The 273,735-nt window shown below is 48.9% G+C and overlaps 14 protein-coding genes, 2 non-coding genes and 1 pseudogene across 41 annotated transcripts; 7 read left to right on the top strand and 10 right to left on the bottom strand.

Moving 5' to 3' along the window:
• Window positions 1–1,109: 1,109 nt before the first annotated feature.
• LIN28A (lin-28 homolog A) lies at window positions 1,110–12,737 on the bottom strand. The gene is made up of 4 exons (XM_043910584.1): window positions 12,643–12,737; window positions 11,990–12,174; window positions 2,174–2,358; window positions 1,110–1,455 (listed from the first exon to the last, which is right to left on the bottom strand). The coding sequence occupies exons 1-4, from the start codon at window positions 12,671–12,673 to the stop codon at window positions 1,239–1,241; spliced, it is 618 nt and encodes a 205-aa protein (XP_043766519.1). The 5' UTR covers window positions 12,674–12,737; the 3' UTR covers window positions 1,110–1,238.
• Window positions 12,738–21,412: 8,675 nt separating this feature from the next.
• On the top strand, window positions 21,413–21,485 carry TRNAG-CCC. Its single transcript has one exon. It is a non-coding gene; the product is annotated as a tRNA-Gly (tRNA).
• A 15,989-nt stretch (window positions 21,486–37,474) lies between these two features.
• Window positions 37,475–38,093, top strand: LOC122698907 (annotated as a pseudogene).
• An 18,139-nt stretch (window positions 38,094–56,232) lies between these two features.
• On the top strand, window positions 56,233–63,935 carry ZNF683 (zinc finger protein 683). Of its 5 annotated transcripts, none has more exons than XM_043909347.1 (6): window positions 56,233–56,327; window positions 57,229–57,353; window positions 58,001–58,205; window positions 59,516–60,204; window positions 61,295–61,423; window positions 62,594–63,935. In XM_043909347.1, exons 2-6 carry the CDS (start codon window positions 57,240–57,242, stop codon window positions 62,900–62,902), a joined length of 1,446 nt encoding a protein of 481 aa, XP_043765282.1. In that variant the 5' UTR covers window positions 56,233–56,327; window positions 57,229–57,239; the 3' UTR covers window positions 62,903–63,935. The 5 variants fall into 5 exon arrangements, with proteins under 5 accessions (XP_043765282.1, XP_043765285.1, XP_043765283.1 ...); XM_043909350.1 differs by having other exon boundaries at window positions 56,246–56,327; window positions 57,226–57,353; XM_043909348.1 differs by lacking the exon at window positions 56,233–56,327 and adding an exon at window positions 56,436–56,725.
• Window positions 63,936–64,569: 634 nt separating this feature from the next.
• On the top strand, window positions 64,570–94,975 carry CRYBG2 (crystallin beta-gamma domain containing 2). 5 transcript variants are annotated; one of them, XM_043909343.1, is made up of 22 exons: window positions 64,570–65,806; window positions 67,747–67,816; window positions 69,443–70,182; window positions 76,083–78,408; window positions 79,071–79,118; window positions 79,215–79,327; window positions 79,509–79,638; window positions 83,304–83,443; window positions 84,228–84,354; window positions 84,591–84,626; window positions 84,978–85,114; window positions 85,272–85,398; window positions 85,631–85,770; window positions 85,872–85,998; window positions 86,258–86,290; window positions 86,417–86,529; window positions 89,786–89,915; window positions 91,192–91,331; window positions 91,716–91,839; window positions 93,299–93,457; window positions 94,537–94,696; window positions 94,793–94,975. In XM_043909343.1, the coding sequence occupies exons 1-22, from the start codon at window positions 65,691–65,693 to the stop codon at window positions 94,879–94,881; spliced, it is 5,325 nt and encodes a 1,774-aa protein (XP_043765278.1). In that variant the 5' UTR covers window positions 64,570–65,690; the 3' UTR covers window positions 94,882–94,975. The 5 variants fall into 5 exon arrangements, 4 of the variants coding, with proteins under 4 accessions (XP_043765278.1, XP_043765277.1, XP_043765279.1 ...); XM_043909342.1 differs by having other exon boundaries at window positions 76,083–78,717; XM_043909344.1 differs by lacking the exon at window positions 67,747–67,816 and having other exon boundaries at window positions 76,083–78,717.
• An 11,353-nt stretch (window positions 94,976–106,328) lies between these two features.
• LOC122698388 (tropomyosin alpha-3 chain-like) lies at window positions 106,329–108,013 on the bottom strand. The gene has a single exon (XM_043909340.1). The coding sequence runs from the start codon at window positions 107,953–107,955 to the stop codon at window positions 107,479–107,481; it is 477 nt and encodes a 158-aa protein (XP_043765275.1). The 5' UTR covers window positions 107,956–108,013; the 3' UTR covers window positions 106,329–107,478.
• A 672-nt stretch (window positions 108,014–108,685) lies between these two features.
• Window positions 108,686–132,780, top strand: UBXN11 (UBX domain protein 11). Of its 3 annotated transcripts, none has more exons than XM_043909338.1 (15): window positions 108,686–108,772; window positions 114,394–114,499; window positions 115,281–115,309; window positions 115,882–115,980; window positions 117,360–117,427; window positions 117,905–117,959; window positions 118,478–118,554; window positions 120,835–120,943; window positions 128,174–128,388; window positions 128,667–128,744; window positions 129,705–129,822; window positions 129,947–130,050; window positions 131,580–131,653; window positions 131,729–131,869; window positions 131,950–132,780. In XM_043909338.1, exons 2-15 carry the CDS (start codon window positions 114,429–114,431, stop codon window positions 132,104–132,106), a joined length of 1,395 nt encoding a protein of 464 aa, XP_043765273.1. In that variant the 5' UTR covers window positions 108,686–108,772; window positions 114,394–114,428; the 3' UTR covers window positions 132,107–132,780. The 3 variants fall into 3 exon arrangements, with proteins under 3 accessions (XP_043765273.1, XP_043765272.1, XP_043765274.1); XM_043909337.1 differs by having other exon boundaries at window positions 108,687–108,772; window positions 117,360–117,460; XM_043909339.1 differs by lacking the exon at window positions 108,686–108,772 and having other exon boundaries at window positions 114,393–114,499; window positions 115,835–115,980; window positions 117,360–117,460.
• A 68-nt stretch (window positions 132,781–132,848) lies between these two features.
• Window positions 132,849–134,484, bottom strand: SH3BGRL3 (SH3 domain binding glutamate rich protein like 3). Its single transcript, XM_043909341.1, has 3 exons — window positions 134,144–134,484; window positions 133,410–133,577; window positions 132,849–133,296 (listed from the first exon to the last, which is right to left on the bottom strand). Exons 1-3 carry the CDS (start codon window positions 134,189–134,191, stop codon window positions 133,231–133,233), a joined length of 282 nt encoding a protein of 93 aa, XP_043765276.1. The 5' UTR covers window positions 134,192–134,484; the 3' UTR covers window positions 132,849–133,230.
• A 1,016-nt stretch (window positions 134,485–135,500) lies between these two features.
• On the bottom strand, window positions 135,501–173,583 carry CEP85 (centrosomal protein 85). Of its 4 annotated transcripts, none has more exons than XM_043909333.1 (14): window positions 173,445–173,583; window positions 167,942–168,017; window positions 164,349–164,501; window positions 156,181–156,869; window positions 155,227–155,360; window positions 154,710–154,827; window positions 153,226–153,411; window positions 145,864–146,016; window positions 145,495–145,649; window positions 144,304–144,418; window positions 143,341–143,391; window positions 138,940–139,047; window positions 137,518–137,743; window positions 135,501–137,200 (listed from the first exon to the last, which is right to left on the bottom strand). In XM_043909333.1, exons 2-14 carry the CDS (start codon window positions 167,994–167,996, stop codon window positions 137,040–137,042), a joined length of 2,304 nt encoding a protein of 767 aa, XP_043765268.1. In that variant the 5' UTR covers window positions 167,997–168,017; window positions 173,445–173,583; the 3' UTR covers window positions 135,501–137,039. The 4 variants fall into 4 exon arrangements, with proteins under 4 accessions (XP_043765268.1, XP_043765270.1, XP_043765269.1 ...); XM_043909335.1 differs by having other exon boundaries at window positions 156,289–156,869; XM_043909334.1 differs by lacking the exon at window positions 173,445–173,583 and adding an exon at window positions 173,174–173,360.
• LOC122699041 lies at window positions 167,316–167,422 on the bottom strand. Its single transcript, XR_006342528.1, has one exon. It is a non-coding gene; the product is annotated as a U6 spliceosomal RNA (small nuclear RNA).
• Window positions 173,584–193,754: 20,171 nt separating the features above from the next.
• On the bottom strand, window positions 193,755–208,912 carry CATSPER4 (cation channel sperm associated 4). The gene is made up of 13 exons (XM_043909332.1): window positions 208,825–208,912; window positions 208,674–208,724; window positions 208,121–208,469; window positions 207,920–207,994; window positions 207,287–207,430; window positions 204,308–204,409; window positions 198,430–198,527; window positions 198,141–198,261; window positions 197,789–197,922; window positions 196,337–196,508; window positions 195,353–195,564; window positions 194,867–195,032; window positions 193,755–194,138 (listed from the first exon to the last, which is right to left on the bottom strand). The coding sequence occupies exons 3-13, from the start codon at window positions 208,190–208,192 to the stop codon at window positions 194,091–194,093; spliced, it is 1,344 nt and encodes a 447-aa protein (XP_043765267.1). The 5' UTR covers window positions 208,193–208,469; window positions 208,674–208,724; window positions 208,825–208,912; the 3' UTR covers window positions 193,755–194,090.
• Window positions 208,913–208,927: 15 nt separating this feature from the next.
• Window positions 208,928–221,427, bottom strand: CNKSR1 (connector enhancer of kinase suppressor of Ras 1). 8 transcript variants are annotated; one of them, XM_043909326.1, is made up of 21 exons: window positions 221,307–221,397; window positions 218,442–218,599; window positions 218,159–218,340; window positions 215,609–215,693; window positions 215,144–215,185; window positions 214,958–215,062; window positions 214,303–214,362; window positions 214,130–214,198; window positions 213,751–213,852; window positions 213,594–213,664; window positions 213,443–213,519; window positions 213,186–213,292; window positions 213,077–213,107; window positions 212,503–212,666; window positions 211,610–211,683; window positions 211,374–211,445; window positions 210,539–210,612; window positions 210,321–210,382; window positions 210,128–210,227; window positions 209,820–210,001; window positions 208,928–209,565 (listed from the first exon to the last, which is right to left on the bottom strand). In XM_043909326.1, exons 1-21 carry the CDS (start codon window positions 221,356–221,358, stop codon window positions 209,296–209,298), a joined length of 2,139 nt encoding a protein of 712 aa, XP_043765261.1. In that variant the 5' UTR covers window positions 221,359–221,397; the 3' UTR covers window positions 208,928–209,295. The 8 variants fall into 8 exon arrangements, with proteins under 8 accessions (XP_043765261.1, XP_043765260.1, XP_043765258.1 ...); XM_043909325.1 differs by adding an exon at window positions 220,825–220,982 and having other exon boundaries at window positions 214,958–215,185; window positions 221,307–221,393; XM_043909323.1 differs by having other exon boundaries at window positions 214,958–215,185; window positions 221,307–221,427.
• A 4,882-nt stretch (window positions 221,428–226,309) lies between these two features.
• Window positions 226,310–226,779, top strand: LOC122698382 (putative transmembrane protein ZNF593OS). The gene is made up of 2 exons (XM_043909322.1): window positions 226,310–226,354; window positions 226,633–226,779. Exons 1-2 carry the CDS (start codon window positions 226,310–226,312, stop codon window positions 226,777–226,779), a joined length of 192 nt encoding a protein of 63 aa, XP_043765257.1.
• Window positions 226,780–227,111: 332 nt separating this feature from the next.
• ZNF593 (zinc finger protein 593) lies at window positions 227,112–228,495 on the bottom strand. Its single transcript, XM_043909321.1, has 3 exons — window positions 227,799–228,495; window positions 227,498–227,560; window positions 227,112–227,403 (listed from the first exon to the last, which is right to left on the bottom strand). Exons 1-3 carry the CDS (start codon window positions 227,996–227,998, stop codon window positions 227,262–227,264), a joined length of 405 nt encoding a protein of 134 aa, XP_043765256.1. The 5' UTR covers window positions 227,999–228,495; the 3' UTR covers window positions 227,112–227,261.
• A 947-nt stretch (window positions 228,496–229,442) lies between these two features.
• On the top strand, window positions 229,443–233,220 carry C8H1orf232 (chromosome 8 C1orf232 homolog). The gene is made up of 4 exons (XM_043910562.1): window positions 229,443–229,526; window positions 231,044–231,127; window positions 231,237–231,334; window positions 232,953–233,220. The coding sequence occupies exons 1-4, from the start codon at window positions 229,443–229,445 to the stop codon at window positions 233,218–233,220; spliced, it is 534 nt and encodes a 177-aa protein (XP_043766497.1).
• Window positions 233,221–234,302: 1,082 nt separating this feature from the next.
• Window positions 234,303–237,478, bottom strand: FAM110D (family with sequence similarity 110 member D). 5 transcript variants are annotated; one of them, XM_043909320.1, is made up of 2 exons: window positions 237,326–237,478; window positions 234,303–235,533 (listed from the first exon to the last, which is right to left on the bottom strand). In XM_043909320.1, exons 1-2 carry the CDS (start codon window positions 237,331–237,333, stop codon window positions 234,627–234,629), a joined length of 915 nt encoding a protein of 304 aa, XP_043765255.1. In that variant the 5' UTR covers window positions 237,334–237,478; the 3' UTR covers window positions 234,303–234,626. The 5 variants fall into 5 exon arrangements, with proteins under 5 accessions (XP_043765255.1, XP_043765254.1, XP_043765253.1 ...); XM_043909319.1 differs by having other exon boundaries at window positions 234,303–235,536; window positions 237,326–237,474; XM_043909318.1 differs by lacking the exon at window positions 237,326–237,478 and adding an exon at window positions 236,155–236,177.
• A 24,254-nt stretch (window positions 237,479–261,732) lies between these two features.
• On the bottom strand, window positions 261,733–273,379 carry PDIK1L (PDLIM1 interacting kinase 1 like). 2 transcript variants are annotated; one of them, XM_043909313.1, is made up of 3 exons: window positions 272,628–273,379; window positions 269,573–269,874; window positions 261,733–265,598 (listed from the first exon to the last, which is right to left on the bottom strand). In XM_043909313.1, the coding sequence occupies exons 1-3, from the start codon at window positions 272,872–272,874 to the stop codon at window positions 264,858–264,860; spliced, it is 1,290 nt and encodes a 429-aa protein (XP_043765248.1). In that variant the 5' UTR covers window positions 272,875–273,379; the 3' UTR covers window positions 261,733–264,857. The 2 variants fall into 2 exon arrangements, with proteins under 2 accessions (XP_043765248.1, XP_043765249.1); XM_043909314.1 differs by lacking the exon at window positions 272,628–273,379 and adding an exon at window positions 272,134–272,479.
• Between the last annotated feature and the right edge of the window lie 356 nt (window positions 273,380–273,735).

Raw genomic sequence — 273,735 nt, 5'->3', positions numbered from 1 at the left:
TGCATGGTCAGCCTAGCCCAGTCAGGTGAAGGATGGATCTGGTATATAAAGCGAGTCCTGGGATTATAGATCTGGAACAGGAATCCTTTATCACACATACAGATGACCTTTGCCTAATCTTGGCTTCCCCTCTCTGCACTTCTTACCTGGCCCAGCCTCTCCTAACCTCTCTGCACCACGTTTTCCTGTTCAGACCAATTTCCAATCTTTCAGTAGGAAGGAGACCAAGTCATGGGGCAACCCAGTTAAAACCTAGTCTCTCATGAAACGCTGAAGATGGAGGGGTTTTAAGAGGACACTATGGCAGAAGAGCCAGCTCTAATTGGCAAAAATGAGGTAGTTCAATAGGCTATACACTCCAAATAGTTGTTCTCTCTGATGATACAGCAACAAAAAGCATTCCTGCCGTGCAGACCCGGAGCTGCTGCTGACTTATCCCTGAGATTGCTCACGTACCTGAGAACACAGTGCAGGAATGAGGGCCTTAGATTAAAATACACAAAAATACAAAACCAGAATATTTATATTACGAAAAAAAAAAAAAAGTTAAAATGCACAAGATACGTCATTCGCACACAGCTAGTGCAGTTGGCATCCTGGAGAAAGTGGGACCCAAGGTACAGTCACCCAAGGCAGCAAATAAATAAAATTCAGTTGGCCCAGAATGGGGAGAGTGAGCTCAGAAGCACCAAGTGTGCAGCTGTTTCCTCGATCACCCCTTTATCTGTCATCATAATCCATTACTTGGGACAGTTCTTAGCATTCTGTCCCAAGAGGAGGTTATGAGGAGAGAAGAGGAAAACCTTGCTGCCCCCCTGAGATGTTTCCTCCCATGGAATGTGGTGGCTTGTTGGCTGGGTCCATCAATCTGTTCTTCTTAATCTTTACACTCTGATATGGGAAATACTATTCCATATTATTCTTTAAAACAACTTCCGTACCCAGGCCACTTTCAAAAGCTGGAGATTCTGGGGGTGGAGACTCATATAAAGCATGCAGGGAGGGTTAACCCCCAAAGCCCTCATATGCATTTGGAAAGAGCTAATTGGAGTTTCTTTGCCTCACCCCTTCTTCCCACCAAGAGGGAAGAGGGGATGATGCTGTGGACTCCAGCCTCAGATATATGGCAGTGCCAGCTGCCCCCTACCCACCCTGTCCCCACTTTCTCCACTCTGCCGATTGATGCCTGCTCCTCAAAGCTTTCTGATCACAAAAGGATAGCCCCCACCCACTGTGGCTCAATTCTGAGCCTCTGGGAGCATGGCAGAGCTATGGATCTCTTCTTCCTCCTCCCGAAAGTAGGCTGGCTTTCCCTGGGAGCTGGGAGCTTGCTGGGCTTTCAGTGGGCACGAGGCTACCATATGGTTGATGCTCTGGCAGAAATGGCACTTCTTTGGCTGGGGTGGCAGTTTGCATTCCTTGGCATGATGGTCTAGACCTCCACAGTTGTAGCACCTAGCATCAAGCAAGATAGTAAAGTTGAGAGGAAGGCTTGAGAAGAGACCACAATGTTTCCTCTGAGTGAGGACCCCTGGGCTCTGGTTTTAGTTGTTACTTTGGACCCACTTCCCTTCCTGGAGACCGATTTCAGCACTTAGAAAAGGGGTATATGACTTGATATCTCTGAGTCGCTTCCAGGCCTGTAATATCTAGATGGCAGCTTGAGATTCATGACAAATTGAAAATACCAAGAATGGAAATCCTGGACCCCAACTGAGAACTACCATACCCTTAAAAACAGTACCTCTCATTCATTAAAATAGAGAAGAAATTAAATGGTCAGAATCTGTTTGCACACGGAACAGGAAAGAAACCAGTCATTTGGAGGTGAAGAAGCAACAACTACAGATGTATTGTCTTGGCCTCACCACATACACTTTCATATCCATGGTCTCCTTTAGTTCTAAAATAGCATGTGAGGTTAGTATCACAATCCCCATTTAGCAATCAAAGCTAGAGCTCCCAGAACCTAATTATTTATCAAGTAGAAATGTAGGTCATGAAGTACCTTCCATACATACCACCCTCTCTTTGCCTCCCACATCCAGATGTTGCCAGGGGCCACAGGCTTCACTTTATCTTTGGCATCTGGTCCAACCAAGAAAGGGAAAGCAAGAATGGAAGAGTGCTCATCATCCCTACTAACCCACAGAAGCTGCCTTCCAGTCTATACCTGTCTCCCTTTGATCTGCGTTTCTGCATATTCTTCCCTTTGGGTCGCCTTTCACTCCCAATACAGAACACCCCACCAGGGCCGGTGACTCGGATAGATTCCAGGCCCTTGGCAGACTTCTTAAAGGTGAACTCCACGGCCTCACCCTCCTTCAGGCTCCGGAAGCCCTCCATGTGCAGCTTACTCTGGGGGAGAGAAGCATGGTAGATTTTAATGTTAGTCTTCATCATTACACCCAACACCTGCATACACATGTTCCTCTAAGGATTGAAGAGTAAGGGTGTAACATTTCCATTTTATTGGTAAAGACACTGTGATTGGAAGAGTCACCATTAAGAACAAAAATTCTACGTTACATCAGGAACAATCACTATGTAAACAGATGCCATAGCATTTTTGGCAGCTCTTCTCATTGAAAGTTCTCAGTAAAATAGAACAGCAGAAAAAAATGGTTAATCATAGCATTTATAAGGAATCAACCAATGTAAAATTGTAAAATATAACGTTAACAGGCCTATACACTTAAAAGATGTCAGTCATGAAAGATAAACCCCTACAAAGTAAAGAAACTGACCGCCACACATACTTCTGACTGGCTCTTAGAACAGGAGAAAATATTAGGAGAACTGACAGAATCTGTGCATGGAATGTAGGCAAACGTGTTAAGTTCCCTAATTTTGATCGTTGTACCCAAGTTACCTAAGACAATAGCCATATTCTAGAAAAAAATGCTGAAATATTGTAAAGATAAAAAGATGCTTGAAATCTGTATAAGGGATAAAAAAAACAAACAATAAAGCAAATAGTACAAAATGTTAACAATTGATGTATCTGGGTAGAGGTTATATGGGAGTTCTTCATACTATTCTTGCAACCTTTTCCCAAATTTGAAATTATATCAAAACAATGTTACTGAAAGTTGAAGGGAAAAGACAGTGTGATCCAAGCAGACAGATCAGTGGATTAGAAGAGAAAATCTACTGGAAGATCCAAAAATAAGTGCAGAAATCAGCAGGTAAGGAAAATATTTCCATAAATAGTACTATTGAGAAACCAGTTATCCACTAGGAAATGAAGCCAGAAATTTATACTTTACATCATATGTATGCAAAATATTTTGGAAGAATTAACAATCTAAATGTTAAGAGGAAAAAACTGGAACAGTTTTTTTTTAAATTATGACAGATAACTAAACTGATAAAACTACAAAAATTACTGTAAATCAATATGAAAAAAGACTCACAGAACAGAATAATTTGCAGGAGGACCTAGCATGACGCATATATTCAATATCTCACTGGTTCAAAAAAAATAAACAAAAAAATACCATAAAGCCATTCAAAAGAATGTAAAATCCTTGCTTTGTTCACTGCTGCATTTTGACACCTAAATAATGCCTAGCACATTTTGGATGAATTAATGAACAAGGAAGTAGGCTTTAATTGTATAACTTGGGAAGATAATCCCAAATTATTTAAAGAAAGAAATATTTAAAGGAAGAAAAAGACTTCAAATACTGTGTGGAATGATCTCACTAAAACACTGCTTGTTTGAACCAAAATTTAAAAGAAAAAAAGGAGTTATTCAAACAGTTAGTTGAGTGGCAACACCAGGGTCAGAAGAACCCAGAGTTCTGGATTGGATAGCCCATTTCACCTTGCCATTTTCTGCATCAATAACACATTAGTGGAATGACAGCCTCTCCTAGACCCTGCACAGAACAGACTTCATTATACCTTCCAAAATATCCAAAGAACATGTCAAATATGTCAACAAGGTGTAGTCCTTGTTGAAAATGCGGTTCAGAAGCAAAAGGGATCACCATGTACCTAGTCCTGGCTTGAGGCCTCTTATGCTGTTGCTGGTGGGGGTGGGGCAAGGTGGCTATTTCAAATTGGGACTTAGATGAAACATGCTCTTTTGCCAGATGGGATCCCCAATTCCTTAGTCACTTACATTTTTCTTTTAATTTAGATGATATTGCTTAAGACAGAACTTCCACTGAGGTAATTAAAAGCATAGGCTCAGGTGTCAGATACGTTCTGGTTCGTGAAATGCTGATTCCACCAATTTCTGGCATTGTGTTTGATCTTGGTGAGTTACCCACCTCTGGGCCTCAGATCTTTCAGACAATGAGATAACAGTAGCTATTTACCTAAAGTTTTAATGAAGATTAGGCAGGCAGGACATATGCTCAATAAATATCAATGAATGAAATATTCCAAAGGTTTGGGATCCTCCCCCTTCTTATTCACATAGAACAGACAGGGTTGTGATGACTCACTCCCTTCCCCCAATCTGAATGTGGAGCATTAAAGCAGAACATTAAAACATTTCAGAAAGGTGAAAATTCTTTCCTCCTCCCAGTTGCATAACCACCGCCCTGAATTTGATGTTAAATCTGACGTGTCTCTTATTGAGCTGGGACAAGCCAGTGAGTCAGGAGATGCTGGAGGATCCAGACCAAGAGCATTCTTGACCCAGGTAAACTCAGCTTCTCCCATTTGCCTAGTGGGCTCTTAGGGTGGAACACTCCCAGTTCTCTGTGATTCAGCAGATAGATAAGTGATTAAGAGCAAAGGTTTAGAGTCCTACAGCCTATCCCCGCTTTCTGTGTTAGCCTACAAAATGGACTTAGTACTAATTTTATGGTGGTGCTGTGAGGTTTTAAACATGAAAAGTAGTTAACACATTGACTGCCACATATAAATCCCAACTGGCAATTATCACCAACCTTTTCAGACTGGATGAGGGTGGGGTTAACACTGAGAAAGAAGTGTCAAAAGACCCAGCATTTTAACCCTAGTTTTTATCGCTAACTAGCAGTGGAAACTCAGAAAAATATCCCCTTTCTGAGCTCCAGTTTATTGAGCACCACAGTCTTCTGCATCTACACCTTCTAGGCTTAATGTGAGAACCAGAGGATAATATAAATGGGGACATTTGAAATTGACTAGTCTTCTTAGTTCACCCACTCTATCACTGGAGGATTTGAGGTTAGCTTAAGACCATCTTTTTCTTTGAAAAGATAAAGGGGAAAAAAAAAATCCCTGTGGGCACCTCACCATAATCAGCCAAGATTTAGACTGGTGGTCTCCAGGGGTAGCTCCTTGGCCCCCTCCACCCCACCCCTTTCTAAAACACATAGTTTGAATTCCTCTCTTATCAGATAGGTAATCAGCGTGCAGCCCCACTGAGCCTGCCTCACAGGGTCTGCATCAGAAAGGAGCCTGAAATTCTTGCTACCACCCCCACCCCACCAACCGCACACAAAGCAGGGCCTGGGCCCCGCCCCTCTCTCCATCCCCTCCAAAAAAGAAAAGACCTGGGGGGGAGGGGCGAGGCTTGAGCTCCCCCAATAGAGCCCTGCTCCGGGAAACAAAGAGTTGACACTGGTTGGTTCTGGTGGTCAGATTCCTGGAGTTCCAGAGGATGCAGATTCCCCCTTGACTCCCCCCCATCACACATTTACCACATTCACCAGTTCCTTCCTTCCTCTCCATGTAGGGGGTTATGGTCATGGAGAGAGGATTGGACACAGAGACACCTTTCTTCCCTAGTCAAGCTTGCTGACCAGCCAAAGCCACCACCAGCAGCCATCTTTCCTTCTGACCTACCCTCCCACCCTTCCAGGGCCTCCAGTCAAACCCTGTTTTTTTAAACTGAGGGGCCCAATTAGGGGTCATTATTCAGATAAATTATATTATAGGTGGGAGGGCTGCCACCATCCCATCCATCTTCCTTTCCCTTGCCTGTTCAAGGTAGGAGTGTGGGTAGCCTGCAGTGGGGGAGAAGGGAAGATGGTATTTAATCAGACAGAAAACTGTTAAGGATGCTTTTTTTTTTGGATGGCAGGGAAGGATGGGCCAGCTACAGTACTCTGCACCAATACCTTACCACTGCCTACTCTAACCTTCCCCCATGTCAAGTATTACAGCTTTGTAAGTCATAGAGAGAAGGGACCTTAGGGGCCACTCAGGGAATGTGGAGTAAAAAACGCATAGCAAACTGAGTTTCCCTCAGCTTGCTCTGAAATTTGGATAAATAAGCTCTGGTTCTATAATTATCTGTAATTGATCAAAGCTTGGGTTTATGGTTTTTCTACAATATCCAGGGCCATTCTGGCTCAAGACTACCTACTGTATGGCTATACCCTCAGTTCTAGGTGCTTAGCAGTGCACAAACATTTGCAGAAAAAAAAAAAAAACTAAGTTCTCTACTATCCAAAATGCCTAATATGTACTGATGCTTACTATAGGCTAAGCAGTTTTAAGCATGTCACATGATATAACACATGTGACCTTCACACCAAGCTTTTTATCATGCCCCCTGCTGAATTCATGCAGGCAGAGGGGTTAAGCACCCTGCCCAAATTTATAGTGTGAGAGCCCTGAAATGACTTTGTATCCTGTGCTCTGCAACATAATGCAAGGTGCATTGACATTTTAAAACTTTCTGAGGGTGGGATGTTTCCAGAGAACAGCATGTATATTATCTATAGTGAAACAGATCACCAGCCCAGGCGGGATGCATGAGACAAGTGCTCGGGCCTGGTGCACTGGGAAGACCCAGAGGAATCGGGTGGAGAGGGAGGTGGGAGGGGGGATCGGGATGGGGAATACATGTAACTCCATGGCTGATTCATGTCAATGTATGACAAAACCCACTGCAATGTTGTGAAGTAATTAGCCTCCAGCTAATAAAAATAAATGAAAAAAAAAAAAAAAACTTTCTAAGAGTCACACTGAAAAAGTAAAAAGCAATTTAATGAGTTAGTCCTAAGGTGTCCTCACAGTTCAACCCAAGCCTCACTCCTAAAGGTAGGGTTTGGTAGGAGGTAAGAAATCAGTGGGTTCTATCAGAAGCAGTTTGTCAGGGAGAATGGGGAAAGAGATCCACCCAGAACCAAGGGCTGCCAGCATCACCCCTTACACATCCCTCTGGCTCTGACACAGCCAGGACCACCAGTTCCTGCCTGGAGTTCTCCACCAGATGGTGCTGCTCACCAGCCTGTCTGCGCCCAGGTAGCCGGAGGGAGTCTGGAGCAGAAGAGAGGAAGGAGCCACGCAGTGTTCTCAACTCTGCACCTAAGAGTTCACCTAGATTGATCTTCCCAGCTCCTTAGGACAGGCATCTTCTCTGTGGTCCTCAGGAAGATGGAGTCACAAGGGGACTGAACTCTGATGAGGATCCAACCCAGGATAGGTCCGATAAAGATGGGGCTGTTCCCTCCCCACCACCCCCACTCAAGAAGTGAAGAAAAGATCCTGGAGTTTTTAACCAGAAGCCCAGTTGTTGTTCTGCTCTGTTGACAAAAGCCATCCACTCTCTTTACCAGTCTGAATTAAAGAACTCCAAGCTGAGTCCGTACTAATTGCTTACTATTCTGGAAAGTTTTCCCCTCCTTTTCCTTCACCTCCTTCGACCTTCCAGATTTAACACTGATAGTAGCTGCTATTCTTGCCTGCAGGAAGAAGGGAGAGGTGATGCGCTTCAGGCTGTTGCTTAAAAAAAAAGAAGCCCACCAAGGAATCCCCACAGGCTGAGTTTGATACTTCTGATAGTTGGATTAGGAATGTCCCAGCAACAACCTTGCCCTGGAGAAAAATCACTGAAAACCACTTACCAGGCAAGTAGTGCCACTACCCACAAGCTTTGCTCTGGATGGTGGCACAGCCTTTACTTGGAACACTGCCTAGAAAGTATGTCTCTTCACAAACAGGACTCAAGATCTCATAATGCTCAAATTAACTCACATGCTTTTCTGCTAACTTCCTGAAAAAAATCCACTCATTTAAAAAATTCTTTCTGGAGGAGTGGGAGGAAAACAAAACACTTTCCTTTCCCGATGGTCCAGTGCTTAAGACTCCTCACTTGTACTGTAAGGAATTCGGATTCGATCCCTGGGCAGGGAACTAAGATCCCTCATGCTTCCTGGCCTAATTAATTAATTAAAAATAAAATAATAACCTTTTAAAAATTCCCTATTAAGATGGAAAAGAAATAACTAATGAATGACCCTTCAACCCATGGCTTCCATATCCTCTCTGGAGCTATGGTCAGCTGGAGTGGATCAGCTGTGATCCACTATCACTCCACAAATTTTCATGGTGTTTCTACTGAGTGCCAAGCCCTCTTCAGGCCCTGGTCCGGATAGACAGCAACTATCAGTTCACATTCCCTCCCTATCTCCAAGCTTGTGGTCTGGAGGAAGACCTGCTGACAAGGACCCCCAACTGTGAGCGTACTCTTGATTTCTCAGGGGCCCCTTCGTTCCTCATGCTCATATCTTCAGCCCACCAAGTGCATACTAGAAAATTAACCAGACTACTAGTCCTTCTCTTCAAAGAGTTCAGGTTAGAGGAAGAGTTAAGTACATCAGTACCTGAACATAAGGAGGGTAATCAGAGGCACTAGTCAGGTTATAAACCGGGTAGGAAAGATCCCTTTACATTCTCCCTGCCCCCAAACCTGAGTCTTAATCTAGACCTGACTGAAGTTGCTCTCACCACCCCCACTCATCCTTTTCAGAGAAAGCAGGCCACGTGGCATCAGCAGTTTCTTGGTACTGGAAATTTCTTCTCTTAACCCAAGCTTGGTGCCTCAGTCAAATTTGGGCTCTTTTGCCTCCAAGCATTCTAATACAGCATTTTAGCCAGAAAGCTGTTTTAAACAGATTTGAGTTCCAAAGAGCTGTGGGAGAAAACAGGGGACCTTTTCCTGATTTTCAAATTTTGCACATCTTGGGGGGTTGGGAGTTGAGCCACAGGAAACAGGAGGTTTCTGTTAAAATGGCCAAAACCTTTTAAATGGCCATGGAGAGTTGAGAATTCTTAGTCCTCAGGCAACCCCTAGTTAGCTCTCTCTTGCTCCACCTTTTGATGTATTAACTGTTTCTCAACTGGGGGTGAGTTTGCCTCCCAGCGGGGGCATTTGGCAATGTCTGGAGACTGTTTTGGTTGTCACAACTGAGGGATGCCCAGAATGAGAAGTTATCTTGCTTGAAATATGTCAGTAGTGCAGAGATTGAGAAACTGGGATTTAAGGGCTAGCTAGCTGCCATTATGATGATTATTAAATTCCCCCAAATTCAGGGACAGCAAGTGAGTTCTAGCCTAAAACCTGTGGCTGAGTACCAGGGTTGGTACAGAGGTCTTTTCGCTTTATGGGTTTTATTTACTCATCTTATTTTAAGGCTAATGGTAGGTTTTCTTTCCCACATATCCACCCCTATTGGGCACTGAGGGTTGGACAGGGAGCATAGGAACAGTGACCAGTGTGTTGGGAACCAAAAAGGCCCAACCTTGGAAATGTCTAATTGTGTCCATCCCCCACCCCACCCCCGCCCCCCGCCACCGTTTCCTTAGGAAAGGGGCTCCCAGATCCCCTCCCCTAGCAGATGTTATCTTAGGACAGTTACCCTGCCCACCACCCACACCTACAGTTCCAAGGTACCCACCACAAGCAGCTAAAAGGGAAGTTTCACTGTTAAAGGGAAATGTCTTACTTTTTCTCCATTTTGGGAACACTCTCCTGCCCTGGGAAAATTTCTAAGGATTGATCTGCATCCACCTAATTCCTCTACACTAGATCCCCAGGGAGATATTTCTCAAGTGCAGGACTGGAATCACTAGTTTGAGTGTTACAGTAGGGTTTGAGGATCAACCTAAGCCCCAGCAGTGTGAAGACTGAGCTTCCAGGTATAAAGCTCAGGGAATTTCCACCATTGTCCTCTGTGACTGTTAGTAGCGGGTATAAGGGAGACAAAGTCTTCATTCCTTATCCCAGCTCAACTCCTCCTGATAACTTATTTGACTGTGGAATGTCCCTGGACATTCCAAGACCCCAAGTCCAGGTTATCTCCCAGCAAACCCATCTGAAACAGCATGGTGTAGGCTCCACTCCCCAAATCTGAAGGCTAGTCTCCATTTTCTTTTATTCCATCCCGTATTTCCCAACTGCTTTTGATCCTAAGGGTTAAGTGGGCTGAGGCACAGATCCATTTGCTCAGGAAAACCTTCTTTGGGAGTTGGATATCACCAAAGAACCTCAGAGGGACTACCTTCCCCTCAGTCTTTCCCTATGTGGCAACCTTTGGAAGGGAGGCAAGAAAATGTTGGGTCTGACTCTTTCATTCCAAGCTTTCCAAAGTTGGGGAAGGTGTCCAGTGGTCTCCAGACTGGGAGAGATTTTAATCTCTTTGTGATCAGATAAATGGGGAGCTGGCCACCCCGCTGAGGAGGGCCATTCAAAGCTGGTTCCTGTAATAAAGTGATTTAATAGATCTAAAGAGGCCAATTCCCTTCTTTCTCCCACAATTACTTCCTGTGGGTTATCATTCACATATGTAAATGAGACAGGGAGGGGGGCTAGCCACCAGCCAGAATTAGTAGTTTGAAGGGAAGGGGGTAAAGCTGGGGGTGGAGGAAGCAGGGGAAGCCAGGGGGCAGCCAAGCAGTCCGCAGCCGACCCTTCTGGCAGATATTCTAGGAGCCCAGTGACCCCAGCGTTAACTAGTGGATCCCCATCTCCCTGCATCCTCTCCCTCCCTTGCTTCCCCCATTCCGCGTCCTCCCTGAGGGCCATGTGGGGACTTCCCTGCTGTTTCCCTCCAACCAGTCTACCCAGCATCTCCCCTCTCCACCCCTCCCCCTCCAGAATACCATCCCTCAGGCTCCAACCCTTAATCCCCACATCCTCCTTTCCCCTCCCCCACTGCTCCTAAAGCCAACCTCCCCCGAAGTAACCCCTCCATGCCCGGCCTGGGTGTCAACCTCCAGGGTCTGGGATTAGCAATTTCTTCTCAGGTCCAGCCCCAAACCTCCAAAGGTGGAGGGGAACACAAGCAACAATTTCCTTTACATGGTGGTTACGTGAGGCTTCAGAGATACTCAGGAAGGGGCGGCCAGGGTAGACGAAGTCTTTGGTTCCTTGTTTGAGGCCGGGAATGTTAGGACGGCAATCAATGGCTGTCTGGGGCCATAAATGCCAAGCTGAGGAGAATAGGTCCTGAGGCTAGCCTCTCTCCACCCCCTGCCCTGCGACACTGAATTTCACCCCCCACCCCCGCCCTTGTGCTGCCTTGCTTTAACTGAGAACTTGGGATTGCGACCTAACTCCCTCCCAGGCTAGCCCAGGGGTCGAAGGCCTGGCTCTTCACATTTTCTTTCCTAATAGGAAATAGATAGTAAGAGCCCCCCTAGTGATCCATGTGCCTCAGACTGCTCTCGAGGAACTTCCATGCCCCCCAAATAGATCCTTCAAGGATCTGCCAAACCCATCCAGAACCCCAGGGCTTGAGTTTTGGGTGACCACCTGGGTGAGGGGACCCAGCAGACTTCTCAGCTTTCCGCTGTTGGGTCTTGAAGCCGTTTCCCTCCCTTCCTCCAGGCCGGGAGCTCCATTCACAAGATACTGAAACGCGCGGGCGCTCAGGGTTCTGCTCTAACCGGGCATGTGCTTCCCTGGCCGGCCTGCTCGCCCTCCCCCCACTGGCAAGCACAATACAACCTTAGTTCTGCCACATGGGATCACCTCCCTGCCCCCTGCCCCCTGCCCAGGGTAAAGAGGTAACAGACACGTGGTAAACCAGAGGGGTTCCCGGAAGAGGGTGGGGGTGTTAATCATCAGCTCTTCCCCCACTCTCGTCCCGTTGGAGTTAACAGGGATTCAGACTGGGTTGCCACGGCAAAGACGGGAACGCACAATAAGGGCCCTGGATCTCCCCTCAATCCAACAGCCGAGTCGGTCCGCCCACCCTCGGATACGCGCGCCAACATCCCGTTCCTGCGGCAAAGTTACCAGAATGGCTCTCACCTGGTGCACAAAGACATCCACCGGGGGGTCGAGCGCGACCCCTGCGCGGGCGGTCATGGACAGGAAGCCGAACCCCATGCGCACGTTGAACCACTTACAGATGCCGGCACCGTGCAGCAGCTGCGGCTCCTCCGCCGCGCGGGCCGCGTCCTCCGGCGCCTCCTCCGGCGCTTTGGCGCAGCCACCTGGAGATTGGGAAGGCGCTTAGCTGGGGGGGCCACGGAATTGGAGGACCCCCATCAGAAAGCCGGCAAGGAGACCCGAGGGTCCCAGCCCGCGGGTGGACACCCAGGAGGCTGTAGCTACCGAGCAGCCGGCGAGAAAATACCTGTCCCGGCCGCCTCCCACGCTCCCCCAGCTTACACTGAGGCCAGCGGTGCCCCGAAAGTTTTGCTTTTCTTCCCGCAACTCGTTGCCCGGGGACATGCGGCCAGACAGGCCCCTCCTCTTCTCTCCCCCCGCCCCCGGACCTTCAGCTTGCTCGCCACTGGGACACCAGGGTTCCTGGCTCCAGAGATGGCCCCCAGAAGCAGGAGGCCGCACAGACTTGGGGTCCTTGGGCTAGCCTGGGGGACACTTCCCCACCTATCTTTCATGTGGCTTCGGGGCGCCCCTGCCGCCTAAGGTGTCCCTAGTAAGTCCCGAGGTCGAACCTGCGAATTGCTGGTTTGACACAGAGCCCATGGTAGTCGGCTGAGCCCGCGGCCCCGGGCCCCTGCTTGGGCGGCTGCTGGCCCCAGAGAAGTCCGGAGGCAAAGGGGTGGTTCGGGGAAGAGGCAGCTACATCTTCCCCAGCACAATAGCGGTGGGAGGGCCCACGGCTTTTCAAAGGCTCCCAAATTCTAAAAGACAATGACCCAACCCCCCGCGGGCAGCCCCCCTCCCCTCCCTTCCCCTCCCCTCCCTGGCCTCTCCCCTCCCTTTCCCTCCAGCTCCAGCTCTGGCCCTCCCCCACCACGGCGGTCTCTGACACCTCTGGGGTGTCCCTTCTCAGAACCTAGAGGTTTGACGCCCCCTCCCCACATGCACATCTGGAGACTGGGGCCGTCAACCCTACAAGTCTTGAGTACCCAGGAATTCGGGATCCCGCACTTTAAGGACTCGGCGGGGGTCCCCAAAGCAACATACAGGTGGGGGGCATGTGGCGGGGGGGGGGCAGTTTTAAAGCCACGTGACTGCTCACACACACACACACACACACACACACACACACACACACACACACACACACACACACACACTTATACACCACCCCCACCCCCCTTTGCAGATAATTATACATTCCAGAGAGTTGGGGGGGGGGAGGTGTGAGCCTGGCAGCGCTGGCCAATCAGAGACACAAACCACCTGTCAAGAGAGAAATGGATGAGCCCTCCCCCTCCCCCCGCCCTGGAGCGCCCCTCCCCCTCCCTTCCCCTTCAGGCCTCCGAGCTGACCCGGCAGCTCGGCGCTGACCCGCTCTCGCCCCCCACCCCCGTGTGCTTAGATAGACCTGGAGTTCAGGACACTGGGAAGCCTGGGATGGGGAAGCAGGGGGGAGGTGGGAGACCCAGCGGGGCCGATCTCCACTCCTGACCTAGGCGCGGCCTCTCAAAGTCTGTCTCTGACTAACTGAATGTCTCTGAGTTTCCCACCGAGTTTCTCTCGATCTCTCAAAGCGCTCCCAATTAATTCCGTGTAAAGAATTTTTCCTCGTTTCCTTCCAAATTTGTCTAACATTGACCCACGTGGAGTTTCCTGAAAGAACAGAAGGAACCCAAAGAGGCTTGAAGTGTGTTCCTCTCTCCACCAGCTGACCTCATCCTGCCCCCATGGCCATCCCATCCTCATCCCTGGTTGGGACCCCGACACTTTCAGGTTCCCTGGCGCTCCACGCTTCAGAGTCCTGTCCTAAAGTGCGCTCCCTTCCCCACAGTGAGGTTGGTGGGGGAATTGGAGTAGGGGCTCTCCTCATTTGGGGAGTTAGCCTCCCCTGGTAGGAGATAAAGAGGCTTGGCAGGGGGGTGGCTAGTGCCCTGGTCGGAGATGGACAATGGCCCGGGGCTCAGTGCACGGCCCTGGCCCTGCCCCTTCACTTCCGGTGCTCAGTTCAAACTGGACAATGCCAGCTCCGGCCAGTTCCCCTCCCCCACTGCTACAACCCATTTAAAGGGACAGAGCCTGCTTTCGGGGGCATCCGCTCACTGGCAATTCAGTCGTCTCCACTAAGTGTGCAGAAACCTCTCAAGCTCCTGCGCCGGCCCGTGCGTGTGTGTGTGTGTGTGTGCGCGCGCGCTCGTGAAATTGAGAAATAGAGAACAGGGATGAGTGGGGGTAGGAACGGGGAAGATGAGGAGGAGAGCAAGGGGCTGTTGAGAGATTATTTCTCTCTCCCATCAAGAGTGATCTCCGAGGCACTAAAACTTCAGTGTAAGAAATGGGGGATAGGAAGTTGGGATAAAATGAACAACTGTGGCCCTCAGCCTAAAAAATACAAATTATTAACAAATATCACCAACAATGCTACAGTCCCAACTGAGGACTCTAATTTAGATCTTCTCAGAGTCGTGCGAGTACATCAGCCAAAACTGTGTTTTATTTATATAATCCTCCCCACCTAAGCCTTATCTCCTCCCCTTACTAGAGCCCTTAAAATGTACCCACTCTCTGTATCTCTCTTCCTAAGATTCAGGAGCAGGTGACTAAGGTCTGGCCGAAGAAAAGAGGGGATAAGATAATTTAGCGCTCTGTTTTCCGTTGGTCTGCTATCAAGTCAGACGTTCCAGGAAGGCGCTACTAGCTTCACTGTCCAGGGTCCTGAGGGCGGCGGAAGCTCTGTCCACGGTGCTGAATAAAGACCCGCTCTCCTGGTTCCCAGCTCCCAGTTTTGAGAATGCCTTCTTGAATTCTCACCTCCGCGCTCTTCCCAGAAAACCTGGTTCTTCTCAAACCGCCCCCACCCGCTCAGAGAGCCTGACACATTGCAGACGAATGAACAGACTTTCTTGCACTCTAAAGGGAGGGCATTTCCAGCCATACATGATTCTGTGAGAGTAGTGTAAGTATCTCAAGCTCCTCTTCAGAAAAATGGTGCATGTAGCCACAGAGAGTGAAGAAAGAGGAGATAATATTTTTTAATTCACATAAAATAAGACTAGAGAGACTAATCTTTCTTTTTCATTATTATTTCCCTAATTAGTAGCACTTTTCATAGGAACACAGGCGTTGGAATCAGATAATCTATGTTCGAACATCTATTTATAGCTCTGAAAGCTATATGCTTTCTATGCCTCAGTTTCCTCCTCTGTCTAATGCAGATAATGAAGATTTAACTCTCAGAGTTATCATGAGGATAAAGGTAGATTATGTAAGTAAAGCTTTTAAAAGTGTCTGACATATAGTTAGCCCTTAACAATGTAAATTATTACTATTATTATCATAACTATTTTGCACATTTGTCTCTTTGTCTTAGAACCTGCTGGGTCATTTGATCCCTGAGAATTTGGGCCATTTATGTGTTATTTCTTTCTCCTCCTTCTCTCACATGCTTACCAGTACTTAGTACAGTGGCTGACCCACAGAAGACATCCAGTTTCCTGAGGGACTTCCCTGGTGGTCCAGTGGTTAAGACTCAGTCTTCTAATGCAGGGGTTGTGGGTTTGATCCCTGGTCAGGGAACTGAGATCTCAATGCTGCATGGTGTGGCCAAAAATTAAAAATAAATAAATCTTTAAAAAGAAGAGTTTCCTAAATAAGTTTTTAAATTTATTTTTATTGAAATATAGTTGAATTACAACATGTGTTAATTATTGTTGTATAGCAAAGTGACTCATACATATATGTTACACATATATGTGCATTCTTTTTCATATTCTTTTCTTTATGGTTTGTCACAGGATATTGAATATAGTTCCCTGTTCTAAACAGTAGGACTTTGTTGTTTATCCATTCTATATATACCAATCTGAATATTTTTTAATTAATTTATTTTTAAATTGAAGGATAACTGGTTTACAGAAATTTTTTGTTTTCTGCCAAATATCAACATGAATCAGCCACAGTCCCCTCCCTCTTGATGAATAGGCCTTGACTGAAATGATGAATGTTATTACAATAGTCATAATACTTATTCTTCTAGGCTGACTCTCTCAAGTCTAAGAATTCAAACCCAGGAAGAGTTGGGATCTCATGAAGTTGCATATGTGGAGGCAGAGGATGCTTTAGGAAGGGACACATGGCTCCCAACATAACTGACTCCTCATCCCCCTTGGGTTGTTTCCATGTGGGAGAGGAAGGCTCCTGACTAAACATTCTTCCTTTCTTGGGTCCTCATCTCAGTGAAAACTTATTAGGTAGCTACTATGATCCAGTCATTGTGCTAGCACATACATTTGGCAGAGGAATTAGATACATAATATGCACTAAGTAGTGTAATGACCAAAAATGTACCCCACAAAGTAAAGAACAAACATTTCCTACTATCCAAGAAGTTATAGTGTAGTTAGGGAGGCAAGACATGATATAGCTAAGTACTGCAAATTTCTTGTGTATTGGTTTCTGAGGATAATATTATCTGATAAGAGGGAAAACGTGGAGCTCTTTAGACAAGGCAGAAGTGTGTAGTATCAACACAAAGAGCGTGCGTGCATGCTTAGTCATTTCAGTCATGTCCGACTCTCTGCGACCCTATGGACCATGACCTGCCAGGATCCTCTGTCCGTGGGATTCTCTGGGCAAGAATACTGGAGTGGGTTGTCATTTCTTTCTCTAAACTCCTTTTGTAACCCTACCTGAAAGCTCTGGTAGGAACACAGCTGAATCAGGGCTGTAGATAAAAAGGTATTACAAGAAAACCCAGAGTCCAAAGAGATTCTCAGCAGTCAGTCTATGCTGTGCTGGAGAAAACAGAAACAGAAGATCCCACCTGCTTAACAGTTTACTGTCAGTCAAGGGGGGTGCGGGTTCACCCACCTTCATCAACCACTCAGCATCAGCTCCCAAACACAAAGAGCATGTCCCCTTTAAAGTACCTTGCTAAGTTCCTCTTGGGTAGGCTCATATCTCCATAAAAGGAAGAGCTGAAAGAGGTCTTAGTAATAATAGTAACTTATCACCATTAACTGTATATATCTATACCTATGGCAGGTGTTGTGTGCTGGGTAAATTACACAAACAAAAATCCCACCTTTGCTGAGCTTATATTCTGATAGGTAACAATAATAACAGCTATTATTTATCGAGGTACTTTTCTTATCTCATTCAAGCCTGTCAATAACTCTAAGTAATAAGTATTAATATTGCCACCTTATAGGAGAGGAAACAAGCCTAATGAATCAATTTAGCTTGGGTAATGTAACTCAGCTAATACTCGGCAGATGCAGATTTGAACCCATACATTTCATTCCAAAGCTCACATTCATTCCACAGTCCCAGTATGTTGTTATCATGACTGGTACTGTCCCCATTTTACCAATGAGAAACAAGCTATTTGCAAACAAAAAGGCTGTAAGGAGAGACTGTATAATTGATATAATTGGTAAATAGAACCCAAGCTTGTGATTCCTCTTCCCGGGACCAGAGCTATAGTCTGTCGTTTATTGATTACCCTCCCCCAATCGTTTATTGATTACCCTCCCCCAAACTCATTGACCATCTAAATTAAAGAGCTGACCAGAGTCAAAACAGGTCCTCTTTTGGGCAATAGTCCACATCCAGTTTGCATTTCTAAAATGTTTTGAGAACCCTGTGGTGGGGTCCAGGGTGGTTGTTTGGAGTTAAAACCTTGATGCTAATATGAGTGATGGTGTGCATTTGAGAGAAGTATTTTCCACAATGTGTCTCTCAGGATACTAGTTCCATGGGATGATTAATACACCTAACCATTTTTTAAAGGTCTTTATAGTGAAATCATTTGGAAAATGATATGTTAACTAGGCTTCCTATATAGGACTTTGTATAGCTTTTAGTATGGTAATATGCTCTGTGATTCATGAGGAAGGGAATATGATGTGTGCAATGTTTCCACTCATTCAGTAAGTCATTTAACATATATTTATTGAACATCTATAATGTGTCAGGTAGCATTGTTGGAAGCACTGGGAATACATCAGTGAACAAATCAGATGAAGCTCTTACCCTCCTAGAGCTTACATTCTAGAGGAGAGGGACAGACAAAAAACAAATAATTAAGGAAAATTTATGGAAATGGCAACCTACTCCATTATTCTTGCCTGGGAAATCCTATGGACAGGGGGGCCTGGTGGGCTAGAGTCCATGGGGTCGCAACAAGTCGGACACAACTGAGCGACTTTCACTTCACTTCACAAAGTATATATAGTTCCAGCCTGTTAATTTGTTCTGTGACCTCAAGGAAGGCCCCCAGCTTTACCCTTTAAGGATAAAATGAGGGAGTTGGATTAGCTGTTAGACAAGCGTTTCTCCCATTTCTGACTGTCTAAAGCAATATGACGTGTATATGTGTTTGTGCGTGTGTGAGAGAGAGAGACCCCATCCTAATTGCTCTGGGAAACAATCTGTTCTCACCCCATGCTGTCATCTTCATCCCTCTCCAAGGACCAGGGCTTCCTACATCAAGCAGGACTGTGCACCTCTCACCTCGTAGGCCTGTTGAATTGGCGGAGGGAGGGTGAACCAAGGGAGTCCCCTTCCTTCTTTCAGTCCTGCTCCCCATGTGGGCCTTGCTTCACAGAGCAAGACGCCAGGCACTTGCTTTCACCAATAATGGCTTCATTACATTGAAAGGAGACTAGAGTGACCTCAGTGAAATAGACTTCCTGACCCCAGCTGACCTCTGACCCTCACCCTGACAGCCTCTAAATCTTTTCCTTCTGACACATCCCCCACAAGGTACAAGCCAGAGGAGGAAATGATGAGCTTGCTAGAGCCCACTGTCCAGCGAGGGTAACTCCCCAGTTCTCTTGCGGTGGAACTTGCCAAGCCCAACTGTAATTTCCCTCTTGACTGCTGATCTTTTCAATGTTCCTGCTGTGACTCTAGCCTGTCAGTCACAATTCACCCAGCTATGGTTCCCCTGGTGTCCAATTGTATGTGTCCAGTGTGAGTCATGTACCAGGGGGGCAAAAGGCAGGGTATCTAACCAAATGCTGTCATTACCCCAAAACTACTTTAGTCTAGTCCTTGACTTACCCTTCTCTGATGCTGCAGTTACTGTTTGAGAGCTGATTGTCTACCAAGCCTGCACTGACTGCTTTCTGTGTACTGTCTCTTTCTGTCCTCAACCATCCTAATATCATCCCCATTTTACTGGAGAGGGAACTGAGACTCAGTTCAGCTAAGTGACTTGCAAATCACAAAGAGTGCATCCCAGATCTAGCTTACTCTGATATTCTTCTTCTTCTGTATTTTTTTTTTTTAGCAGTTAAAGTAATTAATGCATGTGGCTAAAAAAATCAATTAGTATTGAAAGAATTATAATGAAAAACAACAGCACCCTGAATACCCCACCCCCTCCACTCCCACGAGTCATTTCTTCTGGAGGATATTTCCACGTCTCTAAATAATATGCATGTACCTCCATTCCTTGATTTATCAATTTTAGATATTATCTATTGATTTCATGTTATGGTGGATGAGGACTTAACCTTGCATACAAGGCCTACTTCTCCTTTCCTTTTCCTCCCAGTGCAGTTAAATCACCATTGTCAACTAAATTGATAACCAATGTTTACATTGTCATAATTATGGAAATATTCACTGCATTGCCAAATGGTATACTAGGACAACAATTCTTTTCTTAAACTGTGCTGTTTTTTGTTAATTTACCCTGGACTCTAACCTCCTCTCTCATCACAAGATTAGTCATTGAAATATCTTCAACTATTTTCAAGGGCTCCATCGTATTATCTTTTCCACTAAGCCTTTTCTTGAGGACCTCCCTCCTGGTTGCCCTCTGGACTTGTTCCACAGCAGTCAGCCCATCACCTTCACAACCTCTCAGTACAGTGGACAGAGACACTCTTTCCTGGATCCTATGCCAGCCTTTTTCTTGGTTCACACTTGAATAGCATCCTCGAGTAACTGCCCAAGAAAGGTTGCTCAGGAGGGGAATAAGCTAGGCCTTCCAAGCCTGAGCCTACTGCTTTTTAACCTTACTTTTTTGATGGTTTCAAAGCCATACTCTTTACCACTCTGATCTGTTGACCTCTAGCAAAATGAAGAAAGACACTTCACTTGCTCTGAGGATGTTGAGGTTAGAGATGTCTTTTCTAGATTCTGAGGTTGGAAACCTAGATTTATCAATGGTAAAAAAAAAAAAATTGATAATTAACACCATTTGAAGGTTCTCCATGTGCCAGGCACTGTGCTAAGTGCTTTACATAAATTAAAATCTCATTTAATTCTCACACCAAATGTATGAGATAGGCAGGGTTATTATTCCCATCTTATAGATGAAGCTGAGCATAGAGGAGTTAAGTAACGCGGTGAAGGTCACAGAGTAAGTGATAAGAGTCAGAATTCAAACCCTGGTTGGTTGACTCTGAAATTAGCATTCGGATTCAATAATCTATACTTTTGACTTCCCTGGTGGTCCAGTGGTTGAGAATTTGCCTGCCAACACAGGGGACACGTGTTTGATCCCTGGTCCGGGAGGATCCCGCGTGCTGAGAGCAGCCAAGACCGTTGGCCACAATTACCAAGCTCGAGAGCACGCACGCCGCAGCTACTGAAGCCTGTGCACCCTAGAGTCCATGCACTGCAGCTAGAGAAAGCCTGTTCACAGCAATGAAGACCCAGTGCAGCCAAAAATAAACAAATAAGCGTTAAACATATCTACACTTCACTTCTTCTGCTATAACAGAAGAGGTTTATAAATTAGTATCTTCTGGCTTTGTCTTCTCCCCAACCTATTTGGTAAATGTGGACACAAGACCTAAAATCCAAGTGACTTGTTCAAGTCCTTAGCTAGTTAATCATAAGAACTAAGAAACTCAGGTTTCCTAGTATTTCCCTTTTCAATCAGGCAGTGGGGCTTCAAATTCAGGATTGGTTTCTGTACCTTGGTCTCCCTGTTTAGGGGATAAAATTAGTGGAAAGGACATGTAAAAGATATATATCCCATCAGCTTGTGACTGGGACATATAACAGAGGCAGATATGATGCACTGTGGAAACAATGAAAGCTGACTCATTTTATGTGGTATGGAAGGCTTCCCAGGGGAGGTGGCATCGCATTGAATCATGCATAGGAGTTTGAAAGCCAGGGGAGGGCAGGACATCACAGAGGGAAGGAGCAGCAGAAATGAAAGCAAGGAGGCTTGAAAGTGAACAGCCACAAAGTTTGGTTCCCACGTCAGCAAGTACTCCCTGTCCGTGTGAAGACATCCAGAGAGACCTGTACTCCCTTCAGTCAATCTTCAATCACACATTCATTCAACATGTTATCAATAATAGAGATAGAGGGACTTCTCTGGTGGTCCAGTGGTTAAGACTCTGCACTCCCAATGCAGAGGGCACAGGTTCAATCCCTGGTCAGGGAACTAAGATCCCACATGCCACAAGGTGTGGCTAAGAAAAGAAAAAATAGAGATAGGATGGTATGGTAAAAAAGTTCCGGTTCTAGTTCTAGCTCTATCACTAACTCACTGTGTGACCTGGAACAAATCTCTTCTTTTCTGGGCCTTGGTTTCATCATCTATCAATTGGGAGAGCAAATTGATGATTTCCAAGGCCTCTTTCTACTTTCATTTGTGATGATTACAGAGCAAGAATAGGATAAAGGTGTCGCGATGTCCTTGACTTACCTCCATGAGAGGAAGGGGAGAAATAACATCTGTTGACTTCTGCTTCATGCTGGGCATCAGCCCGTCCTACCATCCTGGAGGGAGATGCTATCTTCTCATTCAACAGAAGAGAAAAATGAAGTTCAGACTGTTTGAATCACTTCCTCAAATTCTCCCAGCAAGTAACAACAAAATAAGAGCTAAAATGTTTGAAAGTTCACCACATCCCAGACACTGTGTCAAGACCCTACATTAGCTCATGTAATCCCCCAAAAACCTCCATTAAAAAAAATTTTTTTATTGAAGTATAGTTGATTTACCATGTTGTGTTAATTTCTGCCATACAGTGAAGTGATTCAGTTATACATATATATGTATATTCTTTTTCATATTCTCTTCCACTATAGTTTATCACAGGATATAGAATATAGTTCCCTGTGCTATATAGTAGGATGTTTATCCCTCCTATAGATAATAGCTTGCATCTTCTAATCCCAAACTCCCAATCCTCCGCCTCTCCACACCCCACTCCCTCTTGGCAACCACAAGTCTGTCTTCTATGTCTGTGAGTCCTTTTCTGTTTCATAGATATATTCATTTGTGTTGTATTTTAGATTCCACATATAAGTGATATCATGCAGTATTTGTCTTTCTCTTTCTATCTTCATTTTCGAATGGGGTAACAGGAAGTGTCTAATGCCATAGTCTGTGCTCCTAATTACTAGACCACACTTCATCTCAGAAATGACATCTGAGACAGCATCAAACTCCATATAATCCACTTGGATGAGAGGGGACCACCTCTCTGTCTCCTCACCACCGGGTTCCTGTGATTTGGCCATGATGGGAGAGGGGCAGAGAGGGACAGATGCATGCAAACTGTCCCTGCTCTCCCCTGGCCTCTCCTGAATGCAAACTGCACTTTGAATTTCTGCCAAAAGATGCCCCTGCGGCTGTCCTACTGAAGAATGAGGTATGGGGCCATGGGAAGGAAGATCTAGGATCCTTGGGCCCCCGACTCTCAGAGCCAAAATTGACCTTGCAGATCAGCTGATTCCCTGCCAGACCCCAAGCTTGATATCAACCATTTTCTTGACTCAGCTTACAAACCTCCAGTCACAGAGAGCTTATTATTTTTGGAAACCTTCCCCATCCCCTGATAGGACTTTTAGAAGGTTCTTTCTTTCATTGTATTGAAGCTGATGTCGATACCCTTTACTCACTGAGGACTTTAGATCAAGCCCCTCCCTCCTGGGCAAAGACTCTGGGGTCAAGTTTTCTGTTCAAACCCCAATCCCACCCTTCCCCAGCTGCATTGTTGTTTAGTTGCTAATTTGTATCTGACTTTTTGCAACCCCATGGACTGTAGTCCACCAGGCTCTTCTGTCTATGGAATTTGCCAGGCAAGAATACCGGAGCAGGTTGCCATTTCCTTCTCCAGGGGATCTTCCCAACCCAGGGACTGAACCGGCATCTCCTGCATTGCAGGCAGATTCTTTACCCGCTGAGCCATCAGGGAAGTCCACCCAGTTGAGTAACCTTGGACAAATTGAGGCTCAATGCCTCAATTTTGGTTAATTTCCCACAGTTCCTGTGGAAGTTAGCCTGAAGCCAGATTTTCCTAGCTTGATCCTCAATGATCCACAGCCTCTTTCCATTGCATCACTTTGTACAGTGCTTTTCTGGCCACAAAGTGTTTCCCCGTACATCGCATCATCTCATCAGACCCTGGGAAACAGGGCCGCTGGGAAGGAGGGAGGCATGAGCGGCGTGTGGTTATCTCAGTTTAGCAGGTGAGGCAGATCTCTGACCCCAATACCAGACTTACTCCAAACCCGTGCTCCTCACACCTCTCACAGTTAGCATTCCAGGGCGTCTGTACGCCTTGCTCTCTCCTTCGCCCTGGTTTTCCCGTGCTCACCTTCTGCCTGCAGCGTCATCTTTCCTACCTCTCTTTGCTGATCACTATTCACTCTTTAGGCTCCAAAGATGTCACACGTTCTCCGGGAATCTCCTTGCTTCTGTCCACTCACTCAGCCAACACCTCTCTCACTTGTGCTTACTGTAGCAAACTGTTTGCCCCCACTTTATTCTATTGCTTTTTTATCTCCCTCTCACACCAGCTGCGGTGTGCAGTCTTCTGTCGTGTCCGACTCTTTGTGACCCTATGGACCATAGCCTGCTCGGCTCCTCTGTCCATGGGATTCTCCAGGCAAGAATACTGGAGTGGGTTGCCATTTCCTCCTCCAGAGGATCTTCCCGAAACTGTGTCTCTTGTCTCCTGCATTGGCAGGCAGGTTCTTTACCACTAGCGCCATCTGGGAAGCCCTGGCTACTAGAATGTAAACCCCATGAGGCTGGAACTATGTCTGTCTTGTTCATTGTGTGCCCAGCCTATAGCACAGAGCTTGGAATAAAGTGATTACTTATTAAATGTTTGTTGAACAAATAAATGAATGACCTGTCCAGTATTTCAATATTCCTACAGTATGGCAGGCCCCCCTGTCCCTCACTATCTCTCGGAGTTTGCCCAACTTCACATCCATTGAATCAGTGATGCTATCCAACCGTATCATCCTCTGCTGCCCTCATCTCCTTCTGCCTTCAGTCTTTCCCAGCATCAGGGTCTTTCCCAGTGAGTCGGCTGTTCACAGCTGGTGGCTAAAGTATTGGACTGTCAGCTTCAGCATCAGTCTTTCCAATGAGTATTCAGGGTTGATTTCCTTTAGGACTGACTGGTGTGATCTCCTTGCTATCCAGGGGACTTTCAAGAGTCTTTTCCAGCAGCACAACTCAAGAGCATCAATTCTTCAGCACTCAGCCTTCTTTATGGCCCAACTCTCACATCCACACATGATTACTGGAAAAACCATAGCTTTGACTGTATGGACCTTTGTCCATGGCTAATAATGGCCTACATTATAATCCAGGCTTTATTTATAATTCCAAAAATTCTTTTTATCACCTTCTGAAACTAACCTAATTCCTACCCTAGCCCTTACTCTCCCTGTTATTACTTAATTCCTTAGATTTTTACCTTGTTTATTGAAGGAATACTGGAGCTCGTCTGATTCAAGCCCTTTATTTTCTACATCAGAAAATGAAGATCCATAGAAGTTAAGTGGTTTCCCCAAGGTCACACTGCACGCTGTGGCAATCCTTCTTGACTACCAGATTGGTGCTTTCCCACTGAGTTCACCGAAGAGTTCGTGGACTTCTAGGGCTCTATCTTTGGGGTGGGAGTAGTAGTAAATAACTCCACCTGGAACTTTCTTGGAGGTCCAGTGGCCAATACGCCACGCTCCTGATGCGGGAGGCCTGAGCTGGATCCCTGGTCAGGGAACTAGGTCCCACATGCTGCAACTAAGGGTTGGTATGCTGCAACGAAAAATCCCAGATGCTGCAACAAAACGTCAAAGATCCCGTGGGCCGCAACTAAGACTCAGCACAGCCAAATAATAAATATTTTAAGTAGTAATAAAATAATAATAAATCCAGCCAAGTCCCTGCTTTATGCTCTCTAGCTGCTCCAAAATCCAGACACAAGAAGTCTGACATCTCACAGGCAAAAGTGTCAGGCAGGACTGGCTGGAGGAGCATGAGTTGTGGGGGGAGGACGAGGAGGCTGGGAGGGCGGATCACGGACAGCCAAGGATGCAGACAGAGAGACCAGGCAGTATGGCACAGCCTCACTGTTGTGGGGTCCCTGGGGGCTCCCACTGTGGCCACACCAATCCCTCTGCCCCTGAAGCTGACCTCTGGGGCCAGAGATCAATGACCCGGACTTTGGCTTCAGCCCCTCTTGGCCCTCCAGTGACCACAGAGGGCACAGAAGAGCAAGTGGACTCAGGGTCATTAAGTAACTGTCACTCTTCCCCAGCCCCACTTGGGGCTCTGCTGGGGGAAGGGCCCGGGACAGAACCGTTACCGAGAGACACAGGTGTGGTTGGTTCTTCCCTCCCCACCAGAGGAAGAATGAGACCTCTATCTCTGCTTGACCCCCACCGTCTTCCCCTTCCTGCCCTCACCCAAGAGTTCCTCCGGTGCTCTGTAGGTGCTCTGTATCCGCCCACCTCTTTAGCACGGAGCCCTGACTCCGCTCCCTGAACCCCTAATCTCCTACCTGAGCCTTCATCTTGTTTGCTGAGCCCCATTCCCCCCTTAGTGAAACCCTAGACTTCTGTTAGCTCAAGCTCCTTTCGTGGTTTCCCTCCCCTGTCGTCCTATTGCACTGTGTAATCTGGAACATTTCCTTTTTGGCCGCCCCACAAGGGATCTTAGTTCCCCAACCAGGGATTGAACTCTCGGCCCATGCCTTGTAAGCACAGAGTCCTAACCACTTGCCCACCAGGGAAGTCCCAATCTGGAGTCATTTTATGCTTTTTCAGTCAAGGCAGTAGATGGAAATTCCTCGTTCCCCATTTTCTGAATATTGCATCCCAAGTACCTTCTCATCCCTCACATCCCTCAAGAACAAACCTGTTGTTTTGGCCATCATATTAGCAGACCCCTGTCTCAGAAGCACATTAACCCACCCACATGCCCCATCCCACCTGCTTTCCATCCTTCCTGCCCACCATTCCTTTCCCACATCCATCCCCACCCCCCTGCAACGCCCTAGCCAATCACTTCTAATTGATTGGTTAGGGAGGAGGAGGAAAGGGATCGATGGAAGAATCTGGGCCTATTCTAATCAACTTAAAGGTCCAGGACGGAGTGATATTAATTGTGGCGAAGCTCAGCTGATGGTCATGGAGTTGAAAGTGAGGTGCTTTGAAGTGTGGAGGAGAATGGGTGCAGAGCTCAGACTGTGCTCTGAAGGGCAGGAGGAGAGTTGTGGTGGAGCTAATAGAAGTGAGAAGGCATAAATCAGTAGGAGTATTGGCATTAGGTTGGGGTTGCCCTGACTACCCCCAGCTTAGAAATTTACCACCCCATTCCTCTAGAGTGGGGTCTTGAGTCCCTGGTACTCCAAGTGTCCAGCAGGGGGCGCTCTGTCCCTACATTTCTCCCTTTCCTCACCCCTCAGAATTTTCTTCTTTCCTTCAAAACTATTGTTTGAGCACAACTGTGTGCCAGGCGTTGTGCACCAGACACCATGCCATGGACTGCAACCATTCAGGCACCAACCAGACGCACAAACAAGGTCGTAGACTCCGTGGTGCTGGCAGCGTGGGAATACAGTGAATAAATAATTATTGTGACTTAATTCAAAGAGTATCAGACAAAGCTTTCCTGAGGAGCTACCTTTTAAACTGAGACTTAACAGATGCCTAAATCTTGACCAGGTAACAATGTGGCAAAGAGGTGAAGGAGTGTGTAGGGGTTGCCTTTCAGACAAAGGGAACAATGGGCTTCAGAACCTGAATCAGGGAAAGATCAGGGCCCCTTCAGAAGGAAGAAAAGAAGCCTGCCTCTGTGGCTACATCCAGCTTTGGTCAGAGGTTTAACCCTTTCTGGACTTCCCTTGTGGCTCAGCTGGTAAAGAATCTGCCTGCAATGCAGGAGACTTGGGTTCCATCCCTGGGTTGGGAAGATCCCCTGGAGAAGGGAAAGGCTACCCACTGCAGTATTCTGGCCTGGAGAAATCCATGGACTGTATAGTCCATGGGGTCGCAAAGAGCTGGACACCACTGAGCGACTTTCACTTCACTTTAATCCTTTCTATTGTGAAACTCACACACTTGGAGCCTCCAAGTTTCGAAGACTCAGTTTTCTTGAGAATTGCCTTTTGGGGGAAAAAACATGAAGAGAGAGAAAGCCAGCAGGTCTCTGGGTCCTTTCTAGAGTAACCGAGCTCGGGAGGGAGAATTCCTGTTCATCCCCTTCCTAAGCACAAACTTTTTAACTGGGAGTAAAACAGAAGTCGATTTAGTTTAAACTTCGGGGGCCCTCCCAAGGCCATGGAGCTAGTCAAGGTGTATGCTAGCATATTTTTATAAAATATGCACATATTTTAGTCACAGCTGGACATCTGAAATGTGAAATACCAACAGTTAGTCCAAGAGGTGTGCCAGGTAATTAATTAATACAAATACATTTTCTGATGTTTGTGGTTATTTTTCAGTTTTTGAAATTTGTGATTTATTATGACCTCTCTTCTTAGTCTAAATAAACGTTCACTTTGGGTATTCATTTTATACCTATAATCCTATACTTTTTAAAAAAAATTTTATTTATATATTTGGCTGCACCACATGGCGTGTGGGATCTTAGTTCCCCTACCAGGGATCGAACCTCCACCTCCTGCAGTGGAAGCACAGATTTCTTTCTTTCTTTCTTTTTTAAAACTATGTATTTATTTATTTTGTTGCACTGGGTCTTGGTTGCTGCATGCAGGCTTTCTTTAGTTGTGGTGAGGAGGGGTTGCTCTCTAGCTGTGGTGTGCAGTCTCCTCACTGTGGCGTCTCTTGTTGCGGAGCACAGGCTCTAGGGCACACAGGCTTCAGTAGTTGTGGCACACAAGCCTAGTTGCTCTGAGTCACGTGAGATTTTAATTCCCGAACCAGGGATCAAACCTGTGTCCCCTGCATTGGCAGGTGGATTCCTATCCACTGTGCCACTAGGAGAGTCCAGAAGCACAGATTTCTAACCCCTTGACCACCAGGGAATTCCCCTATATTTCTTTTCTTAAAGAGGGCTCCCAAAATTGTAAAAGCTCGACGTCCAATAAGACCTACGTATGCCCGAGTGGGATTCCAGAGGCTGACTACTGGCTCCAGACCTGAACTGGCTCCTGGATCTTTCCTCGCCCTTCAATCAGTCTCCCCTACTGTGTGGTCCACATCCACCTGGGTGGATGACTCAGGGTTAATAGGAATGCTAAGGGTATAGGGCTACATGAAAAGTCAGAGAAAATTAGTAGGAAAAAATTTTTTTTAACTTTCTATTTTGAGATTGCTTCAGATTCATAGAGAAGTTGCAAAAAGAATCAAAGAATTCCTATACACACTTCACCCAGATTCCCCAGCTGTTAAAAATTTACCTCATTTGTTATCATTCTCTTTCCCTTCCCAATATTTCTACATATACTCAGCTATTTCTGAGTAAATTGCAGATATAATGCTCCTTTTCCACTAAATATATCAAAGTGTGCTTCCTAAACATAGAAGGACATCCTCAAACATAACCATAATACTTATCGAAGTCAAGATGATGCACTGAAACCCACAGACTTTATTCCAATTTTATCAGTTGTCCTGCTAAGGGTCTAATAACGTCATTTCTTGTCTAGAATCAATCCAGGATCACTCGATCACTCATTCCATTCAATTCTCACACCTCTATCTTTTTTTCATATCTCTATCTTTTAAATCTGGAATAGTTCCTTTGTTTTTATCTTTTGCGACATGACATTTTAAAGAATCATAGGCCTGTTATTTTGTAGAATATCCCTCAACTAGAGTTTGTCTGATGTTTCCTCATGATTGGACTGAAATTTTGCATTTTTGACAGGATTATCACAGATGTTGATATATCTTTCTCAATACCTCATAGCAGGAGATAAATAAAATTAATATGAGCCATTATATGTTGAACTTGACTCACTTGGTTGAGGTGTCAGTTTTCTCCACTGTCAAGTTGCTATTTTTTCTCTTTGTAGTCAGTAAGTATCACCATCCATTGTGATGACATAGATTGTGTTTCTCACGAACTTTCGTTGTAGTTCTAGTTTCGTAGTTTCAGTATCCACTGCTAATCCTTGCCTACATCAATTATTATTTGGCTGGTTACCAAGTGTGATTTTCTAATTACGCTATCTTTCTACATTTATTAGAAGAGCTTTCTCTTCTCCATTTGTTCATTCTCTTATTTTATCTTTTTACTATTTATTTTTATTTATTTGGCTGCCCTGGCTCTAAGTTGTGGCATGCACGATCTTTAGTTGGGGCATGCCTACTCTTAGCTGTGGCATGGGGGATCTAGTTCCATGACCAGGAATCAAACCTAGGCCCCCTGTACTGGGAGTGCAGGGTCTTAGCCACTGGACCACCAGGGAAGTCCCTGTTCATTCATGTATATCAGAATGAATTCATGGATTTCTTTTATACTCCATTACCATCAGTTGTTCTGATTCTTAAATTGCCCCCTGTTTGGCCAGTGGGACCCACTTCAAACTGGTGTCTTCATCACGCTTTAAGTACTTCTTGCTTTCTGGTAAAGCAAGCTGTTCCAGGCTCACCTGTCCTTCCCCAGCCCAGCCTGAGATTAGCCATTTCTTCAAGGAGCCAAGTATTTTAGAAACGGAAAGTATTATGCAGAGTCCAGCTCCTATTAGTCTAGTGCTTTCAGCTTATAAAGTCTAACGTCTCCTATTTGTTAAAAAGCCTCAGGCTTAGAAAGAGGTGAGTTTGAGATTGGAAACTGCTTACTGGCTTTGCCACCTTAGATGATACACAAATGGCAGCACTGATGCCTACCCTCAGAGTTGTGAGGATGTAAACTCCAGAAGGGCAAGCATCAGTGTTTGCTTTTGACCACAGTGTCTCCAACAAGGGCCTGAGGACAGTGGGAGCTCCGTAATACTCTTATTTTCTTTTTATGCTATTTACTTATTTATCTTTGGCTGCCCTGGGTCTTTGTTGTGGCACACAAACTCTTTGTTGTACGCGGGCTTTCTCTAGTTGCTGTGAGCCGGGGCTGTTCTCTCGTTGCGGTGCCTCTCGTTGCGGCGGCTTCTATTGTGGAGCCCGGCCTCCGGAGCTTGGGATCAGTAGCTGTGGTGCACAGGCTCGGCTGGCTTGAGGCCTGTGGGATCTTAGTTTCTCCCCACCAAGAAGCCAACCCGTGTCCCCTGCATTGGCAGGTGGATTCTTAACCACTTGACCACCAGGGAATTTTCTGTAATAGTCCTGAAGGATGGAATGACCTGAGAGGTGAAGTGTGAAGAGTTAGCCTTGTGTCTGGCACATACACGCAGCTTGCAGTCAGGGGTGGCCGCTGTTATCTGTTTTGTGGATACTTGTAGATGCTCAGAGTTAGAGCTAATTGTCAGGGGGGCACTGGTGATGGGCCAGCTAGAGGCCTCTGCCCCCCTCAGAGGAAGGAAGGATTTGGATTGAACAGATAAAGACAAACACACACTGGCCTAAGTGTGCTGGGAAGGAGGCCACAGGCAGGCAGTCGAGTCCAGAGGAAGTGGCAGCTGGAAATCAGTTAGAGGTTCTGGAAGGCGTGTGTCCGGGCTGGACCCCCGAGCGGTGGAGGGTGAGATGTGGGCGTGGGCAGATAAGAGGTAGGGGGAACTGATCGAGGCAGACTTCTGGGAGACAGGAAGGAGTTTAGTGCTAGACTTGGGCAGACAAGTGGATGAGGCTGTACTTCAGAGGCCCTGCCTGAGACGCCCGATCTCGAGCAAGACGCAGAGCCCGCGTTGCGGGGGCCTCCTTGTCTCAGGGGGAGCCCAGGACACAGCCATCAAGGAAGCCCTAGGCCACTGCGGGAGATCCAGACCCTGTGGCTGGGGATTTCATACCTTGACCTTCTCACCACCATCCTTTCCCCCTCCTCCTGGTTCTGCTCCCTGCTCCCCCTCCAAATGCGGTTGGACTTTTAGCCCCTTGGCATGTCTCCCATCTGTCCAGGAAGCCTAAGGATCTTGCAGCAGGCTTCATTTCTTAAAAGCCCCTCCTTTATTCAAGCCTCTGAGGGTTTCCTGGAAACAGCGTGGTGGTGAGAGTCAGCTTCAAATTGGCCACCAGTCTCTCCACCAGGGTTATTTTGGAAGGTGACACCTTCCCCCGGCTTACCACAGTCCCCTCCCAGAGCACCCCCCGGTTGCTATGACAGCTGACAAAGGAAAACCACAAGACCGGAAGTTGAGCCAGTCTGCTTAGGAGGAAGCAGGGACAGAGCATGGTGGAGAACAAGGTCCCTGCTTGGCACACCCAGGCAGGCACAAGGTCAGGTTGCAGGGCCAGCAGGCTTTGATGCCACCAAAGCAGCCACTTTGCCATAGAAGCTTCTGTCCAGGAGTCTATCTTTAAGGGGCTCTGAGTAGCAGGTTCTATGACTAGATCTCTTTTTCATTGCACCCATTTTGAGGTGTGGAAACTAAGGAAGTGACTTAAAGAAGCTCCAACTGCAAGTGAGTGACGGAATGGGGCTCAAACCCAGATCTCTCAGTTCTGTCCTGCGTCCTCTTTACACAATCCCAATTACCTACCCTTGGCCAGGAATCCACAGAATCCAGAACATTCCAAACTGTTTCCTGAGACTTCATGGAATATCCTGACAAAATTGAGGCTAGTGATATTTATTTCTTTTAAAATGCATTGGACAAGTACGTGCATACTAGAAAGTAAACACATTTCTATGATGGGTCTTGCTGTGACATACCTATTGCCTTTAACAAAAGGTATGCCATCCCCAAGGGTGATTGTGCCCCAACCGTCATGGCTGAAATCCTTCACCACATTCTCTCTGAGGGCACACTTCCCATGGGTGGCCCTCAGGCAGAGACTGAGTCGACAATGACAGGAAGGCAAGGCCATCCTGGGAGACAAAGGACCTTGTGACGGGCAGTTTGGGTTTTTTGTTTTAGTTTTTGGCCATGCATCTTGTGGGGTCATAGTGCCCCAACCTGGGATCGAACCCACGTCCCTTGCAGTGAAAGCGCAGAGTCTTAACCACCAGACCACCAGGGAAGTCCCTGTAATGGGCAGTTTTGGATTGAGGACTCCCCAGTGGTTCTGCGGAAACTTTCCTAGAATTGCACCTCAGTCTAAAATGTTTCCTGCCCACCCCTCCTTCCTTCCTTCCTCTGTCTTCCTTGGGGGTTTCACCTGCACTGTGGTCTGCCCGCTCGCCCACCTTCCTCGGGCTTCTTGCCCATTTTCCCTCACAGGTATTTTCCCCAATAAATCAGTCCCACGTCTAATCCCCTCTTGACACTGGCTTCTCAGAGGACCTGAACTAACACATCAAGAATTCCTCCAAGTTTCACGAACTAGTCTCCAATGTGCATATGCATTGTTTCAACAAATATTTCTCCACTTTCATAGGAATGTATTCACCAACCACATGTTGAATTGAAGTCAAGCTATTTGATCATTTTACTATGTTTTGCAATTTGTAATTTCAGCATGTGACTGTGATACTCAATGCTTGTTGTCTATTCAAAACAGGAGTCAATTTGTGGATCATTTCTTATAGCAGTTAATTTGTGACACCTTTGTTGGTTTGTGAGCGACTGGGCTGTCTCCTTTAACCTGGAGGTGATCGCCTTCTGGCAGTGTTCTGCTAACATACCCTTACTTTGTAAGTGTTCCCTAGTGAACTTTGGGAAGAGCTGCCAGAACCCATCTTCAATGGGCATACCTTCCCAATGCTGATGCTGCTCAGAGCAATGGGCTTTAGACAGCTCCTTCTGGAGGAGGACCGAGCAGAGTCTGGTATTGCCATAATCCACAAAGAACAGTCCCAGAATCTGTGCCTGCCCACTCTGTCCAGAAAGGAGGACCCTCAGTTCTGTAAGACACCTCATGTTGACCCCTTTGGTCTCCTTTGATGAGTTTGTGTGTGTGTGCTCAGTCGCTCAGTTGTGTCTGACTCTGCGACCCCTTTACCCACCAGGCTCCTCTGTCCATGGAATATTCCAGGCAAGAACACTGAAGTGGGTTCCCGTTTCCTACTCCAGAGGATCTTTCCAATGCAGGGATCGAATCCATGTCTCTTGTGTCTCCAGCATTGGTAGGCAGGTTCTTTACCACTGTACCACTTGGGAAGCCTCTGATGTGTTGTTAAGAGTGGCCAAATCTAGAGGTGATACTATCCTTGGATTCCTTGAGGGTTTTGATCAAGATGAGGGAAATATTTTTAGTTAAAAGATATTTACTATGAATGGTGTCTTTAATTTCCCTTGTATGCTTTCCAAAGTGTTTTTACAAATGGCTCATTTAATTTTTTTTTTTTACTTTTACTTCTTTTTTTTTTTTTTGCCATGCAGCATGTGGGATCTTAGTTCCCCACCCAGGGATCAAACCCACATCCCCTGCAGTGGAACCACAGAGTCTTAACCACTGGACCGCCAGAGAAGTCCCCTACAATTTGCTCATTTGGCATTTTTTTCAATATACATATATAGATGTATTCACTTACTTATTTTTTGGTCTTCTGTGCTGCATGGGCTTTTCTCTAGCTGCCATCAGTGGGGGCAACTCTTTGCTGCAGAGCTCGGGTCTCTCATTGAAGTGGCTTCTCATTGCGGAGCATGGGCTCTGGGGCGCGTGGGCTTTGATCTTTGCAGCTCTAGGGCTCCGTGGTCCTTGAGCTCCAGGGCACAGACTCAAAAGTTGCAGCACCGGAGAAGGCAATGGCACCCCACTCCAGTACTCTTGCCTGGAAAATCCCATGGACGGAGGAGCCTGGTAGGCTGCAGTCCATGGGGTCGCTGAGTCAGACACGACTGAGCGACTTCACTTTCACTTTTCACCTTCATGCCTTGGAGAAGGAAATGGCAACCCACTCCAGTGTTCTTGCCTAGAGAATCCCAGAGACGGGGGAGGCTGGTAGGCTGCCGTCTGTGGGGTCGCACAGAATTGGACATGACTGAAGCGACTTAGCAGCAGCAGCAGCCTTCACTGGGGGCTTCCCAGGTGGTGCCTAGTGGTAAAGAACCCACCTGCCAATGCAGGAGATATAAGAGACGTGGGTTTGATCCCTGAATCGGGAAGATCCCCTGGAGGAGGGCATGGCAACCCATTCCAGTATTCTTGGCTGGAGTGAATTCCTTGGACAGAGGAGCCCGGTGGGCTACAATCCACAGGGTTGCAAAGACTTGGACATGACTGAAGCGACTCAGCATGCACAGAGGCAGCCTTAACTGGTTATTTATACATACTGCTGTTGGCGTTATGTTTTGCCCAGGGATTCTGTGCTGGGCAGATTGGGGAGCAAAGGCTTCCATTATGTGCGGCCCTGCGATAATCACAGGAAGAGGAGAGAAGAGGCCATGATGCGGTGCCCACTCTGGCCAGGCACTGCTCTCATCTAACAATCCTCTGCTTACACACCCTCCTGATCTCCACTTCCCAGGAGAGGGGCGGGGCTCTGAGACACCCAGTGAAGGAATAGAGTTGGAAGCCACAGATACGAGGTTTGGATCCAGGGTGTGGAGCTCCAGGGTCCCCAAGGCTTGTAACCTCCATGCAGCACTGCCTTCTCAGTCTGTGGAGGCTGGGCGTGGCGCTTGGAGACGGTCCTGCTCCCCTTGACTCCCAGGGATTATTTCTTGCAAAAAAAAAAAAAAGTTGCAGCACATAGGCTTATTTGTTCCACGGCATGTGGGTTCTTCCCAGATCAGGGATCGAACCTGTGTCTCCTGTATTTGCAGGAGGATTCTTTACCACTGAGCCACCAGGGAAGACCTGCTCATTTAGTTTTTAAAGTGATTCTGTGATTCTTTGAGCACAGGCTCTGGGGTGGGGTCTGCGTTCAAATTCTAGCTTGTTTTGTGACCTTGAGAAAATCATTTAAAATCTCTGAGCCTTATTTCCTTTTCTGTGTAATAAAACTGCCACCTCCTCCGGCAGGATGAAGTGAGGTCATGGAGATGTTGTGGTTGCCTGGGCAGGGGTTGCATCAGAGAAGGTCTGATAGGCTAAACTGGGGGTCTGAGGAGGCACAGAGCAGGTTGAGTCATTAGTGATGTGGTGAGATTGCCTTTCCTGGTCCAGGCAGAAGAAAAACTCCCCGCTCTGTGTTCCTGCAACACTTTCTCTGTCCCTTAAAGGTCTTCAGCCTTATCCCTTATTGGAGTCTTTTCTACCCAGCCTGGGAGATTTGGGGTGGCCAGAAGTAGGTGTTAAGTCTGCTGAGGTTCAGACATTAGGGGTTAGCATGGACCCCTCAGGCCCATGTGTGTGGGGACGGAGGAGTCCTCAGGAGGATGAAGTGCCCATGATGTTGAATAAGAGTCACGGGGTCAGGCCGCTCAGCGAGCCCACTTGTCGGAGTTGAAGGAGCTGCCGCCATGGAGGGCTCTGATGAATGGGAGGGCACGAGCCGCCTTTTCAGCTCCTTCACCCTCTGCTGATAGAGCGGGACCGGGGGCGTGAGTGGGACACCCTTCTCATCGCTGAGAACAGAACGTGTGGTAGGTGTGACTTGCTGGCCCAGCACTGGGGGAGCCCCACAAGACACAACACCCTTGGCTTGCCAAGCCTTGTCTTCCCATGGAGGCAGATGGTGACATGCTTGGGCGCCCATAGAGCCATCCCCGGAACCTCTCAGAAAAACCCTCCTGACAGCTGCGTTCATCCAACTCTTTCTCTGGGCGAGGTGCTGGGTTAAGCCCTTCCCAGGCACGGTCCGCTACGGTCTCCATAACAACTCCACGTCTGTTCCAAGTCCTATTTTGTAAAGGAGGTAAGGAAACAAACTGAGACATGCCGCGGAATTTGCTCAAGATGCAAGCTAGAGAGGCAGAGGGATTTGAACATAGTCTGGTTGACTTTAGGGCCATGGGCTACGAACCAAAATACTCAACTGATACAGGAGAACTAATTGAGGATGATTTCAAAGGCTGGGTTGCAGTGAAGTAGTTACTATTAATGTGCCCCCATTTATTCCCAATAAATGGGGCAGGCTGGGTGTTTGGGTTCCATGTACAACCCAGCTATGCTAGGCACCTACCTGGCATTATGTAAGTGTCTGTTGTATGACAGCTATGGCAGCAAGAGAAGCTCTGAGCCAGAACCGTGGGCCTCAATCCCTAGACTCTGGGGTCCAAGCTTCTTGGCCTTGACAGTGCCTCCCGGCCAGGGCTCTGAGGTCCTCCTGGCTCCCAGCATGCACACAGAATCACAGCATCACACATGTCCTACATCCTTTGCCCTTTGCAGATGACCAAAGATGGTAAAAAAAAAAGCTCAACAGACTTGGCTTATGATTCAGCTCTACCACTAACTGGCAGCATGGCCTCAAACAATTCAAAGGTGAATTAACCTTTCTGAGCTCAGTTTTTTAATCTGTTAAATAGGGGGAAGAATATCCACCTCATAGGGCTGTGGTGAGGAATCCATGAGGAAACAGATGTCAAGCACCCTGATGCTGGAAAAGATTGAAGGCAGAAGGAGCAGGGGGTGGCAGAGGATGAGATGGTCAGATAGCCTCACTGACTCAATGGACATGAATTTGAGCAAACTCTGGGAGACAGTGGAGGACAGAGGAGCCTGGCGTGCTGAAATCCATGGGGGTCACAAAGAGTCGGACATGACTTAGCAACTGAACAGCAACTGAACTTCCTGAAAATGGCAATCCACTTAGTATTTTTGCCTGTAGAATTCCATGGACAGAGGAGCCTAGAGGGCTACAGTCCATGGGGCTGCAAAGAGTTGGACATGACTAAAGCAACTGAGCACAATAGAAAAGTTCTAATTTTCCTCCTCCTCTTCCTCACCATTACTATTACTATACCATCTCCATTCTCAGGACCAGGATCTTTCTCTTCACCTTGATTCTGGGTCCCCTCTCCGAATGTGAAGGTTGAGACACCCAGATCCGCTGAGCACCGCAGCCCTGTCGGTCCTTGGAGGGCAGAGCTGCCCACAGGGGAGCAGGTTAGAGCCAGGTATCAGAGCCAGGAGACCTGAGTTCTCCTCTCAGCAAGGTCATCAATTTGCCATGGGACCACAGGTCAAACACTTTTTCTCTCTAAAGATAAGTTTCCCCACTTTTCTAGTTCTCAAGGATGAAGCCCAGCAGGGTCTTCGGCTCCATCACTGGTGTGGGAGGCCAAAGCTGTCATGATGATGTTTGAGCAGGTGAGAGCGAACGCGGGCAAGTCACTCAAGGGGATGGACAGGTACAATGCTGAGAACCTGGCCACCCTGGACCACTATGAGGAGACGCAGGCCAAGGAGAATATTTATGATCTGGAAGCCAATCCAGCTGTGCTGAAGCTGTACCCAGTCTTCTTCCAGACCACGCTCACTGCCCAGATCCTGCTACAGACCCACACCAACCTGCCCCACACTGACTTCACGCCGTGCAAGTGCAGCAGGAAGAACGGCCCACCCGGCGGATTTTGTCCCTCAGAGACCTGCTGGTGACCTGCCGCTTCGAGGCCTTCTGGTAAGCCCTGGATAAAAACATGGATCTCTTGGAAGGTACAACCGGCTTCGAAGACTCGAAATCTGCCATGTCGAAGGCATCACTCCTCAGCACCTCAATCTCTGGCTGCTGGCCGAGATGCTGGGGGATCTGACAGGCAGCAAGCTAAAGGTGTGAATGAGCAGTATGGCTGGAGTCCTCACGAGTTAGACAAGATCTCCATCTGTAGCCAGGAAGAGCACATTAAGCCCAAGAACGTCATGGAGAAGATAGACTGACAGGGTGTCCAGCACCATGCCTTCCTCCCAGTAACTTTGCAGGTGTTTAAAAAAGATTTGTTGGCTTCTTAAAAAAAAAACAAAAACAAGAATAGTTTCCCCATGGGTGAATAGGGAGAGGTGTACCTGCCCAGCTCACCTCACTGGGCTGTTGTGAAACTAACATGCGGTATGAGAGCCTCTGTGAGGTGTAGGGTCCTGTGTAGAGTGATTGGGTTTATTGAAAGAAAAACAAGGGATGCAGGAACCCAGAGGAGCCAAGTGATCTCCTGCCTCCAAGCCTCTGACCACAATTTTTCCTCTTCTTTGCCTGTTTCATTGATTCATTCAACATAAATTTATCAAACATCTACCACGTACCAGGTAGTCTTTTAAGTCCTGGGGACACAGCAGTGAACAAAACCAAAATCTCTGCTTCATGGTACGTCCATTCCAATGGTTGGAGAGACACAGACACTAAATGAAGTTGGATGAGGCCCCACCTCCTCTAGGAAACTTCCCCTGACAACTTTGTCCCCACCTCCCCGCGTTAGACATTCCCCCCTAGACACCCCTAGTCCAGTGATCACACTGGACAATGATATCCGACATGTCTGTTTTATCACAACCCGTGGTCCTCTTGAGGACAGGGACCTTGACTCGTGTTTTCTATCCTTGGCAGCAAGCACAGGGCTTGACATCTGGTTAAGACTCAAGACACTTCTGTTTAACAAACAGAAGAATGAAACAAATGGAGTGATTTTCACCATAGGCTTCTAGCTGTTGACTCATTCAACAGGTTTTGTCAGGCAGCCTCCATGGGCAGGTGTGGATGGGTGTGGTTGTGAATAAAGAGATAAAAAGTTTCTGTCTCTTGCCCTGAAGGATGGTATAATATGAAAGGCAGGAGAGAGGCCAGGAGGAGGGAATGACCATCTACTGAATAGGAGCCCCAGTACATGCTTACCTCTCCAGCAAAGTAGATATTAGTAACTTTTCACAGGTTAAGAAAAAGGTTCATAGAAACTCAATAACATGCAAGAACAGTGGGGCTGATGTAGGTTTGAGGTCAGCCCAGGCCTCCTACTTTCCCACTGTAATCAGGACACAAGGCAGGATTTGCTCTGTCCTTGAGGGGCAGTCTGCATGAAATAAGGGCTGCAGACCCTCAGAGATGGGAGAGGTTGCTGAACTGAGTTCTGTCCTAGAGGAGGAAGCTGCCCAGTGTACCTTTAAAGGTGGGCAATTGGTGGGAAGGGGACTGGCAGTGGGCGGGGGGTGGGGGCGGGTACTCTCTGGAGGTGTGAAAGTCCTAGGGCCCTGGGAAGATGTCCTTGGAGAGCTCTGAGGCCTGCTGATGGGCAGGCAAGGGAGGGTGGAGTAACCCTCACTGCCTGGGCTCCCTGCTGGAGCCTACGTTGCTGCAAACCCCATGGCACCGTGTGTAGAGCTTGTTCTAGGTCGATGTCAACCGAGGGAATAGATATTTTCCTCCTGACTCCTTGGGCAAGAAATCAGAGCTGTCATCTCAGCCAGATCCTAGCAATGGACCTGCCACCTTCTGAATGCTCTTTGTGGTACCCAAGTAGCCCCAGTTTTCTGGAGAGATGTTCTTGACCACTGAGCCATCCAAGGGCCTGCCTGTTGAGATAACATGTCTTTGAAACGAAGTTTGCCAGCTGCTTTCCTCAGACTGAAAGGGGAGTGGATCACATACCAAAAGTAACAGGTGTATGTTCAGTGTGCTGATGAAAGGCTTCACACTCTGGAGTCAGACAAAATGTCTTTAGATCCCTTCTCTGCTTTCATGGCTTATTGATCTTAAGCAAGTCCTTTATCTTCCCTAAACCTCAGTCTTCTCGTCTGTAAAAGAGGGCTACTGGTACCTAGATCATCCAAGCCCCAGTTGGGTGGTCTCTCCCCTGCCCTGCAAAACTGGGCCTACCCCTTCTTGGCTCTGAGTTTTAACCATGCAGAGATAGAAAAGGTCAGGGTAAATTTCTGGGAGAAAGGAGGATGCAGACTGAGACTGTTACTTCACAGGAGTACAAGCTGCAATGATTCGTGAGCTGAACCAAAGAGCTCCAGTTCATGAAACTATTGTCAAGTAGCATGATAGCTTCTTAAAATACTTCCTATTTAATCCTCAGTGAGGTATTCTTCAGTTTCAGTTCAGTCTCTCAGTCGTGTCCGACTCTTTGCGACCCCATGAATCGCAGCACACCAGGTCTCCCTGTCCATCACAAACTCCTGGAGTTTACTCAAACTCATGCCCATCGAGTCGGTGATGCCATCCAGCCATCTCACCCTCTGTCGTCCCCTTCTCCTCCTGCCCCCAATCCCTCCCAGCATCAGGGTCTTTTCCAATGAGTCAACTCTTTCCATGAGGTGGCCAAAGTATTGGAGTTTCAGCTTCAGCATCTGTCCTTCCAATGAACACCCAGCACTGATCTCCTTCAGGATGGACTGGTTGGATCTCCTTGCAGTCCAAGGGACTCTCAAGAGTCTTATCCATCACCACAGTTCAAAAGCATCAATTTTTCGGCGCTCAGCTTTCTTCACAGTCCAACTCTCACATCCATACGTGACCACTGGAAAAACCATAGCCTTGATCAGACGGACCTTTGTTGGCAAAGTAATGTCTCTGCTTTTTAATATGCTGTCTAGGTTGGTCATAAGTTTCCTTCCAAGGAGTAAGCGTCTTTTAATTTCATGGCTGTAGTCACCATCTGCAGTGATTTTGGAGCCCCAAAAAATAAAGTCTGGCACTGTTTCCACTGTCTCCCCATCTATTTCCTATGAGGTGATGGGACCAGATGCCATGATCTTAGTTTTCTGAATGTTGAGCTTTAAGCCAACTTTTTCACTCTCCTCTTTCACTTTCATCAAGAGGCTTTTTAGTTCCTCTTCACTTTCTGCCATAAGGGTATTCTTACTTCCATTCTAAAGATGAGGATACAGAGGTTCAGGATGACTGATTGCTTGTCTTCATGCATGACAACTCAGGCAAAGCAGGTGTATTCTTTAAGACTCAGTTGCAAATAAATAAACCGCTATGGAGCATTGCAGGCTACAGACACTGGGGTCGCACAGAGTTGGACACAATTGAAGCAACTTAGCACGCATGCAGGCCAAGTGGAAAGGAATGTCGGACAGGGCTTTAAATGCTTCCAAAATAACAAGAAGGGACAGGGAACTGGTTCTAGAAAAGGCCTCTGAGAGTAATTCAGGGACAAATCCACAGAACTTACCCGCCTGGGGAGTTGCTCCCTTTGCTTCACTTGGAAAGGTGGAGAATCTGTAAGTGCTGGCTCCAGACCTATGCCAGATCTGCAAGGGAAAAAAAAAAAGATGCTCCAAACTTTGACTATGGTTCCACTGCTGATACTGTTGCAAAAAAAGCTGACTTGGAGCCTTTGGCCTTCTTATTTTCACCTCCCAAATCTCACCCAACTGTATATGGATTAGGAGAACCATATTCACAGAGTTCTAGCTGCAAGGGAGTCTGGGAAATGTAGTTGTTTTTTTTTTTCACAGTGCCAGAAGGCATGCTAGGAGGAAGCAAGGGATGTTGAGTACCAAGCCACCATTTCCACAATCCTTCCTGCCAGTGCAGAACTTGTGCATGGAATTACTCTGCTCAGGGCCTGCTCCTGTTCACATACCATTAACTTGAAGGGTGTGTGTGTGTGTGCCTGACATAGGTTTTAATGGATACTTCACTAGAGCTCTCATTTCATGGAGCTCCTATTCCAGAAGAAGGCATTCATGGGAAACTCCAGGAAGGCGTTCCAGTGCCAGGAGGCAAGAATATTCTCATCTCTCTCTCTTAAAAATCCTTGGGAGGTGGGAGGGGGGATCGGGATGGGGAATACGTGTAAATCTATTGCTGGTTCGTGTCAATGTATGACAAAACCCACTGAAAAAATAAATAAATTAATTAATTAAAAGAAAAAAAAAAGCTCCAGGGGCCAAAAAAAAAAAAATCTTTTATATCTGTTTATTTATTTTTGGCTGTGCTGTGCCTTGGTTGTTTTGCACAGGCTTTCTCTAGTTGTGGTAAGCGGGGTCTACTATTCATTGTGGTGCATGGACTCCTCATTGTGGTGGCTTCTCTTTTTCCAGTTTGCAGGCTCTAGAGCAAGGATTCAGTAGTTGTGGCACATGGGCTTAGGTGCTCCATAGCATGTGGAATCTTCCCAGACCAGGGATGGAACCCTTGTCCCCTACATTAGCAGGCGAAATCATATCCACTGTGCCACCAGGGAACTCCTCAGTTCTCTCTCTTTTAAAGAGCTTTAAGTTATAATACATATACTGCATAATTCACCCATTTAAACTGGGCACTTCAATGGTTTTTAGTATATTCATAGTTGTGTAACCACTATGATTTTTTAAAAACCATTATCTATTCTAAAACATCTTCGTTACACTAAAAGCAGACACTCCACTCCCCATTTCCCACTCCCAATCTCCAACTCTAAGCAACCACTAATCAACTTTCTGTCTCCACATATTTGCCTATTCTGGATATTTCATATAAATAGGATCATACAATATGCTATCTTTGTGACTGGTTTCTTTCATTTAACATAATGTTTTTATTGTTCACCTTGTCATGCATTAATACTTCATTCATTTTTATAGATGAAGAATATCCCATTGTATGAATAAACCACATTTTGTTTATTTGTTCAATTGATGGACATTTGGTTTCCTTTTTTTTAAAATTGAAGTACAGTTGATTTATGGATTGTTTCCACTTTTTAGTTATTGTAACTAAAGCTGTTGTGAACATTCACATACAAGTTTCTGTATGAACATGTTTTCAAATCTTTTTAGTATATATATCCATGTTAGAATTGTTGAGTCATGCTGTAACTGTTTAAATTTTTGAAGAACCACCAAACTATTTTCCACAGTGGTTGTACCATTTTGCATTCTCACCAGCAATGTGTAAGTGCTCTGATTTCTCTATGTTATCATCAACACGTCTTTTTATCATATATTTTTAGAAAATTATAACTATTATAGTGGGTGTGAAGTAGTATCGTGGTTTTGATTTGCATTTCTCTAATGACTTGTAATGTTGAGTTTTCTGTTGTTGAGCATTTTTTATATGGTTATTGTCCATTTATACACATTCTTTGATGAAGTGTCTGTTCCTATCATTTGCCCATTTTTGGTTGGATTACTTACCTTTTATTAGTTTTTCTCCTTTGTCTATTTTTCCCCCAAACATTAAACTTTTTATTTTGTATTGGGGTAGAGCTAATTAGCAATGTTGTGGTAGTTTCAGGTGAGCAGCAAGGGGATTCAGCCATACAAATACATGTATCCATTTTCCCCCAGGCCCCTCTCCCATCCAGGCTGCCAGGTGACACTGAGCAGAGCTCCATGTGGTAGACAACAGGTCTTTGTTGGTTATCCGTTTTAAATATAGCAGTGTGTACATGACCTTCCCAAAGTCCCTGACTATCCTTTCCCCCTAGCAATCATAAGTTCGTTTTCTAAGTCTGTGAGTCTCTTTCTGTTTTGTAAGTAAGCTCATTTGTATAATTTCTTTTTAGATTCCACATATAAGGGATGTCATGACATTTCTCCTTCTCTGTCTGACTTACTTCACTCAGGATGATACTCTTTAGTTCCGCCCATGTTGCTGCAAATTTTTTGCTCTTTATTATTGAGTTGTAAGAGTTGTTTATATTTCTGGATTCAAGCTCCTTACCATATAAATCATTTGAAATTTTTTTTTTTTTTTACCTTTCTGTGAGTTGTCTTTTCACGTTTTTGTTTTTTAAACATCCTATATAAACTGGATAACAGTATCAGGACTACTCATTTTTAAAAAATTATTTATTTATTTTTGGTTGCTCTGGGTCTTCATTGCTGCAGGCCAGCTTTCTCTATTTGGGGTGAGTGGGGACTACTCTTCACTGCAGTGCATGGGTTTCTCATTTCAGTGGCTTCTCTTGTGCAGCACAGGCTTTAGGGCTTTAGTAGTGATCATGGGCTTCGTTTCTCCACAGCATGTGGAATATCCCCCGATCAGCGATATCCATCCCCTGCATTGGCTGGCGGATTCTTATCCACTGTACCACAGGGAAGTCTTCACTTCTTTTTTTTTTTTTTTTAAGAAAACTTAGTTTACTGAAATATGACTGCGATACAGAAAAGATGACTAATGAACTAGATTGCAAGGTATTAATACTCTACACATTTCATGTTCTTATTTTAAAAAATAATTCATTGGGGTGAAATTCCCATAACACATAATCAACCATTTTAAAATGAACACTTCACTGCTAGAGCCTGGTGGGCTACAGTCCATGGGGTCGCAAAGAGTCGGACACAACTGGACGATGAAGCACAGCCCAGGACATTCAGAACATTGTACCACCGCCACCTATATTTAATTCCAAAACACTTCCATAACTCCCAAGTAAAATCCCTTACCCATTAAGCAATTTCTCTTCATTCTCTCTTCCCCTAAACCCCTGACAATGTCCAGTCTGCCATGCCTATGAATTTATCTATTCTAAACATCATATAAATGGAATAATATGTGACTTTTTTTTTTTTTTTTTACTGCTCTGGGTCTTCATCGTGGCGTGCAGTCTGTCTGTAGCTGCAGCGTGAGGGTTTAGTTGCCCCACAGTATGTGGGATCTTAGTTACCCGATGAGGGATAGAACCCACGTTTACTGCACTGGAAGGTGGATTGACTTTCTGCATTTGATTTCTTTCACTTAGCATAGTGTTTTGGAGGTTCCTGCACATTGTATTCTATTCCATTGCATGAAATTGAAAGCGTTAGTTGCTCAGTCATGTCCAACTCTTTGCGACCCCATGGACTGTAGCCCACCAGGTTCCTCTGTCCATGGATTTCTGCAGGCAAGAATACTGGAGTGGGTTGCCATTTCCTTCTCCAGGGATCTTCCCGACCCAGGGATGGAAACCAGGTCTCCTGCATTGCAGGGAGATTCCTTACCATCTGAGCCACCAGGGAATTTGTTTATCCATTCATCTGTTGATGGACATTTAGACTCTACCTTTTGGCTATCGTGAACAGTGCTACTAAGAACATGCATGTATTGTAGACGTACTTGTTTGAATACCTGAATATGTGTCATATCCACAGATGTACTTGTTTGAACAACTGAATACTTGTTTGTATTCAGTTCTTTTGGTAAATGTCTAGGAGTGGGATTTCTGGGTCATATGGTAATTCTTTCACTTTTTGAGGAATCACCAAACCATTTTCCACAACAGTTGAACCATTTTGTAGCCCTACCAACAATGGATGAGTGTTCTGATTTTTCTACATCTTTGTCAGCACTTATTTTCCTTTTTTTTAAATTATAGCCATCATAGCCTTTTCATTTCTTGATGGAATCCTTGGAAGCACAAAAGTTTGCAATCTTATAAAGTTTAACTTACCTGTTGTATCATTCCTGATCTGAGAGGAAAAGCAAGAAGGTTTTCATTATTATATGTGATGTTGGCCACTTGCCTTTTTTTTAATTAAAATTCTTTTTATTTACTTATTTGGCTGTGTCAGGTCTTAGTTGTGACATGCAGGATCTTTGTTGCAGCCTGTGGGACCTACTCAGTTCCCTGACCAGGAATAGAACCTGGTCCCTCTGTGTTGGAAGCAAAGAGTCTTAGCCACTGGACCACAAGGGAAGTCCTGGCCACTTGCTTTATGTAGACATTCTTTGTTGGGATGAGGAAGTTCCCTATTCCTAGTTGAGCGAGTGTTTTTATCATGAAAGAGTGTTGGATTTTGTCAAGTGTGTTTTCTGCATCTATTGAGATGATCGTGTGGTTTTTGTCTTTTATTCTACTGACATAGTGTATTCCATTGATTAACTTTTGTATGTCAAACCACTTCTGGCATAAATCTTACTTGGTCCTGGTGTATAGTCTTTCTTTGGTGGTGTTGGATTCTATTTGCTCATATTATGTTGTGGGTTTTTGCATATATATCCATAAGAGATATTTGTCTATAGTTATCTTGTAAGGTCTTTGGTTTTGGTATCAGAGTAATACTGGCCTCATAGAATGAGTTGGGAGTTGTTCTTTCCTCTTATATTTTTTAGTGGATTTTGTCAAGAACTGGTGTTCTTTGACCGCTTGAAGTAACGTGGGTCATATCCACAGGAAAGAGCTAGGGCTCTGGGACCCTGGGCAGAGGCAGCTGAGTCTGGCACACAGATCTGTCCTGATTGGCGAACACATTATTTTAAGACAATTGAACCAACTTAAAAAAAAAAAAATCTAGAGATTTCACAGAAGAATCCTGATTTTTTAATTCTCTAGAGGAGTTAGAACCTTTGGCAGCAGTGGCCTGTAATTATGCTGAGTCATGATGAATGGCCCAGGCTCTCTGGTTTGCCTCAGTCCCCACCTTTCCTTGTTAATCCTGACACCAAGGCTGAGTGTCAGGTACCATTTGTATCATATTAATCTTGGACCACTTTTTGTTAACCGTATGGCCACTGTAGGCATGTGAGTGGATGCTACCTGGTTTACCCTTGCTGGATCTTTGTTTGCTTATTTATAAAGTGGGGACATTAATAATTCTTGGCCTGGGACATTTTGAGGAAGATTAAATGAGATGATTAAAAAAAATTTTTTTTTTTTTCGCTGATCTGGGTCTTCATTGCTACTCAAGGGCTTTCTTTCTCTTTTTTTTTTTTTTTTAACTCAAGGGCTTTCTCTAGCTGTTGTGCATGGGTTTCTCATTGTGGTGGCTTCTCTTGTTGCAGAGAATGGGTCCTAGGGCACCCCGGCTCAGTAGTTGTGGGGCACAGGCTTAGTTGCTCTCCCTTGGCATGTGGGATCTTCCCGGATCAGGGATGAAATGCATATACCCTGCATTGGCAGGTGGATTCCCAACCACTGGACCACCAGTGAAAGTGAAAGTCGTTTAGTCATGTCTGATTCTTTGTGGACTCTATAGTCCATGGAATTCTCCAGGCCAGAATACTGGAGTGGGTAGCCTTTCCCTTCTCCAGGGTATCTTCCTAACCCAGGTCTCCCACATTGCAGGCAATTCTTTGCCAGCTGAGCCACAGGGGAAGTCCAAGAATACTGGAGTGGGTAGCCTATCCCTTCTCCAGCGGATCCTCTGTCCCAGGAATTGAATCGGAGTCTCCTGCATTCCAGTGGATTCTTTACCAACTGAGATATCAGACCACCAGGGAAGTCTTTAAATGAGATGATTACAAAGAGGTTTAGCATACAGAGGGTACTCAATAGATTGAACCTTTGCTTTTTGCTGGCTGCACAGTATTCTGTTGCATGTATGTACAATTCTTCTAATTCTTCTTCTATGTGCCAAGGTGGGCACATAGGGGAACATCAGTTTTTCTCTGTTTGACACAGGCTGGATAGGACATCTGTGTATATGGTAAGCATAAGATGGTTAAGAGTATATTATCACTACTGGATTTGAATCCCAACTGTGTGACCTCTTGGAATGGTGAGATGAGGGGATAAGTAGGATGAACCTACTTATAAGTAGGTTCTTATAAGTTCTTATAAGTTTTTACTTATAAGAACTTATAAGTAAGATGTCATTTGAAGATATATCTACAGAGCCTCTTAATAGAGTGAAAGAGGAGAGTGAAAAAACTGGCTTAAAACATTAAAAAAAACTATGATCACGGCATCCAGTCCCATCACTTCATGGCAAATAGAGGGGTAAATAATGGAAACAGTGACAGGCTTTATTTTCTTGAACTCCAAAGTCACTGCAGACAATAACTGCAGCCATGAAATTAAGACACTGCTCCTTAGAGGAAAAGCTATGACAAACCTAGACACCATATGAAAAAGCATAGACATTACTCTGCTGATAAAGATGCATATGCTCAAAGCAATGGTTTTTCCAGTGGTCATGTATGGTTGTGAGAACTGGAACATAAAAAAGGCTGAGCACCGAAGAAGTGATGCTTCCGAATTGAAGACAACTCTTGAGAGTCCCTTGGACTGCAAGGAGATTAAACCAGTCAATATTAAAGGAAATCCACCTTTAATATTCATTGGAAGGACTGATGCTGAAGCTCCAATACTTTGGCCACCTGATGGAAAGAGCTGATTCATTGGAAAAGACCCTGATGCTGGGAAAGATTGAAGGCATGAGGAGAAGGGGGCAGTGGAGGAAAAGATGGTTGGATAGTATCACCAACTCAGTGGACATGAGTTTGAGCAAACTCCAGGAGATAGTGGAAGACAGAGGAGCATGGCATGCTGCAGTCCATGGGGTCGCAAATAATCAGACAGGACTTAGTGACTGAACAACAACAGCTACCATTTTGTCCACAGAAGGGCTGGAAGGTCACAGGTGGGTGCAGGGGAAGATGCAAGTGTCTCGAGGCCCCTTCTGCAAATGTGAGAGCTGATGCGCCCTATCTCAGAATCTCCCCGCCCTAGGGTGTGAAGCCAAAGGCCAACTTGTTGCATCTGACTGACAGCTGGGCTGTCCAGGGAGATGAGATAAGTGGGTGTCAGGCAGAAGGAGGCAGGTGTCAACCGCAGAGCAGGGGGAGGTGAGTACACTGTGGACTGGGTTGAGCTCCCCACCCTTAACCCTGTTGAAGTTACAGAGTTGCTTAACCTTCTGAAGCAGTGATGGCTCCAGACTCCCCCATATCCTGACCTGGACTCCTGACCTGGTGCCCCTAAAAATTATCCATACAACAGAGCTCCAGAACCCAGGCACTGAGCCGGCCAGGAGCTCAGCTGACTGTCCTCAAGGTTGGAGGTGGCAGTGGTTATGGATTGGAGAAGTTTTTGAGGTTTTCAAAGAGGAAGTGAGGCTTCTGCTTGTGGTTCTGCTATGTTTCTCTTTTTACTGCATGTCAACACTCCTGGCTCTACTCTGCTTCCCAAACCTCTTAATGATTGTTGTTCAGTTGCTCAGTCATGTCTGACATTTTGCAACCCCATGGACTGCAGCACACCAGGCTTCCCTGTCCTTTACTGTCTCCCGGAGCTTGCTCAAACTCATATCCATTGAGTCGGTGATGCCATCCAACCATCTCATCCTCTGTCATCCCCTTCTCTTCCTGCCTTCAATCTTTCCCTGCATCAGGGTCTTTTCCAATGAGTCAGCTCTTCACATTAGGTGACCAAAGTATTGGAGCTTCAGCTTCAGCATTAGTCCTTCCAGTGAATATTCAGGATTGATTTCATTGAGAGTTGACTGGTTTGATCTCCTTGCATTCCAAAGGACTCTGAAGAGTTTTCTCCAACACCACAGTTTAAAAGCATCATTTCTTCAGTGCTCAGCATTCTTTATGGTCCAACTCTGACATCTGTACATGACTACTGGAAAAACCATAACTTCGACTAGGTAGACCTTTGTCAGCAAAGTAATGTCTCTGTTTTTCATATGCTGTCCAAGTTTGTCATAGCTTTTATTCCAAGGAGCAAGTATCTTTTAATTTCATGGCTGCAGTCACCATCTGCAGTGATTTGGAGCCCAAGAAAATAAAATCTATCACTGTTTACATTGTTTTGCCATGAAGTGATGGAACCGGATGCCATGATCTTCGTTTTTTGAAGGTTGAGTTTTAAGTCAGCTTTTTCACTCTCCTCTTTCACCCTCATCAATAGACTCTTTAGTTCCTCTTTGCTTTCTGCCATAAGGGTGGTGTCATCTGCATATCTGAGGTTATTGGTATTTCTCCTGACAGTCTTGATTCCAGCTTGTGCTTCATCCAGCCCAGCATTTTGCAAGAGGTACTCTGCATATAAGTTAAATAAGCAGGGGAACAATATACAGCCTTGACATACTCCTTTCCCAATTTGGAACCAGTCCATTGTTCCATGTCCAGTTCTAACTGTTGCTTCTTGACCTGTGTACAGATTTCTCAGGAGGCAGGTAAGGTGGTCTGGTATTCCCATCTCTTGAAGAATTTTCCACAGTTTGTCATGAACCACACAGTCAAAGGCTTTCAGTTCAGTTCAGTTCAGTTGCTCAGTAGTGTCTGACTCTTTGCGACCCCATGGACTGCAGCACACCAGGCTTCCCTGTCTACCACCAACTCCCAGAGCCTGCTCAAACTCATGTCCAATGAGTCAAAGGCTTTAGCATAGTCAATAAAGCATAAGTAGATGTTTTTCTGGAATTCTCTTGCTTTTTCTATGATCCAACAGATGTTGGCAATTTGATCTCTTGTTCCTCTGCCTTTTCTAAATCCAACTTGTACATCTGGAAGTTCTCGGTTCATGTACTATTGAAGCCTAGCTTGGAAAATTTTGAGCATAACTTTGCTAGCATGTGAAATGAGTGCAATTGTGTGGTAGTTTGAAAATTCTTTGGCATTGCTTTTCTTTGAGATTGGAATGAAAACTGACCTGTTCCAGTCCTGTGGCCACTTCTAAGTTTTCCAAATTTGCTGGCATAATGAGTGCAGCACTTTAACAGCATCATCTTTTAGGATCTGAAATAGCTTAGCTGGAATTCCATCACCTCCGCTAGCTTTGTTCATAGTGATGCTTCCTAAGGCCCACTTGACTTCCCACTCCAGGCTGTCTGGCTATAGGTGAGTGATCACACCATCATGGTTATCTGGGTCTTATTTTTGCTGACTGTATAGAGTTTCTCCATCTTTGGCTGCAAAGAATATAATCAATCTGATTTCAGTATTGACCATCTGATGATGTCCATGTGTAGAGTTGTCTCTTGTATTGTTGGAAAAGGGTATTTGCTATGACCAGTCCCAAACCTCTTAATGATAATAAACTTTTTTAAAAAAATTGTTTATTTGGCTGTGTAAGGGTTTTGGTTGCAGCATGTGAGATCTTCCTTTGCAGCATGAGGGCTTCTCTCCAGTTGCAGCCTTCAAGCTCCAGGACAAGCAGGCTCAGGGTGGGGCCCTGAGGCATGTGGGATCTTGGTTTCTGGATGAGGGATTGAACCTGAGTCTCCTGCATTGGAAGGCAGATTCTTAACCACTGGACCACCAGAGAAGTCCTGATAATAAGTCTTGACAGTTGCACACAACTCATTATTTCAGCAACATCCTGCAAACCTCCTGGTAAGTGGACTGTAAATTCTAAGGTCTGGGTCATGTTCCTACGGGATATATTCCCAGCAACTGGTTCAATGCCTGACACACAGTTGACAATCAATAAATATGTGAATGAATAGGTGAGTGAATGAATGGCAGATTCTCAGGCCACTTGCAGGGTGCCAGCTGCTAATTCTACAGCTCATTTCCCTAGTACTTGACTTGGGCCTCCATCCATCCTAATTTTTCTGAGGGTCCTTTGGCCGCTGAAGGGAATCCAGACCTTACTGTGCTACATCTGTAGCCTTTTTATCTCTTCACAGGTGCCTCTCCAGCAATTCTTCCCTCAGCTCTCCTTCCCCTCTGGGACATTGCAGCTCCATGTTGGGTTATGCAGTCTTGGGCCAGTCACTTTCCTTCTGAGTCTCAATTTTCTTATCCATAAAACAGAATATAATAGCATCCAGGGTCATTGTGTTGATGGAGTTAGACCAAGCATGTCGAAGTGCTTTGCAGGGTTCCTGGCACATGGTGAGGGCTTGAATGCCAGGAGCTATTAATGCTGTGTTGTGCGGACTGGTGTGGGGACAAGACTGCTTTGGAGGAGAGCAGTGGTCTCCAACCGGGGGTTAATGAACAAAGCAATAAAACTGAATGTAATTCATCTCTCCAAGTGTGCTGCCTAAATTCTGGTCTTCCAAAGGGAGCCAGGAACATTCATCATCAGCTTTTAGGAAACTGACTTGCAGATACTTGCCTAACGAGGCAAAGATCGATGTACATTATTAACAGTAATCCACATTTGTCAAGTGCTTGCATGGGGCCAGGCACTGTCCTCAGGGCTTTACATGAATTATCTTGAGGAATCACTGAAAGAACCCTGGGAGGCAAGCGCTCTTATTATCCCACTTGACAGATGGAGAAAGAGGCAGAGAGGTTAAGTGACTTGCCATAAGGTCACAGAGCTGGAATGAAATCCAGCAGAGGTAACATTCTTTAAAACATATCCACCTGGTGCTTCCCTGGCGGCTCAGTGGTGAAGAATCTGCCTACCAACACAGACGACGCCGGTTAGACCCCTGATCTGGGAAGAGCCCGCTTGCCTCGGAGCAACTAAGCCGATGCACCACAACTATCAAGCCTGTGCTCCAGAGCCTGGCAGCTGCAACTACTGAGCCCATGTGCTGCAACTGAGGAAGCCCTGCGCACCCTGGAGCCCATGCTCTGCAAAAAGAGAGGCCACTGCAGTGAGAAACTCTCACACTGCAACTACAAAGTAGTCCCCGCTCGCCTCAACTAGAGAAAAGCTCCGGCAGCAGTGAAGACCCAACACAGCCAAAAATAAATAAAATTATAGATACATACATGTATGTTTGTCCAATTCTTTTCCATTATAGGTTAGTACAAGATATTGAATACAGTTCCCTCTACTATATAGTAAATTCTTTTCCTATATATTTTACATATATATAAATAGGGACGTGTTTATCTATTTTATACATAGGGATGTGTATCTTTTAATCTTACACTCCTAATGTAGCCCTCCCCTTCCTCTTTCCCCTTTTCTAACCATAAGTTTGTCTTCTATGTCTGTGAGTCTGTTTTTCTTTTGTAAATAAATTCATTTGAATTATTTTTCAATTGCACATTTAAGTGATATCATATAATAACTATCTTTCTGTGCCTGGCAGTGAATATTCTAAAATATTCTGCGTATTACCTCTGTATGGAACTCCTTCCCAGTCTTGTGTGGCACAGGGAAAAATTGGAGCCCACCAACAGAGGGATGCTACATATTATGTCCACCAGAGGGCACGCATGCACTCCTCTGCAGTGGAATACTATACAGTCAGAAGACAGGAGGCAGATGGTGTGTATGTTCTGGCATGAAATGATGGCCACAGTAGACTGTCAATAGAAAAAGTTACAGAATAGTATTATCATATCATCTATTAATGTTCATGTATAAAAACAAAATTTAGAAGTCCATTTATTGTTTGTAGGTTCATGGATAGATGTCTGGAAAGGTTAACATCAAACAAGTCACACTGACCTCCAGGAAACTGGGAAGGAGGGGAGCTTCCATTTTTGTCTTTATATTCCCTGCTGTTTTAATCACTGACCATTCATCTGTATTATCTTGTAATTCACAGAAAGATGAAGAAAGTAAGTGCACAGTGGACCAGGGGTTTGAGGATCCACGTCCACCCCTCCAGCTCTTCTGCTCCAGATGCTGATTTTCTGAGGCCTCCTTGGTGTCTTCCGCTCATCCCTGAAGACCCCTTAATCCTACCTTCCCTCCACAATCACTTCCCAAGGCCTCTCTGGTCTTAAAGGACTTGCTTGGCCTGGGTCTCTCATCTGAGTCTAGGCACTGGTGGGTTTTTTTTTCCCCAGTTAGGAGGCCAAGGTCCTACCCCTGTGCTACTCCTCAGGGGGGTGTGGGACATGGTGACCTCACAGTTAAGCAAGTGACATCACAGTGGGCCTGGAGGCTGACAAGGCTAAGGACCCGGCAGGGCCCAAGAGATAGGAACAAGGAAGAGATTGGCAGGTAGAGGCTATTTCTGATGGAAACTTGGACTGTGTCCTCTTCCCAGGACACTCCTAGCCAGTCCTTTCAGGGGTGGGAGACCTGACAGTCTCCACAGCCATTTTGGTTCCTAACCAAGAGGTTGTACAGACCTTTCTGTGAGTTGGGAGCAGAGTGTGATGCCAGGAGGAGGGAGTGGAGTTGACAGATGGAAGACAAACGTGTATGTGAATCCTCCTGGGAGATGGGGGGGGCATTCCCATGGGTGCTCAGTGAACTTCTTGCTCCCCTTGATTGCAGCACAGCTGGAGGGGAGGCAGGCTGTGACCTGGGAGGCCGGGAGGGCTGCTGCTTTTGGCTGTGGTTCTGGTCAACCAAGAGGGCAAAGAGCACCATGGGAAGGGCTCCTTTCAGCTAATCTGAAGGATGCGAGAGGGCAACTGGGGTGGGGTGGGGGGAGGTGAGGATGGGGGGGATGATCTGGGCCCTGGGAACGGCACATTTGAAAAGAGCATGAGGGACAGAAATGAAGCAGTGGGGGTGGGCTGACACTGCCGAGAGACAGTGGAATCTGAGGGTTGGCACTAGACAGCACTTAGCTGTTTGCTGTGCGTCTCTGAGTGAGTCGCTTACTCTCTCTGAGCTTCTGTTCCTTCATCATGGGGATAATAAAAGACGAAAAGAGAACATTTATGAAGCCCCTAGCTTCGTAATAAGTGCCAATACTTTGGCCACCTGATGCAAAGAGCCAACTCACTGGAAAAAACCCTGATGCTGGGAAAGATTGAGCGCCAGAAGAGAAGGGGGAGCAGAGGATGAGATGGTTAGATAACATCACTGACTCACTGAACATGAGTTTGAGCAAACTCTGGGAGACAGTGAAGGACAGGGAAGACCGGCGTGCTGCAGTCCATGGGGTCACAAAGAGTCAGACATGACTTAGCAACTGAACAACGACAAGCACAGTGGAAGGCTTATAGTAAGCTGTTTGTAAAGGTAGCTCTCTACTCTAATCCTCGAAATAGTCCAACCTGAGCCTGATGCTTCATCTATTCTGGGCACGTAGGGTGCAGAATTCATGGTTGTATGCTATAGAAACCATTTCTGGAGGATTTAAGGAGAGGAGGAAATTCCTTGGTGGTCCAGTGGTTAGGACTCTGTGCTTTCACTGCCGAGGGCCCAGGTTTCCACAGTTCAGCAAAGAAACAACAACAGAGAGAGAAGAAACTCACTTCAAAGATGTTGGAGGAGTGCAGAGAAGTTCTGGGAAGGCTGCAGAGCCAGGCTTGGAGAACAGGATGGATCAAGAGAGGCTGGACAGCCCAGAGAGGACTGTGAGACCTGCCTGAACCCCCTTCTTTGAAACTCTGCTCTCCTGGAAGCTGAGGTAGCACCATCCACAGAGTGGGCTCCGTCAACCTGCCACCTCGGGACCACCGGCTTCTGATCACAGTCTGGATGGGTACATGTGGTCAGTCTGGTCCATGGCACGTGCCTGCACTATGTGTTGGGGTGGGGAGGTCGAAATTCAGCCTGTTGCCTTTCCAGCTTTTATAGTGGAATGTGCCTTCTGCCTCCTTCCAGCCTCTAGTGAGAGAAAATTCCAGGTGCTGGGCATCCAAAACACCTGGGAAATGTCTACATGGGAAATGAGAATAAGTAGAGAGTGGTCCCTGTCCTTCAGGTACAGACATGTAGGGGTCAGTTATACGGGTAAACGATGGTGACAGGAAGTGGTGGGGGCCATAGTGCAAGTAAGTATTGGCCAGGGGCCAAGCCGGCAGAATAACAGGTCCTTTGCTCACATGGAGAGTTTGAGACGTCCCTGTGCGTTCCATGACACCTGGTGGCGTGGCCGGATGGAGCCTGAGGCTTGGGCTGCCGCGTTGGGCCAGATGCTGTGGACACACCAACTGGGGGCAGAATTTGTGTGTGGGCGGGGGGATGAACCTTCCTCAGCTCTCGGCAGTGATGAAGTTGCTCAGCTGGAAAAGCTGTTTCTGGCCTAAGGGGCCTCCCTTTTCAATATCTGGTCATGCTTCATGGGCATTTTGCCATGTCTCTGACTTATCTCTCACCCAGTGGGGGCCTCAGCATTCTATCTAAATTGGAGAAAATGTTCTGAGGACAGAGAAATCAGAGACGGGATGAGGAGGAGGAAGACGTACTTGCTACCTCCGGGGCCTTTGCTGTGCGAGATCAGATTCCTGCTCATCCCGCTGCCTCTCTCTGTTTCCTCCTACGCTGCCTGCTTTTGTCTCTGCCTGTTCCTGTCCGTGCCACTGCCGTCGCTGTCTTCCCTGCCAACCACCCGTCCCTGTCTCAGCTGGGCCCCCTTCCCCAAAGGACCCCAGCTCCAGTCTCTGAGCCCTGCTCCGTCCCCCTCCTGCTCAGCCATCGGGGGTCCCTGAGAGCCACAGCTAAGGCTCCTCCCCACTCCATCATCCCCCACACTGAAATTCCGGTAGCCCCAGTTTCCTGTGGCCCCCAATTCTTGCAGCGTGGCCTCAGGTAGGCAAAGGCTGGTGGGCGGCTCGCCAGCGTCTCAGGTCCCACAGGGCCCCCTGCCTGCCTGCCAGCCCCCCTCTTCCTATTTGTGGCAACTTCAAATGTAGCGCTTTCCTGTCACCTCTCACACCCACCGGGGCCTCAGACACAGGCAGAGAGGCTGGCTGCCCGGCTGCCCAGCGGCTTCCTTCCCCAGCCAGAGAGGACGACGTTTGCAGAACCAGGTGAAGAGCCTCGCACGGGGCCGCGCCTCCTCCTGGGGTGTTTGGAGGCCTGCGGCAGGTGGGGAGGAGTCAGGGCAGAGGGAGAAGAGACGGGAGGACTGAGACACCCACATAAGGCTGCCAGGCTCTGAGGGGCGCTGGGGTTACAGAGGGAAGAGGGCGAAGGGAGGAGATGGAGGGGAGCCTTGGGGCTGTGCGACCCTCAGTGAAGTGACCAGCGGAGAAGCGAGCTGCTGATTGAGCAGACGGCTGTCACCACGCAGCTTCCTGTCAAGCCAGTCAGGACCGGGGGAACCCCGAGCGCACTTGCCCAGTCAGACCAGCCCGGCTGAGGAAGCTGAGCCTGGGAAGTCTGGGTGGCAGGACACTGGGGCTCCCTCAGCTGCCCCCCAAAGCTGGTAGGTGAGCTAGGATGTAGGTGGGGAGCCTGTGGTTGATAGAGTTGTGGAGACATCAGCCCCTCGCAGCAAAGAAGACACTAGACTCTCAGTTTCTTGCGGCCCCCCGAGGAGGTCTGGAATGTTTCCCTCAGATCTCTGAGCTCACTTGGAAGCATCTCCATGAGGACCTCTCTCCCTCCTGTCTTCCCCAGGGATGGGGATCAGGCCAGTTCTATGCTTCGCCTCTGACTGGCCAGCCTCCATCCAGCTGTTGCTCAGAAGTTGCTTCTTCCTGTCCCTACTTGAGAGCGTCATTGGCTTCTAACTGTCGGTGCCGAGAGAGTCCTTTCACGTCAGCCACTCCAACCCTCCCATTTTGCAGATAAAGAAACTGAGGCCAGGAGAGGCAGTGACTGGCTCAAGGTCACACAGTGATTTCCTGGGAGAGCCGACCCTGGAAGTCAGGCTCCTATTTGGAGGACCTTCACTGCTCACCTGTGACTGACCTGTCTTCCCAGCAGGTGGCGGGGGCATGAAGGGGGAGCCCGCTCCAGAGCTGGGTTGTTGCCACAAGACCAAGCCCCTGGGAAGCACAGGGGATTCTCTGTCCCCCCACCTGGACTCCCAGCTCTGCCAAGATGGCCAGGTAAGGTGAGGTTCCGGTCCTATCTCTGAGCCCAGGATGCTTCTGGAAGGAGGAGAGGTTAGGAAGTGGGGTGGGGGGTGGATCTGAAGGGACCTGGATTCTCCCGGTCCTGAGCACCTCTACCCCAGCACCTCACAAGAACGCGCCCTCAGAGGTGCCAGAGACCCGCTCCCATGCCCCAGGGCCAGACTGTCTGTGGGACATGAGAAGGGACAGTGCCACTGGGGCCTGGGCCTTGGAGCAGACTCAGGGCCCTCCTGTGGGGTACACAGTCTTTCATGAGGGGTTTATCTCTTAAGTTCACCTTGGATCCATTGAGAACATGGTAGATAGTCTGAGACAGAGTGGGATGAGGGTGGTGAGGAAGGATGGGTGGGAGGGAAGAACAGGGCTGGGTGGGGGGGTCTGGGGCAGGGGTAGGGCAACCCTGGGGGTGGACATGTAAGTCCCTTGGAAAGGAAATGTGGATGAGGGAAGGGGAAGCCCTCTGAGGGATGGACATGGCAGAGGTGAGTGTATGTGTGGGGGTGGGGGGCGGGGGGGTGGGTCTTAGCTTCTCCTTCCCCTTTGGAAATCAAACTAGGGGTGGGACCATCTCAGGGGACTTCTGGTACCCACCCCCCAAGCCCCTTCCCTCTGCCTACCAGGTCTTCCCAGCCTTCAAGCCACATCCAGACACAGTGGATCCTCATGGCCAGTCCTGGGCCAGCTGGCTGTGCCCATGGCAGCTGGCACCAGCCAAATCTGCCCTGCTGGCCTGCCCCCAGGGCCTGGACCTATACCTGTGTGCCCTGCAGTCGACAACCCCAGCAACAGCCGCGCGGGGTCTCAGAGAGGATGCTTTGAGCACACGTAAGCCCAGGGCGCAGGGCCGCACCTGGGGGAGGTGAGAGGTGGGGGGAGTATCGTTAGGTTTGAGGAGGAGAGACGGAGCAGACCCAGGGTCCCTGGTGAGGACAGAGCCTCAAGTATATGCTACTTCCACATTTTGATCTGGAGCTCTGGCCTGGGCTTGTGTAGAACTCTCAGGTGGTGACATCTGAGCAGAGGAGGTGGGCAGTGGTTTTTCTCAGGCATGGGTGTGGGATCTGGTGGAGGTGTAGCCACAGTCCCAGGAGTTGAGGGTGGGTGCTCTGTCTGCCTAGAACACTTGAGCTAGAGGGGCCTGTGTTACCAGGCAGGAAGCTTGCTTGGGAGGCAGGGAGTCGGGGGGTGGTTCTGCCCCTTCTAGCTCTATGACCTCGAGCACATCACAGAAGCCAGTTTCTGCTTTCACAATACCTCCACGATCACTGCCTACAGTACACCATTTCCTTATGCATCTCAACCTGGAGGGCAGGGTCCATGCTGCTGTGTCCAGCACAGAGTAACGCAGCCCAGTAAAGTTGGTTGACTGAATCAGTGAGGATCCAAGCAGACAATCTACTTTTGAATATTGATGCACATTTAGTATTTTACTTGATCTCACTCCTAGTTTAAGTTGCACCTCACTCTCCCTTGTTAGCGCTCCTTGACTTACCCTCCTGAGTCTTCCCATGCTCAAGAATCCCGTCCAGGGCTGCCTCCTTGTCCCTCCCCTCATCCCTTCTCCTTCTCCTCCTCTCCTCTCTCCTATTCTTCCCCTCTTCTCTCCTGTTCTCTTTAGCAGTTTGTTGAAACTTCCTGCAATACTAGAAAGGTTCTACACTTGTGCTATCTGACACCTGAGCCTTTTAAATGAGGCTAGTACAAATGAGAAGCTGTTTTTTTTTTTTGTTTGTTTGTTTTTGTACTTAAAGGTGTACGGTGGTTGCCGTTTTCGACACAGCAGATCTAGGACCATCCTTTATGTGATCTCATTTGGGCCCGTGGCATCCAAAATTTTGTCTCCAGCTCAGGCTGCTCCTTTAATGTCTAAACCAATTCATCCAACTGGCCTTCTGACTTCTCTACCTGCATGTCTAATAGGCTTCTTGAGTCATTTTCGCTCCCTGAAATGATTACACTCTGCACAAATGCCAGCCTCTTTATCAGCAAGGGCGATGGCAGACCAGGAAAGCCCAGAGAAAGGAGATGCCATGCAGGCTACAGTCCTCTCTCAGGTTGGAGCCAGGCAGCTTAGGTGCAGAGCTGACCTTGACCCCAGGCTGGGTGGCCCTCACCATCTTCCTTTTTCTGCTCAGGGCACCTGCCACCAAGGCCGCCTGCCAGCTCCTCCAATGGCGAGAAACTCCCAGCCAAGTGTCCTCCGAGCAGGGACAAGATGGGAAGCCAGACAGAAAGAGCTGGCAAGGGGTCCCCCTGCCCATCCTTCTCTCCTCCCAACAGTTCTTCCCTAAATTCTTGGCAAAATAAGAAGAGCCCCTTGGCTTTCTGCTCCTGCCCCACACCCCCACCCAACTCCAAAGAACTCTCCTCCCACTTCCGCCCATTCTACCCTGCCTACCCATTTTTCCTGCCCCCTCCTTACCTGGTCACGTGTGGGGGCCTACCTTCAGTGCAGTGTCCCCCCCTCTTCAAGCTGCCCCAAGACACCCCTTATGCCACCATGGCTGTGCCCAGCTTGCTGATTAACGTCAATGAGCCTGAGCACCCCAGCACCTGGGGGGAGACCCTGCGCCCCTACCCAGGGGCCTGTCAAGACTCCGGCCAAACCCAACCCTCCCAGAGTCGGAATCCGGGCCCTGCCGCTGCCAGGACCTACTCCATGGGACCGGAGCGGGCTGGCAGGGTGGCTGCAGGAAAGCGGGCCCCGCTGGGCCCCCAGGCTGGCTCCGCAGCACTGCCTTACCCGCTGAAGAAAGAGAACGGCAGAATCCTGTACGAGTGCAACGTGTGCAGTAAGAGCTTCGGGCAGCTCTCCAACCTCAAGGTATCTGCCTCCAGGCCCCCAGGGCTCCCACCGGGCATCCTTCGATGACCCCTTCCCGTCCTGCTTCTAGAATCAAGGACCTGGGGCAGGGGGAACTCCAGGGCAACCTCTAGGGCCTGTGACCTTGGCTGGTTCATTCGGCCTCGCAGTTTCACATCTGTAGAGAGGAGTCCTCTCCACACCAAAGACTGTCCATGAGATCGTCTCATTTCAACTAAAAATAGAGAATCCGAGGAAAGATGTTTCCAAGGTTACCTTGATTTAAGGGTGCAGCCAGGTCTCCATCTGAGTCTCTCAACATCTAGGGCAAAGTTCTTGCTTGAAGAGTCATCCTCTCTGATTCCCTGGTAATCCTCCTCTTGTTTATTTATTTAAAGGTCAGGTCGGGGAACAGGTGAATTTTAGTGAATCTAGACCTGACAACTAGCCTTTTTCAATTGGGATCCAACACAACAGCAGTGTGCAGTAGGCGTCATTATAGGCATCTTCCAGAAGGGGGAGACCATGGACGTATCTCTCTATCGGCCAAGATCTGACGTTAGGGGCAAGTTGGCACCTGCTGAAATAGAGGAAAATTTACTGATTGTTGGAGAACAGATCTTCTGCATCCCCTAGGGCATGAGTTCTTAAACGTTAATGAGCCTCAAACCACCTGGAGAGCTGGCCCCAGCCCTCGGCCTGCCCTAAGCCCCAGCCCCAGAGATTTCTGTTCAGCTGGTCTGCGGGTGGGGCCTGAGAGTCTGCCTTTCTAACACTCTCCCAGGTGATGCTGATGCTGCTGGTCTGTGGACCACACTTTGAGAAGCACTGCACAAGATATATATCTAAGGGGGTACACATGGGGTACCCCTTACCTGGCCTGTTGACCTTGGCCATCTCCATCTTCCCTCCAGCAGGGCAGCAGAGAGCGCGAGGGGAGCCTGGAGAATGGTAGATTGGCCTTCAGGGAGGTGATACAGAGGCAGGGGGATTGAAAGGCCTTGATGCCAAAAAGGGGTCCTGCGGGGATGAGGGTAGAGATTTAAAGAGGATCCCTGGCCCTGATGGGGGGTCTGGGCGGTTGACAGCATTTCTCCCACACCTGGCTCAGGTCCATCTGCGTGTGCACAGCGGGGAACGCCCATTCCAGTGCGCCCTGTGCCAGAAGAGCTTCACCCAGCTTGCCCACCTGCAGAAGCACCACCTGGTGCATACTGGGGAGCGGCCCCACGAGTGCCCGGTGAGACCCTCCACCCCCTGTCCTCCTGCAGGCTGGGGAGGAGTTCTAGGCCCCTGGGGGATGGCACCTGTGGCCTCCATTCCTCCACCATCCTGAGCAAATGGAGCTGGGCAGGAGGCAAGGGCTGGGGGGGAGGGAGGGGAACGGAATGGCCAGGGTGCACTATTGGAGGACACTCCCTGGGCCTGGAGGGGAGAATAGAGATATATGTCTGGGAGTGGAAAAGAATGAAGTTGGAGGTCCTGGGGAGCGGACACCCCTTGGCCACTTCCCAGCATAGTCGGAGGAGTTAATGCTAGTGTGTGTGCAAAGTCTATGAACACTAGTGATAACATCAGCTCAGTGTTAGCTCCCTCCCTCTTTGAGCTTCACCATGTCTCCAGGGAGTTCGGAAGGGCCAGAAGTATTTCCCTGTTTTACAGAGGCAGAAACAAAAGCAGCATAATGATGACAGTCTAGGCTACCTGGGTTCAAATCTTAGCCCTGCCTCCAATTTGCTGTGTGAGCTTTGGCTACTGGCCTCACTCCTCTAAGTCTCTGTGTGTTCCCTGTTAATATAGAAGTAGTGCTTAGTCCCGATTCTCCAGTCCTGGAGAAGACTACATAAGACCAACTCCTGGCATGCAGCTGCTGCTGCTGCTGCTGCTAAATCACTTCAGTCGTGTCCGACTCTGTGCGATCCCACAGACGGCAGCCCACCAGACTCCGCCGTCCATGGGATTTTCCAGGCAAGAGTACTGGAGTGGGGTGCCATTGCCTTCTCCGTGGCACGCGGCAGCTCCCAGTAAATGTTAATTACATGCACCGAAGCCTCAGCCCCACGCTTAAGGGTTCTGTGTGATTATCTCATTCAGTCCTCCATGCCTACGAGCTTAGGTATTAATAGTCTCATGTCAGCCATCAAGAGAGCAAGGCTCAGAGTACAAGGTCATGTCTCCTGCACAAGGTCATGCAGGGAGTAGAAGAACCAGGGTACTAACCCAGTCTGCCTGGCTCCAATGTGCCAGATACCGTGGTCCCAGGGAGGAATCAGGGGGGAAAGCTTCCAGGCCTGCATCACAGGGAGGTGGTGGTAGGGGGGGTGGGGGTGGTTTCAAGATGGGGAGGGGGGAGCAGAGATCCTGGGTGAACCAGGCAGGCAGAGCTGATACCAGTGCCCATTCCCATCAGATGTGTCACAAGCGCTTCAGCAGCTCCAGCAACCTCAAGACCCACCTGCGCCTGCACTCGGGGGCGCGGCCTTTCCAGTGCAGTGTCTGCCCAAGTCGCTTCACCCAGCTCGTTCATCTGAAACTGCACCTTCGTCTGCATGCCCCACGGCCCTGCGGTCTGGCTCACACCCACCTGCCCCTGGCATCTCTCACCTACCTTGCCCGCTGGCACCAGGGGGCCCTAGATCTTCTGGCAGTGCCATCAGAGAGGCAGATGGACTGGGACGTGGACAAGGTCAAGGTGTCCTCAGCATCCCGGGGCAAGTAAGGGCCTAAGCCAGGGTGCCAGGTCTGCCCTGGGGAGGGGGCAGGGGCAGAGCAATGAAAGGATTTTCTCTACGATGAATTGAGGCCTCCTGAGCTTCAATAGTGCAGGGGGAGGTCAGAGTGTATTTGTCAGACTTCACGTCCCACTCCACCTGGCAGGTCATGGGATACAGCCAGGAAGAGACTGTGCTGCCCACCGTGTGTGTGTGTGTGTGTGTGTGTGTGTGTGTGTGTGTTGGGGGGTGCCTGCAGCCATCTACCTCTGGCTGGGTTTGAGTTCCACTCTCTGGGACCTATCTGGGGCCAGGCCCTCCATCTCAGCTCGCCGATGGACAGTTCAGCCTTCCAGGTCTCTGCAGGGTGCAGACTGTGGTGCTGTGGTGCTGAGCACAGGGCACTCTTTTCTGAACCAGAACCTGCCCAGATGTCTGCTGCTTCCCACAACCTCCTTGTCTCTCAGTTCCTAGAGGCCACTGTGCCCCCTCAGCTGGTACTCCCTGCCATGGTCAGATGGGACACATTCATCTCCCTCTGTACATGCCAGGATCTGAGCCTCCTGTGGGAGAGGCAGGAATACAGGGATGTCAGGGTCCACTCATGACCCAGAAGCAAGATGTCCCCCTGTGTGTCAAGGACTAGTCATCCCAGAGGACAAAGAGCTAAGGGGGTACCAAGCTTGGAGAAGGGGTAGAGGCCCTACAAGGACCACAGGTAGGGAAGAACTGGCAGAGAGAACCTGGGAACTAGGGCCCTCCTGATGGTCTTTCTCCTTGGAGTCCCAGAGGACCCCCTCAAGTGTGTGAAGTGTGCCCTCCCCCCGAAAGAGTGGTAGCATTAGATGGGAAAGGGTACTGCCCTTTGGGGGTATAGGAAGCCCAGGTTATAATCACAACAGTAGCTATTATTAAGTAATAATTTGTTGTTGTTCAATCACTAAGTCAAGTCTGACTTTTTGCAACCCCGTGGACTGCAGTACACCAAGCTTCCCTGTCCTTCACTATCTCCTGGAGTTTGCTCAAATTCATGTCCATTAAGTCAGTGATGCTATCTAACCATCTCATCCTCTGTCGTCCCCTTCTTTTCTTGCCCTCAGTCTTTCCCAGCATTAGGGTTTTTTTTTTTTTCCCAATGAGTCGGCTCTTTATATCAGGTGATCAAAGTATTGGAGCTTCAGCTTCAGCATCAGTCCTTCCAGTGAATATTCAAGGTTGATTTCCTATAGGATTGACTGGTTTGATTTCCCAGTCCAAGGGACTCTCAAGAGTCTTCTCCAGCACCACAATTCAAAAGCATCAATTCTTTGGTGCTCAGCCTGCTTTATGGTCTAACTCTCATATCCTACATGACTACTGGAAAAACCATAGCTTTGATTATATAGAACTTTATCAGCAAAGTGATGTCTTTGCTTTTTAACACGCTTTCTAGGTTTGTCATAGGTTTCCTTCCAAGGAGCTAGCATCTTTTAATTTCATGACCGCAGTCACCATCAGCAGCGATTTTGCGTGCATGTTAAGTCTCTTCAGTCTTGTCCAACTCTTTGCGACTTATGGACTGTAGTCTGCCAGGTTCCTCTGTCCATGGGATTCTCCAGGCAAGAATACTGGAGTGGGTTGCCATTTCTTCCTCCAGGGGATCTCTCCAACCCAAGGATCTTATTTCTCCTGCATTGACAGGCGGGTTCTTTACCCCTAGCGCCACCTAGGAAGCCCAACAGTGATTTTGGAACCCAAGAAAAGAAAATCTGTCACTGCTTCCACTTTTTCCCCTTCTGTTTGCCATGAAATCATGCCATGAAGATCATGGATGCCATATTAGTTTTTTGAATGTTATGTTCTAAGCCAGTTTTTTAATTATTAAATAATTATTATTGGGCTTCCTTGGTGCCTCAGATGGTAAAGAATCTGCCTGCAATGTGGGAGACCCAGGTTCGATCCCTGGGTTGGGAAGATTCCCTGGAGAAGGGAATGGCAAATCACTCCAGTATTCTTGCCTGGAAAACTCCATGGACAGAGGAGCCTGGCAGTCTACGGTCATAAATATTAATAGCTGGCCAACTTCCAGCAGGGGGCATACCTGTGGGTTTCAGATTGGCTTCCCCACCAGGGTACTGGACGAGATTTTCGCTGTGCCCTAGGGTCTGCAGGACCAAGAGAGAGAACTCACTCTCATTGGGCAGTCTCACCAGCAGGGCGAGGGCACGGTTGGCTTCGGTCCCCACCAATAATCACGGACTAGGTTCTAAACCCACTCGATCAACCGTTTGGCCCCGCCCAACAAGCCAACCACTCTGGCTAGGCAACCCCAAGACCACGCCCATTCCCGCCCCTGGCTCCGCCCTTGCATTCTAGCCCCTCCTCTGGGGCGGGGGCGCTGGAAAGACCCTGGGCTCGGTCTACCCTCCTGGCCCTGTTTTCCCGCCCACCTTGTGCAGGCCCAACTTGAGGTCTTCCAGCACCCTGACCAGTGGGTCCCGTGGCGCTTCCGGAGGCCTAAAGACGTAGCGCGGCCAGGGCCAGGAGCTGGGTCCCCGGGAGCGGGGCAGGGGTGCGGGAGAGGATCGGGGGGAGAGGGGGTGGGCGGGGTGGAGACGACCCCTGCAGAGCGCAGCCCCTAGCCCTGGAGCTTGGGCAGTATGTGGATCGGTCCCACTCCCCCGCCCACACGGACTTCGGGCTGGGCGCTGTTTGCTCAGGGGGGGCGGGCCGGAGGAGGCGTATCTCTGCAAATGAGCGGGATCCGGTGGCCCCCGCGGCCCCGGAGCAGTCAGTGCCGGGGACCTTGCCCTCGCCATGGCCGAGCGGCGCGGGGGCCTAGGGGCCCGCCTGGCTCGCCGCCTGGCCGGGCTAAGGGTCCGGAGGGAGCGCAAGGGGAAGCGGACCCCGGAGGAGGCCAGATCCCGGGATAGGTGAGGGGTTTGGAGGAGGGGCGCCCCGGGCGCTCCTGGGCCCGAGGGTGTGGATGTGTGTCTTGGAGTGTGCAGTGGATGTTCGAGTAAGCTTGTCTGAGTGACTGGGAGCATTAATATATACCGACCCGTGTACTACGATTTGGGGTATGTGGACTTTATAAAATCCCTGTACTTTTTAAAATCTTTACAACAATTTTGCAGTTTCCTAAGTCTGGCGGGTGGCCAGGGAACTCCTGATTTCCTCTCTGAAGATAATTGAAAGGCAAATACAGTGGCACCTCCTGCCCCTGTGGACTTTGATTCTCTCATCACAGGCCAGTTTAACTCTGGTCTTCATGTCACTTTGTCATGAGTATGACAGACTCCTGAGTTGGCTTAGACTGCACTGTATTTGCCCTTTCATGACATGAAGAGGCTTTCCCCCATCTTCCTAGATTGTATTAACAATAAACTTATTTGCCACTTGCTTGATGCTTTTCCTGGATTATCTCATTTAATCCTCCCAGCAGCTGTACCAGGCAGGTATTTTGTGTGAGTCAGATACGGAAATGGAGGTTCAGAGACATGATGTCACCTCTCCAGTCACACAGCTCGGAACTGGTGGGGCTGGGACACAAACTTCTGCAGTCTGACTCCAGGGCCCACAGCCTGAAGCCCTGGGCTGCTTTGTTGCCTTGAGAGATTTCAGAACTCAAGCAAGGGGGCCAGAGTTCTGTCCTAACCCTAGAGGCCACTGGCCACATGAGCTTGAACAAATTGCTACACATCTCTTAGCCAGTTCACCAGTAGCTGATGTGTGAGAGGCAGAGAAAAGGCTGTATGGATTGCCAGACTGAATGGCTGAGAGGGGGATAGAGAAGAGGACCCCAGGAGCTCACAGGCCCAATGTCTGCAAAGAACGTCAGGAGTGATCACAGGCACCGAGTGTCTGCGCAGTTCTGACCTTATCATGACGTAGCTGTCTCCGGCCTGCCCTGTGAGGAGTGGAGGCCCGGTTGAGCCCAGGGTGAGGGAAGGGGTTTGTGCTGCTCTCACACCAAAGAGAGCAGGGACAATAGGGTCTAGCCACCCTGAACCTGGAAGCTTGGGTGCCCGGGGGTGCCCACACCCTGCCAGCGCCCAGCCTGGAAGACACACCCCCTCCTTTTACCCCATCTGGCAGGAACTTGCCCTGTAGGCCCAGATGGCACTGTTCCTCCCTTTCTTTCTCCGCTTGAGAGGAGGCAGGGTTGTAGGTGAGTCAGGGAGAGGGAGGGCCGGGTAGGGACTACGCATGCTCCTGGGGCCAGCCTGATGATACATCCCATGTGTGCACTTGGACTTGGTTCTCACTGGCCGTGGGAATGGGACTCTGGCACAGAGGGACAGGCCCCTGATCCCTGCTGATTGCCTGGAGTAGGGGGCAGAGTGCACGGAACGGGCAGCCAAGGCCCTTCCTCTTCTTGCCCCTGTTAGAGGGGTGATGCCCAGCCAGGCTTTGGAGTGAGACCATCCATCCTAGTGTCTTAACTCCACTAGCTGTGTGACTTTCCACTCTGGACCTCAGTTTCCTTATCTGAAAAATGAGGACACTGCTATCTACCCTTTAGGATTATTGTGAGGCTAAGGGGATTAACCCTAAACCTGCATAGGGTGGGCCTCAGCAAATGGCAAGCTTTTGAATTACTAGGGTACTGTCCTTTTTCTGTATTCTGGTCCTGATATAGGCCTAGTCCCCATATTGTTCCAGGCCCATCCCTTTCTCTCTGTCCCTGGGGCTGGAGTGGACAGGTGGGGGAGGGGGCAGAGAGAAGGCTGTGCATTGACCTCCCCTGCCTCCCAAGACTTCAGGTGCTCATCCTGCCTGCAGGGGCCCTTAGAGACAAGGGCCATCAGGTCCAGTCTGGGGCAGGAGACAAGGAGCCTACTTCACTCCTTCCCCTGTGCTTCCTTCCCAGGCCCTGGGGTGGCCAGAGCTGCCCTGACCTGGCCCAGGGCCAGGGCAGCACCAGCAAAGTCAGCCTCAAGGTAGGAGAGAATCCTAGGGTTGGGGAGGGGAGGGGAGGGGAGCAGAAGCTCTTGGGCTGGGCTGGGCTGGCCCTGAGAACCCTGACTTACAAGTTAGGCAACTGCAGTTCTCTCCTACCTCCTCTGCCAGGGATTCACTCTGTGACCCTGGGCAGATCACTCCTCACTTCTGAACCTCAGCTTCCCCATCTGGAAAATGGGGACAATCATACTTCTCAGGGCTGTTGTGAGAATTAAGGTATCAGATGTAGGACATCCAGCATGGGGCCCAGATGCTCAGGAAACAGCTTCCTAATGTCAGGGCCCCTGGAGGAGGCATGGAGGGGCAGTACGTGTTCTCAGGACCCCATTTTCCACACTCCCTCCTTTTAACTTGACCTTCCCCATCTTTGACTCCCTTTTCCCACATCCTGGCATGGCCCCCAGGGGTGACGCTGGGCCAGTGGCTTAACCTTCTGGCCACAGTTTCCCCATCCTCAGCGGGGACCTGAGCCATGGATTGGACAGAGGCAAGGTCCCCCACCCTCCATCCCCTGGAGGAGCAGAGGGCTTCCTCTAGAGATGGCTCAAGCAGCCATGTGTCTCTCTGTGATCCTGAACATCATCAGTGATTGCTAGCGTTTAACTGAGTACTGCTGGGTACCCTGCATGGATTATCTCATACAATATTCTCAGCACTCCCAGGAAGCAGATACTATTATTATCATGCTCATTTTACACATGGGGAAACTAACATGCAAGAGGTATTGCAGCTAGAAAGTAACTGTGCTGAGAATCAAGCCCAGGTTGCCTTGCTCCAGACTCCCAGGTTAATCATCCAACCTTCCTGTTTCTTGAGATTTTCAGCTCCTGGGGAGTGAGAGACTGCATCTATTTCATAGATGTGTAAAATAAGGCATTTGGGGTTAAGGCACCCTGCTAAGAAGGAATTTCACCCTAGATTTGGCTCCTCTGTTGCCAAGGACAAATCCATCCCTGAAGACTGGCATTTGGGGGACAGTGTCTATTTGGGTCTGTGGTCCTGAACCCTCTCCCCTCACGCCCCACAGCTAGGCTGGGCCCCAGGGGAAGACAGCAGACAGAAGTCAGGGTTGTCCCACTTTTAGGGGAACCCTCTCCCCTGGCTTCCTCTTGTCCCAAGAACATCTCTATACCCGATACCTCCTTTAGGTGTGTTTGGAACACTCAGGCTGGGAGGGTATTGGAGAGGCGGTTGCAGGCTCTGGGAGCCTGGAGTGGGCAGAAGCCAGGGGCATTGTGGCAGGCATGCCCACACAGGTCCTAATCCCCAGGGCAGCTGGTATCAAAGGGCCAGAAGTTAGTGGACTCCTGGGAAACCAGCAGTTGGCCTGGGAGTCAGGAACCCTCACTGTGCGACCTTGGTCATGTCGGCGTCTCGTATGTAGAATGGGAAGGGGTGAGATAAATGCCGAAGGAACTTTCCAGAGTTCTGCCTCTTTATTCAGCTCTTGTGGTGCTGGCAGCCTCTCCGTAGGGCAGCTCCGCTTGGTGTCAGACCTCTGTTCAGCTTCTCCTGTGCCAAGGAGGGCAGCCAGAGGTGTCAGGGGGTACCCAGGGGGCAGGCAGAGAGGCCGTCATCAGGTCTCTGCTTCTGCTTTCCCTCAGGCCCAAGCCCAGAGCCGCTCAGAGTTGGACCTTCGGGCAGGGAGCCTTGGCTCCTGGCTTTGGAAGCGACGACACAGCGCAGGGGGGCCGGCGGAGCCTCTGGGGCGCCTCCAGAGACCTGCTGTAGGCAGCGCCTCTGACCTGGCCAACTATGCCTCCATGGGGCAAGACAGCCTGGCACCAGCGGTGACCTCAGGAGAGCCTGCTGGAGCCAGGGGTCCCTCAGGCCCACCGCCGGCGCCTGGACATTTGGAACAAGGATCTCCGGGCCACACCTGCTGGCAACCCCCACACTCAGCCCGGGGGTTTCCTCTGTGGCCCAAGGCACCCAGCAACCTGGAAGACGTGCTGCCCCACCCAGCGTCCTGCCCCAGGGCAGAGGGGGCAAAGGGCGAGCCTACCAGCCCAGGGCCAGCCCTGCCAGAGCCAGCCCAGACCCTACATGAGCGTCCCTCTGCCAGGAGGACCCGCTACTACCGCATCACTGTCAGCCTGCAGGGGCGTGAGCAAGCACCTGGGGAGGAGACTGAAGAGCCCAAACCGGCCCAACCAGCTCCCCACCCCTGCGGCCCTGAGGAATCCAGAGGCTGGCAGGAGCCTCCCCAGGGGCCCCGCCCCATCACAGGGTGCCTAGCTGACCCGCCTCAGGAACCCCAGCTCCGAGCCCCACCACATCAGGGGAGCACGGCCCAGCGGCAGGAGCTCCTGGCCGGCCGGACGCCTGGGTCCCCGCACAGACGGTGAGTAGATTTCACCCCCACGTGGGGCGGCGGGGGAGGGGGAAACTGACCTGGCCACCCCCTCCCGGGTCTCTATCTCGTCTCCAGGCTTCTCTAAACCATTCATTCAGTTCTCCCGGGCATAAGCTGACTCTGCCATCCCCTCCCCTTCCCATCTCTGCCCTCTGTTGCCTGCCCCCCAACCCCATGTGTGCCCACAGGCTACCTCTGGGGACCCAGTTTTGCTCTCCTCCTCTGTTCACCTGGGGAGGGGGATATCCTGTCACAGAGAGTATGGGGAGGGTCACCTTATCCCCAGCAACACCTTCCCCAGCTCCTCTGTTCTGGAGACCACTTTCTCAGCCTGAGACGAGAACTCTCAGGCGGTACTGGATGTCCTGGGGCGAGTTGCTTAACATCTCTGGGCCTTGAGTCGTCAAGTTGATTTGGTCACTGGAGATGGAGGAGGAGGAGGTTACAGGGAGACACTTTGAACTCTAGAGAGTAGGGCAACCAAGACAGCTGGGATGCTTATTAATAACGCTTCAGTCGCAGCAATAATTACCCCACCTGGCCCTGTGTTGGTGAACAGGCGCTGAGGTTCCCAAGCCTCGGGTTTTTTTTTTTTTTTTTTTTTTAACCTTTTAATTTTGTATTGGAGTATAGCCGATTAACAATGTTGTAATAGTTTCAGGTGGACAGCAAAGGGACTCAGCCATACATAAACATGGATCCATTCTCCCCAGACTCCCCTCCCATCCAGGCTGCCACATAACATTGCTAAGCCTCGATTTTTCTTTTTAAACCTTGGTTTTTAATTTGTGTTGAAATGATTCTCCTGAATCTGCCTGGTGGTCTCAGAGAAAGGAGGATGGGTCCTGTAAAACTCACTGACAACAGGGTGAACTTGAGACCCCTCTAGAACCACTTGGAAGGACATCCTGGGCCTCAGACAGCATTCTGAAAAGTTCCTACTGATGATGGTGGTGGTTGTCACCTATAGTTCCTTTTCTGAGCATAATTCTATTTAATCCTCACAGCAGCCCCATAAAGTAGGACTAATCCTGTTCTCCACCCTCTCACCCCAATGACAGACGGGAAACTAAGGTTCAGACAGGTTTCATCACCTGCTCTAAGTCAACCAGAAAGTGAAGGGGCAAGAATTTGAACCCAGGTACCTGTGTTCTAGGGTTTCCCTGGTGGCTCAGCGGTTAAAAAACTCTGCCTGCAATGCAGGAGACACGGGTTCGATCCTGCGTTGGGAAGATTCCCCTGGAGAAGGGAATGGCAACCACTCCAGTGTTCTTGCCTGGGAAACCCCATGGACAGCGGAGGCTGGTGGGCTACAGTCCGTGGGTCATAAAGAGACAGACGCGACTGGAGCAAGTGAGCATGCACACCTGCACCCATGCTCTAAACACCCCTCTCTCCCGCCTCTCATGGAGGCATCAGGGGCCCCGTGCCGGGAGTGGGGGTGAGGGTGGTTGTTGTACAGAGCTTCCTGTGACCTGGGATTTCTTCCTGCGACCACGTGGGGGGAAATCTACTCACTGTCTGCGCGGGGACCCACACTTGGAAGCACTGTGGCAGCAGAGGCAATGCCAGGGATGCCCAAGCCTCTGCGCTGGAGTCAGGATAATTAATGATCCTGTGATGAGGAAGAGGGATGTGTGCGACCCAGGCTGGCTCAGGGATCTGCTCGGTGGGGAAGGTTGAATAAGAATCCCTGATTATGCACAGAGGATAATAAATGCTCCCCCTATTTTTTTTTCCCTTTTCCCTTCACCGAATAACTAATTCTTTCTTTTTAACCAACATCAATTTTCCATCATGGTAGGCAGAACTCTACCTTGAGAAAGCTTACAATGATCCTAGAAGAGTCAGTTCAAAACAGATGAGCTAATGCAGGGTCTAAAGCAGACCCTGAAGTGTGTGGGGGGGCAGCGGGGGGAGAAGGGCTACAGAGAGAGGGAGGGTGGGTGGAGGAGGCAGGCCTTGGCGAGGGGAAAGGAAGGGGCAGTAGGTTTGGCTGGGGGACTCCATCTGCCACTCCCTGACTATTTTGGGCACGGGTGGATAATGACAGGTTTGCAGGAGGTGAGGGCTCAGAGGGAATGGAAGTGGACCTCCAGGGGTGTGATTTCTTCTCTGTGCTCCCTTCCTAGGGCAGGGTTCCCTGGGCCAGGACTGGCAAATATGGGGAGGGTGTGGGGAGGCACGACGTGATCGGGGCCGAATATGTAAGATGTGCATGCATCCGGGTGTGTGTGTCTGTTCCAGTGAGGGTTAATTTCAAGGGGAGAAGGGCTGGAGACTGTGAACTGACTGTGTGTGTGTGTGTGCATGTGTGTGCATGTGTCATTATGCTTGTGGGTTTCCGCGTCTGTGTGAATCATGTGTCTGCTGTGTCCCTGGGTGTACGTCCCTGAGTACCTATGTCTGACTCTGTGGTTCTGCCTGTGTGTGCAGGGGTAAGTGTCTGTGTGTTTGTGCCTGTGCGTTGGTGTGTGCCTGTGTGTGACACAGCATGTGCTTGTGGGCCTGTGGGCTGGTTTGGCCTAGTTTGGGGGTGACTCACAGGTAAGCAGGGAGAATCCAGGCCTTGTTGAGTTAGACAAGGTTCTTTCCCACACTCCCCCGGCCCCCCTCCATAGCTGCTCCCTTCCCCAGCCCCACACACCTGATCTGGAAGTCACAGGTGACCCGGCTGGTCCAGGGCCTGGAAGAAGAGAGGGCTCTGAAATTGGGCATTTCGGCTGGCCTAGGACAGGCCTCCTGGGGTTTTGAGGTGTGTCTTCAGAGGAAGGGCAAAACGGGGTCAGGGGATCTATAGGCAGGCAGATTCCTGCATAGTGTGAAGAACATTCTAGCTATCATGACTATTCAGGGATGGGACAGGTCAGCTGTTAAATTGCGACCTCCCTGTCCCTAGAGGTATGCAGGCAGAAACAAATGACTACATGCTTGTGGAATGACTATCAGGGGTGTTGTCTGGGGGCTGGGTTCAGAGAGGCATAGAATTCTGATTATTGGGAGGTAACAGACATATCTGATACGATTACCAATGGCTTCCTCTTCCACTCTCCTGTGGCTTTGCCAAAGCCTATGGAGGCCTTGCAAATGTGGTTCCTGTTTTTATGTCTAATTCTTTGACCCCTGAACTCCGGGAATACCACTTTCAAGAGAAATTGGCTTTGGATGAACCTAACCAGGACCGGGGGCTACCTCCCCAGGGGCTCAACAGTAAAGAATCAACCTGCAATTCAGGAGATGCAGGAGGCACGGGTTTCATCCCTGGGTCAGAAAGATCCCCTGGAGGAGGAAACAGCAACTCACTCCAGTACTCTTGCCTGGAGAATTCCATAGACAGAGGAGCCTGGTGGGCTGCAGTCCACAGGGTCACACAAAGAGTGGGACACGACTGAAATGACTGAGCACGCACGCATGCAACCAGAACCCAGCACATCACCTAACACCATGAACACTGAATGAATGAGTGAAGGAATGAATACAGGGCTTAGAACCCAGGCTTTGCCCCCTACTGTCACTGCCATCATGGATGGTGAATCTCAGCGAATGATCGTTGTTATCATTAGTACCAGCCAGGAGGACAGAGGTTCTGTTGGAAGAAAAAGAGCTCCTCAGTAAGGACAGGGGAGAGGGCTGGGCCTTAGGGAAGGGCTACAAATTCCAGACCCTCAGGTGTCTGAGTGTATAGCTGTCAGGAATTCTGGCCTGGGGAAAGAATTGGGCATCCCTCCCAGCCCCTCCCCTCCCTCCTACACAAGACTTTCCTGGGGCCACTCAGAGCCCATCCTGGACCAGGCCACATGCTGTCACAGCCACCAGTGGTCCCCGAGTCAGGTCAGGCTTCCCTGGGCCTCAGCCCCGTTCAGCTCTGTCCCTCATAAAGCCTGAGTCACTTCTGGGGCCACAAGACAGGGTCAAAGTACTGGGTTCCATCAGCCTCTCAGGAGGGAGGGAAATGGAGAAAGGGGGAGGGCAGTTGGGGGCACGGGTCCATTTCCGGCCTTAAGGGCCCCTATGATGGTCTGGGGGCTGCCTCACAGAGAGAAGGAGCTGAAGACAGGCCAGTACTGAGGCTGGCGCAAAACAGGCTGATCTCTTGGGTTCTTGAGGCCTGAGAATAGGATTGTCCTACTCAGCGCAGCCTAGAAGTCAGAGTGGAGACTGCCTGGCCCCCTCCAGGACTGCTGTGCCTCCAAATAAACCCCCCAAACCACAGAGTCTTAGTTTACCAGATACATTAAGGAGTTTGATTTGGTGGTTCACCACTTAGGGTTGGATTCAATCCTTGCCTCTGCTACTGTGTGACTCGGCAAATTTCCTAACCTCTCTGAGTCTTTCCCCCTACCCACATCTGCAGAAGTGGAATGTGTGTTCATAACTTATAAATAATCTATTCTGTCTTTAAAAATTGGAGTATACTTGATTTACAATATTGTGTTGGTGTCAAGTACTAATATATAGCAAAGTGATTCCATTTTATATATATATACATTATTTTCCACTACAGGTTATTACAAGATATTGAATATAGTTCCCTGTGCAATATAGTAAATCCTTGCTGCTTATCTGTTTTATAAGCAGTAGTTTGTATCTGTTAATCTCATACTCCTAATTTATGCCTCCCCCTCCCCTTTGGTTACCATAAGCTTGTTTTCAGTGTCTGTGAGTCTCTTTCTGTTTTGCACATAGATTTTTTTTTTTTTTTGGCTGTGTTGTGCGGCTTGCGGGATCTTAGTTCTGACCAGAGATTGGACCTGCGCCCTCCGCAGTGCAAGCACAAGTCCTAACCACTGGACCACTAGGGAATTCCCATGCATAAATTCATTTGTTATCATTTTTTAGTTTCTACATGTAAGTGATATCATATTATGTTTGTCTTTCTCTGTCTGATTTACTTCACTAAGTATAGCACTCCTTAGGTCCATCCCTATTTTTGCAGATCGCAATATCTCATTCTTTTTTATGGCTGAATCATAGTCCACTGTATTTATACACCACGTCTTCTTAAACCAGTCATCTATTGACGGGCACGTTAGTTGCTTCCATGTCTCGACTATTGTAAAGAGTGCTGCTATGAACGTTGAAGTGTACGTATCTTTTTGAATTAGAGTTTTCATCTTTTCTGGATATTTACCCAAGAGTGGGATTGCTGGATGATACGGTACCTCACTTTTTAGTTTTTTAAGAAAACTCCATACTGATTGCCATAGTGAATAGTTTATTCTTTATGGGGAAACTTACAAGCCAGCATTTTAGCTTATAAAGTGAGTTTTTATTCTTTCTCTCATACTGGATTCTGACAATAACCCTGTGAAGCACATACTCTTGTTATTCCAGTTTCCTGGCTGGGGGCCCTGAAACTTGCCGGCGAAAAGTGGCTGCCCAAAGTCATCTTGCTAATGAGTGACAGGGATAGGGGGAACCCAGCTTTACTTGAGGCCAAAGCTGTCTTTCCTCATCTTCCTTCACCACGATCAGAAACAGGGTCAGAACATTGCTTGTCTAGTTTTCAGCTTTCCGGTATTCTAGTTTTTAGCTCCTGGAGGACTAGCCCCAGGGCTCCTTGGGCAGAGTCACAGCCCTGTCCATACACCAGTGAGTCGGATCCACATGCCTGTCTCTTTTCTTCCTCTCTCTCCTTCTAGGCTTAGGCCTCAGCTTCACCCCTTGAAGGACCCTGGCATAGGAGAATGCCTGAAAGTAGGGAGGGGGTGGGAGCTCTGAGGGTATTGTGCCCATTTTACTGATGAAGAAACAAAGGCCCCGAAACTCAAATGACTGGTCTGAGGTTACTCAGTCTGACCTCTGCAGAGGTGGTCATTCTATACTGCAGGGAACCACCCTGACCACTCCCCCGACCCCATCTTTTTTCTTCCCGGCACCCTCTGCAGCGAGCTGGACCACAGTGAGCCAAGGACACCTCAGGACGCCTTGCCGGGGCCCAACATGGAGGAGGCCAGCGGGCCCCCGGCTGAGGCCAAGGCCCGAGTGGTGAGCGCCACGCTGACATGGCGGCAATGGCCCCCTGCCCAGGACGAGGTCAAACGTTTCCACAAGGTGTCCCTGGTATCAGGGGCCCGGCGGGAAGCCCCCTCCGAGGAGATGTTTGAGTCCAGCCATCGTCGAGAGGAAGTCAATGGCTTTGCTGTCCGGGAGGAAGAACCCGTGAACCACCAGGGGCCCCAGGACGGGGCTGGCTCCAAGAGCTTCCAGAGCCACGGGCCCGTCTTTTCCAAGAAGTACACACTCCCCCTCAAGGAGAAAAGGCCAGTGGGAAGACTGAAGGAGGCTGCGGACCGGGGTGAGGGCAGCCCCCAGCCCCCCAGGACCGAGCCGCCGAGCGCGGGAGCCACGGCCAGGACTGAGTTTTCCGTGCCGGTGCACGGGCCCCGGGAGCCAAGCCCCCACCCGGGTGTGAGTCTCACCAGCGGGAGCTCCAGGAGCCTGGAGGAACGGCGGGTGACGCGCACCGTGCGGACCACCGTGATGGTGGGCGGGCACGTGGATCGACGGGTGAACAGCACCGTGATCAACTCCGTGGGGCCAACGCTCCTGGGCGAGGCTCTGCCAAGGGGCCGCAATGTTGCCCGCGCGGTGCGGGCAGTGGTGGTGAGCCCCCGGGCTGAGGGCTCCCCCAGCCGCAGTCAGGCCCTGGAGCTGCTAAGTAGCCTTGTGCCCACTGAGCGGGCCGCCCCCACCAGCCAACTTTCCAGGCCCCTGGCTGTTGTGCCAAAGACTCCAGGTCTGGGCAGCACAGAAGGGTCAGCCCTGAGGCAGCTGCCTGAGATGAGGACGGCAGAGCTGAAGGACAGATCTGCCCCGGGCCCTGTGGGCTTCCCGGAGGAGGCCCACCCCACTGCGAGCCAGGACGTCCCTGCAGCCCACCCAGACCAGGAACAGGACAGAGCCCTGGGTGCTGGGGTCCATGAGGTCCCAAGGGTGCAGAGAACTGCCAGCCCCACCCAGTCCCCTCTCCAGACCTCTCAGGGCCACACCGCAGTACCTTTGTCTCCCAGACTCCAGACCCGAACCCTCTCCCTGGGCCTAGTTCACCCCCCAGAGCAACCTGAAGCACCTACTCAGGCTCGGGCCCAGCTCACTCTCAAGCCCCGGGGACCCCAGGCCCTGCCCTCCATCAAAAGAGAAGGGCTTTCAGATCCCCCTGCAGCCACCGTCCTGCCCATGGTGAAGACTGAGGTTGTTATAGTCCCTGGACAATCTCTTGCTCCATCCTCTATGAGATGGAAGGCCATCACCAGCCCAGGAGGTCTTTCTGCTCCATCCTCCCCAAAGAATAAGGTTGTTCAGGACTCTGAAAAAGTCCCTGTTGTCTCCCTTACCCAGCAAGAGATAGTCCAGGGCCCTGGGGTTCCTGCTGACTCATCTCCCAACCAGAAAGAGGTAGTGCAGGGTCCGAGTGCTCCTGCTGCCTCAGCCCCCAAACCAACCAAGGTTGCCCAAGACCCAGAAGTCAGCCCAGTCAGCCAGAAAGAGGTCGTCTGGAGCACAGCAGGCAGCCCTGTCCCTCCCCGGCCCAAGGAAGAGGTTGCTCAAGGCCTGACAATTCCTGCCGTCCCATCCCCCAAACAGGAAAAGGTTGTCCAGGGGTCTGAAGAAAGCACCGTCTCATCTCCCAGCCAAAAAGAAGTCCAGGACCCTGGTGCTTCTAATGTCCCATCTTCCACCCAGAAAGTAGCTGTCCAGGCCCCGGCCTCTCTTGTCGCCCCCTCCTCCTCAGGGGGCAGGGTATCCTCCAGTCCAGGAGGTCCCCCAGCCCCGGTGAGGATGGGAGCAGAGAGCAGCCGGGAGTCCCAGCTTGTCCTTGAAGCCACCAAGGGCAAGACGTTCCTGGAACCATCGAGGGAGGAGGAGGAGGTGGCCCTGACCGCTGACCTGGAGATTTTCCTGGATACCCTGCGCAGCATGGAGCCGCCCGAGATCCTGCGCACTCACCGGCTACCTCGAGCCCCCCGCTCCTCCTACCTGGCCATGTACGCCACCCTACCTGCCATCGAGGAGGACCAGCCTGGGCCATGTGTGCTGGGACCCAGCCCCCAGGAGGTGCCCGCCCTGGAAGTAAAGAAGGAGGAGAAGGCACGGGAGGAGGACGAAGAGCCAGAGAACCCCTACCTGAGTGACGATGAAAAGCTCCAGCGCAGGCAGGAGAGAGCCAGGCCCGGCCCCCCCAGGGACCCCTCTCCTGCCCGGCCCGCCCAGGTCTCTTGCTCTCCTCTGGAAATGATGAAGAAGCATGTAGCAGGTGCCAAGGGTCCCCACCCAGAACCGGGGTCAGAGTGGCAGGCAGGCAGCCGGCCCATGTCCCGTCTTGGAGGCAGCCTCCTCTTTGGGGGTCTGGTGCCTGCCCTGAAGGAGGCCCCCACCTCGGAAACACTGGGCACAAAACTATCCGCTCTGCCACCCCACGGGGCACCAGGGCTCAAGAAGGGTCCAGGACAGCTGCCCCTGCTCTCCAGGGAAAGGCCGCCTCCAGAGAAGCTGGCACGTGCCCGGCCCCCGGAGGGGTGGGTGAGTGAGGCCTTGGGCGGGCAATGGAGGGGGGCCTGGCCTCATCTGGGCCAGGGTTTGGATCCTGTGAGGACTGGGATCCTCGGAGGCAGAGTTTCCCGACCCGAGCAGCAGGCTGTTTGCACTGCAGATTCCGAAGGGCTTGATAAAATCTCAGAAGCTGGGGAAGGGGACAGTTCCTGGGACAGAGTGATGAAGCCCCTGGGGGCTGGGAGCAAGTGTAGCATCCTCTATGGGCCAGGTCTTTGAGGGGTGGAGGCCTGCAGGGAGGATATGGGATTCCTGGAGCGGCAGGTTGAGAGAGGCAATAAGGAGGCAACCCCATAAAGACGTATCACGGCTCTCTATTCCAGAGCCCAGCACTGAAGACCCAGGGCAAACTGAACACCAGGCCTGGAAAGGTAGGGGGCACTGGGGTCGGGGGGCAAATGGGTGGGAGAGCAGGAGGCGGGGGTTCCGGGGACGGGCCCTGAGGACCCCTCTGGGCCTTCTTGCAGATTATCCTCTTCTCAGAGCCTGGCTGCCAAGGCAGCCGCAGGGAGGTCTGGGAAGACGCTGATGATGCTTCCGGCTGGGCCCGTGTGGCCTCCGTACGGGTGGTCCGAGGCTGGTGAGTGCGGAGCTCCCGACGGGCTCCAGCATGTGAACCTCGGGGATGTGAGGACAGTGAGAAGTGCCCACTGAGGGCAAAAGCCCCCCATAGCTACCCAGAGACCCTGCCTTGCGGGGACATCCTCCCCACAACCCCCCACCCCGCTCCATTCAGTGACCCTAGGTCTCTGTGCCCACAGCTGGATGCTGCATGAACAGCCAGCATTCCAGGGCCGGAAGCTGGTCCTGCCTCAAGGGGATACGGAACTTGGAGCCCCAGGGACCAGCTGGAGTACCCAAGGCATTGGCTCCTTGAGGAGAGTCGTCCGGGTGAGTGGCTGGGCGTGGGGGACCAGATGTCGCCTCATCTACCCTAAGTCCCAGGCCTTGAGGAGGAAGACAGCCCCAGGGACACCTAGAGCTGGGATCTCTGGGAGAGATCACAAGGGATTGGAGCCTGAAGAGGGTTTATTATTTAGAGAGTCCTGACTGTGGAGCCAACTGGAGAAGAAAGGGATTCTGGGGGATGCTCAGCCTGGCTTGGGGAGGCCAAGGCCAAGCCGCACTAGCTCCAGCTGGAGCCTGGGGAAGGATGGAGTTAGAGCAACAGAAATGGGTGGGGGTGGCTGTGGGCACGCACTGCCCCCCCAGGGCCTAGGTGTTCAGGCCCACAGCCAGAGCTGAGGCGCCACGTAGAGATGCACAGGCTCACAGATGCTTCCCTGGTAGCTCAGTGCTAAAGAGTCTACCTGCCAATGCAGGAGACAGGGGTTTGGTCCCTGGGTCAGGAAGATCCCTTGGGGAAGGAAGTGGCAACCCACTCCAGTGTTCTTGCCTGGGAAATCCCATGGACAGAGGAAACCGGCCAGCTACAGTCCACGGGGTCGCAAAGAGTTGGACACAACTGAAGGGACTAAACAACAGCAACAATGTGGTTTGAAAGGGCATAGTCAATGTTACAGTTTCATATCTCTAAGGTGGGGGAAAAACCATTGTCATAACACGAATTTACAAATTACTAAAATTAAGCTTGACAAAACCGTCTTGGACACTAGAGAGACCCAGAAGAGAAAGTGGAAATCTAAAATCAGGGCCTGACAGACATTTTGGGTTTTCTTTTTTTTTTCTTCTTCTTCTTTTTTAATGGAAGGACAAGTAACTCTTGAGTCTAGAGCTGTTGCAACCCTCCTGGTAAGAGAGGAAGAGAATCTTAACTAGGGCAGTGGCCCAGCCATGCAAAGGAGGGGTCAAGAGTTTTCAAAGCCTCTCCAGAAACATGCAAATGTTTGCAGACAATTTATTGTGAGCTTCTCACAATAAATTCATCTTCATGTGGGAGGTAATGAGGTACAAAAGAGAACCAAGGGCTTTGAAGTCTGGTGGACCTGGGTTCCTTTGATTCAGTCAGCATTGATTAGATGCCTAATGTGTTCCTGACACGTGGGACGTGCTGGGTTGCAACAGTGAAAAAAACTGCACTGCTCTGCTCTTGGCCCTGCCACTTACAGGCTTTGTGCCCTCAGGCAGCCCTCTTAACCTCACTGAGCCTGACTTTCCTAGTCTGTGAATGCCATAATACTTGGGAAGACCAAATGAGAAGGGGTAGGACAGGACCTTAGCATATGTCTTGCACTCAGTAGATGTTCCATAAACATTAAAAAAAAAAAATTATTTACTCACTCGGCTATGTTGGTGCAGCATCTGGGATCTAGTTCTCTGACCAAGGATCAAACCCAGGCCCTCTGTATTGGGAGCTCAGCATCTTAGCCACTGGACGACCAGAGAAGTCCCTGTTTCATAAAACATTCGATGAAGGAGTGAGTGAATGAAAAATGATCCTGATGAGGAAGACACACCCAGAAATGCAGAAAGGGCCTGTAGCTTCCTGAGATGCAGTGCAGCTGGGGGCCAGTTTAGTAAGGGGTAGAGATTGATATAGAGTTGGAATTGTATACAAAGAAGGGTCAAATTCAGATCTCCGGAAGCGGTTGTCCATCCTGCCTGTCCCTCCACCAGGCTGAAAACGAGGCTCCCAGAGGCAGGGCAAAGGGCATGGTACTTGGCAGGCTCCTGCTGAGAACTTTGGTCTTAGGTCCCAAAGGGCCAGTGAGGGACCAGCGAGGGCTTTGGTCTCAGGCTTGTCTGGTTGACATTGCAGAGAACATCCCAGTTGTTTCTGGCTTCTGGGGAGAAGCTCCTGGCAGTCCCAGCTGAACAGACTTGGGGAAGCATGTGTGGGTGGGGGTAGTCTTTGAAGGGCAATGGGTGGTTTTGTTTTTTCTTTTGACTATGCCACACGGCATATGGGATCTTAGTTTCCTGACCAGGGGTTATACCCATGCTCCCCTGCATTGGCGGTGGAGTCTTAACCACTGGTTGTCGTTGTTTAGTCGCTAAGTCATGTCTGACTCTTTGTAACCCCATGGACTGCAGCATGCCAGGCTTCCCTGTCTTTCACTGTCTCTCATAGTTTGCTCAAACTCATGTCCATTGAGTAGATGATGCCATCCAACCATCTCATCCTCTGTCGTCCCCTTCTCCTCCCACCCTCAACTTTTCCCAGCATCAGGGTCTTTTCCAGTGAGTTGGCTCTTCACATCAGGTGGCCAAAGTGCTGGAGCTTCAGCTTTAGCATCAGTCCTTCAAATGAATATTCAGGGTTGATTTCATTTAGGATTGACTGGTTTGATCTCCTTGCTGTCCAAGGGACTCTCAAGAGTCTTCTCCAGCACCACAATTCAAAAGCATTAATTCTTTGGCACTCAGTCTTCTTTATTATCCAATTCTCACATCCATACATGACTCCGGAAAAAGCCATAGCTTTGACCCTATGGACTTTTGTCAGGAAAGGGATGTCTCTGCTTTTTAATATGCTGTCTAGGTTTGTCATAGCTTTCCTTCCAAGGAGCAAATGTTTTTTAATTTCATAGCTATAGTCACCATTCGTAGTGATTTGGGAGCCCAAGAAAATAAAGTCTGTCACTACTTCCACTTTTTCCCCGTCTGTTTGCCATGAAGTAATGAGACTGGATGCTATGCTCTTAGTTTTTTGAATGTTGAGTTTTAAGCCAGCTTTTTCACTCTCTTTCACCCTCATCAAGAGGCTCTTTAGTTCCTCTTCACTTTCTGCCATTAGAGTGGTATCATCTGAATATCTGAGGTTATTGATATTTCTCCCGGCAATCTTGATTCCAGTCTGTGATTCATCCAGCCCGGCATTTTGCATGATGTACTCTGCATTTAAGTTAAATAAGCAGGGTGACAGTATACAGCCTTGTCACACTCCTTTCCCAATTTTGAACCAGTCAGTTGTTCCCTGTCTGTTGCTTCTTGACCTGCATACAGATTTCTCAGGAGGCAGGTCAGGTGGTCTGGTTCCACCTCTTTAAGAATTTTCCAGAGTTTGTTGTGATCCACACAGTCAAAGGCTTTAGCATAGTCAATGAAGCAGAAGTAGATGCTTTCCTGGAATTTCCTTGCTTTCTCTATGACCAACGAATGTTGGCAATTTGATCTATTGTTCCTCTGCCTTTTCTAAATACAACTTGTACATCTGGAATTTCTTGGTTCACATATTGCTGAAGCCTAGTTTGAAGGATTTTGAGCATAATCTTGCTAGCATGTGAAAGTGAGTGCAATTGTACAGTAATTTGAACATTCTTTGGCACTGTCCTTCTTTGAGATTGGAATGAAAACTAACCTTTTTCAGTTCTGCGGCCACTTCTGAGTTTTCCAAATTTGCTGGCATATTGAGTGCAGCACTTTAACAGCATCATCTTTTAGGATTTGAAATAGCTCAGCTGGCATTCCATCACCTCCACTAGCTTTGTTTGTGATAATACTTCCTAAGGTCCACTTGACCTCACACTCCAGGAAGTCTAGCTCTAGCTGAGTGACCACACCATCGTGGTCATTGGGGCCATTACGACTCCCTCTTCCAGGGAGGTCCAAGGTGCTGTTTTACACTTAATTTTCCCACCCCTCTCCTTCTGCAGGACTACGTTACCCCAGAGATCAGTCTGTACTCTGAGGAGGGCCTCAAAGGGGAGCGAGTGACGCTGACTGAGGCCTTGGAGGACCCCCAGGGCCTGGAGAGGCCCCTGCAAGTGGCATCTGCCACTGTCTCTGCAGGACTGTGAGTCTGGGCTGTTCTGGAAGCCCGTCATTTAACACTCACTCTGCTGGGTGCTGGGGACACAGAGGTGACAGGACATGGTTCCTGCCTGCGAGAAGTGCTCAGCCTACTGGTGGGGCCAGGCAAGCAAGCAGACAGTAGCAATCTGGAGTTCCAGGATGGAGGAACACAGGGCTGCAGAAGCAAAGAGCAGCACCAAACCAGCCCAGGTCAGAGAAGCCTTTCTGGAGGAGGAGACTCCTCGGCTGGGACGAATTCGCTCCATGAGTGCAGGGACTTCATAGGTTTTGTTCACTGCTGTGTCCCTGATGCCTGAAGCAGGACCTGGCATGGGGTAGATGGCCCTAAATATCTGTTAATTGAATGAATGGGGGGAAAAAAAGAGTATACTAGCACCTGCAAAGGCCCAGAGGTGAGAGATCCAAGCTTTGAAAGTTCAGTCTGGTCAGAGAAAGCAGCACAACTGGGGAGATGGGAGGTCCAGGAGGAAGGCCTCTTTGTGAAGCTGGGCTGTATTTTGAAGCTAATGGGGAATTTTAAGCAGATATGGGTGCTAGAAAGAACTCTCAGCCTCTGTGTGCAATTAGAGAGGGTCAGGTCAGAAGAGAGGACATCAGTGGACTGGCTGCTGCAGGAGATGATGGGGGCCTGAAATGTTCTCCAGAGTTCCCTTGATCAGGGCCTCTCCCCCAAAACTCAATTCTTCCCTCTGCACCTTCCACCTCATCCACTAATCTGTGTTTCTGGGAGTCTAGGGTGCAGCTACTTCTCTGCCTTCCCCCAGGTGGCTTCTATACCCCAAACCCTTCTTTGAAGACACTCCCTGCATTTTGGAGCCTGGAGAGTACCCCACCACAGAGGCCTGGGGAGCATCAGACTCCAGCGTGGGCTCCCTGAAGCCCATGAGACTGGTAAGGAGTGGGTGGGCCCAGTAGCCTTGCCCTGCAGTCTGGTGGAAGAGGCAGGGCCTGGGAACTCCTACTGGGAATAGGATTCGAGGAGAGGGAGGATTTGATTCTAAGGGAAGGAGGGAGGACATGCGATTGGCCATTTTTAAGGGTCTCAGGAACAAGTAAAGCCAAGGTCACCAGGCCCAGTCTGTCTCTCCCCACCTCTGGGCTGGGGTCTCACTCTGTCTTCTCTGCAGGGCTGCCCAGGTGTGGAGAGACCAGGGGAGCCCAAGGTAAGCGCCTGGGCTTCAGGGTCATAGAGGGCCTTTGGGTGGGGGCTGTGTATGTGTGTGTATGTATCATGGCCTGGACTAGAACATGGAGAGGAGGGTGCTGGGGCCAGAGGCTGGGTCTGGGGGTGGGTGGCTGTGGTGGTGGTGATGGTGGAACCCAACTAACTCATTGGGAACTGGCTTTTGGTGTGGAAGGACCAGGTCATGGGTCAGAGAAGAGAAAGGAGTCAGGTGAGGGCATGGGGCTCAAGTGAGGGGCTGGGAGGGCATAGCTCTGGGCTGATGCTGGCGAGTCATCCTGGGATGGCTGGGTGGGTCTGGTCCAACCCCACACCGCCCCTTCCCCCACAGGCTGTGGTGTATGAGGCCCCAGGGTTTCAGGGCCGGAGCTGGGAAGTGAACCGAGACATCTACAACCTGCAGCAGCCAGAGGATAGCCAGAGCCCCAGCTTGGCCTCTGTGGGGTCCCTGCGAGTTCTTGGGGGCTGGTGAGGACTCAGGACCCTTCCTTCTACCTCATCCTCCCCACTGGCCTCTACCCTCCAGGGTGGGGAGTGACCTGGGCTGCCTGGGGGGTGGGGGCAGCTATTTCACAATCCCGAGGGCTTCCTGTGACTCCCTGTTTGTCTGTCTCCCCCTGCTCAGCTGGGTGGGCTACGAGAAGGAGGGTTTCCGGGGTCACCAGTATCTGCTGGAAGAGGGAGAATATGCTGATTGGTCACGTTGGGGAGGCTATAACGAGGTGTTGACCTCCCTGCGGGTCATCCGAACGGTAAGCAAGAGCAATTGGGACATTCAGCTGGTACCCTCTGTTGAGAGAATTTGTGCCTCCTCTCCTTGTTCTCCAGAGTAGTGGAAGTCTCCTGCTGCCCTTCCCCAACCCACCCTGGTCACCTCACATCAAAGTCCTTTAGTGGGATGCGTCCTAGGGGTCTGGGCACTCCCAGGGGTTTCCGTCCGTCCGTCCGTGAGCCGGGAGCAATCTGACTGTCCCCCGGGCCCAGGACTTCGGGGACCCGGCCGTGGTGCTGTTTGAGGCCATGGACTTCGAGGGGCCCGGCGTGGAGGTGAGCGAGGCGCTGCCGGACGTGGAGCTGGCGGGACATGGCCCCAGAACGCAGGCCATCCACGTGCTCAGCGGCGTGTGAGTGACTGGGGGGGTTCCGGGGAGCTGGGCGGGCCGGGGGCGGCTCCAGCAGAGGCATCGGCTCCGCCCCGCTGACCCGCACCCTGCTCTTCCTGCAGATGGGTGGCGTATCAGGAGGTGGGCTTCTCCGGGGAGCAGTACGTGCTGGAGAAGGGCGTGTACCGCAACTGCGACGACTGGGGCTCGGGCAGCAGCGCCCTCGGCTCGCTGCAGCCGGTCCTGCAGGTGCGTGGCGGCCGCAGGAGCCGGGCCTCTTGATGGGGCGGGGTCTGGAGTCTGGGCGGTGCCCACTTCAGTGGAGGCGGGACTAGAAGGAGCAAGCCTGGAGTTCCTGGGGGCGGGGTCTCCTGGAAGGGGGCGGAATCAACACAGACCCCAGACTAAGCGCGAACTGCGAAAAGGATCAGGAATATTGACACCAGAGGCGTGGAGGCGAGGGGCTAGTACTCGCCTTGAATCTCAAAACTTTGGTCCCTTCCTTCAGGTCGGGGAGCACAATCTGCATTTTATCTCAAAGGTAAGGAGGTGGTGGGGGGTCTCTGTCTCCTCTCCCTCATTTTAAATCTCTCCCTCTCTTCCCTATTCTCTTTCCCCCGTTCCATCACCCTCCTTCTCTCTGATCTCTTCCCGTCTCTGCTGCCAGATTCAGCTTTTCTCTGGCCCCGACTTCCTGGGCGACCACGTCTCTTTTGAAGATGACCAAAGCTCTCTGCCCACCTCCTTCCAGCCCCAGTCTTGCCGAGTCCATGGCGGCAGGTGAGGACGTGGGAATGGGGAGACGTGGGCCTGTGGGCGCCTGCCCTGAAGCGCTTAGTTCAGCTTGGAAATCGAGGCTGTAGTTAGGTCTTTGTTTCAAATGACTTCCTTCCTTTGGCTTCCTTGGGATTAGCTCTTCTGCCCCAATCATTCAGTCTTAAAAGAAACAAAGCAAAATAAAGTTTTAATAGCAAATGTAAACATTGTAGACAGCAGAGTATAAAGAACTTCAGTTTTGTTTCATTCACCCCTCTGCCTTTTTTTTTTTTTTAGTGGAATATTTTAAATCCCCAACCCAACGTAAAATTTCACAGGTAAATCATTCAATGTATATCTCTAACAAGAAAGGACCCTTCCACACACAGCCTCAAGTTATTATCACATATAATAAAATGAACAGTAATTTATTATTACCTAATACCCAGTCCATGTTCAAATTCCTCCCATTATCTCAAAAAATGCCTTTATGAAATCCGTTTGTTTTTCTTAGATCCAGACAGGGTCCACACATCACATTTAGTCCATTTGATCTCTAATGTATAGCAGTCCCCTCCCCTTCTTTTTGTCTGATACCATTTATTTAAGAAATTATTTAAGAAACCCAATAATTTGCCCTTTAAGTTTCTATCTTCTGTATTTTAGATGATTGCTTCCTGGTGGTGTTTTAAACTTGTTCCTCTGTGCCCCATATTTCCTGTAAACAGGTAGTTTACATCCAGAGACTTGATGAGATTCAGGGTGTTTTGTTCCTTTGGCAAGAATATTGTATATGTAGTACGTGTACTCCCCATTGCATCACATCAGAATGCACGTGTCTAGTTGTCCCTTTTTAAATGATATTAAGATCCCTACATTATAAGATTCCTCACTGACCTTTATCTCATGATATCTAGTATCCATTGATGATAATGGCCTAGACTCATTATTTCTTTAGAGGTTACAAAATGATGATTTTCTAAGTTTTGTTATTCCTTCTACATATACTAGCTGGAATACTTCTATAAAGAAGAACTTTCCCTTTTCCAGTATTTATTTACCTGAAATAGTTTCTACAAAAAAGGCAGTTTGCTCCTTTCCCAAGAGTCCGTGTTTGCCCCTTTCTCTTTATCAATTTTCAGAATAATTTTTGAATCAGTGCCCTAGCAACCTCCAAAGCTGACCGATGAAGATTTTTTTTTTAAGTATTGTTAGGGACTCGTGGGTTTTTATGTATATGAAAGGCTTCAGTCCTCTGGAGTCACTGTTCCTTTGTGTATTCAAATTACTTCACCTTTGGCAAATGGAAGCCCCTCCAGATTGCTTCCTGGGCACTTTTAAAAAACTTATATGTTTATTTTTTACTGCGTCTTTGTTGGGCCACCAGGGCTTCTCTCTAATTGTGGCAGGTGGGCTGCCCCAAAGCATGAGGGATTTTAGTTCCTGCACCAGGGCTTAAACCCGAATCTCCTGCATTGGAACGTAGATTCTTAATCACTGAACCATCAGGGAAGTCCCTTTCCTGGGTACTTTTGATATGACCCCAATAGTTGTTTTTTTTGTTTGTTTTTTTTAATAACTTCCTGTTTTTCTGGTACAATAAGATGTTCCTGGATCATTTTGTATATATTTTTTGCCTCTAACCTGGAGTCACTTCCCAAAGAATCCTGGTTGCTTTTAATGGGTAATGCTCTTTGAAGACCAAAATTTGCATGCTACGTGTTTCAAAATTGTAATACTGATACTACTACTACTGATAATACTACTACTAACAGTAAAAACCAGTGAGCTGTTTGAGGCGTCTCTGTTCTTTTTGTCCTCAGTACATTCACCTACATCCCATTAGGTATGTTCAGTTCAAAATATTGTTTTTTACTTTTTTCTGTGCGGTTATGCCCCCAACCTGATATATAATTAGGTTCATTTACATTGTTTATTTTAATTTTTAGGTATACTTCTCATTTTTATTTAATCCTAGTATTTAGTTACTGAAAATATTTATTGTGTTCCTGTCTTAGCTTGAGCTAGTAACAAAATGCCATACACTGGGTGGTTTAACAACAGGAATTTGTTATCTCATAGATCTGGAGGCTGGGAAGTCCAAGATCAAGATGTTGGTTGATTTGGTTCCCTGGTGAGGGCTCTCTTCTTGGCTGGCAGATGGCTGCCTTCTTGCTGTATCCCCAGGGATCTCGTCCTCTGGTGGGATCTTAGTTTCCCAGTCAAGGATTGAACCCAGGCCCTTGGCAGTGAAAGCATGGAGTCCTAACCATTGGACTGCCAGGGAATTCCCCTCTTTCTCTTCTTATAAAGACACTAATCCCATGATAAGGGCTCCACCTTTATGACCTCATCTAAACCTAATTATCTCCCAAAGGCCATCACATTGGAGGTGAGGGCTTCAACCTATGAATTCCGGGGAGATACAAACATTCAGTTCATAAGAGTTCCAAAGTCAAGACTTAAAAAACAATAAGTTACAGCTTTGTTTATGCTACTTTTTCCTCTCCCACCCTCATTTTAAAAAATGTTTATTCATTCATTTGTTGTTTCTTTTTGAAGGTATAAGCAAATATACACCATATATAAATTTGCATAGACCTGTAGAAACCAAATATATTTTGTTTTCCCCCTTCTCCATTTTCTTTCACAATAGGAAGCATACTGCAACCTGATAAATATACTAAAGACTACTGAATTGTATACTTTAAAAAAGTGAATTTTATAGTATGTGAATTTTATCTCAATTTTTTAAACAGAAAGCATACTATCAACACTGTTACACACCTTGTTTTTTTAGACTGTTTGGAGGTTACTTTATATCCCTTTGATAGCTCTTCCTCATTCTTGTTGACTGCTGTGTTATAGTCCAGATTCGTGCTTTATGCAACCAATCCTCAACTGATGGACATTTGGCTGCTCCCACTCTGCCACTGCAAACAATGTGTAACCACTAGCCTTATGTATGTGTCATTTCATGAAGGGGGTCCTTGGAATAGATTCTGAGAAATAGGCTTGCTGAGTAATTGTGCATGGAGTTTGGCTGGGCTGCCAGATTTCTCCTGAAGGGCAGTGTGATTCCATTCAGTTCTTTCTTAAGTCTGACTTCCGTTTGTGCTGCCGCAGTGCCTGGTCATCCTTGGCCTCCCCTGGACCGGGGGAGCCCCATCAAGGTTGCATTCAGTCTGCTGTATCTCAGAGGGGCCGTGCAGGCCAAGGACAGGGTGGGCTCAAATACCTACTCACATCCCCCTATTCTTCCCCTTCCTTCCTTCCCCAGCTGGATCCTGTTTGATGAGAAGAACTTTGAGGGTGAGCAGTACATTCTGTCCGAGGGCGAGTTCCCCACTCTCACAGCCATGGGCTGCCTGGCCTCCACAGTCCTGGGCTCTCTCCGGAAGGTGCCCCTGGTGAGTGCCCCAGTTCCAGGCATCCCTGAGGCAGAGGTGAGCCTGCCTCTTCCCACTGCTGACTGAGCTGTCGGGCTTAAGTCCAGCCTTCCTCAGAACTACCCCAGGTCCTCTTGACCCCAGAGCTTCAAAGCCAGGTCAGCATACCAGGGATTTACTGAGTCCCTGCTGACATAGATCCTGGGGACCCCAAAATAAATCAGACACAGCCCTGCCTTCAAGGAACCCAGAAGGATTACAGCACAGAGTGGTGTGTCCTGAAACTGGGGTGAGACCAGGAGGGCCAGGAGGGGCTAGCGCTCGGGGTGGGCTGGGGGCAGGGGCGACCACTGAGGTGGTGGTTCTGGGCAGGGAGGTGTGAAACAGGAAGATGGCTCTGCTGCGTGGGCGGAAGTGGGTGGGCGGGGGAAGGCAGTGGGGCTGCTGCGACAGAGAACCAGGACAGATAATGATGTCCTAGACCAGGGACAAGCAGAGAGAAGTAACATGGGCCCTATTAAGGACCCGGAGTCTGCAGGACTTGGTGACGGACCGGGGACCAGTGGGAGCAGCACAAGCAGAACGGCTGGCCTTGACGTTACCGCGCTCCAGGCGGGGTTTAAAAGGCTTCTCATGCTCTAAGATGTTCCATCCTCACCACAACCCTATGAGCCACAGAAGTGTCATCTTCTCCCTTTTTCCCGTGTGAAAACTGGGGCACAGAGAGGTCATGCAGCTTGCTTCAGGTCACACAGCTGGTGATCGGCAGAGCCAGGTTCTCCCCAAGGCGGCCTGGCTCTGGAGTCCTTGCTCTTTACAACTCCACGCTGGGCTCTGAAGACACCTGGAGCTTGGCCGTAGGGCCTTGAGCAAGTGGTTTCCTCCTTCCAGCCTCAGTTTCCCTCTAAGTAGGGATAATCATGGCACCTACATCCAGGGCTGTTAAGTTCTGATGAGATCAAGAGAAGCTCTTAGCACAGAATCTGGCAAGTCGGTCAGCCTGAATACTCACGAACTGATGTTGTAATGACCAGGATTATTATTCTTACTCTTCTTAGAAGTGCCATTTACCGGGGAGATGGTATTAAGGCAGGGGGCGCCCGTCCAGCCCAGGTTGCATCTGATGATCTGGGGCACCCCCAGCTGGCAGTGTCCAGGAGTCAGGGGCCCTGTGGGGTGTAGCTCAGGAGGAAGAGAGCCTGAAATACTGACCTGGGAGTCACACGTCTGGAACTAGGAGGTGCTGAGGGCAGGGCTCTCGTGGGCTCACCCCTTCTCTGTGCCCCCCGGCCCACAGTACTTTTCCGAGCCGTCCATTTTCCTGTATGGACTGGAGTGCTTCGAGGGCAAGGAGATTGAGCTCAGCGGGGAGGTGCGGAGCCTGCAGGCCGAGGGCTTCAACAACCACGTGCTGTCTGTGCGGATCAAGGGGGGCGTGTGAGTGTGTCAAGGGGAAGTGGGGGGCTACTAGTGAGGGAGGGGGGGACCGGGGGTCTCTGGGTCTTCCTCCCACTTCTCTTCCACTCCCCTCCAAGCCAGGAGGGAGCGGGGAGGGAGCGCAGACTGAGAAGGCTCACTGGCCCTCAGGGCTTGGACCCCAGCCTGGGGGGGCCTCTCCAGGACCCTACTCTGCCCTGCAAACCTCAGGGCTCCTTTCCCGCCTCCCTCTCCACCCACTCCTGGGACCCGAACCCCAGGCAGAGGAGTCCCAGCTTGAGAGAAGGGGAGGTGGAGACCATTCTGACGGCCATGCCTCCTCTCCTTCTTGTCTGTCTGTCTGTCTGTCTTCCTCGCTGTGTCTCTGGCACTCACCGGGTCCAGCTGGGTGCTATGTGAGCACAGTGACTTCCGGGGCCGCCAGTGGCTGGTGGGCAGCTGTGAGATCACCAACTGGCTGACGTACAGCGGGACCCAGCGGGTGGGCTCCCTCTACCCCATCAAGCAGGTGGGTAGCATGTCAGCTTGAGTGCATCTGGGTCAGCTCCTCTGGTTGTGTGTCTGTCTGTCTGTTTGTGCACTTCCCATGTTTCCCAAACTCAGCATTTATGTACTTTGGTCATAATTTTTGTCCTACTGTCATTCCTCTTGAACCATTAACCCTTTAATATATACCTCTAAATCAACTCACTTTTTTCTTTTTTAACTTTATCCTTATCCTAAGGAATAATGTCCATTAGATCATGGGTTTGATGTGTGTGTGTGTGATTTTCCCTTAATGGACACTGTGATAAACACATTGCCATTACTTTTTTAATAATAAGGCTTATCCACATAAGCCTGAAAATTAGCTCATGTACCACCCATTAGCGAGCACGCCTCACTTTGCAACGCTGTGTCTGTACCTGTGTTTCTCTGTGTCTATGAGTGCATGTCTGGACCTGTGTCTCATTTATGTGCAATGAGGGCATGTATGTGGAGGCCTGGCCACAGGGTGTGTGCGTGCGTGTGTGTGTGTGCCCATCTGAGGGCATTTCTGTGCTCATGATGGCCTCTGTATGCACGTGCCCTCTGGCGGCCATCTGTGGCTACCCTGTACATCTGTGAGAGTGTTTGTGACTGCGTGTGGCTGGCCTTGTGACACTGTTGAAAACATGTGTCTTCGTGTGAGGATACCGGTACAGTCCCTCTTAGAACATCATTGCTAGGAGAAATCTTGGAGATTATCTCCAATCCTCACATTGTACAGATGGAGAAATAAAGGCCCAGAGAAGTAGACAAGGATTTGCTCTGCCATCTTCGCAAGTTGTTTACCTCCATGGCCCTCAATTTCCTCACTTATAAAATGGGGGTGGTATGTATGATAGAGCTGTTTTGAGAATTGAAGGTAATAATGATATGAAGCCCTCAGAACAGTGTTGAATGTCAACAGACATTGCCTGTGATGATTATTATTACTGTCACCACCACCTAAGACCCCTGGGTGATTTGTGGCCAAGCCAGCATCCGCCCTGCCGTGGTTCCTCTTTAGCATGTAATGTGAGCATGTCTCCTAATAAGTGCGTGTGCACATCTGTATTCCTCTATATGCCTCCAACTTTTAGCAAACCTGAGTGTCTGATGTGAAGTCAGCGGGGGGAGCAAGTAGTGAGTGCGCCTGCTGGTATGTACCCATGTGTCTGTGTCTGCCGTCCTGTGCAACCATGTGGATCTTGGGTGTATCTGCAAGTGTGTCTGTGTGCATCTCTACAGACATACAACTGTGTGGGCATGTGCTGTGAGTGTGCCCTCAGCATATGTGTGAGAAAGAAGGGGTGACTTAGAAACAGGGTCCAGGTCGGTTTGGGGCAGGAGGGAGAGCCTGGGAGCTCGGGTTACTGGAGCGTCCAGAGTTGAGGGCATTAGGGGCCCAAGTGGGAGCATCCCTGCCCAGAGAGCCCTGACTCTCGACTCCCCCCACTCACCAGCGCCGGGCTTATTTCCGCCTCTGGAATGCGGCACTGGGGGGATTCCTGACCGTGCCGGACCATGTGGAAGACATGAAGGCAGGCCGTGTCGTGGTCTCTGAGCCCCGAGCCGGAGGCAGCAACATCTGGTTCTATGAGGACGGGCTACTGAAGAACCAGGTACCGGTTTAGGGGCTGGGACAGGGACACCAGGGCCCCCAGGCCCTCACAAACCCACCTTCAGGAGTCCCGGCCTGTGCCCAGTCGGGAGCAGGAGCCAGTCTTGGGCCAGAGAGGCAGAGAGATACAGACAGCGGGACCCTGGAGAGGTGGAGAAGGCAGGCTGTGTACCCTTGGGCCGTTCAGGCTCTTCCCTGGGTCTCTGTCTCTAATCTGCAAAACAAAAGGGGCTGGACCAGAGGCTTCTAAGGGACCTCCCAGCTCTGATAACCTGTGGCAGATCTGGGTCCTATTATAAATGATAGATTCGGGAATTCTCTGGTGGTCCAGTGGTTAGGACTTGGGGCTTTTACTGCCAGGCACCCGGGCTTCAACCTGGTTGGGAAATCAAAATTCCAAAAGTCATGAGGCATGGCCAAAACAAAATGATAGATTCACTCCACAAATCTTTCCTGAGCACCTGCCATGTGCTCGGCCCTCCTGAGGCTTGCTTCCTAGGGGGGAGAGAAAGAAACGGCTTCAATAAGTCTTAGGTGTTGAAAAGTGCAATAGAGGAAAAATAAATTAAGAAAGGAAAATAAGGAATACCAGTATCTCTGACAAGGGGAACCTTTCCTGAGAAAGTGGCAGTGGAGGGGATACTGTGTAGATGTCTTCACATGAACATCATGATGGATTCATGTGAACATTGCATGCAATCCCTAGAGGGCGCTAGGGGGCAGGTCCATTTTATAGGTGAGGAAACCAGAGCACAGAGAAGTTTAGTAACTGGCTGAAAGTCACATAGCCAATAAGTATGTGGAAGTTTGCTGCTAAAGCCTGTGCTTCAAGAGGCAGTCATGAAAGCCTTCCTGGAGGAGTTAATATTTTCCCAGCTCTTTTATGGTTTCTCACATTGAACTAGAACCCTTTCAATAACCATCCCCCCAGGAAAACAGGGCTCAGAAAGATCAAGAAGTTTGCCCAGAGTCACAGTCCACGAGAGCCAGAAATTCAAAGCTGGGTGTATCAAAGGTGTCTTAGGTTTGGCAGAGTCCCTGGGGGATGGCCGGTGCCTGACGACTTCCTGGGGGCCTCAGGTGGCCCCCACCATGAGCCTGCAGGTGATTGGCCCCCCCAGCACAGGCTCCAAGGTGGTGCTGTGGGCTGAGAGCCGCCTGCCCCGCCAGACATGGAGCATCAGTGAGTCGGGCCACATCTGCAGCCAGATGTTTGAAGGTCGGATCCTAGACGTGAAGGGTAAGTTGGGCACGTGTGTGGGAGAAAGCCCCTGAGGGCAGTGGAGCGCCCAGCTCTTTCTGACCATCTCCCCATCTCTTACCCCATTCCCCGCAGGTGGCCGGGGCTACGACCGGGACCACGCAGTGCTGTGGGAGCTGGCCAAGGACAGGGCATCCCAAATCTGGACTGTCCATGTGCTTTGAAACCTCCCTGCCACCCCCCAGCCCTGGAGGCTCTCCCTGGGAGGACATGTTTTTATAGGGTTTTTTGTTGTAACATAAACTGTTTTATACTATGCTCCCAGGTATCCCTGACGCTGCACCTTGATATTTGGGGGTGGGAGTGAGGTTCACCTGCCTTCTCCCGTTCTGGCGTTCAGCTGCAAGGCCTCCCTCTGCCGCCAGAGGGAGCCCTGGGACCAGACTGACTGCCGAGCGGGTCTTGTCCCCACCCCCGCCCCGCCAAATGATAGATTCTCGGAGCATGGGCTTCGGGGGCACAAACATGATCCAAGCCTTGGGCCCTGCCCTCAGGCAACTCACAGTCCAGTGGAGGATTCCAACGGGTAGGGTGATACACTCGGGGACAGGCTAAGAACGGAAGTGGAGGCATGCACAGGGGAGGACGTGAAACCTTTGAGGCAGGCCTGGAACACTGCCGGGAGGAGGGAACCCTCACCTGCGATGTGGAGGATGAGAAGGAGTCAGCCGGGCTAGAGGACGGCAGAGGGATGCAGACAAATTCAGGGGTGGAAACCTGGAAGTCCAGTGTGATGGGGGCAGGGTGGGCCGGATGAGAGAGGCAAGTGGGAGCCACACCTCAAAGGGCCTTGCTCACCAGGGCTCCTATCAATTTCTCCCAACCCTGGTCTCAAGCCCTAAAGGTTTTATCTCAGTCAAATAAGCCGGGACAGGGGGTCTTGGTCCCTAACCCAGCTCAGAGAGGGCAGGACACAGTCATTTGATCTAGCAAACACTTGGCCTCTTGGCCGAGGTCCTCCCAGAAGAGACAGAGGTGGGGGCTTCTCCAGGGTCCCTTTCCCTCTCTGTTGATCCCAATTCCAAGAGGGGTACGGTGGTTAGAGCAGCTGCATGTCCTTCCTGCCTTCCTAACCATGGGTAGGAGGGAAAGAAACGAACAGCGGCCTCTTCACCTTTCTCAGCACCCCTGTGGTTGGCGACGTGACGACAGGAGGCTGGCTGTGAGGGAACCGCTAGAGGTTGGGCGGGCTGTTCTCTCTGGATCTGTTGTTCTGAATAAACTCAAGTAGTGGAGTGGGGGCCTCTCTGAGCCTCTGCAACTGTGGATGCCCAAGGCCTGGGTAGGGGCGGATGGGTCCTCTGGGACCTCCTTCCCTGAACTCCCAGGGACCAGGGACCAAATGCAACGAAAGAGAGGCTGACTACAGCAGGTTCTGGGCTGGGTCCTTTCAAGGGGATCCAAACGGGTAGGGCCCCAGTTTCCAGACTTTGGGGCAGGGAAGGTGGGGTGTGAGCTCCCTGGTGCCACCTCTCCTGCTGATGGGGACACAGGCAGCCCCTGGGGGCTGGCTCTTCAGATCCAGTGATGTCCAGTGACCACACGTAGCACCCCACTCCAAGTACACAACAGCTTTATTGAGCCTCAGCTGGATGGTGCTTCCTTCTCCATGTCAGAACCTCCCTGTGTCGGCCATGGGCCCCACCCCAAGCTCTGCCCATCAATTCCTACAACCTGCTCATCTCTAGCATCAGCGCCTGCCAAGGATTGGGGGTGCTTCTCCTGCTAGTGATGATGGCCGCTCTCTCGGGGGGCATGGGATGAGGGCTGGGGTGTGTCACCTCAGGTGAGGTGGAAGAGCTGGATGAGGGTATTTGTCAAGAAGAAAAGGATGCTGCCACCGGCCAGGCTGCCGAAGGCTGGGGAGCCACTTTGGGGTTTCTTGGAGGAGGTGGTGATGGTGGTGGTACGGTTTCCGAGGACTCCAGTTTGTATCTGCAAAAGAAGTGGGGCAAGCCCGGGGCCGGGTGAATCTCAGGTGTGCTGTTTAGAGACACAGTTCTCCCACCCCCAGACTGTAGCCCCTGGTTCCCTCTCCCAAGGGTCGTGACTTCTGCCCCAAGGTCCTGTGGGGAGGGCTGGCTGCTTTGGGCCACAATGCAGGCAGGGTCAGAGGCAGTCCCCTGTCTGTTCCCTGGGACCTTCCTTTCACGTCCACCAGGTCACCCGCACCTCCAGCATGCAGGAGATAGGGAAATCTGTGGCCCCAGACTTTGACCTTAATAGCCCAGACAGGGCCTTAGCCTCTCTGAACCTCAGTTTCCTCATCTAGTGAATGGGAAGAAGAGCCCATCATAGTCATGGGGGAGGTCACATGAGACCAGGCTGGAGAGAAGGCACCTGGCGAAGTATGGGTGGGTGGGGGTAGGGAGGGTGTGACTTTTTCCCCCAAAGAGATGGCCAGATGGTGATCAAGCTGTTCTCAAAGCCTGATTACGCTGCAACTAAAGCTGCCCTTGATGGAGATTAAGCTGTTTCTGATGGCAACCAAGTTGTCCTTAATGCTTGATCAGGCTGTTCTCGATGGAGAACTCAATGGCTCCCTTCTCTACTGACTAGCATGTGAGATGCTGCCAAAGCTGCCTCTTGGAGTAGCAGTTGATCTTGAGACTCTAGCTGTTTCTGGAATGGGAGAATTCTATCTTCTTAGCATTGCCAAACACTCAGGCTCCTCACCCAGGGCGGGGGTTCCCTGCCACCTCCATCAGGCTCCATTTGAACCTCTCCTGGTCCCCCTCCCAACAGGACCATTTCCCCAGGTTCCCTGTGGGTTGATGCCATCGTCACTCAGGGCTGTCTTCCTAAGCCTCTTCATCCCCTGTTATTCCACAACACCCCTTGGGGGCCTCAGTATGCTGGCACCCTGTCAGTGTGCCCCAGCCTCAAGTACCGGAGGCAGCAATGCTCAGGGGAAACCCTCCAACAGTCTGACCCCAACGAGAAGAACTGGAAGGCTGGGAGCCAAGCGTCCGGAGTCCTTGGTTCCCATGGGAGGAAGGCTGGGTGCCAAGAGCCTGCAGGCCGTCTCCCCACTGCCAGGCAGGTCTGAGGAGCCTGGGGCGGTGGTTCCAGGGACTCCAGGGGGCTGCTCTTACCTGAATCATAATCAGGAGGCTGATGGTGAAGAGGAGGAAGAGGAAGCCTTTCATCTTGGAAGGCTCTCCGCGGCTCTCTTGGTAGCAGCTTTTGGAGGTGAACTCAGGGCTGTCTGCAGGCCTCTTTGGGCTTGGCTGCTTTTGAAGGAGGGTAAAGCAGGGAGGCGGGGTGGAGGGAAAGGAAGGAGGGCCTCTGGGGTGGGGTGAGTACTGCTGCTGTCCTACAGACCTTGGGATTGAGGATGCCAGGCCCCAGCTCCACAACTCTGGCAGGTGATGGGTTCTGGAGTGGAACTGGGGCACATCCCAGGGGATGGGAGGTGGGCAAACCCAGAGGCAGCTGGGGGGCAGTAAAGAGGGCCCTGGGCTTGGAGCCCTGCAGAGTGGGGATTGAATCTTGGCTTAATCACCTATCAATTCTGGGACCCCGGGGCCAGAAACTGTACCTCTCTGAAAGAATTGCCAGAGAATTACAAAAATATAGTATCATTAAAAGGAGATTGGGGGGGGAAAATAAATAAATAAAAGGAGATTGGGGCAGGGGGTAGGTGCTGAAGGAGGAAAGGCTGGGATAAATTTAGGTTTCAAAGTAATGTTGTAGACCGTTCTAAGATTCAGAAGAAAGGATTGCGGAGCACGAAAAGTGGGATGTGTGGATTTCTGTGAAAATGAAGGTGAAATGTGACAGGAACCCAGAAACCTAGCTTCTAGGTAAGCCCATTTCCTCCGGGCCTCAGGTGAGAAGACTGAGTGGATTATTTCTGAAGTTTACTAAGACCTAGCATCTTGTGACTTGGATAAAGAAAACAGCAGATGGGTGTCTGTATTAGTCTCAGAGCGATGGGAAGAAGGCTAGTGGAGGCCAGAAGTTAACTAAACTTCAGGGGAAGGGATTTGGGGTGGGGGTGTCTGTGAAGTCCCAGCCAGGGGTGGGGGATAGGGTGAATCACAAAGATGCGTGAACCGTGCTCTATTCTTTAAACATCCTCTCACTTTATTATCTCAGTGGGACTCTGCAGCAGGTTCCCTAATTACCCCCATTTTCCAGATGAAGAAACTGAGGCTTGGATATTAAGTGACTTGCCCAAGGTAATAAAAGGAGGAGCCAGTTTCAGGTGGAATTGCATCAAGGTCTGTGTGAAGCCGCAGCCATGTATGTAACTTCTGGGCTGTCTTGGAAGTCACCGATTAAGTCTTGGTTCCCTGCCTGGCTCCCTCCTGGAGGAACCAAGGGTTGTTTCTGCAGCCCAGCTTCAGCCTCACTCACTCTCCCTTCCTTAGTCTATTCTGTGTCTTGTTTGCATGCCAGGTAGTAAAAGAAATCCCCCTCTCCCGCTTCCCTGCTCCAGTTTTGGGCCTCGTGTAGCTAACTTCAGAAAAACTTGAGTAAGCCTCAGAAACACTTGAGTGAGCTCTGAGGGCCTCCAGCCCTGGCTAAAAAGAAACAAAGGAAAAAAAAAACACACACACAACAAAAACCTGAAAGTCAGGCTGGTGAAAGCCAAGAAGTGAAAAGGAAGGGGCAGGAATCTTGAGGCTCCTGGGGAGGTGGGTAGGGAAGGAAGTGGGTGGAGCCCTCCACTGCCTGCCACAAAAAGTGAAAGTCGCTCAGCCGTGTCCGACTCCTTGTGACACAGTCCATGGAATTCTCCCGGCCAGAATACTGGAGTGGGTAGCCTTTCCCTTCTCCAGGGGATCTTCCTAACCCAGGGATCGAACCCAGGTCTCCCACATTGTAGGCAGATTCTTTACCAGCTGAGCCACAACTGAGGCCCCAAACTGGAGAATGCGGGCATCGATCCCGCTACCTCTCCCATGCTCAGCAAGAGCGATACAATTTGAGCTAATTCCCCACCTCAGTAGGTAAGCCTGCCTCACCTGCCACGGCCCACCCCCATCAGCTCCTTCACCTGAGGCAGCTCCTGACCCTTAACCTCACCATGTTGGCTGACTTTGGTGCACGTGGGTGGGTGAGAGTCCATGAGGCAGCAGATGCCAGAAGGGCCCAGGCCCCAGGAGACAAGAGGCCCATGTTGAAGCTCAAGATTGCCCTGCTGAAACTGGCTCCATCCCACTGGGCAGTCTTCTCCCCTCTTAAACCCTGGGTCTTTTCTCCATGCTGCGGATTCGTGTAACGATACTTAAATGCCAAGCTCATATCTGCAAAAACATTCTTACAAACCCCAGAAATTTCATTTCTAACATCCTGAGTCTCTGCTGTTGTTTGAGCTTGAGCTGCTAGTGGTTGGGAGATCTGGTGGGTGCTGGAAGGGTTTTTAGAGTTTGGAACTTGTGACTTGGAGGGATGTCTGGAGTCTGTTAGTACCTGAGAGAAGTGGGGCTTCAAACTTCCTCTCCTGCCCTCTGAGCAGCTTCATTCTGTCTTAACACCATCTGGATAAAGAGAACCCTGGTTGCAAAACTTAAAGAGCTTAGTTCAGTTCAGTTCAATTCAGTCGCTCAGTCTTGTCTGACTCTTTGCGACCCCATGAATCGCAGCAGGCCAGGTCTCCCTGTCCATCACCAACTCCCAGAAAAATATGGAACGCTTCACGAATTTATGTGTCATCCTTGCGCAGGGCTTAGAGAGACCCCCATTTTACAGATGGGAAAATTGAGGACCCAAGAAGGGTGGATTAATGCAGAGCTAAATAGAGAACCTAGTCTGTCTCTAGATTTTCCTGCCCGACCATACACCTTCTCCAAACCTGACTTGGGAAATCTCAATACATAGCCCCTACCTCCCCCAAGAATCAGGCCTAAACTCCTTAGTGTGACATTCAAAGCCCTTCCTTCCTCCCCAGCCTTCTGTTTTGGGTTCCATACTTTTCACACCCTAGCCCACAGCCACACCCACCTTGCACCTCTAGTTGCCCCAGGCTCTTTTACAACCCAAGTGTTTTCTCTTTAAGGGAAGCTGTTCTTCAGTTGTTTTATCTGATAATATTTGTTCTTCAAGACTTAGATCAAGGGACTTCCCTCATGGTCCAATGGCTAAGAATCCGCATTCCCAGCGCAAGGGGCTTGGGTTCAGTCCCTGGTCAGGGAACTAGATCCCACATGCCACAATTGAGAGTTTGCATGCTGCAACTAAAAACCCTGCAGTTCAGTTCAGTTCAGTCACTCAGTTGTGTCTGACTCTCTGCGGCCCCATGGACTGCAGCACGCCAGGCTTCCCTGTCCATCACCAGCTCCTGGAGTTTACTCAAACTCATATCCATCGAGTCGGTGATGCCATTCAACCATCTCATCCTCTGTCGTCCCCTTCTCCTCTCGCCTTCAGTCTTTCCCAGCATCAGGGTCTTTTCCAATGAGTCAGTTCTTTGCATCAGGTGGCCAAAGTATTGGAGCTTCAGCTTCAGCATCAGTCCTTCCAATGAATATTCAGGACTGATTTTCTTTAGGACCCTGCATACCTTAACAAAAATCCAGTATCACACGTGCCATGACTAAGACTTGGCAAGCCAATAAATATATAAGTAAATAAAAATAAATATTAAAAAAAGAAGACTTAGCTCAGAAGCCCCTTCCTCTGAGAAAATTTCCATTCCCCTGCTCCAAGAAACTCCTTCAAAGGGAGGGAGTTCCTCAGTATTCCAAGAGCTTCTGTTGGCCACTGCTCTAAAGATTGTGTCTGCTAAGAATATGGTTTAGTAGCTTGACCCAAGACCAGGTCCCTCTATGTCTTGTCACCTCTCTAACTCAGCACAAAACAGAATATGGCAGTTAGGTGTCAGGGACAGCTGAATAATAAGTGAGTAAAAGGTGATCACACCTTACCTCCAAGCCTTGTATGCCTGTATTCATACGGTCAATAAATGCTTATTATGGGGCAATAGCAGACTAAATATTTGGGGAGTTACCTATGAAGAAAAGAATTGAGGGGAATAAAGATGTGAGCCCTTCACTTGGGGCTGCTTTTCCTCTAAAAGTACTTGCTACTTCCAGAAGAAACAGCTGAGAAATTGAGCAGAGCTTTATACAGATTTATGGAGCTGGGGGAGAAAACTGTAGTTCAAGGCCTGCTAAGAAAGGAGGGCCCTGGTAAACTCCCCCACCCTCCACCAGGCTTTGGGTTGGGAGCATGAAAGGTTATACATGAGGAGTACAAGTGAATGAGAAACAACAGCCCAACCCCTCACAGAAATTGAAGACAACATGATCAAAAAAACAAAGAAAAAATAAGAGGAGCAATAAATCATAGAAATAATTACACAGAAAATCCAGATAATGGAATTATCAACCAAACTTTTAACTAATAATGCTTAGTATATTCAGATACATAGAAGACAAGACTAAGAACTATAGGTTATAGAAGAGAACCAAATGGAAATTCTAGAACTTAAAAATACAATGATAGAAATTAAGAACTCAGTGGATAGGTTTAACATCAGATTAGACACAAATGAGGAGAGGATTAGTGAAGTAGAAAACGATGATAAAATATTATAGCAAAATATAGTTGTTAAGTATCCGCTGTGTGCCAGGTACTGCACACACTGGGGCTACAGAAGTGGGGAAAAAAGGGGGTCCCTGATGTTACGGAACTGACATTTGAATGGGTGTGTGTGTGTGTGTGTGCTCAGTCCTGTCCAACTCCTTGTGACTCCATGAACTGTGCCCACCAGGCTCCTCTGTCCATGAAATTTCCCAGGCAAGACACTGGAGTGGGTTGCCATTTCCTTCTCCAGGGGATCTTCCCAACCCAGGAGTGAACCTGCGTCTTCTGCATTGGCAGGCAGACTCTACCACCCAGCCACCTGGGAAGCCCATTTGAATGGGAGAAAACATTAACCATGAAGGTAATTTAAGACTTCAGTGAATGCTATGAAAGAGTCAAAAGGGTAGTGAAAAAAAAGAGAAATGGGGGGAGGACATGTTGTAGGTTAGTGTTCAGGGAAGACCACTCACAGGGAATGTTTGTGCAGAACAAGAGGGACCTGGGGGGCTTCCCTGCTGGTCCAGTGTTAAGAATCTGCCTGCCAGTGCAGGGGACAAAGGTTCCATCCCTGGTCTGGGAAGATCCCACATGCCGTGGAGCAACTAAAGCCTCGCACCACAGCTCCTGAGTCTGCGTGCCTTAGAGCCCGTGCTCCACAAGAGAAGGCACTGCAGTGGGAAGCCCGCGCACTGCAGTGAAGAGTAGCCCCCACTCACCTCAACTAGAGAAAGCCCATGTGCAGGAAGGAAGACCCAGCGCAACCAAAAAAAGGAACCTGAGCGTGCAAAGCGCCTCAGATGACCCCCCACTGCAGTTTCTTAGTGCCCTTTAATGACTGCCCAGCCCAGGGCAGTCCCACAGTGGGCGACTGCACAATATATGTTTGAGCTCGGTGACAGAATGGAACATAGCACGGATGGGGGGGTGGGGAGGGGTTGCATCTCACATTACAGTTTGATCTGCCCTCCTGCTTTCACCCCCACAGAGAGAAGGCTGTGCATCCCAAGGGAAATCTTCATCCATTTGTCCATCCTTCCATTTCAGGCCATTTGTTGACACCTACTGTGAGTCAAATAAGATAGACGGGTAAGGATCCCTTCCCTTGAGAAGTTCATAGTCTGCAAGGGAGACACATACTGGGAGAAAAAAAAAATCACAAAATGGAATAAGGAATGTTATAATGGCCCCAGGGCTCTCAGAATGTAGAGTGTAACAATTCTACTTGTGGGGAGTGAGCGTATTCATGAATGAGGGGATGAATGAGGGGATATTTGAACTAGTTCTTCATTGAAGGATGGAGGGGAATTTCCCAGGGGGAAAAGGCAAAAGAGGATGTTCTCATTGGCAGGAGAGGCCTGAATGTAGAGAGCATGATAGTTTCTGAAACATTGAGAAGGGTGAAGGGCAGGACACATAATATGACATGAAAGCCCTAAATGTCAACAGGAGATAGGATGGGCTTGACCCAGGATGCCTGTGATATGGGTGGAGAAGAGGGGAAGGTGGGAGAGACAACCAGGTTTTCATTGTGAAGGAATGCTTGGCCTTACAGGACCTCTTTCTCCCTTAGTCTTTACCTCTCCCTCCTGAGCTGCTAGGAATTGATAAACTCTTCAGTGCCAAAGGGGCCATAACTGATAAGGGTTCTTCAGGAAATGACTTAGTTGCAAAGTGAACTCAGTCTTTCGTCAAGAATAGAGGCCTCCAGAACCCTCTGACCCCAGGGCTGGGGTCTACTTCCTCATCCCACAGGTGGGGAGCAGGCCCAGAAAGAACCTCTCTCCTCCCGTTCCAGGGCCTTTCCACAACTGTCAGAGGAATGAGCATCCACCCCAGGATGGAACTAAGAGGAGGCCAAGTGGCCCCCACCCCAGAAAATCCAGAGGAAATCCTGGCTGAGTTTGAAAGTTGGACAAATTTTCCTCCAATGTCCTTCCAACACTCAAATCTTTTGTGAACCTGGAGACCTTGGAAAGACTTCTAGAACCATCTAAGATGGGAGATAGAAAAATATAAGTCAGAAAATTAACTATTAGGTGAGCTTAGATTCTTGTTTCACTCTCATAACTTTGTTTTTGGAAAACAGCTTTCTAAAAACAGTAACACAGCAATGCTATGAGAAAGTGTACACATTTAATTTGCATAATAACCCTACAAAGTAGGTTTTATTAGAATCTCAATTCCAGATATGGAAACTGAGGCTCAGTGGAGTAACTGGAGCAGAGACAGCCAGCTAAGTAACAGAGCTGGGCTTCCCGGGTGACTCAGACAGGAAAGAATTTGCCTGCGATGCAGGAGACTCGGATTTGAGCCCTGGGTCGGAAAGATCCCCTGGAGAAGGAAATGGCTACCTACTCCAGTATTCTTGCCTGGAAAATCCCATGGACAAAGGATCCTGATGGGGTACTGTTCATGGGGTTGCAAAGTGTCAGACATGACTGAAGCAATTTTCACTTCACTTCACCTCAAGTGACATAGCCCAGCCCCATACTTATTAAATTATGCTGCCCATGTTTCCTCAATAAATGATGACTATGATTATTTTCCAAGTTTCTACGAAGAAAATGTATACTTCTACAATAAGGCTCTGATTTCTCTCTTTAATAAACTGCCTGCCAGGTTAGAGGGCTCCCACCTCCCTCACAGAAACTAGATATTTGCTGAGTGTCTGCCTACTGCAGAATCTCAGGCCAGGCTTCCAGCCCTGGGAAGGAGGGAGGTATGTTGTAAACCCTGATACTTGGATAAACGCCAGCTCACTCCCTAGTCTTGCGGAAGTGAGAGGCAGAGCACAACAGGGCCCAGGAGGCCAGCACCCCCTGCCTCCCATAGTGATGGTCCTCGCTTACCTTTGAGAGCAGAAGGAACACGAGCAAGATGACAGTATAAGGTTGCTAATCCTCTGACTACCAATCCCCCAAAACACTGGGCCCCAAACTTTCTCATTTCATACACCTTAAGCCTCAGAGAACCTCCTGAGAGCAGCTTCGTGGCAAGAGAGTTCTCCTACCTCCAACTTCCAATCACACTTTCCACCTGAATTCTTCCCTTAGCCATGAACTGGTACCATCTGTACCCTGACTTATCTTTGTCTGCCTGTTTTACTAAAGTGGGAGCTTCAAGAAACAGCACAGACTCTGGAGGCAGACAGTTCGGGTTTGAATCCACTTTTCTGCTTTCTACCTGCACAGTCTTGAGCAAGTCGCTTTGCTTCCCTGAGCTTCAGTTTTCTCATCTCTAAAGCTCATAATTTTGGCATCTCACACTTGGAAGATGCTCATTAATTGGTAGCTCCCTTCAGTATCCAATTGGTGTGTAAAGAATGCCTCAAGGAGCCTGCCCTCCCCCAAAAGCAGTAGGTTAGAGAGTCAAATGGAAAATATTAATAAGTGCAGTTGGAGACATGCAGATAAAGGGCTTTGGTAGTTGAGTCAAGTTATTAGGAAGTGGGTGCCGGAAATCATAAGACACCCAGATCATCAGAGCTGGATGACTGTGAGATAATGATAACAAAAGTCAAAAGCAGGAAATGTTTTGAAAACTTACTCTGTATGGGTATTGTGATAGGTATTCAGTATGTATTGTCTCATTTAATTCTCATGGCAACGCTATGAGGTGGGTTTGTGGTTGTTCAGTCACTAAGTCATATCTGATTCTTTGGGACCCCATGGACTGCAGCACACCAGGCTTTCCTGTCCTTCACTATCTCCTGGAGTTTGCTCAAACTCGTCCATTGAGTCGGCGATGCCATCCAACCATCTCATCCTCTGTTGCCCCCTTCTCCTCCTGCCCTCAATCTTTCCCAGCATCAGGGTCTTCTCCCACAAGTCTGCTCTTTGTATCAGGTGGCCAAACTACTGGAAATTCAGTGTGAGCTTTTCCAATGAATATTCAGAGTTGATTTCCTCTAGGAATGACTGGTTTGATATGATCCCCATTTTTTTTTTTTTTTTTGGAGGGACTGGTTCTTTATTTCAAAAAGACATTTATCAATTTTCAGTATCAAAACAGTTACACTATTGGTTTTTTTTTCTCCCAGTTGGTCTGCAAAGAGACCACACCAAAGGAGAGAACATTTTAAGCCAATTAAGCTGCAGGATGCACACCTAACAGACCTCACTGAAACCTCATCAAAAAAGGGGGATTGGGTAGGGAAAGAAACTTCAAAAGATCAGCACACTGCTAGCCCACAGACTGTAGAGAGCTCTCACAGGCAGAGGGGTGACCAGTGTGCCTCAACCCCAAAGAAGCAAAGTTCCAAAATAATATAAAATTTAAAAAGTTTTGTACATAAGCTTTTCAAGATTTCTCCAGCACTAACCGATACAAAGCACAATGAGATGGCACTTTTGGAGACAGCAGCTTCAGACCCAGAAAAGGGTGATGAGATGAATTTCATATGGCTAAATCAGTGGCAAAACATCATTTTCTTTCCTTTCAAGGAGGCAGGAGAGCAATTAAGTGGTCACTTCAACATAAAGGGCACGTGATCCATTCTGTGAGCAGTTGGGAACAGGGTAGAGCTGGGACAAGGATTTGGTCTCAGAGGTTTCACCATCTTAATTGTTTGGTCACTTGTGATGAAAAAAGAAAAACAAAAGTTGTCCAAAGATACCGTAAAGCTGAAAACCTGAACAGCACTTTTTTTTTTTTTTTTTGGCTAACTCCTCCTGGAATCATCTTTCTGGTTTGGCGGGTACTTTTTACAGAGCAATGAGGTTTCCCCAAATGGAGCCTTTCTCTGGGCTGCTAGGCTCTCAGTAAGGCAGGCCCAAACCTTTTCCCTTTCTCTCTGGAGAAGGCAATATGCATTAAGCTGAAACGTTACCTTCCAAAAGTGAGAAAGGGATTAGACTGCTGCTTCAGAACTATGGAATTATTTGGAATGTTTTTTACAAATGGTTGTTACATCAACAACAAAAAAGGTAATTACAAAATGTGTACATCACAACATGCTTTTAAAGACACTTTGCATTGTGCTCACATTCCCTTAAACGTTGTTCCCAAAGGTGCTCAGCCTCTAGCCCAACTGGAATCTCTGGGGAGAGGCAGAGACAGTTTGGCGAAAAGGACACAGGAGTAAGGGGGTGGGAGAGGTGGCGAAAGGAGAAAGCAGCCTTCCAGTTAAAGATCAGCCCTCAGTTTAAAGGTCAGCTTCGGGCAGGCTGGCCTCAGCGGAGTCGGGGTGAGAGGGAGGAGCAGCGGCAGGGCGGGACTGGGGTGTTCTACATCTCATTCAGGTCAAGCAGAGTCTGGTCCAGCATCCTTTGTGTACAGAGGTGCTCCTCTTTGGTGCATTTCAGTTTATCTTCCAAATCATCAATTGTCTTTTCCAGCTTGGCTACCGATCTCTCAGCAAACTCAGCACGTGTCTCTGCCTCCTTGAGTTTATCGGTAAGAATCTTTATCTCTTCCTCATATTTGTCTTCTTTTTGAGAGTACTTTTCTTCAGCAGCACTCAGACACTTCAGGTTCTGGTCCATCAGTCTGATTTGCTCATCCATCTCTCGGCAACGGGACTCTGCCAGCTCGGCCCGCTCCTCTGTGCGTTCCAAGTCTCCCTCAATAATCACCAACTTACGAGCCACCTCTTCATACTTCCTGTCTGCCTCTTCTGCAATGTGCTTAGCTTCTTTGAGTTGGATTTCCTGGAGTTCCATTTTTTCTTCATCTTTTAAGGCTCGGTTTTCAATAACCTTCATACCTCTCTCGCTCTCATCAGCAGCTTTCTCAGCTTCCTCCAGCTTTTGCAGGGCAGTGGTGATCCCCATTTTACAAAAGAAATTAAGGTAACTTGCTCAAGGACACACACACAGCCCGGGACTCCTGGGGCCAAAGACCATGCTCTTAACAAAACTATCTCTAGTTGTTCTAATCCAACACGTTTTTCATGTGAGGCTCGGGAGGGGGAAGAGTCTCACCCAAAGTCCCTCTCAGTATCTTACCCAAAGGCAGGAGTCTTACTCGAATTTTTACATAAAGGAAATAGAATTTCAGGCGCCAAGAAATTAGCAGAGAAATGCAGATTTAAGAAACATTTATTAAGTACTTGCATCATTTCAATTCATGCTCAAAAGAACTTCCCTTTAGTACTGTACTGATCAGATGGAAAAACAGAAGCTCAGCAAGATAAATGTAATTTCTCCCAAAATCAATTTAGTAAAACAGTGGCATGGTCAGGACTGCACATTCAGGTCCAGAGGTTTCCAGCAGCTTCGTGAGTCTAATCCCAGTTCTCCGCTTTCTGTGCCTTAGGGTGGTAGGAAAGGTAGGCAAGTTTCCCTAAACCCCGAGTCCGCTCAGAGCGGTGGATTCTGGGATTTGCAGTATTCCCCGATGAGTTTGGACTTCGTGGGCCAATAGAATTCGAGCAGAGACGGCTGTACCCGCCTCCGCTGCCTCCTGGTTGCTCAGGGACTCCTCAAGGATTAGCCAATGAGAAGCGCACGGGTCCTGGTCGCCTGGGAAACCGTGTGACAACAAGATGGCGGCGCCGCGGGTGGTTCTGTGGCCTGCGTGGTGAGTTACAGAAAGGCCCCAGACCTTTCTGCTCGTGGAGTCCCTCTCACACAGGCTGGGGCCCTCACCGCGAGAGCCTCGAGGACATGCGAGCTCCACATCCCGGCCCCTCCAGTAGACTCCCCGCGCCTGGGAGCAGATTCAGGCCGCCGCCTACCACGGCTACGGGCGGAGGCAGGGGTTTGGCGACGGAGCTTCCAGGGCGGGTCTGGTGCTAGAAGTCGCGTGGTGAGCGCTTCCAGCTGAGATTTAGGGAAAGAAGGTGTGCAGCCTGCTGGCCCATGTCCGCGCTGGAGAGCACTGGGACCTGTTGGAAGACCAATTTGACTCTCAAAGCTTCAGTCTGAAGAGGCAGGCAGTCTAACCTTTAGCCGCCTCCGGCTTGAGGAGGAAGACAGTCTCCCGCCCCCAGAAAAAACCCAAAGTGAGGGGAATAGACGTGGCTTAGACCCCAGGGTTCCCAGTCTGAGGGAGGAGACACAACAGCCCTTCTTCGCTTAAGAAGTCCCCAGGCTGAAGGGAAGGAACAGCCGTTGTCCTCCGGGGTCTCCTATGATCACATGGGAAAATTGATCTGTAGACTGTGTGTTGGATTGGCCTGGAGTGAGATCGGAAGCAGGGAAGTCAGTTTGGGGCCATTGTGACAGCCCCAAAGAAGGGCAGAGAGAGTCCCACTAGGATGGCCAACAGGGGGCCACGGGAGGAGAAGCTTTGTGTGAGAAACGTGCAGGGTTTACCCTGCAGGATTCCGGAACTGATGGGATTAGAGGGGAAAAAGAAGGGAAATTTTTTGTTTGGATAATAGGGTACTATTCAGAAAGGGGAAGCGGGAGGAGCTTATTTCGAGGGAAGATGTTGGGTTTGGTTTGGAGACCAGGTCCTTTTTTTCCCCTATGATAGCTTTATTGAGATACAATACACATACTAGATACTTCGCCTCTTTAAAATGTAAACTTCAGTTGTTTTTAGTATTCACAGAGTACTAACTGCAATCAAATTTTAGAACATTTTCATCAGCCCCAAAGGAAACCCTGTACCTTTAGCATCTCCCTCTCCCCAGTTCTCCCTAACACCTCCAGCCTTAGGCAACCACAAATCTTTCTTGTCTCTATAGATTTGCCCATTCTGGACTTTTCATATAAGTGGAATCCTAACAGTTGGTGGTCTTTTGTGACTGACTTCTTTCCCTTAACATGTTTTCAAGGTCCATTGACACTGTAGTGTGTATTTCATTTCTTTTTTCTTTTTAACCAAATAATATTGTAAGGATATACCATATTTGTTTATCCACTTATTGGTTGATGAACATTTGGGTTGTTTCCAGTTTTTGGCTATTACGAATAATGCTGCTTATGAACAGATACACAGATTTCTGTGGATGTGAGTTTTCATTTTTCTTGGGTATACACCTAGGCATGGAATTGCTGGGCCATAAGATAACTGTTTAACCTTTAGAGGGACTGCCAAATTGTTTTCCTCAGCAACTGCACCATTTGCATTCCAACAAAACTTCTGATTTCCCCTCATCCTCGCCAATGCTTGTAATTTCTGTCTTTTTGACCAGTTTCTTTTGAGGAGTCATTATGGTGATGAGAATTTGGAGAAGGGAGGGATAATCAGGTTTGGTGGGAGTTCATGCAGAGCAGTTTTGCCGCTGAAAGCACAGTGCCTGGGGCTTTCTAGTATGATGAATATGTTCCAAAATTGATTGTGATGGTGGTTACACAACTCTGAATATATGAATATTCTAAGAGCCAAGGGATTGTATACTTTAAAAGAGTTAAGTATGTGAATTATACTTCAATAAAGCTATTTTTTTTTTTTTTAAAAAAAGGTTATTTGATTCCACTTTTTTTTTTAAAGTGCATTCTGGTTTTTCCATAGCATCTTTTTTTTAAATATTTTTTTTAATTCATATTTATTTTTGGCCATGCTGGGTCTTCGTTACTGCTCATGGCTACTTTCTAGTTGCAGTTCTCAGGCTCCTCATTGCAGTGGCTTCTCTTGTTGCAGAGCACAGGCTCTAAGGTGCAGGCTCAGTAGTTGTGGCTTGTGGGCTTAGTTACTCTACGGCAGGGATTAGATACCTCCCTGGACCAGGGATGCAACCCTGACCCCTGCGTTGGCAGGCAGATTCTTAACCATTGGACCACCAAGTTCGGTTCAGTTCAGTCGCTCAGTCGTGTCTGACTCTTTGTGGCCCCATGTACTGCATCATGCCAGGCTTCCCTGTCCATTACCAACTCCCAGAGCTTACTGAAACTCATGTCCATCGAGTCAGTGATGCCATCCAACCATTTCATCCTCTTTTGTCCCCTTCTCCTCCTGCCTTCAATCTTTCCCAGCATCAAGGTTTTTTCCAGTGAGTCAGTTCTTCACATCAGGTGGCCAAAGTATTGGAGCTTCAGCTTCAGCATCAGTCCTTCCAATGAATATTCAGGACTGATTTCCTTTAGGGTGACTGGTTAGATCTCCTTGGAGTCCAAGGGACTCTCAAGAGTCTTTTCCAATACCGCAGTTCAAAAGCATCAATTCTTTGGCACTCAGCTTTCTGTATAGTCCAACTCTCACATCCATACATGACTACTGAAAAAACCACGACTTTGACTAGATGGACCTTTGTTGGCAAAGTAATACCTCTGCTTTTTAATATGCTGTCTAAGTTGGTCATAGCTTTTCTGCCAAGAAGCAAGTGTCTTTTAATTTCATGGCTACAGCCACCATCTGCAGTGATTTTGGAGCCCAAAAAAATAGTCTCTCACAGTTTCCATTGTTTTCCCATCTATTTGTCGTGAAGTGATGGGACCAGAGGCCATGATCTTAGTTTTCTGAATGTTGAGTTTTAAGCCAACTTTTTCACTCTCCTCTTTCACTTTCATCAAGAGGCTCTTTAGTTCTTCTTCACTTTCTGCCGTAAGGGTGGTGTCATCTGCATATCTGAGGTTATTGATATTTCTCCTGGCAATCTTGATTCCAGCTTGTGCTTCATCCAGCCTGGCATTTCACATGATGTACTCTGCATATAAGTTAAATAAGCAGGGTGACAATATACAGCCTTGACTACTCCTTTACCAATTTGGAACTAGTCTTGTTGTTCCATGTCCAGTTCTAACTGTTGCTTCTTGATTTGCATACAGATTTCTCAGGAGGCAGGTAAGGTGGTCTGGTATTCCCATCTCTTGAAGAATTTCCCACAGTTTGTTGTGATCCACACAGTCAAAGGCTTTGGCGTAGCCAATAAAACGGAAGTAGATGTTTTTCTGGAACTCTCTTGCTTTTTCAATGATCCAACGGATGTCGGCAACTTGATCTCTGGTTCCTCTGCCTTTTCAAAAACCAGCTTGAACATCTCGAGGTTCACGGTTCACATACTGTTGAAGTCTGGATTGGAGAATTTTGAGCATTACTGAACTAGCATGTGAGATGAGTGCAATTGTGCGGTAGTTTGAAAATTCTTTGACATTGCCATTCTTTGGAATTGGAATGAAAACTGACCTTTTCCAGTCCTGTGGCCACTGGTGAGTTTTCCAAATTTGCTGGCATATTGAGTGCAGCACTTTCACAGTATCATCTTTTAGGATTTGAAATAGCTCAACTGGAATTCCATCACCTCCACTAGCTTTGTTCATAGTGATGAGTCCTAAGACCCACTTGACTTCGCATTCCTGGGTGTCTGGCTCTAGATGAGGGATCACACCATCATGATTATCTGGGTCATGAAGATCTTTTTTGTATAGTTGTTCTGTGTATTCTTGCCACCTCTTCTTAATATCTTCTGCTTCTGTTAGGTCCATACCATTTCTGCCCTTTATTGAGCCCATCCTTGCATGGAATGTTCCCTTGGTATCTCTGATTTTCTTGGAGAGATCTCTAGTCTTTCCCATTCTATTGTTATCCTCTATTTCTTTGCATTGATCATTGAGGAAGGCTTTCTTATCTCTCCTTGCTATTCTTTGGAACTCTGCATTCAAATGGGTTTATCTTTCCTTTTCTCCTTTGCCTTTAGCTTCTCTTCTTTTCTCAGCTATTCGTAAGACCTGCTCAGACAACCATTTTGCCTTTTTGTATTTCTTTTTCTTGGGGATGGTCTTGATCACTGCCTCCTGTATATTATCATGAACCTCCGTCCATAGTTTTCAAGAACTGTCTATCAAATCTAATCCCTCGAATCTCTTTGTCACTTCCACTGTATAATCATAAGGGATTTGATTTAGGTCCTACCTGAATGGTCTAGTGGTTTTCCCTACTTTCTTCAACTTAAGTCTGAATTTTGCAATAAGGAGTTCATGATCTTGCCACAGTCAGCTCCCAGGAAGGAAGTCTGGAATTTTGAATTTTTTTTTTCCTGTGGGTGAGAAGGAGCCATTGGGAGTATTTAGCAGGGAAGTGACCTGTCAGCTTTGTATGTAAGAAGATCCCTCTGGCACTGTTTGGAGACTGGTGCAGGGAGCCACAGGGGCTATCACACTTGGCCACACAAACCCCGAGGATGCCCGGGCAAGGTGGCAGGAACTAGGTAGGCTGGGGGCAGATTGGGGAGGCTGGATGCTGGGTGATGGGGGTGAGGGGACTCTGGGCCTGGTCCTTGGAGAGCACCTCTGAGTGAGGGCAGGGCATGAGTCCCAAACTTCAGAATCAAGACCAAGGAAGCTGCCTCCTGGTGATGCAGGTCCCCTTCCCTGCTTCCAGGAAAATTCAGGAGGCAGGGTGGAGGCCAGTGCCACACATTTCCAAAGTGGAACTAAAGACTTGATTCAGGATCTAGTGGAGGTCGTCTGACTAAGATGTCTAGATATCGGCCACATGATATACTTAATTCACTGAATAGTGACCTTTAATTGCATCGCTGATGTTCATTCATCTTTCCTGAAGGAAGAGGAAAGGAAGGGAAGCAAACATTTATGAGGGCCTTCTATGTGCTAATAACATCAGCAGTCACAATTTACATTTTTGAGTAATTGCTTTGCGCGTGGCCCTGGGCTAGGTGTTTTACGTGTTACCCCTGCCTGGCTGGTACTGTTACCATCCCCACTTTATGCTGCAGGAAACTGAGGCACAGACCGTACTGGTGGGTGGTAGACCCTTCCCAGAGCCCGCGTCTCGACTTTCTGCCGTGTGCACAGTGTCTTGGTAGAACCCTGCCTTGGGGTTGCCCTCTCTGGCTCTGGGATGTTGGAGGTGGCACCTGGTTCTGGTAGGAGAGGAGGGACACCCTGGCTTTGTGATGATCAGCTTTGTGATGACCAGGTCGTTGATAGATGGACAGAAGCCCCTGGCCACCTGGGTGGTCTTGTGCCGGGGATGGAGGTCTGGGGAAGTCCCAGTTGAGTGGCCAGCCTCTGCCCCCATCTGACCCAATTGCCCATTTCTCGGGTACTGCTAGGCCAGAGGCCTCCAGGAGCAGAGAGAGCTAGATATCCAGCGGAGCAGGTGAACATCAAGCATGGGATTCCGAGGCCAGGTTGCCTCCAGAAACTTCTGCAGGGGCCGTGGGAAGACATGAGGGGCACCGCTCCCTGGGCAGTGCTCTCTCCTCGGAAAAGTAGGCAGGGAAGAGCAGGTTTCAGGCTGCTCCCTGGTCCTCGGTGACTGTCCCCAAGGGCTGACTTCTTTCTTCTCAGGGGGTTCCTGACGGCTAGAATCTAGAAGTAGAAATATGAGCTCACCTTTGGCCTCCCTTGGCAAGATCCGGAGAGTGCCTCTACAGTCGGAGCCTGTAAATCCTGGGTAAGGAGCCAGCCTCTTGGGGTCTTTGTGTCCATGCCCCTGCCTCCTCCTGGCCCCTCCCATGAGCTCAGAGATTGACTCCTAGCATCTTGGGGAAGCAATAAGAAGTGATGTATCTTTCCCTGGCCACCTTTTCTTTCTTGTCCCTTCTTCCGGGAGGTTGTCCATGTGTCTAAGCACACACTGGGCTGTGCCCTCCGGTGAGGTGTGGCCTGTGTGGTAGTTCGGCATCCTTCCATTTGTTCGTTGTTCATGAATTAGTTCTGCAGACACTGATGGCCCAACCATTCTGGGCCCGGCCACATCACATGCTGGACTCTCAGTGAAGGGAATCCTAGTCATCGTCTGTCGCTTTCATCTTTGCAAAGCATTTTTTTTTTTTTTAACCTCTGTCCTTGTTCTTCTGACCCCCACTTTGAGTCATCCATGTCATGGCCAAGGGGGTCCAGAGAAGTTAAGTGACAGGCTTGGGGTCCTGCAGCCATTTCAGAGCAGAGCTGGGGCTGGGTCCCTGGGCTTGGGGACTCTTGTGGTCCTCTCCCCAAGACTCTGCCCTTCAACTCTTGCCCATCTGTCTCCGTCGGGAGGAGTCAGATACCCTGACGCCTGCCTCTTGGCTCACCCCCTGCCCAGGATGGGATTTGGGGGTGGATGTCCTCATGAGGCATCTGTTTTTAGGCTTGAAGGGGGGATAACCTGGTGCCAAAGCCCCCCACCCCCCCATGGCAGTCCAGGGGGTCCTAACTTGTCTGTCTTCCTTCTCCTTCCTGCCCGTTCCCAGGAGGCGGGGGATAAAAATCTACGGAAATGGTAAGTGTGGGCTCTGGCCCTCGGGCCCTCCTCACGTCCTTGCAGTTGGGCGGATGGAGAGAAAGAGCATGGTGAACTGCCTTGTCAGTCAGGGTGGCTGGCCAGCTATAGTGCTACCCGCGGCTCTCAGATTAGGAGACCCCACACCCTGAACAGGGATGTCCTAACTAACGATGGAATCCCTCCGCTCACTCTGGGGTGGGCCATGAGGGCGCCAGACCCCCACCTGCCGCCCCCTGACAGCCACCTCCAGCCCATTACAGCCTTTTCTCCTTGAAGCCCAGTCTGCATATGGCTGCCTTGCCTCCTGCAGGCTCAGACCTTTGCATCCCAACCCCGCTTTAGCCCCGACTCTGATGCAGGCTTTGGCCACCCAGGGCCCCCCAGGAGCCAGGCTGGAAGAACAAGAAGAGGCCTGTTCTGGTTGGATCCTTGCTCTCCAGCATCCCAAGTTTTCTCTCCTCATACACGGGGGCTGGGGAGGAGACAGGGGGACACAGTACAGGCTGCTTCATCTCGCCCAAGGCCCAGGGCCTCAGCCCCAGCAGTGACCCGGGCATCCCTGTCTGCAGAAGATGAGGTAGACATGCTGAATGACGCTCACGGCTCGGAAGAAAGGATCTCTGTCCCGTCCTGCTATGGTGGCATAGGTGCCCCTGTCAGTAGGCAAGGTGAGTGCAGACGCCCGAGGGGCCTGAGTCCCCGGCAGGAAGGACCCCAGTGAGAGGCTGTGAGAGGCATGGCCTCTCCTCCTGCCTGCTGGGTCAGAGGCAGCTGCTTCTGCTCCTGGCTGACTGTGGGCACGTGCCTGCACCCCAGACCTGTTCAGAGCTTGGCTTGGAATGAAGCTGCACATGGGCCCGGTCCTTAGCCCAGGAGGTCTGTTCAAGCCCCAGGGCAGGCTGTGGCTGGCACCTCGGGCTCAGTAGTTGCTGCCCGTGGGCTTAGTTGTACTGCGGCATGTGGGATCTTAGTTCCCTGACCAGGGATTGAACCCATGTCCCCTGCATTGCAGGGCAGATTCTTAACCCTGGGGCCACCAGGGAAGTCCCTAATTTAAAACATTGTCAGCCAACAGAAAAGGTGAAAAAGTGCAGCAGACGTTCACACATCCTCCTTCTGTATTCAGTAACAAGTGACATTTTGCCATGCTTGCTTTCTCTCCATATACACGTCAGAATGAACACAAGTGTATTTTTTTGGGTGAACCATTTAGAAATCAGTCACAGATATCGTGACAGTGCAACTCTACGTACGTCCCTGTGCATCTTCTAGGAGCAAGGAAATACATAACCAGGATGCTGTGATCACACCTCAGAACATGAACAACTCAGTAACTGTGACATCCCAGTGTTACAAAATTTCTCCCACAGCTTTATTGTCCCGACTTGGGTTCTATGTGAGGGTCATGCCGGACATCTGACTGTTGTGCTTCTGCAGAGCAGAGTCCCTGCCTCTTTTAAACAATGATGCTTTTGGAAGAGTCCAGGCCACCTGCCCGCAGGATGGGCCCCGTTGTGACTTATCTCAGTGCCGTTAACTTGCTCCTCTGTCCTCTGTACTGCCTGTGAATTAGGGGTGAGATTAGACGTGTAATTCAGCTGAGGGTGAACTTTTCAACACTGTTCGTAATGGGACCCGGATGTTGTACCACTTCTTTGTACGTCTTGAGTGCATTACTGAATCTCTGTGCCTCAGATTCCCAAAGCAGCTCATTTCCTCAGAAGAGCTGACACGTGAAGCGTGTTCAGGACAGTCCCCGTTGTCTAGGGGCTTCCCTGGTGGCTCCAAAGGTAGAGAATCTGCCTGCAGGAGACCCTGGTTCCATCCCTGGGTCGGGAAGATCCCCTGGAGGAGGGCATGGTAACCCACTCCAGGATTCTTGCCTAAAGAATCCCATGGACAGAGGAGCCTGGCAGGCAACAGTCTAGGTGGCAGCTGCTGTTAGCACGCCTCTTTCCACATTTGGGGATCTCTACCCCATCCTCTGGACCCCCACCCCATCAGCCTCAGCTCTAGGCCGGGTTTGAGGACCTTGTCTGATTGGCAGTCCCCGTGTACCATGACTCGGAGCTGGTGGCCACCCTGACACGGAAACTGCGGGATCTGGAACAGCAGGTGAAGGTCCAGACTGACGAGATACTGTTCAAGGTGGGGCCCCAGCGGGCAGAGGGCCAGGGTCTGGTCTGAGGGGCGGAAGGGCCCGGACTGGGGAGGCTAGTGAGGCTACTCTTGCAGTAGGCCAGAAACGATGGGTTCTCAAACCATCTCCCTGACCAGACCTCCCACCTCTGGCCTGGGACTGATGTGGGTCCCTGTGACCTGAGCACGGAGCCTCGAGGTCTTCACCTCCGAGCCAGGCCTTCACCCTGAGGTTGGGTGGCAGAAGTGGCTGCTGAATGCTGGGCACTTGAGGGGTGCCCCACACCCTTCCCCCACCTCGGTGGAGCCACAAAAGGGCTCATCTGAGATACAGGAGCGGTGGCTGTGCCCAGGGTGGGGCAAGGGCTTCAAGCAGGCTCTTCCCATCCGGAAGGGGCTCCCGTGGGCTCTGGAAGCCACCAGGCCCTCTCCCCTCCCACCTCCTTGCTGCAGACTCGGAAGATACAGGCCTTGGAGGAGTTGGTGGAGACCCTCGAGGAGCACCAGGGTAAGAGGCCATCTCTGCAGGCTGGCCAGCTCAGCCTTGCACCTTCCCTGGGGTCCCTGCACCTCCCCTGGGGCTGGTGACCCCTGAGCATCAGGGCTCCAGAGCAGCTGGCTGAGTCCTGGTTGGGGGGTGGTCTGGACAATGGAGCCCAGAGAGGAGCGGTGACACCCGGGACGGTGCCCTTCTGTGTGGGACCGAGTCTCCTGGGCACAGCTCTAGCCCAGCCCTGAGTACAGAAAAGCCTGGAGGAAATGCCGCCCCCCAGGAGCCTTGCTCTGGGGGAGGGGGGTGGGAGGATGGAGGTTGGTGGCCTCCTGAGAGCCCAGGGAGCCCCTCTTCAAGGTCAGGGGAAGGGGCCAGGAGGTGGTTCTCGGGGAAATCCCTTGAGTTTTCAGAGGGGCAGCTTCACCAGGTAAGCCTCGGGCCGAAGGGCTGGTCAAAGCCAGAAGCGAGCGGCCTGGCAGCCTGGGTGCAGGGACCATGGAACCCCTCCTGTCTTTCCCCCCCGCCCCCTGAAGGCAAGGTGAGCCTGCAGCGGCAGGAGGAGCTGGAGACGGTGTGCGCGAAGCTGCAGCGGCAGGTTGGGGAGATGGAGGTGAGGGAGCGGCAGGCCCAGGGCTGTCTGCCCCCAGACCCAGGGTCAGAGCCTGCTTCTCTGGGGTCTCCTCAGCACACACCCCACACAGGGCCCCTCCCCGCTTCCTCAGTTTCGTCTTGAACCACTCTCCTCCGGCCACGGCGGGGCCTGCCTTGGGTTCTGTGGGTCTGTCAAGCTCTTTCCCCTCTCAGGACCTTGGTCCAATGCCATTCCTTCCACCTGAAATGGTTTTTTTCCACCTTCCCCTGGTGAGTTTTCACTCATCCTCTTAAAGTCTCAGGTTGAGGCGGGAGGCCCTTCCCTAGGGGACCCCCTTGAACCCTGACCTGGGCAGGTTCTCCCTCCTGGGCTTTCTTAGAACCACACGTTTTCTTCCCTGGGGGACCACGGACTCCACGAGGGAGGGAGGGAAGGACGCTTTGTCCTGTTGGGCGCGGCCGGCGCGGGCCCTGGCCATGTGTGTTTGCTGTGTCGGTCGTCGCCGTTCCCTGCCTCTGGATGTAGCATTGCACTCACTCGGGGTCACCTGTCTTGCCCCCACTCATATAGCAAGGCTTGAACCGGAGGGACCCTAGGCTCCAAGGAGGGTCCTGGGCACACAGGCTTCCTCAGCGCCGCCCCCCAACCCCAACTCCCTCACCAGCCCTGTCAGAAGCTCTTCCTGAGGTCTCCTCTCCACAGAGTTGCTCTCCAAAGCCCCAGCCGAATTTAAGAGCACAGATGCAAACTCCCAAGCCACAGCTGCCGCTGAGGGCTCTTCCTACCTGGAGCTGTGGGTGCGCAGCCGCTCCCCGAGCAGCCTGCTGGGAGACTGCCCGCAGCCCATGCAGCTTCGCTGAGCCGCCACCACAGGGGCGAGGGCTGTCCGCTCAGGGCAGAGGGCACTGGGGCTCCCGCCTTCACACTGGTCACGCATCTATTGCTTCCTTAATTTAGGAAACTCATCTGAAGTCTTTCCTATGTGCCCTGCCCTCATGGGGCTGACAGTCTAGAGGGGACAGACAAAGTACACAAGTACATAAGACACAAGTACATGCATAAGACACAAGTACAGAGTACGCTGAAATAGTTCAAGGGGTGATGCAACAGAGACTAGCCAGGATTTGGGCCACTCTGAGGGGTGACGTTGGACAAGAGATACAGAGGATGAGGGAAAAGAGGATCCAAGACGAACAGAAGAAAGCCTCCACCTCCTCCTGCCACGCCGACTTGGGCTCGGGCTCATGACTGGGAGCTGTGGGGAGCGAAAAAGGGAGGAGGGGGAGAGGCCACAGGGACCACATCTCACAGCCGGGCACAGTGGGGAGCAGAGTCCCGGAGTGTGGGAAACTGTAGGCAGGTTTCAGGGGGAGGAGTGGGCCGGGGAAGGCAGGCGGACGTGCAGTTTGGGCGGTCCAGGAGGAAGAGGGCCGTGGCTTGGCCCAGGGGAGGGAGCAGAGAGGATGGAGGACTCAAGTCTGCTTTGGCACTGGTGCCACAGGCCTTGGGGGTCCTGGGGGGCAGGCAGGCAGAGGATCAGGTGATGGAGGAAGCCAGCGCCACTGACCAAGAAGGCTGAGAGAGAACGATTTTTGGGAGTCATGACTGTTTGGGCCAGTTCATTTTGAGTCTGAGATGCCTGTGGGAGGTCTTTTAAGTGGCTAGAAACCTGAAACTGCAAAGGAAGAGCATGCGTCGCAGGAGAGGAACAGAGAAGTGTGCCTGCTGGTTAAGCACTGGGCACGTGGCTGTGTGCAAGGGGCTGCAGTGAGCTGTGGAGCTGGAGGCCCGGCGGGAGTGGGTGGAGGAGAGGCGTGGGGATGAGGAAGCAGCACCAGGAAGTATGGGCGACTCGGAACTCCTCCGGTGGCAAAGGATTGTGAGGCCAGCCCTGGAGAGGCCACATGCGGGTGGGCATACCTCTGCGCCTGCAGAGCGAGGCGTTCCTGCCCCTCCTCACACTCGGGCCAGACCCACACGGCCCCCCCGCAGCCATCGTGGCTGCCTTCAGCGAGTTCCTACTTGTGCCAGGCTCTGTGCTAAGGACATGACATGTCAGTCATCCTCACAAGCTTCACCTGACAACTCCCATTTTACAAGGAGAAGCCTTAGGCTCTAGGAGAAGAAGGGGCCTCCCAAGGCCACAGCCAGGAAGTGGCCCAGGGCCCTGGCCCCATCCCCCCACGGTCCCATCGGCCGAGGCCTGAAGTGGGGGGCTGCACGATGCCACCTGCTCCCTGGGAACGGGCTGAGCTGACAGCAAGTGTCCCCTGACGCCTCCCGCTTCTCTCCTCCCAGCGGTTCCTCGGTGACTACGGCTTGCAGTGGGTGGGCGAGCCCACAGACCAGGAAGACTCGGAGGATGATGAGAGGGACTGGATGACGGCCAAGAAGTTCTGGAAGCCAGGTAGAGTCGGGGTCCACCCTGGCCCCTCCTGCAAAGGAAACTCCAACAGCTCCGGATGGCCCACAGCTGTCCTGACACCAGCTCGTTCACGCCCCGCCTCCCCTGCCTTGCCACTATCACGGGGGCAGGAGGGAGAGGCCCCAGCCTCCAACACTGACCACCTAACCCCGGACGCTCTGCTTGCTCAAGTTGGTAAAGGCTCCAGGGACCCAGAGATGCAAAATGTTAGTAAGACCGCCCTTGTCTCAGGCACCGTAGTTTACAAAATGTCACCCATTCAAAAGCTGTGGCCCTCCCCCTACTTCGGAAGCCACCCCTCAATCCAAGGGCTCAGCCACTGCTTTAGACTGCCTCTCCAGGTTCATTCGTAGCAAACCATTGGATTCCACTCACTTCTGTGGGATGCCACCACTTTTTAACTTGACCGCTAATATCCAGAGGGATGTACTCCAGAGATATGGGGCCATCGAACTAGCTGGGTTCTGAAAGCTTGGTCCATTCTTCCATCATTGCCTGGAAGGTAGTTCTCCAGGCTGTGGAGTTAGTCATTGTTATCCTGGGTGTGACCAGGATATGAGTGTGACCACTCACACTGGGTCCTCACCTCCGCCCTCCCGCCTAGCCCCGGTGTGATTTGGATACTCGAGTTCCTTTCTCTGAGCCTCCAATTCCTCATCAGTAGATGGGGGTGGGATAGGGAACCACTACCCACTCCAGCATTCTCGCCTGGGAAATCCCATGGACAGAGGAGCCTGGTGGGCTACAGTCTATGGGTTTGCAAAGAGTCAGACACGACTGAGTGACCTGCACTTTCATTCTTCCCCGTGGAGTTGATGAGGAGCCAGTGAGTTGGACATGGCACCTGGCACTGACCTTGCAGGTCGTCAGTCCACAGATGGGAGCTCTCATTGTTTTCCACTGTCAGAAGGCAGTGGCAGTCTCATGGGAGCATGAGCTTGGCTCTCAGGGGACCATCTGGAAGACAACTGCCCTGTCCTAATTTCATAAGTTTCCTGCTGGGTAAAAAACCCAGGCTGAAAACGAGCATCCCACCTTCTGCACTTTGGGCAGATCCCCCTAAGTCTCGGGGCAAACCCCCCTCACCCTTTTTGCAAAAGTATCATTTCCCATTTGTACCACATTTACTAATTTAAAGCATTTTTATAAATAGCCTTGACGGGCCAGGAATGATTCCACTTTACAGATGAGAAAAACGGAGGCACTTAAGTCTGAAGACTGTTGAGGGAAGGGGCAAGACTAAAGGCTGAGAGCCCATTGGGAGGTGGTTACAGACATCCAGGCTGGAAGATAATATGATTGCCCAGCATACAGGTGGGGCTGATGAGGAGGGGCAGAGCAGAGATTTAGGAAGAGTACCCATGGTCTTGATGATTGACTGTACATTAGAGAGGGGGGAGGAGGAACCTGGGATGACCCTGGGGAGCATGGCTGTGGGGAAGATGCCCAGTCCATTTGGGACATGGCAAAGCTGGGGGGTTGTGTGGCGCCCAGGCCATGCCAGGAGCTGAACCCTATGCAGAGTGCTGAGTGTCTCCAAGGACCTCTGCCCCATGAGAGGTGAGACCTGGCAGGCAACTGCCGGAAGCTATAAGAATGTCCCTCCCTGGGGTCTAGGACCAAAGGCCGCCAGCACTGTGCGTGCATACACACAGACACAGACACACACGCCCCACACACCCCACCTCGTGTGGTGAGCCGGCTCAGGCCTCATGTGGCCCTGCGGACTTGTTGGAGGGCAGATTTCCTCCAGGGCAGTGGGGCCTCCCTGCTCCTTTGGGGAAGAGGTCAGACCAGACAGCTGGTTTCCGGACCTGGCTCTGTGGATTCCAGCCTTTTCCCTCAAAAAGAGAGCAGCCCCCACCTCCCCTGTGTTATTTGTTTTTGCTCCAAGTACGGCTGCTCTGAAGTCACTTGTGAAAGACACCCGGCCACATGCTCCCCATCTGTGTCCTCTTTCTTTCTTCTGCCTTTTGATTCTTCAACATGGAGGGGCCTCAATTTAGCTCTCTTGCCCGATGAACAACATGTTTCTCATTTCTAGCAGCTTCTTTCCCCAGGGACTGCCCTGGTTTTTTCCCTTCTTCTCCCCACAGCCTTGTCCCCAGGGGCCAGCTTGCTGCTGCCCCCAGGGCCCTGGGGTCCCTGAAGCTGGTCTCTGGCTGGCCCTGTTGCTCTGGCCCATTTCTTGGGCTGTCTGATTCCCTGGAGAAGGAAATGGCAACCCACTCCTGTCTTCTTGCTTGGGGAAATCCCATGGACCGAGAAGCCTGGAGGGCTACAGTCCATGGGGGTCACAAAAGAGTCAGATACGACTTAGTGACTAAACAACAGCTGTTGGCTACCACCCCCCACAGACCCTGGGGCAGCAGGCCAGCTGACAGGTGAGCTGGGGTGTCCATATTAGGCAAACAGGCTGATCCTGGGACTCTTGCCTTAGGGAGGACAGTCGATTAGGCCAACGAAGGGCCCAGGGGCTTGAGAGGAAGCCTTGCGAGGGCTTCGCCTCAGGCCAGGTCGTTCACCCCGTCCCACCAGTAAGCTTCGTGGAGGCCATGCCAGGCGCTGCAGGGTGTGCAGGGACATGAAAGGCACCGTTCAGCTCAGGTCCTAACCACCTTCGAGTCAGGTGCTGCGCCTCAGGGCTGAGAGCTCCGGACAACTCTGAGTCCTCACTCCCCTTTCCCCACCCCTCTGAGTGCTTCAGTCCTCCAACCCCTCATCCAGTTCCTGCCCTCCTCCTACCATCCCCACCTCCCCAACCCTTTTCCCCAAGCCCAGGCTCCTGCATCTCCACTCCAGAAGCCACCCTGCCACCTCTGTGGGGCTGCAGCCGGCTTCACTCATCCCCAGGCAGCCCTTGAGCCCCTGGAACTGGGTCAGCCTAGACCTCAGGCAGGCTGGCCACCTCCCACCAGCTCAGGCCTGTGCTGTGACCGCCCCCCACCCCCGCAAGTGCCCTGCCCCCTTTTTCTCCACTCCTTTGAAGCTCAGCTCAAAGCCCACCTGCTCAAGCAAATGTGCATAGTGTGCCTGCTTGGCGCCAGGCATGGTGCCGCCCTGCAGCTGCCTGGGTGCATGGTTTGGGGCCCTGCATTAGAGTGAAAGCCTTAAAGGCCCTGGCTGAAGAGGGGGGCGTGGGTCAGATTGGACCCTGTGCGAGGAGACCGCTTTCCCCTGTGAGTCCACATCCTGCTCTGTGAAGTGAGGAGATGGCATGATTGACCCCCCACCCCCCAGGCCACGGAAAGCCCCACGAGCCCCAGTGTATGTGGAGCGTCCTCTCGGGGCGATGTGCAGGCAGTGACCAGCGACTGTGTCCATTTACCGCTCTGGCCCTGCTGTGCTCCAGAGCGCCGACCCAGGGCTCGCTCGACCTAAAGGCCAGGGGCAGGTGTCCATGCAGGTGACGGGCCCATGCAGGGCCTGGGTGCCCTGGCCTGGGTGGTCGGAGCCCCTGCACGGGATGAAGGGGGATGGGCCCGAGCAGTCGGACCCTGCTGAGTCAGGCTGGTTGTGGTGCCAGGGGTGACCAGACTGGGGGCCTGTTTTCTCCCTGCTGGTTCCTCTGAAGAGCGGAGTAACTGTAGGCAAAGTCCCCAGAGCAGGGCCTGGCTTGCAGGTGTGTGGGAACAGTGGGTTTGCTTCCTGTTCAACCGCCTTCACCTGGGTGCTCGGGGACGGGCCTGCCGGGGTGCCTCGGGCACTGCTGGCATTTCAGGGCAGCCAGCTGGGCCTCCCACGAGGGTGGGCCCCCCCGAGGGGCCAGCCCAGGATGGGCCCACCACTCGCCCGCGCGTGGTTGCAGGGTCTCCTCCTCCTGTGGGCCCCGCAGCCCCCTTGGTGGCACTCAACCACATGCCATGGACACCGTTCGCCTCCCCGTCTCCTTCGCTCAAGTCTGAGCCTGAGGAAGGCAGAGCCCGGGGCATGGGCACCGCCACGCCGCTCAGGCTGGGCAGAGCATGGCTGCCGCGGACACGCTTGCTGGATGGCGGGGTGATGGGTGGAGGAATGGATCCGGTGCTTCTTGAGCAGCCGTCTCTGGGCCAGGCTCAGGGCTGGATGTGCTTGCCACTGTAGCCGGGAAGACAGGCGAAATGACAACCTGTGACAAGGACCAAGAGTGGGCCCAAGGGTCCCAGAAGCCCGGGAGGAACGGGGTCTCCGGCTCGGGGTGGGACGAGGGGCTCCTGACAGGGGCCTCTGCTCAGAGATGGTGAGAGAGCGCCCCGAACCCTGCGATGAGCGAGGGCAGGGTGTGAGTGACGCAGTGGCTCTGTCTGCCCGGCACTTCCTGCGAGCCTCCCAGCAACCCTGTGAAGTGGGGCCTGTGAGTGCCCTCATTCTGTAGAAGAGGAAGCTGAGGCCCAGAGACGTTGGCCCACGTGCCCAGGGTCCCACAGCTGGGAACTGGTAGCCCTGCTCGTACGGCTTCAGAGTGTGAGCCCGCAGAGCCTGCCGATGGCAGATGCAGAGCTGGGGCCCTGAGGCTCTGGGAAGCTGGGCCCGGGGAGCTTGGGCTTCATCTCCGAGCCTCAGCACTCCCCTCTGGAAGTAAAATCATGGGCCCTCACAAGTTGGATGAGGGTCTCCCTGCGCTGTGCCCCTCCCCGCCATAAGCAGAATCTGAAGATCCAGCACTGAGAGGCAGCCTGCGTGGCCACTGAGGCCAGAGGCCGAGGGTTCCCTGGGCCCTGCACACAGCGTGACCTGGGGCGTGTCACTTCCTCAGGCCTGGAAGCAGGAAGACCTGCCTCTCAGGGCTTGGCACGTAGTCTAGTGAAAAGTGAAAGTGAAGTTGCTCAGTCGTGTCCTACTCTTTGGGACCCCATGGACTGTAGCCTACCAGGTTCCACTCACTGTCCATGGGATTTTCCAGGCAAGGATACTGGAGTGGGTTGCCATTTCCTTCTCCAGGAGATCTTCCCAACCCAGGGATTGAACCCGGGTCTCCCGCATTGTAGGCAGACGCTTTACCGTCTGAGCCACCAGGGCAGCCCCTCTTCTCAACTTCCTGGAGAAGCACAGCTCAGAGAGGAAGTGCCCCACTTGACCTCTGTCTGACCTGCCTCATCCCATGTGACTTGGCTGCCAGGTTGCTGGGAGGTGTGGGGGGGCCCCCCCGGCTTCTGTTGAGCACTCCCTGCTGTGAGAGGGTGATGCCTGGCTCTTCCTGCCTTATTCTTTTGGCCCTGGTTTGTCCAGAGCTGCGTTTCCTTCTCTGGGGGCGCCTTGTCTCACTTCTGCAGCATCTGATACCTGCCAGCCCACCCTGCTTTCACTTCTCCGTCCTGGCTGGGAGAGATTTCCTTGGCAAACTGTCCTTTTCCCTTTTGTTGCTTCTGGGCGTCCTCCCTGGCCTTCTGCCTGCGCCTTCCCCCTGTCGACCCATCAGCTCCCTGAAAGAGCCCAGGCCCCAGGAGGCGGCTCCTCTTGGCTCTGCTCTGCGTGGCCTCCTCTGGCCAAGTCACGTGACTTCCTGGGCCTCGCTTTCCCATCTGTAAGAAGCTAGGGACAGGGGCAGGCGTGGAAAGTGATGAGCTTCTCTGTTGTTATTTTTAGGTTTACCGAGACATCCTGAAAGTAGTTAGTTGTTAAAGGAAAATAGTATCTTGATGTTGTTTTGACTCATACAACGGATACCCAGGATGTTCTCTGAGTTTTTCTGGGAATCTCAGGGACCCCAGGGGACCCTAGGAGAGGGCGGGGCAGGTGCAGCCCCTACAGCAGTAGAAGGTGCAGACAGATGAGAGGGGAAGGCCAGCTGGGGCCTACCGTTTCAGTAGCCACAAAGGCAACAGGAAATAGGGCCACCCACATCTGCACTTCCCCCATACAGCCACTGCACTTCTGTGGGGGAAGGAACTGGGTCCCCAGAATCCTGACCCACATCCTGCCACACCCTGGCTGTCGTGGTGAAAAACAGCTTCCAAGAAGGACCAGAAAGCCCACCGGTGTTTGTTTGTTTGTTTTCATTTGTTTGCTTTTGGCTGCACCGTGTGGCAGGCATGTGGGATTTTAGTTTCCCTAGCAGGAATCGAACTCGTGCCCCCTGTATTGGAAGCCCGGAGTCTTAATCACTGGACTGCCAGGGCAGTCGCCAGTCACCAGTATCTTGTAGCCTTGCCACCCTAGTAGATGACTGACTTGGGGGCTAGATCCCTTCAAAGACAGAACAGGCTCCTGGCCTGCCCCCACCAGCATCCCACCTGCCCTGTCCCCCTTTCTGCACTGGTACCTGTCCTGACTGTCCCCACCACCCCACGGGCACCCCCATGAAGCTTAGGAACGGCTATATGGAGAACCTACTTCAGAAGCAGAGGCCAAAGCTGGCAGCTTGTCAAAGGGCTCTGTGACTCAAGAAATACATGTCCAAGCCAAGGTCTGTCCCATGTCCATTCTGGGCAGTGGCTGTCCTGACCCTCACCTCCCTTTCCTGATGGCGCAGATAGGTGGGAAAAACAGACTCCAGGTCAACCGCTTCTTCTAACTTGCCAAGTGGCCTGGGGCAAGTCACTTTTTGTCTCTGTGGGCCTGTTTCGTCATGTGGAAAATGGAGATAAATAACCCCTGCCCTGTAGCCTCTGGCCTGGCCTGAGGTCCGTTTGTGCACCGTAGACTTGCTAACAGTAGCTGACAGACACGTGCTCGTTGGAATCCTGACATGGTCCTCTTGGATCCTCATAGCCATCCTCGTACTGTTATCATCCCCTTCCAGAAGAGAATGCTCTGGTGCAGAGCGGTAAAATGACTTGACCAGGGTGAGGGGAGCAGGGGAAGAGCTGGGTTTGAGCTCAGACCTCTGGGGACCCTGCACTGTGCCGTTTAGCTTCCAACCCCGTGCCGGGCACATCTGACCCAGGATCAAGCCTGCTCCTGCCACTTACTGCGTGTGTCCCAGGGCCAGCCTTTAACCTCTAGCCCTTCATTTCCTAATGTGGAGAATGGGGGCGTTTATAGTCCCTACAGCATAGGGTTGGTATGAAGAGAGAACCAGGTAATAGACGGTAAACTCCTAGCACAAAGCAGATAGTCACTGAAAGACAGCTAGTAGTATTATCTAGGTCAGCTGTCCTCTCCCTCCCCAGGGGGGTCACTTAAAGAGATGCTAAGTCCCCTGCCCAGCGTGGGAGGGGGCCATGGAACCAGGGCTCCAGAGCACACAGCAGCCCCGAAGAGAGGCTCATGGGTGTCTATCTGCTTTGCCAGGGGACTCGTTGGTTCCCCCCGAGGTGGACTTTGACAGGCTGCTGGCCAGCCTGAAGGATCTCAGCGAGCTGGTGGGAGACAGCGACACCCAGTTGATACCAGTGCCCGACAGAGTGCCGCACCGGACCCTTGAACCCATCCCACTGAGGCTCTACCGGAATGGCATCGTGATGTTCGACGGGCCCTTCAGGCCCTTCCACGATCCCTCCACGCAGGTAGGAGTGACGGGGAGGGGGAGACGGGCCCAAGCACCCTCAAGCTGCTCTGGGGGCCGACCCCTTGCTCACCATTAAACGGGCCCAGCTCTCCCCCAGCATCCCAGACTCGTGCGCAGCCTTCAAAAGCACCCCTACCCACCTAAGCCCTGGGGCTCTACTTCCAGAGTAGTATCCACAGAGGGAGCCGGCCTCCGTAGCCTGCCACCTAGACAGGAAGCAGGGTGCAGGGCACCGTGTAGTCTAGCCCAGGCCTCATCCTACCTCTCTCCCCACAGCGCTGCCTCCGAGACATACTGGATGGCTTTTTCCCCTCAGAGCTCCAGCGGCTATACCCTGATGGCGTCCCCTTTAAGGTGATGGGCTGCTCCCAGAACCACTCACTCCCTCCCAGTGTGGGGATTTTGCAGGGGGGGTGGGATTGCTTTCTCAGACCTCATCTAGAGGCGCTGCCCCACCTCAGGGGATCCTCCTTCTCCTCCCACCGTCTGATGACCTCCAGAAGGAGAGGGCACCTGAAACCAGGCTGGGAAGGGAGCTGGGAGGCTGCGGTGACCCCCGGGGCTCCAGCAGCAGCAGCAGCAGGAGGGAAGGCTGGTGGCTGAGTGGCAGGCAGCGCCCCCTGCTGGCTGCCTCAAAGCCCAGCCTTCAGCTGCCTAGGACCCTCCTCCACCGCGTCCAGGACACCAGGACCAACTGGGGACCGCGAAGTGTCTGTGCAAAAGCGACCTGGCTCCCCCCAGGGGCTCCTGGCACCTCCTGGTTGGGGTGGAAAGCAGTGCCTTGGGAGGAGGCAGATGTTGGGACTAAAGAACTTGAGGTGCAGCCAGCCCCCTGCTGTGGGGGCAGTGGGCGGCGAGATGAGGGTGACTGGACCACCCTGAGGCCGTGTCCCCGAGGGTGGTGCGTTAGTTCCACAATGCGAGCATGTGAGGGAGCGCGTGTCAGCCCAGCTTGGAAACTACCGTGAGTCATGACCGGGGGTGTTCGAGGCAGTCCATGCCAAGCCAGGCTTTACCCTCTCCTAAACACCCTCATCCCTCCCCTGCTCTGGGAGGGGGATGTCAGTACTGTGACTCCAGCTGGCATGATGAGGGGAGCTTGCAGGGAGCGCAGGATCGGGTGGGTGAGAGCAGAACAAATGGCAGTTCTCCTGCTCTCTCCCAGGGCCTCAGTTTCCTCATCTGTAAAATGGGGATTGCGTCAGGCCACCCTGCGGGCCTATTCCTGGGGCCTCTGTTTGGGCACGGAGGGGTGGGGATGAAGCCCAGGGCTGAAGAGCTGTGCCTGCCGCTGTCTCCCTTCCTTCTTGCCAGGTGAGTGACCTGCGCAGTCAGGTCTACCCAGAGAATGGGCTGGACCCGTTCCCAGGTGAGGGCCGTGTGGTAGGCCTGCAGAGGATTCGAAAACCCTTGGACAGCATGGAGCATCCAGGTGAGCTCAGCCCTGCGGCTGGGCCAGGTGATGGGAGTGCTGTGCCCGACAAGCTCCAGGCAGGCCGCCTCCACTATCACTCCAGTCCCCGCCCAACCACGGCTCCCCGATGCCTTCTCTACAGGCTCCAGGATGACTGCCGAGAAGTTTCTGAACAGGCTCCCCAAATTTGTGATCCGACAAGGCGAGGTGATTGACATTCGGGGCCCGATCCGGGACACCCTGCAGGTGAGCCCAGCCCTGGCTTCCCTGGCCTTACTCTGTGTGTGTGTGTGTGTGTGTGTGTGTCCTGGGACACCCTGCAGGTGTGTGTGTGTGTGTGTGTGTGTGTGTCCTGGGACACCCTGCAGGTGAGCCCAGCCCTGGCTCCCCTGGCCTTACTCTATGTGTGTGTGTGTGTGTGTCCTGGGACACCCTGCAGGTGAGCCCAGCCCTGGCTCCCCTGGCCTTACTCTGTGTGTGTGTGTGTGTGTGTGTGTGTGTGTGTCCTGGCCTTACTCTGTGTGTGTGTGTGTGTGTGTGTGTGTGTGTGTGTGTGTGGTTGCCATCAACCCTCACCCAGCCAACCAGAGCAGTGGTTAATCTGGAGGCTCAGGCTTGGGGGGCCCTCAGGGTGGCCTGCACGGAGAGACGAGCCCCTCACAGCCAGCTGTCCCTCTGTCTCCTGGAAATGATGGAGCTGCTGAGGGCTCTGAGTGGGGACCAGAGAGCATCTGGCACAACACGGGAGTGGGAGCTGTAAGAGCGGGCAGGTCAGGGGACTCTAGGTTGGGGGTGAGCCCAAGTCCAGGCCTCCCCCTCGAGGTTCAGTCTGAAATACACCTTCCTGGGCTTCGCAGAACTCACCATGCCCTCTTCTCACTCCCTGTCCTGCTGCTCCTCCCTCCTCTCCCCCTGTGAAAGGTACCAAACCTGTTTCCACCCCCCACTCTGCCTTCACCACACATGGCCAAGTCCTGCCAGATCTGTCGATCCCCAGAACTGCTCCCAAATCCATCTCTTCTCTCTATTTCTGTCCCTGCCAACCTAGCCCAGGCTCCCGTGTCTCCCAGACAAAACTGTAGTGGCCCCCTCACTGACTTCATCTCCACTCCCACCCTGCCAGCCATCCTTCCCCAGCAGCCTCAGTACCCTTTTAAAAATGCAAATTGGATTTTGGCTCTTCCCTGTTGAAACCCTCCAGTGGTTCCTAGGTAAAGCCTGTCATTCCTTCCTGGTCCTCTTCCCATCTTTTACCTTTTCTTTCTTCCCAGTTCAGCCTGATCCCCATGAACTAAGAAAGAAAGTGAAATCGCTCAGTCGTGTCCAACTCTTTGCGACCCCATGGATTGTAGCCTACCAGGCTCCTCCATCCATGGGATTTTCCAGACTCTCAAATATATCACCTCTTCTTAGAAGCCTTCTCTCATCTATGCTATCTGGGATATCCTTGTCCCCCCTCCTTCCATTTCTAAGAACTCCTCTTCATCCTTCAGTCAGCTCAGGTGTCATTTCCCCAGGGAAATGTTGGGTTAGGCATCCAGCCTGGTCGCTGTCTGTCGGATTCTGTCTTCCCCACTAGAATGAGGGAATGATGGAGCCACCTCCCCAAGCTTCCCTTCTGTTTCCTCTCCTTGGGCCCCGGTTTACGCACTGGGCCCTTTTTGGCTCACTGGTCTCATCCATCCCTGGGCAGGGAGACGTCCCCTGTAGGGGCTGGGGGAGGCCCTGACTCTGGCAGGGCCCAGGGCTCTGTCCACTCCATCAATGCTTTCCAGAACTGCTGCCCGTTGCCTGTCCGGATCCAGGAGATCGTGGTGGAGACGCCTGCCTTGGCTGCTGAGCGTGCGAGGTGAGGGCCGAGTGGAGAGGTGAGGATGCTGGGCTTGGTTCCTCGGGGGAGCACTGACGGCCTCTGGGTCCACAGGAGCCGGGAGTCTCCGGAGTCGCCGGCGCCCCGGCTCTCCATGCTGCGCATCAGGTCTGAGAACGGCGAGCAGGCTTTCCTGCTGATGATGCGGCCGGAAGACAGGGTCGGCGATGTGCGCGCCCTGCTCGCACAGGCCAGGTGGGCGTGGGGCGCGGCTGGCGACCGCAGTGGGGCTCAAGCCCCACGACCCAGCCTGATCCGTGCTTCCCTGTCCCCAGGGCCGTGGAGCCCACCACCTTCGAGATCTTCAGTACGTTCCCGCCCACAGTCTACAACGACGACGCGCTCACACTGCAGGCCGCGGGCCTAGTGCCCAACGCCACGCTACTGCTTCGGGTGCGCCGGGCCTCGCTGCCCGCCCCCGGCCCCAAATAAACCGCCCGCCCGCCCCATACCGGCTGCTCCGCGAGGCTCTCTTGGCGGGGCAGCCCCGCTGCGCTAGCTCTGCGGAGGGGAGGGGGCGGCGCCCACCCGCCCCTCCGTAACCCGAGCCCCAGCTGGCGGGCCTGGCCCTGGGTCTTTGTCCTGTAGGTTCCTCTTTCTGCCCGGAGGGCTAAGCTGCTCCAGGGGAGGGAGGGCCCGGGGCCGCCCCAGCCCAGCGCCTCCTGGGCCAGCGTGCAGCCAGCAGATCCCTGCATCCAGACGCGCACAGGACCACAAGCACGTAGGGACACTTCCCACTGCACCAGAGCCCCTGCCCCCGCCCTGGCAGAACTGCACCCGGGCACCCACTTCCACGACACCCCCACACCGAGCTGAGCTGCCGGGGCACAGGCAGGAGGGCACAGGGCACTGCCCTGTTACTGACTGGCGTGCAAACGTGCAGTGCACACCAGGCCACAAGCGCGTCATGGACACCACCACATGCACGCCCACTGCAGGCTGACCCACCCCCAGTATCTCTAGAAACCAACAGTCCAACACAGTTGTGTGTGTGTGTGTGTGTGTGTGTGTGCTGGGCATATATCCAAACACATGCACCGTCACACAATAAAGGTGCCACATAGGACTGCCAGTCGACCTGCCCGCCAGGCACAGCCTCAGCACAATCACGTCTACCACCAGCTTTGCTCAGAGCCAGGACCTGGGAGGCCCAGGCCACACCAGACAGACACGGTGCCAATGGAATGGAACATTTAATTGTTTCTGTGGTGCTCCCGGATGGGGACTGCGGGGCCTTTGGCAGAGCCCTGGCTAATGGAATCAACAGAGGTGCCCATCAGCCAGGGCCAGGCAAGGGTGGCAGCCTCAGGACCGAGCTGAGGACAACCAGCACTTGGGCTGTTGCTTAAGACAATTTCTGAGACCGGTGGGTGAGGAATGTTGCTGCTGAATGGAGGAGAGGGGCTTACAGTTAGGGGAGGAGAAGGGGTCTTGGGTTGAGGGAGGGGCTCCCCGTTCAGAAGGTTAGGAGTAACAGGGAGTTGGTCACAAGGTCCTTCATGGCCGGGGTGATGGCTGGGGGGGAGTGATGACGAGGTCCGGGGGGAGGACTTGGCTCAGGCCAGTTTCAGGAACTCCTGCAGTGTGTTCTGCTCCACAGCCTCCACGAAGAGCTCGTAGTCCTAGGGGAGGGGAAGAGAAGCGGTCACCAGGGTGCTGGTGTTCTGTCTCAGGCCTGCCTCCAGCTGGTGTCCTCCTGTAACGCTCCCTCCACCCCCACCCCCGAGGCCCGTACCCCACAATACTGGTCCCCGTTGACAATCTGGGGTGGGGTGGCCTTGGGGTTGCCGGCCAAGGCTCGCATCTCGTCCCGCAGGGCGTTGTCCTGGGAGATGTCCACTAGCTGGTACTGGATGCGCTTCCCATCCAGGATGCGGGTCACCTCACTCTGCTGGGACTTGATCTGGGAGCAGAGGGCGGGTAGGGGTTAGTGAGCAGCCTGGAAGGTTTAGGGGGAGAACCCTGGGCAGAGACAAAGGGGCTGTGGCCAGAAGCTTTGGTCCCCCTGTCCCCTTCCACACCCTAGGGGAGGGTTCTGGCCACAGGGAGTTGGGAGGATGAGTCAGGCTTGTGGTGGTGTGGGAGAAGAGAGGGACCACCAACAGCGTCAGGGTGAAGGTGAGAGAAATTCAGGGTGGGGAGAGCCAGGAGCTCAGCAAGGAGAAAGCAGGGCAGGCCTGGGTGGAGGCTGGTGAGGGGCCACCCCCGCCCCAAGTACTGACACAGTGGAGAGAGGAAGGGCCAGATAAGGACAGGGTCAAGGATTTGCCTCGTAGTGGGGGTGCGGAGGACCCAGGATGCCCTCAGGAAATGTTCAAGGCTCAGGATGGGGCTGCAGAACCTGCCCCCAGCCCAACTCCGGAGGCCATGCCCAGCACCTCGGCGCCCCCACCCTGGGGGCGGGTCCCAGGCGCCGCGTCCAGAGCCCCGGAACCGCCGCCCGCGCTCTAGCCCAGGGCGCGCACTCACTTCGCGGGAGCCGGTGACCGACGTGCTGTAGACGCGCAGGCCGCTCATGCTGCGGGTGGACCGACGGGAAGACGGGCAGACAGACGGCGGTGGCAGCAGCTGCACGGCCTAGAGACGAGGCCGCCGCGCTCGGGAGCGGTTTCCTTCCTGCTCAGCCCGCGAGTCACCGCTCTCGGGACCAATGGGCGGCGCGGACAGGCGCGCGGCCGGGGCGGGGCCTGCGCGACCCCGCCCCGCGCACCACCGGGCCCCCTCCCCTCCCCCTTGGGGACTGGGCGCGCCGGGGACCCGCGTCCCACGCAGGGCCGCCCCTTTCAGCCCTCCCCGGCCTGTGGCTCACAGTGTGAGGCCAGGGAGCGATCTGATGGAAAGGGCGGGGGCAGGGGCTTGGCAGAGGCCGCCTCAGCCTCGCCCAGGTTTGCTGCACCCAACTGGTTGCCCTCCCCCGGGTGCCACGACGCCGCTGCTCAGCTCCGGCTTTGAAGGCTCGGGCTGTTCTCAGTTCCCCGCCTAGGGAACCTGGTTCCAGTCGAGCATTGTCCTGGGGGCCACCCACACATAGCTAACCCTGCGGGGCACGCCACGGCAGCGACGTGACAATCCGTCACTGCGAGTTTTCCCCAGAGCTCCTCTCCGCTCAGATAGGCAGGTTCAGACAAGTAAGGGTGGTGGCCGAGACAGAGCCACGTCCTCAAAGAGCCAAATGGGAGCCAAGGTGAGAAAGGCTTCTAGCGCTGGGCCCGGTGGACGCAGAGGCTGGCAGCAGGGTTCCCGAGTCTGGCTGAGCCCTTGTTAAAAATCCACAGCTGGTCTTGGGGTGGCCCCAGCCCCACCCGACTTCATGCTGCAGATGGCCCTCCAAAACTCCTACTTCCAGCAAAATGCAGGGAGTACAGAGGCAGCAGCCAGCCCAACTTTGGAGACTCAGCCATCTGTCTGGGGTGGGACATGACACCCCTCAGAAGTCTTCCCAGGCCCAGAGCCCCGAGAATAACCCAGGGAGACAAGCCTAGCTGCTGGAGGCAAACACTGCCCCGCCTGGCTCTGGGGAAGCCACCTCCCTGCAGCAACCCACAGGCAGCAGACTTCCTTGTCTGGATTACTGAAACTCAATGACAAACTTGCTTTATGACTCAGGGCAGCATCACCCAATAGAAAGTGCTGTGGGAAGAGATCTTATCTGTCTCCACAGACAAAGGAGCAGAAGTGGTAGAGATACAAAGAGGCTGGACCTGCCAAAGTTCCCTCTTTGCTGCTGTTTGGAGAACTTGGCTAAACACCCAGGCTTTGGCCTCAAGAAGCCAAAATGAGGGGTGAAGTATGAGATGATGGCGATGGAAGGCAATGGAAAACTGAGGAGTTTGTTAAATTTTTATTTTGTAAACAAAATAGGCAATACAAACCAGTTTACATAACAAGGATTCATATAAATAACTGCTTATAAACTTTATGAGGAAAAATACCCGTGAGCATAGTGGCTGGGCTCCCAATTCAGGGTGGAGACCAACCGGGCAGCTCTGCTTTTAGCAGGCAGGAGCCCAGAGGCTGGGGGGACAGCTGGGTGGGGATGCTCTGAATGGAGGGTTAAGTCACTCCATAAATAAAACACCAACTTGTAAAAACACTTAAGAAGGACTCTCATTCAGGCCTGGGAGTGAGGTCCAGGATGCTGCCCTGCTAGCCCAAAGCTTAGCAACAATCTCCCAGTGGCTGGCTCTGAACTCCTGAACTGCTCAGGGCTCCCCCCTCACACAGCCCTGGCTTGGCCTGGCTCCAGATCTAGAGGCAACCTTGAGCTGGCCCAAGTACCAGACACAAACAACTACAAGATGCTCTCTCAACAGAGGCAAGAGAAACCAGAAAGCAGAGGTCCAAAGGCCCCAAACAACTAAACACAAAACGCTATACCTTGAAGCTGACCTGTACTGGCTACTCTCAAGGAGCCCAGAGCAGGAAAGGGAAAGGACCCCCACCCCCAAACATGAGAGAGGCACAAAATCAGAAGGCCAGGCGCTGCCCCAGCCTTGGGGGAAGGGGGTGAGCAGCTTGACAGTTGCCCTGTGGTATCCTAGGGGAAAAACTTGCCCAAACCCAGAACCACAGAGAAGAGTTTGCACTCAAAGCCCAAGAAGGAGCTACCTGGCCAGCCTGAGAACAAAGGACAAAGGGGCTGTGCTGACTACATGACCAGGGCCCCAGGGGCACGGGGCAGCTCCGGTGCGTCTCCTGTAAACAGGCATGGTAGCACAGATGAAGGAGCCCTGGGTATAATCCCTGGGCCCCCAATCCTAGCAAATACTTTGCTAATGAACAGATCACCCTGAGGCATCAGTGAGAACAAGAGCCCTGAGGAAGGAGGAGTGGGCCTGGGCCTAGGAAAGTCCAGAGCCAGCTCAGGTCCCAGGAAGGCTGGCACAGAGGGCCGGAGGATTCTCAAATGGCTACTGTTACTGGTACTCAGCCTTTCCTGGCCCTTCTAAGGAACTTTGGGCATCAGCACGACCAAGGTACAGAGTGGGAATGAATGTGGATCCATCCCAAAGGATGGAGAAGGGAGTTAAACAGCCTGTTTGCCTTTGACATCAGCTTGCTACTGGGAACAGTCTGTGAGGATTTACCTGCAAGTTAATTAGTAACTCACCCTAAAAGAGTGAATCAGGATGACAGGATAAATGCAACCCAACAAGGCAAAGCCAGAGTTGGGCAGGACAAAAAAAATTCTCTCATCGGCCCTTGGCCCCACATGCAGGCTCATACCTCCTCCCTCCCACCCCTTCTTTCTGGGAATAGCAGCAGATAGGAGGCAAGAGATTGTCAGGGCAGGACCTGCTGGACGGTGCTCTCAGCAGACCAGATTCTCCCTGGGGGAACACAGCTTGTCCACCCCCAGCACTCCTCATTGCGTGACACAGTTTTCTCCCATGTCCTGGGCATATCTGTCTGACATGGTGGTCCTTAAGTCCTCGATGTCACGGCGTAGCTGCTGAACCTCTTCCAGTTTCCTCCTGATCACATCTGGCTTCTGAAAATCTAGTTGAGTCCCTGGGTGCTGTGCAGCTGGGGAAGAGAAGAACATTTTGACAGAATATTAATAAGTCAAAAGATACTTCCATGTGGAGGGGGTAGTGTGGACAGGCACTACCCTAAGGCCTGTGGTCTTGGAACATGGCACTTTTTACAAAACAGCTAGGGATAATGGGCTAAAAATCCTGCTGCCTAAGGGCCACTTTTTTGTTTGTCCGACACCCAGGTACCCATAACGATGCCTGCTTCCAGAACAGATTTACTGAACATCTAACTGGGAAAGGTAGATAGGGGTGAGAGGAGCATGAAAGCCACTCTCTCCTAGGTCCCAGACTGGTCTAAGGACTCACAGTGAATGCCCAGGAGCAGGGAGAGATTGGGATCGTGGCCCTGGGCCCTCTGGGTCACAATGCTACAGACAGCCTGCAGATCTTGAAGACAACTGGCCAATTCCTGGTGCAGCTCAAATGCCAGCTGGGTTGTGTCTGATGAAGATGGGGACCCTGATTGGGCCTGTCGCAGGTGTTCCTGGAGCGTCAGATTCTTCTCAATGAGGTCCTGGTTCTGTACTGAAAGCTGAGCAGACAGATAGGTGAGCACATTAACTCAGTTCCAGGGAGAAGCAGAGTAACTGCACACGAATGTGGATATACGTATACGGTATGTCGAGGGGAAGCTATGAGTCAAAGGCAATGCTCCCCCCTCCCCACTCCTAGCAACAGGCTTTGCGTTGCCCCCTCCCCCATCATGTCAGGCTGAGTTTCTCCTGCAGGCAGTTGGGCCCACAGGACCGCAGCACTGGGGAGGAGGCTGCACCCCAGCAGACTGAGTCAGTAGCCTCCAGGTTTCTGTTCAGGAACCAGAGAAGGTACCCCTGCTCCTCGGAACTCTATCTGAAGCCAGTCCCTCAGCCAACTCTGTTAGCCAGGCTATTAGAGAAGGCTTAACGTGAACTGTGAAATCTGAGGAGACACTGGTTTCAATCTCTCCCTGCCACCCTGACAAAAGTGGCCATCAGCCAGCTTGATCAGTGTGTGTCAGAGGAATAAAGTGGGCAAGAAAGGCAACATGACAGCTAGTGGCCACTGGGTAGGTAAAGGTTAGGGGGCTAAAGAAGCTGCTGACCTGGAGGACACAGTGCTGAAATGTGTCCTGCCTTTTCAGTCCTTCACCTCGGTGGAGTCAGGCTTCACTACAGAGACCAGCTCATTCACTTATATCTGTGTCTTTCTCTCCCTTTCCCACAACATCCTTCACACACTCTCCTTCCCGTCCTACGACTATTCTGTTTTAAAGACAAGGAATAGAGTTCCTCCACTAGCCCCAACCCTTCACCCACACTGGGCCATATGACCATCTTTGCTCTGGGAGACTCCTTCCTCAGCACTTGGCCAGTGACCTTGACCGCCCCCTGCTGACAGTTCTGTTTACTCCAGGAGGATCACCAAACTTTGTCTTCTTGAACCCTTCATCCCCAACCCCACAAACCCATCACAGCAAGAAGACAAAATAAGAGAGAATGATTTTCCATATCCAAAAAGCATTACTGGATAATTACGGCCAAAGATAGGCTTAGGACCTTTAATATAAAGAATGATACCTTTAATATAAAGGATGATGCAATGTTCCTTCTTACTCCTCCAAAACAGCTTAGTAGAGACTTCCTAAAATGTCGGGGGGGGGGGGGGGGGTCTTGTGGGAGTAGGGATGGGTAGAGTACACAGAGAAATGAGGTTTGTAAAGACAATACCAGGAGGCCTGGTGCTGCTCACCTCTTTCACAGCTGTGCGCAGCTGCTGCAGGGCCGTCTCCCTCCTTTGGGCCTCCTCTTTCAGGGTCTGGCTTGTTTCTTCTTCTTGAGCCACTTCCTGCTCTAGGCTCTGAATCCCATGGCAAGGAGGGTGGGAGAACACATCAGAGGTAACAAGTCTGGGTCAGACCACATCGCCTCTGGTCTAGACTACATAATAGTAAAGCCCCACCCTGCCCACACACTGCTGCTAAGAGATTATTTTAGAACAACCCTGATCTGTGATTTCCCATCAAAACCCTTCTCGAGCCCCGACCATGTACCAGCCGAGGTCAGGCTCCTCAGAAGAGCATTCTATTACAGGTCAGCCTGGCCTTCACCTATTTCTCTATCTTTACCTCTTTTAACCCGCCACAGAGCCTCCACTCTAGTCACACGGACTGACTACTGGCCTTCATCCCCAAAGCTTCCAGCGCCAATACTGTTGCTCACTTCTCTTCGCTTTTGCCCAGAATGCCCTTCTGCTCTGTTAGTAACCTGGAAACTTCCCACCTCAACCTTCCTTCATCTGCAAATCAGATTCAATTAATCCCAACCTTGCCCTGCTACTAATACTCATGGCTCATGAGCACATTTGTTGGCTGTGCATTTGATTCCTCTATTAGACCATAACTTTCTCGAGGGCAAGGAATGTCTATTCAGTTGAGTTCAATTATTTATTGAGCACTTACTACTGTCAGGCACTAGGTATACAGAAAATAATACCAAACAATTCCCGTCTTTGAGGAGCTCACAGCCAAATGCCCTTGACAATTGTTGTTGTTTAGTCACCAAGATGTGTCCCACTCTTCTGCTAGCCCATGGACTGCAGTCTACCAGGCACCTCTGTCCATGAGATTTCCCAGGCAAGAATATTGGAGTGGGTTGCCATTTCCTTCTCCAGGGGATATTCCCAAACCAGGGATCGAACCTGCGTCTCCTGCATTGGCAGGCAGATTCTTTACCACTGAGCTGCCAGTAAAGCACTGTATATTAAATGCTTTTGACAGAGATGAGAAGTAGAGGGCACTCTCTCAGTCATCTAATCTAGTTATGTATATATGTGTGTATGTGTATAGGGGTGGTCAGAAGGAGGTATATAGACTTGTTATCTTTTGCCTCTCATTCTGTTCATTCCAATTTCCTTCTGGTTTTGAAACTGATTTGGACAAATAAGTATAAATAATATTTCTGAGCTTTTCCATTTTGTTTTAATAAAAAATTAAACAGCCAAGGAGAACGTCTCACCACCACCAAAGACCCAAGGTGACCATTTTGACCATTTTGAACCCACCTAATTCTACCAAATTCACCTGACATTTTAATTTGTCTGAGAAGTCTCACCATGGGTAAATATACATTTAAAATGTTGTGGAGGGCTTCCCTGGTGATCCAGTGGTTGAGGATCCACCTTGCAATGCAGGGGACACCGGTTCAATCCCTGGTCCGGGAAGATCCCACATGCCTTGGGGCAGGTGAGCAAGCCCCCACGCCGCAACTATTGAAGCCTGCGCGCCCCAGAGCATGTGCTTTGCAACAAGAGGGGCCACTGCGATGTGAAGCCTACACGCTGCAGCCAGAGGGCGGCAGCCAGTTGCTCCAACTAGGGGAGGCCCTCTCAAAGCAACAAGGACCTAGCACAGTCAAAGATAAATAAATATTTTAAAAATAAATAAATAAAATGTTGTCAAGAGTCCCAGGAAACATACTTTGAGATCCATTAAAAACTACTAAAAGCCTCGGATTTTAAGTGGATGTAGGTAATTCCCTGACTGTCCAGTGGTTAGGACTCCCTGCTTTCACTGCCAAGGGCCCACGTTCAACCTCTGACAGAGAATTAAGATCCTGCAAGCTGCACAGTGAGATCAAAATAATAATAATAATAAAATAAATGGATGTAAATACTTGCTGCTGCTGCTGCTTCAGTCATGTCCGACTCTGTGCGACCCCATAGACGGCAGCCCACCAGGCTCCCCCGTCCCTGGGATACACCAGGCAAGAACACTGGAGTGGGTTGCTGCCGGGAGCCAACACATGAGACCCTACCCATGACAAGGCCATGAGGGAGAAAACATGACGGGCAAGGCGGATCAGGTTTTCAGGGGTTTCGAAAAGGCCAGCTCACGAGATCCCACCCATGACACGGTCACGAGGAGAAAGCCTGACAGGCAAGGCAGATCAGGTTTTCAGGGATTTTGAAAAGCTGCCCCTGGCCCTCACCTTAAAGATAATATCTGTCTTTCTGATGCCTGCCTCAATGGACTACTCCCTAATTTCTCTGACACAAGCAGGAAGGCCTTCCCCGATCTCTTCCCAAATAAGAATCAATTTAGAACTTTAATCAATAAGTTTCCCAGGTGGTGGTATTTTATGAGATTATTCAGGGTGAAAGGAGTGTTTTAATTTAAACTCCTTTGCTGGTAGTTTGTTAGCCAAATGCATTTATGCGCTTGGTACTAATATGCATGATTGCTTATAATATCCTAATCATAAAATAGCATAAAGAACCTGATTATATAAAAGCCCTAATAGATATAGAGCCCTTTTAAGGGGTAAAGGAGTCCTATTAGAAAACATAAGAAAAATTATTCTATAGGTGGTTATTGGGTTGTGATTTGCTTGCTGTGTTTTTGCTTGCTGTATTTTTGCCTTTAATGTGCTAAGGTTGTGTTATAAAAACCATTGTTAATATAGTTAAAGATCTAGAGAAATAAGAACTTAGCCCTAGTGTGGTAACAATAAGATGGTTGTTAATTGTCAGTCAGGAGTGCTAGGCAGAAGCTGCCTCACCAAAGTCGCAGAGTCAGTATGGGGTAAACTTCTTAGATAAACGCAACTGACAACTTTTGCAGAAAGATTAATTTTTGTATTAACAAGAATATAATTCTACTCTGTACTATTTCCCTATGACACTGTTACCTTTCAGTTAAGGTCACCATAAAAATGGAAAATAGGTTTACAATCACCTGACCTGCATAAAATGTTAATAGCCCCAAGGCCAGAAGATCAGGTGCTAAGAAGTACTATAGATTAGAAAGCAAAAAAATCCTGCTTTTCCTAAAAATCAAAATGATGTAATGCTAATCCCGTGTAATCATGAGTAAGCATCTTGTACCTTGAAAACGTTCTGTGAAAGGGTATAAAACCGGTTGTCAAAAAGTAAAACACAGACTTGGCCCTATCAAGGCTAGTCTCACGTGTCTTCTCTCTCTCGCCGACGCCGTTCATCCTGAGGGTACCCCCTGGATCCTGCCGAGGCTGGACCCCGGCAGGTTGCCATTGCCTTTTCCAGTAAACACTCACTAGGTCTGACTATCTCTTTAGAGGATTTGAAATCTGTGAACTAAATAGACCCACATGATGGCAATGGTAGGACTGAGCTTTCAGCTATTCCTCGGTTGAAGTGCATTTCACCTGTTTTGGTGTGAAAACCTCTTTAAGAATCCAAAGAGAACCTGTACCTAGGATTTCTTGGAGAACCCAATTAAGGAAACTCCCACTCTGGTCCAGAATAGAAACCAGGAGTTGTCTTTAATTTCTGCAACAGACCTGCCCTCCAGCCTTGCCTCTCTCTAACTGCCAATCTTCTTCCACACTCAAGTCTGAGCTGCAAACCTGACTATATCACACCCCAACAAAATGCTACGGTAGATTCCCATCATCTACCTAAAGAATAAAAGCTAACTTCACTGGACAGTCCAAACCCTCCCATAGCCCAGTTCTCCATCTGCCACCTTAATCAACACTAGCAAACGACTTGCAGTTCCATGCACAAACCCTGCTGTCACATGCCTTCGTGTTCCTACCCACGCTGTTCCTTCTACCAGAATTTCAATACCATCCTATGCTAGCCTCCTCATTGCCTGGCTAACTCCTCCTCCTTCAAGGCTCATGGTCTCCAGAAACTCTTCCTTGATCTCCCTGCTTTCAATCACTCTTTTATGCTCCCCCAGGGTAATATGGATGCTCTCACTGCGCTGTGCTGAATGAAACCCCTTCCCAACAAGATGGTAGGCCACAAGCACTGATTTGGTCTCATGCTTGTACTCCTGGATGTGTGCTAAGTCACTTCAATTGTGTCTGACTCTTTGCAATTCTATGGACCATAGCCTGCCAGGCTCGCCTGTCCATGTGCTTCTCCAGACAAGAAGACTGGAGTGTGCTGCCACGCCCTCCTCTAGGGGATCTTAATCACCCAGGGATCGAACCTGTGTCTCTTACATCTCTTGCACTGGCAGGCAGGTTCTTTACCACTAGTACCACCTGAGAAGCCCTAAGCTGGTACTCTTAACACTGAGCAAATCGCATGGCAAAGAATAGGATTGGTTGAATTCTATAAATTCCATCAAGTCCTGCCCATCATGTCCCAAGGACTCCAGCTCACCTGTACTTGTGAGTGCAACTGATCAATCTTCTGCTGTTGCCTCTCCACAATCTGAAAGGCAAAGTTATCAAGCACGATTGTAAACACATGCTAATAGTGGGGCCAGATGGCAAGAGGCTGCACTAAGATCTGCGGTTTGACTATGATCTCAACTGGCTACAGACAATTAATAGTGAGAATAGAGTGAAAACAAGAAATATAAACCAGACTCCCTATCCTGGCTACTTAGCTTCACAGTCCTGTGCTCCAGTCACAGAGGTTTAAACAAAGAGGAACGCAATGTGGAGGACCCATGACTGCCATGGGGAAGTCAGGTGGAGAGAGACACCTTCACCCTGATGACTGTTGGCCAGTAGAATTAACTTCATATACATATACAGTGTACCTTCTGGTTCTTTGGTGAAGGACATGACTGAAAATTCAGTTTAACGAAGCCAGTCCTGTTCAGGGCTGTGAAAATTTTTCACTGATAGCTTTGGTCCCACTGTTCGAGGAGGGAACCTAAACAGGTCCAGTGTCCTGTCCTATGAGACCCCAGGTACTCTCTGAACCATTTCTGTGTCTTTTCTGCTGACATTCAAACAAGTCTCTCTGGTAGGTCCTGGGCTCCTTCTTCTATGCTGAATTAAGGGTCACCTCACTGGCTAAAACTCTGCTCAGTGCAAGAGGTTCTGTAGAGGGCCTGAGCCATGAAGGAAGTGTACCAAGCTTCAGTGCACCATTTTGGTACATCTAAGGTTGGATATTCAGAGGCATGTCCTTCCCTAACTTTGCTTGCCAGTACTAAGGATGGCTATCTAAAATGTGAATTTATTATGCAGGGATGGCTTCTGGGAAAAGGGAGGAAAAACTCTGGGTAACAGATCCTAGGGGGCTCGGGGCCAGAAATTCATGGTTCCCTACCAAAACCCAATCTTCTGCTTCCTCAGCCTACCCCCTTACAGCCTGGACGCCCTCAGTCACCTTTCGAAGGGAATCACATTCCTTCTGCCAGGACTCCACTTCCACTTGGGGACCTTGTCCTTGTTGAGCTGGACCTTCTCCACTGGCATCTTCCACACACTGCTTATCTTGCAGGCTGAAAGACAGTAGCCTCTTCAAGAACTCTAAATCAGAGAGATGTGGCTTTGATTCCTGATACTGCTATTTACTGGGCAAGACAAGTAGGCCCTTCCAAGTCATAGCTGGGGATAATTGCTTAGGTCTGTTTAAAGTAGGGAATGCCACACAGAAGCTGCTTGCTCAGTCTATGTTAGTTCCCTTCCCTAGAGGTCAGCATCTATACAATGTGCCAGCAATTCTTTACCTACCCAAGGCTTCTTTATTCTTTGTTTTGATATTTAAAAGTAAACATTCATCACATGTATTTAAATTACAAAAGTCACACATATAGGATAGAGAAATTTTAGAAAATACAAAAGACCCAAAAAGTCCTTTTTTCTTTGCACACCCAATCTGGAACAGACCCAACTTTGTCCCCTAACCACAATCACTTTCATCATGGGCCATATGCTGAGATAAACAACAGGGTTACTGTGGTTCAATGTGGGATGAGAAATCCAATCCATCCCATCAAAAATTGGATTTGGTCCAAGAGGCTGTTGAAACTCAGCCACATTTTCAGAAACTGCTATTAATATGGAAGAAGTTCCCAAGACACCCTGAGAGTACATTATAGCATCTTGTTTTGTTCTCAGAACCTGCTGTGGCAATTGAGAGAAATCCCTAGGGCTAAGGAGAAGTAACAGATGTTCCTGGTAGCCTTCACAAGATTCACCATGTGGATAACCCTCCGTCATCAGCACCAGGATCTACTTCTGCAAATACAGATACTCACTTCCCAGTTTATAAAGTGCTCCCATTCATTCAACACATACATATTCAAGAATTATTACCCAATACTATTATGATGCCAGGCACTGGGTTGCATCTTTTCAAAGGACAGTGGAAAACCCCACTGCACCACTATACCACCCACATTCCATCTCAAAGACACAGTCCCTGCTCATAAACAGTTTTCCTATTACTTACAATCCAAAGAAAACAAAGCTCAGAGAAGTGAGTGAGTTGCCCAAAGTCAAACAAGCAGTGAGTAGGGTAGCCAGGACCAGAACCTAGCTCTCCGCTTCTTTCTAAACCCTCAGGGCTATTTACCTATGTCGGGTGGAGGAGAAGTCAGCTTCCCTCTGTCTCAGGCTTTCCAGTTGAACTTCCCTTTCTCTGCAGGCTGCCTGGGTCTCCGCCAGCAAACTCTCCAGTTCAATCACTCTCTCCTGCAGCTCTGTGCTCTTCAACTCAGAATCCTTCAGCTGAGAGACAGGAGTCCACATGCTTAGGTCAACAAGCAGGGAAGACTTTGGGTGTATTTCAAAAACTTTGCAGTTCAGTTGTGATGTGAGTCTGGACATGACTCCCTTGGGATTTTCCTTTCAGGACACCACAAGGTCACTGCATGCAGCAGAGGTTGAGAAAGCCTCCCCCCGCCACCACCAACTTGCCCCAGGTATTGCTCATTGCTGCTACCTGCTGGCTCTGCTTCTGATGATCTTCCAGAGTGGGCAGGTCAGCCAAGTAGCGCTCCAAGGTCTCAATACGCTGCTGCTTCTCCCGGTTCTGCTCAGATTCCTTCTGACATTTCTTTTTCAAATTATTAATATGTTTATCACGACCCTTGACCTATTGGAAAGAAATGTTAAGAATCCTTCTCCACTGACCCCTCTACCATCTTGAACGTTAACTATTTTTTTGAAGTGAACACTGTCTTTGACCTTAGGACTATAAATGTTTTCTACTACCATGAAGTCAGGAAGTTGAACAAATTTTGCCATTGGAGATTAGGACATAAAATAGAGTTATCACACAAGAACTTTCCATTCAAGGGCAAGGAAGAAGGGATTCTTGGGCAGTTTTCAAAACCTGGTAGCTCTACTGTATAATAAACAATTTCTCTGGTCTTTGTTCAAGTTTCTGGAGGTAACATCTAAACTCTTAGAATATCCCAAATAATAGGTATGTCTTTGTTATTCACAGTGGACCAGTTCAGTTCAGTTGTGTCCGACTCTTTGTGACCCCATGAACCGCAGCACTCCAGGCCTCCCTGTCCATCATCAACTCCCGGAGTCCACCCAAACTCATGTCCATTGAGTCAGTGATGCCATACAACCATCTCATCCTCTGTTGTCCCCTTCTCCTGCCCTCAATCTTTCCCAGCAACAGGGTCTTGTCAAATGAGTCAGCTCTTCACATCAGGTGGCCAAAGTATTGCAGTTTCAGCTTCAACATCAGTCCTTCCAATGAACACTCAGGACTGATCTCCTTTAGGATGGACTGGTTGGATCTCCTTGCAGTCCAAGGGACTCTCAAGAGTCTTCTCTGACACTACAGTTCAAAAGCATCAATTCTTCTGTGCTCAGCCTTCTTTTTTTTTTTTTTGTGCTCAGCCTTCTTTATAGTCCAACTCTTTTTTTTTTTCCATTTATTTTTATTAGTTGGAGGCTAAATACTTTACAATATTGTAGTGGTTTTTGCCATACATTGACATGAATCAGCCATGGATTTACATGTATTCCCCATCCCGATTCCCCCTCCCACCTCCCTCTCCACCCGATCCCTCTGGGTCTTCCCAGTGTACCAGCCCTGAGCACTTGTCTCATGCATCCAACCTGGGCTGGTGATCTGTTTCACCCTTGATAATATACATGTTTCGATGCTGTTCTCTCTAAACATCCCACCCTTGCCTTCTCCCATAGAGTCCAAAAGTCTGTTCTGTACATCTGTGTCTCTTTTTCTGTTTTGCATAATATAGGGTTATCGTTACCATCTTTCTAAATTCCATATATATGCGTTAGTATACTGTATTGGTCTTTATCTTTCTGGCTTACTTCACTCTGTATAATGGGCTCCAGTTTCATCCATCTCTATAGTCCAACTCTTACATCCATACATGACTACTGGAAAAACCATAGCCTTGACTAGATGGACCTTTGTTGGCAAAGTAAGTCTCTGCTTTTTAAAATGCTGTCTCATTTCAGTTCAGTTCAGTCTCTCAGTTGTGTCCAACTCTGCGACCCCATGAACCGCAGCACACCAGGCCTCCCTGTCCATCACCAACTCCTGGAGTCCACCCAAACCCATGTCCATCGAGTCAGTGATGCCATACAACCATCTCATTCTCTGTCATCCCCTTCTCCTTCTGCCCTCAGTCTTTCCCAGCATCAGGGTCTTTTCAAATGGGTCAGCTCTTCGCATCAGGTGGCCAAAGTATTGGAATATGCAGTCTAGGTTGGTCATAACTTTCCTTCCAAGGAGTAAGCGTCTTTTAATTTCATGGCTGTAGTCACCACCTGCAGTGATTCTGGAGCCCAGAAAAATAAAATCAGCCACTGTTTCCACTGTTTCCCCAACTATTTGCCATGAAGTGATGGGACTGGATGCCATGATCTTAGTTTTCTGAATGTTGAGCTTTAAGCCAACTTTTTCACTCCCCTCTTTCACTTTCATCAAGAGGCTCTTTAGTTCTGCACTTTCTGCCATAAGCGTGGTGTCATCTGCATATCTGAGGTTATTGATATTTCTCCCGGCAATCTTGATTCCAGCTTGTGCTTCCTCCAGCCCAGCATTTCTCATGATGTACTCTGCATATAAGTTAAATAAGCAGGGTGACAGTATACAGCCTTGACATACTCCTTTTCCTATTTGGAACCAGTCTGTTGTTCCATGTCCAGTTCTAACTGTTGCTTCCTGATCTGCATACAGGTCTCTCAAGAGGCAGTTCAGGCGGTCTAGTATTCCCATCTCTTGAAGAATTTCCCACAGTTGATTGTGATCCACACAGTCAAACGCTTTGGCATAGTCGATAAAGCAGAAATAGATGTTTTTCTGGAACTCCCTTGCTTTTTCAGTGATCCAGGGGATGTTGGCAATTTGATCTCTGGTTCCTCTGCCTTTCCTAAATCCAGCTCGAACATCTGGAAGTTCACGGTTCACGTATTGCTGAACCCTGGCTTGGAGAATTTTGAGCATTACTTTACTAGCGTGTGAGATGAGTGCAGTTGTGTGGTAGTTTGAGCATTCTTTGGCATTGCCATCCTTTGGGACTGGAATGAAAACTGATCTTTTCCACTTCTGTGGCCACTGGTGAGTTTTCCAAATTTGCTGGCATATTGAGTGCAGCACTTTCACAGTATCATCTTTTAGGATTTGAAACAGCTCAACTGGGATTCCATCACCTCCACTAGCTTTGTTTGTAGTGATGCTTCCTAAGGCCCACTTGACTTCATATTCCAGGATGTCTGGCTCTAGGTGAGTGATCACAGCATCGTGATTAACTGGGTCGTGAAGATCTTTTTTGTACAGTTCTTCTGTGTATTCTTGCCACCTCTTCTTAATATCTTCTACTTCTGTTAGGTCCGTACCATTCCTGTCCTTTATTGAGCCCATCTTTGCATGAAATGTTCCCTTGGTACCTCTAATTTTCTTGAAGAGATCTCTAGTCTTTCCCATTCTATTGTTTGCCTCTATTTCTTTGCACTGACCGCTGAGGAAGACTTTCTTATCTCTCCTTGCTATTCTTTGGAACTCTGCTTTCAAAAATGGGTATATCTTTCCTTTTTTCCTTTGCTTTTTACCTCTCTTCTTTTCACAGTTATTTGTAAAGCCTCCTCAGACAGCCATTTTGTTTTTTTGCATTTCTTTTTCTTGGGGATGGTCTTGATCCCTGTCTCCTGTACGATGTCATGAACCTCCATCCATAGTTCATCAGGCACTCTATCAGATCTAGTCCCTTAAATCTATTTCTCACTTCCACTGTATAATCATAAGGGATTTTCTTTAGGTCATATCTGAATGGTTCAGTGGTTTTCCCCACTTTCTTTAATTTAAGTCTGAATTTGGCAATAAGGAGTTCATGATCTGAGCCACAATCCACTCCCGGTCTTGTTTTTGCTGACTTTATAGAGCTTCTGTATCTTTGGTTGCAAAGAATATAATCAATCTGATTTCGGTGTTGGCCATCTGGTGATGTCCATGTGTAGAATCTTCTCTTATGTTGTTGGAAGAGGGTGTTTGCTATGACCAATGCGTTCTCTTGGCAAAACTCTATTAGCCTTTGCCCGGCTTCATTCTGTACTCCAAGGCCAAATTTGCCTGTTACTCCAGGTGTTTCTTGACTTCCTACTTTTGCATTCCAGTCCCCTATAATGAAAAGGACATCTTTTTTGGGTGTTAGTTCTAAAAGGTCTTGTAGGTCTTCATAGAACCGTTCAACTTCAGCTTCTTCAGCGTAACTGGTTGGGGCATACACTTGGATTACCATGATATTGAATGGTTTGCCTTGGAAACGAAGAGAGATCATTCTGTCGTTTTTGAGATTGCATCCAAGTACTGCATTTCGGACTCTTTTGTTGACTATGATGGCTACTCCATTTCTTCTAAGGGATTCCTGCCCACAGTAGTAGACATAATGGTTATCTGAGTTAAATTCACCCATTCCAGTCCATTTTAATTCACGGATTCCTAAAATGTCAATGTTCACTCTTGCCATCTCCTGTTTGACCACTTCCAGTTTGCCTTGATTCATGGACCTAACGTTCCAGGTTCCTATGCAATATTGCTCAGTGGACCAGAGTGCACCATAAATGCATTTATGCTAATTAGATGACTTAGAATAGGAACTGATCACTATAAAAACCAATGGAGTTGAACCCAACTTCCTGTGAAGAGGGGACAAAGACAGGAGATTTGAGTTCAATCATGCCTACATGATAAAATCCCAATTAAAAACTGTGGACACCAAAGCTCAATGGAGCTTCCTGGTTGATCAACACATGCATGTGCTGGGAGGATGACAGGTTCTAATTCCAAGAGGGAAAAGGTATGGAAGCCCTGCTTTGAGGACTTTCCCAGACCTCATCCTATTTGTCTCTTTACTTGGCTTATCATGATTTGTATAACAAAACTCTAATCTATGGAATTAGTGAACCTGAAGGCGTCATGGGAACCCCTGGATTTATAGTCAGTTGAGCAGAAATATAGGCAATCTAGGGAACCCAAAACTTGCAGTTGGCATCTGAAATAGTAAATAAGCAGTCTTTTGGAGGACCGTGTCCTTTAAACTTGTGGGGTCTGATGCTAACTCTGAGTAGTTTGCATCAGAACTGAATTGCAAAAGTATATATAACCGTACAGATAGCATACATACAGCCCACCTGGTCTGTTCTGATGAGACAGGTAATACATTCTTCTCTAAACACTTTATATAATATAAAGCTAAGCAATCATCTGGAAGGGCTAGTGAAGACTGTAAACTCCTTGAGAGGAGGGGCTATGTCCATTTTGCTTTTATCAAATCGCCAACACACAGCACAATGCTTGGCACTAAGCAGGCAATCAATTAAGATTTGCTGAATGGAAACTTCTCTACTATTACAGCTTTTTCTTTGGCTTATGAAAAAGGAAGCTGGAGATAAAGCAGAGAAAAAGGCAGATTTATTGATGCCAAAGAAGCTCAGGCCTAATTTGATCCAAAGACAACACAGTACTAAGAAGGATCCCTGAAAATCAGTTAAAAGCTTTACCCCAGGTACAATCTGTACCCTTCAAGCTCCATGTGATTCCCCAGATTCTCACATCTTAATATGCATCAGAATCACATGGGAAGCTTACTGAAAATGCTGATGGCCAACTCTTAATTAAAAAAATGGTAGGCCAGTCAGAGGTGTTTATTTTTTCTCCCTTCCAAAATATTTTTAGAATGACAGGCATAAAATAAAATACCAATTCTTAAAAGGCAACAGAGGAGACAAAAGTATACAAGATAGGGGCTTCGGTGACGGTTCAGTGGCAAAGAATCTGCCTGCCAATGAAAGAGACATGGGTTTGATCCCTGGTCTGGGAGATTCCACGTACTGTGGAACAACTAAGCCCCAGAGCCACAACTACTGAACCCATGCTCTAGAGCCCCAGAACCACAACTACTGAAGCCTGCATGCTCTGGAGGCTGTGCTTCACAACAAGAGAAGACAAAGAGAAATCACACCACCCCTAGAGTGTAGCTCCTGCTCACCACAACTAGAGAAAAGCCCATGCAGTAACAAAGAGGCAGCACAGCCCCCCAAAAACAAATAAAAAGAGTATATAAGATAGTTCAAGATGTTTTCGGAATATGAAAGGGAATGGGAGGGACAAATGATTTGGAGCAGAGGAGTTATAATTTGCAGTAGGAGTCACAGACAACTTGGAAGACAATGTGCCCTTCACAACCCACAAGAATCCCTGTACTTGAAACATGAGATACCTGAGGCAGGTAGGTATAAGCCATAAACCTGAAAAATAGGGGAATTCATTGGAAGTCTAGATTCAGGTTAGCTGGATATCATTCTCACCCTAGGTTTTCCCAAAAGGAGTCTGGAGGTTTATTCTTTGTGGAGAAATAAAATCAGAGAGAGCCCAGCCCAGGGGTATCAGTCATGGCAGAGTGACAGAGAATGAAGCACTGGGTTGAAAATAAGCATAAATAAGAATCTATGTGTAGAACTACGGGACTTTAAACCTAATTTCCTTCTCAGTGTTGAGAACCCAAAGGCCAAAAGCATTCCTGTTCCCAGCCTCCCCACCAGGCAGCAGACTGAAGATTCTTTTCTAGAGAGAGTAAGATGAGACATCAGATATTGACATTTAAGGGTTCCCAAGTGAAAAGGGAAGACTAAGTCTGATCATCCCATAGGGAAGCCCACCAGGCAATTTCCATGAACCCAGAGCTTCCATGCAATTTAAAAATACTATATTCTTAAGTATGAGCACTCTTTCATTCAAGGATCATCAATCCTCTAATGTGAAAAACACAAAAACAAAATAAGACCTGAAGGAAACACTATAAGCATATGCAGATATCCCAAAAGGCATAATCAATATCATCAGAGAAAAGATATTGCATTCATGAAACTAAAACAGCAAAAAAATGCAGTAAGAGAACACTATTCAGAAATACAGACGTATATGTCAGGAGAAAGAAAAGAGTTGAGGACAGCTAATTCTGTAGACTGGGGCTGGGCAGAGAATCACTAATTTTTATTATCAGCATTGAAATTTGATAACAAGTTGGTTATTTAACTTAGACACATGTATTATTTTGATTAAAAAGTTTTTTTTCTTTTTTTTTAAACAAGCCTCTAAGTCCATGCTATACCAATGGCACCAACATCACCTGGTAAGATTGTCAGAAATGCAGAATCCCAGGGCTGCCTCCCCTTCCAGAACTACTGAATCTGGATCTGTATTTTCATCAAGATCTTCAAATGATTCTTAAACACATTAAAGTTTAAGAATCACTGCTTCAGCTGACTTTGATGCAAGTGGTCCAGAGCTAAACATTATTAAACTGCCCCCCCAAGAACATCTATATTAGAGCAACCCGTGAACAGAACCAGAAGACTTAGCTCTTTCTATGATAACCAATCTCAACCTGAGGCAATTCTAAGAGCACTGGCAAAAACGTAAAAACTCCCAAAATAGCTGCATATGCGGGATTCTTCACCTACTTTTTAGGTAGAAGTGAGAAGAAATCATGCTGAATGATGTACCACAGGTACATCTTGCAACAGTACCATTTGGTATGACTAGCCAGACTGGTTTTTCACCTAGGCCAGCTGGTTCCCCATCACAACCTGGGACAGTGAGAGATTATACAGCTTTCCCTGTCTGTGACAGTTTTTTGTGGAGATAAAGCAGATATGAAGGGTTCCATTTCAAACAAAACAGTCCTGCATGAGAAGTCAATGTAGGGTGTCTCACCCAATTGTCTCCTCCAGGTTCCAAGAATAGTTTGGCAGGAAAGGGCGGACTGCCAATTCTTTTGTGAATTAGAAAGCTATCAGCTCCTTAGCTCACCCTTTCTTCCTGTTTCTTCCCTTCCTCCGAATGCTTTTGCAGTGCCACTCTGAGTGACTCTCTAATGAGCTGGACTTCAACTTCTGAAGCAGAGAGTTTCTTTTCAAGCTCGATCTTCTCTTTGCTCAAGGCTTCTGTCTTCTGTGCAAACTGTGCACGTAAGAAAGTGTTCTCTCGCTGCAATTCCTGCAGAAAGATTCACAACATGTAACGGTTCCTTACCCTGAGAGTCCCATGTACTTTACTTATACCTAGCATACTTTGTGGTCGAATATCAACTTTCTCTAAGAATTTCCTCAGGCAGTGCTTCTCAAAGTGTGGTCCTAGGACTAACAGGGGTTTCCTTGATAGCTCAGTTGGTAAAGAATCCACCTGCAATGTGGGAGACCTGGGTTCGATCCGTAGGTTGGGAAGATCCCCTGGAGAAGGGAAAGGCTACTGACTCCAGTATTTTGGCCTAGAGAATTTCATGGACTGTATAGTCCATGGAGTCACAAAGAGTTGGACACAACTGAGCTACTTTCACTTTCAGGAGTAACAGCTTCAGCATTACCTGGGAACTTGTTAGAAATGCAAATTCTTAAGCCCAACTCCCAGGCCCAGTGAATCAGAAACTCTGGGGATGGGTATTAATAATCTGTGTTTTAATAAGTCCTCCAGGTGATTCAGATGCACACTCAAATTTCAGAACCACTGGCTTAAAGCAATATTCAAGGACCAGTCATGTAACAAAGGAATACAGGACAATATATCAGCAGACCTGGGCTCAAGGCCTGGTTCTCCTCCACTCATTCTTTATATGATTTAAGGCCAATTCTTCCTCCTTCTTGGGCCTCAATTTTCTCATCAGTAAATGAGAAGACTGAGATATATTTTATGTAATGGCCATTCTCACACTAACATTCTGATTCTCCAAGATGGAACACTGAAGATGGAACAATGTCTTAAGAAGCCCAGTAGGTGGCAAAGGCAGTAGAGTACTACAGTCTGTCTAATACTCATCACTCAAAAGCCCAAATTGCAGAAGAAGCTTGGCCAACATCTTTCAGAGCTATTGACCTAAGTAAGAGTACAATTTGCCCTCAGTTGCTCCTAGACATGGAAGAATAAAAATGGGAATGGCTTTAAATCGCGTACTACCTCTGCTGCTCTTTTCATTTGGCCAGGGCCGGTAGATCAAGACTTCTCAGAACATCACTCAATTCTGGGACCTTACTATGAACCTTGCTCTGCCTTCCTTTTCTCCCAAGTATGTCCTGATATCAAGGCACCTGAACTTCCACTTGATTCCATCCTCAGGCCTTTTCTGCCCCGTCAAGAGCAGAACAGGAGATGCTTTATAATTAGAATGTTTACTCTCTGAGGGCAGGAATACCTTACTTCACTTGGTCCATTTTCTATCTCCTGGATACCTATCAGTGCCAAGCACAGGGAAGATCCTGAGTTATGACAAGCAGAATGTCATCCTGGCTGCCAAAGCTTACCTGCAGCCTCAGCAAGCAGACATCCCCAAAGGGGGCAGGGCGGCCTAAAAGAGCACTGTGGACTTGCAGTTCACTCTCTCGTACCTTCTGCTCCAGCTGAGAGATATGTTTCCTCTGCCTGCAAAAGTAAGAACAGAATGAGGCCCAGGGTCCTGACACAAACCCACTTGCAATATGAACCCCAACTTTCCTTTAACAGGTAAAAACCACACTTTGTAAACAAAGACCTTGGATTCTTGGGTTGTGCAATTTCCTGAAGGAGGAAACGCAAATAAGAAAACTGACTGAGGTGAAATGAACAAAGATTAGCTGCAAAGAACCAGCTACCTCCTCTAGGCATTCCCCACAGCCCCTGCAGATATGCAACAAACATCACATTATTCACACACAGGACTAGGCTCCTTATCCTGAGGTAAAGCAGGGGTCTAAACAGAGGAGGATGCACCGCCCCTGGGGAGACGTCATCAGCAGGGGCTGGAAGAGCAGAGGCTGGCCCGATGACCCCTTGCCCCCTTACTTGTCAATAAGGAGCTCCTTTTCCTTCAGAAGGTGTTCATTACTGTTCAAGATGCTGATCCATTGTGCTGGGTCTAAAGTGGGCAATGAAGGAGAAAAACCAGCAGGATGGTGGCAGACGGCTCCATTCTGAAGCTGAAAGACAAGCAGGCCCAGTGGGACTTAATGTTAACCTACAGGCACCTGAAAGCACCTACGAAGCACCCAGCTGTGTCTGCAGTCAAGAGTCACTTTGGCTCAGTCTGAGAAGGCCCACTGTTTATGAAATAATTTTAGCTCTGATGCATGACTGGAAAGAACCTGCTTGATAGACTTCTGCCAACTGGACACTCCCTGCTCAGAAAGGCTCTAGTTTCTAAGAAAAGGTCAGTTTATCTTTCATTATCTGGAACAAAAGCAAATCAGGAGCTAAGATGCCCTCACCAACCAGGAAAGGAGAATGTATCCTGCTTCCTTTCTCCCCATTCTTAAGAAGTACAAGAACTTTCAAAAAACAAAACAAAACAAAAAAACAAACACAAAAGTAGTACAATGGAAAGAATATGGGACTAAAAGATAGTTTTTGAACCCTAGAGCTCTGCCACTTAAACCAGCTCTGTGACCCTGGACAGATTACTTATTCTAAGAACCTGGTAAATTTCTACGTTTACCTCTCAGAGTGCCGTAAGGATCAGATAGGATTCTGTATGTTGAAGTACCTCACCGAGTGTTATGTAAGTATGTACACACACCATCAGTGTCAGTGTCCTACTGCTGGGTTTTCCTTTGTAACCCTCTGCTTTGGAGAACATATCTGGTGTTTAGAACTGACAGATTTGATGACATTCACAAGATTTCATTTCCTATCTACAAACATCTTGCCTCCTTTTTACAAACACTTTCTTTGGAGTCAAAACTTATAAGAAAAAAAGATTAGCACAGAAACTGCAAAGTCCAAGGAAAGAAAGGCCTCTACCTGCATTTGCTCCATCTGTAAACGGATCAACTCCAGCTGCTGCCGACAAGTGCTGAGCTCACAAGATCGCTCGCGGGAATGCCAAGGGTCAGGATTCGGCTGCCATACCTGAGAAGGTAGAGGCTTGGAGAGCCCAGGAGCAGGCTGGAGTCCCAAAGGAAGAACCCCACTGGCGCCAGGGTGTGGTCCATTCCGCTCACATACTGCCCCGCTGCCTGGTGCCTTCTTGGTCTCAGGCAACCCTTTGTATAGCTCCTTGTTTGTGTCGGTTCTCGGGTTGTGGAAATAGACTCGGTAGTGGGGATCTGAATAAAGTGTCTCCAGCATTGCCGACTGATTGAGGGTAGACTCCATATTGGGAACATCAAACTTTCTCGCCTCTTCTTCCCTTTCATGGCCCACTGCTGGAAACCAGGACTGCTCAACTCCATTTTCTCCAGCAGCACCACAAAGATACATGAAATCTCTAGAAAGGCCTGGAGAACGTTTCATTGAACAGAGGTCTCCATTTCTTGTCATCCCCACACTTTCAGCCAACCCTGACAAAGGAAGTTTGGAAGAGGGTCCGGCAGCAGAATTTGGCTTGGCAGGAGAGGTCCCCAAAGTAGAAGGTATCACATGGGCTGTTGGAATGGTTACGTGGCTTTTGATGGGCTGGAAAGAAGGGCTGCTACTTGAACTGCAAAAATCTGTGGAGAGAATAGTCTTCCGTAAGTCAAAACCGAAGCAGCAAGCTTTTTTTCAGTTTGGCTGCTATTCCAGACATTCTCTGCCTGAGACCAGGCAGAGAGGGCACCATCACAAGTATCAGGCAGAAAAATATAGCAGCCTAAATGGGAGATGTGTTCTAGGATCTCAAATGCCATTCCCAGGGCAAACCAAAGCAAGGTAACATTGGCTTCACTTTTAATTTATACTCTGTTCTTTGTATCTGAATAACAAAAATCCTGTCAGTCAACAAAGCTGAAAACTGAACTTAAAAAAAAAAAAAATCACTTACTTAAGGGAACTGGATTAAGTCCGAGTCTTCCAAGAGCTGGGCTATAAGCTATAATCCAATCTAATAAAAATGTCTTTTCCAAGGGCTGCCAGAATCCTCTTTAATCTCCAAAAGCTCCACAGCAAAGGTGAACAATGAATCTAAACTATCCAAAGAATAAGGCAAACTGGATAGTGTGGCTGTGTATCTGGGGCAGGGAGCACCGCATCTGAATCAGGATTCTGCTCTCTCTCCCACACGCCAGACCTGACTGCCAGGATATGTGAAGTTATTCTTAGCAACTCTCAGGTTTCATTCTAGCGCAGTGAGCATTCTCAACTGGTAAACACTGAAATCCTCTATTTTTTACTTTGCCTTTTATTTACCCCCTTGTTTGTATATAAATGTGATTTTTCACTTTCTTTGAGACTGGATTTATGTTTCCTTTAGCTCCTGCCTAGTCTTGGGAGACAACCCTCTGGTTGGCTCTGCTGCAGAAGGTTCATATTTTTACTATTTCCAACTTTCAAGTGCTGCTGTGAAGAGGACTACAAGGTCATAGAACTAACACAGGGCAGTGAGCTACAAGCAAAGTACAAGGCAGGAAACTAAGGAAACATACCTGTTACCTTTAGCAGGCAGGAAACTGAGTGAGGGAGACAAGGAATAAAATGTCTTCCTTTTTCAACTATGTCCAATATTCTTTTCCAAACTAAGCAACATCTACCGTGGAGAACAGATCTCTGATTTGTTTCATTTTCCATCAACCAACACAACACACTCAGCTAATGAGGACAGATACTAACCTTTTCCAGAATTAAATGGGTATAGATCTGCTATCATCTTCTCACATGGGTTTGTAAGCACTTCTTTAAAAACAAGCAAGCCAAATTATCCCTTATAATGTATGCAGAGTATCTAATGTCCTCTACTCAGATGATCATGGGGATATATAAAATACCATAGTAAAAACAAACAAGAAACAAAACAACCAGTAATTTTTGATGACATGCATCAGCTTCTCAGGACCAAGAAAGACAGACATTTCAAGAGTCAAAGGACACCGTTTTTGATGTCCCAAAACTTAAATACAGAACAGGTCAACAGGGTTAAGGTAGACTGGTGGTGATGAAGATTCTAAGACTAGAAAGCTCTCTACTTGAAATCTCCCATAATAACACCATAATATTCTCTCATCAAGGGTCCCGACTCTCCAAATATAATTATGGAACAGAAGGCAGTAAGATTTTGGTTATGAGGGCTGCTACTACGCTGAACTCAGCAACACCTCCTCCCATTCTCCCTCCATGGCACCACTCTCTCTCACGACTTCACCAAATTCAGTTTTGAGCCCATAATGCCCAAAGTAGTAATGCCAAAACCGAAGTCAAGAAGAAAGGTACCAATTGCCCAAAAGAATATTGTTTCTCTAATTTGCCGGCGAGTGTGGTCCATCTATGGATGATAAAATGAGGTCTGTCAGCATTTGTCATTTACCTACTGAGTTTATCTATTTACATTAAGGAAACTGTGTGATTCTGAAAACGTACTATAAAATGTCAAGTTACATTAAAGTCAGGCTTGTGTTTTAGAGCATTTTGAAACAAAACAGCAACACATTTTCAAAAGGGTCACTGTCTTCTATAATTTTCAAAGGTGATTCAAATTTAGCATATGAGATATGTGATTTTTGAATATGAGCTATTTCAAATCCTAAAAGATGATACTGTGAAAGTGCTGCACTCAATATGCCAGCAAATTTGGAAAACTCACCAGTGGCCACAGAAGTGGAAAAGATCAGTTTTCATTCCAGTCCCAAAGGATGGCAATGCCAAAGAATGCTCAAACTACCACACAACTGCACTCATCTCACACGCTAGTAAAGTAATGCTCAAAATTCTCCAAGCCAGGGTTCAGCAATACGTGAACCGTGAACTTCCAGATGTTCGAGCTGGATTTAGGAAAGGCAGAGGAACCAGAGATCAAATTGCCAACATCCCCTGGATCACTGAAAAAGCAAGGGAGTTCCAGAAAAACATCTATTTCTGCTTTATCGACTATGCCAAAGCGTTTGACTGTGTGGATCACAATCAACTGTGGGAAATTCTTCAAGAGATGGGAATACTAGACCGCCTGAACTGCCTCTTGAGAGACCTGTATGCAGATCAGGAAGCAACAGTTAGAACTGGACATGGAACAACAGACTGGTTCCAAATAGGAAAAGGAGTATGTCAAGGCTGTATACTGTCACCCTGCTTATTTAACTTATATGCAGAGTACATCATGAGAAATGCTGGGCTGGAGGAAGCACAAGCTGGAATCAAGATTGCCGGGAGAAATATCAATAACCTCAGATATGCAGATGACACCACGCTTATGGCAGAAAGTGCAGAACTAAAGAGCCTCTTGATGAAAGTGAAAGAGGGGAGTGAAAAAGTTGGCTTAAAGCTCAACATTCAGAAAACTAAGATCATGGCATCCAGTCCCATCACTTCATGGCAAATAGATGGGGAAACAGTGGAAACAGTGGCTGATTTTATTTTTCTGGGCTCCAAAATCACTGCAGGTGGTGACTACAGCCATGAAATTAAAAGACGCTTACTCCTTGGAAGGAAAGTTATGACCAACCTAGACAGCATATTAAAAAGCAGAGACATTACTTTGCCAACAAAGGTCCGTCTAGTCAAGGCTATGGTTTTTTCAGTAGTCATGTATGGATGTAAGAGTTGGGACTATAAAGAAGGCTAAGCGCAGAACTGATGCTTTTGAACTGTGGTGTTGGAGAAGACTCTTCAGAGTCCCCTGGATGGCAAGGAGATCCAACCAGTCCATCCTAAAGGAGATCAGTCCTAGGTGTTCATTGGAAGTACTGATGTTGAAGCTGAAAACTCCAATACTTTGGCCACCTGATGCGAAAAGCTGACTCATTTGAAAAGACCCTCATGCTGGGAGAGACTGAGGGCAGGAGGAGAAGGGGATGACAGAGGAGGAGAAGGGGATGACAGAGGATGAGACGGTTGGATGGCATCACTGACTCAACGGACATGAGTTTGGGTGAACTCCGGGAGTTGGTGATGGACAGGGAGGCCTGGCGTGCTGCGGTTTTTGGGGTTGCAGAGAGCCCGACACGACTGAGCAACTGAACTGAATTATGTGATTATTTAGAAAAGTTTACAATTCACCAAATCATTGGCTTTCTGCCACTTCAAGGATATATCTCTAAATCTCTCCTTTCCTCAAACATACTCCCTGTCCCCTCAACTCCCACCCCCCATGAAAAGCAATTCATTCTTTCTAGCAACCGTCCTTTCTTAGTAAGAGGTAGACTTAGCTATTGCTAAATTTTGATCACATCTGCCTATATCCCTTACTGGCTTATGAAGTACGGTAGTCTGAAATAAGCCAGTGATGACTTCAGTCTTTGTCAAAAAACTGAAAGACTTCTGAAATCTCAGGTATCTACCTCCATCCTGTCCCTTGAGAATCTTCAAGGTAAAACACCTTAATGAATGGTAGAATCACAAACCTAAATGGGGAATTCCCTGGCAGTTCAATGGTTAGGACTCCATGCTTTCACTGCCGAGGCCTGGGTTCAATCCTGGGTTGGGGAACTAAGATCCCACAAGTTGCACAACATGACCAGGAAAAGCAAAACGAAACAAAAAACCCTAAATGTCCATCAGCAAATGAACCTAAAGATATGGTACGTATATTCAATGGAGTATTACTTAACCATGAAAAAGAAAAGAAAGAAAAATGAAATAATGCCATTTGCAGTAACATGAATGGACCTAGAGATTATCATACTGAGTCAGACAAAGACAAATATCATATCATATGGTATCACTTATATGTGGAACCTAAAAAAAATGATACAAATAAACTTATTTACAAACAGAAAATAGACTCATAGACTTAGAGAATGAATTTATGGTTACCAAATGGGAAAGGGGAAGGAAAAATTAGGATTTGGGGATTAACATACTATTGTAATCAACAAGGACCTACTTGTATAGCACAGGGATCTCTACTCAACATTTTATAATAATCTAAATGGGAAATGAATATGAAAAATAGATATATGTGTATATATAACTGAATTACTTTGCCGTACACTTGAAATTAACACATTGTAAATCAGCTGCACTCCACCATAAAATAAAAAATTTTTTAAACAGAAAAAAAGAACACCTAATGAACTATATTTTATACCAGTCACAAATGTTCTTGTCAACTGGGCTCCAAATAAACCAAGATACAGTCATGAACAAAATGAGCAAAAAATAAAATTAAGACCACAGTATATAACATGGCAGAAAAGAAACCTTAGATCCTTTTAAAAGAAACTTCTAGACCAATGGCTTTGGCCACCATGTCAAGACTACTATAATTTAAAAAAGAACACATGACTGGCAATTCCCTGGTGGTCCAGTGGTTAAGACCCTGAGCTTTCACCTCTGGGGACCCAGGTTGATCTCTGGTCAGGTAACTGAGATCAGTTGTGGTAATAAGCCACACACTCAGACAAAAAAACTAAAAATAAAAATGCACTAGGAAGGAAATATAAATATATATTTCCCCAAAAATATAAAAAGCATGCAGAGTTACACACAATCTGTGTAACAATTTGACTGGATGAAATACAGCCAGTCAGTTTAACAGGGGGAAAAATCTAGACAATTGTTTGATTTTTAAAATCTCTATTTTCATTACACAAGTGATGGAAAGAATACTACAGGTGGGAGACCTGAATCTGATAATTAGCTGTGTGACATTAGGCAAGTTACTTAACCCTGTGTGGAATTTGTGTTACTCTTTAGCAAAAAAGAACCGGATTAAGTGATTTTTAAAGTCCTGTCTATTAAAATCTACTATTCCATTTACTCAATATTTACTGACACTATGCCCATATACATAGCTATCAAATCAAATGCCAGGTGCCCAGGAGTCAGTACTAGTATTTTATTCTTCAAAATAGAAGATTTTTTCCCACTTTTTTTTTTTTTAAAACAGCTTTACTGAGATATAGTTCACATACCATACAATTTTTACCCACTTGAAACACACAATTCAATGGCTTTTTAGTATATTCACAGAATTATGTGACCATCACTACAATCAAGTTTAGAATATTTTCATCATCCTCAAAAAAACCTTTTTACCCTCTAGAGGTCATGCTGCATTTACTCTAACTTCATAGCCTTAGGCAACCACTAAATCTCCTTTCTGTCTCTATATAAATTGGCCTATTTTGGACACTTCATACAAATGGAATCATATAATATGTGGTCTTTGTATCTGGCTTTTTTTACTCAGCATGGATTTTTTAAAGTTCATCCAGTTTGTGGGGTGTATTCATACTTCATTTCTTTTTATTGCTCCACAGTATTCTATAATATGAATATACAACATTTAATCATCTATTTGTTAACTGATAGACATTGGGTTGTTTCCATTTTTTGGTTATTATTATTAACCAACGCTGCTATGAACATTTGTGTACAAGTTGTTGTGCGGATGTATGTTTTCATCTTCTCTTGAGTATATACACCCAGGAGTAGATTTGCTGAGCCATGATGCAACTCTATGTTTAACCTTTTAAGAAACTGTCAAACAGCTTTCCAAAGCAGCTGCAACATTTTACATTCCCACCAGCAATGTACAGGCTTCAGTTTCTCTACATTCCCACCAACACTTATTATTATCTTTTTGGTTATAGCCATCCAAATGGGTGTAACATCTGAGAAAGTACCAAAGTAATTAGTTTTGTGACTTTAATCAGCTCATTTAATCACTTTGAAATTCAGCTTTCTCTTTTGTAGATTGGAAATAAAATATCTCTTGGAACTTCCCTGTTGATTCAGTGATTGAGACTCCATGCTCCCATTGCAGGGGGCTAGGGTTTGTTCTCTGGTCAGGGAACTAGATCTCATATGTCACAACTAAAAATCTCAAGTGCTGCAACCAAGACCAAGCACTTAAAAAAAAAATGCATAGAATTCTTAATGGTATTAATGAAAAAAACCGTATTCATCATAAAGTATTTGATAAACAGTAGTTAATTATTATCACTAGATTTTCTGTCCTCCTAGGAACCCACCATCTAAATGAAAAGAAAAAAAAAAATACTCTTGTGAAGTACAACCTTACAGCTTTTTGCCATTTTTTCTTTTTAATTTTTTATTGGGATATATTATTTACAAAGCAGCCTAACAGCTATTACTTAAGTGCAAAAACAAGTGGCAGAAAAAATAAAGTATAAGATTGCAAAAAGGAAGATCAGTAATGGGAGAAAGGGATGTGAAAAGTTTGGTCAAGACACTTCACTAAATCATGAAAAATAAGATCAACATAGCTGGGAGGGGCAAGAGAAGATGAGAATAGCACAAATGGGTCCAGATTAAAGAAGGAAAGAGCCCAGGTATCAAAAAAAAAAAAAAAAAAAGTTCTGTGCTTTCATAGCATAGTTAAGACAATATACCTGAGGACAGTAAGAAATATGTCTGGGGCTTCCCTGGTGGCTCAGTGGTAAAGAATCCGCCTGCCAATGCAGGAGACAAGGATTCAATCCCTGGTCCAGGAAGATTCCACGTGCCACTGAGAAACTAAGCCCGTGTGCCCACAACTACTGAGCATGTGCTCTAGAGCCCTGGAGCCGCAGCTACTGAGCCCACATGCCCCAACTACTGAAGCTGGCACACCCTAGGGCCCATGCTCTCCAACAAGGGAAGATACTGCAATGAGAACCCCGTGCACCGCAACTACAGAAAAGTCCATGCAGCAATGAAGACCCAGCACAGCCAAAAATAAATAAACAAAATTGAAAAAAAAAAGTTTTAACGGGATAGGGACAGATCACAAAATTGAAGACTCTGACCTTTATCCTCCAAGTAACAGAAACAGTTGAGGATTTGCAGAAAAGGGAAACTATGAAATCAGGATTTTAAGAAGATTAATCTGGCAGGAGAGGGAAAGACCTCATGCCAAGAAACCTATTAGGAAGTTGTTCAGGCAGGACAAACAGCAAAAGTTGAGAGGAAGCGACCAGTTGTGACGAGCATAGCATAGGAAGAATCAAACAGACTCTGAGTAAACTGACTTATGAATATTCTGGAAATGACAATACACCTGAAATACAATCTGAAAACGACAACATATTTTAGTAATCAAATCATTAATTCAAACTTACCCTCTGCGATGTCTGAGCATGATGTGCCAATGGCTGTGTCCCCACTGTCAGCTACACTTGAACAACGACTGAAGCGGCTCCGAAAGGCCTCTGAGATAACTGGGGTCTGCCACTCAGTCCCCAGGGAACTGCCCTTCTGAATCACGCTGGAACCTGAAACAAACAGCATTTCCCACTGTTAGTGTGAATCAGCTCGTGTAATTCCACAAAACTTTTTCTAAAAAACCACTTAAACCTGTGAGAGAATAGCCATACTTCACCCCTTTCTTCCTCCTGTGCCTATTTCAGCTACTCTGAATTAGTTAATTTTATTTTTTTAATGGTGTTTTTTAAAATTAGGCATTCATCCATTCATTCATGGCTGCACTGGATCTCTGTTGTGGCATAGGGACTCTTCATTGCTGCGGGTGGGCTTTCTCTAAGTTGTGGAGAGTAGGGGCTACTCTCTAGCTGTGGTGCCGGGCTTCTCCGTGCAGTGGGTTCTCTTGTCTCAGAGCATGGGCTCTAGGCACTTGGGCTCAGCAGCTGTGGCACACAGGTTCAGTTGCCCCAAGGCATGTGGAAACTTAGTTCCCAAACTAGGGATCAAACTCATGTTCCCTGCATTGCAAGGCAGATTCTCAACCACTGAACCATCAGGGAAGTCCCTGAATTAGTTAAATCTAAATGGAAATAGCATAAGAGATAAGAATGTTCAAAGACACAAAAAAAGACCTACCAAGGATCCAGGAGTACTGAGACAGTAATAATTAACAGCAGCTCCATTCTTTGAAATCTAGAAGCCACGGCACTTTACAGACATGGTCTCATCTACCTAGTGAAAAGTATTATAACCCCTGTTTTACAGAGGATACAGCTGAGATTTGAACCTATGCTATTCTGATTCCAATACCCACATTTTTTCCTCTTACAGGGTTTCTCAACAGGTTCTCTTGGCATTCTGGGTCTGACAATTCTTCAATGTATAGTCTACCTACTATAGGACGGTTAAGCACCCCTAGTCCTTCCCCATCCCCTAAATGCCAGTAACAGACCTCACTCCATCCCACCATCATTGAGAAACCTGAAAATACCCCCATATGTTTCCAAATGCTCCACAGGGTAACATGCAATTCAGTGTCCTTTGAAAATCACCACTTGGGAATGAATCAGGATATCCTTCTGGGCAGGGTGAATCCAGATCAAGGCAAGTCTTACAAGTTAATCTGAAGGTTTCTGGGGGGCAATGCAGAGGAACTACTAAAATTTCTGAGCAGGTAAGATGAAACAAGACTGACGAAATTTATCTGACTTTGTCAGCTTGCTGTTTGAGGGCTGGTAGATAGGAATTGTTCAATAAATACTTTATTTATGAACATATTAGCAAAGAGTTAAATTCAAATTATTTTTAAAAAATCACTGTAATTTTTCTAAACTTTATATGAGATGATACATGTAAACAAACAGGTAATGGCAGGTACTTATCCATTTAAAGTGTCAGAATCTGAGTGTGTAAAATATGTTTCTACACACTCTATGATCTAGTGGGAAGCAAATGATATTTGAATTTAGTGCTTCTCCCACCTTCTGAACCAACCTACTTTTGCATCTTTTTTCACTACCCTTATGTTTACTTTCTACTGAAGACATTCTCACTTTCCCCAAGAACTCCTTTTGTTTTTTGGCTCTTAGGGGACTGTCTGATTTGAAAACATTTATATATACACAGTAATCTGTAACAATCTTTAATAGAAAACACAGCCAAAAATTAGAGCCTCTGATCTGTGTAAGATCAGCCAGTGTTACTATACTAAATTAACACAAGTCTAGCCAGAAGCAAAGAAATTTGACTTCTTGGTGAGTCTATATGGCATTATATCTCCAGTCAGTGTATAATTTGTCAGGTTTTTTGAAACAGTGAAAATCCATGAGGGCCTCATCCTGGAAACCACTCCCTGTTACTACTACTAATCTTTTTCTTCACTTCTACCATCTTTCTAGTCAACCACTCAATATATCAATTCTCTCTTTTTTTTTTAGTTCTACCAGTTTATTGCTACCAACCCATCTCCCTCCACCCTCATGCACCCATGCTCAGTCATGTAATCCCATGGACTGCAGGCCGCCAGGCTCCTCTGTCCATGGACTTTTCCAGGCAAGAATACTGGAGTGGGTTGCCATTTCCTTCTCCATATATATCAATTCTAAAAGAAAGATTTGCTGAAATGAAAGTGTGTTTTGGTACAGTTACAGAGATTGATTATCTGAAGTGTGAGTTCTGTGTTATGCCATGTGTCCTATCACCGGCTTGTGGGCGATGATCAATCAAACAAGAGACTGCAGAGAACAACGCACAGAAAGGCAGTGAGCTGACAGGAACTGCTGCATTCCAAAACTTGCACTATACATAGCTGTCCTAAGAAACTGTACATTTAGTCCTAAGACAGTGCATAGCAGATGTTCAATAAATATTTGCCGAATGACTCGAATTTTTTCAAAGTGCTTACTACATGCAGGGCCATATGCCTAGAAGAAACTAACATACCTGTCAAAATGTCTTGTTATAAGGCACCGTAAGATTTTTATAAAGAAAACATATCATTAGTTCCATAAATGTATTCTTTCTTCATAAATGTCCCAGAATGCAAAAGTTATTTTTCTAAAATGGTACTTCCTATTTGAATATACCGTATCTAATTAAATGTTGCCTATTGAGTGTGTATGACTGTACCCTTCCAGGCACCTCTGCCCATGGAATTTTCCAGGCAAGAATACTGAAGTGGTGGCCTTTCCCTTCTCCAGGGGATCTTCCCAACCCTGGTATTGAATCCAGATTTCCTACATTGCAGGCGGATTCACCAGCTGACCCACATGGGAAGCCCTTTACTTAATGTTGTCTATTGAGTGTGTATATATATTTACATGTTTTAATACATATATAAAATATATATATATATACTTTTTTCTTAAGATACTTTTTTATTTAGAAAAAATAAGGAACACTTCACGAATTTGCGTGTCATCCTTGTGCAGGGGCCATGCTAATCTTCTCTGTATCGTTCCAATTTTAGTATATGTGCTGCCTTAGCGAGCACGAAATATACATATATACTTTTAACATATTAACTTAGGATATCAACTGAGCTTTCAAAATCCTTTAAATTCATTCTAGAGATAAATTTCTGAATCTCTAGTGACAACACAAGTGAGACTGCTGGCATCCAAGAAGAATTCCAATCTTTGTGGGCTAGCAGATGACTGACCCACCCACAGGACTACAAAGACAACATAGACCACAGTAATTTATGCTGTGTTTTTCTGATTTCAAATGGAACTATGTTCCAAAGTCATTTTGTTCCAATCCTTTATGTGGCCCCCCCCCCCAATAATTAATCACGTGGTCTTGTTGGAAGCCATGTAGCACCAGAGATAAACAGTGGTTCTCTCAGAGAGATCTATTTTTCTATTCAATGTAGCACCATGTCATTTTTGTTCTTTTGGTACCAGCATTTCAGTGAATGCTTGTTTGTTCAGTATTTCCTTTTAAGGAAATTTCCGTTATAAAGTAACAGAGCAATGGTCAGAATTTAATCCAGAAAACTTTGACTACTCACCTGGTGAGGTGGCATGAGAGATCCTCTCACTTGGGTATTTCTCTTGCATGGCCATGAACACAGTTACTTGAGCCAGCTGTAAAACGAAGGAAGCAGTCAGATCTCTCCATTATCTTTTAATTCCCTGTAATTCATTCTCATTCAGCTGAAACTGCCAAATGCACACAAAGTATTCAAGTATTCTTCCACATGTTTTACTCCTAAGGATATTTTTTTAAGGCAAAGCAACTCCCAATATTTCACTCTACTTCTCCCAAAGCAAGAAGAAAAAACCTAGAACCAAACAGAGATTCCCAATACTGATCCTATAAGGTCTAGAACCCTTCTGATTATTGCAAAAATTAAAAATAATATTATTTTAATTAAAAAGCTGCCAAAGATACTCTTACCCACTGGAATGGGATGGAAGAGTGAGGTAGGAAAAAAAACTAAGTAACGAAAACAAGAGCAAAGTATTACAGCTTCAATCCTGATGAACATAAAACGAATTCCCTGATTCCTCCAGTAATGAAAGTTAGTCATATGATATACAACGATAGACAGAATTCTTGGTTAAAAGCAGAACTCTAATCCTCAGCTGGGAACATGAGATTTTCTTCCCATTTCCCCATTACTTAAATAAAACATATATATTTATTCTAATGGTAGGATCTAAGAATTCAGTATAAGTCTGATTAAGAGTTGTATAAACAAAAGCTTTAATTAGCTGTAACTAATAATAGCAAATATATGTATAGTACTTGAGAGGCAGCACAGAGTAAGAGAAGTGGCTCAGAGCACTGACTCTCAATCAGACAGTTCAGGTTTGAAGCTGGACATGAGCCAACTCATTGGAATAGACCCTGATGCTGGGAAAGACTAAGGACAGGAGGAGAAGGGGACAACAGAGGATGAGATAGCTGAATGGCAAGACAAACTCAATGGATATGGGTTTGAGCAGGCTCCAGGAGACAGTCAAGGACAGGGAAGCCTGGCATGCTATAGTCCATGGGGTCGCAATGAGTTGGACGCAACTGAACAACAAATGAACAATGTACTAGCTGTGTAACCTTGGGCAAATTTCTTAATATCTTTGTGCCTCAGCTCCTTCCTATAAAAATGAGAATAAAAACGACCTAATTTGTTCTCATTTAGGATTAACTTACAATGGTGTCTGACACATATTAAGTGCTTAATAAATGCTTTTATTATACTTGGCATATTAACAGTTTATGTTAATAAAAAGTGAAAGAGTACAATTCCTGGAAGATAAATTATGAATTTAGAAACTTTGAATTTATAAGAGCCCATGGGGCTTCCCTGATAGTTCAGTTGGTGAAGAATCCACCTGCAATGCAGGAGACCACGGTTCTATTTCTGGGTCAGGAAGATCCCTTGGAGAAAGGATAGGCTGCCCACTCTAGTATTCTTGGGCTTCCCTTGTGGCTCAGCTGTTAAAGAATCCACCTACAATGCGGAAGACCTGGGTTCGATTCCCAGGTTGGGAAGGTATCCTGCAGAAGGGCAAGGCTACCTACTCCAGTATTCTGGCCTGGAGAATTCCATGGACTGTATAGTCCATGGGGTTGCAAAGAGTCGGACATGACTGAGTGACTTTCACTTTCAGAGTCTGGGACAAACCCTATCCACAGAACACAATTCTTAGGGTGCAATTTAACTTTGGAGGAAAAAAAAAAGGCTATATGGTACTTTTTCCCTAATGTGCTTTACTGACCTCTGCAGTTTTTTCTTAGTAACAACAACAAATCCTAATTCACTGCATCTACAACAGAAATTGTATGATCCCCTGAAATCCCAGGTCTCCACATACTGGGTAAGAGAAACTTTGTGCAGTTAAACAGTTTCCATTTATGGCCACTATGTGATTCAGTGTTTCACTGTGACACAGAAGGATGATCTACCTACTAGTGATACCAGTCAATATCAAAACTCATTTTCATCCCCTTCTTTAAAATATAAAAAGGTTGGTCCATTAAATTCTGAAACCTTTCCAAATTCAGAGGAGTTGAAAATGGGATGACAAAAGAACTCTCAGTTAAACATGGATTTACCCTATGACTCAGTAGCTTCAAACATATGTCAACACAAAATCCTGTACATTAATCTTCATAGCAGCATTATAAAGTGGCCAAAAAGTAGAAAGAAATGTCCATTAGCTGACTGATGGATAAATAAAACGTGACCTTCCCTCACAGCTCAGTTCATAAAGAACTGGTCTGCAATGCAGGAGATCCCGGCTCAATTCCTGGGTCAGGAAGATCCTCTAGAGAAGGGAAAGGCTACTCACTCCAGTATTCTGGCCTGGAGAATCCCATGGACTATATAGTCCATGGGGTTGCAAGGAGATGGACACAACTGAGCGACTTTCACTTTCTTTTTCAAATAAAATGTGGTATATTCATACAATGGAATATTATTAGGCAGCAAAAAAGGAATGAAGTACTGATACATGCAACAACATGGATGAACACTGGAAATAACATACTAAGTAAAGAAAGACAAGTACAAAAGGCCATATATTGTATGAATCCATTTATATAAAGTGTCCAGAACTGGCAAATCCATAGACAATAGATGAGTGGTTGCTAGGGACTAAGAGGCGGGCAGGGAGTTTCTGACTAGCCTGAACAAAATGTTGAAATTAGATAGTGATGATGGCCGTGCAAGCTTGTGAATACACTAAAACCTCTGAATTGCACACACGTAAAACTGAATTTTATGATATGTGAATTAAATCTCAATTTAAAAAAAACTCCCATAAGGAGTAATACAGTACAGAATAAGTAATTCTTAACTTCTTCCTACTTAAGTTTACAAGTAGATGGGCTACTGGTGGAAATTTTTAGAGACATTGAAAGAGACAGACTTCTTGAGATAAAAGTGAGAGAAATGAATGGATAAGAAGTATTACAAATAGCCAATTATACAGCCAAGAGAGGTAGAAATGAATGTAGGCAGACAGAAGAAAAGAACCCAACACTGATGATTTCTACTTTCAAAGCTGTTTAAACTACAGAACAATTAATTCAACAAATTTAACATGTATTAAGTACAAGCATACATCTTTTTTTAATTGCACTTCACTTTACTGAGCTTCACAGATTCTATTTTTTTAACAAAGTAAAGATCTGTGGCAACCCTGGTGTTGAGCAAGTCTGTGGATGCCATTTTTCCCTGCAGCATTTGCTCACTTTGCGTCTGTGTCATATTTTGGTGATTCTTGCAATATTCCAAGCTTTTTCATCATTATTACATCCATTATGGTGATCTGTGATTAGTGATCTTTGATGTTACTATTGTAATTGCAGGAGTGGTAGAACTAGCAAGAGGACTAAAATTAGAAATGGAGCCTGAAGATGTGACTGAATTACTGCAATCTCATGATAAAACTTTAAAAGATGAAGAGGTGCTTTTTATGGATGAGGAAAGTGGTTTCTTGAGATGGACCTACTTCCAGTGAAGATGCTGTCAAGACTGTCGAAATGACAACAAAGGATTTAGAATATTACATAAACTTAGTTGACAGAGCAGCAGCAGGGTTTGAGAGGACTGATTGGTTCTGAAAGAAGTTCCACCATGGGGAAAATACCATTAAACAGCTTTGCATGTTATAGAAAAATTGTTTGTGAAAGGAAAAGCCAATCAATGCAGTAAACTTCACTGTTGTCTTATTTTAAGAAATTGCAACAGCCACCCCAACATTCAGCAACCATCACCTCATTCAGTCATCAGCCATTAACATCAAGGCAGAATCCTCTACTGCCAAACTGGCAAACAGATTACGAATCACTGAGGGTTCAATGACGGTTAGCTTTTTTTTTTTTAGCAATAAAGTATTTTTTAATTAAGGCATGTACATTTTAAAAAGACATAATGCTATTGCATACTTAAACAGTAAAGTGTAAACATAACATATACATACTGAGAAACCAAAAAAATTTGTGACTCGATTTATTCCGGTGGTCTGGAACCCTACCCACAATATCTCTGAGGTAATCCAGTCCTTACTACACATCAACCACTGTGCTAAAGGTTCTATAGTATCATGTCTTATGTTTAATACTCACATCAAACCTATGAGGTAGTTACTAAGGCACCACAAGTTGGAGTTTCCACCTCAGACAGAGCCAGAGCTGCAAGTCCCAAAGCACTTAGGGGCTGGGGCAGCTCATATAATTTCTTCACTTCACCCAAGCTCTATTTCCCAAGTTGCTATCCAAGAACTAGATTTTGACTGTTGTATTTCTCCTTTGAAGAATTATAATCTTAGTGTGGAACACATTTGGCAGCTGTTGAGAGAACCACATCAAGACAGGAGAGGATTTGAAGGGATACAAGACAGCTGACACACACTAAGAATCTCACACCATTACACTATTTCCATTGCCTTGATCATTCATCGAACCAGATCTAAAGAGAAGTCAAATCCTTGCCAAGATGTTGCCTTTACAAAGGAGTCCTGAAACACACCACACCATCAGATTATTATAAAACATACAAGGCCGAAGGGCAAGAAATGAAGCATGGTTATCGTAATCGTCCTTGTATCACCACTCCTCCCTTCCTAGCACACAGTATTCAATTCATTAACCTAAATTTACTGAGTGTCTATTTGCCTGGCTCTGTGCCATGCAGTGGAAGTAGACTGGTGCAGAGGACAAACAGGGTTCTGATCCTCCCATTTAATGTGCGGAACACCCTCTATTGAATAAATAAGTTTCAACACACTTTCTGTGCATCCAGAGAACCAGCTCCTCCCTGTCTATAGCAGGGATCCTCAATCTTGGTACTACTGACACTCAGGTTGGTAAGTCTTTGATGTAGGGCTGTCCTGCAGGCTGTTCAGCAGCACCCCTGACACCTACCCATCGGATGCCAGGAACAATCCCAGAGTTGTGAGAACCCAAAACGTCTCCAGACACTGTTAAATAGCCTGTGGAGGGGGGAGCAAAACCGTGCCGGCTCAGAAACTCCAGCCCAGGGCCTTCACGAGTGCTCTCGGTCCCTCCGACCTTCCTTCTCTATTCATGCTCCAAATCTTGGCTCGAAATTCGCTTCCTCGGGGAGGGCTCCCAGCCCCCTCAGACCTGTTGGTGCCTAGGGGTCCGCGCTCCGTACTTTTCCACCCTGCACAACCACCCGCTTGACGTCTACTCTCCCAGGGCTACGCGTTCCAAGAGGGCAAGGAACTTCCCTCCCGCCGTGCCCTGGCGACGGAGACCGGCACTGTACCTCACAGAGGTCCCGCAACTGCTGTGGAATGAGGGACGGAGAGAGCAAGGCGATGAAAGCGGGGGGGGGGGGGGGGGGGGGGGCGTTATTTCAGAAAGCCGGGGCGTGAGAGACTCAAGGCGGGCAGCTCAGCGGCTCTGCGCATGCTCTTCGCTCTCCCACGGCCCCCCCACGGAGGCAGGTCGATCGTGCCTGAGGCTCTGCCGGGGCTCTCCAAGGAGGGCACAGGGTTTGTCAGTCCAACGAAGGCCCGGGAGAGAGGAGGACTTACGTGGGCTTGAAAGCAGGCAGCAAAACCCCTCACTCAGGAACACCAACCGCTGCGACCGCGTCGGCCACAGACAGCGGCTCGGCCCCCTCAGCTCGCTTCCCTCAGCTCGCCTAACGGCCGTTAACACACCCGCCAGGCCGCGCGCCGCGCGCCCCGCCCCAGCCCCGCCCCTTTCTGCCCATCTGCGACCAATCAGAAGTAGGGCCGCGCGGGTGTCCCACCCTTGCACGCCTCCCTCGGCGCGGGGAACGGACGGATCTCTCTGCGCATGAACCAGTCGCCGCTCTCTGCTGTCGCCTCTACCCCTCGGCTGGTCTCGCCTTTGGGCGGAGCGCTGCTCACCGGGCCCTGTAGTGGCCTTCTTGGGCCTGTGCAGATTGAGAAACTGGCAGCCAGCGCAGCTCATTCCGGGATCCCAGCCTCCTCCCATTCCTCACCACCTATCAAGTACTCCCACCTGAAACAGGGGGTCACATTGTGACCAGGAGTTAGGTTGTGATCAGGGTCACTGTCTTGTCAGGGTCAGGACTTGATCCGGTTACATAACAGGCCATGGTCAGTCTGTGACCAGGAGTCAGATTGAAGGGTATGGGATCAATCTTGCCTCCCTACTCAAACGTGCTCCCCTCTCATTTATATTTTAATGAAGACTTTTGGCGTTAATTTAAGAGAATATTAACAATTTTCAACACAGTTTTAAGTTCAATAGCTTCCTTTTAACTTTATTTTGTTTCATTCTGTTTTCTTTTTGAGATATTTAAGCATAATATAGTCAATGGTATTTTCCCCTCATACTTTAGGATATTTTCTTTCTTTTTTTGCCCCAGCCTGTGGCTTGCAGGATCTTAGTTCCAATCTTAGTTACCCTACCAGAGATTGAACTGTGCCCTCAGCAGTGGAAGCCCCAAGTCCTAGCCATTGGACTGCCAAGGAATTCCCTAGGTTTATTTATTTATTTTTTTACTTATTTTCTACTTATTTTTTTTACTTATTTTAAAATATTTTTATTTGGCGACTTAGTTGCGGCACATGGGATCTTAAGTTGCAGCATGGGGTCTAGTTCCCTGATCAGGGATCAAACGTGGACCCCTGCATTGAGAGCACAGTCTTAGCCACTGGACCACGAGGGAAATCCTGCCTAGGATATATTTTAAATGTGGGCAAGGGTTAATGGCTTTGTCAACAGGGCTATTTAAAAGGTCTATTTATTCCAGAGTCATAAAGTGAATATGAATTCCCAATGAAATGTAATTAATTGTACTGATTTAATGTGTGTGATTTTTATGTACATGAAAAAATAATATGGATTGATCATTTGACTTAATTTTTTTTCTGGAGCTGTTAAATCATTAAATGATAAGAGAAGATTTTGCAAATGAAATGTTAAAGACTTTTAGTTGCTTGTAACAACATATTTCCCCAAGAAATTAATTTCTGGAATGATTATAGATACAAATAAAAGCAATATTTTAAAAATGAAACAACAAAATAGGCATAGGGCCTTCTTGGGATTTTGTGAAAGTACCACCTCTGTCAGCTTCTAAAGCCTGCCCTGCTTTGTGGTTCACACAATGCAGTGGTACTTCCTGCCTTCAACTATCCTCTCTGTAGGGTCAAAGCCTGTGTTTTGTGTGCTGTTGAATCCCCAGTAGATTCCAACCTGTTTTTGAATGAATAAATGGTAGCACACTGTTGCCTCTATCCACCCTCTGTTAGGAAAGGGGAGTTAATGAGGCTGGAAATAATGATCAGAATAATATTATATTCATACCTGCTGTGTTCTGCTTAGTCATTCAGTCATGTCTGACTCTTTGCAACCACATGGACTGTAGCCCGCCAGTCTCCTCTGTCCATGGAATCCTTCAGGCAAGAATACTGGAGTGGATTGCCATGCCCTCCTCCAGGGCATCATCCCAACCCAGGTCTTCCACATTGCAGGCAGATACTTTACCATCTGAGCCACCAGGGAAGCCCATGAATACTGGAGAGGGTAGCCAATCCCCTCTCCAGGCGATCTTCCTGACCCAGGAATCAAACCAGGGTCTCCTGCATTGTGGGCAGATTCTTTACCAGTTGAGCTACCAGGGAAGCCCTGTATTGACACATTAAATCCTAATTCTGAAATTGAATAGATCTTGCCCATTCTGCGGAAGAAAGGAGACTTGGAACCAGTTGGCCACAGCTCAGCAACTTACCTAGAATGTGAGTCATGGAGTCCCCATGTTGAAGCAAAAACCATCTGGTCAAATTCTTTCATTTTACAAATGGAGGAACCGAGACCCATAGAGAACAAAGTTACTTCTCACATGTATGTACACACACACACACACACACACACACACCATTCCTCATAAAGCCTCGAATTTTGTGGTCTGATAACAGAAAAGGAGTCAGATAAAGTAGGAAAGTTCTCTGCTGTTTATTGGCCATAATCTCTGCCTACACCTTACCATATTGAGCAGTACAAACCTACCCTTGGAAGAGTTCCAGAGATGGGAAGGGAAGGTGAAATGAGGAAACACTGCCCAAGGCTCAGTGGTCACAATCCTTACTAGACAGTTTAATAAGTCACACATGGATTCCATCTTCACCCCCAACCTGTTTGGTCACTAACAAGAGGAGAGACTAGTTGCCTTCCCCTATATCTTCCTCCACCCTACCCTTGCCTCAGGCCACTAAACTAAAGTCTAAGGACTAGAGTTTCAGGGGAGTATCTGGATAGGATTTTATCCTAGCATCCAGTCTATCACCGTGAGAAGAAAGATGGCCATCCAGGATCCTGCAGGAAAGAAAGAAATGATTTTAAAAGCAGAATTAGGTGGCTTTGTGAGCCTGGGAAACATTTTAGGCTCAAACACTCCACTCTGGAGATTATTTAGTAAGTCATTCATGCATTCTTTCAACAAAGCTTTCCTGGGGCTTACTATGTGGCCCTGAGTACTCAGACAGTTGGATAGCATAACTGACTCAATGGACATGAGTTTGAGCAAACCCCAGGAAATAGGGAAAGACAGGAAAGCCTGGCGTGCTGCAGTTTATGGGGTTACAAAGAGTTGGACATGACTTAGTGACTGAACAACAACTGTGTGGCAGTTCCTCTGTTGGGCTGGGGGTGAGATGGATGGAGATACAGAGATGAACTCTCCATTCAGTGTGGATTCCACTCAACCTCCTCACTTGTTACTACCTTCCTGGCCTCATATCTTGACATTTCAACCCCTACTCTAAATCATTTCTGGATAGCCTCAGGTTCTGATAAGGGATAAAATGTTATGACTACAAACAGTCCCAAAATGACAACTCTGCCATGTATAGCTGAGAAAGTTGAGACTTAGGGTAAATAAGTTCTCCCAGGTCACATACTACTGAGTAGAGATAAGATCCAAGACCAGCCAGTGTGCACCCCCAGACCCTGGTGCAGCCATCATAACTTTGTCACAGCAATCCCTGGGTACCAACCTGCCAGACTCCTGCTACTGGAGGCACTAGACTCTGAAACCGCAAAGGAAGAAAGATTAAGCTTAAACTTTTTAGGCTTAAACAGTCCACTCTGGGGATTATTTAGTGTCATTTATGCATTCTTTGTGGAGAAGGAAATGCCAACCCACTCCAGTATTCTTGCCTGGAGAATCCTAGGGACAGAGGAGCCTGGTGGGCTGCCATCTATGGGATCGCACAGAGTCGGACATAACTGAAGCGACTTAGCAGCAGCAGCATGCATTATTTGATTAAGCAAAAGGACCGTTTCTCGAAGCATGGGCTCAGAAGGTTGTGATGATGAACCTTCTGCCTCTAAAGAATAGACTTACTAAGAAGATAGGCTTTCCTGTGAGGGTCAGAGCTTTGGAAGGTTGTCACCAAACAGAGAGAAGGGAGAGATGGTTTCAGACTAGCAGGAGGGTTTACAAAAGCAGACTGGCACAAGGGACAAACATACTGGGCAAAAATGGGTCTGGGGTGGGCAGGAAAGATGAGAATGGGAGGAGAAAAGTTTAATGAGTGAGAAAAGGAACCAGGATGGGGTGAGAAAGGAGACCTCTCCAGAGCAAAGGAATCAAGGAGGACACGGACTGGAATTGAGGGAAGAGTATGGTAGGAAGAGGTTAAAGGGTTGACATCTCAGAACAGGTCAGTGGGGAAATCTAGAAGAGGAGCCAAGGAGGCCCCCAAATGATCCAGTTACCACTCAATCGAATGGGCCCGAACACCAGCCAGCCAGTGCCGCTCTCCTGGCCCTCCCGGGTTGAGATCTCCCAGGCTCGATTCCTCCCAGGCGGACTGTTCTGTCTACAGGTCTGTGGGGACAAAGCAAAAGGGTAGCGAAGTCTCTCTCCACCCTCACCTGGTTGGGCCTTTGCCCGAGATGCCCAGGTTGCCCCAGTGAATTCACCAAAATCCTGCCCTTAAGGTCAATCTACAGGCCCCTCACCCCGGGCAGGCTAGGCCAGGCCCCAGCACCACCGTCCTCCAGGCCCCTCCTTAGTCCCACCCTTGGGATGAAGGAATTGCTGGGAGCCCAGCTCCCCAGCTAGCCGCCCTCAGCTGTGGCCTGTGGAGCGCCTAGTGCTGCCCGCTCACCGGTGGACACGGGCGTCCTGCCTGCTTGTCACACAGGGTCACTCGGCTGTGCAGGTAGAGCGCATCGCTGGGCAAGAGGCGGAACGGGTTGAAGGCCAGTTTCACCTCCAGGGAGGCCCCGTTGGCCTGCGGGCCCTCCAGCAGCCGCTTGCTGACGGGGCAGCTGTCAGGAGAGGCAGTGTCCCCCATGGTTAGGAGCCCAGGCAAACACTGATTTCCCCTTTTTTGCTTGTCCAGTGTGGGTGTACATGCTGGGTCTCATGATGAAAATTCACATGCATTATTTCATTGTATTCTCACATCAGTTGTAGGAGGAAGACAATCCTTTTGCCCCCCTCCTCTTTCTTTCTTTACTTCTTTCTTTCTTTCCCTCCCCTTCTTCCCTTCCCTCCTTGTGTCCCTCTCCCTCCCTTCACTTCTATCTCCTTCCCTCTTTCCCTCCCTCTCTCCCCTTTTTCTTTCTTTCTCTTTCCCTCCTTCCCTTTTTTTAAAAGTCTTTTCTTTCCCTCTGTCTTTTCCTTTCTTCTCCTTCCTCTCTTACTTCTATTATTATTTTGATGATGTGGTGGTAGCAACTTAAGGCAAGATGACCTTTTATATTTATGTGTGTTTTTCTAAGGCCCTCCCCTTTCAGTAAAGTGCACTTCACTGAACATAGTTTATCAGTGGGCACTTATTAGCTGCTCCACATTAAAAAAAAAGGAAACCTCAGCTACTGGTGGCAAACTGATAGGCACAAAAAATTATGAGCTAAGGGATTCACACGTAGTGGCCTGAACTGTCCTTGGCGTTGTCATGGTAACTTTTTTGAGGTGACAATAACCTAAATGTAACCCCTTCACTATAACTGATAACATTGGAATAGAGTCCGTGCAGAGTCCGTGGGCAGAAAGTCTTACTGTGCAAAGGTTCTCTTCTTGGTGCTTGGGAAAAAGTTCACTCAGGGAACTGAGTTAATGAAACAGACCAAACCTCCTATTCTCTTGTGAGTAAGAGGAGACACACAAGAAATAACTTAATAAAAAAAAAAAAGTAAATGAGCTCACGTAACATAGTATATAATAGGAGGTGATAAGTAGATAGAAGAAAGAAATACGGATCTAGAGTGGATGAGTGGAGGGTAGTTGCAATTTTAAATAGCAAGGATGGGGTAGGCTTCATTGAAATGGTGTCCTTTAAGTAAAGACTAAGGGGATGAGAATTCTCCATATAGGTATCAGGGCGTTGAGGATTCCAGGAAGAGAAAACAGCCAATATAAAAGCCTAAGGGACAGCGAATTATCTTCCTACTAAATTACCTGTCCCCTCCTATGGGCATTAGGCGATCACCTCTATGACCGCTCTCCCTTGTACTTTCCGAAGCTCATGTAATCTTTTTATACCCTGGGGTCTTTGTTCCAGGACTCAAGCCTGCCTGCTTGCTCAGATGCTTCAGCCGTGTCTGACTGTCTGTGACACTACGGACCGTAGCCCTCCAGGCTCCTCCGACCATGGGATTTCCGGGGCAAGAATGCTGAAGTGAGTTGCCATGCCCACATCCAGGGGATCTTCCCGACCCAGGGATCGAAACTGCATCTCTTGTGTCTCCTGCATTGGCAGGCAGGTTCTTTACCACTAGCGCCCCCTGGGAAGCCCAGTATTTTTTATCCTTGGGTCTTTATCCCTGGTGGCTCAGATGGTAAAGCGTCTGCCTGCAATGTGGAAGTCCCGGGTTCGATCCCTGGGTCAGGAAGATCCCCTCGAAAAGGAAATGGCAACCCACTCCAGTACTCTTGCCTGGAAAATTCCATGGATGGAGGAGCCTGGTGGGCTACAGTCCATGGGGTCGCAAAGAGTCGGACATGACTAAGCGACGTCACTTTCTTTATTCCAAGGCTCAAGCCTACTATCAGTAAATCCATTCTAGTTTCCCCCCTTGATGGTTCTTTTCTTCTACTTCTTTTATCTTTGACTATGTCATGTGGCTTGTAGGATCTCAGTGGTTGGGATTGAACCTAGCCCCATGGCAGTGAAACTGCCGAGTCCTAACCACTGGACTGGGAATTCTGTCCTTTTTTTCTTTTAAAGATGAGGAAACTGAAGCTCAGAAAAGCTAGGTAGGTGGTCCAGGTTTCTTCAGGTAGCAATCTGAGTGCAGTGACACCCATACCCTTAATCACTAGGTTCTCTTTTCTCCTAACAAAGGCGCTTCCCTGGTGGCTCAGATGGTAAAGAATATGCCTGTAATGCAGGAGACCTGGGTTCCATCCCCAAGTGGGGAAGATCCCCTGGAGAAGGGCATGGCAACCGACTCCAGCATTCTTGCCTGGAGAATTCCAAGGACAGAGAAGTCTGGCAGGCTACAGTCCATGGGGTCACAAAAAGTCAGACATGATTCACTTTCACTTTCTATTTCCTCCTGACAAAGGAAGAATTGCACGGTAGAATGGATTTGGTGGTATTTCAGAATCAGGACTCTGGAAGAATGAGTAGATCAGCATTATGTCCTTGGTCTAGTCATTAAACTCTGAATCCTCTAATCCTCTAATTTTTAAAGTGGGGGAAATAATACTTCATAGGGTTTTTTCAGGAATAAATGAGGCGATGAATGATTCACTGTGCTCTGTGAAGACTTATTAATAATAATGAAATAAAACCAGAAGGCAGGAAACATGTCTCCTTCCCTTGACCTTGAGCTGTTGAAGGTAAGGACTTGAACCACCACTTATCAAGGTCTACCACTTATGAGTTGTGTGAACTGAGCCTAAGTTTCTCCATCTATAAAATGGGAATGAAAATATAACTATCTCATACCGTGTGTTGTGAGCCTTATGTGAATTAATATATGTGAAGTGATTTGAACAGTGTCTGTTCAAATGTCACATATATTATGTAGTGTATCATACCCTGAAATGTTAGCTTTGTTTTCATTTTTTACTTTTATGACTGTAAATCCTCAGTAACTGTTTGAGGAAAGATGACAAGGAATGAGTGCCATTAATTGACTGTAATCTTGTAGAGGCCTTCATTTCCCATTGCCTTAGTTTACTCATCTGAAACATGAAAATGATAATAATCTTTGCATTTTTTCCAACAAACATTCACCCAGCACTTACTTTCTCCTCCTGTTTATGTACCAGGAATACAGAGGAAAGTGACAGCACCTGTGCTTATGGGTACGGAACCACCCAGCTCAAGCTACAGTCCAAGAGCTAGAGTAGCAGTGAAAGGAGGTTACCAGGGCCCCACAGGCACTTACCTCCCCTTCACAAAGTGGTGGGTGGCCGTAACAGCACCAGTCCTGGAGATGCTGGTGCTGGCAAAGACCTCATTGACCACCAGGGCAAATCTATTTGGGTCCCTGCTTGTCGCTCTGAGGACCACGTAGAGAGGCTTGTGAAGGGGAGCTGGTCTGTTCTCAAGTGGAGATGAGCACTGAGGGTCTGTGTAGATGCCCAGGATGACGATGGTGTCCCCAGTGCCCGAAATATGGATGGTGATATATCTGGAGAGGGATGGCAATAAGACCCTCACCACAAAACCCTAGAGGCAAGGGGTATCATTCACCCTCTGCCTTGTACCCTAGTTCACTGAGCACTGGTAGCCACAGAGAACTAGGGGAAGAGAAGTGTTAGTCGCTCAATCATTCCAACTCTTTGTTGACCCCATGGACTGTAGCCTGCCAGGCTCCCCTCTCCATGGAATTCTCCAGGCAAGAATACTGGTGTGGATAGTCATGCCCTTCTCCAGCGGATCTTCCTGATCCGGGGATCAAACCTGGGTCTCCTGCACTGCAAGCAGATTCTTTATTGTCTGAGCCTCCAGGGAAGCCCACGGAAAGGGAGTGGAGGGGCAAGTTTGCTAAGCTTCCTCCTGGACCTCCTAAAAAGTGAGGGGCCACGTCATAGATCCTCAGACCCCAGGGCCCTTGAGGACATCTGAGCCATCCTACCTCAAGGTAATTAATTTACATATACAACCCATAATGTATTACTTCATAAAAGCACCTTTTTCTTCCACTAATACTTTGAATCCCAGTCTAAGAGGTACCTATGATTGCTGGGTGGGCATGGCGGGGGGACCAACATCCGGAGGGTGTTGACTCCTTTTGCATCGATTATAGGTAGCAGTGGGAACTCGAAAGCCTCTGCAGGGCCCAGCCAGAGAGGCAGCTGATGAAAAGGAACTCACGTGAAAGAGACTACAGGTTTGGGGTGAGTGACATTCACCACCAGAGCATACGTGCAGCTGAGGCTGAGCATCATGACGTCAGTTTTATTGGCAGCATCAGGGTGAGATTTCAGAAGCTGCACCTCCAGAGAATAAAGGGCATGGCTCTTGTTGATCTGGAAAAAACAGGGAGGCAGCCATTACCCTCAAATCTCCTGGGGAATCTCTGCTTTCCATCGTCATTTGTTGCAAGTTGTTTATTTAAATAAGAGGAATGGCCAAAACCTGGACCTCTCTGGCAGTCCAGTGTTTAAGATGCTGCACTTCCCCTGCAGGAGATGTGGGTTTGATCCCTGGTGGGAGATCCCGCAGCCAAAATATAGGGGGGGAAAAGAGTAATGGCTGAAGTTTACTGAGCATGGGTTGTATTCCAGGCACTGTGGTCTGAATGCAACTCTGTGAGGAGGGGGTCCATTATTGGCCCCATTTTACAGAAGGGTAAACTGAGGCTTATTCATTTGCCTGCACAGTGCACCTGCAGGATCTTAGTTCCCCAACCAGGGATTGAACCCAGGCCCTCAGCAGTGAAAGTGCAGAGCTCTAACAACTAGACTGCCAGGGAATTTCCAAAAGAGTAAACTGAGGGTTAGAAAGTTAAAAGATTTGCCCAAAGCAACCAACAAATCCAGAATTCAACATCTCACTGATCCCAGAGCCCATGTTCTTAACCTCTGTGCCAGTGGTTCTCAAATTTCAACATGCATTTTAGAATCTCCTGGAAAAAAATAAAAGAATCACTGTGGGACTTGTTAAAATTGCTGATGCCTGGTCCTTATCCCAAGATTCGGATATTTTTTTGATATTTCATTGTTTTCCACAGCATTTCTTAAAAACAAATCAAAATTATTTGTTTTATTGCTATAAATCAAGCAGTTTGTTTTAAAAAGAACACAGAATTCTAGGGGCAAAGCCATGGACTTATCTATTACATGTTGAAACTGTCAACTCTGTGCTATTGACTTAGGCAAGAGAACCCATCTGTGGGTGGCAGAACTAAATACTGGAGGAACTACATCACCCACCTTACCCCACCATTAGAACAAACTCTGGTTTTCAAATTGAGCCTGGAGAGCTCCAGAGCCTCTTTGAAGGGGCATTAAAGTCTACCCATGTGTTAGGTGGAAGCTGACCCAGCAGGGCACTCTTCCTCTTGCTGCATTCAATCAGAGCTGCTCTATTTTTATATATTTCTTTTTATGTTTGGCTTTTCATAAGAGCCCTTTCCAGGGAAGGAGGTAACAGCACAGTGAGCAGTTAGGAGCACAAGTCAGCTCGGTTAATAACAACTGTGTGACTTGGGATAATCCCTCAGCTTCTCTGAGCCTTAGATTGCTCATCTGTAAAATGGAAACTTCAGAGGATTATTGTGAAGATTTAGTGAGACATTGCATATAAAAAAATTTCTGACCCACAGCACATGGCACACAGTATGTGTGTGTCAATCAGTCATGTCTGACTCTTTGTGACACCATGGACTGTAGCCACTCTCCAGGCAAGAATACTGGAGTGGGTTGCCATTCCCTTCTCTAGGGGATCTTCCTGACCCGGGGATTGAACCTGGGTCTCCTGCATTACAGGCAGATTCTTTAACATCTGAGCTACCAGGGAAGCCCGGCACACAGTAAGACATTAATACATACTGGTTGCGGTTGTGGTTGTGGTAGTTATTATTTTAAAGGATTCTGTGGCTGACAAGTTTGGAAATCAATTTCCCAATCCATCAAACATGGCACCATTTATAAGGGCATTCCTAATCTGATGAGAGACAACATGGTCTCCTTCCCCAAAAGACTAGTCTGATTGCTAAGACTTCATTCCAGAGAGTTATCCTTCATTTCGATGGAAATAAAGTCACAACTGGTACCCAGTCATTCATTTCCCAGTCTGCCGGGAGCCCGCACATGAGATCCCACCCATGACAAGGTCATGAGAAGAAGACCTGACAAGCAAGGCAGATCAGGACTTCAGGGATTTCAAAAACCTGCCCCGGCACTCACCTTAAAGATGATATCTGTCTTTCTGATGCTTGCTATATTAGACTACTTCCTAATTTCTATGACACAGGTAGAAGGCCTTCCCCTATCTCTCTCCAAACAGAATCAACTTAGAACTTTAATCAATATGTCCCCCGGACGGTGGTATCCTATAAGATTATCCAGGATGAAAGGAGTGTTTCAATTTAGACCCCTTTGCTGGCATTCTAGCCTGCTTGGCAAATGCGTACTAATGCACATGACTGCTCACGACACTTTAATCATAAACAGCATAAAGAACCTGATCACACAAAAGGCCCTAATAGGCACAGAGCCCTTTGGGGTGAGGAAGCCCTATTAGAGAACACAAAAATATTATTCTAAAAGCGGTTATAGTTAAAGATTTAGAAAAATAAGAGTTTAGAATTGTTAATTTTAACCAGGAGTGCTAAACAGGGGCTGCCTCACCTGAGCTGCAGAGTCTTTGTTTGGTAAACCTTTTAAATAAATTTAACTGATAACTTCTGCAAAAAGACTGACCTTTGTGTTAACAGGATTCTATTTCTACTATGTTGCAACCTGCTGTACCTTGAGACTTCCACTTTTCTGTTTTCTGCTAAGCTCAAGGCAAAATAGAACAATGAAAAATAGACTATATGGAAAACAGCTTTGCATTCACCTAGGTCATAAAATGGCAATGGACCCCAAGGCCAGAAGATAATGTACAAAAATCTACTATGGAAAAAGACTCTCATAAACAAAGAAGTATGCAGAAAACTTCCTGGTTTCGTGAAGGACAAGCTGATGTAATGTTAAACTAACTCTGTGTGCTTATCTTTCCCTTAGATATGTACTAACTTAGGGTATAAGAGCTACGGTAAAAAAATAAAGCAACGCCAGACCCTGCTGCAAACCCCAGTCTGCTTTCTCTCTCTCTCTCCCTCTCTCTCTCGCCAACGCCGTTCATCCTGAGGGTACCCCTGGATCCTGCGGAAGCTGGACCCCGGCACCTGTCCCTCCCCCAAGCACACATACAGCCCAACTTCCTGTCAGAGGGTCCCTTCCAGATTTCTCACAGAGAGGTGGAGTCCACAAGAATGCTCTTTCTTCTCCACGGTGAAGACCTGGGCTCTGCGGCCCTCCTCTGACTTGTCGACGCTGGAGCATCCTGAAAAGGTGCCTTCCCCCAGGACCCAGTGGCGAGTCTTCAGGAAGCAGCTGCTCAGGACCACCTCAATTTTCTGTGGCTGGCAGCGCAGAGCCACCAACGCCCCGGATAGTTCTGTAGGGGACAAGAGCCAGGACAGAGGCTTCGTGAGGCTTCCAGGGTGATGCCATGGGCAGGGGTACTAGTTCTAATCTGGGTGGAGGAAACACCGTGGGGATACGAGCCCAACCCATAGCCAATTCCTTAAAGACTCTCCCTCATGGGAGGAGAGACCCCTCTGCCATGATTGCACTGGGGACCTAATCCCTGGCCTTAGCTGATCCACTCAGAATCTCTTTCCCAGGAACTGAGCCTGCAAGGAGGCGGTACAAAGCCCGAGAGTTGTGAGGCAGCCCTCTCGTGCCTTGTGGGCTGAGATGCAGGAATAGCCAGTGTTTGGAGAAAGGAACAAAGCAGTTGCGGGTACAGAAGGGGGTAAAGCAAGACTGAGAGAGGAGAGAGGGGTGACTTGCTGGTTGCCACCACATCCATCGTTCCAAGTCCCTGGGGACCCTGGCTGGAGCCTACCCTTGGGCTCCATGAGACACCCTTGTAATAAATTCTCCTGTTTCCCCTTCTCCAATCCCATTGGCTTCTGTTACTTTCCTGGAAAGATTATTTGAGGAGATAATAATTTGCTTTGTTCTTTGATTTCCTTCTTATTCCAACAGGTAACCTGGGCCTTGGGGTTTTTGAGGGACCTAAACTGTCTGAACTCAATGGCTCTTTCTGTCTTGTAAAAGCCAAGGGAGCACGATTGAGAGTCATGAGAGAGAGGAGTGCGTCTTCAGATCCTTTTCAGGATTTCTTAGCTTCACAAGGCAACAAATTTTGCTTTGTTCCATGTTTTCCGTTTTTTTAATTAATTAATTAATTATACCTAAATCAGTTAGCATTGATTTTTCTGCCCCTGGCACCACATGGTGCCCTGATATTGTCAGCACCATGTTTTGGGTGATGAAGGAGAAGCTAATATTTAGCCCTTCTGTTCTTTCTGTGTCTGCGCGTTCCACACTTGCTGTTGAATTTGGGATGAACTGCTTACAGTTAGTCATTAAAAAGTAACATATCAAGGAAATATGAAACATTTCTGGACTTGCTTCATTACTTTGAATTTAAAGAGTTTTGTTTTTGTTTCCTTTAAAAAAAATCTCCTTGATTCTATTTTAGCAGGCATGTTTGGTCAGAAGCATGGACTGAGATATAAGAGCTGATGCTTTGGAAGTTCCCTGGTGGTCTAGTGGTGAACACTCTAGTGATTCCACTGCAGGGAGTATGGGTTAGATCCCTGGTTGGGGAATTAAGATCCCACATGCCACATGGCATGGCAAAAAAAAAAAAAGGCAGAGTAGTCTTTTTTAGAAAAATCAGAGTTTTATTAAATTGAAGTATTGGGGGGGGGGTTTAGATTTATTTCCACTGTAGGGGGCATATGTTTTGTTCCCAGGACCCAGCTTCAGCCCTGCCAGAGGCTGAGCCTGGGAGGTAGTTGCATTGCTACTCACACAGAGAGATCCTGTGACCTCCACCTTTCTATAATATCTGCTATACTTGTCTTGCCTCAACAAAACTTTTGCTCGTTTCCCTGCTTAGCCCTCCAGGCCTCTGCTGGGGTTTTATCTTTGATTGCTCATCATCTACTCCCTGCAGGAAGGCTTAATCTCAGATCACTTGTTGGAATCCTGGGGGCTGGAGGTTGATGAGTTGCCCATTCTACCTCTGCTGTAGACCATATGTTTGCACCACCACCCCCAAATCCATATGTTAAATCCTAATAGCCAATGTGACATTATTAGGAGGTGGGTCCTTTGGGAGGTGATTAGGTCATGAGAAGGGAATGGCAACCCACTCCAGTATTCTGGCCTGGAGAATTCCATGGACTGTGTAGTCCATGGAGTCGCAAAGAGTCAGACATGACTGAGTGACTTTTGCTTCACTTAGGTCATGAGGGGAAAGCCCTCATGAACAGAATTGGTGCCCTTATAAAAGGGACCCCAGAGAGCTCCCTTGCCCCTTCCATCCTGTGAGGACTCAGTAAGAGGACAGCTGTCTGAACCAGGACATGGGCCCTCACCCAATTCCAAAGCTACCCGTGCCTTCATCATGGACTTTCAGCCTCCAGAAATGTAAGGAATAAGTTTCTGTTGTTCATAAGCCAACCTATGCATGATATTTTGTTATAGCAGCCCGAACTAAGACAAATTCATATGTCTAGCTACCTTTGCTCTCACTGGAAATCACCTCTGCCCAGGTAGACTCTTTAGATGTCAATGTCTGACCAAACCTCACTAGCTCTCCCATACCCTTTGGACTTAGTTCATCTGGGCCTTCACAGAGTTGTGGGGAGTTCTTAGCTGCACTGTCGGGAGTTCCTCAGACTTACCTGAGTGGGCATAGTAGCTGTTATTACACATACAACCTCCACTGTCAGCTAGGTACTCATCCAAAGCACAGATTTCTGTTCCAGGACGGCTGCTCCCGGTGTGTTTGGGGGACACTTGACTGACTCCAGTCCTGGCAGAGGATTTTGTTGTCCCTGGGGAGATGGGAGTAAGGGCTGTTGGATGAGCAGCTGTTGTCTCAGGTGACGGGGTCGTGGCAGTACCAGCCCTGGGGGCTGATTCCATCGGAGGGGAAGGTGTTCGCATGACGGTGTTGTCTTCGGACTCCGTGCTTATCGTGGAGGATGTTGTTGGGGTGGAGAGTGCAGCTGTAGTTACCCCTTCCTGAGTCCCAGGCATGTCTGTTCCAGGAACAATTGTCTCCAGGGGGGTCATGGTTAGTGAAATGGTGTGAGTAACAGCACTGGTGGTCACAGGTGAAGATTCTATTGCATCAGTGGTTTTGTCCAATGTCACTCGGGATGTTGTAGCTGACATCTCAGAGAGAGTGGTTGTCATGGACCCTGATGACGTAACGTCAATGCCTGAGGTGTTTAAAGCCATTGGAGTTGTGATCGTGGCTAATTTTGAAGAGTCAGTTGCCACTGATGACTCCAGTCCATTGGCTGCAGAGCTTGATGTGAATGGGGCTGCAGCTGGAGCACTCTGGTTCTGTTTCGAGGGGTTTGCTGTTGTGGCCATGCTGGATGAGGCTGTGCTTCTGGATGGTCCTCCCTGGGCCTTCAGTGTGGAAGTCATCGTGGAATTTGGCAGTTTTGTGCCCTCAGAAGTTGTGGTGATAACTGTATTTAATTTCTCCTCCTGAATCTCATGTGTTGGGCTTGTCTGCTCAGTGGACCCAGCAGAGCTGCTAGTTGGTGATGAAGTTAAAGGAGCAACTGGCGTTGTATGTTGCTGGGTCTTGGACACTATTGTCCTCCCGATTGTTGGTGAAGCATTAAATGAAACTGCAGGGTCATCGTCTCTCCCACTGTTGGATGGGGCTGAGGTTGTGCAGGAATACTCTGTAGTTCCCGAAGCTGCAGAGTCGTTCATGGAGGATGTTGTAGTTGACCCCCGGGTTGTCATAATGCCTATAAAACAAACAAAAAGAAATCAGTATACCTGTTCCCTCCACCAATCCAGATGTTCTCACTTTACCAAATATCTTTATTGCAAGATTCAATTAAGTAATATCAACACCAACTATATTATTACTGGCTTGCACCATTTATGTGCTAGCTCTGTGCTAATTTTATTTTCTTGGGCTCCAAAATCACTGTGGACGGTGACCGCAGCCACGAAATTAAAAGACACTTGCTCCTTGGAAGAAAAGCTATGACAAACCTAGACAGCATATTAAAAAGCAGAGACATTACTTTGCTGACAAAGATCAGTATTGTCAAAGCTATGGTTTTTCTGGTAGTCATGTATGGATGTGTAAGTTGGATCATAAAGAAGGCAGAGCACCAAAGAACTGATGGCCAAAGAATTTCACATTGTGGTTCTGGAGAGGACTCTTGAGAGTTCCTTGGACAGCAAGGAGATCAAACCAGCCAATCATAAAGGAAAGCAACTCTGAATATTCATTGGAAGGATGGATGCTGAAGCTGAAGCTCCAATACTTTGGCCACCTGATGCAAAGAGCCAGTTCATTGGAAAAGATCCTGATGCTTGGAAAGATTGAGGGCAAGAGGAGAAGGGCATGACAGAGAGGTGGTTGGATGGCATCACTGACTCAATGGACATGAATTTGAGCAAACTATGGGAGATAGTGAAAGACTGGGAAGCCTGGCATGCTGCAGTCCATGGGGTCGCAAAGAGTCGGCCACAACTTAGTGACTGAACAACAACTGTGCTAATAGATCTCAGCTGATGCATGCCAGGGAGTGCTAATTTAACTAATTCTGGCAACTATGTCTCATTATACTTAAAGACTATTCCAGAGACAAGAGTCAGCAAAAGATGGAAATCTATTATCACACTTGATCTTTGATTTCTTTTTATTATGTTCATCACCTATTTATTATTAAAGTAACTTCTCACAAATTTTTATTTACATGCATATGTATGAGCATGATCTTTGATTTCTTAATACCTTTTTTGATGTGCCTTTCATACTGCATTGAATATAATTTTAATATTTAAAGGTACACTTGTTTTTTTTTTTGCAACCTGACCCCTAATTGAAAGCCAAGTGCTTCACTTACTGCAATAGCAGTCAAGGATAGTTTTGACAACCTTCAGTTTTCACCTTGTCTGAGTAAGGTGCTGTTCCAATGTGCAAGCCTTGGCACACTGAATCCTCACATCCACCCTGAGGTGGACTATTATTTCTATTTATCAGGTGAAGAAACTGAGGCTCAACCAGAGGAAGGCATCTGTGCAAGGTCGCACAGCCAGGAAGTGGTGGCACTGGATTCGAAACCAGATCCATCAGACTCCAGAGCCCAATGTCCTCCCTAATACGCTGCACTGCTTCACAAAAACACAGCTCTATTCTCATGGCTGAGCCAGCTACCCTCTCTAGAGAAAAAGGCCCAAGTCAGTTACACTAAGCTGTATCCCTTGGAAACCTTCCTCTCTCTCCTGGGCAATAGGCAGAAATAGGTCCATCACCTGATGCCCTGTCATTGTAACCTTGGCAGTTGTCAAGGGACTAATTCAGAAAAGCGGAGGTGACCTAGCCCAGGTGATGGGTTTGTCCTTCCCACAGTTAGCTCTGAAGAGGCACTGAACCTTCTCCCCAACCCCACCCACATCTGGCATCTGCTTCTTCCAACCCTCACTTTCTTCTACCCCTGAAGGGAGCTACGGGGTCACAAAAGGACAGGAGTGGTGACCAGGATGCATGAAAGGAAAAGCTAGGCTCTGGACCTGGCTCTGTTACTGACTTGCTGTGTAATATTGGGGAAGACCACACCTCTCTCAGTCCTTGCACATCCCACTTAGCACAGTGAGGGACTTGGACTTAGTATCACAAGACCTCTCTTAAGCCTAGTGATCCATAGGTCTGTTTGCAACAAAATTCCAGGCTGAAATGAAGAGAGATCCTCCTACAGGGGTCCCCTGTTTTTATTTTCAGGGACAGATGTTTCCACTGGATCTGATTTTATGTTTTTTTCCATGTGGTTAACCAGTTGTCTCTGCCACCTTTTGGAGAAGTCTGTCCTTTCCCTACTGGTTTGTCAGGCTACCATTGTTATGCATCAAGACTGATTTTCCTGCTCTTTCATTCCCTTGGTTCGCTTGTCTATTGCTGCAACACCACATTATCTTACTGTTACTTTAATGTAAGTCTCAGTATCAGGTGGAGCAAGTTTCCCATCTTGCTCTTCAAAGTTACCTTGGCTATTGTTGACCTTTTGTTCTCCCTCATATGTATTGGAATCTGCATATCAGCTTTTGCAAAAAACCCCATTGTGATTTTGATTGGAAGTGTGTTGCAATTAGAGGTTTGCTAAGAATTCACATGGAGAATGCAATGGCACCCCACTCCAGTGCTCTTGCCTGGAAAATCCCGTGGATGGAGGAGACTGGTAGGCTGCAGTCCCTGGGGTCGCTGGGAGTCAGACACGACTGAGCGACTTCCCTTTCACTTTTCACTTTCACGCATTGGAGAAGGAAATGGCAACCCACTCCAGTGTTCTTGCCTGGAGAATCCCAGGGACGGGGGAGCCTGGTGGGCTGCTGTCTATGGGGTTGTACAGAATCGGACACGACTGAAGCGACTTAGCAGCAGCAGCAGCAAGAATTCACATGTATATGATATGGAGGTCTCCTGCCCACAGCAGCTCCTTTGAGAAGCAATGGAACCTGGCCTGGACTCCAAAGCCAGACCTGGGACAGACTCCTAGTGCTGTGATGAGCAGACAAACCACTTCGTGTCTCCAAGTCTGTTTCCTCAACTGTAAAACAGCGGTGATACCAGTGCCTATTCCAGGGGTGCTCATAAAGATTCAATGAGACAATGCATAGGAAGCGCTTGGCACCGTGCTGAGCATACAGGAGGTGCTCAATAAGCAGGACCTGCTGCTGGTCATGATTTCCCCTTCTGTGCCTCTCACCAAAACTGGTATCTGCTTCCTGGGTATTATTTTGCCAAGGAAACACCCGGTCTTGGAAAAAGTCGTGACTCAGGAGATTGATGACACATAGTTTCCTGACAGTTCCCCATATCTTCCCCTGCACTGTCCCATGAACTAAGGATCCAGGGCTGCACTCCTCCGTTGGGCTCAGTGAGACATTGCCGGTGGCAGTTGGGAGTAGGGCAGGGGAGGGCAGCAGGGGTCCAAGCCCCTGCAGGGGCCCTCAGTTCTAGACCAGATTGAGGGGGAACTAGCCTATTGAAACCCCTAGCTACTGGCCCAGAGCAGATGGAAAAGACAGACAGAAAAGGGGAGACGGCTGAGATTACAGACGACATGGAAGTAGATGAGGATAGCGTCTTGAGTGAGGATGGACAGGCCAAGCCAGAAGCTCTTTGGAGGTCATCCCATCATGTTCCTGCCCTGCCCCTCAAGCTCATGGGTGCCCTAAGGCTTCAGATCATTTAGGGGTGGGTTGGAGATGGCTATACTCACATAAGGTCTTCCTAGGGACAGACACTAACATCTTCCACCACCTGCTTCCCCTCCCCAGTGAGCTAGAAGATGGGCTGTGAGAGCCCCCAGAGAAGGATGGATGGAAAGGGTGTGTGTGGATACTCACCAGGAAGATGGAGGGCTCCATCCCCAATTAATAACAGCAGCAGCAGCAAAAGCCACTGTCCGCCCATCGTTCTGCTGGTCGATAGTCCCTGAGGTCACTGGCAGGGAGTCCTGGTCCAAACCGAGGCACAGACAGCAGCTCCAAGACCGTGAGGAACTGCTGATGCTGGTGTCACCTCCCACCTGCCTGCTGAGTGTCCCACCCCTGCCCTGGTGGTCCAGACTCCTTCCCAGCAGGCCCCAGGGGGCTTTTCAGGGCTGGAAGCCATGCCCATGGGAGGGAATGAAGGGTGGAGTTTCCCATCAGCTGCAATCAGTAGACCTCTGGGGATTCCCATTCCAACTGGTGACTGTCCCCAAGGCCCCTAATTGTCAGTGTATGCTGAACAGCTGGGCAGAACTCTGGGCCTTCCAGCCTTTCTCTCACACAACAGCAGGGAACCTGAGTCTCAGTCACATGGCTGATCTCATCAGACTCCCAACTCCAGGGAGTTGAGTTCTGGCCATTTGATTTTAGAGCTGGCGCTCAATCTTATCCTCTCCCAATTGCACCAATGGGCAAAATGAGGCAAAATGGAATGAGAATCCATCAAGGCAGCTCTTCACAGTGTCCACCACTGCCACTTTGTCAGACTGAATTGCCTAGCTCAGGGACCTGCTGTGGCTCTCAGTGGTCTTACTGTGAAGGTCCCAAAGAGGTCTCACAGGTCCCAAGTTCTCTACCAGACTTCATTCACCTGACCCTCAAATTCCTCCTGCTGCCTTCCACGCTCTTCTCCTCCAGAGAGCCTGCCAGGACCCACATTTCATTCTCCATTGACCCAGGATGGAGTTTCTGTACCTGCATGACTTGGTCAATGGTGACCCCATGAGACTAGAGCTCTCCAGAATGAGGACCAGTGTTTTACACCTTCAGACAGAGAGAGAGGGTAGGTGTTTCCATCAGAGAGGCACTCTCAATCCTGAAGACCAGACTTTCACCCTCCAAATTTAGGACTCTAAGGCAGGAATTATCTCTCTACCATTAAATCAAAAATTTTCAGGCTGTAGATTTTCTCTCCCATTAGACTGGAAGCTCTGGGGGACAGTCAGTGACTCTCTCGTCCAACAAAAGAGGCTTTTGAGGGGGCAAGGCTGCCCCCAAAGGTTTTGGAGGTCTACCAGTCAGACACATTAATCCCAACGCAAAACTTTATTGTCGATACATGATACCTGGCCCCACCGGCCTCATCTTTCTCCTCTTGGTACTTGGGCCCGCTTAGACCCCATCTAGTTCTGGTCTAGCAGGGAACCAGGGATGCCCATCCTGAGGGCAAATCCTGGCTGCCCTGGCCAGCACCCCCTTGTGGGCTCATCCTTGCTGTAAGGCTCCCACTCTTATCCACTATCCTTCTCCATCCATGCTCCTCTGGACCTGGGGCCTCACAGGCCCAAGTCCTAGAGATACCGCCCCCTTCCATCCCCAGGCATCTGCCCAGGTGTAAGGCAGAGGATGGGCTCAGGCCAGGATGTGCCAAGTCATGCTAGCGATGCAGGAAGATGCAGCAGCTGGGTGTGCGCTCATGCCCATTGGCTCCTGCACTGCCCTCTCAGCGGCTGGTCTTGTGTTTGTTAACATTTGTGTTGGATTCCTGAACCTGCAAACCAAGAGGTCTTCTTGTCAATCCCCCACCCGTGACATGGCAGACGCCCCCTTACTCCCCTCCTCCAGCTCAACAGCGGCTCATCCCGGCTTCCCAGGGAAGTCCTTCTCATGTGTTAGTCTCCTCTCTGACCATGGAGCTTTCCTCTCAGGCCATAGACACCCACAAGGCTCCCAGGTCAGATGGGATGGAAAGCAGAGAAGGAAACGAAATGTGTGGGAATGTGCCTTGTTCTATGGGGCTTCCCAGGTGGCGCCAGGGGCAAAGAACCCACCTGCCAATGCAAGAGATGTGGGTTTGATCCCTGGTTCAGGAAGATCCCTGGAGCGGGGCATGGCCTTTTTCTCCCTAGAATTTTCCTCCGTCAGGAGGCTGCTCCTCTTACGTACCTGACAAGACCTGGGGGGTCCTATGCCCCCCTGGTGGACCTAAGCATCTGCCACCGAGCAGGAACTGAGCTGCTCAAGCCCCCTTAAGAAGAAGCTTGAGGGCGCTGAAGACCAAGATGGCTTAGTGTGTGGAGCCCCACAGGAGGGGCAGGGGCTCCCAGAAAAGCTGAAATCTAACCAGATGGGCGGTGACTGCTGGGGTGCCTGGGAGCCCAGGGGGGCGGGCCAGACCTTGACAGAGTCAGAAACCTTGACTAAGGGAGTGGTGGCTGGGCTCGGTGAGGTGGGGGGTGAGCACTGATTGGGCAGGAGAGGGAAGCTGAGAAGCTGCACCTTTTTCCTGTTGACGAGCGCGGTGATCAAGTCTTGCTCTCGAGTCATCTCACGGATGTCCACGGAGGACTTGCTCTCCAAGGACATGTTCCATGACAAGCACCTCTGCAGCAGCTCCTCCTCCTGCTCCTGGTTGAAGCGGATGGAGCGGACCTCGTCCACTATCCTGAAGGTGGAGGGGTGAGTGCGTTCCAAGGGAGGGGGCCGGGGGGCGGCCCTTCCATCTCTTCCCTGGGGTCCAGCCCCCTGCGCCCTCCCCTCCTTGACTCTGATAGAGACCCAGGCCAAGGCTCAAGGCCGCTTGTGAGATTACGAGGAGGTATATATCCTGCACAGAGAGGCTGGGGGCGGGGGCTGGGCAAGTCACTTAACCGCTCTGGGTCCCAGGGTCCCCATCATCAATGTGGGTGTGAGGCCAGAAGAATCTGAGGGTCCACTCAGCCCTGACTCATGAGACTCGGGGGGTACCCCCAGTACCCGCCCTACGTGTTGAGCTCATCGCGGATCTCCTTGTATTGCATCAGGTTCTCCTGTATCGCCTCGAGCACCAGGCAAAAGTTGTCGCATGTCCTTTCCGAGAGGTTTGTCAGGGGGCCCCCCATAAATGGCTCCTGGGGGACCCCAGGCATCTCCGAACGGGCTACTGCACAGTGCACCAGTGGCAGCTTGTTATTCCCATTTCCCTCCTTGTCGTCTACCTGGGGAAGGGAGAGTGGAGAGGGAAGGATAGCTTTGCCGGGACCCCCTCCCCTGGCCCCTTCCTGCTCGACTTCAGGGGAGATGAGTCTCAGGACGCCAGGGTTCTCATGCCCCTCGTTTCAGCTCCAACCAGTCTTAGCCTCCCCTCCTTGACTGTGGAGCTCAACTTGAAATGCAGCAGTCTGTCCCTCACCTCTGAAAATTCTCACCCCTTTCCACAACTTAGTGTATCCCCCATCATTTCCCTCCTGTAAACCCTACCCAGCAAACCTCTGAAACCCTAAATACTCTCGGGTCACAGTCCACAGCCCTCAACACTTTACACAATACTCCCCACCTTTCAGAAGCTCTACCCCTGGATGAGTAATACTATAGCTAATGTTCATCGAGTTCTTAATATGTGCCAAGTACTGTGCACTGACCCATGAAATTCTCATAATAGCCCCATGAAGTAAATAGAATTATCATCACTTCAATTTTATAGAAGAAGAAACTGAGGTTTAGATTGGTTTAAATGCCCTAAGGTCACCCAGCTGCTCACTTTCAAGTTGTCACAGAGCAAGACATCTAGGAACGCCATACCCCTCAGAAGCCCCAGTTGGTGAGTTGGCAATCAAAGTGAGGGTTGCTGCCTTTAGGCCTCAGGCTTGGCTTTCTTTAGGCCCTCGAGTGTATGAGCACACTCACTCACTCACACACACACACACACACTCAAGTTAGCACTCATATACACTCTCCCCTTCCCCCCTCTGCCCTCCCTATCTCACTCACCTCACTGAAGTCTATTTGATGCTGTTGCCCCTGTTCTGCCTTCATCATTTGCTCCAGATTGGTGGTCACCACGACGACCAACAGGTTGATGCCAATGAAGGCACCGATGGTGATGAAGATGGCAAAGTAGATGGCGCCCCCAATCTCCACTCCGTACTCCCCTGTCTCCATCCTGGAGATGGCAGTCAGGGGCCTATCACCTCCCTGGCCCTTTGGGCCTCAGTTTCCTCATCTACGAGATGGAGAAATTATCTCAAAGCCTACTGGGACTTCTGCCACCTCCCTGCTGCTGTGCAGATCTAAGGCCTGACTCCTAACTGTCCCCACAGCTGCTCTTGAATGAGCACCCGCTGTACTGCCAGACAGTGGGCCGTGCTCAAGCCAGCCCTGCAAGGTGAGGATTCACACACCAGCATTATCAAATTTAATCTATTGGCTGTACTCTTTATCATGTCATTCTTATTATAACTCAGGTTCATTATAAAAAAATCAGAGGGAAAATGAACAGGAAAAAGATCCCACCACCGTTAATACCTATTGCAAACCTCCCATAAAATATTTTCCCAAATAATAGCTTTCTCTCTCTTGCTACACATGTGTATGTGTGCATATGTGTGCACAATGCCAGTCTCTACTAATCCTCAGAGCAACCCATGACATGGTTAAATATTGTATTATCAGCTCCAGTTGATATATGAGGAAACTGAGGCTCAGAAGGTTGCATGGTTAGTACAGTGGAGCAAAGACTCAAAAGCCCAGGCCACCTTTATCACACATTCCATGACTTGTTCACTGTCTATAACATAATGGAATGAGAGTAGAAGCCCCTTTACCAACTGGGCTTCTACTTTCACACGAGGGAGATAAAAAGAAATCAGTCAGGGGGACCAAGCCCCTGAAATGGCCTGGAAACAAGTAGGATTTGGGCTAAATGGAAAGAGATAAAGAACAGAACCCAGCAGCCCTCTGTGGCCAAACATGACCTTGGACAGTGGGTCTCAAAATGAATAAAATGAGACCTTACATTCCTAGGAGTTGAGGCAGTCTGGTGGGCTCCAGTGTGGACTGGGAGCTGCCCTGGGACCCTAGATGCAACCACAGGCCTGCTGCCTGGCCCAAGGCCAAGCTGCCCAACTGCTGAGCATGAAGGGAGACCGCGGTCCACGAACAAGACTGCCGCGGGACTTTGAATACATGGAGTTTCATAGGGACAAGGCTTCAAGTAGATTACAAAGCTAGAGGTCCCAGCCCCAGGAGTCTGCTTTTCTCCAGTTTAAAGCCCCAGGCACCCTCCCCACAACATCCTGCTACCCTCATCCCAAGCCCTGGAGCCTCATTCCCACCTGAGAGCCCTTCTCCCTCCCCAGGTAGTTTTTTCTGCCCCTGGATGCCCCAGCCCCTCATTGCCTAGCTCAGCTGGACTGGGGGCCCGGAAGCCCCACGGGCACTCACTGAAAGTCACTGTAGATGTCCACCCAGCCATCCTGGGTGATGCAGATGAAGAGGGTATACAGGGCAACCTGCATGTTCTGGAAATGCTTGGGCACGAACACACCAAAGAGAGTGACCCCAAACACGGAGAACACCTGCCGGAGAGACAGGAGACCCACCCTGGACTTCACCCACGGGCCTAGGACACAGCACACGCAAAGAAGCTGCCAGGGGAATCACAGGGAGGCGGGCCTCTTCTCCTCCCATCTCCAAAGCCTCCTCCTCTCTGCTCCAGACACCCCATATCCCCAGTGACCCAGGGGCCTGTTCAGGAAAGGGGGGGGTGCGGCTGGGGGCAGGGGAGGGCACTGACCAGCATGAAGAAGAGGATGAGGGTCATGATGTTGGCCATGTCAGGCACCGACTGCAGGATGACGCGAATGATCCGGGCCAGGGGCTCCACCGCCATGCACAAGTGCAGCAGACGAAGCGCCCTGCGGCAGAGCCTCTCAGGGGCGCCCCTCGGCCCTTCCCCAACCCCTCCTCCTCACCATCGCCCCACCTGCCCAGAAAGGCAGAGCTGATGCCCACCTGCAACCATCCCCTCCCCTCTCTCCTGGGATCCAGACAGGTCCCTTCTTCACTCCGAGTCCCCAGCTTACCTGAGGGTGTAGGTGATGGCGACGGCATTGAGTTCACTAACGAAAAACCCCAGGAGCAAGATAAAGATGATAAGGAAGTTGAGGATGTTCCAGCCGTCCTGGGGGGGTGGGCCAGCCCCAGCAGGGTCTGTCAGGCCCAGCCCGTGGGTTCATCCTGGGTCTGCCCTCCCCACACTCTCAGGATGGGGGGTTCCACGGTGCTCTCGGAGCCGGGCCAGTCACGTGCCATCCACTGTGGCCCTGCTGTCGCCCCCCAAACATGCCACAAAACACCCACGCGCTCGCTGTCTCATACACGTGTCCACAGTGCAGTGTCTGAACACACAGTCGAGCCCCTCACACACGCCAGTTCCTAAGCCGATTATCGCCCACCTTGGCTAGTGTGCCGTTGACAAAGGCCTTGCCCTGCAGTTAGGTGACCTGAGAGTGTTTGGATGCTCCAGCTTTGTGGGACACAGACTATAGTTAATAAAATGAATATAAATGAAAACACTAAGGAACAGGGCTTCAATAGCCACTTCAGAGGTGAGCTAACTCTCACTGTAAAGGCACAGTATGCAAGCCCCGTGTCCAATACGGCACAAACTCCTTTAGAATACGGACGCAGGAGGGAAGCTCACAGAAATGACAAATTCAAACACAACCACTACAGGGGAGATTTTTCTCTAATAAACAGTCTGCCTTTACCTTCGACCAGTGATCCCACTTCTAGAAATCCATCCCACACAAACTCTGGTACAACTACAAAATGACATTTGTAGAAGGCTGAAAATAACTAAAGTGTCCAGCAATGATAATAGAACACTGGCTGGCTAAACTACTGTACGTTCATTCAGTGGAGTACAGAACAATGAGAAAGGTCTCCATGTACTGACGCAGAAAGACCCATTAAATGACGAAAGTAAAGTGTACAACAGCATTTACACTACACTACTGTCTGGGAAGGGAGGACTAAGAATATTCACATATTTGCTTATGATTGCAAAATAAACACTAGGAGGATAAACGAGATTATAAATAACAAAGATTATCTGAAGAGGGTGGGGGTAGGGGAAAGGGATGAAGGGACAGAGTAGAAACAAGGATTTTGTTTGCTCCTTCCAGGACAGTTTTGACCAATATGTAGCCGCATTAAATATTCAAAAAGAAAACCCACTCCAGTATTCTTGCCTGGAAAAGTCCATGGACAGAGGAGGCTGGCGGGCTGCAGTCCATGGGGTCACATGACTGAGCATGTGTGCACGAGGATGGAGGGAGATGGGTAGGTAGCAATAAAGTGGTAGAACTAAAAAAAAAAAAGAAAACAATTTTCTTTTCCGTTTTGAAAAAATATTATTTGGCTGCAACAGGGCTTAGTTCCAGCATGTGGGATCTAGTTTCCTGACCAGGGATTGAACCTGGGTTTCCTGCATTGGGAGCATGGAATCTTAGCCACTGGACCACCAGGGAAGTTCCAAAAAGAAAACTATTTTATTTTGAAAAAATTACTTTAATGGGAAAAAAGTTCTTAAATTTATTGGGCAGTCCAATAAACACAAAACCTCCTGGTATGTCACATTCAGACTGTTGGTGCCTAAACATACACAAGGAGACACAAGGCTGCCTGCCTACAGATCCATCCCTGTATCCATTCAATATTATGCTCCTACTATATGCCACACCTCAGATCAGATCCTGAAGATACAGGATTTCTGCCCTGCTGAGCTCATAGGCTATTTTGAGGGAGGTGGACAGACAGTAAATTTTAACTCCTGGTGACAGACTCCGGGAGTTAGTGATGGACAGGGAGGCCTGGCGTGTTGCAGTCCATGGGGTCACAAGGGGTCGGACATGACTGAGTGACTGAACTGAACTGAGAGGTGAGTACACAGTGTTAAGAAAACAGAACAACAACTAACCTAGCTTAGGAGAACCAGGAAGACTTCCTGGAAGAGGAGACATCTGAATGAGTCTTAAACTATAAGTAGGAGAAAAGCAAGTGAGTAAGTGGTAAGGAGTTTTCATAGACTAGGTGTCAGCATGGACAAAGGCATGAAAGTGTGCAACAGCAGTGTGCGTATATATGTGTATGTGCATGTGTGCACACTTGTAAGTGTGTCTTTAGGAATGTCACTACAAGCAGCTTGATGTAGCTGGAACACCCAAGGGTGAGGCGAGGGGTGATAAGGCTGCAAAAGCAGATAGGAGCCATTTCACAGAAAGCCTTAAGCACAACTGAGACAGGCTGGGACCTGGCCCTCTTTGCTACAGTGCTGCAATGCTTGCACCTGGACACACCTCCATTCCAGCAACAAAATACAGAGAAACTATATGGGACTAAAAATAACTAAGTGCATGTGCAGATGGGACAAATTCTGGATACAAAAAGACCAAAAAACTCAATTTGCCACTTCCAAAGAGCCAGGAGCAAAAGCAGGTTGCTGGGTGCAAAATCAGGGTATTGCACATGCCCCCTGCACACAACAGTAGGCAAGGGATGGGCAAACCACCTAAGTCACCCCTCCAGTCTGACCCCAGACACACCCCTACCCCACCCCGTGTAAGGAACAACCTTGCCTCACAGGTCAGGGATTGAGGGAACAAGACAGTCTGTTACACGTTCTCCTTCCCCTCTGCAGCAGCAGGGGCCCTAAAAGGCCTTGCCTGAATCTCTTGTCTGGCCTCCAGTCAGTTTCCATTGATTGGAGAAAGCCAAGAACGAGGGTCGTATCACAATGAGGCATTTAGACCTGATCCTATAAACAACTGGAAGCCACTGGAATGTTTAAGGGTACTCTGTCTTGGGCTTTGGGAAAACTATTTTGATGGCAGGTGGGGTACACTGGAAGCCATAGCAACACCCCGGTGAGAAGACGAGACAGGAACTAGAATGGGGTACCAGAGCTGCAGAGGTGGCAAGAAAATTGAGAAATAGGTGGTAAAATAGTAATTAATAGACTGTGGAGGTAAGGAGACAGGAGCCCCATGAGCACTGGGGGCGCTGGGGGCAAAACTTTGGGGATCCCCATGTGGCTGGGTAATATCTGAGATATTAACTTGCAGATTTTCCTCCCTCCCCTGACTTCTCCCTTTCCATCCACCCATTAAGTGGGGAGTAGTCCTTGTACACTGGGACCAGGAGAGGGGCTGGGAGTGGGGAAGAAGACAGCAGAGGGTCTCTAACAAGCTTTGGCTTTTGGCACTGGGAGGCTGGCCCCAGATAAAGGTTAGGGTTTGGAACATTCGTTTTCAGCCATTAGTTCTGGAGGGCGGTTTTGCCTTCCAGAGGACATTTGGCAGTGTCTGGAGATATCCTTGATTGTCACAGCTAGAAAGATGCTAATGACATCTAACCGGTAGAGGCCAAGAATGCTGCTAAACATTCTGCAATGCACAGGACAGTCCCCTCCCAATGAAGAATTATCTAGGCCAATTATGTCAACAGTGCCAAGGGTGAGAAATCTTGTCCTTGAGGAGATACGCAGACTGGCTGGGAGGAACACAAAATTTGCTCCCATTCTCTTGTGCTGATGAAACGCTAGAGTTTAGCCTTGAAAGTGCAGGCCCTCCTAACTGCTCCTGCAATTGAGACAGGCTGGAACCTGGGACCCTTTGCTGCAATGCTTGCACCTGGACAGACTTCCTCAAGCAGTACAAATAAACTGTAAGAGACTAAAAATAACTGCCTGCACGAGCAGTTGGGGCAAATGATGGACAACAAGATACAAAAAGACCAACAGTCCAAATGCCACTTCTGAAGAGCGAGCAAAAGCAGGGGGTTGGGAGCAAACACAAGGGGTCAAAAGCAGTACTTGCACATGCCTCCTGCACACACCACCACCAAAAGGGCAGGCAAACCACCTAGACCACCCCTCCAGTCTGACCCCTGGTCACACCACTACCCTCACCTCATACAAGGAATCCGGGAAAGATGAGCAAAGGAAACTGTTACTTGTTCTCACTCCCCACTGCTACTGCAGAGGCCCTAACAAAGCCTTGCCTGAATTTCTTATCTAGCCTCTGAACAATTTCTACCGGCAACAAAAGAAATCTCAGGGCTACTTTCACATAAGAAATGCTCTCTCTTAGGGAACAAATATCTGCCTGTATCTTGAAGAGTGTACATTGAAATATTCACAAAATCATGGTACCTATTCTCCCCTCCACCATGGAGACAAGTAAATATGCATCATCCTATTCTATTTTCTGTTAATAAACATCCTCCCAAGTGTTGTTCTCACAAAGCAGGCTTTAAGACATCCATACTTTAGAAATATTGTTCTAGGTTCTACATTCTATGTTCTATGAAGTGACACTTCTAAGCCCTGGAAAGCTTGTAATTCTAGTTGGTTGTCCTGATAATGGTATTTAAATGATGCTTCCTTTTTAAGAAGGTATAAAGATTTGATGGGTAATTTTTTTAAAGATTCTTTTTTTTTTAAAGATTCTTCTTGCACATGCCCAAAGGCAAGATAAATCCTTTGACAGAAAATCCAGAAATCCTTTGACTCTAGAAGTCCTATTTAAACGAAGAATTTGAGTCTTTGTTTCATTTTACATAATGTTAAGATCTGTTCCTACCCAGATATCTTTTTGATACTCTCCCAAATAGGAGTCAGCAACCTATAGCTCAAGGACAAATCTGACCAGCAGCCTCTTTTTTTTAAGACCCATGGGTTTAGAATTATTTTAATGTTTTTAAATGGTTGGGGAGAAATCAAAAGGGAAATAATATTTCATAACATGTAAAATTTAAAGTTCAAAAGTCAGTATCCACAAATAAAATTTACCTGGAACATAGCCATGCTCATTTGTCTATGTACTGTCTATGGCTGCTCTGTGTTCTCACAGCAGAGATGAGTGTTTGCAACAGAGACTATATGTCCCGCAAAACTTAAAAATATTTACCTGGCCCTTGAGAAAATCATAGGGAAACCTCCCTGCAATGCAATAGGATGGCCAAAAGGGGGCGCTCCCATGCAGTACCACTAGATTACTGGTCGATTACAGGAAGAACTGTCAATTACAGACTCAACGGAATAATCACCAACTGGGAAAGAATCGTCAATTATAGGCCCCACAGGAAAAGAGGTACATAGCATCTCCTGCAAGAAATCTAACATTCTAGCAACTCAGTTAATAAGACCATCTCACCCTGCACTCTCACTTTTCTCCAACAGATTTTGTTTCAAATCAACCTCTCCTAACTGCCTCCTTTTTCTTCATAAAATGACATTCCTCTCCATTTTTGGACTTGCTGTGGCTTTTGCTATAGCTTGCTAGTCCTGAATTGCAAATCCTCTTCTATTCCCATATAAAGCCCCCGTTTTGTTTTGCTGGTAAAATAACTGACTTAATTATTTTTAAGGTCAGCACCCTTTACAGAAAATCTCTGCTGACCCCTCTGCTCTTGAACCCTGTAAATTAAGGTGTGTGTGTGTGTGTGTGTGTGCTAAGTTACTTCAGTCATGTCTGACTCTTTGCAACCCTATGGACTGTAGCCTACCAGGCTCCTCTGTCCATGGCAAGAATACTGGAGTGGGTTGCCAGGCCCTCCTCTAGGGGATCTTCCCCACCCAGGGGTAAATTAAGGTGGATACTCTCAGTTGCATTTCTCTGATAAGGAAATCAAGGTTTTCCCAAAAGCACAGAACTAGGGAAAGCTGGATCAGGAATGGGGACCCAGGAAGCCTGCACTTCCAGTACAAATTACTGTCACATCACAGACATCTCAGAAGTCGGTCTTTCTTCATGCACGCGCATGAACATACACATGCACTCACACACACACACACACACTCCTCAGGTTTCAGGGCCAGGTACACAGTGGTAGGGACAGGATGGGGTACCAACCCAAAGGAGGAGTAGAGGTGATGGCAGGGAGGGCCCAGGATCTCACCTTCCAGAAAATCCAGAAACCATTTAACCAGCCGAGAAGAAGCTCACAGATAAGGGTGGTCAGCACAATGTCATCTATGGTAGAGAACAACTCATAGTGTTTCTATACGGAAGACAGAGAGAAAGAAGGGCAGGAAGGTCAGTGGAGCAGGGCCTTGGCAAGACCAGGGACAGAGGACATCTGTAGGGAAGGGGAGGCCCAGATTCCTATCGCTCTTCAGCCTCAGCATCTTTGTAGTTCCCTTTAGACTATCCCTTGCACATACGTGCCAGGCGCCATTCTTAAAACCACAAACTTATTTCATGTTACCATCACCATCGTCCTGCAAAGTAGGTTTTATTCCCATCTTGCACTTGAGGAATCAGAGAGGTGCCCAAGGTCAAACATTTATTGATAAAGATTGTTGTCTGACTACAAGCCTTTGTCCCTAACCTCTAGAGTAGGAAAAGGGAGGTGGAGAAAGGCAGAACAGACTCCAGGATTGGGAGGAAAAGCCCTGGCCCTTGAGTTGGAGGACACCAGGTCCCATCCTTGCTTTTTTGGTTGTCTCCACCACTCCGGCTGCACCAGCTCCCAAATCCCCAGGCTTGGCTTGACCAAACTCCTGAGTATCCCCGTACACGTGGGTCCAAGACATGCTCCCGGGGTGGATGGATTGATGGATGGATGACTCCATGATTCTGAATTCTGTTTAAAACAACTCACTTTCACGCCATCTCTTGTTCAGCTGTGACACTGCTGTTGTTTGTGACATGAACAGCTCCCAGCCCCCCGATTCCACTTTGCCAGTTACAAAAGTCACCTGACTCCCCCTTTTCTTTACCTCTGTGGCCCACAGACTCAGGACTTCAAGCCTCCTGCTCTCCACACCTTGCCACCAGCTCCATCCACCAGCCAGCGTGAGGCTGGACAGAACTTTTTTTTTTCTCTTGGCCACACTGCACAGCATGTGGGGTCTTACTTCCCTGACCAGGGATTGAACCCATGCCCCCTGCAGTGGAAGCATGGAGTCTTAACCACTGGACCACCATGGAATTCCCTGGGCAGAGCTTCTTAAGTTCAGATGGGAGCTGAAGTTTATGGGCTTCCAGCCTGTTCCAAATTCCCAAACGGCATCATGGGCTAGAGGTGTCTACCTAAAACAAGGAAAGGCTTTTTCCTTCCCTTTGTCTTTCCCTTCAGCTCTACCCCATTGGCCACAGGTGGCAATAGGCTCTCCTTACTGTTTATTGAAAGAGCTTCCTGAGCAGTCTCCCTGCCTTCTCCAAGTCACGAGCATCTGTGGCTAAATCAGAGTTGCCTTCTTTACCCACAAACCTTCTATGACTCCCTATGGCCTGCGGAGTGAGGTACAAAACCAGTCTGGCGTTCACAGGTCTCTAGGATCTGAGCTTCACGGCACACACCCTCTACCAGGCTTTCTTAGCATTTTTGACTTGGACTCAAAGAAATACATATTTTACTCCATAATGCTTTCTCTCCCTCTGGCTCCTCCCCTCCCTCTCTCTTCCCCACCACAGTTTCTACTTCATTCTGTTTCATTTTATTTCATTCTACACCAAAATGCCACTACCTGCATTCTGAATTGTTTTCATGATCCATTGATGGGTTTTGATCTGCCCTCCAGTCACTCTTTCTGAAAACCCTGGCAAGTGGGTTTCTGCCTCCACCACATCAGAGTTAGCTCCTGTCAAGATCACAAGGGCAAGATCCAAGGGATGTTTCAGAGTCCTTTTCTGGCCTCCTATCCTAGCCACATCTGATGCTGTGCTTGCTCCCTTGGTAACGTACTCTCCCGGGGATCCTCTCACTCCTCCGGCCGCTCCTCCTTACTACCCTTTTGCATCTCCTATTTTCTGCCCTTAACTTAGAGGCTCTTCTCAGAGAGCTCTGTCTTGGCCCCCCTTTCTCACTCAGTACTCAGTCCCAGGCAAGCTCATCCATTCCTTGAGCTTTGGCAACCAGCTCCCTGGATGCCAATCACTCTCACGTTGCCATACTTTAAAGCCGGGCTTGCCTGGATAAACATCAAGGTCCTACTGTATAGCACAGGAGACTATATTAATATCCTATGATAAACCTTAATGGAAAAGAATATAAAAAAGTATATATGCATGCATAACTGAATCACTGCCGAACAGCAGAAATTAACACAACACTAAATCAATGATACTTCAATTTAAAAATAAAAGTAAAAAAAAAATAAACCTTGGCTTTCCAAGACATCCTCCTTAATATAACTTGAAGATGCTGTGTGATCTGGCTGTTGACTTCCTCTCTGAACTTACCAGTCACCACATAGGAACATTTTAAAAACACTGGCTTTCTATAGGACAATTCATGTATGTGGTGGACTCCTTGTAAGAAATTAAAACCTCAAGGGTGAGACCCAAGTCATAGTGGAGTTCAAGTTGGGTACCCAGAACTCACTTCTTCTGCCCAAAACATTCTTCTCCACCTCCTTTTGCCTGGCCAACACCTGCTCATTCTTTATTCTCCACTTAAATGTCCCTTTCTCCAGGAAGCCCTCCTGGCCCCAAGATTAGGTCCAATGCCTCCTTTGAGCTTCCACACACTCTGTGACACCCAGGCATTTGCAATGACATGTTTGTGGTGTCTGTCTGAGACAGACCTTGGTCTGTCGTATTTATACCTGGCACAGAGCACAGTATCTGCTGCAGAGTGATCCTTGCTCAGTGATTATTGATTAAAATGGGATACCCTTCCCCACAAGACACCCATTGGCCTGTCTCTGCTCACAACATTTTTCTCCTTTCCTTCCTCTGCAAATCCAAAGCATTTCTCAAAGCTGGGCCCCCTCCACCACAAAGTCTTCCTTGATCTCAGTGCTGACAGGCCCTTGAAAAGCATCCAATCCAACCATCATGAAAAGATGAGGAGTCTGAGGCCCAGGGAGGGAGGTGCCTTGCCCCAGCCCCTGTGAGATGAGTGAGAGCAGGGGTCAGGCTGGAGTCCCACCTGGCCAAGCATGGAGTTGGTGCGGAGCGCAATGGTGATGGCGTTGACCACCAGCAGCATGGCCAGCAGCACCTTGGAGGCTGGGTGTCGGAGAAGCTGCTTGACATACATGCGCTTGATGAACTCCTGCATGTCCCAGGCATCCTGGGAGAGGATGGGGGACCTTCCTTCAGGCAGGTGTCACCATAGGAGGCCTCTGCCTGGAAGTTTGCTCTCAGTGAATAGGGACCCATGGGGGCCACTTCTGGGGGGAGAAGTTGCCTGAGAGGGGATCATGGAATCAGGGGCATCAGTGTAGAGGTCACTACCTAAATAGTCACTAAAAGTGGGTCACTCCTGGTCGGGGGGTGGTCTTTGTTGGGGTCATTGCAAGGGAGACTCTTTTGGGGGTCTCTGCTGGGGAGTGGCTCTCACTATAGGGGAGCTCCTGTGAGGGTCACAGCCAGGCAGTTACTAACATATCATGGCTGGGGAGTGGGTCACTGCAGGGATCCCTGCTGGGATGTCTAGAATCAGAAGGGGCAGTTATCCTGAGGGCCTGTTGCCCCATGGATACCGCAGCAGAGGGGTCACCATGGGGGTGAGGATGGCTGCAAGCCCCCCGACAGGCTGCAGGCCCAGCCTCAGCCTTACCTTTCTGCTGGTGATATCTCGGCGGTTGATGAGCACTTGCTCCTCTGGCCGCTGGTAGGGCTCTTGAGCGGCCCTCTGCAAGGGTGAGGAGGGGGCCATCAGGGCAGCCTGTGCCCCTCCAGACCCAGTCCAGTCCTCTCATGCCCCATCCCACCCCGGGATGCCCAGCCTGGGCAGTGCAGCCAGGCAGGGGCCGCCTACCAAGCGGTTCAAAGGTTTGATGTAGGTGGTGTCGGTCCACTGCTGCCACCAGCTCCTCTGGTTATCCGTCATATTGCTCAGTCTCCCCCCTCACTCCTCAAAGAAACGTCACTCCAAGTGCGCCTGCCCGCCCCTCGTGGTGATATCACAGAGACCTCTGTGACCCCCCCAGCTGTCCGCATTCCACCAAGGAACTCCCGGAGCAAGAGAAGCTCCTCCCACTGACTCCTGGGCGTGCCGCAGAGGAGGCACCGGGGAGGTCAGAGCCGGAGGCTGGTGAGAGCATGTCGGGTCTCTTGTGCAGCCTGGATGGAGACACAGGGGCAGGTCCCTGCTCTGCGTCCAGGAGCTGGAGGTGAGACTCAGCCAAGGAGAGAGAAGAGGAGAAAGGTGTTTCATTCTGGGGTCCTCCTCCCAGCAGACTTCACCCTGCATCCCTGCCCACCGGCTACCCCATCCCACCACCCGTCTCCAGAGCTGCCCTCCCACCCGCCTTTCCATGGAAGGTATGTTTCCCCATCTGTAGAGGAAAAGGGTGGTCTCTGTTTCTCACCTGTTCCCCCCTGGAGATGGGGCAGGACACCACCATCAGGTCTCTGAAGGGCTGGGGAGAGATGGATGTTAAGGAGAAGCCCCCACCATCCTGGTAGGCATGGGGCTTCAGGTAGAGACCCAGCAGGTGGGCTGTGCAGTGGGCTACTTACCAAGAGCATTCACCCCCATCTGACAGCATTTCATCCCCGTTCCCTCCCAGAAGCAGATTCCAGATTCTAACACAGAAGTCAAAGGCACATGCAGATTCATGTTAAAGAAACTGACTTTATTTAGTTGAAAAGTATCTACTGGTTCAATGAAGAACTTCTGTACAGACTGGCTTGGGGAATGGAGACGTGCTGAGGGGCGGAGGGGGCACAGGTAGAGCACAGGTAAGAAAGAGTTCTTGCACCCCTGCCTCTAGCTCCTTCCTTGGCACACAGCTCACTTCACTTTACCCCATTCCAGGGCGGGTAGAGGGGCAGAAATGGCGAAAGGTGGAGCAGAGGCAGTCAGCTTGGGGCAGAACCACGGACAAGCACTACCTCCAACTCGGAACAGCATGCAGGGATGCTCTGTCCTAGATGTGTCAGAGGTGGTCCTCAAGGCTGGAGGTCGGAAACTTAGGGTACTGGCCAAGGTTAGAGGTCAGGAGGTCGGGGGTCACTCTCTGGAGTCAGGGGGCAAAGAGGGGAGTGCTCCTCGGGGTCAGAGGGTGGCGGGTGGGAAGACCGTTCCTTGGGGTCAGAGTTCAGGACTTGGGAGCCGCCCTCGGCCTGCTCCCCTCCCCAGGCCCCCAGGCCCTCCGAGTAGAGCTCCTGGTTCTGCTCCTTCCACCGGCGGAATTTCTCTCCGGTGAGCTCGGGGTCGCCCAGCACTTCCTCCAGAGCCTGAAGCTCCTGCAGCTTTGCCTGGAAGAGGTGTCGGGGTTAAGGGGCCAGGACCACCCGGGGAAGGGGCAGAGCCCGAGCCCAGAGCTAGCTCCGGGGCCCAGCGCCCAGATCCCAGCCAGCTCCAGCCCCCATCCTCAAAGTCGAGAGCCTGGCCCCAGGAACCCAGAACTCGGCCGGGTCCGCGGCCAAGCCCAAGAGGGCTAGATATCTGGACATTAAGCCCAGCTAGACATCTAGCCCAGCGCCCAGCCTCCTGTGCGCCCCCTGCTGACCTTGAGCGTGCTCTGCAGTGCGCGCACACGGTGCACTCGCTCATTGAGCTGCGGGTCTCGGTTGCGCCGCATGAAAGAGCTTCGCCATTGCTCCTGAGTGAGGGGCTGCTGCTGGCCCAGCAGGGTCACGCCACCCAGCCTCAGCCCCCGGACCATTCTTTCGAGGGCCCCTTCGCTGCTGTCTGTGGGAGGGGGGAGCAGCATGAGGGTGTGCCGGCCCCCCTGCCCCCAGCCCTGTCTCAGCTCCGTGCCCCCCCCAACTCCCCCACCCCCACCCCCACGCCTCCACCCCCCACTCTGCTCCGCACCTGCCGCCGCCGGACTGAAGGAGGTCCGCGGGCTGCCCTGCGGGGTGGCTGCAGGTAATGGATCTCCATGGAGCGAACTCCTAGCTTGGGCCGGGCTGGGCTGCGGGCAGGGTGGAAGGAGAGGAGGGTTATCAGTCTGAGCTCCACGCCCTGCTCTTCACCCCGCCACCCCATCCACCAGCCCCCGACTCACTGAGGCAGAGCAGGATCCAGCCTCGTCGTCAGGATCTTCGGCTTCCGTCTCGCTGTAGCAGTCTGGGGTGGACAGGAGCCGTTGGGGGGACCCACTGAAGCTTCACAGGGTTGGGTAAGCCATGGGGTGGGCTTGGGGAACTGGATTCCCAGCCTCCACCCCAGGAAAGCAGAGGCTCAGGTGAGATTCAGTGGGATCCAGTCCTGTGAGACACCCACCTTCCTCTCGGGGCAGGGAGGCCCGGCCTGGAGACTGGTACTTGGAAATGCAGGTAATGAGATGACGTACCCACCTGTGGAGAGGCAAATGGGTTTCAGAGTTTCCACTGAGTCAGTATGCTGGGTTGGAGAAGGCAATGGCAACGCACTCCAGTACACCTGCCTGGAAAATCCCATGGATGGAGGAGCCTGGTAGGCTGCAGTCCATGGGGTCGCACAGAATCGGACACAACTGAAGTGACTTAGCAGCAGTATGCTGGGTGTCTGTCAGTCGTCAGTTCAGTCACTCAGTCGTGTCTGACTCTTTGCGACCCCATGGACTGCAGCGTGCCAGGCCTCCCTGTCCATTACCAACTCCTGGAGTTTACTCAAACTCATGTCCATTGAGTCGGTGATGCCATCCAACCATCTCATCCTCTGTTGTCCCCTTCTCCTCCCACCTTCAATCTTTCCCAGCATCAAGGTCTTTTCAAATGAGTCAGTTCTTCACATCAGGTGGCCAAAGGATTGGAGTTTCAGCTTCAACATCAGTCCTTCCAATGAATATTCAGGACTGATTTCCTTTAGGATGGACTGGTTGGATCTCCTTGCAGTCCAAGGGACTCTCAAGAGTGCTGGGTGGGGCTTTCACTTATATCATCTTCTAACTTAATCCTCAGAGCCAATCTGAGAGATAGGCATTCTTATTAGTCCATTTTATAGAAGGTGAAACTGAGGCTAAGAAGGGAGTGTCTTGACCAGCCCTCTCAGAGAGCTGGGATCTGAATCCAGGCTCCTGAGCCCAGGCCCCGAGCACTCACATGCAAGCTGTGAGGGGTGAGAGGGTGGCACTCACATACTCAGGTCCGTCAGGGTATCAGCAGCAAAGATGAAGGGTTTGTACACGTTGTGGGTGAGCTGGAACACACTGCCGGGGAGCAGAGGGGCCTCACTCACCTGGGGGTGCCCATCCTGAGCCCAGGGAGGCTGGCCTGGGAATCCCAGCCACCTGCTGTCCCCACCCCGCCCCTCCTGTCACCTGCCTCTCCCTTTCTCTCCCCACCCCCAGCCTGTCACAGCCCAGGACTTAACTATTTTTTCTTCTGATCTTGTCCACTTTCCAGACTGTAGTTGGAGACATTGATGAGGCCCTCGGCCTTCTCATCCTGGGGGATCACAGTGTGAGGGTCAGCTTGGAGCTCCAACACCCTTGAGGCCCAGGCAAGCTCCTAAGGGCAGGGGTGGGGTGGGGGAGGGCACCTCCTGGGCTGTCTAACTGCTCATCTCTCAATGCCCAGGGCTCAGGGCAGGAAGCTGGGGTAGGGTTGTGACCAAGGGGTGTCTCTGTGCCTGGAAATGGGAGGCAAGCTATCCAGAGCAAGAGACAGGAAAGAGGAGCCTGCTCATACATCTGCTCCATCACAGACACAGACCAAGCTGCTTCGCAATATGCTCTTCTCCTTGCCTGCTTTTCTTACATCTTTCTAACTAACATTCAGGCACTAGTTTCTCAGGAAGCCTTCGCCACTCTTCAGGTGGACTGGTCACCTTTGCAGGGATCCCACCCACCCCTGGGCTCTTCCTTCATCACATTATATGTTCCCGTATTGTCCCTGTGTATTCATCCCTGTCCCCACTGGCCTGAGAAACAGAAAAGGTCTAGTTCTTCCCCATGTCCCAGAGCCCAGCCCAGAGCTGGGTATACAGTAGGCACCTTGAATGTTAGTGGAATGAGCAGACAATTGCTTGAGCACCTATCACTGGCATGAACAGATTAACAGAAGGGGAAGGAAAGGCGGGCAGAATCGGTGATTCTACATGGCCTGTGATAAACTTTTCCAAACTGCTTTTGCACACACCCCAGTTCTCTCTGAAGAGTGTCCCCATTTTACAGATAGGAACGCTGAGGCCCACCTGTGACCACCAATGGGCCTGGACAGTGGAGGAGGAACAGGAGCCACGGTCCTGTGTGTATGGGGTCTCACCTGGGGCTGGCGGTACCAGTAGAGTGTGTGTCCCTTGAGCACGAACCAGCAGCGTCGCCAGCGCGGGCCCATGAAGCCCCCGGGCACCTTGCGGAGCAAGAGCCAGCCATCACAGTCGGGCAGGCCCAGCTCCCGACACGACACCCGCCGGCGCGTCGCCACGCCTGCAGCAGCAGGGCACAAGGGTCAGTGAGGGGCTGGCGGGGCATCCCAGACCCCTAAAGCTGCTCCCTGGCCCCCCACGAGCACCCCCAGCTGATGTTTCTGAACCCATGCTCTGTGCTTGGATTGTAACAAGTGTCAGCTCTGGGCGGGGGGTGACTCTTCTCATTTTAAGAGATGACGAAGGTGAAGATCAGAGGACGAGCTGTTTGCCCAGAAATCACAGAGCTGGTGAGAGGTCTAGGCTGGGAGCACAGGTCTGTCTGACCCCAAAAACAGAACTGTTGTCTGGAAGAGAAGTGTGTGATGTGTGTGCTGGGAGGGTGGTCTTGCCCAGCCTTGTAAAGACTTCTAAGAGTGCCTCAGATCAGAGGAAAACCCCCCAACCTACCCAGTCAGGTGCATTTCATACCTTTTGATTTCCTGCAGCCAGGGACAGGACTCTGAAAGGGCCACAGGCAGTTAGAAAAGAGTCTGCATCCAGAGCCACACACCCCTCCGCGCTGAGCCCCTGAACTTACCCTATCAGGGTGTTCTGGGGGCTCCGGAGTGTCTGCCACCTCTGCCAGGTGTGTGGCTGGGGTTGCAGGGGGGCTGGGCAGGGGCTCGGGGCCAAGGGAGGTTGAGTCTGTCAGGGCGGGAGGAGAAGAGAGAGGCTCCATGAGCTTCAGACCCAGGCCCAGCGGTAGGCTGGGGGTGTAAGAGCCCAGGGTCATAGTCAGACACCCCACATGCCTTGTCTGGGGACACCTGCTAACACGTGGGGCTTTGATATTACCTGTCCAGGCAGGAGAGCTGGGTCCAGGACTTGGGTTTGAAGACAGGTCGAAGTCAAAGATGTCTTTAGAGGGGGTCCTGGAGCGATGGGGGAGAGATGAGGTGAGCCGTGGCTCACCCTCCAAGACCCACCCGGGGCCCGAGGCTGTTACCTGGGAGACACGGAGGCTGGAGCCGGTGATGGGCTCACTGGGCATGGTGAGTCCAGGGGCCGAGGAGGGGTCTAAGGAACAGCCAGAAACAGCTGATGGAGCTGGGGCCCACACCCGGGTCTGAGAGCAGACTGGGGGCAGGGAGGGTGGCAGGTACCTGTTGTGGGGTCTCCGGCACCGGGACCTTCTTCAGCACTAAACTGACCCTGTCCGGCTCCCGCAGCAGCTCCCTCACCACGTTTTTGTGGGGCCAGCCCACCTAGCGGACAGGGACATGGGGCTGGACTGACCTGGATGGGAGCCTCTGGGGCAACCCAACAGCCCTCCCCTCAGATCACTCTCTCAACCTCGCGCTCAGCCTCCCCTCGCCCTCCTCCAGGAAGCCTCCCGGAGCCCCTCGGACCCATGTGAGCTGGCTGACCTCCCGGCAAGCAGCTCACCACCCTGGTCTCCCGAAGGAAGGGAACCCCTCCACCCACCAACCAGGGTTCTACTCAGGAACCCCTTCCTCCCACCGTGCCTGTCCCTTCTCTCACCACCACCTGCTCGTTGACCTGGACAATCTCGTCTCCAGGCAGGACCTGCAGCTGGGGGTCGGTGGGGACCTGGTGTTGGAGGTGGGGTTCAGAGGGGTGCACCCTCACGGGGCTTGCCGGCAGGTAAAGAGGACCATGGGGCTGGGCGGCTGAGAAGGGTGGAGGGCTCTCACCTGGGTGCCTACTCGAGACACAAAGTGTAGGCAGCTGCTGGTGGTGTGGATTTCCAGGCCCTGCAAGGCGAAGGCTGCGGTCACTGAGGGCCGGGGGGCTGCAGGGCCAGCGGGCAGGACCCCCGCTGGGCACCAGGACTCACAGGCGGGTGGAAAGGGGGAGAGAGCTGGTCTCAAGTTGGCACCGCCCGACTTGCTTTGTGATTTAGGGCTTGCTGCTGCACCCCTCTGGGCCCTGCCTCCTCTTCCCCTAAGGGCAGGTTACTGACTTCTGAGCTTTCAGATTCTCAGCAACTCTCCCGAAGGCTTAAGCAGGGACAGGAGCAGGACAGGGCAGGGCTGGGGTTTTCCCACTGGTCAAGGATTGAAGCAAAAAAGTTCATGTCCTCTCCCCTTCTCCCCTAAGCTGCCAGGTCTGTGTCCCGGGGGCTAGCATGTGTCACCCAAGACCCCACCCACTGCAGCCCCTCTGGTCTGGAGAAGGGGCTGAATGACGGTGAGACCCCAGGGGAGGTTTTTTGGACCTTTGTCTGTACAGAAAGGACCATCCAGCTGTAACAGGATAGGACTCTGTGGGAACCTAGAATCAGATTTCCAGGCCCACATGAGGCTGCCTGAGGGGACCAGAGGTGAGAGGTGAGAGGTCAGGGCCCACCGAAGGATCGTCCAGCGGCACTCGCTTTAGTACAGCCTTCTGCTCCAGCAGCTCCTCCGGGCAGCAGCTCAGGATGTTGCAGCAGATCTCGGCCACGTGGCTGCTCTGGCAGGTGGAGGGCAGGATGGAGGGCAGCCTGAGTCCCATCCCACCCCATCCCCGTGGCCCACTCAGCCCCCGACTCACAATCCTCAGGACTTTGCTTTCCTTCTCAGCCGGTGGACAGTCCTGGAAGCAGAGAGAGAGAGTGGGGGGCCGGCCCTCAGCAGGGTGCCCTGCCTTCTCCTGAGGGCAGGGGGGTTCCCTGCCGTCCCTCCCAGCATGTCCCGTACCCTGGTCCCTTCCCAGAACGACATGGCAGCAGAGCTTCGGCCCCAAGGTCCCATCTCCCTGACCCTGGGCCCCCAGAGGTCAGCACACATGCCCTCCCCCGCTCCACACCCTCCTGAGATCAAACTTGCTGAGCTGCCCCTGCCAGTTAGGAGCCCCCACACCCCCTCACCCCCTACCCAGTGGCCGGGCCTCCTCTCTTCCTGCGCTCGCCGCTCCCTGCTCTCACCCCCGATCTTGTGCTGATTCACAAGTTATAAAAAGCTCTAGCCTGACTTGGTCTCTATAGCCTCGGCCAAGACTGGCCTCTGGATCTCCTACCTCCTGCAAGGCCTGGCCCAGCTCCCCGCATAATTCCCCAATCGCCTGGCAAGATGAGAAGTCATTTAAGTGGGAGAAGAGGTACCTGGCAGAGGGGAGGATGGAGCAGTGGTTAGGGGACTGAGCTTAACAGTCAGCTCACTGAACCACCCTGAGCCGACTACACATCTAAGGCCCTGATGGGTTTTGGTTTGGGGTGAAGGAGATGACTTTTTCCAGTGGTCATGTATGGATGTGATAGTTGGACTATAAAGGACGCTGAGCGCCGAAAAATTAATGCTTTTGAATTATGGTGTTGGAGAAGACTCTTGAGAGTCCCTTGGACTGCAAGGAGATCCAACCAGTCCATGCTAAAGGAGATCAGTCCTGGGTGTTCATTGGAAGGACTGATGCTGAAGCTGAAACTCCAATACTTTGGCCACCTCGTGAGAAGAGTTGACTCATTAGAAAAAACCCTGATGCTGGGAGGGATTGGGGGCAGGAGAAGTGGACGACAGAGGATGAGATGGCTGGATGGCATCACCGACTCGATGGACATGAGTTTGAGTAAACTCCGGGAGTTGGTGATGGACAGGGAGACCTGGCATGCTGTGATTCATGGGGTCGCAAAGAGTCGGACACGACTGAGCGACTGAACTGAACTGAACTGAAGGAGATGACTGATACATCAAAAGACTTTAGCACAGGATTTATTTGTCAAGTGTTTAATGAATGCCAGGCCCAGTTCTAGGCACTGGAGAGACAGATATTAAATACATAATTGCATCAATAATGATTAGGGACTTCCCTGGTGGTCCAATAATGATTTATGGGCTTCCCTCATAGCTCGGTTGGTTAAGAAACCGCCTGCAATGCAGGAGACCCGGGTTCAATTCCTGGGTCGGGAAGATCTGCTGGAGAAGGGATAGGCTACCCACTCCAGTATTCTTGGGCTTCCCATGTGGCTCAGCTGGTAAAGAATCCTCCTGTGATGCAGGAGACCTGGGTTCAATCTCTGGGTTGGGAAGACCCCTCTGGAGAAGGGAAAGGCTATCCACCCCAGTATTCTGGCCTGGAGAATTCCATGGACCATATAGCCCATGGGGTCTCAAAGAGTCGGACATGACTGAGTGACTTTCACTTCACTTCACTTCACTTCACTGGTGGTCCAGTGGTTAGAAATCTGCCTGCCAATGCAGAGGATATGGGTTCGATCCCTGGACTGAGAAGATCCCACGTGCCACAGGGCAATCATGTGCCATAGCTATTGAAGTCCGCAAGTTCTAGAGCCCGTGAGCTACAACAATTGAAGCTTATGCACCCTAAAACCTGTGCTCTGCAACAAAAGAAGCCACTGCAGTGAGCAGCCCCCGCATCCCACAACTAGAGAAAGCCTGCCCACAGCAAGGAAGACCCAGTGCAGCCAAAAAATAAATAAAATAAATAAAAATTCAAAAAAGATTTAACTCCTACTCCTGTGACACGTAGGAAGCTATGAATGTGTAACGGGAAAGGCTTCCCTGAGGAGGTGACATTAGAGCTGGGGCCTCTGGGACAAGCAGTGGCCAGTGAAGGGGGAGCCAGCTCCTTATGCAGTGCTGCTGATGAGACGTGGTTACAAGCTGGAGGTCGGGTGGGAACCTAGGGAACCCAGTGCCCTTAAGTGAGTGAAGTCGCTCAGTTGTGTCCGACTCTTTGTGACCCCATGGACTGTAGCCTGCCAGGCTCCTCTGTCCATGTAATTTTCCAGGCAAGAGTACTGGAGTGGGTTGCCATTTCCTTCTCCAGGGGATCCTGGGATTGAACCTGGATCTCCCGAATAGAAGGCAGATGCTTTACCATCTGAGCCACCATGGAAGCCCCATTACAGACCAATGTGAAGCCCCTTACACAGACCAATTAACCTTTTTTGGCTAGTCCCACCATATTACTCCTTAGAGGAAAGTTATGACCAACCTAGACGGCATATTAAAAAGCAGAGACATTACTTTGCCAACAAAGGTCCATCTAGTCAAGGCTATGGTTTTTCCAGTACTTATGTATGGATGTGAGAGTTGGACTGTAAAGATAGCTGAGTGCCGAAAAATTGATGCTTTTGAACTGTGGTGTTGGAGAAGACTCTTGAGAGTCCCTTGGACTGCAAGGAGATCCAACTAGTCCATCCTAGGTGTCCATCCTGTCCTAGGTGTTCATTGGAAGTACTGATGTTGAAGCTGAAACTCCAATACTTTGGTCACCTGATGCAAAGAGCTGACTCATTTGAAAAGACCCTGGTGCTGGGAAAGATTGAGAGTGGGAGGAGAAAGGGGACGACAGAGGATGAGATGGTTGGATATCACCGACTCAATGGACATGAGTTTGGGTAAACGGGAGCTGATGATGGACAGGGAGGCCTGGTGGTTCATGGGGTTGCAACGAGTCAGGCACAACTGAGCTACTGAACTGAACTGAATTGAACCATATCCGAACAAGACCCAAGCTCTCGTTTTCTCTCCCAGGTCCCTGGAGGAGGCCATGGATGTGGAGGGTCCCCTCACCAGTCACTCAGACCCTGGGAGGAGACAAAGGTACCTGTTGAGCCAGAAGAGGAGGGAACGGGCCTCGTGTACCAGCTGCACGGCCGCACCAAGGACATCTGCAGGGGGCTCTGCACAGCCCCCCAAGTGGCCTCGGACCAAGCTCTGGAATGCCCGGGTTCCCTCCAGCAGCCCCTCTGTCAGGCTCCGCAGGTTCTCTGACTGTAGCCCCGCGCTCTGTACAGAGAGGGGGAAGGTTAACTCTGGCAGGGGCCAGCCCCCATCAGCATCCCCAGGGTGGGCGGAAGCTGCAGCCAGTTGGGCCGCCATTCACTCACCAGGGCCCGGAGCTGTTCCACCCCTTCCAGGATGATCTCCTGGTGGCCCAGAGGACACACGGTTAGAGCCTCCAGGCTGCGGGGGCAAAGCTGGAGCAGGTACTTGCCAGGCAGCTCCCAGTCCTCAAAACAGTAGTCCTGCAGGGAATCGTCCAGGCCTGGAGGGAGAGCAGGGGTCAGCGCGGGGGACCCAGGGGGGTGTCAAGGCCTTTCCGGTCAGTGGAAGAGCCCTTCTCCTAATGTCAGCCCTAAGGCCAAGGCTGTGTTCTGTCCTGTCCATTTCACAGATAAGGCTACTACTGAGTTGAGAAGTAGGATCACACAGGGGAGTGGTTCTCAAAGGATGGTTCCCCAGACCAGCAGCAGCATCCTCATCAGGGGACTTGTTAGAAATACAAGTTCTGGGAATTCCCTGGTGGTCCAGTGGTTAGGATTCAGCGCTCTCATTGCCATGGCCTGGGTTCGATCCCAGTTGGGGAACTAAGATCCCATGAGCCATGTGGTGTGGCCATAAAAAAGAAAAATAGCCAAGACATGGAAACAAACTCAGTGTCCATTGACAGATGAATGGATAAAGAAAATGTCACATACACACACACCCACACACGTGCACACACGCACAAATATTCAGCCAGGAAGAAGGAAATCTTTCCATTTGCAACAACATGGATAAACCTGGAGGGCATTATGCTAAGTGCAATAAATCAGAGAAAGACAAATACTGTATTATCTCACATATATAGAATCCAAAAAACCCAAATTCTTAGAAACATGGAACAGACTGATGATTGCTGGAGGTAAGGAATTAGGGAGTGGGGGAAATGGGTGAAGGTGGTCCAAAGGTATAAGCTTCTATTTATAAGTCAGTTTGGGGGGTAGAATGTACAGCATGGTGACTATGGTTAGGATTCTGAGCTTTCAGTGCTGTGGCCTGAGTTCAATCCCTGGTCTGGGAACTATTAATAAGATCCTGCAAGCCGCGTGGCGTGAGCTTAGAGGCAGGGTCCAGCAATGTGCTTTTTAACAAATCCTGCAGGGGTTCTGATGCTTGGGCCAGTCATGATTGATGCTTTGAGGCTTTGGAGTCAGGGAGACCTGAGTGATAGCAACTGAGCAAGTAACTGAACTACTCTGTGCCCGTTTCCACCTAAAAAAATGGGGAAAATAAAAACACGTCACTTCTACTCATGTCTATTAAATGACATGACACATGTCAACAGCTTGAGCAACTCCCTTGGTTCAGTCAATAACAGCCCCCACACTATGTGTTGCCAGACTCTCTACCATGATCTGCAAGGCCCCTTACGATCCGGCCACCACTGCCTCTCCAGTCTCATCTCTTGGCACAGCCCGTCAAGCTCAACAATCGATCCAGAGCACTAACTCCCTGCAGCTCTCGGGAGGCTCTTTTGCTTCATGGTCCCCGAAGGCGCAATTCCTTCTGCCTGAACTGCTCTTCCAGCTCCCTAATGTCCGTGGTTATCTAACTTCCTCCAGGAAACCTTCCACAACTCCCCAGGCTGGGCTGGGGCCCCCTGCTGGGCTCATTGCCCCCACGCCTCCACAGACTCCTGCACCAGAGCACCAACCTCTCCTATTCCCATCACGAGCTCTTCCAAGGACTGGGCTTTAAAACAAGTGTTCATCTCTAATTCCGGCTGGGGCCTGGCATAAGGCAGACACTCAAAAATAAATACTATGTGCTAGGAAAAACTTAAGGACTTTATACACAGTAACACATTTAATCTTCACCAAATCTAGAAAGTAGAGATATTGTTATTCCCATTTTACAGATGGGAAAACATACACAGAGAGGTTAATAGTTAGCTTTCTCCCTCTTTGAAGGAACCCCTGCCATTCCAAGCCAGAGTCCTTTATGGGGTATGTGTGTGTGACCAACAGCCCTCCCCCATCCCCTGTGTGACATCAGGAGCCCTTCACTAGGAATTCATGAGCTTTTACTTCCTGGCCGTGGGCCTCACGCATCCCGCTTCCCGTGCATGGTGAATGCGCTGTGTTGCCTCCCTCCCAACAGGCTGTGAGGCTGAGCCAGGCCCTCATCACGATTCTTACTTGGTCCCACCTCGTGAGATCAGAGTTGCCTTTCCCATTTTGTGGATAGGGAAACGGAGACTTGTGGTCATCGAACTGACGAGCGGAGGGGCTGGGCCTGGAACTCAATCTGGGAGTCTGACTCCAGCCCTGAGTCCCGGCTCTTCCCAGGGATGGTCACCCTGAGTCTGTCCCCGGACGACTCCAGTTGCCCCCCTCCAACTCTGGCTCCCCCTGGGAGGAACGTGGTCCTCACCTCCCATCTCCCGGCTCCACAGCAGACCGTCCACACTTCTCTGAGTCCGAGCACCCTGGGCCCTTTCCCACCCACCTGGGCTCATCTTCCCTGGAGGTCTCGGGAGGGGCTGGGCCTGGGCTTCTGCTCTCCCTGGGAGCCTCAGGGTGGGGGGAGGGAAAAGACACCTCCGGCAGGCCCTAGTCCAAAGCCTGAGCAAATCACTCGTTGGCTTGGTGTAGAGTTTTCAGCATCTGAAAAATGGGATTAATTACAGCCCACTGCGCCCCCGGGGCAGAGGGAAGATGAGATACACTGCAGGCGGTCGGCTGGGGCTACACTTTCTGTTTTCATTACAGAACCACAGCCTGGGCTACTGGGGGGAAGGAAGACCCCTTCTAGGTCCTCGGGGGACGCCACCGGAGTCATCTCGACTACCTTTCTGCCGGGTTCACGGAAGACGCTCTGTAAATACTTGCGGACTGACTAACCGACTGACAAACTCGGCAGGTCCTTTTTGCTTTCGCTCTCCCCGGCCCAGGGACCCTCAGGCCCACCACTGCCCCGGCCCCACCCACCTCTCAGCCAAGCCGCCACCTTCCTGGGGGTCCAGGTCGCCACTGGCTCCATGGCCAAATTCGGCCCCTCGGATCGGCAACTGCTCCGCCTCGCCCGCGCAGGAATTTCCGCTCCCGGAGCCCCGACCTGGGGAGGGGCTGGGCTGGGCCGGGCCGGGGGCGGAGCCACCAGCATACCTGGGCCCACAAAGCAGGCCAGGTGAGGCGCTCTCACGGCCATTGGCCGGCCACCGCTCCATCTCCTGCCCCGCCCTTCAGGCATCCCAGAATATCTGGGCTGCCAAACCTGGGGGTGGTGCCCCTGGTGTGTGACACGGGTGACCTCGGAGCTGACCTGGGATCCCCGCCCAAAACTGGCCTCAAATGGCAGGATGCGACCTGACCTTCCGGCCTTCTCAAAAAGGGACCAAAAAATGAGCAATGATCACAGCAGCGAGGCACAGAAAGGTTAGGAAGCCAGAGCCTGGGTCCAAACCCCAACGCTGCAGCTTTTTAGTTTGTGTGACAAGGCCTAAACCGACCCACCGGGCCTCAATTTCCCTGTTTGTAAAATGGGTATTAGCTCCTACTTCAGAGGGCTGTGCAGAGTACCTGAATTAATAGCTCTAAAACCTTTAGAACTGGTTTCCAGCCCCCACTTTGTTTTGCACTGTGGACCCTTGTGACGGTCTGGTGGAAACCTTAGACCTTTTCTCTGAACATTGCTTTTAAAAGCATAAAGCAAAATGCTGAAGATTGCGAGGACAATTACTATCAAAATATATTAAAACCCACAAATTTATGATAGAGTAATATGTATTTATCAGTACATAAAGTAATATGCATTTAATATGTATCAATAACAGGACTGGCAAATTAAAATTTCCTTTTCTAATGGTATCAGTGTATTGTTACTCAGCATGAATAACATTGAATTGTGGGGGTGGTCTCTGAGTCACCTCCTTATACCTATTGGTCAGCAAACAACTACAGATAGGCGTGTGAGAGACTGAGAATCTGAGTCATCAATGCCAGAGCAGGTGGATTCACCATTTGGCCATTAACCCTCTACTGGCCACAGTCAATGGCAGCTCTGTTTTAGGAGCGTCTGAAACAGTGTGATTTAGAAGTGGGTTAATAACTGTCAGCATTTTGAAATTGTTAATGAGCATAAGTAACATTTTGAGATACTTGTGATAACCACAATTTGATATCAAAATATCTTTGACGTCTACTGGAGACAAAACCACAGATACTAACTAATACTTCAATCCATGAAGAAGGAGATGGTAAATTTTGGTGAGAGGTCAGTAGAAATAAATATATAATTTTTTTGCCATCCAAGTTGATGAGATGGGAAGCCCAGGTTAAGAGCTTTCCTTTTAGAACAATGTCTGACACATACTAAGTGTCTGCAGTTATCCTCATCATTATCATCCCAGGCCAGGGAACTCCCAGGACTTTGGAATCAGGCAGAATTAGTTCCACGTGAGTTTAGAATTAACATACACATGGCTATGTATACAACAGATAACTAGCAAGGACCTATTATATAGCACAGAAAACTAAGCTTAATATTTTATAATAACTTGTAAGGGAAAAAAGAGTCTGAATATATATATTCTTATATTCTGTATCTTTCAAAATCACTTTGCTATACACTTGAAATCAACACATTGTAAATCAATTATGTGTCAATTTAAAAAAATCAGTTCCACTTGCTATGTGACTGAGTCCACCTTTTACACCTCTCTGAACCTGTTTCTTCGTCTCTAGAAGAACAGGGAAGGAATTAGACCTTAGCTCTGAGGATGTCCTTTAATATTTGAAACCTGTAACATGAGGTAGATCTGAGTTATTATTGCTTTAATTCTGTGGGGAGGGGCCTGGGAGGGCTGCCCTCTCTGTGTCACCTAACTTGGACTCTCTACCACTGCCTCCAAAGCCTGTCATGAACTGAATCGTCAGAGACCCAAAGTCTGAATTTGGTCCACGGGTGTGCATGTGGTATGTGTGTGTGTTAATTATCATTCAACAGTTTCACATACAAACTGAGTCCTCTGGAACTTGGCCAGCTCTGTTGACCCCGTTCTACCTTCGCACGTGGCATCAAGCATGAGTGCAGAATGTCAGCTGCTTCCTTCAAGGGATGCCAGCTCGCCAGGTCCCCAGAGGCCTTGCTTCCTCATTTGTGAACCAGCAGGCGCAAATTCACAACTTGGCCCTCACGTTTCTGGCTTTGTCCTTGGTCTCACGTCCTCCTACCCTGCTCTCCGTGTATCCCTCTAACATCCTCTGTGCTGTTTCCTCCTGTAATGTTTTTGCCTCTTCCCACACTAGCTTCCCTGTGGTGCCCCAATAAACACAGACGTATCCCCATCATCCTGATTTCATCGAACACCTACCCTGAGCTGGCACAAGATCTAGAGGTGAGATGTCAGCCAGCCTGACCTCCCTGAACTCACAATCCTGTAGAGGAGAAACCAACAAGAACTCACCACTTGTACTCAGATCCTCCCTGAAAAGGCCTGGGCACCTAACAGGCATATTGATGCCTTTACTGCCCCCAGCACCCACTCTCCGCCTGGAGCACCTGGCAGGGCTGAGAAGTTAGAGACATGGTAAATGGAAGCTTCTATTTTTCTTTCAATTTTTTAATCTTGATTTTTTTTTTTTTGATACATGGTTTTTATTTTATTTTATTTTTATTAGTTGGAGGCTAATTACTTCACAACATTTCAGTGGGTTTTGTCATACATTGATATGAATCAGCCATAGAGTTACACGTATTCCCCATCCTGATCCCCCCTCCCACCTCCCTCTCCACCCGATTCCTCTGGGTCTTCCCAGTGCACCAGGCCCGAGCACTTGTCTCATGCATCCCACCTGGGCTGGTGATCTGTTTCACCATAGATAATATACATGCTGTTCTTTTGAAACATCCCACCCTCACCTTCTCCCACAGAGTTCAAAAGTCTGTTCTGTACTTCTGTGTCTCTTTTTCTGTTTTGCATATAGGGTTATCGTTACCATCTTTCTAAATTCCATATATATGTGTTAGTATGCTGTAATGTTCTTTATCTTTCTGGCTTACTTCACTCTGTATAATGGGCTCCAGTTTCATCCATCTCATTAGAACTGATTCAAATGAATTCTTTTTAACGGCTGAGTAATATTCCATGGTGTATATGTACCACAGCTTCCTTATCCATTCATCTGCTGATGGGCATCTAGGTTGCTTCCATGTCCTGGCTATTATAAACAGTGCTAATCTTGATTTTTAAAATAAATTTATTTATTGGTTGCACTGGGTGTTCACTGCATGCACTTCCTCTAGTTGCTGAGAGTGGGGTTTAATACAGAGTTGCGGTGCGCGGGCTTCTCACAGCAGTGGCTTCTCTTGTGGAGCACAGGTTCTAGACATGGCCTCAGTAGTTTGGTGCAAAGGTTTAGTGGCTCCATGGCAGGTGGGATCTTCCTGGACCAGGGATCGAACCTGTGTCTCCTGCATTGTCAGGAGGATTCCTATCCATGGTATCACCAGGAAAGTCCTGCAGCTTCTTTTTTTTTTTTTAATATTTATTCATTTATTTGGCTGCACCAGGTCTTAGTTGCAGCATGTGGGATCTAGTTCCCTGACCAGGGATTGAACCTGGGCCCCCTGCATTGGGAGCTCAGAGTCTTAACCACTGGGCCAGCAGGGAAGTTCCTGCAGCTTCTATTTTTAAGGTAGTTTTATGAGTTTATAAAAGGTCTTTGAACTTATTTGTGGCAAAAATGTCAAAGGTAATAGTAGCTCATTAAGTGGAAGGAAAGTGAAAGCGTTAGTCACTCAGTCCTGCCAATTCTGTGATGCCATGGACTATAGTCCACCAGGTTCCTCTGTCCGTGGAAAGAATACTGGCAAGTCTCCAGGCAAGAATAATGAAGTGGGTTGCCATGTCTTTCTCCAGGGGATCTTCCCAACCCAGGAATCGAACAAGGGTCTCCTGCATTGTAAGCAGATTCTTCACTGGCTGAGCCACCAGAGAAGCCCAAATGGAAGGAGGTTGTGTCCTTTCCCCAGCAAGTTCCCATCCCATTGCCCAGAATGGGCCACTGTTAAGTTTTCTGGGTGTTCTTCCCTTCTCTCTATAGTATATGCAGACACTCTACATGCTATTCTGCAAATATGCTTTTCTGCATTTTTATGAGATGGTCAATACCAAATGAAATCATACACGTAAAGTGCTGAGAATAATGCCCAGCACAGTTATTTTTTTTGGCCACGCTTTTAGGTCTTGCAGGATCTCAGTTCTTAGATCAGGTATTGAACCCGAGACACGACAGTGAAAGCCTAGAATCCTAACCACTAGGCCACCAGGCAATTCCAGGAAATTTTTGTTAGTACACCTCTAACAGCTTTTTCAATCAGTAGATGCAGATCTTTTATTGAAAGAAGGGAAGTTCCTATAGGAACTTCATCTTGGGGAAAGGGATGAAATATGCCTTCCCCCAAGGTAGGTGTGGTTGATCTAAGAGAAATCAAGTAAAAAAGGCCTGCCCCTATTTGGAAGGGGTGCTAAAGGTACCCAACCCCTCCTCTGCTGAGGTGACATCCAATTACCTGAGGCAGGGACAGGGCCAAGACCAGGGCCGGGGAGACCCTCCCACACCTGGTCCAGGCCTGAGACTTGTCCACACTGCCAGGCAAGGCCTCTCCTGCCTCCCTGGCTTGCACTTCCCGGTGGGAGGGGGAGGAGCTGCTCAGGCCTGATGCTGATCTCTCCTGACAGCTGCTCCTAAGGCTGGCAGGGCGGGCCAGCGGGGGAAGGGACAGATTTAAAGGTCTAGCTGCCCCGCCCCCTGCCAGACCTGGGAAGGCAGACGCTGGTGAGCATCCTCTGAGGGCAAGGCTCTCTCACGTATGAGAGTCAGGAACCTCTATGCCCTGATTTCCGCCTCTTGGTATCATGAATGAACGCCACTGGTCCTCATTCCGGTTTTCACCCCACAGGACACCTGGGAGACGAGCGGCACCCACCATGCGATTTCGACGCCTGACCCCTGGCTACTTCCGAGTGCTACAGGTAAGCACCCCAACTGATGGCTTCCAGCACAGACCCCGTCCGCCCCTTACCACGGCCGGGATGATACCCAGCCACCAGGCTGTCACGTTCCCGGCCGCCTGAGCAACCAGGGCCCAGATGGGCAGTGAAGCGAGAGGGATTGGGGTGGAATCTCCCTGGGGCAGCGATGACATCCATATCTCCTTCCCCCAGCTGTAGCTTCTGAGCCCCTTTCCACCCCACCCGCCTTCCCAGTAGTCTCGACTGACCCCTCAGGCGGACCCTCTGTGCATCTCCAGATGCAGATAGCCGGGGAGCTGAAGGCAGAGCCCCGGAGTCCGCTGGCGGGGATTGTGGCTGCAGTGCTGGCTGTCCTCGGGCTGGGCGGCTCCTGCTACGCTGTCTGGAAGATGGTGGGGCAGCGGCGGCCGCCACAGGCTCCATGACGAAGCAGGCAGCCTCTCACCTCGGCCCCTGGATTCACAGGGGCTACAATCTCAGGAGCCTCCTTCTTTCTTTTCCTGGGGGTCACTCCCTGCCCTCATTGTAAGCAAGAGTATAAACCTGATCCTACCCATCACCCCACACACACCTGGGCTCCAATGGGGGTCTTCAGCACAGATGCCAGGACCCCTGAGGGATGGCAAGGATGCAGGCTCTAAGGCTGAATCGAGCAGGGAGTAAACACTCTGGGTCCTGTACACAGGAGTAGTAGAGAAATCTTTACAGGGCTTGAATTTGGAGGAGTGGCCCAGAGGTTAATGAGTCAGAAGCAAGCCCTATTTATACATTTCCTTTATTGGAAGGGAGGGTATCTGGAAGCGGCCATCCACTCCCCAAACCAAAAGAGATTGGCACAGTCTCTCCCAGCCTGGCTCCTGTACCACTGTCCATGGGCAGCTCCTCTGCCTCGCATCCTCAGGCCAGGTCATGTAGACGTGTCCATCTCAGGGACCTCAGTGGATACTTCTGTGGGCACTGCCAGCCGCTGGGGAGGAATATAGGAACCCATGCCCGCTGCCCTCTCCGCTTCTTCCTGACTGTAGGGCTCCACACTCAGCTGCTTCAGCCTGAGAAAAAAGAATAGGAATTGAAAGCTGACCGGACGGCAAGCTCTGTCAGCGCGGCAACCCACCCATCAATCCTCCCCTTGCTCCTTCATACCTCTTCTTGTGATCTTTGGATCGCAAGTGGGTCTTCAGGTTGGCAGAATCGATGAAGTACCTCCTGTGGGGATGAGGTGGGTAGGGAGGAGAGTTAGAAGGTGATGCCTCTCAGGTACACCTATTTCCCTGACCCTAGCTCATTGCTGACGTTAGGCTCTGGGCTTGAAGGCATGGGAGGCCGGCAGACCCACCCAGGTCCCAAGAGAGGAAACACTGCACACCCCGGGCCCGGGCCTCACACCCCCGGCCCGTACCGCGGACCCTTCTCCTCCTCAGGCCTGGGCCTGGCGGGAACTCACGCGCAGGCCAGACAGCGATGCAGGCCGCCCCCTGGCAGGTCGGGATCGGGTTCAGCGCCTAGATCTGGCCGGGGCCGTGCGGCGACCTGGGGCCGCAACTCGCGGTGAATCTCATCCAGGTCCGGCCGCCGCCGCTTCGCCTTCATCTGACGGGCCAAGGAGTGCGCTCGGTGCGCGCCCGTACGGCGGGAGCGACCCATGGTGGGTGACACCGGGATCAGAGGTCCCAGAACCGAGGTGGGAGGACACGTGGGGGCGCTTCCGGACGGCTAGATGACGTCATATGACGCTCTCGGACGGGTCGGGCTCCATCGGACCGCCTATGATAACGTCACTCGCGCGAGCGGTGCTTCGAGCGCCCCCAGGCGGTCGTCGACGTCAGTGACTGAGCTCGGGATCCGGCCTCACCGAGCGTCCTCTTCCGTCACTGGAGGGGGCTCGGTGATGTGAGCCCTGTGGGCATTTCGGCCGGTCCGCTGGCCAAGCCCATCCGACCTGGCCCAACCGATTTCAGCGCCGTCTTCTGGCCTTGTCACACCTTCCTGGTTCCCCCATCTTAGATCCCGCGGTTGAGGGGAGGGGGGAAATAATGTTGCATCTCTGGGAGGCACTGAAAAATGTCTGTGATGTTAATAAATGAATAAGTGAATAAGAGTGGAGACGTTTGGGATCCCGGCTCCCACAGGGCTTGCCGAGATACCTCTGGTCCTTGAGAAAGCCCTCGCCATTGGAAACCCCTCCCCAGTTATTCCTCCCAGAGATCACAGTGCTCAGGCATCCTGTCAGAGACTCAAGGGGGTCAGCTCCTCTCTCGAGAAGAGGAGAGTCTCACAGAAGGACCTCCCATCTTTGACCCCTTGCTCTGAGCCCTGGACTCGCAGGCATGGGTTGGCATCAAAGGGCGAGAGCAGCCTAGATGGTGTGTGCTCAGGCTGGGGAGAGGGCCAGAGAGCCTTTCCCCATGCATCAGAGCCAGGTGCGTTTTTCCTTCCAGGTTGACCACAGGAACTCAGCAATAATTCAGGGGCTCCAGTTCTTTGGAACCTGTTGCCAGGAAACAGGGAGACCAGCACGTGCATCCCTGGGGAGAGGAATCGGTTTCCAGCCCAAAGCGGTGAAATGTAAGCCCAGGTCACCCACGGGGAGCCTTGGGGCCTTCCCACTCCAGACCATAGAGGCTGAGTGCAGATATAGGGCAGGGCCCTGTTGGCCGCACAACTGGTATGGCTACAGCCGCAGAGGCACCACTGTGGGTCCTGAGCCCAAAGACTTTGTGAATAGAATTCATGAATGGAAAAGAGTTTTTCTGGAGCCTTTGCAGATAATCAAATTCAAGAATTCCTAGGCCCAGGAAGGAGGCTTCTGTGAAGAAAGATGTCTTCATTATGTTTTCATTATTCTTGCAAATATGGGTCAAGATAGGGGCTGAAGTGGCAGAAGGTGGGTCTCACCACAGACTCTTTTGGATCGGGTTCACCTGCTGGGCACTGTGCCATCTGGGGAGCCTGGTGCATCTTTAATGAGGTCACCTGATGCTTGGGACAGGCTCTCAGACTCACCAGCTTCCTGGAGCCAGACCCACTGGGTGCCCCCTGAACCACCAGCTTCCCGTGCCTGGGTGCCAGGCTTGTTTCCCATGCAGCCATGAGCCAGGCCTTCTGGAAAACCTACAAGTCCAAAGTGCTGCAGACCCTGAGTGGGGAATCTGAGGAGGACCTGGCAGAGGAGGTGGGTGCCATCCTGCTTGCTGGATGGGGCATGCGTAGGGGGCAGCAGAAGTGAAAGGTATGAAGAAGGAGAGGGGACTGGCTCTGAGGAGGGAAGGGGAGAGAGAGACACTGACTTGTGTGGAAGCAACTGGCAATTCAGGGGTGACCAATGGCACGGTGAAGTGTCAGAAAGTCAGGACATTCCAGAAAACCAAAGAAGAAGGGAAGCCTTGGGCGGGGGGGGGGGGGCACCTGAGGAGTGGTCAATGTCTCCAAAGATCTCAAGGGCTGCCACATGGAAGGGATCCTTTTAGACCCACGGGCAGCACCCATGCAGATACACTCAGTTTGACACACATTTCTAACGGGCAGAGCTGAGCAGAAGTGGGATGATTTGCTTCGAGAGGAAGGGAGCCCCTGGGACGGGTGGCAGGGGAAGCAGCGTTTGTTACACTGAGGGTCCCTGTAGCAGCATCAGGTCAGAGCCATTACTCGGATCATGTTTGTTCTGACATTAAAGAAAAGGTTTTTGAAAAGGGTCTTACTCTGGAAAGTAAAAGTGAAAGTCACTCAGTTGTGTCCGACTCTTTGTGACCCTATGAACTGTAGCCTGCCAGGCTCCTCTGTCCATAGAATTCTCCAGGCCAGAATACTGGAGTGGGTAGCTGTTCCCTTCTCCAGGGGATCTTCCAAACCCAGGGATTGAACCCAGGTCTCCTGCAACGCAGGTGGATTCTTTACCATCTGAGCCACCAGGCATGGTAATTACACAAATAGACATGGCAGAGGCAGGAACTAGTTCTAAGGTGTGTGTATGTCAGTGTGAATAAATGTAAGTCTACACAGGTTGGTGTCCAGGGCTGACCCTGTAGAAGTGTCTGTGGGTCAGTATAGGGGTTGGTGTCTGTGTGGAATCCGCAGTTAAGGTGTGTGTGTGTGCAGGTGTGAACAGGTTATAGGCATTTTCAGGTGTATACATTTGGGGCAGAAGACTATGGAAGCATTCGCAGGTATTGTTTTTGTATGGTATTCGTGTTTGGGTGTGTGTGTACATCTGTGTCTTAGTGTCTGTGGATGGGTGGAGAAGTTTTGTGTGCTGAGTGGGCCTCCGTGGACCTGTCTGCAGTCGTGGAAGAGCACAGGTGTGAACTGTATGAGCATCCTTGGGTAAGTGCCTCACAGCACATGTATCTATGTGCAGGTGAAGAGCTGTAGCCATATGGAGGCACACTCATGTACAGGTGTGTGTCTACATTGGCGTGCAAGCCTTTGTCCATGTGTTTTGCAGTGTGTATGAATGTGTGTGGGTGGCCAGGTGTGTGAGCTCACAGGTCTACTCTACAGGTAATGTGTATGACAGCTTTGCATAGAGGTACAAATACCTGTGTGCAGTTTGGGAGGGTGTCAGGGGGCTAGGTGTGTCTTGTTCCATGGGGTTTGGAGTACCTGGTCTGTGTGCATCAGGTTGGCAGGAGGGAAGGGAGGTTGTATTCCTCTGGGGCCTCTCTCATACTGGGTGGGGGTCTTGTGTCCCAGAAGGAGAACCCAGTGTTAGTGGAGTCTGAGATGGCAGAACCCACTGAAGAGGCCTTCAGCCCCATGTCACAGCTGGCCCGCCGGGTGAGTTCTCCTTTTCTCTGCCCCAACACTGGGGAGCTGGGCAGATGCCTCTGTGGAGTCCTGGGAGGTGTGCTGGGGCCCTCCTTGACTCTCAGCCCCTCTCTCCCAGGTTCAAGGGGTTGGGGTGAAAGGTTGGCTGACAATGTCGTCTCTGTTTAACAAAGAAGATGAGGACAAGCTGCTGCCACCGGAGCCCTGTGCTGACCAGTGCGTGTGTGTTTCAGGGGAGGCCGTCTGCAACAGACCTGGGGACCCTCTTCTCCCATGTCCGTCCTTTCTGCTTTGTCTTTCTGACCATGGAGGACTCGGGAGGGCCAGCCCCTGGCTGTTCCTGTTTCTCTCTCTCTCAGCAGGAAAGAGGCCAATCTGGGAGATTAGATTAGATCTCGAGAGGAATTTACCAGCTGTTGGGATTGAGATGCTACAAGGTATTACCGTGTCTCTCCCCATCCATGTGGGAGGGATCACCTCCCTAGAATAAGGAAATCCAGGAGAGAAGTTTTAGGTGTTTGGAACAGGCAGTGGTTCAGATCAGTGGTTCTTTTAAGTATTGGTCTAAACCCTCACCCTCCCTTGAGACAGACACAGATTCCAGACCTTCCTTCAAAGATTCTGATTCAGTGCGTGTCGGCTGAGGCCCGGGATCTATACTTTTAGCGAGCTTCCTGAGGACTTGAGGGTAATAGTTTAGGAACCACTGTCTTAGCAGGTCCTTGATGCTGGGGGCCACAGGGTCAGATCCAGGGTCTGGTCTTCCCCCTAGCTCTGTTCTGGGACACACTCCATTTCTGCCCTTTCCTCCAGCCCAGTCACACTTACCTTTTGACACCTCCCCCGCATTCATTTCTTCCTTAGGATTCCCCCCGACCCGCCCATCTCTCTTGCCCCTGGGTTCCTTTTCTCTCTCCTGCCCTTCGACTCTCCCTACCTCAAGCTTCATCACCGCTCCCCTTCCTGACATCTCTTTGCTACCTCTCGAGTCTCCTTCTCCCCTTAGTCTTTGATCTAGGCCTTTCTCCTTCCTCGGGGTCGCTGCACCCGTTCTCTCCCCAGCGCCCCCCATTTTTCTGGACCCTCTTTCCCTCTATCCGGGAAACCAGACCCCTGTTCCCGCCTTGCCTCTTTCCCCCCGGCTCTGCGGGTTTTCCCGGAAGACCGCCTCCAGAATCTGACCGCGCACCCCCCCACACACACCTCCCCCCCCCCCCCCACACCTCCCCACCCCCAGATCTAACCTTTCCCTTTGGGTCCCACCACCACCTCCCATCCTTCCGCCCGCTCCTCTCTCAGGGCTCCTCTCCCCACCTTCCCACAGCCTCCATCTCCCCTCCTCTGACCTCCTCCCTCTCCCCGAGTACCTACCCTGAGCCCCTGAGCCCGGCTCTCTCCCCACGGATCTTGATCCCGGCCCCTTTTTCCCAGTGAAAGTGAAAGTCGCTCAGTCGTGTCCGACTCTTTGCGACCAGGCCAAAATACTGGAGTGGGTAGCCTTTCCCTTCTCCAGGGGAATCTTCCCAACCCAGGTATCGAACCCAGGTCTCCCGCATTGCGGGCGGATTCTTTACCAGTTGAGCCGCCAGGGAAGCCCTGACCCGCTCACCTAATGCCCTGACCCCTGTCCCGGTGCCTCAGAGTACTCCTCCCGCCTCCAGGCCCAGACTTCCTCCCAGTCTCCCGGGTCCCCGCCCCCCCTGCCCATCCCCCCCAAGCCGTCGACCTCGCCCGGGCCCCACTGACCCCACGACAGGTCCCCTGACCCCGCCTCCTGTCCTTTGTCCTTTCCGGGGTCTCCCGGCCAGCCCCTGACCCCGCCTCTCTTCCGCAGCCCGCTGGCGGCGCAGCCCGCCCCTCAGGCGGCGGCCGAGGCGCGCGGGCCCGGCTTCTGGGACGCGTTAGCCAGCAGGTGGCAGCAGCAGCAGGCGGCCGCCGCATCCATGCTGCGCGGAGCGGAGCCCACCCCGGAACCGGACGCCGAAGCCGGGGACGAGACCCCCGAGCCGCGCGAAGCCGATCCCGTGGCCGGTTTCAAGTGGGGCTTCCTCACCCACAAACTGGCCGAGATGAGGGTGAAAGCGGCGCCCAAGGGCGACTAGCCGGCCGGTTGGCCGGCCGAACTGGGCGCCCGCTCCTCCCCCCTTCCGCGATAAAAACCTGGCCTGACACCTCCGGTGACCGCGTGCTTTTGTCAGTACGGAGAAGGCTGCTTTGGGGTGGGCAACCTCAGGCCCGGGTCCAACTGGAGTGGTTCTCGCCTTCTGCCCCCCAAACCTACAGGGAGAAAAATGACCAGAGACATCCCTGGTATCAGGACAGATTGTATTCAATCTGGGCTACCATCTTACCAGTATGGACCAGTCCTGCCGCCCTCTCCAGCCACTTTTAATTCGACAAACTTTCCTTGTGGCCTTGTCCCTGTACTAGGGGAAGGTCAGGGACTAACGAGAGAACCCAGACTACCAGCGGGTCCCACACAAGGTGATAAGTTGAGGCCCAAAAATAAGGCTGTACCTTGGGCGCTCAGAGGAGATGAGGCCAGCTGGGAAATTCAGGAGTTCTGAGAGAGAGCGAGAGAATGCATACATGGAATCTCAGATGAGTGGAAAGAAAGGGGAAGGTAACCCAGCTAAAAGGAAGAGAAATGAATAAAGACTTGGAGGTGTGAACATGTGAGGAAAACAGGTGACCTTGTTTTAAGGGGAAAAAAGGCAGTGATAGGTGAGACTGTGGGCTGGCAAAATCCTGGTTTGAAAAGTCCCTTATTATCCTGATTCTGGATCCACCGCATTTCAGCCCTTCAAATACCTAGTAACCAAAATGGGCAGCAAAGCTCCAGGAATGGGGCCTTCAGGGACTAGTGAACCCCAGATTTCTGGGAGCAGACCCCTCCTCCAAACTCCCCAAGGGCGCTATTCCCCGAAATAGTTTGGACCCCACACCTGTTGGGGGGGGGGCGGTCAGTGGCAGAGATGATCATAATAGTGCTAGTGTTAGTATTATACTAAGCACTTCCTCCACTTTGCCAAGCGCTTTGTGACCATTTCAAAAATACTTTGATCAACCGAGGGGGTGTCGCTGCGGTTCCCAGAGGCGGAGTGCCGGCCCAGGGTCACACAGTCAGTCTGGAAGCCACACTCCAAAACCCTCGCGCATCTGCTCTGTAATCCAACTTTCCGAGTCCGTTAAAGAACGTTTTGACTTTATTCAGCAGGTTCTCTGATCTCCCACCCCAGTCTTCACTCGCTTCCCGGCCTCCACAAGGGCCGCGAGACCGGCTCCCTCCCGTCCTCAGTGCGCGCTGGGAAGAGCCTTCGGGACCGTTTGGTCACAAGCTCCGAAGGTTCACGAGTGGACGCCGCGATCCAGAGGGAAGGGCTTGCCCCAAAGCACTCGACGCGTGAGGCAGGGAGTCCCTGCCCTTGCCTGGGTCCAGCCCCGCGCCCGCTCCTTGCCCTTCCCCGGACCCCCAATTCCAGAAGAGCCGGCCCCCGAGCGGCTGCGGTCACACCTCGGACTCGCGCGGTGGCCCGCGGGCGCGCTGGCAGCCGTACAGCCACTGGATGACGCGCGCGTTGCGCTCCACCACCGACACCTGGGGGCGCCCGTCCCGCTCCGAGCCCGCCGCCTCCGAGCCGCCGCCCTCCGCACCGTCCCGGCGATCTGCGCCGCCCTCGCTGGACGTCCAGTCGCTGGCGTCCCCGGAGCCCGGCGGCGGCGACTTTCCGGGCTGGGGGCTGGCGTCTGCGCCCCAACTCTGCGGAGAGAAGCGCTCGGCCCCCAGCACCTCCACGAGCGCGCGCTCCAGGCCGCAGTAGTTGAAGAAGCGCTCCTTCTCCGACAGGGGCAACGAGCACGTGGGGCACAATGCCCGCTTTCCCGCCGCTTCCGGAGCATCTTGGGGCGCGGCCCAACCCGCGGGAGCGGCGGGTCGCTCCGATGAGCCTGCGCTGCTAGAGGCGACGTCTCGGGGGCTGCCCAGGAAGAGGCGCCGCACCAGCCCCTGGCCCTTGGCGTTCTCTTTGTTCACCGAAACCTTGCAGTCCCGCTTCTGGCGGTAGAAGATGAGGGAATCAGGCCTTGGCAGTCGCCTGCCACTGCCCCGGCGGGCGGGCCTGGGCGTCCTGGGCGATGGAGGTGGCCCCAGCTCGTTGCAAGGGTGCGGGGTGAGCGGCCCGGGACCCCCACGCAGAGCCGGCTCCTGGCGTCGCGCGATCACCTGGTGCGTCTTGACATACTTGGCTTTGTCGGCTTCCAGCCTCTCAACGGCGCTGGGCGTCCGTCCCCGGGACGGGGTGGAGGGAGACGCCAGGAGCATTTTAGCAGAACTGGGCAGGACAGTGCTCCATAAGCCACTGGAGGCAGGCAGGTAGTGAAAGAGCTGAGAGCAATTGGCTGGGGCTCCCTGGGACCTGCTGGGGAAAGAGGAATGGTCAGGGGCAGAGTAAGAGATGACCCTGCCCCTCTCCTGAAGGCATTCCTGGGAATAAGGTCAGCCAGCCACCCCTCCCCCATGCAAGTCAGCCAGGTGCCATGCCCAGGGGGCAGAGGCTCAGGTATCCCTTCCCCATCCCTCAAAGACAATGGGCAGGGGCTTTCTGACCATCCAGAGACATAGGCCCTTTTGAGCGTGCCCCATTCTGGCCACAGGGCCATGCCAAGCAGGCATCAGCAAGCCAGACCCTTGGAAAAGGAAATGGGGCTGTTCCCCGGCTTGGTTCCCGAAAGTAGCCTCAAACCGGAAAAAATACCTCTTCCCAACCTAGCAACTTTGAGTCCAAGACAAGGAGGCTTCCCAGCCACCCGCTGGTTCCAGCAGGACCCACCCATCCCGCCCCCAAGCAGAGAGGTCAGGGACATTAACCACAGGGTAGGAGCCTCCGGTAATTGCAGCCAACTGCCCTGCCCAGGCCCGGCAGAGCCATCAGGGAAAAAGAGAGAGATGGTCACCCACGTCACTTCAGCCAGCTATCTGCCACTCAGTCTGTGCCCCTTCGAAGGGAATTCCAAAATGCCCAACTTGTAAACATCACCTTATTTGCCCCTTGCACTTCCATTTCATGGATGAGAAAACTGGCGCAGAGAGGAGAGGCTAGTTCAGGTCTTACTGAGAGTTTGGGCCCAGGACTGGAACACAGGTCTCTTACTGTGTAGTTTGAATCTCACTTGCCTATCAGAACTTTCCTCTATCTTTTGCTTTTATTCTTGCTGCTTTAACACAACGTGATTTCTGCAAGAGATGGGCCCCTTACCTCACTAAAAAGTTCCTTCCACTGATTATTCCCAGGAACTTGTACTCCCAGAAACCTGCCCTCTGGGTCCCTCACCCTGAGACCCCCATGACCCCTCTCCTCCACCTCCCTTTTCTGCTGGGGAAGGGGGCCCGGAGGGATTGTAAATCAAGAGCTGACAGTTCCCTTGGCAGTAATAGAATGGGCCACCCACACAGCCCAGCACACTCCACCCCACTTCTATTTCCCTACTCCTCCCATCCTCCATTCAGCTGAGAGGGACACAGCAGTTCTAGGGGCTGAGGAGACCTGGGCTGGAGGCAACGAAGGAACATAACTTGCCAGGGATGGGGGGAGGGGACCCCTGGTGAGGGGTCTTGGAGTAGAAACTCTACCAATCCCACTCACCCCAGGGCAGCCTGCATGAGTATAAACACACACACACTTACACACACCCACTTAGTGTCCAGTAGGTCAGCCCATAGGTAGCTGGTGACTGGGAACCCAGGCAGCAAGGAGAGCCTGGCAGTGCCCTCCTTCCTGCCTCCCAAAGACTCAACTTGGCAACAGGTCTGATTCCAAGGTCCCAGGAGGGCTCTGTGCTTGTCTGACCTCATGGGTATCCTCCTGTCCCCTCCTCTTCCCAGCCCTGAGCAGGAGGCTATAAAAAGTTCCTAAACACAGGGACCAAAATAGTTTGCTGTCCACTGCCTCTTCCTGGCTTTCTGGGCTCCTTGGTGCCCGACCGCAGACGTTCCCTCCCTAGAAGCCTGGCAGACATCCTTGTACCCTCTGTCCCTCTGCCCACCTTCTCCCAGCACTGGAGTTGGTGGGCCGATGATCTCTGCCCAGCTTTCGGCTCCGGACACAGATGTGGGCTGGCGGACAGTGCTCCTTGGCTTGGTGCCAGCCTCCATGCCCTTGGGTACCTCGGTGCCCTCCCACCCCAGCCCCGGGCTCAGGATGCACTCACCTCTGCATGGGGAGGCTGAATGCCAGGGTCTCCGGGCAGGTCCAGACTGAAGGCAGGAGGGACAGCAGGGACTGGAAGTAACTTTGGTGGCAGCCAAACCTCACTCTCCACAGGAAAAGCCAAGAGAGCCTCCACCCCCCAGATTAACCCTTGCCTTCCTGACCTGGAGCCTGGCCTCTGTTAACTCCTTCCTGGTCACAGTCTCAGAGCAGGAGAGGACCCTTGGACCATGTCCAGCTCCTTTATTTAGCCAGTGGTCACACAGGCCCTGGCAGCTTAAGTGGTTTGCATAGAGGCACAGTGAGCTTGGGGCACAGCCAGCACCCCAAACAAGGTCTCTGGTTCCCAAGCTTCCTCTAGAGGCCTGGGGTGGGGACAAGCTATTCACGTGGGGTCAGTCCGCTCTGCTGGGCCTTGGCGGATCCTCTTCGTTCAGATGGGAAGGCAGGGCAGGGTTCTAGTACACCATGCTTTTTCCCTCTGGAGCAGGTTTAGACCTGCCCTGGCCTGCATGTGTGGAAGGTGTCAAGCTTGCTCTCCCTAGGGGTGAGGCCAGGAATCTGCAACCTAAAAGTGGGGACAGAGGTGCTGCAGATACACAGAGTGAGCCCTTCCCAACAAGTCTTGGCAGGAGGCTCACAAGGGATCCCACTGGAGGGGCCTCTGCCCAAGGTCCTCTGATGGCAAATGTAATTAGCTGGGAAGAGGGTAATGAAGGGATGGGTCCAAGCCTGGGGAAAGGACCTCCTTCCTTCTTTGCCCCCATCGGGGACTACTAGAGCTGGCATAGTTTCTTATTTGACACCTCACTTCTCAAGGGGGAGTCCTGTCCCCACAATGCTGGTTCCAGGAGCGTACCTCGCTCTCTCTCCCCACGGGGCAAACTCTGCAGCACCCAGAGCCCCAAAACTAATGCCCCTGCCAAGGGGTCCCTGCACCTCTCTCCACTTTTCACAAATCTCTTTCCCTCCCTTCTAGCACTTTTTTTTTTTTTCACATGAAGCTTTACTGTGACTTAAAGGGTACGGAGCCCTGTCAGGACCTTCTAGCACTTTTTAATGTTTGCAAAGCACATTCATGCCTTTGCTCTCTGATCTCCTTTGTCCCCCACAAAGACCCTAAACAGCAGACCCAGCAGTGGTGACCACACCACTTGATAGGCAAGGAAACAAGATTGGGGGTACCTAATTCCAACCCCAAATCCACTCTTTCCAATGCACCCTCAGCCTGGCAAGTAAGGTAGTAAGTCTGAAAACTACAAGGCCCATCTCCTGGTAATGGATTTTATTACCTAGTTAAAGGGAGTTTTTTTTTTTTTTTTTTGGTCCATCCATATTGTGTTGTTACACTGCTCTACAAAATGCTCTCATGTACATGATCAGAATTCATCCCCAGGACTACGTTTCAGAAGTAGGTTTATTATTTTCTCCATTGGACTGCTGAAGAGAATGAGACTCAGATAGGTGAAATGATTTATCAAGTGGAATACTAGTTAACGTGTATTGAAACTGATATACGCTAGGCACTGTTCTAAGTACTTCACACAATGATTAACACATTTAATCCTCAAAACCACCCAATGAAATAGGGACTTTCATTCTCCTGGTTTTATGGATGAAGGTTGGGGTGCAGGCCAGTAGCCCTGAGATCTGGTCCTGAAGGGGTTAAGCATGAGGCCAGGCAGAGCCCAGCTGGGATGCTGTCAATGGCAGGAAACCTGGCCTGTGAAGGAGGGGGAGGATGGGGCTGTTGTGTCTGAATCTTATACAACCCCCATCCTTTTGGTCTTAAAGGAGCATCCGGGTTGGGAAGAAGGGCAGGCAGGGGCCTCCTTCTTAGCTCTGGACAGACACCAGGTTACAGAAAGAGGGGCCTTCAGAGTCAATGCAGGTCACTGCCCTGGAGTGGCCCCCAGTCTGACAAGGGTGAGTGGAAGTGAGCCCACTTCCCTTCAGGAGTGGTCAAGAGCTGGGGAGACACAATCCCAGCCCTGGGAGCCCCCAGTCAGAGAGGGGAGACACAGCCCTGCCCCCATAGGTCTGGACGGGGCTTGGTCAAAGAGCCTGCTCTCAGGAGTCTGAGAGGTGACAGTAGTCTGTCCCAGGAGGTCAGGATCCTGGAGAGCAGAGTCATGATGTCAAGATCAGATAGGCTCGGTTTTGTGGGTGAGAGAGCCCTTGAAAGAGTCAGCCCTCAAAGAGGGGGAGGTGGTGGACATCACGAGGGGGGTCTCCAGCAGCCTGCCCTGCCTGTGTCTTGGCCACACTTGACTTGAACCAGATCGCTTATCTTTCTGGTCATGGGTCCCCAGGGAGAGCCCTAAAGTGATTCCTTCCGGCCCCAGAGCCAGGGCCTTGGTTGAGGGGGAGGTCAAATCTGAGGGACATTTCCTTCCTGACTCTGAGCTCCTTCCCGGATCACCCCGAGGATGAAGATAGATGGGAATGGGCCTGAGTCAGAACTGGCTTCTTCCAGGAGAGGGTGGTGGGAGGGTGGGGGCACAGCTCTGGCGAGTGTTGGGAATCAGGAGACCCTTCAGATTCACCTTTAAGCCCCAGATCCACACTGTCCCAGGGCAGAAATGTGTGCTGGTGCCTTTGATTCTAAACCTGATCCATCCCTCACTGGCTGTGTTGCCTGAAGCAAGAACTTAACCTCTCTGAGTTCCCTTCTGTGTCAAAGGGGGAAAAGACCAGCTTTCAGTGTGGCCTGAAGAAGTGGTGCCTGAGGAAAGCACCTGGGGCCTCAGGTGCAGGTAAATGGCAGGAGTCTTGACCTCTTAGGTCTTGTCCTCCAGCACCTAGCTGACACCTTTGGCCCAAGTCTCTCTCTCTCTCTCTCTTTTCCCCCCTAATCCCTTAGCCTCACTCTCAGCCACCTTCAACAAGTCGTTCTGAACACTGCCCTCTGCTTGGGGGTCTGCAGATGGGTCAGACCTGGCTTTTGCTTTCTAGGAGCTCAGCCTGCTGCAGGAAGGTGGGGTGGGGTGTGAACCGAGGTGTGAAGGTCTGATCACAGCTCCTGGGCAGAGCAGAGCTACCCTAACAGAAGATGAACAAAGCAGGGGCCATGGGAGGGGGTACAGCATTTGCTCTGCCGGGGGGGGGGGGGGGGGGGGGGGGGGGGGGGGGGGGGGGTGTTGGTGGGTGGGGGTGAGGCGGGAAGCTCTCAAAGAGGAAGGGTATCGATTTGGAGTCTGAAGGGGATTTCTGATGGGGGTGGGATGCGAGCGGGGAGAGGTTGTGCGAGGATGGGGACAGGGAGCAAAGGCGGCTCAGTGAGAGAAAGGGGGGCGGTCAGAGAAGGGGTGGGGGGCTCAGAGCGGGGCACGGGGTTCGATCAAACGTGGAGGGTTCAGGGAGAGAGGGCGGGTCTCAGGCTGGCGTCTCTGACGCCCCAGCACCCCCAGGAGGGGCCCCCCTACCCCCCACCCCCGCCCCGCCTCCGCCTGTAGCGGGCAAGCCCCACAGAGATTAGAGCCGCGGTCCCCTAATTCAGGGCTTTCCGTTTCGGAAAGAATCTCGGCCGCAACAATAGCCCGGCGCCCGCACCCCCTCCCTTCTAGGGAGGTGTCTTTAAACGTTTTTCCCCTGGAGCACCTACAAGTCGCCAATGAACCACGAGAAGAAAATCGGATTTCTGCTGTCAGGAACTGACAACCTAGAGTTGGAAGAACAAAAGCCAAACTGAGCGATTGCTCTGTGCTAGGCTCTCGGCTCCGGGTCTGACTCTCAGTGGTACCTCGCTTACTCCTTACAAAACCCTGCGTGAAGTCAGTGAGGAGGCAGAGAGGGGGCGGAGTGGCTCACCTAGGGTCACCGGCTTGCAAAGGGTAGAGCTGGGACTCCGGAGCCGGCTCTGACCCGCTGAGCCGCCCTGCCTACCTCGATTCTCCCCTTTGGGTCGGGCAAGTCGGCTCCCCCTGCTCGCCTGGCCGCCTGCTTCGCTTTTCTGTTGGTTGGACAGGACTTTGTCTTCAGGACCCTGAGCCAGGACTGGAAGGAGGGAGGCCCCGACTGCATTCTGCTCCGGGCCTCAATCACCTACTACTCCTGTCGTCATCCTTACCCCCATCTCCAGCATTCCACCTTCCACCACTGTTTTCACCTTTAGACTGAGCACCAGGAACAAAAAGTCTCCACTAAGGAAAATAGAGGAACATGCGGAAGGGAATCAGGGGCTTCTCCCAGAATGCAGTGACAGGTCTATCCTCCTACTTTGACAAATACACCTTCATAAAGACACTGAAAAATATTTTGTTTTGTTTTGCTTTTTTATACAGAGAACATCATCAAAGTACCAAAGATGACTGTATCTAATTGTCATTAAGGATGTACAGGTGTTTTGTTGAAGGAACAGCAACATTAGATGAGTGAAAAAACAAAGATGCAATAATTCATATGTTATTATATCTTCATTCCATAAAACCTATTTTTCTTGCTTTGATTTCAGCAAAATGATCAATTGTGTTGCTATAATTAAATTTTCACATAATTTGTATTCTACTGATTGTAATGCCTAATTAAACAATCTTTCTTCAGTCTTTTTTAGTTTTTTAAAATTTCAATTTGGGGAAACTTTGTTGTGTGGAGGTAGTAACAACTAGAATTGAAAAAAAAATTCTTTTTTTTTTTAAATAAAATTCTTAAAACAATTCTTAAATTTAGAGATGAGCTATGAATGTTACATAATGTGCAAACATTTAAATGGTGTGTATATGATAAATTATCATTAGCATAGAACATATTACAATTTATTTTAATGGCATTATATAAATCCCTATCTCTTGCATCACAATTGTTACCATCTCATACAGCAATGTCTAGTTTCATAACAGTATAGAATTGGGGCCAGGCTTCTTGCATGTAATGTCTTGCCTGCATTTACAAATTAAGTGCAAAATGTATTGTTTAACATTGCAGAATGTTCCTCAGCCATCATATGCTACTATTGCAAACACCATGCTACCCGCTGAAACACGAAGTGAAGCAAGAAAATGGATGCTGAGCCCTTACTCGGAAACAATACCCCCTTACGCCCGAATCTGTGCATTAATGTGCTCTGAGAGGAAGGATTTGACAAGCTAATTAATTTGTATTTTCTCTTACCTAAGAGCTTTCTCCAGTCTTCCCCCACACTCCAAGCAGTGGCTGTCGGCAATTTCAGCAGCAGTGCAAACCTACCGGCACTGGGATGCAACCGTCTTTTGTTTGGAGGACAAGGCAGGAGATGTGGAAAAGAGAGTTTATTTCCCTGGGGCCGAGTGCAGTTAGGTCTGAGCAGATGTTGAGGGTTATGCCTTACTCCGTGCAGCGCGGAGCACTGGGTCCCAAGTGGCAGATGCCCATGTGGTCCTTAATAAATGACTTTTGGGGTACTTTTGATATCAAGGACCCCCAATCGGCAGGAGCATCTCTGATCACTTGTAACGGTGGCACTGAGCTGTGGGCACGGAGGTCCTGTGTCACACTGAACACACTTGATGTTAACATTCCGAGCCATGCCAAGTCGCTTCAGTCCTGTCTGACTCTTTGCGACCCTATGGACTGTGTAGCCCGCCAGGCTCCTCTCTCCATGGGATTGTTCAGGCAAGAATACAGGAGTGGGTACCCATGCCCTCCTCCAGGGGATCTTCCCCACCCCAGGGATCGAAGCCATGTCTCCTGCGGCTCCCTCATTGTAGGCAGATTCTTTACCACTGAGCCACCGGGGAAGCCCTGATGTTAACATACCCTTTTATTTATTTATTTTTATTTTTAAAAATGTATTAATTTAATTTTGGCTGTGCTGGGTCTTCGTTGCTGAGCAGGCTTTCTCTAGTCGTGGTGAGCAAGGGCTTATTCTTTGTTGTCGTGTGTGGGTTTTTCATTGCAGTGGCTTCTCTTGCTGCTGAGCACAGGCTTTGCGTGTGCGAGCTTCAGTAGTTGCAGCTCCTAGTTTCTAGAGCTCAAGCTCTGTGTAGTGGTAGAGCTCAAGCTTAGTTGCTCCACAAAATGTAGGATCCTCTCGAATCAGAGATCGTACCTGTGTCCCCTACATTGGCAGGCAGATTCTTAACCACTGGACCACCAGGGAAGTCCAGGACGTACCGTTTTATATGTGAGGAGGGCAATTCCCAGAGAAGGTGGAGTTTGAAGGCTGGGCAGACACCCCAAGAGGTGGACATTATAAACACCACCTCTCATATCACCATAGCATTATAACCAACACCTTAATATCACCACTGGATTATTTCTGTCACCTTCTCCATGGTCATTGTCAGGTTCCCCATCATGCCTAGGCCTGGGAACATCTGTACTTTTTGCCTTTCAGCAGTTACTCGTCTTTCTCCTGGCACTCTTGCCTTGATCTTTGGCCACTTTTTCTGCCACTCTCAGTCCTTGTGCTCCCAGAGTCGGGTAACATGACTCAGAGGGGCACTTGACCTAGGTCTGGGTCAAAAAATCTATCACATCTCTTTGGCTTACAGCACTTCATTTAATTTGATTATAGCAGAGGGACTTCTGCTTCGATGGCTGAAACAAAACTTCCCTCTTTTCTCTGATGTGCAGAAGCCTGGCAGACAGGACCCTGAGAGGACAGCCTGCTGAGGACAGAGTCAACAGAGAGCAGAGATAGTGAAAACCAAACTTGATGAGTGGAGCCTCCGTGTCTTGTCATGTCTAAAGCAAACCTACATATGGGCTTTACACTGTGTAAGCCAGTACATTTTGTGTGTGTGTGTGGGTGGGGGTGGGGGGATTGATTCACTTACAACCAAAATCAACCAGAAGGAAACCCATCATTCTCTCCCAAACTAGGTGCCTTCCTCACAGTGCCTGTAGCATTGAGTAGGTGCAGCCTTGGTTTGCCCATCATTCTGACCCATCTCCACCCTAACTTCTCAGGTGTGCTGACCAGATCCCTCCAGGTTCGTGGTAAAGCTGGCCTAGAAGAGCAGCAGAAATTCCCATAAAGAGTCAGGAGGCCAGAGTTATGGTCTTGACTTGGACATGAACTCACTTTTGGTCTGGAGCAAGTCACTTTCTCTCTCTGGCCTTAGGTTCTGATGTGTTAAAAGGAGGAAAGTGGATTAGACCATTGGTTCCCCCAAAACTATTCCTAGGGTGGATTCCAGTTTGGTCCGTGAAGTTTACCTGAAATGCTTGTTTTTTTTTTTTTTTTAAACCATGTTGGGCGACTTGGGGGATCTTAGTTCCCCAACCAGAGACTGAACCCTAGGCTCTTGGCAGTGAAGGTGCCAAGTCCTAACCACTGGGCCTCTAGGGAACTCCCTGGGGTGCTAGTTAACAAGACCTACACCAGGCCTTCACCCTTGGAGAATCTAACTGAGTAGAGCTGCGGTGGAGTCAGGGAGGAAAGACTGCAACATTTGCTCAGGCTGATTTTACTGCTCTGAGTGGAGATTCTAGATTTAACATGTTATCTCTTGCAGCTGAAAGTAGCTCTCATAGTTGGCTTATTCAGTTGACTGAACTTAGTATTCAACGTGACCTGTATTCAGTGAGGCTGAGATATTAGCATTTACCTGGTGAATATGTCTGATATCTAAAAAGATAGGAATGTTGGGACGTTCCTGGTGGTCCAGTGGCTAAGACTCCGTGCTCCCAACACAGAGGGCCTGGATTCCCTCCCCAGTGGGAGAATTAGATCCCACATGACCCAACTGAGAAAGAGAGATCCTGCATGCTGAAATGAAGATCCAAGATCTGGTGTGATACAACTCTGGCACAGTCAAGTAAACAAATAAAAATACATATTAAAAAGATAGGAAGGTTGGAGAAGATTTAGGACATGAAATTGCACATACCCCCTATTCCCACCAAGTACATTCCCAAGGGGACTCAGAGGGTAGTTTTTCACCTAGGTGTTGAGATAAGCATGAGAGACAGCAGCATCAGTAACCTCGACAAGTGTTACGGGAGATGTCCTCTGTGGTTTGGACATTGAAAGAGGCGCCCCTGAAATGGGCTCCCTGACTTCACTGGAGATGACGGGATCCTAGAGGAACACAGGAAAAGTGGCTGAACTGCCAGAGACGAGGTGGGGGCCTTCCCTGTTCCCTGTGGCAGGGTGAAGTGGTAGTTACAATCTTTTGGCTTGTAGCGATCTTTGATCAGAGTGTCTCTAGGAATGAAACAGATAAGCAACTTAATAAATATGATAGAGTTACGTAACAGGAAAACGACAGCAACAACAAAACCATGTCTTAGGGCCAGAAGCCTAACTTAAATTGTCACAATAGAGCATCTCAACCTGTCAGCTAATTTCCACATCTAAGCCAGTTCACAGACCCGCAGTCTTAGGAGGCCAGGTCCCTGCAGGGAGGACTTCGTGGCACTGCCACAAGAGTATGCTGGGAATCTTCCTCCAAGAAAGGGCGGCGGGGAAATCCAGACCTTTTACGGATTACTGGACATTAGCTTTGAATGGATGCTAATATCTGGGAACCCAAGAATCAACATGTGCAAAACGAAACTACTGATCTATCTCCTGTTCACCCGTATCTCTCCCACCACTGCCTTTCTCAGTTGATCCCTCTCTATCTCTGTGTCCTTCCAATTAATTGCTCAGGCCAAAACCTTTGAGCAATCTTGGACATCTCTCTCTGTCTCTTACATTCCATGTCTCATTTATCAGCAACATCTGCCGGCTCCATCTTCAAAAGACAAGAGATTTAATCTTTTTTTTTTTTAATTATATATTGGACTATGCTGGATCTTAGTTGTGACATTATGGGATCTAGGTCCCTGACCAGGGATTGAACCCGGGCCACCTGCATTGGGAGCATGGAGTCCTAGCCACTGGACCACCATGGAAACTCCCCAGATTTAATCACTTCTATCTTCCTCCACTCTGACCACCCTGGTCCACACCATTACCATCTCTTAGCTGGATTACTGCAATAGTCTGTAAGTCTCCCCTTTTCTTCTTCTTTTTTAAAAGATCTTTTTTAACGTGGACCATTTGAAAAATCTTTATTGAATATGCTACTGTTTTGCTTCTGTTATGTTCTGATTTTTTGGCTGAGAAATCCCAGCTCCCCGACTAGGGATTGAAGCCACACCTCCTGCCTTGGAAGGTGAAGCCTTAACCACTGGACCACCAGGGAAGTCCCTAAGTCTCCCTTCTTCTAACCTCATCCCTAATAGTTTACTCTCAGCATAATAGTTTGATCAGTCCTTTAAAAACGTAAGTCAAAAAAAAAAAAAACACACAAAAAAACGTAAGTCAATTCTATCACTTGATCTGCTCAAATCCCAGAAAAAGTCTCCTCATTTCACTCGAGAGAAAGCCAGAGTCCTCAGTGACTTGCAAGGCTTTCCATGACCTGGCCCTGCTGGCTCTCTGACCCGATGTCCTACTCTTCTCCCTCTCATTCACTTTGCCCAAGGTACTTTTGGCCTCCGGCCTGTTCCTTGAACATGCTGACTACATCCACCTCAGGGCCTTTGATCTTCTGCCTGGAATGCCCACTCCTTAGGTCTCCTCTTTGATGCCTCTTTCACTTCCTTTCGGACTTTATTGATATCTCACCCAGTGAGACCTCCCCTGACTGTTTACTAACTCAGTTAGCCCCTTTCTGCAGCATTCCCAATCCTTTTTTTAAAATTAATTTTTGTTTGAGTATAGTTGATTTACAATGGTATGTTAGTTTCTGCTGTACAGAAAGTGAATCTGCTATACACATATCCACTCTTTTTTTAGATTCCTTTCCTACACAGGTCATGACAGAGCATCGAGGAGAGTTCCCTGTGCTATACAGTAGGTGAGAAGTGAAGCTGTTCAGTCGTGTCCGACTCTCTGTGACCCCATGGACTACGGCCACCAGGCTCCTCCGTCCATGGAATATTTTCAGGCAAGAGTGCTGGAGTGGGTTGCCATTTCCTTCTCCAGGGGATCGTCCCTACCTGGGGATCCAACCCAGGTGTCCCACATTGCAGGCAGACGCTTTACCCTCTGAGCCACCAGGGAAACCCATACAGTACGTCCTTGTTGGTTATTTGTTTTATATGTAGTAGGGTGTCCATGTCGATCCTTTTTACTCTGCTCTACTTTCCTTTGGGACTTCCCAGGCAGCTCAGTGGTGAAGAATCCACCTGCCAATGCAGGAGACTTAGGTTTGATCCTTGAGTGGGGAAGATCACCTGGAGGAGAAAATGACAATCCACTCCAGCATTCTTGCCTGGAGAATCCCATGGACAGAGGAGCCTGGTGGGCTACAGTCCATGGGGTTGCAAGAGATGGACACAGCTTAACACAGCACAGCACTTTTTCTTTGCTTCTTTTTGATTTTTAAAAAAACATCACATTCTAACATACTGAATAATTTACTTGTTTGTGCTCATAAATACCCCCCTCGCCACACACACACACACACACACACACGAATGTAAGTTTGGTTCACTGATACATCCCAAACACCTGGAACAGTAGCTAGTGCCCAGGGGGTGCTCAATACATTCATTTCATGAATGAATTTTGAAGAGCCCCTGGAGGGACTGTGAAGGGGACCAGAGAGTTTCTTGAGAGGATAGGCCTTGGGACCAGAGTGATATGAATTGTAGGCCCCAGAAGGCCTTCCAGAACCATGCAGTTTCCCTTTCTGGTCAGTGACACAAGAGGGGAAGTCTGATGAAGGGTTATCGGAAGGGGTTCTCACTCTCAAGGAGACACTGGAGGAAAAGGCCCCTTTCCTTCTCTGGATGTGATTCTTAGAACTATTCTATCATCTTGGGACATGGGGACAGCAAGTTTAAGGAAAAATGTGTGTGGGTTGGTGGGGGAGGGGGATTGGACATGTGGATAATCAGAGTCCTTTACCCATAATGTGCCCTTGGGGAAGGGCTCGCTGCCCCCCCGCCCCCCAGTTAGTTGCAGTTAGTTGACTGCCTATGGCTGTCACCTCCTTCAGGTCTGTCTCGGCTGCTGGGAGTCCCCCTCCGCAAGGTCACATCCTTGTGGGGGGTGGCCCACATCTAGTGATTGAGAGAGGTGAGGGTATAAAGTAGTTCTAGCCCAAATGGGACTCTGATGGGCAGTACTTGCTCCAAAGCATGTGCCAATGTGCTTAGTCATGGCTGACTCTTTGCAACCCCATGGACTGTAGCCCGCCAGTTTCCTCTGTCTTTGGAATTTTCCCGGCAAGAATCCTGGAGTGGGTTGCTATTTCCTTCTCCAGGGGCGCCAAAGCTTGGGTTGAATCAAAGACCTTCATGGACCTATGTCCCCATAAGGAAGAATACAGGCATACAGGAACCGCAGGGGTGAAGCACGTGTGACTCCACTTACCCCTACTCTGATAATCCTCTGGAGACCTCCTGTTTACCAGCTTGGCCAATCTGCAGGGTTAAGGGTCCTGGTTCTCAAAAGGGGCACACTTTTGCCCAAAAAAGTTACACTGAATTCTAAGCTATGTCTGTTTCCTGGGTGCTTTGGATTCCTTGTATCCAGGGACCAGCAGTCAAGAAGTGAGCTTACTATCCTGGCAGGAGTGTTCAACCTGATTATGAATAGGCTGCTCCATGGGAGCACGGAGGAATAAGTGTGGATCCCAGATAATTTACTTGGCTGATTCTTGGTACTCCGCAGGCCAGTTGTAACTGTAAGTGGCCAGGTAAGGTCCCTGAATAGTCATTGGAAGGACTGATGCTGAAGCTCCAATACTTTGGCCACCTGATGCGAAGAACTGACTCACTGGAAAAGACCCTGATGCTGGGAAAGATTGGAGGCAGGAGGAGAAGGGGACGACAGGATGAGATGGTTGGATGGCATCACTGCCTCAATGGACACGAGTTTGAGCAAACTCTGGGAGATGGTGAAGGACAGGGAAGCCTGGCGCGCTGCGGTCCGTGGGGTCGCGAAGAGTCGGACACGACTGAGCAGCTGACCAACAGCAGCAGCAACAACAACAAAGATAACCCCGGCTTGAGACGGGCATGGTGACCGCGGGCTCCGGCACGCTGAGGGTCTGGGTCACGCCACCAAGTGAGCCACTCAGGGTCGCTGAGGGCTGAGGGGAATGTGGCATGGGCAGCGGAGGCGGCCGCAGTGGGAGCTGTGGCTCTTCCCACTAACATTCCTTCCCGAATTCCCTCAGGAAGAGGGCCAGAGGACTCCTGGAGGAGCTGCCCCTTGACTGTGTACGGGGCAGTGAATTTGAGGGCTCCAGGTGGTTTGTGATGGACACCAGCTTTCAAGGACTGAGTGACTGAACAACAATATCCACCAGAGGGCAGCCTTCGCCCTTTTAGACGCTTTCCTGATCGGCCTCCATCTGCCAGCTTTGCTCCCAGCTCCAAGAGCCCAAGGGTCCACACCACTGCTTAGCCTAACAGTGCACCCTCTGGACATCCTTAGGGCCGCTGCCCTAGCTGGTGAGTGCTCTCATGTTATTTATCTTGAAACTTGGTGCTTTGTAATACCAGTTAACTGGTGAGAGCAATGATTCCTTCATTTATGTTTTCCTCCATATTTCATGAAGTATCTTCACAAACATTACGCTCATTCCGTTTGCAAAGAAATTTGGGAAAATAATTTATTATTATGGCCACTTTTCGAAGTGGTAGTTGAGGCTCACAGGTTGAGTGGCTCGACCAAAGTTACACAATAAGCTGCTGCTATCACTAACATCTAGTAAGCACTCACTGTGTGACAAGCATGAGCTTAAGAGATGGTTTATTTAATTCTACAGCAATTAAAACAGTGAAGTAGGGATAGACAGTGGGGACAAAGAGATGACTGGAACACATAGAGTTTATTAATCATACTATTTAAATCTCCATGTCCTTCCTGAATTTTTGTTCACTTGACCTATCAATTACTGTTACAAATTTTGTGATATATGTTAAAATATTCCACTGTGAGATGATGGATTTGTCCATTTCTCCCTGTAGGAGAAATACTTTGAGGCTGTATTATTAGAGCATACCAACTTATAAATGTGCTTTCTCTCTGGTGAACTGAACTTTATTATCCTGTAGTGACCCTGTTTATCTCTAGTGTTGGTTTTCATCTTACTATAGTTATTTTTTCCTTTCTATTTGTTTTTTGCCTAGTATTTCTTTTTCCAAACTTTGTTAGTCTGTGTTCATATGTTTTAGATCTGTCTTTTGTAAATAGAACATTGCTGGCTTTTGTTCTTTTATTTGAATTGGAGAATTTAGCTCATTCACTGAGATTGATATATTTTTATTTATTTCTCTCATCTTGTAATATGCACTATATTTGTTGTACTTTCCCCCTCTGTGTTTTTTTTTTTAAAACACATTGTTTTTTTGGATTGATCTCCCTAACCCTTGCTTCTATTTTTTTGGAGGTTGTAGACTCTTGTAATTGTTATCGCAGCAATTCTAAGACAGAGCCAGACATCTTGGAGTGCTAAGTCAAGTGGCCTTTAGGAAGCATCACTATGAACAAAGCTAGTGGAGGTGATGGAATTTCAGCTGAGCTATTTCAAATCCTAAAAGATGATGCTGTGAAAGTGCTGCACTCAATATGCCAGCAACTATGGAAAACTCAGCAGTGGCTACAGGACTGGGAAAGATCAGTTTTCATTTCAATCCCAAAGAAAGGCAATGCCAAAGAATGTTCGAACTACCACACAATTGCACTCATTTCACATGCTAGCAAGGTCATGCACAAAATTTTCCAAGCCAGGCTTCAATAGTACTTAAACTGAAAACATCTAGATGTTCAAGCTGGATATAGAAAAGGCAGAGGAATGAGAGATCAAATTGCCAACATATGTTGGATTATTGAAAAAGCATGAGAACTCCAGAAAAACATCTACTTCTTCATTGACTATGCTAAAGCCTTTGATTATATGGATCACTACAAACTGGAAAATTCTTCGAGATAGGGATACCAGACCACCTTATCTGCCTCTTGCGAAAACTGTATGCAGGTCAAGAAGCAAACAGTTAGAAATGGACATGGAACAATGGACTGGTTCAAAATTGGGAAAAGAGTACGTCAAGATTATATATTGTCACCCTGCTTATTTAATTTATATGCAGAGTACATCTTGCAAAATGCTGGACTGGATGAAGCACAAGCTAGAATCAAGATTGCTGGGAGAAATATCAATAACCTCAGATAAGCAGATGATACCACCCTTATGGCAGAAAGTGAAGAGGAACTGAAGAACCTCTTGATGAAGGTGAAAGAGGAGAGTGAAAAAGTTGGCTTACAACTCAACATTCAAACAACTAAGAATGGCATCTGGTCCCATCACTTCATGGCAAATAGATGGGGAAAGAATGGAAACAGTGATAGCCTTTATTTTGGGGGGCTCCAAAATCAGAGCAGATGGTGACTGCAGCCATAAAATCAAAAGATGCTTGCTCCTTGGAAGAAAAGTTATGACAAACCTAGACAGCATATTAAAAAGCAGAGATATTACCTTGCTGACAAAGGTCTATCCAGTCAAAGCTGTGGTTTTTCCAGTAGTCATGTATGGATGTGAGAGTTGGACCATAAAGAAGGCTGAATGTTGAATAATTGGTACTTTTGAACTGTGGTGTTGGAGAAGACTCTTGAGAGTCCCTTGGACTACAAGGAGATCAAACCAGTCAATCCTAAAGGAAATCAATCCTGAATACTCATTAGAAGTACTGATGCTGAAACTGAAGCTTCAATACTTTGGCCACCTGATTCAAGGAGCCGACTCATTGGAAAAGACCCTGATGCTGAGAAAGATAGAAGGAAGGAGATGGGGACAACAGAGGATGATGAGATGGTTAGTTGGCATCCCTGACTCAATGGACATGAGTTTGAGCAAGTTCTGGGAGATGGTGAAGGACAGGGAAGCCTGGCCTGCTGCAGTCCTTGCGGTCGTAAAGAGTCAGACAGGACTGATTGACTGAATAGCAACAACAGCAATTCTAACCTATTATCTACTGAATTTTCTATTTCAATTAACATACTTTTACATTTAAAGAAAGTTGATTCTTTCTTCAAATATACTAGTTCTCACACAGTATCAAGTTTCTTTTTTATTTCTTTGAATACAGTAAACATTGTGTGTTTATAGTAAATATTATGTGTTTGGTACTTCCAATATCTTTGAAGATCTGTTTCCACCACATCTCAGTTCTACTTGTTCTCCATTATGGTGCCCACAACCTCATGTGTTTGGCAACTTTTTTTTTTTTTTTTTTTTACCCTGAGCTGCCCAAATTGCCTGGAAATTTGTGAGAATTGAGGCCTGTGTTGAAATTTAGTTCCTTCATAGACTATGTGTGTTTATTTCTGTCAATAATGTGCTGGTACCATCAGCCCACCCCCCTTAAAATTAAATTTTCCACTTCAGGGTTTTAGGATTATAGAAGTTATGTGATTTAACTTCCAATTTTATAAGAAAACTGATTTGTAAATTATGAATTTCTAAAGGAGAATTTTTATTTTCTCCTCTTCCCTTGGCCAGAGTTGATATCAGAAACTTACATATCTTCTCCCTTATGAGGGTCAGAGTTTACTTTGCATTGACACTTGCATTGTAATTATAATCCTTTGGGATTTCCTATAGGGGTTTCCATATAGTCAAGGCTATGGTCTTCACAATGGTCATGTACGGTTGTGAGAGCTGGACCGTAAAGAAGGCAAAATGCCAAAGAAATGATGCCTTTGAACTGTATCATATTTCAGGAGTCTGCTCGAGCAGACTCATTGGAAAAGTCCCTGATGTTGGGAATGATTGAGGGCAGAAGGAGAAGAGGGCATCAGAGATGAGATGGCTGGACAGCATCACTGATGCAATGAACACTGACTTGGGCAAACTTCGGGAGATGGTGAGGGACAGGGAGGCCTGGTGTGCTGCAGTCCATGGGGTCACAAAGAGTCAGACATGACTGGGCGACTGAACAGCAGCATAGAGGCTTCCATGGTGGCTCAGACAGTAAAGCTTCTGTCCGCAGTGCAGGATTGCCTGTTAGAATTCCATCTGGGAGGGCCCTTGGAGTTACTTCCTGTCTCCCATATATCTTTTCCAGATAAGAAAGGAGGACATTATTTTCTCCAGGGTTTGACAGGCATCCTGAGGGTTAAGGACAATTTGGGCATTTACTTCCCCACTCTCCACAGTTCCCAGTTTCACTTCATTTGGAGGCTGGGCATATTCCTGGCTTCCCTGGTGGCTCAGATGGTAAAGCGTCCGTCTGCAACGTGGAAGACCCGGGTTTGATCCCTGTGTCGGGAAGATCCCCTGGAGAAGGAAATGGCAACCCACTCCAGTACCCTTGCCTGGAAACTCCTATGGACAGAGGAGCCTGGTGGGCTACAGTCCATGGGGTTGCAAAGAGTCAAACACGACTGAGTGATTTCACTCACTTGCTTTCATAGCAGCTCAGCAACACCTAAAGGTCAATTTTTAAGTACCCCTTTATGCAATATTTTAAAGTTTTCATCAGGAGGGTTACTCAGGTACCCAATTCACTGTATTGTTAAAAAAAAAAAGTTACAAAGTGGTTTTCATCGTAACTCACGTTTGTTTTCTGACATTTTATAGTCTTTTATGCATTTTAACGTTATGAGTTTTATACAGTATGTTTTATATAGAAGTTTTATATATGTTTTATACAGAAGTTTATATATATGACATATATATTGTGAATTATAATGTCAGTATATCATTTAACTTGCACAGCTAACCTAGAGAGGTAGACATTACTATTCCCATTTTACACATGACGAAACACAGGCTGAGTTTTACCCAAGGTTACATCAACGCTGAGGCTGAACAGGAACTTAAGACATTGGTATTCGCCCTCCAGAATCTTTGCTAGGAATCTCTAAAAGACATGGAGTTCTTTAAAAATCCAATGAGAGCTCTAGACCCTGTCCCCACAAACATGTACACTGATACACTAAAGTTTCAGGGGTGGTTGAGATTCTCCACTGTCCATCCACGGATTCTATATTAAGAACCTCTGCATGTTGTAGTGTGGCGAGGTGGAATAAAATGACTATTTTTTTAAACTAGTGTTGGACTAGGAAGAAAGCTGAGAGCCGAAGAATTGATGCTTTTGAACTACGGTGTTGGAGAAGACTCTTGAGAGTCCCTTGGACTGCAAGGAGATCCAACCAGTCCATCCTAAAGGATATCAGTCCTGGGTATTCATTGGAAGGACTGATGTTGAAGCTGAAACTCCAACACTTTGGCCAACTGATGCAAAGAGCTGACTCATTTGAAAAGACCCTGATGCTGGGAAAGATTGAGGGCAGGAGGAGAAGGGGACAACAGAGGATGAGATGGTTGGATGGCATCACCGACTCAATGGACATGAATTTGGGTAAACTCCGGGAGTTGGTGATGGACAGGGAGGCCTGGCGTGCTGTGGTTCATGGGGTCGCAAAGAGTTGGACACGACTGAGCGACTGAACTGAAGTTTTTAAAAAACTATTTATTTGTCTGGGTCCAATCTTAGTTGGATCATGCAAGATCTTTTGTTGCAGTGCACAGACTCTCTAGTTGTAGTGCATAGAATCTCCAGTTCTGATGGGTAGGCTCCAGAGCATGTGGGCTTAGTTGTTCTGTGGTGTGTGGGATCACAGTTCCCCAGCCAGGGCTCAAATCCATGTCTCCTGCATTACAAGGTGGACTCTTAACCACTGGGCCATCAAGGAAGTGCCAAGACATTAGTTTTTTAGCTTTGATCATAAGGTCATATTCTTCTGTCTTCAAAGACCCCTCATAAACTGATCTCATTATATTCATCTAACCTTTTTTTCCTGACACACAGTCCCAGCAATGGTCCATCTCAGCATCTCCATGATCTCTCCTCAATTATGGGCTTCCTCAGTTTGTACAGTGTACAGTAGTGATTAAGATCATGGCTGTCAGGTCAAGGTAACCTGGGTCTGAACTAACTGTACTCATCATTAGTTGATTGGCATCAGATCCTTAACTGTGGACTTTGGGCGGGTGACCTACCCTCTCTGTGCCTCTATTTTGGTAAAGAATAGTACCTATGTTGCAGGGTTGTGGGAGATCATATGTGTCAATCACATGACTGATCATATGTGACAATCATAAGTTGCCTGTGAAGCAACTTAAAGCAGAGCCTGGCTCATTGTAACCGCCTGATTCGTTTTAAGGGTTATTACTATTCTCTCTCATATAGTGAGTCACTGTTTCCTACATCTCGTCTGTAAACTGGGAGAGGATTCCCATAAATAAAACAGCTTTTTAAAGTATCTAACAAAGTGCCTGGCACACAGGAGGACTAATTTTCTTGAGAGACAATTTTCCTTGTGCCATTTCAAGGGGGGCAATAGAGCTTTCTGTTCTAGGGGCCTGCAACTTCACTTGTCCCAGTAGGGAGACAAGCACTTTGCTTTTTAAGTCTCAAGGGCAGTGAAATGGCTTAAAGGGTTGAAAGACAGGGGAGTGAGTTACCTTAAAGAAAGTTTCTTCAGGGCGTCTCTGGTGGCTCAGTGGTAAAGAATCTGCCTGCCAATGCAGGAGACACTGATTTGACCCCTGGTCCAGGAAGATCCCACATTTCGCAGAGCAATTAAGCCCAGACCACAACTACTGAACCTGTTCTCTAGAGCCTGGGGACTACAACTATTGAGCCCACGCACCTCAACTACTGAAGGCGACACATCCTAGAGTTGTGCTCTGCAACAGGGGGAGCCATGGCAATGGAAGCCTGCGCACTGCAACAAAGAGTAGCCCCCACTCGCTGGTGTTGGTGGTATAGTCGCCAAGTCGTGTCCGACTCTTGTGACCCCATGCAGTGTAGCCCGCCAGGCCCCTCTGTCCATGGGATTCTTCAGGAAAGAATCCTGGAGTGGGCTGCCATTTCCTTCTCCAGGGGATCTTCCTGACCCAGGAATCGAACCCAGGTCTCCTGCATTGCAGGCAGATTCTTTACCAACTGAGCTACGAGAAAAGCCCATGCAGCACGAAGACCCAGCACCGCCAAAAATAAACAAATAATTATTAAAAAAAAGAAAAGAATGCATGTTCTCCACAGACCACTGTAGCCTCCACACATGGACATTCCTTTGGGAAGGAATGGAAGGACCAAGTGTCCTCCTCTAGTCACTGGTACTGATAGGACTAGAGCGGAGGGACTGAGAGCCCACCACATCTCTCATCAGGTTCAGGAACCCTGTCTGCTAAAACGGAAAAGGCATTAGGATCACTAATATTTTAAAAATACTAGTGGGAGGGCCCTACCTCCTGAAATTCTCACTTAATATGAGATGGACCCTAGGCATCAGTTTTTTTAAAAATTTAAATGACTTTACTGGTGTAAAATAAAATATGTTTAAGTATATAGTTTGGTGAATTCTGATGTATGTACAAAGACCACAAATATACCCATCATCCCCCAAAGTTTCTCTTCTTCTGGAACCCCAATTACATTATTACTTGGGCCATTTGATGTCTCATGCCTCACCAATGCTGTGTGCATTTTGTTTTGTTTTCAGTTTTTTTTTCTCGCTGTTTCTTTTTGTTTACCTTATGTTGATGTGTCTTCAAGGTTGCTAATCAATTATAATGTCTAATTTCTGTGTATTTCTTAATCTCCGTAACTATATCTTTCAACGTTCATTTTCAAACATATGTATTCCATTCCTTCTCTCCTTCGCATGCTCATGCGTCCCTCTGCCTTCAAATATACACACAAAGTATATTTGAAATCCTTGTATACTACCCTATCTGTGTTACTTCTGAGGTCCGCTTACACTGGTTCCTGTTTTACATGCCTAATGCTTTTTTTACACTTGTTTACCATCATTGTTTATTTATTTATTTTTGGCTGCGCTGTGTCTTCATTGCTTCGTGTAGGCTTTCTCTAGTTGTGGCGAGCAGAGGCTGCTCTCTAGCTGCGGTGCATGGGCTTCTCTTGTTACAGAGCACAGGCTCAGGAGTTGTGACACGTGGGCTTAGTTGTTCTGAGGTATGTGGGATCTTCCCCTACCGGGGATTGAACCTGTGTCTCCTGTCTTGTAAGGTGGATTCTTAATCACTGGACCACCAAGGAAGCCCTGCCTAGTACCAAGGTCCTCAGCCTCATGTAGCATGTACAGGGGTATGATTCCTACCATAGTGACCCAGCAGAGAGCCCCCCCACCACCTGACCTGTTCTGCATGTGTAGAGTCTCCCTTTTCACTTCAGACCAACCTGTTCCCCCTTTTCCTCCCTGACAGCTCTGTCTCCTGTGGGTTGTCAGCAGTTTCGCTGAGCAGGGGACTATGTGATGGTTTTCGCATGATGTCTTCATATGAGGGAAACAGTCTGACTTCACTTTGAAGGGATGATGTTTGTAGCCATTGGAAGATAACATAGTGGTGTGATTATTCAATCAAAGGAATTTATGTTTTGTAACTTGGTTACTTTTATTTTGCATTTTGTTAAAGTGTTAAATACTGTTTTCCTGTTTGGAAAAAAAAAAAGAAGCCCTGCCTAATACTTTTTAATTGTATGGTTGGAACTTCACATTATTGAGGACTGGAATTTTATGAAGTTTCCTAGGGAAAAAAAAAATATCACCCATTCAAGACATACTTTTAAGCTTTGTTAGATCCAGAATACCCTTTCGCCTAGGACTAATTTGGCCTTGGTCCCTGATGGATGTACTCCTGTGATGTATTAGGGGAGCTCTCCACTCTGACTGATAGGAGCAGCGATCATCTATGGTCTTGTGAGCTGGGAAGGTTATTCTGCCTGATCCTTTCATTCTTCTTGCTCTCAGGTAGCTTCCTCACAAGGATGTACTGATGGGTGCCCAGCCAATGTCTTGAAAAAGCTCTCCGCAGGTGTCTGAAGTTCTTTCTCTGTTCAGCTGTCTCTCTCCCATGAATTCTAATTGGCATGGCCTCCCTGAACTCTAAATGCTGCCTCCTCAACTCAAGAGATTGCTGGACTTGGTTTAGGTGTCGCTTCCCTGTATAGCAGCCTGAAGAGTCTCTACCGGAAGTGAGTTGGGGCAATCATAGGGCTCCTAATTCAATTCCTTTCTCCCAGGGATTAGTGTCCTGCACTGTCAGTTGTGCAGTGTCTGACATTTTAGCTGTTTGAAGCAGGAAAAGTAATCTAGGCCCTGTCACTCCATAATGGCCAGAAGAAATTATCATTTTGGGTTTTTTTAACCTCCCTAGGTTAAATATTCTAATATGTGGCTGGAGTTGAGAACCACTATAGTGTATTTTTATTATTGGAGTTTTAGCCCCTATTGCCATGTTTTTCCCTTGCCCCCTTGCAGCTGTGATTTTACCATCACGTCTCAAACCATACTGATTAACTCACATTCTCCCTGCCTTATACCCAAAATGGCATGGTATTCTTGGATTTGGTACTTATGAGCACTCTCCAAATTTCTAGGCACGGTTCTCCATGTCAGAGAGAGAAGGCATTCTGACTTGTTATTAATCATGTTATCCACAAAAAGAAAGAGGGAAGAAAACTGGGCTAAGGAGATTGTTAGTTGAGAACTATATCTATGGGCTTCCTTGGTGGTCCAGTGGTTAAGAATCCCCCTGCCAATGCAGGGAACATGGGTTCAATCCCTGGTCCAGGAAGATTCCATGTGCCATGGAACAACTAAGCCTGTATGCCACAACTTCTGAGCCCACATGCTGTAACTACTGAAACTCAAGGCCTAAAGCCTGTGCTCTGCAACAAGAGAAGACACTGCAATGAGAAGTTTGCACATAGCAATGAAGAAGTTTGCTCACCACAACTAGAGAAAAGCCCATGTGCAGCAAAGAAGACCCAACACAGTCAAAAATAATTAATTAATTAATTTGGCTCAGATGGTAAAGAATCTACCTGCAACGCAGGAGGCCCAGGTTCGACGCCTGGGTCAGGAAGATCCCCTGGAGAAGGAAATGGCTACCCACTCCAGTATTCTTGCCTGGAGAATTCCATGGACAGAGGAGCCTGGTGGGCTACAGTCCATGGGGGTGCAAAAAGTCAGACATGATTGAGCAACTAACACTTTCACTTTTCATACCTCTGGAAGGTATAAAGGCAAAGAGGCAGGCAGGACAGAACATTATAGTCATGGAATATAGATACTTTTCAAATATTGTAGAAAAATAAGCTAAATTAAATAAAAAATGAACAAAACTTGCTATTAGGGGTGTAAATTAGCAGTAAAAGCAGCTCAGAGTCACTCCCTGAGTCTTCCAAAGAGAATGGGAAGCAATCATTTGTTGATTCTGCTGTGCATTTCTGCATGCAATATCTCATTTCATCTTTGAGGTGTTCTGAGTCACTTATCATCTCTGTTTAATACATGTGGGAAGCTATAGATTTGAGAGGTTAGGGAACTCATGAAAGACATACGGCTAGTAACAGAAAGGTAGTGTCTGATTTCCAAGTCTGTGTCTTTTCCCTCTCTGTCTCTGACCAAAGCTGTCATGATAGTTTCCAGCTCCAATGCATATTTATTTACAAAACATCTTTACTTGACTTTCCCTGTGGCTCAGACAGTAAAGAATCCACCTGCCAATGCAGGAGACCTGGGTTTGATCCCTGGGTTGGGAAGATGCCCTGGAGAAGAAAATGGCAACCCACTCCAGTATCCTTGCTTGTTGAATTCCACAGACAGAGGAGCCTGGCAGGCTACAGTCCATGGGGTCGAAAAGAGTTGGACATAACTGAGCAACTTATTTATACACTTTAGTATAAATCACTGGAGAAGAGTGTGAAAATTCTAAGTCCAGCTTGATGAATTTTCACAAAGTAAACATACCCTGTCTAATCAGCACTCAGGTCAAGAAACAAAGTAGTTCATGCACCCTAGAAGTCTCCTCACATATGTCCCACTTTCAACCCAGGAGAAATAACATAGAGGTACTCAGTGGAGCCTATAGCTCAGGCTCCCTTAACTTGGGGTCCATGTAAGCATCTATAAATCCCCCGAAATTACAAGCATTTTCCCAAAGAGAGGATGTAGTGCCTTCATCAGATTCTCCCGAAAAGGGACAAGAATAAAAGTTACCACTTAAGACTGGCTCAGAGGGAATATAACCATTCATTCATTGTATCATCAAAATCAGAACACAGTACTAGCTATGGCTACCAACTGAGAGTTTAATGTGCCAGGCATATTATCTCTGACCCTTACAAAACTCTGAAATGTAAGTATTATCACCTCTATTTTACAGATATGGGAACACAGGTTTAGAATGAAGTTACTTGCCCAAGGTCACACATTATTGTGTAGATATTCGTGAATACTAGCATTCAATATGAGACCTGCTACAGCAAAGCCTGCGCTTCTGCGGTGAGACCACGATGCCTTCAGCAATATTAAGTTGCCTAACTTCTGCTCAGAACAAGCTAAGCTTGAAATACCAGGGCTGAACAGGAAATGAAAGAGTGACATCTCAAGCCCGGGCAATTAAAAAAAAAAAAAAAACAGTTCCCTTCTAACCAATGACAACTGCAAAAGGGAAAGTGCTGCCTTTAAAAGAGGCACTTTGCCCTCCAAGAGGTGTGGCCTCCAAGAGGTGTGGCTGTTAGGTTTTTCTCTAGTGGGAGTTACTATCAAACCACAAGCCAACTGTCTATCATTACACTGCACTTTGAGAGGACACCAATGATTGGTCGACTAAGAGAGCAACATTTGAATTTTAAGAAAAGACCAAAACAACCTAAGGTCTTTACTTCAGTAAGAAAGATAAAGCTTTGTCAGAGAAAACTCTGAGTCAGCGTCAGAGATTAGGCACGAAAAACCCTGTGTTAGGTAAAACCTTGACTTTCCTAACTGGTGTTAAGTTGTTTTTAATTTTTCAAGAAATTAGCCCCCATTTGAAAAGATATGTAAAAACTATGTGAAAACGCTTTGTAAACTGCAAAGGAAATGGCTAGCAAATAGTTTAAAAAAATCCCAAAACTCTAAACATAGCGCAAAAATTATCTGCCTGCAAAGGCTATACCAGGAGGTGGTAGAGTTAGAAGCAGCCACAATTTTGACTCCTACTTTCCTACTCATCACTAGGTCACATGTAGAATTAATGTTTTCTGTCTCTCATTTTCCCTCTGCTATTCCATTGGACGATTAAGTACACTGCATCATCTGTACTTTATTTTGGAGAAGACATACATTATAGAACCTGTAAAAGAAAAGAATGGCTCAGATGTCTTTTTATATAGAAAATAAACCATATATTCAACTTAAAAGATTGAAAAATTACATTCGCTCAGTATATTTACTACACTTCATTCTGAGTCTGAGATGCATCCTCAGCTGAATGAGATAGAAAAATGAAAAAAAAAAATCATTTATTTCAGGCAATCCACGTTCTTCTAATACAGCAAGCTTTAAAATTTTAGAGACCTTGAAATATTGAAAGAAACTCCTATAATTCAGTCATCTTTTCCTCAGTAACTGCTTCTATTATAGAAAGTTTCATTTAATAGATAAGGCTAAAAAAATATTGCTTCAAATTTTATATGCCGTATTTTATATCTATGAAGTAAAGCATTCTACTCACAGAGCCACCAAAGCAGCAATGTAATTTCCAGGGTTTTTTTTGTTGAAACTCACTTTATTAAAAAAAAAAAAAAAAAAAAACAGTCATGAACAATAAATTACAATCATTTCCCCCTTTTATAAATTCTTCATAAAATATATTTGACAATTTTAAAAGAAAATTTCAAAAGTTGCTTTTGTTTTTGAAGTGCTGATGACTTATTTTTTGACCATTTTGTCATGCTGGTGAATTATTTGTAGCTGCTACAATAGTTTGATTGATAAACATTTTACAGTTAAAAACAACAACAACAACAACAACAAAGAGGAAAAAACAGACCAGCAGAAAGAACTATTCAGTGTGCTATTTATCTGACACTTAACACTTACTTTATCATAATGACAAAGTATCCCTTAGCACCAAAAAACTACAGGAACCCCATCCTTCTAAGTGATAACTAGTGCAAAATAACATTCTAGGAACTAACTGTACAATCCCATTATTTTAACTGGCCACAGCTGCCTATAAGCTTATTTGAAATATTTGGTCTTTTTTCAATTAAGACAAATTTCATAAAACACTATAAACCATGGCAAGAGACTCTATGAGGAACAATTGTTTATTGAGTACCTATTATGGGCAAGGCACTGTGCACAAACTCTTGCTTTCATTTTTCCTCTAAGCAATATCCAGGAATTTCCAAGTTTCACTTTATTTCTTACTCCTTGCTGGAAAAGCCCATGGCTACATGCCATTTTTAAATTGTCATTTTTTCAACTGATCTTTAGTGCTGAGCACACAGTAGGTACTTAATAAATACCTCCTGACTGAAAGAATGAAGACAAAGAACTTACTATCATTTTTCTTGGTATCATAGGCTATTTAGAATACAAGGACTTAAGAAAATTTCAGAAGAAACTTCCTGATCACCTCATATCCTTACCACCAATGAAAGGAATAATTCCACTTCACAGGTAAATTAAAATAGTTTTCAAAATAAATTATAATTGTTAACTATTTTAAATGAGGTGGGACCAAATGCTATCTACTTAGGAAACCGTGACATGTAGCTATTTGAAGAGCAAATGAAGCATTGGCATACCATCACCTAAGTCATCATGAATCTCTGCTGAAGTGCCATGTTATTGATAAGACATTGTAATGCTTTTTTATTTCCAGTAACTCAATCTACTTGGCCAGATCCGTGTTCTACTAATTTGGTGATCCGGAGGGTCAATTATCATGAAGTTCCAGTGTATTTCTACCTCCAATTTTGAAAATAATTCTTATAATTATTAGCTTGGAAGTAATGTTAAATGTACATTTTTTTTTTCATTCAAGAGGTTTTAGCAAAACCTTCCAGTCTAAATTTTAAACTTCACACCAAGTAATGCATAGTTCGGAAATTTTTTGTACTCCAATTTTTTGTGCTTTTTCACCTTTTATAGTCCCCTGAACACATTTTAAATAAGGAAAAAATTATGGTAGGAATATTCCAAAAGTTGTGGAAGTTCAAAAAAACTGAGGAGACTATGTGAACTATCAATGATTTCAATATTCTAATATCTTTAAACATTTTTTTTTTTTACTTTTGACCAAAGATTCTAGTGCTTTATAAAGATTAACCTATATACAAATGGTCTTAAAGTATTAACAACCTTAAAGGCTAATGATCTGTTTTAGGAAAACTTTCTTCCTTTAGATTTGAACTATCTGCATTTACAGGGAAAAAAAAAAAACTGGAGACAATCATATGGGGTTAAAAACCAGACTGACTTCAAGAATAATAATGGTCTATTGGTTCTTCACATAGACCATACCAAGTGATTGTATAAAACTGATAACCTTTCTATTTGAAAGACATAACTGATGCCACAGTATTTTACCCATTTGCCAAACTGTATAGGTATCACCTCCCACCTTAGAAAAAGGTGGTCAACACTGAATACAACCACATCACTACCATTACTGTGTCAAATTAGACAAGAGAAAACAGCATTAGTGCTAAAATGAAAGGAATTCCAGTGATTAAACAGGAGACCATATTAGAGCAGGCAATGTGAGGGTAGAACTCATTTGGTTTCTTCAGCTTTACACTGAGGCTTAGACAAAGTCTTGAAAATAAAAAGTTAATATATATCAATTACTATAGTTTATATACAGCAAAGTTTTCAGAAACAGAAGAATCCTGTGTTCAGACTTACATTAGATTGCAGATGCTCAAGTGCAGTCATGTCCCAATGCAGTGGTTTAATTGGTTAATTGAATGCTTGGTTACCTAAAGAAGGTATGACTAAATCATCAATGTCCTTGCTAACCTGTACCACACGATTGCATGGCTAATTCAACTCCTGCAGCTATAGGGCACTGGAGAGCTCAAACAAACTTCAGCAGCTTTGGATCACTTACTTTCACTTACGTTTAGCCAGATAATTTTGGACTCTCCAAAATGATGTCTTAAAAAAAGCTGTATAACATTATAAAAATAAAAACTTAGTATGATTTCATTAGAGGGAGGGACAGGGTAGGAAGAGGGAAAGTTCTTTTATTTTTCATCACTGATTTCACCAGCAAATCTCAAAAATCCAAACCTACATCAAATAATTTAAACAGAAGTGGCATTTTTTTTTATATGGAATGCAAAATGCACACATTCACATACTTACATATACATAAATATATACATATATGTTTCCTTTACAAAGCTTCAAAGGTTGCATTACCAGCATGCAAACCTTTTTTTCCATGGAAATTCCTAATACTGACAAGGAATGTCTAAAATACTTGAGACATATTTCCAGAAAACTGGACTCTTCTTTTCTTGGCTCTTATAGAGAATTTTCCTGCCAAACTTCTACCAATGGTCATTTAAAAAAATTTACATCCACATTGGTAATACACTTTTAAAACATATTAATAGAATGGCCAGCTTGGACTTAAGAAAAATGAGGAAAAAAAAAAATCCCACAATAAAATCTAAACCCTTAAAAGGTGGAGTTTAGCTTTTTATATTCTGTTTCAGCCACATTATGTTGCATCACTGTTAAAACAGAAGCAGCATATCATCCAAGATATTTGCAAATAATATATGTGTCACGTTTCCCAGCTGCTATCTTTAAATGCAATTTGTACTAATCTGAGTTCTAGTTCAAAAGCATCTGGACGATCCTGAGGGTTTGCAGCCAGCATTTCCTTAATCAGTTGTTTCATTCGCCCATTCATAGACTTTTTCTTCACAGGAATGAGAAGTTCCATCTTGGGATTTTCCAGAAGTGCCTCCCCAACAGGCACAATCTCAGTTCCTTGTTTTACATAACTCCCCAAGAGTTCCTTCTTTGTCTCTGTGTCTATGAAGGTGATCCTTTCCAGCATTGCCCAGATGATAATCCCCAGAGCAAAGATGTCAGCTTTTGCTGTATAATGTCCCTCCCACACTTCAGGAGCCATGTAGAAATCTGTTCCACAAGCTGTAGAAAGGAAACACTTGTTTACGCTGACAGGTTCTTCTGGATTCTGCCCAGATGCTGAACAAACTTTACTAAGACCAAAATCAGCCACTTTCAGGGTAGGTTCCAAGTCACTGGTATCCAACCTGCTTTGAGAAATCAGGATGTTATCAGGCTTCAGATCTCGATGGATGATCTGGTTTTTATGCAAGAAAGCCAGGGCACTGCTCAGCTGAAGCATGAAGCTGGTGTTAGTTTTACGATTGGGTTTCCTGGACAACAGATACTCATTCATATCTCCTCCATCACAAAAATCCATCACGAACCACAAGTAATAGGCGCTTCTGGGATCAAAGGCAATTTCTCCTTTTAGTGAAGTCTCTACAAGCTGTAAGAAAGAAAAAAACAGATTATAATCATCTGCACAGTTTATATAATTCAGTGATAGAGAAAGCGTCACTGGTTGAGTTAGTCTCTAATTTTAATTGGAAATTCCATGAATACTTTATTTGTTCAGTGCTTTCATATGTGCATTTATTTTAAACTTTAGTACTAAAAAAAATAAAATAAAATAAACTTTAGTACTGCAAACTGTCACTTTGTCCCTAACAAAAATACACCAAATTTCTAAGTCAAGAGGTGAAAACTTAATAAAAAATAGTTATATTTTGAGATGTGTCCAACCGCCTGTACATTTGCTGCATGTGTCAATGGAGCTGAATTCTAACTGGATAGCTAATAGCTTCCTGAAAAGATCAAAGTTTCAGCACCTAGACCTGGGAGATTGCCAGCTGGGGTATAAACATCAATTAGGACATTCTATTCCATAAAACTCCCTGAAATCTACTTCTCGCTTATTGCACTTACATTATCAACATAATCTGTGAAACTAAGAGAAAATTATGAAGGAATAACCAGTTGCTACAGAAATAAAGTGCTCCTGTAGTCACTGATGAAACTAAAGACTGACATCATTATTGCAAAAACTTCTATAAGCAGAATGCAAATATGGTGGCTATCTCTATCAATAGACGGCTTCTAAAAATCAATTTATAAAAATCACATATGCATTTTGATATAAAAATTCAAAACTAAGCTTGTATATTTGACACAAGCTGAAAATCTAGAATAAAGCACAGTTTTACTTATATCATTATCTAATTATAACTCTCCTACTACCTGAAATTCAAGAATCTCAATTACTTCACTGAACATGAACTGTCATTTTAAATTACAGTGCTTTGAAAGCATTTGTCCTATGGTGTCCTTTTCAGGTTCACAGGCTGAACAGAAACTCATTAGGGAAGGTGAAGAGTTGTTGAGGAGTGAGTGAGCTGCTATAAATCTACTAGTATTTCGTCTTTTCGGTGGGCAGAGGCAAAGACCACGTCTCCATGCTGCCTCCCCCATGGCAGCCATAATTGCAATGGCCTGCGGAAGTCTTCTTTGCACACATTTTCTCTGTTCCATATGTTTGCCACTGAGACAGAAAATGAAAGAACAGAAAGGTTCAGATCTCACAATTATTTACCAGGTGCACTGTTACTAAATATGCTCAGATTAAAGATGAGCATCATCACTCTTCCATCATGTCCTCTTTTCATTCTCAAAAACAAAATTCCTAAATAGCTTTGAGCAATGCAGAGTTCCAGCATTCAAATAATGGTTTAGAGTAAAGCCAGATAGTAGATATTTTAGGCTTGACAAGCCACATAAGGTCTCTGTTCCATATCCTTCTTCTTTAAAAAAAAAAAACTCTTAAAAAATGTAAAAACTATTTTTAGTTTCCAGGCCATACAAAAACAGGCTGAGGGCTATAGTTTGAGGGCCCCTGGTTGAGAGTTACAGAAATACAGAGCCCAATCTGCTTACTGTCATGTGCAGAGGGCATCAGCCATTGGCTGTCTTGCCTAAAGTCCTTTAACAGCTTCCCTGTTCTCTTAGGCGACAGTCTAAGCTCTTTAACATCGGCTGTGGGAGCCTGTGCACTCTCACTCTGCTGATTTTTCTAGTCTCACCTAAAACAACTCTCCTTGTACACTGCAGTCTTATTATCTTCTTTCAGTTCTTAGAATGTTTCGTGCCTTTTGCTTCTAGACATTTGTATGTACAGTTCTTTCTGCCTGGGAAGTTTTCTCACTCACTCACCTGGCTAATTCCTCTTTACCTTGCAAGTTTCGGTTGAAACAGTTCAGAATTCCTGAACCTCAGGATTATGTCAGGTTGCCTACTACATGCGCCTACACCATCCCATACTTGTCATTCATGACACTCATGATAAGGATACATATTGGCCATAAAGTTCCTATGCATAAGATGTGTCCTCTGTTAACTGTTTGTTTTACATTTCTTCTAGGTGAGGTTTTTAGCTATCAGGAACTGACTGAATGATTCCAATTGAGAACAAGAAAGGTATCTAGAAATACATGGAGGAAAAATAATGTACAGAATAGTGAAGACCATATGCAGAGATTCTGTCATCACAATATAGATTTGTTTGGTTTTACCACATGTAAATATTGGTTGTCTTTACTAGTGTAAATTTAGAGAAGGCACTTGCTAATGTGTTGGTGAATGTCTGGTTAACTAAATAAATTTGTAGAAAATATAATTTTATTAGAGTTGCTTACGACTGAGTCCTTCCTATGTGCCAAGTACTGTGTCTGCATCACCTCTTATTTTGACAAGTCCCATGGAAGGTAGAAATTATTATTCCTTACGTTTGAAGACACAGATGCTGGGAAAAAATGGGTTATTTATCCAAGGTCATAAAGCTAGCAAAAAATGCCATAAGTCAAACACAGGTCTATCAGGCTTTAAAGAGATTAAAATATATTACTAAACAAAAAGGTACTTTACATTTAAAAAAAAATGACTGAATCAAGGCTTTACATCTTACAGCCTTGAAAGATTAGCTAGCTAATACCTAGTTATTATAACAGTTGCTCCATCTGGACTCAAGGATACCATCAGCATTAAGCCATATGTTTAAATATCCTTGCATTTATAGTTCAATTATGCATTTTAGTCTCCAAAATTCAATGCAAAGTCCAACAAGGTTCTAGTCACTTTTATGTGGAATGTGGTAAGAATGTTTCTGATTTTTTTTATCATTGTAACTTATCTAATAAGCACTTTTAGAAGAATACAAAGTAAAACAAATAAAGACTAAATAGCTATGTTTATATTCCCTATCTTAAGAGAGAAAACTTTAGGGCATAGCTTGCAGTAAAATTAGGTTCTCAAGGCTGATATTTTTTCACCATACAATGAAACTTGCAGGTTTTTAATTACACAGAATAATGTGTTTGTTTTGTTGTTCCTAGAACAAAAGTTTTTGCTGTTTTAAAACAGACTTTTGTACCCTGATGGTAAATTCTGAATTTAGACACACTCGTGGAGTTGTTCGTGTTCTAAAATGACTGGACTTAAGAAATTTTGCTCTGGCCTTTAACTAGAGCTATGTCTGAAGTATATTTTCTCTTCAAGTATAGACCTACTAGAAATTTTGATCTATGGCAGAAATCAACCTTAAAAAAAACCCAGATTTTCTGTTTTCCTATTTTAATGCTTTCCCCAAGTCTACAAAAGAGTAATCTGGAGGCAAAAGAGTAATCTGGAGGTTACAGAGCACACACTTTAGCTGCCAGATAGTCCTACATTTAGCTCCCAATTCTGCCACTTGCTATGTGATTCTGGATCAATTCAGTATCTATTCTAAGCCTCAGTTTCTTCATTTGTGATGATGATAATAAGAGTACATTTCTCATAGGACTGTTCTGATCAGAGTATGGAATGAGTAGGAAGCCAAATGTTAAGTTGTTAGTAACATTCAGGTGCTAAGCCACATACTCCATGAAAATTCAATGGAACTGCATGGTTAGGATCTTAAATAACCTTCTAAAACTGCAGAGGATCTAAAACAACCTTCTAAAACATGAACATGAGTTCATGGCAGTGATAAAGAGAAGCCCAGTTACCTACGGGTACTACTATTGGTTATAGAGTTTTCCCTTTTCTTCTGTCTTCTGTTCCAAAAAAAGTTGATTTCAAATAAGTGAAATAATTAGACTCTAGTCTCAATCACCTCTCTAGTTCCTATGCTGTCCCATTCCTATGCAGATTGGCAAGTATCATGGCATAACAGGTGGCTTATGTTATTTTTAGGTATTTGCATCACAGGTTTAAATAAAACCTTGTTTTAGAGGAAACGTCTACTCAGTTCTTGGCAGACCCCTATCTATTCCTAACTATATAAACACCTGCACTTAAAAGCAGAAGTTCATCCGACTCTTTCATTCCTCTTACTGCTGACCAATGCTATGTTCAAATCATTTCTATTTCCCATTCAACCACACATACCTGTAAATAAAGGGAAGAATTAGAGCCGTGGGACATCTTTTGCACCATCCCATCTTTTTGTAGGATGCATTCCTCCAAGTGAATCACATTTGGATGTTGGCTCTTGATACTGCTTAGTGCCCAGAACTCACGCAGGGCTAGTTCAACATTTTCAGGTGCATGGCATCGGATTTTCTTCACTGCCACCCGTGCAGAAGTCTTTCTGATGACTGCTTCATATACAACACCGTAACTACCTCGGCCTACCTCCCGTATTAGATCGTACTTTGGCTGGCTACTCACCATCTTCAAGGTCAAGGTTTCTAGAAAAATGAACAAAGTGCTCTGTTGAAATTAAGTATACCTACTGGCTTCAATTTCTTCCTATGCATGATTTAGTAGTTATCATCTATCTCACTGTCTGCAGTGCTTGAATAATATTTGCTATACACTGGGCAAATGTAAATATTTTGATAATAGTAACACTACTATTTAATAATAGTAACAGTAATGTGGTACTTACCATGTATCGGGAACTGTCCTGAGCATTTTATATATTAAGCTCATTTAATCCTGACAACAATATTATGAGGTAGATACTGAGCATGATGGGGCTTCCCTGATAGCTCAGTTGGTAAAGAATCCGCCTGCAATGCGGGAGACCTGGGTTTGATCCCTGAGTTGGGAAGATCCCCTAGAGAAGGGAAAGGCTACCCACTCCAGTATTCTTGGGCTTCCCTCATGGCTCAGCTGGTAAAGAATCCGCCTGCAATGCGGGAGACCTGGGTTTGATCCCTGAGTTGGGAAGATCCCCTAGAGAAGGGAAAGGCTACCCACTCCAGTATTCTGGCCTAGAGAATTCTATGGACTGTATAGTCCATGGGGTTGCAAGCAGTCTGACACGACTGAGCGACTTTCACTTCACTTTCACTGAGCATAATAGCTCATTTGTAGATGAAGAAACTAAAGCACAGAGTTTAAGCAACATGCCCAAGGTCAAACAGCTAGTAACTGGGAACCTGGGATTTGAAACCAGGCCATCTTGCTCTGACAACCTCTTACATGAACTGCTTCAAAACATCACTGCTAAACATAAACCAAAAAGTTCATATTCTTATTTACTGATCATGAAAAAACAATAAAAACTCCTGCTTCCCCTGAAAACTGATACATATAAAAGTTCCTAAAAATGGCAAAACTCACAGTTAGAAACACAAACACCTGGCTTAGGTTTAGGTACTGAGACTGTACAGAAGTAAGAATGAGTAGTTATTTTTCTTTTTTAAAAGTAAATGATCAAACTATACACATTCCTATTTTAATTTTATTTCCTTATTTCTTGCAAAATAAAGTCTGTGGAGAAAAATATTCCTTTACAGATAAACTAAGCTACTTAGAATATGGTTATTGTTCTTGTTTCAACAATAGCTATTTAGATCTAGGTCATTTTTGCCTATGAAAACTATCCTGCATGTTAAGAGGTTCTCTGAGAGAGTTCTTTGGAATTCAACTTGCTAAATCATTTAAAGACAAGGGCAAAGAAAGGCCTTGCGTGGAAACACTCACGTGTTGAATTAAGAGTTTGAAGAGTGCCTCCTCACTCTCCGAAGACTGTCAAGATTCTAATGAGCTTCAGGAACCAATTCTCATTTGTAGAATGCCAGCATGGGCAAGAAAAGTTACCTGAGATTGTACAATTTTTATAGTGTACGGTTTAGGGGAACACAAAGCGACCGACAAACAGAACCTGTCAAGTTGGGGCCAGTCATTTTAAGTCGATAGAAAAGATTTAATAAAGAAAATGAAAGCTTTTTAGTCCCACTTCCTCTAACTGGACACCGCTCTTCAAATTCCTACAGTATTTCCGAGTGTTGGATTTCCTGCCACAGAATTCTCTGACCCAGCTACACAGTGGACATTCGTTCCTGTCCTCCGTGGATCGCCAATTCCTATCCATCTCAAAGTGGCTCGTGCCTTGAAAGCTGCCCCATACCCCCCCTGAATAGGTGGGAAGGAGGGTGTTTGTGAAGTCTTTGAGATCCTGGGTCAAAACACAGCGCGGTGATGCACACCGTGCGAACCTCGGGGACTTGGGACGGCATCCCCCCGGGCCCTCGCGCCTGCACCCGGCGCTCGGACACTGGCCGGCCCGGCTGTACACCTGCTGGCGCCCGGGAAGGGCCAGTCCCGGGCAGAGGTGTAGCCCGACGCGGCGGCTCAGGGCCCCGCTCATTGGCCAAGTATCAGGCCCTCCCCTTCTTCGGCGGCTTCCAGAGAAAACCCGGAGGGGATCCTTCCTCTCAGGGCCCTTCACCCGGAGGAGCCAGTCCGGCAGCTGCCCCGACTCCTCCGGGTCGGCGGCTGAGGCCCGGGGCCTGGGGAGGAGGCCACAAGGCAGAAGAGGAGGCCGCGGCTGGGGCCGGTGGCCTGAGGGGTGCGGGCCGGAGGCCTGAGGCGCGCGGGGCCTTCCCCGGGACGACTCCGCTGACAGCTCAGTGACAGGTCGCCTGAGGCGGGAGGCACGTGCAGGGCCCTCGGCTCTGCAGCAGGGTCTCTCTGCCGAGCCGAGGGGCCAGATTTACCTCAGGGTAGCCGCCGCCGCTTCTCTCTCTCACGGGCTCTGCAGGCCGCCATTATCGGGGAGCTCGCGCCTCCGCCGCCGCGGCCTCCAGTCAGAGGCCGGCGCGCGCCCCCGTGGTGCGCGCGGACACACCCCCTTACGCCTCGCGGCCCCGCCCCCCTCCGGCTTTCCGTAGCGCGAGTCGGTACGCCGAGCGCCGGTCCTGCGGGGCGCGCGCCTGGCGCTCCGCTGGCTTCCCGTCTCCCTTGGCTTTCAGGAGCCGGGGGGAGTCGCGGAAGGCGGTTGCGCGCTCTGGAACGCACCACTTGTGCCCCCTCCCCGCGGGGGTGGCCGGGAGCGGCGAGGCCATTCCACGCCCTGTGGCTTGGTCGCCCTCTAGCCGCAGCGGGCGCCCGCGGCCCCGGCAGTGGTTCCTAAGCCGCAGGTCCGGGCTGAGGGAAGTGCGCGCGCCTGGCGCCCTCCCCTCCCCCGCTACGCCCCCATTCCTGACTTTACCGAGCTGCGGGAAGGTGTGCGGGCTCGCTGGGACGGAAGGCCTGGGGCATCTTCTTACGCGCCGGGCTGGGATGCCTGAGGGACGCGGGCCTCTTCCGGGGCCCCGCGGGGAAGCACGGCCCGAGCTGGGAGGTCTGGCGTCCGCCCCGCCGGCAGGGAGGCTGCACCTTTTGTCAGAGTCACTGAGCCATATTTGCGCGCTGTGCAGTTGCCGAGGCGGCGGCAGCGCGGGGCTGGGTGCGATCATCTGGGAAGACGCGGTCCCCTGCCCCGCCGGCGCGGTGGTATCTCCCTTAAAGAACCCGGCGCCTCATTGTTCCGGGGCTCTGCAGCCGGGAGACGGGGGCGATTTGCCCCCGGCTTGGAGAAAGGGGCCGCGGCCTCCGCGCACGCCCTGCCTGGCTGCGGCACCCGCGGGCTGCACGTGGAGAGTCGGGACAGCCCCCTCCTTGCTCAGCTAGCGGCAGAAGTCTGGGCCGGCCTGGACCGAGATTAACAGCGAGGACGGCCGTGCTAGGGGCCCGACGGTCAGCCTGAGTCACTGGGGCCCCGGACTGCCGTTGGCCAGATCCAGGCCCTCGTTCACCAGCCAATTCTGGTCTGTCAGTTGCTCAAAGATCCGGACCGATCGGTCATTCAGTTAGTTTCACGGATCAGTAAGCAACCGCCAGAAACGTCCACTCTTCACGGATTTAATCCGCATCTAGTGTTTGTCAATAAAGTGGTTGTTTCTCCTCCCAGTGCTGTATAAGGCATGATGCGCAAAGAATCCCTGTTAACTGCTGTCAAGGGTCAACCAATTACCCATTTTATTTTCTGTCCTCCATTTATGGGCCTCCCGAATGTCTGGGACTGGGTTAAGTCTTGAAATGATCTCTCCCAATCCTAAAGAAACTCCACAAGAGCAGGGCTTATTACTAACCCTGTTTTTACAGGTAAGGACGCAGACCTTTGCATTCTTTGATGGAAAGGTGTTTTTTTTTTTTTTTTTTGAGGGGGCACTTGCCTTGAATACCCTCTCCCCTGGTGTAAATTCTACTTATCCCGACCAAACAAAACAAAACCACCCCGTCCGCCCCAAACCTTGCTCTGTAATCTGTTTTTCGCC

Source organism: Cervus elaphus, chromosome 8 (assembly GCF_910594005.1).
Source record: "Cervus elaphus chromosome 8, mCerEla1.1, whole genome shotgun sequence".
In the NCBI taxonomy this organism is placed as follows: Eukaryota; Metazoa; Chordata; class Mammalia; order Artiodactyla; family Cervidae; genus Cervus; species Cervus elaphus.
The sequence above is the reverse complement of the archived record's forward strand: the minus strand, read 5'-3'. Positions and strand labels throughout refer to the sequence as shown.

What these genes read in the sequence shown, in the direction of transcription:
- CEP85 (XM_043909333.1), bottom strand. Translation starts at nt 167,996, where the DNA reads ATGGCCATGCAAGAGAAATACCCAAGTGAGAGGATCTCTCATGCCACC. An exon ending in CTCTCATGCCACCTCACCAG is followed by an intron (nt 164,502 to 167,941) that starts GTGAGTAGTCAA and finishes TGTTTGTTTCAG; the next exon opens with GTTCCAGCGTGATTCAGAAG. An exon ending in TTCTCCTCCACCCGACATAG is followed by an intron (nt 144,419 to 145,494) that starts GTAAATAGCCCT and finishes ACTGTCTTTCAG; the next exon opens with CCTGCAAGATAAGCAGTGTG.
- ZNF593 (XM_043909321.1), bottom strand. Translation starts at nt 227,998, where the DNA reads ATGGGTCGCTCCCGCCGTACGGGCGCGCACCGAGCGCACTCCTTGGCC. An exon ending in CATCGCTGTCTGGCCTGCGC is followed by an intron (nt 227,561 to 227,798) that starts GTGAGTTCCCGC and finishes TCATCCCCACAG; the next exon opens with GAGGTACTTCATCGATTCTG. An exon ending in TCCAAAGATCACAAGAAGAG is followed by an intron (nt 227,404 to 227,497) that starts GTATGAAGGAGC and finishes CTTTTTTCTCAG; the next exon opens with GCTGAAGCAGCTGAGTGTGG.
- PDIK1L (XM_043909313.1), bottom strand. Translation starts at nt 272,874, where the DNA reads ATGATCGCACCCAGCCCCGCGCTGCCGCCGCCTCGGCAACTGCACAGC. An exon ending in GCACACCTTCCCGCAGCTCG is followed by an intron (nt 269,875 to 272,627) that starts GTAAAGTCAGGA and finishes TCATTTTTCTAG; the next exon opens with AAACCTTGACCTTGAAGATG. An exon ending in ATTCTTCCCTTTATTTACAG is followed by an intron (nt 265,599 to 269,572) that starts GTATGTGTGGTT and finishes TCTTTCTTACAG; the next exon opens with CTTGTAGAGACTTCACTAAA.
- LIN28A (XM_043910584.1), bottom strand. Translation starts at nt 12,673, where the DNA reads ATGGGCTCTGTGTCAAACCAGCAATTCGCAG. An exon ending in GTCAAACCAGCAATTCGCAG is followed by an intron (nt 12,175 to 12,642) that starts GTTCGACCTCGG and finishes CCCAATCTCCAG; the next exon opens with GTGGCTGCGCCAAAGCGCCG. An exon ending in TGGATGTCTTTGTGCACCAG is followed by an intron (nt 2,359 to 11,989) that starts GTGAGAGCCATT and finishes TCTCTCCCCCAG; the next exon opens with AGTAAGCTGCACATGGAGGG.
- CRYBG2 (XM_043909342.1), top strand. Translation starts at nt 65,691, where the DNA reads ATGGCCGAGCGGCGCGGGGGCCTAGGGGCCCGCCTGGCTCGCCGCCTG. An exon ending in GCCACTGTCTCTGCAGGACT is followed by an intron (nt 83,444 to 84,227) that starts GTGAGTCTGGGC and finishes GCCTTCCCCCAG; the next exon opens with GTGGCTTCTATACCCCAAAC. An exon ending in CCCTCTACCCCATCAAGCAG is followed by an intron (nt 91,840 to 93,298) that starts GTGGGTAGCATG and finishes CCCACTCACCAG; the next exon opens with CGCCGGGCTTATTTCCGCCT.
- ZNF683 (XM_043909347.1), top strand. Translation starts at nt 57,240, where the DNA reads ATGAAGGGGGAGCCCGCTCCAGAGCTGGGTTGTTGCCACAAGACCAAG. An exon ending in AGAGGATGCTTTGAGCACAC is followed by an intron (nt 58,206 to 59,515) that starts GTAAGCCCAGGG and finishes TTTTCTGCTCAG; the next exon opens with GGCACCTGCCACCAAGGCCG. An exon ending in GGCAGCTCTCCAACCTCAAG is followed by an intron (nt 60,205 to 61,294) that starts GTATCTGCCTCC and finishes CACCTGGCTCAG; the next exon opens with GTCCATCTGCGTGTGCACAG.
- C8H1orf232 (XM_043910562.1), top strand. Translation starts at nt 229,443, where the DNA reads ATGAGCCAGGCCTTCTGGAAAACCTACAAGTCCAAAGTGCTGCAGACC. An exon ending in TGTCACAGCTGGCCCGCCGG is followed by an intron (nt 231,128 to 231,236) that starts GTGAGTTCTCCT and finishes CCTCTCTCCCAG; the next exon opens with GTTCAAGGGGTTGGGGTGAA. An exon ending in CCGGAGCCCTGTGCTGACCA is followed by an intron (nt 231,335 to 232,952) that starts GTGCGTGTGTGT and finishes TCTCTTCCGCAG; the next exon opens with CCCGCTGGCGGCGCAGCCCG.
- UBXN11 (XM_043909337.1), top strand. Translation starts at nt 114,429, where the DNA reads ATGAGCTCACCTTTGGCCTCCCTTGGCAAGATCCGGAGAGTGCCTCTA. An exon ending in TCCACGATCCCTCCACGCAG is followed by an intron (nt 128,389 to 128,666) that starts GTAGGAGTGACG and finishes CTCTCCCCACAG; the next exon opens with CGCTGCCTCCGAGACATACT. An exon ending in TTGGCTGCTGAGCGTGCGAG is followed by an intron (nt 131,654 to 131,728) that starts GTGAGGGCCGAG and finishes CTGGGTCCACAG; the next exon opens with GAGCCGGGAGTCTCCGGAGT.
- SH3BGRL3 (XM_043909341.1), bottom strand. Translation starts at nt 134,191, where the DNA reads ATGAGCGGCCTGCGCGTCTACAGCACGTCGGTCACCGGCTCCCGCGAA. An exon ending in CGGTCACCGGCTCCCGCGAA is followed by an intron (nt 133,578 to 134,143) that starts GTGAGTGCGCGC and finishes CTCTGCTCCCAG; the next exon opens with ATCAAGTCCCAGCAGAGTGA. An exon ending in ACGGGGACCAGTATTGTGGG is followed by an intron (nt 133,297 to 133,409) that starts GTACGGGCCTCG and finishes CCCCTCCCCTAG; the next exon opens with GACTACGAGCTCTTCGTGGA.
- CNKSR1 (XM_043909323.1), bottom strand. Translation starts at nt 221,358, where the DNA reads ATGGAGCCAGTGGCGACCTGGACCCCCAGGAAGGTGGCGGCTTGGCTG. An exon ending in TGGCTGCAGGAAATCAAAAG is followed by an intron (nt 212,667 to 213,076) that starts GTATGAAATGCA and finishes CTGCTGCTGCAG; the next exon opens with GCGTGGCGACGCGCCGGCGG. An exon ending in ACCCTGACGGACCTGAGTAT is followed by an intron (nt 210,613 to 211,373) that starts GTGAGTGCCACC and finishes GCCTCTCCACAG; the next exon opens with GTGGGTACGTCATCTCATTA.
- CATSPER4 (XM_043909332.1), bottom strand. Translation starts at nt 208,192, where the DNA reads ATGACGGATAACCAGAGGAGCTGGTGGCAGCAGTGGACCGACACCACC. An exon ending in CCAACTCCATGCTTGGCCAG is followed by an intron (nt 204,410 to 207,286) that starts GTGGGACTCCAG and finishes TCTTCCGTATAG; the next exon opens with AAACACTATGAGTTGTTCTC. An exon ending in GCCATCACCTACACCCTCAG is followed by an intron (nt 198,262 to 198,429) that starts GTAAGCTGGGGA and finishes GCTCTGCCGCAG; the next exon opens with GGCGCTTCGTCTGCTGCACT.
- LOC122698388 (XM_043909340.1), bottom strand. Translation starts at nt 107,955, where the DNA reads ATGAAGGTTATTGAAAACCGAGCCTTAAAAGATGAAGAAAAAATGGAA.
- FAM110D (XM_043909315.1), bottom strand. Translation starts at nt 235,777, where the DNA reads ATGGCCCTGTGGCCAGAATGGGGCACGCTCAAAAGGGCCTATGTCTCT. An exon ending in AGGGCCTATGTCTCTGGATG is followed by an intron (nt 235,537 to 235,724) that starts GTCAGAAAGCCC and finishes CTCTTTCCCCAG; the next exon opens with CAGGTCCCAGGGAGCCCCAG.
- LOC122698382 (XM_043909322.1), top strand. Translation starts at nt 226,310, where the DNA reads ATGCGATTTCGACGCCTGACCCCTGGCTACTTCCGAGTGCTACAG. An exon ending in GCTACTTCCGAGTGCTACAG is followed by an intron (nt 226,355 to 226,632) that starts GTAAGCACCCCA and finishes GTGCATCTCCAG; the next exon opens with ATGCAGATAGCCGGGGAGCT.